Below are 262,967 nucleotides of genomic sequence, written 5' to 3'. Positions count from 1 at the left end.
TAATAATAGCATTTGGTTCTTAATAGTAATTCTATTCAGATTCTGGTAATTAATATATAAATATAGGCCGCCTTTTTTCTTTAGAATAAATATAATTAGGGTACTAGCTAGACTAGTAAAATAATAGATCTACTTCTTCTCTAAGCTAGTATTAAGATATTCCCAAAGAACTTTAAGCTTCCTTTCTAATAAAGTATATATAGAACTATATAGTAGTTAGGATCCTGGTTCCAGATCTATATAATACTCTATTATATAGTAGTTAGGTAATATACCTATAGTCTCTATAGAGAATATTTAGAGAAAGTCCTAATACTTCCTAGGAAATATAGCTATCCCGTTTATAGTAATAGTAGTAATTCTTTAGCTATCTATTATAGGATAGGTAATTAATAGAAAAATATATGCCTTATACTTTACTACTTTAGTAAACTTCCTAGTATTTAGAACTTTAATCTTCTATAGTCGAATCTGGTATCTCTATATTACTTTCCTAAAAGAAATTAGGGAATTAATTTAGTAGAGCTATAGGAATCCAAGTATTATATTAATATAGTTCAGATTAAAATCATATAATACAAAATATATATTAGCTTTCCTTTAGTTCCCTAGTATATTCTCGGTAGTAATTCTAAGAATATAATCTTTATATAAATAAATCCTTCTTTTCTCTAGTAAGAATAAGGGAATTATCCTTAATATTAACGGAATATCTATATCTAAAGCTAATTTTCTCTTTATATAATTAGCCTCTATACCCGAGTTAACTAATACTCTAACTTTTTGCTTATCTTTTCTTATCTTAATAGTAACCTTAATTACTATTCTCGTTTTAGGAGCCTTACTCTTTATAATATAAATAAGTATAATTACTATAGGGCATACTTATTTCCCGGCTTCTTTAGTTCTAGGTACTTATATATCTTATAGCCAGACTTATTATAGTTATAGTAAGTCGGTTTTCCCTGATTTAGGCAGATAGTAGTATAGTAACCCTTCTTTTAGTAGGTAAAGCAAGTTATACCCAGTCTTATAGATCCTAATATAGGTACTATATTAGACCCTATTACTATATTTTTACTATCCCGGTTATATGAATCTTATAACGGGAATATACTTCTCTTCTATTTCTCTTTATTATTCCCTCTCTCCTTTCTCTAATTTCCTTCCTTTTATTAACCCATTAGCTTATTATTATATTCCCGTTAAGCAGACTAGTTTAAGTTATTCTTAATTCTTATAGCCACAGAAATAAGCTTCTCTCTTTCTTATAAAGTATTTCCTTAGTAATTAATCTTATCCTAAATCTCTTGCCTTAAGCTACTAAATAAGTTATTCTACTCTTATAGTAAACCCGTATATTCCAAGTTATCTAATAGGCTATCTAAATAGGATATAAAGCTTTGGATACTCTAACCTGGCTATTATTTTATATCCTTAAACTTAGTAAGGGTATTATTACTATAGTTTTCCGGATCCAAGATAGAATCCTTTATAAATTTAATAAAAGTCTCCTAATCCGTAATATTAATACCTACTAATTACTCCCTATACTTCCAGATATTCCTGGCTATATTCTTAAAGTAGGAAGTATAATATATAACCTTTATTATATCTATAGCCCAGGTAATTCCGCTGTCTTTATACTATTTTAGCTCTGCCTAGTAAAAGAAATCCTGGGCTTCCTTAATATTCTTTCCCTTATAGATTAGTAATTCTCGGGTTTTTGGAGCCCTGCGAACTAAATATACCGCTAGTAATATAATAGATTCTATAATAGGTATCCAAATATTCTTAAGATAGCAAATCTGAGCTTCTAAATCCTCTAGATCCTCTCTCTATTATATCTCTGCTTCTAACTTAGTAATATAATAATAAGCCGCTACTAGCTTCTCTATTATTATTATCCTGCTAGCTAGTTCTGGGAATATCTGAGTTCTATTTCCTTTTTCTAATTAGGTAGTAGCTAGAGTGGCTAACTGGGCACTTCCCTGGATACCTGACTAGGTCGCCCTAGTAATAGTAGAGGTACTTCTTCTAGTTAATACTCTAGCTATTAGTAGTTTTATCTATTAATAGCTTAATTACCTCGTAATAAACTACTTCCCGAAAATTAGATTAATTAAAATATAAGACACGTAATAGCAGGGTAATATATAAGTAGTTAAGGTAAGTAAGCTACGAAGTAATACTTATAAATATAACTAATTCCAAGAATTAATTCTAATAAGAGACTAATTAATACCTCTTCTAGAGCTAGAAGTATCTTCCTATATATTCCCTAGTACTTAGCCAGGCATGCGAAGCCCTTTACTTAATTAGGAAATCCCATATAATCTATATAATTCTAATTACAAGCTATACCCAAAATAGGAAACTAGATCTATAATATCTAATACCTATCTATATACTATTACATATACCTATTATAGATATATACTATTAATTATATTAGTATAACCTTAACGGAAATAGTAGCTTATTAGTTTGTCTTTAAAGCCCGTATTTCGCCCGAGGCAATTTAGATAAAAGATATATTTCGAATATATTATAAGTTTAGTCTTTAATTTTATCTAGCTACTTATAGTTCAGACCGACTTTTGAAAGACCGGCTACTTAAGCCATTCCGGCTTCTAATAGATCTTTATTACCTTTATATTCTGATTTCTTAGGTTTATAGTAAAAAAGGGCTCGGGAGACATATAGCTATTAATAAGAATTATATTATTACGGATTATATAGGTTAAGATATAGGAAATTAGGTAGAGGATAGGAAGGGAATTCTTTCTAAAAAGGAAGGTTATATTATAAGAATTAAATTAGCTAAGAATTAAGGTATCTTATAAGAGTAATATATGATTTGGGCTTATTATTTACTTTCTTATAGTTCCGTAAGTAGATCTCTATAGCTAGAAAGTTCCTTTTTTCTTACTTCGGGTTTTATATAATTCAGAAATAAATATTCTTATAATAAAGTATTATATACTTCTGCTTTACCTTCTCGAACTTACTAGATTTAGCAGAATCCGAGATCGGATATAGAGGCTATTTATATCTATTAAGCTTAGTTATATAATACTTGTTTGTATTTTCTATTATAATAATATCTGTCTCTTTATTATTATAGCTATTATTCAAGTAGCCGGGCCTATTCTTATCTTTATTAATAGTACTATTATTACTTTTATTATCCTTAGAATTAAAGAGAATATTATTATTAAATCTAGTATTATTACTAGTATTACTATTATTATTATACTCGAGCCTATTATTAGTATTATTATTATTATAATTATAATATATTGCCTTTTAAAAATATATACTTTTATTAGTCTTTTCTCTTTTACTAAAGGAGTTTTTACTAGCTTTACTCTTTAATAAGTAAATAAACTCTACTAATTAACTGCCTATATAGGCTTGAAATATTATAATAATTATCTTTAGTAAAAAAGACGGATTTATTACGAGCCTAGTACTAGATAAATATAAGAAGCAGGTCGTCTGGTCTGGCTATAGGCTTGGGTTTAGAAGTAATATTTAGCTTAAATTTAATCTTAAGTATACTATTAATATATTTTAATTATAGATTAGTATATAATTAGAAGAATATTAGAGAAGGGTTATTATATCTTAATAATCTTATATTTATTATTTATATTAATATAATTACTATTTAGTTAGTAATAAAGTATCTTAAAATCCCGCTAGTATATATAAAATAACTTTATTTCTTTCTTCTTTTACTTCTTCTCTAGATAGTTTATATAAACCTAATAAAGAAAGAATATTATTCTTTTCTTATTATAATTCCGCTTGAGAAAAATAGTATACTAATTCCCGAATTTATAATATTTATAAAACCTGTCTCGAGTTAGCCTAACCTAATTAAATTACTAAGATTTAAGTTTTATAAGTATACTTTATTTATTTCTATCTAATATAGTAAATACTAGCCTTAGTATTCTCGGTATTTACTAGTTATAAAAACGGTTTATTATTTAAATTAATCTCTATCTAATTATAATCTTCTTTATTTAATATTTGCCTTTCTTTTTACTTTAATATTTAATTAGTATTAGTGCGTTTTTTGAGAATATTCTTAAGAATATTAAAAGTATATACTATTAATACTTGAATAATAAAAGCTATAATTCTATATAGGCCCAAGAAGTCTTAATAGTAATAAGGATATCCGCTACTAAAAGCGAGAAAGGAAAAAGAAAGCTTTTAAAGTTAGGATATAATAGTAATAAAGTTATAATAATATAAGATATAAATAATAGTATTATTAAATAAGAACTATACTTATTATTAAAGGTAATTAATTCCGACTTCTACTATTTTATATTACTAGTACTATTTTAATCCTATAGCTACTTCGAGTATAGGATAGTAATTTATAAGAAAGCAGAAATATCTATTATAGTATTAATATAGCTTACTAAGACAAGATACTTAATATTATAAGTAATTAATCTTATTTTATACTTTCTTATATTATTTGAACTATACTAATTCCAGGGCTGCTTTAGTTATAGGATAATAAGTTATAAGAAGGCAGAGATATCTATTATAGTATTAATATAGCCTAATAATATAATAGTTAATTAAGTTTATAAGTTAATAAGTATATAAAGAATTAACGGTTATATATAGAGTTATATATAGAGTCCAGAGTTCGTATATAGAATTAATAGTTATATAAAGAATTGAGGTATGAAGTGCTTTGAAGAGGAGGGGATTATAGTTAATGGCGAAGGTAGGGAGAATGCCGGAACTATAGAGAGTTAGAAGAAGGTGGGTAAAGGAGGATAAGGTAAAAGAACTGAGTTATATGGTAGTAGTAGAGATATAGAGGATATTTGAGAGATAGCGAACTTCGAGGGCCTTTGCAGACGAGGGGATTATAGCTAAGGCTATAGGACTTGTCGAGAATTCGAGGGCTCTGAGAGAGAGAAGGTGAAGAGGGAATAGTGTGGAAAAGAGTATGTAAAGGAGATACGATAGTTACTAGAGGTTAATGGTAGGCGGAAACTATAAGACTTATATAGCCGGGAGCAGCCTTAAGACAGAGACAGACGGGGCCTGCTATAACTAATAGGGAGCCGTTTCTGGCTCCTGGATTGAGGAATTCTGGGTGGTCAGGATAATGAAAGATGGGAACTAGTAATTTGGGAGAGGGGGAATGCGGTTTTCGGGGAGTCGTCGCGCTAAGCGAACCGAGGCACGTATGCTACTGGCAGAGCTTAGCAAGCGGTCGAGGCTATATAAAACAGTGACTAAACTAGCCGAATTCAGTGGCCCAAACCGTAGTACTTAGTTATATGATATAATAATAATACTAAAAATAATTTTTTAACTAATATATTAAATAATAAATAATTATATTAATATTATATATTTTTTATTATTATTTTAAATTTAAATAACTGGTTTTAATTTTTTAAGCTCTTTTTTTGTATTTTTAATTTTAATTTTATTAATAAACCGGGAATTAAAAAAAATATTTTAATATTTAAAATCTAAAAATATTTTTAAATATTTTTTTTTCCAGAAAACTAATAATTTTAATTTAATAGGAATTCTTATATAGTTTATTATTTTATAGAAATACTATAATATCGGGAATTTTTTAAAAGTATTCTTTATTATATTTTAATAAAATAATAGAAATAATAAAAGAAATCATATTTATATTATTTTTAGTTTTATTATAAAATTTAGAAATAAGTTTAGATTTAGAACTATTAATAATAACTATAATATCTCTTATATAAAAAGATTTTATAAAAATTAAATAAAAGATAATATTATTATATAATAAAACTAATATATAGTTCTTTTTATTAATAATTACTAATTTATATAATTTATATTTCTTTTATATTAAATAAAAATATTAGAATTTAGAAATAGTTTATAAATATTAATAATACTAGAATTATTTTAAATAGTTAAAATATTTATAATTTAATATTTAGTTTAAAGCTTCTAGATTTCTATTATTATTATTTTTAAATATTACTAATTATTATAATATAATAAATAATAAAGTATTATATTTAATTATTTAAAATAAAATATTATAAACTAAAAAAATTAAAATAATATTATTAAATTTTATAAAGTTATTAATAGCCTTAAAAGCTATTTAAAATATAATATTTTTATTAATTTCGGCTATAATAATAAAATAGATATATTAAATTAGGCTATAATAATATTTTATAATTCTAATAAAGTTATAAGCTTTTATAGAAATAATCTTAATTTTAGTTTCTATAATATTTATAAGCTAAATAAATTTCTTATTAATAAACTATTTTCTAATATTTATTATAATCTAATTAAAAAAACCTAAATAATTATTAATTTAATATTATTTAAATATATTTTAGATATATATTATTCTAATATTTTAAAGCTATTAGTTAGCTTAATATTAAATATAAACTTATTAGAAATATAAAAAATATTAATAATAATAAAATAATTAAAGCTAATATTATTTCTTAAATTAAATATAAATTATTTAAATAATTAATTATATTTCTAATATTATTTATAATATTTTATATTAATATTATAGCTTATTTCTTTTAATATATTTTAGAGTTTACTAATAAATAAATAGCTAAATTAATAATATAGATATTATAATTTAATTTCTATAAAAAAAACAAGAATTATAAATAAAGATTTTAAAAATAAAGCTTTATAATATAATATTTTAAAATATTATATTATAAATATATAATTTCTAATAAAAATAATAAAATAATTAGTAAAATTATTAAAATAAATTTCTAGCTTATTTATATTAACTAAACTAAATAAAAATATAATATTTAATTATATTTATCTAATTAGTATATTTATTATTATAAATTTAATAGAAAATATAAATTTAATATTAATTTAGATATTAATTTAATTTTTAATATTATTATTAGTTTATTATAAAGCTTAAAATTAGTTAAAATTAGTAATTAAATATTTAGAAATTTTAATATTAATTATTTAATATATAAAAAAAAGAAATAAAATTATTTATAAAAATATTAGCTATAATTATTAATAAAATAAAAATAATAGAAATAACTAAAAAGCTTTTAATTAAAATAAAATAAAAATCTAAATAATATTTCTTTTTTTTCTATTAATAAAGTCTTAAAAATATTATTTATTATTTTATTTTTATTATTATTTTTGTTATTATTTTTATTATTATTTTTATTATTATTTTTATTATATTTATTATTTTTATTATTCATTGTTTATTATTATTTTTATTATTATTTTTATTATGTTTTAATTATTATCTGTTTATTACTATTTTTATTATTTTTTTATTATTATTTTTACTATTATTTTTATTATATTTTATTACTATTTTCTTTTTATTATTTTTTTATTACTATTTATTATTATTTTATTATTATTTTATTTTTAGCTTTTAGTAATATATTACTTTATATTTAACTATTTTTATTTCTAATTAAGCTTTTTAGTTTTTTTTTTTTAACTATAGTATTGTCTTAAATAATATTTGAATCTTCTTATATATAATTTTTTTTTTTTTTTTTTTTTTTTTCATAGAAAATATAATAAATATAAAATATAATCAACTATAAAATATAATTTTAAATAAATTGATAGATAAGTATAAAAGATAATAATAGAAAAATATAATAAGGATGAACAAAATAATAATATAAAAATCATAATAGATATAAAATATAACTAATATAGCAATATAAAAATAATCTAAGACTACATATCAGATGGATTAGTGTTCGGAAATGCGATTATCTCTCATTATTATAAACGAAATAATTAAATAATAACTAATAAGTTATTAATTAGTAATTTTTTGGATCGAGTCTTAAGAGAAATATATTGATCGAAAGAAAGTTGTTCGGATTTAAATTTATAATTTTAAATCTATTTATTTTATAATAATATAATCAAAAATATTATCGATATGACTTTAGGATTGTTTTTATTATAAATTTTAAATAATGATAATTATTTATATAATTAATATTATATCAAAATATAGATTTAAATATTTTAATAAAAAAAATAATTTAAGGCTTATATGATTTATGATATTAAAATCTAGAAAAATATTTAGAGGCTAATTGAATAACTTATTTGAAATCAATAAATAATGATAAATTGTTTATTTATTATTTATTAGACTTTAGGAAAAAAAAAATTAATTATTATAATAAAAAATCGTTAATAAGATTCAATAATAAGAGATTTTTACATAATTAATTAAATTAATATTAAAGTCTTGAATATATTAATATAAAATATTATATGTCTTTAAGCTTTAATAATAAATATCTTTATATATAATTTTTTTATTTTTTGATTTTTCGAATTAAACTTTATTTTTATTAAATATATATTATATAATAGATTTGATTTTTATTTATTATTATTTATTTATATTTTATCATTAATTATCATAATATAAAATATAATAATATAAAATATAATAATATAAAATATAATAATATAAAATATAATAATATAAAATATAATAATATAAAATATAATAATAATAATAATAATATAAAAATAATAAATTTTAAATACTTATTTTTTATAAGAATAATAAAGCCTAATAAAATTAGTTTTTTTTATAAAATCTAGTCTAATTATTAAAAAAAAAATTTATTTAAATATATTATATATTTTCTTTAATAATAGAAAACAAAATAGTTATAATAATAAAAATATTAATATTTTATTATATATATATATATTATTATATTAAAGAATTTTATATAAATATAATATTTTTAGAAATTTAAGTTTTTAAAAATATATTTAAATAATTTCTAAAAATTATTATTAATTATTTTATAAAAAATATATTAAAATAATTTAGTATTTAAAAATTCAAATATCTAAATTAATTTTATATTTTTATTTTATTATTATTTCCTTAAAATTATTATTTTTATAAAAGAAATTACTAAAAAATAATAAATTAAAAAATAATTCAAGTTATATTAATTAAAACTTAAAAAAAGAAATAAGTTATAAGAAATATAAAGTTTTAAAGGCTTATATATATATTTATTAATTAGAATATCTAGATATTTTCTAATATTATTTCTTTCTTTTTATAATTCTTTTCTAAAACTTTTAGATCTAATAAAAAATAAAAATAAAATAAATAAAAAATAAAATAAATAAAAAATAAAATAAATAAAAAATAAAATAAATAAAAAATAAAATAAATAAAAAATAAAATAAATTAAAAAATAAAATAAATAAAAAATAAAATAAATAAAAAATAAAATAAATAAAAAATAAAATAAATAAAAAATAAAATAAATAAAAAATAAAATAAAAAATAAAAAGATATTTCTTTAAATTTATATAATTTTTATAACTTCTATTATAAATAAAATAAAAAGTAATTATTTTTAATTTTTTAATTTTTTTAGATTATAAAAAACTAGAATTTAATATTTAAATAAAAAATTCTAAAAACTATTTTCTCTAAAATATTATAAAACTTTTTATTTTTTTATTTTAATTACTAAAAACTAGAAATAAAAATATATAAGCTAAAATATATATATATATATTAATTATATTATAATTCGAGATATTTTAGGATTTAATTTAGAATTATATTAGCTTATTTTCTAATAGGCTATTATTTAATAATTTGAGTTTAAAAATATTACTTTTCTCGAATTTATTTTCTTTTATATTTTTATTATTATTTATATCTAGCTTTTTAGTATTAATATTAATAAATAAATATTTTAGTTTATTTATTTATTTCTTATTAATATTTACTATTATCTTTTATAATATTAATATTTCTTAATTATAAATTTATAAATCTATAACTACTTTTATTAGTTTTATAGTTTTGCTTTTTATATAATATATTAAAAATATAATTAATAATATATAAGCTATATTAAAATCTTTTTATTTATTTAGTAATAGAATATTATATTATATTTATTATAGTTTACTAATATTATTAATAAATAATTTTTAAATATATAGCTTTTTTTAAAAATAATATTCTTATTATTATATTATTATTATTTTTTATATATAAATTCCGATTTAATATTTAGTTAAAATAAAAAAACTTTTAAATATATTATTTATTTCTTTTTTTAGTCTAATAAAGATTTAAATTCTAGTTTTTTTAGACTTTTTCTGGTTTTCTTTATTATTTCTTTTTAGGCCTTATTATATATATTATAAATAAATACTTTATATAAAATACCTATATTTATAATTACTTTTTTAGCTTTTACTAATTTATTTATAAATCTAATAATAGTATTTTAATTACTAATAAATATTATTTATAGGAATTATTATTTATTTAAATTAATATAATATTAAGCTAGTTTAATAAAATTATTATTACTATAATATAAATATTTAATATTTTATTAGATTAATTATATTATTTCTTTTAAAATAAATTTATTATATATTTTATAATATTATTAGAAATATTATTTTAAATTTTCTTAATATTAAAATATTTTATTATTTTTATTTATTTCTTTTATTTATAATTTTATTTATAATTTTATTTATTTTTTATATTATTTATAAATTTCTATTTCTTTATTAAATAAGTCCAGTTTCTTATTTTTAGAAGATTTCGAATTATTATTTAAAACTATATTTTTTTAATTTTTTAATTTTTAATTTTTTTTATAAATTTATAATTTTTTTTAAATAAAAGTTTCTTTAACTAAAACTAGATTTTTTTTACTTTTTTAATTCTTCTAAATCTATTTATATAAGCTTTTTTATAAAGTCTAATATTTCTTTTTAATATTATTTTTATATTATAATATTTAAAAAATTCGATTTTTTATATTTTTTTTTAAAAAAGTTTTTATTATAAAATAATTTATTTTAATAGAAATTTCCGGTATTACTAAAACAGGCTTAAAATAGTTCTTAGGAATTTTATTTATTTTTGGAAATATTTATATATTTATTATTTTTAATATTTTTAACTTAAATAACTTTATAAATATTTTTATTTTTTTTGGCTTTTTTCGGGCTTTTTTTCTAAATTAACTAGTATTATTTTAATAATAATAGTATATTTTTTATTTTTTAATTATTATATTATTTTTAATTATTTTATTTTCTAGTATTATTTTCTTATTTTTTAAATTATTTTTCTTTAATTAGTTTTAAAACTATATTTAGTTAAATACTAGTTATAAATATAATAAATAGCCTTTATATTAGTTATTAGGGAATTTATTTCTAGATTTTTCTTTTTACTAATTTTATTTTATTTTATTAGATAAATTAAGAATTTATAATTATTTTTATTATTAAAATTAGAACTTTATAAAATAATTCTTTTATTTACTATTTATAAAGCTTTACTACTAGTTTTTTTTATAGTATTATTTTTGAAATTTATATCTAGTTCTAATTTACTAAAAGCTTTAGAAAAATATATTATAATTATAAAGTTATTAAATTATATAAAAAAGATATTTTTAGATATTATTTTATAAAAGAACTTCTATATTTTATTCTATATATATAATAGCTTATTTTATAATATTATAATATTATAATATTTTTTGGGGAAGTTTTCCGGAATTAGTATAATTATTATTATTTTTATTAGATATATTAAAGTTATAAAACTCTGATTTATAATAGAGATTTATTAAAAAATATTATTATTATATATTTTTCTTTTAAAGAATTTAAAGAAATAAAATTAATAAAAATAAGCCTTATTTTTTTAGTTTTATAATAGGCTTTTTATTAGACTTTTTTTTATTATTTAATTTTTCTTTTTCTTTTTTCTTTTTTTTTAGCTTTAAAATTTTCTTTATAAAGTTTTAATTAATTCTTAGTTTTAATATAATTTTAGTTTTAATATAGTTTTAGTTTTAATATAATTTTAGTTTTAATATAATTTTAGTTTTAATATAGTTTTAGTTTTAATATAGTTTTAGTTTTAATATAGTTTTAGTTTTAATATAGTTTTAGTTTTAATATAGTTTTAGTTTAGAATAAATATTTATATTTTTTAAAACTTATTTCTTTTTTATAAATATAATTATATTACTTTTTAATATCTAGCTTTAATTTAAAAAAATATAATTATTTCTTATATATATTTCGGATTTTTAGCCTTATACTAGCTATTATAATTTATTATCTAGTTTTTTTAATATATTAAATAATATAATTTCCTATTTTTTAATTTCTTTTTTTTAATTATTTAAAATAATTTTAGTTTTAGGTTTTTTTATATTAATTATTTCTTTTAGGTTCTAAAAGAATTTCTAGTATTTTATTAGAAAGTTTATATAAAAAATATTATAGTATTCTTATTTCTTTATTAAATAGAAGTAATATATTTAATTTCTAATTCTTTTATTTATTCTAAATAATTGAGCTTTTTTTGGGCTTAGTTTTTTTATAAAACTAATTTAAATTCATGTTTTTTATATTAAATATTATTAAGTTTCTAATTTTAAACTTTATTCTTTTATATTTTATATTATAATACTTTATTTATAAATCTTATATATAAATTAATATTTCTTTTAATTAAATATATATTTCTTATAATCTTTTTATTAAATTATATATTAATTCTAATTTATAGTTTTATAATATTATTAGCTAAAAAGATTTTATAATCTTTTTATTTATTTTAAATAAAAATATTTTTATTATTAGTAATAAATTATTTCCTTATATAAATTCTATTAAATTAAATAAATCTATCTAGTTCTTTTAATTAAAATTAATAAATAGTTTTAGAAAATATTATAGTAAAATATTAATATATATAGAAATTAATTAATTAATAGCCTTTATAGGCAGGAACTAATTATAAAGGTAGTTATATTAGCTAGCTATATTAAATAATATAATAGGTGCCTATTATAAAAAAGAAATTAATAACGTCCTTATTATAGTATATTTTATTATAAAAAGAATAATTATATATAGGTATAAAATAAGGTAAAAAAAATAAAAAAATAAAAAGTAAAATACTATATTATAAAGTCCGTTCTTCTCCGTTTTCTACTACCCTACTCTTTGTCCGCCGACTTCTCCTTAAATAAACTATTATTACTAAGGGTATAGCTTATAGGCTAGTTCTTCTTCTCTTTACTCTTGCTCTTAAATCTTCTATTACTAAAGCGGGCCTATTCTAGTAGGACTTTAAATTATTATTTTTAGACAGGTTTAGTAATCTCGTTCTTTATAGTCTTCTTTATAAATATCTTCTTCTTAGTCTTCTTTGCCTTTAGTAATAGTATAGATATATTATTACCGGCCTCTAATATTATATACTAAGGGCTAATATAATTTTTAAAACTAGTTAGATTAGACTAGGTTTAGGAATATTTCTCGCTTATTTATATTAAGAACTACTTTTGAATTTCCTCTATCTTAGTATTATTAAGGATAAATAATAGGTAGTTATAAATTAGAAGGACTTTAATATTATTACTATAAAAGACTCTTATTATATAATTAATAATATCCGACTAATAAGCCTTTTTAACTCTTATAGTAATATTACTAATATTGCTTTTCTTTAGATTATACTTTTCTTAAATAATCTCGACTAATAGCTTTATATTATTAAGTAATATAGTTATAAGAAAAGTTATATTTATACTAGCTCGGATTACTTCTTTATAGTATATAGCTATCTTTATTAGGCTTGGCTTTTTTATCTTAAGAGTAGTCTTTAGGGTTTTTAGTAATATAACTACGAGAATATCTTAATTATTATTAGTAGAGGTATTAACCTTATACTTTTTTCTAGGGTTTTTATTATTAGTATTCTTATTTATATTATTATACTTATTTTTCTCGGGATTCTTAAGAGAAATAGAATATAGCTTTTATTTATAGATCTTTTTAGGTAATCTGCCAGAATAGTATTTAATTAAAGTAAGGACATTATTATTATTATTATTTTCTTTATTATATACTAGCTCGACTGCCTTAAGAACAGACTTATATATTTTCTTAATATATATTATAAGAGTATTTTATTCTTTTGGGTACTTATCTAGTAATATCTGAATTCTTAAATAGTTTTCGGGATTACTAACGGTATTAAAAAAGTCTTTAAAGTCCTTATTAGTAGGGGCATTATTCTTCTCTAGCTTCTTATATACTTGGTAATATACCGGTTATAATAACGGAATACTTTTAGTTAGTACGGGGAATACTATAGTAGTAGTAATAGTGAGTTATATAGTATTTTTCTATATAATAATATAATAATTATAGTAATTATTATAGCTATATATATTCTATATTATTTAGTATTAAGGAAATACTTTTTTAGTTATAAGGAAAATAAATATCCTAGTTTATACTAGTATATAGCTATAGAAACATAATAATACTTCTTATATATATACTCGGTAATAATAGTTATTATTCTATAATTACTATTTAGTATTTCTTACTAGCTAATTATATTTCTTTACGGGAACTATTCCTAATTATTCTTTATAATCTACTATTAGTTCTAATATATTACCGAGAACTTTTACTAGCTACTAGTTATTATACTTATTTCCCTATCTTATATATTTTACTAAGTACTTAATATAGTTTTATTTACTATACTTTACTATTCTTTTATTTATAATATATTCGAGTTCCTAACTTTATTAGTTCTTATTATTACCCTAAATGCCCTTTACTAGTTCTTTTCCTTAAATTAACTCTCGTTTATATAAGTCTTTGCCTTTTAGGACAGGTTCTAGGTAAGTAATAGAAATTACGGGATATATCTTCTATTATTAAGGGAATTCTAATTTATATACTAATTTTCTAATCTGGCAAAGTACTTTAAAAGGTCCCGTTTATTATTCTATTAGTTTTCTATTTGAGTAACCCGGAAAGTAATATTTCCTATATAGTCTTAGGTAAATAAGGTTTCTAATATCTATTATAATTGGCTTATACTTTATATTATAGTATTATTTAAGGCTAATTAGAAAGAAATAATCTCTATAAACTAGGGTTAGTCTAAATAAAGAAAAATAATATATTATAGACTAATCTCTATAGTCTGGTTTTTTCTTTCGGAAGTACTATCTATCTGCGGATATTATATTATTAATATAAGAAGTTTTGTCTTTAAGTAACGGAATATGCTTTTCTAGAAATTAGAAATGAATTTGCGATTTTTATTAGAGATTATTTCTTACGGAATACCCTAATTAAGTAATAGCCAAAGAATTATATAAATTATAGCCTAGTCTTTAGCTAAATATATATTATATCCTGAAATAAGTAGTATTTTCTTACTTGCCTTATAAGATTATATTATTATATAATTAAAAAGATTATATTCATTAATTTTCTATAGGCTAATTACTAGAATTATTAGTAATACTATTATAAAATCCATAGTAATAGTATAGTATAGAACTAAGATTGTCTTAATTAGTTATAATTCGCTATATAAGCGTTTCCTAAATATTTAATTAAGTAAGTATATAGGGTAGTAAAGAATATATTTTTTAAGTTATTTTTTGAGTTAAGAAATATAAAATTTATCTAGTTTATAAAGTATTCTTTTTATATTAAAGTAGAAACGGTTATAGGCCATACTAATTACTTTATTAGTAACTGCTTTAGGAATATATAGACGGAAGCGGGTACTAATAATATAATATAAAAGTCTGTCTTTAATACGAAATACTATACTATTTTTCTTTATTTGCTCTAGGAGGAAATCTCTTTCTGAAATATTCAGAAATTAGAATATATATATGAACTTTAGATTAGTTCGTAATTCTTTAATTAATTTCGTCTTAAAATCAGGATATATAATAGTCTCTATTATAAATAGAATATATTCTAGTTTATTATTTACTGAGATATCTTATTATTCTATAGCCTTTAATTATAAAAGTATATCCGGAATAATATTTAGCTTACCCGGATAATATCTAATATCCAGGTCAAATTAGGATAAGTAAATAGAGGTATATACTAGTCTTATATTTATTTTAGAGATATTAGAAATATTTAAATTTATTTATTTATATATATTTCTTATTAATATATAATTAGTAAAAATAATAATAGAATAGTTACTAGATTAGATTATTAGGCAAAGCTTTTAATAGGCCTATACTAGTCCTATAACTTCTAGTTTAGTAGCATAATAGCGCTTTTCTATAGTATTTAGTAGCTTACTTATAAATATTACTAGCTATATATATTTAGCTAATAGCTTAGTAGTTATCTCTATTAGTTAAATGCCTAGTATAAGATAGAAAACTATAACTATAAAGCCTTGCTTTACTAAAGTATCTAGGTTAAGAAATAGGATCTTTTCTGGAAAGAAATATATTAGGAATCTCGGCTTTATTAGTATTTCCTAAAGAGCTTTAAAGGCCTTCTTTTCTATAGATATAGGTATATAAATAGTTTTAGTAATATAGCTATAATATTTTCTTCCTATTACTCCTATTTCTTTTCCTACTTTAAGTAATACTATTTTTTATTATTATATTAGCTTAATAACCTGAGTATAACTTAGTAAATATAGTTATAGCTATCCGGTTATACTAATATATGTCTCTAGTACTTTTAAGATTATTAGGAACTTAATATTCTTAAATATTATAACTTTATTCTCGGTTATTAGTATATCTAGAGTATTAATAAAATAGCCAAGTAATCTTACTAAGATATATCTAATAAATAACTTTTTTATAAAAAGAAAAAGTTAAAGCTTAGAGAATAGTTAAAGAATAGTTTCTAAGTAATAAATATACTATTTTATTATATCTGAGAAAATAATAATATTATTAATAAAGTTTTATATAAAATAAGTATATATCTATAGCTACTTATTTATAAAGTATTATATATATTAGACTAAGTTACGGAAACCTATTAGAATAATATTTAATTATTCTAGTTCTCTATAGCTAATTATTATAAAACAATTATAATACTCTTTAGTAATAAGGAATTAGTAAAAGAATTATAAGCTATCTATAATAGATATGGCTTTCTTTCCTCGAAGTATATTAATGAGATCGGACTATAAGAATATAGGATAAGTATCCGGGATTATAAGCTTATTTATAACTTATAAGTTAATAACTAGATATTTCTTAGTAATAATAAATACTAGTACTATAAAAGAAGTTAGTCCTATAATATATTCCATTCTATTTCTCTTTTATAAATTATTAAAAATATAATTAATAATAGCTTTATATTTAATATTAATAAGAAACTTCTTTTATATAATTTATTTGTTTTACTAGTCTTTTATAAGTAGTATTCTTATATAATCTTCCTATAATATATTAATGGGGCCATAATTCGACTAATACTTCTAGTAATAGCTAATAAGGTTATATAATACTATTACTATATTAGAGTTAATATTACAAATATAAATATTATTTTTATATATAATTTCAGGGATATTTTCTGGCTTATTAATACTAAAGTTATATTATTATTACCTTTAGGATAGCTTCTTATTATTATCGGGGTTATTAGGAGACTTCTCTCTCTAATATATTATATATCTATTATTATAAGTGTCTTTTATTATATAAAATGCCTGTTTTTCTATATTTCTTAATTTCCCGAGTTTTATATCCGGGAATATTATTTTTACTATATTAGAGTTATTAGCTATATTTATAAAGTTTATATAGTTAAGGATAGTATCCTATATTTCTATATAGTAACCTTTAAAGAAGTATATCTTATTTACTAGAACTAGTTTATAGTTAGTAGAAATAAGTACTATAAAATATAATAGTATAATAACCTTTTATATTACTAGTATATTATAAGTAATTCTAGGGAAATAATTAATTACTATAATATTTATAACGAGATTTTTATATATTCTAATAGTAAGTATTAAGTCTCGGTAATTAATAATAGATAATATTTACTAAAGGAACTTTATATTAAGTAATAGACCAGGTTCTAGCTAAGTTATTACCCAGGCTATAATAAAGATCTTATTGAGTTATTTCTTTTTATCTAGCTTACCCGTAATATATATAGGAAAAATTATATATCTTATTAATATAAACTTACTTATAATACTCTTAAAAGATATTTTTTATAAATTATTATATATTACTTTTATATAGCCTTTTAACTAGTTCTCTCTAATAACTAGCCGGGTATAGCTAGTATTAATATAATATGACTTTTCTGCTTAATTTAGTAAGAATTAGGTTAGTATTTTCATATAAGTATATATAATATAGTTATTCTTATTATTATATTTATATAGCTTTACTTTAATAATATTAAGGCCTATTAGAATTAGTAAAGTCTTTATTATTTACTTATTATAAGTATTAGTAAAAATATATTTAAATATCTTTATTTAAGATAAAAAAATCTCTTTATACTTTTTATAGGTATATAGATTAATTATATTAGCTATAGCCAAGTAGCCGGTATCTTGCAATTTGTTTCTATTATTATTAGAGAAATATAGGTATATAAACTCCTCTATTATAATATAGTCGCTTTTTTCTAATTCTCTATTATATTCTATATTATAATTCTCCGGGATATTAATATAGTTTAATTCGTAGTTAGCTTTTTCTCTATACTAGTAATATCTATAATATTACCTTATATATTCCTGCTTAAAGTATAACTCTTTAAAGTAAGCCCGAGGGTTCCCTTAGTTATTTCTATAGGATACTATAAGTAGGTTACGGGGCCGGGCTAGTAATAGTAGTTTATTCTATCTATTATTAATATTACTATATACTAGCCCTTTCGGCTTCTATATCTATTATGGCCGAGTCTATTACTATAGCCAGAAAATAAAGAATTAGAAGCCAGAGTTTTAATATTAGTTATTATATCTCTGGCCTTCTTAAAAATTAGTATCTTTATAGTTAAAGTATAATAGCCTCTATATATAACAGGTACGTACTCTTACTACTAGTATATTATACTATACTTCTTGCTTTATTACTAGATTTTTTAGCTATTCTAATACTATGGTTTTCTTATTCGGAGCCATGATTTATAATTGGAATTCGGGGTCTAGGTTATTATAGATATGAAATAGCTACTAGTATAGCTTTTCTATTTCTGCTATCTTAGTATATCTTATTACTATAGCTATATAGATATATATATCTCGGCCTTTTATAGTATTATCTTATATATAAATCTTTATAGAAAGTTTTTTTATTATTATTAGTATAGAGTCTTTAAACTAGTTAATAAGGGCCTTAACCCAAACTTTAATAAGTTAATAAAAAAATAAACGTTTTTCTATACTATAGCCTTATCCTAATATTTATAATTAATCTCGTCTAGTAATATAGGATTAAAAAATCTAATATTTTCTAGTAACTAATATATAGAAATACTACTAGTATTTACTTGGCTAAAGTTATTACTAAATCCGAGAGTAAAGTTATTCTAACCGAGATTATTTTAACTAATATTATTATAACTAAAAAAGCTTTATTTATTTAATCTAAGGCTATTAGCTTCTCCTGAGCCAACTCCCGTATTCGTTTATTCTTATTATTACTATCTATCTCGGGTATCCAGAGCAGTATTAATTAAGCTTGCAATCTCGGATACTATTTCGGGTAATAGTAAGAATTACCTATCTCGCCAGATATTAGTATTTTCTCTCGCTTATACCCTATCCGGTATATTAGTTCTTTATAGTATCTTCTCTATAATATTACTTAGTAATATGAACTCGACTCGTTAATTACTAGGATAGGTACCCTAAATACCGCTTCCGTTTTTGGATAGTACCTATAAAGTATCTAATAAATATCTATTATAGAATATACTAAATCTTTATATTACTTCTCCTAATTTCGATCTATTAATTACCTAATTAGATAGGTATAAGTCAATTAGTAAAGGAACATATATAATTAGGTCTATAAACGAGGAATAACTATAGTAGCCCTCTAAAATATATTATATAGGCAAGAAGTAAGAATATATAATAATAAATTTATTAATAATATTATTAATAACCTTTATTCTCTTAGTATATTTGTACTTCGTTACTCGGAAGCTATATAACTAGTATATGAGCTTAATAAAGTCGTCTAGTAGTAATTATATTATTATTAAGTACTTCTAGTTACGGATAGGCTAGTCGGATAATAGTTAATAATAACTCGATTAAATGGTTTTGGATAGGTTTAGATAACAGAAAACGGGCTCGGGTCTACCAAGGGTCTCTAGTCAAGTTATTAAATAAATAATAAGACAATTACTACTATTTATTATAGTAAAATATTAATATATATAGAAGTTAATTAATTAATAGCCTTTATAGGCAGGAACTAATTATAAAGGTAATTATATTAGCTAGCTATATTAAATAATATAATAGAAAATCTTCTAGTATTATATTTATTTTTTCTATTTAGTTATTTATTTATAAATAAAATACTATTAAGATTTTTATTTTTATTTTATTTATTATTATATTATTTTATATTTTGTATTTAGAAAATATATAATAAAGAAATATATAAATAAATTATTTTAAATCTATATTTTTCTAAATTAAAATAAAGTTTTTTTCTTTTATTATTTTATATATTATAATAAGAATTATATTATATAATATTTATTTTCTATTTTTTTTATATAAGAAATAGTTCTAATTCTTTAAATATTAAGTATTAGTATAGCTATTTCTTTAGAAGTTATATATATAGTTATAGGATATAAGATACGGGATATAAGTAATAGGATATAGATAATGGGATATGAGATATAAAATATAGTTATATGACCTTATATTCTATTAGTAACTTAACTAGTAAACTAGACTTTTTTAGGCTTAGTAAATTTAGGAATTATATATTAATACTATAATATTATAATTCCTATTTCTAAAGAAATAACTTTACTAACCTTATATAAATAGTACTTTTATACTTATATAATAGTATTATATATTACTAGTAAACTAATACTAATTAGTTAGTACTTATAGATTAGATAGTAAGAAAAATTAAGCTATATTTACTTAAGATTCGGTTCCTTAAGAATAAAGCTATTATTCTATATTAAAGAGGAAATAACTATTAATTACTTTTGCCTATAATTTGGTTCTATAAAAAGAAAAAAATACTTAATCTTACTAAGGCCTAACTAAGCTATATTAAAGGAAGGAAATAATAGTTGCCTTTACCTATAATTTATTTTTATAAGAAGAAAAGATACTACTTTTTACTAATTACTAAATAATTAATTATTTAATTATCTAATTATCCTATAAAACTATCTTTTTTATAAAAAATTACTTTCTTTATAACTACCTAAATATCTGGAGCTCTTAAGCTTTAGAACTATTAAGTTTTCCCGGAATCTCAATATTTTATTTCTTAAATTTCACTTTCTAAATTTCTTATTATAGACGAAATTTTTACCTTAAATATAATAACTCTTATTTATTTATCTTATAAATTACCTTCCTTTTTGCGAATCTACTCTTCTTATAAATTACTATATCTCGAACTAAGTATAAGCCTATAGAATATATAATAATAGAACCTATTATAATAAATAATTTCTTTATTAGATTTATCTAATCTAATTACTTTATATTTATAGAAACTAATAATTTTAAGGAAATAGTAATGAAATAGAAATATGAAATTAATTTAGATATTACTATAATATATGAGATATCTGAGTTTTTAAATACTAAGCTATTTTAATACGTTTTCTATAAAATAGTTAATAATAATCTTTAGGAGCTATTTAGATATAACTTTAAGAACTTTACTTATTAAGAGAACTTTAATAAGCTTAAACTCCCGGAAATACTATACTTATATAAGGTTTTTTAGTATAGTAATATATATATATATAATAGAATATTAGTACTCTTATTATTATAATTACCCTGCTTTCTATTATTAAAGAAGATATATAGTATATCTAGATAAATAAGGATCTAATAATAGCTAGACTAAACCTTATTAAGAAACTAATCCTATTAGGCTTTATTACTTTTACTAAGAATAAGTACCTAGAACTTATAATCTTTAATATTCCTATACTATTATTACTTTTTCTATTACTATATTCTATATCTTTACTAGATTTATATACTAGTATAAAAGCTCTAGAAGTAAATAGTATATTCTTACTAGCCCTATTATTCTTACTAGCCTTATTACTACTACTATAATTATATTCGAATACTTCTTAAATACCTTTAATTATAAGACTTATTAGGGAAGTTACTAAGATCTATACTAAAAAGTAAAAGTATAATAAATCTAATAATAATTTTAATTATAAACTTACTATTTTCCTTAATATTTACTAATATATAGAGCTTTTATAAAAGATATTAATATAAGCTTTTCCTATTATACTAAAGAAATTAGCTTAAGACTACTTCTATAATAACTAGCTTTTTTAATACATATATAAAAAAGCTTATATTAATATTTATAGCTTTTTTAAAGGCCTTGAATTTAAATATTGAAATTTAGATATATAGAATATTATTATATTAGCTTTTATAATAACTAAATTCCCGGAAAAGATAATTTTTGAGACTATTTAATTACTAATTAATAAATTATATTAATTATAGTATAGTCTTATATCTAACTTATAAAATACCGAATTCCTTTATAATAAAATTATTATCTCTTATTAAGGCTCCCGGATATATAGATATATAATCTCAGACCTTCCTATAAATCTCAGCTAGCTTATTAATAAGCTTTAGTTATCTATTACTATATATAAGAGTAAATAATAAGCTAATCCCGAAATCTTCTTTACTAATTAATAATATTATTCTCAGAACTCTCTAAGCTATTATTTTTCCGGAAATTATTAATATAGACCTAGTTATAACTTCAGAACCTGTAATAATTATTTTAAGTCCTATAATTATAATAATTATATCCCGAAGTCATATTTTATATATAAGAAACCCGAATACTACTTATAAAAGTATATACTAGAGAAATAAGAGGCTAAGAAAGCTTAATTTAGGAATAAAAATATCTATTAGTTTAGATCCCGAAATACTTATAACTTTAATAAATACTTTAGTAGTACTTATATATAGTATATTACTAAAGCTAAAGGTAAAGAGGATAATAAAAATAATAAGAACGAATTAGTAAATAATACTTTTAAGGCTTTATTAGCAGAAATAGATAAAGAAGAGAAATATTACTCAGATTTTTATTTTATTTTAGTTAAGAGCTTTTTAGCTACTTTTACTATTCCTGCTCTACTAATAACTATAGTTAATACTCTTATAGATAACCTTACTTCTTTTTCCCTTATATATTAGATAATAGGTAAAAACCATACCTTAGAGCCTATTAAACCCTTAATAGAAAATACCTAGACTTTTATAATTAATAGTATATTAAGATATAATACTTATTGCTTTTATAGAATTATAATTAATACCAGAGCCTTTAAATATTTAATTACTAGTTCTGACTAATTTCAAGTTCTCTAGTAAACTAATAATAGTATTAAACTTAACGAAATTACTAAAGATTAAGTTAATATCTAGTTTAATATTAGATCTATATCTTCTATTAGATTTATAATAGTAAGTATATTAATTAGATAAGTATAATTCTATATTATATCTTTAAAGACTCTATTTTTACTTAGCTTAGCTAATATAGATAAGCTAGGGGTCTATTTTAATAATCTTACTAATTATCTTATTATTTTTACTAGAAAATATATACCTATAATATAATATTTCGGATATTCTTTCCTATTTTGAAATATTATATTATAAGGCTTTATTTCCGAATTCTTTATTTATAATTCCTGCTTTTTTATAAAGGTTAAATTATAATATTTATACTATTATTTTAGTTATTTATCTATTAGTAAGCTCTGAAATATATTAGAATAAATAGACTATAATATTAATATAGAAGCCCTTAAGTATCTTATAAAGTACTATAAGTAATATTAGAAATATAGCTAATTACCCGGATAATTTAAGTTTAATCTAAGAGATAATATTAGCTTTAATTACTTTATTATTATTAATATTTTCTATATTTCCGGTAATCCTATATTCTATATTATTAATAAAGGCACTCGATATTAAGCTAGCTAATAGCTCTAGAATATTAGTATAATATATACCTGAAATATACTTAAGTAGTACTAGATTAATAATTATTTAGACTCTTCTAATTAGATTATAGTAGATACCGGAAAGCAGTTTACTAGTAAGAAGTTTACTTAGCTTATAAATACTATAAGAACTAAGGTTAAGATTATTTTTATAGAAGCTTATAACTTTATTAGAATTATAGAATATTATTATAACCTAATCTAATATATATATCTTATTATTATAGCTAAAATTAATAGAATTAATAAGAATACCGTATTTCAAATAGCTTTTAAGGCTATTAATAACTTTATAGGACCTAATAGTATTATCTTAACTCTTTTAGTTTATAGTATTTTATCTTAAATAACCGAATATAATACCCTATTACTTATTATATTATAGTAATTAGTGGTATTTAAGAAGATAATAATAGAAATTTAGAAGCTTTAAGCTAGATATTAAATTATAAATACTTTAAATACCCGAAATAGTTCTAGTACTACTAATATCTATAAACTATTCCTGAATTCAAATATTCTCATTTAATATAAAGGAAATACTAATTAATCTAGTAATTAGAATAAACTATATAAGCTAGTAGCTATTAATAGAGAAGACTATATACTAGCTTTACTATATAGTAATACTACTTTCTATTTAATCTCTATAAAGCCCTTTTATATAGGGGATATTAAGGTTATTATTAATAGCCCTAAACCTAAATCTATTCCCGAATCTAATAATAAGACTAAAGATAATACGAGTATAATTTCTCTTACTATTCCTGCTATTTTACTAAAGTATAATAGAGGATATTTTTATAAGACCCCGAATATTATAGTATTTCTATAGAATAATGAACTATATAAGGATTTCTATTAAGTTAAAATTACTAGTTTCCTAGAAAAGAATATATTTGAGGTTATTTCTAGATCTCAGGTACTAAAGGAAATATATATCTTTAACTCCCGATTTATTAATGAGATTAAGAATAAGGATATAAAGAGAGAGCTTAAGAAGTTGAGACTAGTTATTTAAGCTTATAGTAATAGTAAGAAATATATAATATTAATATAATTACTTACTATTTAGTATATTAGCTAAAGAATTATTCTTAGTATTATTACTATAATAATAGATATTACGGAATTATATCTATATAATATCTCGCAAGCTTATATCTAATTAATAACCTTACTTAATTATAACTTCTATATTAATCTATTCTATAAGCTTACTAGAGAGCTAAATCTAAAAGACAATTCTATTTTAAAGGTTATAAAACTACTATATAGTATACCGGAAGCTAGGAATTACTAGTTTAAGACTTATTATTCTTATTATATTAATGAGCTTTCTATAAAATAGTCGACTTATAACCCTTGCCTCTTTTATAGTAAGTAATTCTTCGGAATTATTAGCCTTTAAACTAATAATACCTTATTTATTAGAACTAATAATTTTATAAAGGCAGAGTAATTAAAGCTTTATAAGGCTAAATTCTTGGCTAAAGAATATAAATTCCTTACTTTTAATTATAATCTCAAGTTTAATAAAGATATTATTTATATAAATACTACTAGAATTACTTTTATATAGGAATACTAGTATAAAAACCTCTAAACTATTTCTATAAAAAATATTACTACTATAAGTAATAAGAATACTATTTATTAAAATCTCTTTATTAAGAACTAATATATTACCTAATATATTAGAGAAATATATATTATATTAGTCTATTAACTAGAAGCTTTATATGACTTATTAATTATTACTTAAGCTATTAAATTCTCGGAAACTAATATAAAAGTACTTAATAAGTATATTTAATAGTAAATTAAGAATATTACTAGAGAACTGAAATTTATAAAGCTAGTAAAGGAATTCTTATATTTAATTATTTTTACGAATGCTTTATTTATAAATAATAGAGATCTTTTCTCCTAAATCGGATATATTCTAGTTCTAGTAAATAGAACTAGATATACTAATATTATTTACTAGTTTTTTACTAAATACAAGAGAGTTACTAGAAGTATTCTAGCTTTGGAACTCTATAGTATGGCTTATGGTTTTAATATAAGTGCTTTAGTTAAATCTATAATTAATAGAGTACTAGAAATGGAACTATTACTAGTTATTTATATGAATTCGAAGTTATTATATGAATGCCTTATTAAATTGGATACTACTCGAGAGAAACGCCTAATAATTAATGTAATATACCTCTGCTAGGTATATAAATAATAAGAGATTACGGAAGTCAAGTAAATTAAGAGAGAATTGAATCCTACTAACTTTATAACGAAATTAAAGCTATTAAATGCCCTCAAGCGCCTTATTAATATGAATACTATATAATTAGATATAGAGAAATGAATTAAATATAAATAGAGCGGGAAATAAATATATGAATAAGAGAATATATATAGAGATTCCTTTAGTATCTAATATCTGAGTATCTGGTATCTGGGTATCTAGTATCTGAGTATCTGGTATCTGGGTATCTGGTATCTAAGTATCTAATACTAGGCCGGATTAGGAAATTGAGTATCTGGGTATCTGGTATCTAAATATCTAGTACTAGGCCGGATTAGGGAATATGAATATATGAGAGGAGAGGTTATATATAAAAGGTCGCGGCCTTTAGTATATAACTAAAACCTTAAAAGTAATATAGATATATAGAGTATTTGGGGAATCTAGTACTAGGCCGAATTAGGGAATTTATATATAATTAGAGAGAAGTACTATTTTCTGTTTTTCGCGTTTTTAGAGAGTTTCTAGTATTAATATAGCTATTTCTTTAGGAGTTACATATATAGTTACGGGATATGAGATATGAGATATAGGTAATAAGATATAAGTAATAGAATATAAGATACGGGATATAGTTATATAACCTTGCGTCCTATTAGTAACTCGACTAGTAGACTAGATCTCTTTAGGCTTAGCAGATTTAGGAATTATATATTAATACTATAATACTATAATCCCTATTTCTAAAGAAATAACTTTACTAACCTTATATAAATAGTACTTCCATACCTATATAATAGTACTATATATTACTAGTAAACTAATATTAAGGTTCTTAAAGGCTTATTTTTTTTAGTATATTAAATATAAGCTAATAAAATTATTAATATTTATAATTATATTTTTCTAAAAAATTAATTTCTTTATTATAAGAATTATTTTTTTTAATAAAAGAAAATCTTTTTATATAATATTATATAAGTATTTAATTAAAGTATTACTTTTATAATATATTAATAATTAATTTAATCTTAGTTCTATATTCTAAAGAATATAAATTAATAGCCTATATTATAAGAAAATATTAAATTATTATAAGCTAAAAAATAAAATATATAGTTTTAATTAATATAAATTAAACTATATTTATTATATAAAAAAATATTTTAGATTCTAAATTTATAAACTTTTTTAAATCTAATTTTATAATATATAATTATAATTATTTTATAATATATAATTATAATTATTTTATATATTATAAAAAGTATTTTTATTTAAATTATTTATTTTATATTAAATATTAGATATATTAGAATCTAAAAATAGCTTTTATTAAAAGCCTTTTAGAAAAATCCAATTTTTATTAAATAATAATAAATTAAGATTTTAATTTTCTTTTATTAATCTAATATTAGATTAAATAAAAGTATTTTTAATTATTTTATACTAATATCTAAAAAAAAAAAAAATTAAAAAAGACTTTATATTTATAGAATTTTATAAAATAGAAATATTTTTAGATTATAGATTTTTATTTATTTTATTTAAAATATATTTATTAATTATATAATAAATTTCTATTTTATAGTATTTCTTAATAATTTATTTTATATAATATAAAGTCTAATAAAATTAATATTATATATAATTAATAAATTATTTTTTAGAAATATATATTTTTATTTTTTATTTTATTTTAAGTTATTATTTTAGAAGCTTAGAATATTTATAATAAAAAAATATATTCTTAAAATTACTAGTATATTTAAAATTATATAAAGCTTATATTACTTTAATATAATTTCTATTCTTTTTATTTTTATAATAATAAACCTTTATTTATATATTTAAATTAATTATAATTCGTTTTATAATCTAGTATTATTTAAAAAAATTATTTATTATTTCTATATAACTATTTTATTTAAAATAAATAATATTAATAAATAAATTAAAATATATTTTACTTAAAAAAAATATATTAGTATTAATTTATTATAATAAATATATATAATAGTATATAAATAGATATTAGATATTAGATATTATAAATCTAGTTTCCTATTTTAAGTAAAGCTTATAATTAGAATTATATAAATTATATAGGATTATATTTTATAGACTTGGCTAAATACTAGGAAATATATAGAAAGATATTCTTAGCTTTAGAAAAAGATATTAATTAGTTTTTTATTAGAATTAATTCTTGGAATTAATTATATTTATAAATATTACTTTATAGCTTACTTACCTTAACTACTTATATTTTATTCTACTATTATATATCTTATATTCTAATTAATCTAATTTTCGGGAAGTAGTTTATTATAAGATAATTAAGCTATTAATAGACAAAACTAATTAATAGCTAAAGTATTAACTAAAAGAAGCGCCTCTATTACTACTAGAATAATCTAGCCGGATATTTAGGAAAGTATCTAGTTAGATACTCTTTATATTATCTAATTAGAAGAAGGAAATAAAACTTAGATATCTCTAGAACTAGCTAGTAGAATAATAATAATAGAGAAATTAGTAGTAGCTCGCTATTATATTACTAAGTTAGAAGCAGAAATATAATAGAGAGAGGATCTAGAAAAGCTAAAAGCTTAGATCTATTATTTTAAAAATATTTAAATACCTGATATAGAACCCGTTATACTTCCGGTAGTATTCTTAATTTAGAGAACTTTAAAAACTCAAGAACTATTTACTTACTAGGGAAAGAATATTAAAGAAACCTAGAACTTCTTTTACTAGGTAAAGTTAAAATAGTATAAAAATAGTAGAATTACCTAAACTACTAATATAATAAAGATTATATATTATATTTCTTATTTTAAAAATATAACTAGAAATATCTAGAAATATAAAAAATAATTAATAGGTATTAATATTATGAATTAGGAAATCTTTATTAAATTTATAAAGAATTCTATTTTAGATCTAGAAAACTATAATAATAATACTTTTACTAAGTTTAAAGATATTAAATAATAGCTAGGCCAGAATATCTAAAGCTTTATATCTTACTTAAATAGCTTATTAGATAATTTAGAATATACGGATTTATTATAAGAGTAAAATAATTTATTTAATAGCTTAAGGTAAGAGATTCGGAATAAGATTAATTATTAAGGAAATATTTTATAAGAAAAAGAAAAGCTTATTTCTATAGCTATAAGAGTTAAGAATAATTTAAACCTATTAGCTTAATAGAAATATAATAATAATTTAACGGGATAGTAAAAAAAAGAAAATAGAAGAAAAGAAAAAGAGAATAATAAAAGAAAACAAAAAAAAAGTATATTTTTATTATAAGATTTATAAAACTAAAATAATAGAAATATAATAATAGAATTTAATATAATACTTATATTAGAATTTATAAAACCGGATATAATTTGCTTTATTTATTAAAAAAAGAATTATTATATTATTATTTACTTAAATTAGAGAAAACTAACTTATTATAACTATAATAAATCTGGCTATAAGTTATATAAGTATTTAGAATTAAAGAAGCCGGGAAATAGATATATCCTATAATAGTTATACTTATTTATATTATAGAGAATAAAGCTTCTAAAATAAGAATAGTAATTAAGATTATTATTAAGATAAAGAAAAATAGATAAAGAATTAGAATATTAGTTAATTCGGATATAGAGGCTAATTATATAAAAAGAAAATTAGCTTTAGATATAAGTATTTTATTAATATTAAGAATGGCTTTCTTATTTTTACTAGAGAAAAGAAGAATTTATTTATATAGAGATTATATTCTTAGAATTATTACTAAAGATATATTAGAGAACTAAAAAAAGGCTAATATATATTTTATATTATATAATTTTAATCTGAACTATATTAATATAATATAGAAATACTAGATTCGACTATAAAAAATTAAAGTTCTAAATACTAGAAAGTTTACTAAAGTAATAAAATATAAAATATATACTTTTCTATTAATTACCTATTTTATAATAAATAGCTAAAAGATTATTATTATTATTATAAACTAAATAGTTATATTTTCTAAGAAATATTAGAATCTTTTCCGAATATTTTCTATAGAGGCTATAAATATACTACCCGATTATTATATAATAGAATATTATATAAATCTAGAGCTAGAGACCTAATTACTATATAGCTTTATATATATTTTATTAAAAAGGAAACTTAAAGTTCTTTAGGAATATCTTAATACTAGTTTAGAGAAAAAATAGATTTATTATTTTATTAGCCTAGCTAGTATTTCAATTATATTTATTTTAAAGAAAGAAAATAGCTTATATTTATATATTAATTACCGGAATCTAAATAAAATTATTATTAAGAACTAAATACTATTATTACTTATTAGTAAAATAATAAATAGGCTTTATAAAATAAAGATATATATAAAGCTAGACTTAAAGAATATTTACTATTAGTTATAAATATAGGAAAATAATAAATAAAAGATAGTATTTCGAATATATTATAAATATTTTAAATATTATATTATACTTTTTAAATTCTCTAATATTTCAGTAATATTTTAGGTATATATTAATTATATACTAATAGATTTTATAAATATTATTTATATAATTTATCTAGATAATATTTTAATTTATTTAAAGAACCTAAAATAATATATAATAGTAGTCTAATATATATTTAAATAATTATAATAATACTAGCTTTTTATAAACTTAGTAAAATATAAGTTTAATATAGAAAAAATAAAGTTCCTGGAATTTGTAATTAGTTTAGATAATATAGAAATAGAAGCTAGACGAGTTATAGCTATTAGGAAATAGCTAGCTCTAAAGAATAATATTTGAGAAGTTCAAATATTTCTGGGTTTTACTAACTTTTATTAGAGGTTTATCTATAAATACTCTAGAATAATAAAAGAATTAACTAATTTATTAAAAACTAGTAGAAATCTATAATATTATTTTAGCTAGATAAATGAGATAAATAAGACTTTTAAAAAGCTATAAATTATATTTATAATAGTACTAATTCTTTATTATTTTAATCTAGCCTTAAAGATTTATATAAAAACGAATACTTTAGAATTTGTAATTATAAATATAATTTCCTAGCTTTTTAATAAGGAAATAAAAACCAGGTAATATTCTATTACTTTTTATTTAAAGAAAATAACTATAATTAAGAATAAATATAAGATATATAATTTAGAATTCTTGACTATTATTCTAGTATTTTATATTTAATAGTATTACCTAATATATATCCGGTATATTATTATTAAAAAAACAGATTATAATAATTTGAAATATTTTATAATTAAGAGAAAACTAAATAGTTAATAGATAAGATAAGTAAAGAAGCTAGCTATTTTCGACTTTATTTTAGAATACTGGCCGGAATATAGTAATTCTACTAATAGGCTATTAAAAAGGCCAGACTTTATAATAGAAGTAAATAAAAATACTTTATTATTTATATTTTATAATAAGCTATAGAATATAGAATAGAGAGCCCTATAAGTAATAGTAATAAAATACTATATTATTTTTATAATACTATAATTCAAGGCCCAGAAAAGAGAAAATAGGTATTTCTTAATTAGTAAAATATTAAATTCCGAAAAAGAAATCTATTTTAATAATAAAATAGTATTAGAAATATTACTATTTGAGTTTATTACTAGTATAGCTAGTTATAAGTAATATATATTACGAATTCTAGTTATATAAATAACTAGATCCGAAATAATATATAAGAAAAGCAGAAAAATATTACGTAAATTATTATTATAGTATTAAAGGCTTGATTTTTTAGTATAATACTAGTAATATAAATAGTTCTTAAAAGAAATCTTTATTAGAGTTATTAAGACTTAGGAACTTAATATATTTAGGTTATTAAAATATCGGGATACTATTTATATATTAAATAAACCGGCTCTTAAAAAAGAATTACTATAAGCTAATTATAATAATTCTATAAATAGGTATTTTAGTATTAGTAAAATACTAGAGATTCTCTAGAGAAAGTACTTCTAATAAAATATAAAAAAGAATATAAAAAACTATATTAAACTTGCTTTATATATTAATAAACTAAAGTAAAGAAATATTTACTATATAATATATTTAGTTTATTTCTTTTTTCTTTTAAGCTATAGTAAGAAATTATTATAGACTTTATTATAAGACTATTTTCTTCTAGGTTTTATAATAAAATATATAATTTTATATTTATTATTATTAATAAATATATAAAAATAATATAATATATTCTAATTACTAAAAAGATCTCGGCTCCTGAATTAGTAAAGCTATTTATATATTATATTATTAAAGACTTTAGTATACTTATAGGTATAATTTCTAATAAAAAATCTATTTTTATAAATAAGTTCTAGTTAAGTTTATATTTCTATTTAAAGATTTAATAATAGCTAAATATAGTATTTTATTTATAGACTAATAAATAAATAGAGAATCTAAACCAAACTCTGAAATAGTACTTAAGATACTATATTAGCTACTAGTAAAATAACTAGATAATAAAGTTTATTCTTATAGAATTCATATATAATAACTTTATATATTTAATAATAGAAATTTCTTTATTTTATATATTATATGAATTTTATTCTAGTATTAAATTATATATTAAAAATAATATTCTAGAAAAAGAAATACTAGTAATATAAGAAAGAATTTAAAGAATTTAAATAGAACGGGAAATAATAGAAAAATAATAGTAAAAAATAGTAAATATATAGAAAAAGTATTATAATAAAAAGTATATTAATAAGGAGTTTAATATATATAATAAAGTCATGCTTTATATAAAGAATATTTAATAGCTATAATCTAGTATAAAGTTAGTAAATAAATATTTTGGTTTCTTTAAAGTTCTAGAAGTTATAGAAATATATAAATAAATATATTACTTGAAATTATTATTATTATATTAGATCTATAATATTTTCTATATTTCTCTCTTAAAACTATAATACCCGTAAGCTAGTATTATAATAGAACTAGAACTAGTTAAGATTAAGAATAAAGAGGAATTCGAGATAAAATCTATTATAGTTTATAGAAAAAATAAAAAATAAAAGAAATATTTCATTTATTAGAAAAGCTATTTACTAATAAATAATATATAGGAACTATTAAGTAATCTAGAAAATATAGCTCAAGAATTATAAGAATATTTAGAAAAGAATAATATTATAATACTATTAGTTAAATAAAGATATAAAAAATAAATACTTTTATTAGAAAACTATTAAAAACTATATATTTATTTTTGGAAAAGCTATATAAAAATTATTAAGAACTTTAAAAACTCTAATTTCTATATCCTATAAATACTTTATTTTTATAATTACTTTCTATTATTCTTATTATTATTCTTATTAGGATTTTTTTAAGAAATAAGTAGTAAATTAGCTTATAAAGCTATTAGCTATTAGTAAGAAACGAGAAAAAAGTAAGCTTATTTAATACTAAAGAATATTAACTATATTATTAAGAATATTTTATATTTATACTAAGCTAGTAAGAATTACTTAATCTATTTCTTAGATTATTAGAAGAATTTATTAGCCTTAAATAATAGTTTTAATATAAGAAATATATATAATTTAATATAAAAGAAAAATAGTAATAGCCTTTTCTTTTTTAGGTAAAAGTTAGGAAAGATACTTATATATATTAATAGCTTAAAAAAGGTAGTTTAATTATATTATATATATTTAAAAACCTTAGATAATATTAGAATAGGAAATAAAAAAAGAAATTTATAACTTATAGGATTATATTTCTTATTTTTAGAATAATAGTAATTATATATCAAATAATTATTACTTTTAATATAAGTAAAGTCGAGAAACTTAGTAATATTTTTAGAATATTAAAAATAGTAAGAGTAAATTAAGGATATAGAAGTATTAGCTAAATAGGTAGTAATAGGCTAATAAGTACTAAAAGAAGTATTTATCTTAATAGATAAAGAAATAGAAAAGGAATTTAAATAAAGCTTAAAAGAGCTTAAAGAAGCTTAAAGAAGCTTAAAAAAGACTTAAAGAAAGAAGGCAAGAGATGAGAAGGAACTAGATATAGTATTATAGTTAAGGAAAAAAAAAGATTAGTTAATAGAAAAAGAGAGGCCTTTTTATAATATCCTTTTCCCAAATAGTAATTATAAATTCGGAACCGGTTCTATATTAGAAATACCTAGAAAATTCCAAAGAAGAGATTTATAAATAAACTAGAAGATCAAATTAACTTTTCTAAGCTCTTAGGCCTATAAAGTAATAATTTATTTATAAATAAAGGCTAAGTTGGGATTTATAAACTAATTAGAAGACCAGAAGAGCTTTATATCTAATAGTATATATTATACTCGTATTACTTTTATAAGAGGAAATTACTAGAGGTAATTTACAAGTTAACTAGATAGGGTTAATAAATTATATTTTTAATTCTATTACCTAATATAATAATAGAGTAATTATAGGAAGTCTTTAGAAAGAACTAGTAGCCAGGAAAGTTCAGGAGATTATTTATAAAGCTATTTATAGTTTTCTTAGGCCTTTTAGGAATAAGGGCCCAGAGAAGGAATTAATATAATAGATATATATAATAGTATATAAATAGGTATTAGATATTATAGATCTAGTTTCCTATTTTAGGTAAAGCTTATAATTAGAATTATATGAATTATATAAGATTATATTTCCTAGTTAAGTAAAGTACTTTATAGGTTTAGCTAAATATTAGGGAATATATAAGGAAATGCTCCTAGCTTTAAAAAGGGATATTAATTAGTCTTTTATTAGAATTAATTCTTGGAATTAGTTATACTTGCAAGTATTACTTTATAGCTTACTTACTTTAACTACTTATACTTTATCTTATTATTATATATCTTATATTTATATATATTAAATACTTTTTTAAAAACTTATAATAAATATATAAAATAATTAATAGCTTTTAAAAAATAATAAAATATTATATATTTATTATTATTATTAAATATATTCTTGTTTTTTATAAATATTATTAGGCTTAGTTTTAATTTTTATAATTCGAGATTATAATAATAGAACTTATTATATTATTAGGTAAATCTCTATAGAAAGTTCCCTAAAACCTAATACTAGGGAATTATTTATAGAAGTTACTAGAAATATAGTATTTTAATTACTATTAGTTTATAGAACTCTAGTATAGAAAATAAAACTAGATAAGTCTATAATTATATTATTAGATATCTAATTTTATAATTAGAACCTATTATCTAAAGATTAGAACTTTCTAATATTTAATTAATTAAATCTTTCTTTTATAGAATTTATAATTATAGTTTGAATATTAGAGGTAAAGCTTTTTCGTAAATAGAAGATGGCTCGTATCGAATCACGTATCAAGAAGACAAGCATCTCGGCTGGGCTAGCGTATCCCAGTTTGGCCTAGTCTTGCCCCTTTTCTCGCTGGACTGGCTCTCTTGAGCCCTAACTCCTCCAGCCAATCAATCATATCCTCTCTATCGATGAGTCTTTACTCTCGGATTTCCATGTACGGCACCAGAATATTCACAATCCCTGCCTCAATGAGTTCCTCTGCCCTCTCAATCTGATCTGGGGATCCGTGGATCGTAATTTCATACTCCTCCAAGGAGCCCAATTCCCAGCAAGTGGCCCGATCAGTGGGATATCTCTGGTCAAATTCCACCTCTACGCTGACATCTGCAGTGGACGTGTCCCAGGCGGTACAATAGATGGAGCGAGCCATGTCCTTGATGTACGGGTCAGTTCGATCCGCGTTGAAGGTCATAGTCTTCTTTCCACAATGTGCAAACGGGTAAAGGCTCATCATCTGGATGGTTGGCTTGCATGCACCGGTCCACTTATTCTGGCCGACGCTGCCCAGGCCACCGTTATCAGATTCCATGCGGGCAAGCTCTCTTGTCACATTTACTTTCCACTCTCTCTGTTGGTGAGTAGAAGCGTCATATAATTTGGAGGATAAGCCGATAGATTGGGTTTCGTCCCGCCAAATCCATCGATCCATAATGATAAAGAGATCTTTCAACCCTTTGCAACCCGGCCAGGAGGTATTGCCTTCAAGGACATCAGGATCATATCCGTGAAGTGCCTGTAGTCCAGTGATGCCACCGATCGCCGCTTCACCTCGTTGTACGCCGAGTGTGTCGGAAGCCTCCCACGTGCAACACCGGTCATATGGTTGTGACAACTGGCCCTCGATTGCTACGCGTTGGATTTCAATATCCTTCCGCAGAAATGCAGCGATAGAGGAGACGCATGTCTTGCGTCCAAGGTACACAATGTCAACTTCGGGGTTGTGGTTGCGAGGGGGAACTAGCCCCTTCATGGGCAGCCTGCTCGCCGTCTTGTCCTGATGCTGGATCTGTTTCCCAGACCCTCGGTTCGTACTCGGAAACGGTTTTGGACCTGATCTTAGATTCGGCTTCCAGAGCATCATCAGCTTCTAGTCTGAAGTAGAAGAGCATGAATTTCCCAGGTTCTTCCACAGGCCATCGCTTCTGCCGTTTCCGGTACTCGTTTATGGCGGTACACTCCACCATCTGGAGATACGGGACAATCTCGCCTCCTGACTTATAATAAAGGCGTATGTCATCATTCCAGGAGTCACTGGCACAACGGACAATCGCGAACAGGACATACAGCGTGGAGGGGCGGCCACAGCCAAAAGTGTCCTTGCTGGTTTCCCACATAGTCTCGCCCTCGAGCCTGACGGTTCTCATGGACTGGAAAGTGTTCCGTTTGTCCGTCAAAGCAAGAGTATACTCAATTCGTAAGAAGGGGGGCCGTCCTACGTATGGGTAGTATGTGATTTCTTCGTGTGACACTTTGTCCAGGGGCAACCGCTCATTGAGATAGTCTTGCAATGAGCTGCTCCCGTCCCAAGGTCTTAGAGCATTGATTTGTATCAATGGATCTAACAGCCGCACTGTCAGAGGAGCATCTGGGGCGCTTCGGGGCCGACTCGGGGCATAGCAGCAGTAGAAGCTGAATTGTGGACTCGTGATGAAGATGTGGGACAGCTGCGGGTGATGGACAAGTGTTTCGAAGGAAATGCCACTCATGCAATTCCTTGCGAGCACATCCCCACCAACCAACGGCTTCAAGATGGTGTACTTTAGGTGAAGATCGTGGTCCATTATGCGTCCCACCTCTCGCTCCGAAGATTCCACCAGCGCGCTTTCTGCGGCCGTTAACTGGGCTTGCACCATCTCTGCGTCGAAGGTACGCAGGGCTCGCATGAGGATGATGAGAACATCAATACTCCTGGTATCAACGTTTCGGCCCATGATTTTCAGGGCGTTCATCCTGGTGATATCATTTTCCCTTAGTCTTTCTTCGCCAGGGTCCTCACAGTCTAGTCTCGTGCCTTTGAACGGTCGACGGAATAGCAGTGAGACCATGTGCTCATATGGCTTGTTTGGGTATGCCATTTTGCATAGGGGAGGGAGCTTGTAATCTGGAGCTCCCATTTTGGGGTTTGTATGTCGTTTCGTCTTTGACGCTGACATTGTTTTTGGTTTGTTGTTGTCAGGAGAAGAGCGAGGAGGGTGTTGGGATATTTAACGGCATGGGGTCCCATTCACCAACCTTCCGGGCCGACAAAATTTAGGATTTTTCAGGTCAGTATCTCTATGAATCATTTTGTAAATATCTGCTCCGCCATAGCCCAGAATGACGGCATTTAGAAAACAACACTGGATTTTACACAGGGAGGACAACTCTAGCAATTGCAGATTACGACGATGCAGCAAGGCGCGATCGGGCTCCTCCCTCTTTCATCTCCCCCCCCCCCCCATGACAGAGTCAGTCAGGAAGATGAATGCCTTGCTATCTCCAGGTCAGGACCGTTCGGGAAAATGGGCGCAATATGACCGAGTAGTGATGTGGACAATGTGTGTCTCGGCCAGCTTCGAATGCTGGCAGGCTACGACATTGAACCTCGTGGGATGTACGCAGATGGAGGAGGTTTGGATGAAGAGAAGTCCGTACCGCCACTCGAGCTTCTCGTTGTAGAACATAAATACCCTGAAGGGCGTTGGTTAGTGGCTTGGGCTGCGGTATACCGACATATTTATTGCTGGACACTCTACACTGCGGAGAAGAACGTTCTGCTGGGAAGCATAAGCATTCATCATGCCTGCAAGGAGCTGTGAGCCTCATGTCGACATTTTTGTTGAAGACATTTAATTCTAGTGTTCAAGACTTGAGTGTCGCGCAAATCTTAGAAGCCTCACCCTGCAGTACCTTCTGTCCTCTGTCCTGTCTTGCGTGCTTGTTGGTCATGGCTTATTCAACCGGGAACCTAATGAGCAAACTCGTCCTTCGCCATTTTCGCTCAAGTACTAAGTGACGATACGATTAATTTAGACAAGTGTGCTATTAAATTTTACATTCCCGTTCTTATAAAAGAGTGAATGCGACCCTTCCTAGCCGACGCGTGAACCCAGAAACGCGAACAACGATCAACCACAATGCCACCAATTATTACATCACGCAAAGATATTTACGCAATGGAGCAAGATCCTCCGATGGCAGGAAATACAGCCAAGAAAAGGCATCGTGAAGACGAATCAGACTCCCCTCCCCAAACGCAACAAAAGCGTTCCCGACGGACGATCGAGTCGTCGGACGAGGAAGACCCCGAGGAAGACTCTGATGAGGAACCTTCTTCCGATGAGGAAACCTCCTCCGGCGAGGGCTATCGGAAGTCCAAGCCCAAGCCCAAGCCCAAGCCGAAAAAGAGAGGCCGCAAGGCAAAGCCTCAGAAGTCGACGAAGCCGAAGCTGAATCCGAAACCGAGGCCAAATCTGAAGCGGAACCAAAAGGGAAAGCAATCGACCGCGGTTCCAGTTGAAAGATCTTCCTCAGAGTCCTGGTGGTCCAGCTCTGGGGAAGAAAACGACAACCAAGAAGAGCTCGATATACCCGATCAAAAGTCCAATTTCCAGCCAGACATCCAATACAATGAATACTGGACGGAGGGAAAAGAGAGGAGGCTTCGCAAAGATTGGTCACCAGATGACGACTTTATCATCGAAAAGTCGTATGCGGATGAGATTTCACTCTGGAGGAAAACTACAATCATCTTCAAGTGTGCTCCACAGGACCTCGTCGAAGCGGACGTAGGGGTGCAACCAGGCGGTCTCATCACCAACAAGCAGACGGGGACCAAATGGCGCAAAAACCCAAATTGGAGTCAGAAGTTTTGCATCGCCATGTCAACAATTATCTGCCTGCCATTTTGGAAGGGGAAACCCGAATTCTTTCGATACGTCCTGCGTAAGGCACTCCATCTTCGGGTGGGTACTGGAGATGAGAAGCGACGGGCGCCACCACTGCCCTCCGATGATAACATATACGTCAACGCCATGCTCGACAGAATTCAGGAGCAAGTCGTGGAGGCAGGAATTGTTGGAGAAGACAATTTGCACCACTTGAGAACCATCATTCAGAATGAGATAGAACGGAGAATGACCCCAGAGCACTGGAACTTCCATAAATATCTCAAGGTGGTGAAAACGGGGGAAAGAGTCACAGACAATGACGATTCATGCAAGCTCCAGCTCTGCGATTTGGACAACATCCAGAGCGCCTGGAATTTGTATACAAAAACCGAGAAGCTTCAACTTCCTACAATGGAGCAATATCGGGACAATTTCAATACATCGAATCCAAATAGGGGATTCGTTTCTCTTGGCAACACTCAAGCCAGACAAGACAATTTCAAGTCTTGGGAAAAGGAATGGATGCTCAAGGTTCGTCGTGATTCTCAGATTCAAGAGAATGTGAGATTGCACGAAAATCGAAGGCAGGCCTCTGAGGAGCAGCAGGTTGATGATGAGATGCAATTCGACGGTGGCGCCAAGTAGAGGATTAGTGGTAGTGAGTCTTGTAGAAAGAACAATTCACAATGCAAAGCAGTCAATAGAGTTAATGCAATATGTTATTGTGGGCTGAAATCGATTCTTCATCCCTCATAAATGAAGCGTGGAGCTATAATTTGGTCTCTATCTAAATTGATCTGCAATTGTAGTAGTGGCCCAAGTCGAAGCGGGTTGCTCGAGACTGGATATATCCCAGAAAAATAGTGTAACGGGACTTGAGAGTGTTCCCCGAAACCAAGAGAATATTCTCGTCGGTCCAAATTCCAACTTGTAGTAGCGGAGGGCTAAAATTTGTGATTTGTGACAAGTGCGAAGAACATGGAGATGAGAACAAGAGAGGAGCAGAATGGTTTGATACGATTTAATGAGTTGCCCTTGTCCTGCTATCTAAAACTATGGAAGGAGAGGAAGCATCCTACTTCCTTCATTGTGATCCAAAGTTTCCAGTTTCGAAGCATCCAAGCTTCAAGATATTGCTGCGAAGTTTAGGCGGCAATTTGGGAAATTGGGTCGAGTTTTCGACCGGCCCAGCAGAAGTATCTTGGCTATCAACAGACAAATGCTGCGATGCTTGATTAATCATGGACTGTTTCGTTGTACCGACTGCACCCTCGTTTTGAGAGTGATCCAAGTCGTCTAGCAAAGATCCGGGTAGGTTTAAAAGAATGCGAGGTCGGTTTGAAAATAGTTCCCAGTCGTCTAGACTCTGGAAAGGGATCCGACTTGATTTGAAAGAATTGCAGATTGGATTGCAGGAGATCCACATCATTTGCCATGGTTGAAGTAAAACTCGAGGGCGAAGCCCGGCGATGCGTCACCCAGAGAAAGAGTGATGTCCTCAAGAGCGACTTGAAGGGACGAGTCGATGATTGACCGTTCGGATATTGGGTAGACATATTTGCATGCCCACCTACAAAAGAGCTTGCGGAGAATGGTTTATATAACTGTCTCACATGTTGTCTCTGTCTGAGTCTTCATCATCTGCAAAGTCTCCTGTCCTAGTTCTATCAGCGGCCCCGATCATATTTGATATAGAAGTTTCCTCGATTTGCGCATCTACATTATCGGCAGCTCTACTGTCTTCGTAATCTTGGATGTTTTCATGACCAGAGTCTTCTGACTCTAGATCTGTCTCTGGGACTTCTGTTCTGCCATCCCTCAGGGCATGACGGGGACGAGGTGTTACTGATCTCCTGGCCTCTGCTGACGACCGTGACTCCTCGTCTGAAGAAACATTGCTCGTTGCAACATGCTGCGAGTTTTGCTCACTGTCTGGTATGTCGGGAGTTGGCCCTCTTCCGCCCAACTCCACGGACCCTTGCTCGGAATCCCGTGAATCGTCATCTTGACTTTCCTGGGTACCTCTTGGTCTGGGTCTGTTTCCCAACTCCACTGAACCTTCATCTGGAGTCAGCATCGCGCTTGAATCATCTTGAGAGTCCGGGATCTCTGGTGTCGCGCCTCCGAATCCTGAGGTAGTTGTCGAGAACGTTTCTTGAGTTGATTTTTGATTGCGAATGGTGTCCAAGTCTGAGCTGTTATCTCTGTCTGACATACTATCTGTCAATATAGACGAAGAGTCTACAGCTTGTCCAGTTTCTGCCACATCGTCAGACTGGTGCGGCGTCGAAGCTGCGACCTCTGGCACGTTCGAAGTATATGGAGGAAAAGGGAATGTATCTCCCCCTGTGCACGTGTCAGTCGAAATATTACTAACTACAATCCATTACTTACAGTAATATCTCCAAATTCTGACAGCGACGAGATGGGCAAGGTAGTCCCCCGGTGCTCCCGGGTAGGTCTGCCTTAATTGTGCCATCTCTGAAGAGTGTCTCTGCCAGAATTCTGTTTGTGATTCTCGGCCTTCTTCAAGACATCTTCTTTCGATAAAAATTATTTGAGATTGATATGGTGGCATTGTAGATATATGGTTGGTAGTTTTTGGTTTTTGGTGTGTTAGGATACTAGAAAAGGGGCGGCCGCTGTTGTTTACTTGATCACGTGCACGCTCGGTAACATAAGGTATCATGGGAGTAGAGGTTAACTAGCTGAACGAGATGCAAAAGTGCAAAAAGTGATTACAACTACTGTGAAGTATATGGTCGAGGCGGCTAAAGCCATACAATGGGGAGAAGCATCCAAACAGATAGGCTGAGCCGTCAAAGATGGATCTCTTGCGGATGATCCAAGTACAAGTAATTGACGTTCAAGCTCAAAGTAACAGCAACTTGACTTTGATAGGATTTGCTCGGATTTTGTCAGAATGTACAAATGGTGGTTTAGATGTAAATATATTATCATTGTGAACCAGACTGAAGCAAAAAATATGAAAGCTCTATATTTAAACTAAAAAAGGGAAATCGATCGGGGAAAATGAACAAAGAAGAGAGCATATAGAGACAGTTGGAGTCAAACCAAGTCAATACCGCCAGTCGAGACCCAGCAGTTCGATGCTAGGAATGGCCTTCAACTGAAGCCAGAGGCTACACTACCAGAAATCGCCGTTAGATAGGTCAGGTGAGCCCTATAGTTGAACTGTGTCCCTTATGAATTGTCGAGCAAAAGCTTATTTCAATGAATAAGAAATTATAGTCCAGACTCCACCAAATCTTGGCAGACACTCGAACCGCATCTGCCAGTCTCTATAATATGCAGATGAACTCCAGCACTCAGCGCTAAGCGCTACGAATTCAAGTACCCCGCAATTTACAGTATGCAGGGAAGTATACCACTTCATAGAAATTATTTGACTTTACAGGAGAATTTAGAAAGCCTTGAGGCTGTATTTGTCTTCAGTATTCTCATTCCAAAACATCAAAGAAAAATTGAACCGATTCGATAATCAAGCCAAATGCTGTTGAAGTTCACAGTTGGATTGATTTTGAGCGAAGAACTGGGTGAGAAGATAGGTCAGGTGTCCAGTTTGTGATTACAGCTTTTAGATTGTCAACTTATTGTTATATTTACATACTACTGATTCAGTCAAGCTTAATGGCATGATTTCTAGCTCTATTCTGTCGATGTTTCCTCCTCTCCTTCGGTATAGGAGCTTGAAGTACCGCAATTTCGAATCTCTAAGCCTTTCAGCTTTGCTGGGGGAGCGTACAGGTACAAGGACACATTCAGCTGTTTTGAATGGATAATTATCATATCCATCCGCCCTTGCTTCTCCCCCAATAAATAAATCCAACAATATTTTCCACTCTCGGCAACGAATTAGAAAGAACCAATCATAGAACTTGGCGCAATTACTTTCCTGCTCAACGCCGCTGGAAACCCCGCTCCCGCTCCTTTCCCAACCCGTTCTTACTTCTCAAGAGAGAATATTAGCGTTGTGGTTGGCCGAGTATGGTTTTCTTCTGCGAGGCCTCTAATTGGCCCAAGACTTCCGGTCAGGTGACGCGGGGGCACCCTAAAGATCCAGAGGACAAATAGGCAGAAGTGAACCACGTACCAGGTTGACGAATTACCAGGTCAAATTCACGTTACGTAAGGACACAAGAGATTTCAAGAATTGTAATTGATTCCTGAATAGACGCGTGAAGCTCGTAGAAGCTTTGGAGCGAGGCTAAATACTCCTTAGCGCAATAATCAAGCGAAGTGTGTGCCTGAGGCTTAAGCGAATTTTCCCCCTCACAACGACACTTCGGCGGCCTACATGCGTGCCGCCTCGGCGTGGGTCCGGTATAAGGCGCGGAGGAAACATCACGTAATAAGACGGGAATCGTAAAAGGAGAAGGTATAAAGGGAGTGAACTTGGCTCTGTTTCTCTTTTGTCTCTTTGCATGTGTGCCTGCGGCTTTGTCGCGGCCACGGAAGGAGATGCGACAAGGCCTCGCATCACGTAAAGGATGGCTTGGCATAATCTAACTTACCTCAACTACTTGTAAGGTTACGAGCTATACTTTGCTTTACTTTCGTCTTATGCATTAGATTGTTGCTATCAGATTCCCGTACCGGTAGTCAAGGGTTGTGTTCGTCATCGATTACGCTGCTGCTTTCTCCCACTTTCCGGTGTTGCGCGCGTTTTTGTTTCGACGTGTTGCTGCAGTCAGCTAATTCGTCAAACACCCATCATCACTCTCTTCGTGCTGCCCGTCTGGTACTTTGTGGTTTCTCTCATGCAAATCCAAGAAGGCATGCGAGCGTTCTAGCCCACGAAAGATGAGCTTCTCTTCTTCCAAATATCTACCTTACTCCAATCAGCTGGGGGTCTCCGGCTGGATCAGGCACATCCGATCATCTCTTCCTGGGAGAAGCCTGGTCCTTGATTGCACGGTATCGCGATTCGCGACCAGGGGTTGCACGGAAATCGATTGATTGCTGGTAAATTGGTGGTCCATCACCGCCACGAGTCGCGGTTTATGATCAGTTGAGGGGACGAATGCGGAGGCTGCGAATACGGAGGCTACGAATACGACCGCGACCACCAGCCCGCCACTGATCCGTATGCATGGACGCTGGATTAGAGTTAGCGACAAGCGGTCAGGATGATAAGAAAACCGGAAACTCACCGCCCACCACCTCCCCCTTAATAATCTTAACCTTATTTCTGAATGGGCCGCCTGTTCAGGGAGGTATGAAGCGCAAAATCGAGATGGAAGATCATCCCCCGGCTGCGCGGTTAGCTGTTGTAGCTATTCAATGCTTCGAGAAGGTGTTGTCTCTGATATGTCTTCTTGGCAATATGCGGTTCTACAGTACACGGCGATGCAACGACAATACCCCGGCTTGAGAAGGGGGTAAACCCGAGCAACGAATGGGACATGCAGCCTGCAGACGTCTGATGTGGACAAGTTGCGGGTATTCCCTCTCGGCCAGACTCCAATCCTTTCCCAGTGCCGGCCTGTTTGCGGACCTTCCCCCAGCGAATGATCGCCAGGGTGCCGGACAGGGTTGAAGAAGATTTGCTACGATCCCTGCTGTGGGGTGCGCCGAAGATATGCGGAGATTCTCACTTGGTCTAGAATCCTGGCCTCTCTCAAACGCCTTCCTAATTCTCCCAGCCTCTCAGGGCTGAGGGCAGCACAGTCTGCAGAACTGACTTTTGCAAATATTGGCTGCGTAGGCTCCCCCACGGTTGGTGTCACACCATGGAGCGCTTTGTCCTTATCCTGCCGGGCTTGTGGGTTGAGTCATATATCGGGGCGCCGCCGAGGGCTTGCCCAGCTCTTCTAGCCTACCCTCATAGGATTGCCATTGAATCGTTGCTGGTTTCGCAGAGGAAACATGCCGGCCACTGACCCCAATACCACCAGCCTCGGTGGCCTCGACACAACGGAGGCCAAGACCGTCGATGTTCCCAGCCACGGAGCCACAAACGCAGAGGTGGCCATCAACGAGAAGACCGGCTACACTTTCGAGGACGCAGAGGTCGCCGAGGATGACGGCGAGATCAAGGCTGCCCCCCTTCCTCTTTACGAAGGCGGTGAGACCGAGAAAGGCAATGGCAGTGAGGACGTTATCATCATCACCGGTGCCGATGCGTCGAAGCACCTTCTGCCCATCAGGGACGATTTTGACCCCGCGTTGACCTTTCGAAGTCTATTCTTGGCTACTTTCCTCTCGGGTTTCCAGGCTGTCATGACCCAGATTTACAACGTAAGTGTCAGTCCCCAGGAGGAATACTTGCACCAGTGTTCGTTGGGACCAATTATTTCTCCTGGCCATTCAGTCAACGTAACTCATATGCTGACCCTCCATCCAGTTCAAACCGACTTTAGTCAGCATCCAGGGCACTTTTATCGTCCTCATAGCCTACTTTCTCGGCAGGGCGTGGGCCAATGCTCTCCCCCGTGGTGATTACTTTGAGGCTAGATGGAGGGCGAAGGGCGGCCAGGGCAAGATTCCAACGTGGATCCGAGTCGTGTCATTCTTCAATTATGGACCGTGGGGCCTGAAAGAGCACGCAATCTGCTCTATCACTGCCACGTCCGCCTCCAACGCTTCCGCCAGCGTTACCGTGTTCGCGGCACAGGACCTCTTCTACAACCTGCCCTTGAGCGCGACCACTGTGGTCTTGAGTACCATCTCGATTGGGCTCTTCGGCTACGGCATCGCCGGTCTCTTACGTCCCATTGCCGTCTGGCACGTCGACGCCGTCTACTGGAGTGCCCTTCCCACGGTCAAGACTCTCCAAGGTCTCCATTGGCAAGAAATCAAGAGCTCCAAGCCTCTCCGATACTTCTGGTATGCTTTCACGGGCATGTTCTTCTACGAGTTCTTCCCTGCCTACATGTTCCCATGGCTCAATTCAATCTCCATCCCCTGCCTAGCCTCGATGCACGCTACTGGCAACAAGGCGTCTATCCTCACAAACCTCTTCGGCGGGTCCCTCAACAACGAGGGAATAGGGCTTTTCAATATGTCTTTCGATTGGCAATATATCACATCCTTCAACACTGCTCTGCCCCTCAAGCTGCAAGCCAACCAGGCCGCTGGGTATCTTGTCTGCTTTGCCGCCATGCTCGGCATCTACTACTCCAACACCTGGGATGCAAAGTCGTACCCATTCATGTCAACCAGACTTCTATCAGCGGATGGCTCATTGTATCCCATCACGAAAGTGTTCACAAGTGGTGTCCTCAACCACGATGCTCTGGCCCAGTACGGCATCCCCAGTCTCAGCGGAACTTTTGCATACGCACTGTTCATGGCAAATGCTGCCATCGGCGCTCTAATTGCTCACTGCGTCCTCTTTTGGGGTGGTGACATCAAGAGGGCGTACAAGAGCGCAAGAGCCGAGAGCTACGACGACCGCCATCATAACCACATGGCCAAGCATTACAAGGAAACACCATGGTTGTGGTATGGTGCGGTGCTTCTTTTCAGCTTCATCCTCGGTCTCGTCGTTGTCATCAAGGAGAACATTTCCCTTCCGCTTTGGGCATACGTTGTCTCGCTGTTGTTGGGAATCTTCATCGCACCCTTCAGCTGCATTATCTACTCTCGTTTTGGCAATGGTATCGCCACGAACAACCTGTCTAAGATGTTGGCGGGTCTGATGCTTCCCGAACGCCCCGTTGGTAACATGTACTTTGCCGCTTGGTCGCACAATGTCATCGAAAACACGGTTCTCCTGTGTAATGACCTGAAGATGGGTGAATACCGTAAGTGTCATCTTTCCTACACCATTCGTGGACTCCGATGCTAACCACCCATACAGTCAAGATCCCACCTCGTGTCATGTTCCTTACTCAAATTTATGGTACTGTCTTGGGTGGTTTCGTCAACTACGCTGTCATGATCTCCATTGTGAAGGGCAACCGCGATCTCCTCATTAACAGCAACGGTGACGCTTCCTGGTCCGGTGCTACCATCCAATCTTACAACACCAATGCAACTTCTTGGGCGCTGGCCAAGTACCTCTACAAGACGGGCGCCAAGTACCACATGGTACCCATCGGATTGGCTATTGGCGCCGCAATTGTGGCTGCCCACCGCATCGTCTGCCATGTAAGTGTACCTTATTTACCCCTTTGATAGTCCCGCTGACTCTGTTCTCTCAGTTCGTCCCCAAAATTCGAGGCTTCGCACTCGACAATATCAACATGCCCCAATTCATCCAATTCGCCGGCTACATTCCTGCCAGCGCGTCCCAGACCTGCGTCATCTTCAGCCAGGTCATTGCTGGGTTCTTCGTCCAGTTCTACCTCCGAAACTACCGTCCCCGCATCTTCAAGGACTACTCGTACCTTGTCACGGGTGCTTTTGACGGCGCCAGTCTTACGGCACTGTTCATCCTGTCCTTTGCCGTCTTCGGCGCCGGAGGACGCGCTATTCCCTTCCCCTCGTGGTGGGGCAACAACGTCAATGGGAACTATGATCTGTGCCCTACGGGAGACTAAGCTGGACTCGTCGGACGTGACTGCTTTCCGTCAGCACCGAATGGCCTTATGGTTGTAATTGGATACAAGAGTTGTATAGAAGAAGGCTCTGTATATTCCGATTTAGGTACATCTGTGATGATAGATCCTCGCACTAACCTGATGAAAAGTTTTGTCTTTTATGCCACTCTAAATCTTGTCTGATAAGTCCAAAGCTAGTGAGAGTTACACGTGTCTCAGGATATGATTTACAAACATGATCTTATCCATTAGTAAAGAGTTGAGCGTCTGTCGACCCTGCCATGTAAAAGTGGCTTGGAGAAGAAGGCAAGGCCCTCACCAAGGATGGCTTTTACCTGTGAGCTGTGAGAGTCAGCGGAGCCCAGAGAAGTGCCAACCAACATTGGACTTTCAACTAAGTCCCGATTATTTTCAGGTCGCATCGATGCACATCAAAGATTTGTAATTTTATGTGTTATTCAGACTAGGTGTGTCAAAACAACTGGTTAGACCTCGTTCTAATGCACGAGAAAAAAATCAACGTCATTTACTTGCCAGATGCAAGCAAACGCAGAATAAACGCAAAGCAGGCCAACGCCAGGGTATCTACCGAAACGCCAAAGCAATGCTCTAGCAAACCAGTCTATCACCGCGACAGTATTCTGTAAAGGAAAAAGCAATTTGATGTGAGAAAAGAGAAGTGCTAGGCAAATTGTCGATCCATAATCTTCGTCTCCGTGTATGTGTGTGCGCAGCACGTCGATATCGTCCGCAGGTCATCTCGAAATGTACTCCAACAATGCAAATTTGAGTGGCGTGTAAGGTGAAAGCAGTGCGATGTATCGAAAAATCAGTCTCTCCAAAGCAAATACTTATTTCACGGAGAAACGAGATTGCAGAGGAAAGCAGCGTCCACAAAGGCATACCGGTAGTCTAGTATCTCATCCCCATCCAACAGCCGATACGCAACAACACAGGTGATCCGGCAAATGACTTATTCGTAGCCAGCATAGCCTTCGTAATGGTTGGCATCCAGAAGTCGAGGGTGAACCATTCCAAATGGATTTGGGATGACACCGAGAGCCATGTCGAGGCGAGCATCTCCGTCGGTCGAGAAGCCTGCGATGTGCGGACTGCGATGGTTGAAGGTCGCGTCCAGCTTGAGGTCGCCTCGACCGACAGCAAGATGAGCAAGCTTGAACAAGAAGAAGCAGAAGTGAGCGATGTAGGTGCCGTTGGGAAGGGGGATACGGAACATCATGCAAGTGTGCTTGCCGCCGTCGTGCGTAGTCATCTCCCACGGCTTACCGGCGAATTGGAGGTTGTACGCTCGTGCGTAGGTTCGGAACTCCTGAAGAGTATAGATCTGTGCCAGCTGTCTGTCGACTTGGAGAAGATCACAGAGGATAAGCTTGTACTCCATCTTTCCGTCATCAGCGTTGTCATCGGCAGGGCCAGGAATGGTGTATGGCTTCCTGGCAGCAGAAGATTGAGAGCTGGTAACACTGTGAAGCTGACTGTGGGAACCAGAGCTCAAAGAGCCTTGATGTTGACCAGACGGTTTGGAGTTAGAACCAAGAGGTTGGTCATCTGCTCCAGAGCCGGAAGCATGAGGTTGGTCGCCGAAGGCAGATTGAAGGTCACCTTGTGATTGTGTACGGGCGGGATGTGTACCAGGCAAACACTTCTCAGCATATTGCTTGCGGGGAGCAGCGCGAGGGCGAGTGGGAGTTGGGCTAGGAGCCATGGCTCGGGAGGATTTGGTGGTTGGTCTCTTGGCAGAGCCCTTGCCTTCAGTAGCCTCGCCCTCTTCCTTGTACTCGCTGATATCCGTGTCCTCCGACTCGTCATCCTCATCCTCCTTGTAGTTCTTCGAGGTCACTGCTCTGCGCTTGCGCTTCAGAGAGAGGGGGGTTGTCTCGAGGGGGCTGGAGAAATCAAGCTTCCTGAATATAGTTCTGCCGGAGGTGGATCGATGCTTTGAAGCTGGAGTACGCTTACGGGTGGAAGTCGGAGTCGTGTAATAGACGTTCTCTCCATCTTCGTTCTCTGATTCGTATGCCTCGTCGAGATCAGAGTTCGCGCCCAATAGATCCTCAATCTTGATGTTCTTCTCCTTCATCGTCTGACGGCCGATTATATTCTGGACATCACGCTTCGAGTTGAGTCTCTTGTTGTTCTCCTTCACCTAGGCGGGAGTTAGCATCATTCCCCGAATGAACCTAATCAGGAAGAACTTACGCTGGCTTCATTCTCTGGAGCGTCAATAAGGCGGCGGTGGTAAGGAGGGTCAAGAAGCTGCTTGCATGTGGCCTTTGAGGTCTAGAGTAGTAATCAGCAAGAACATCATGAGTTAGGATGTATTCAATCTACCTTGCAAACATCCACAATCTTCTCCATCCGGTGCGCGAAGGAATCGTACTTCTCCACCTTGGTACCGTGGTGCGGCTCGACGAGTTGGACTCCGTAGTGGGCCGTGGAGCATTCGATCTAGAGAGGGCATATCAACATCAATTACAGTGGAAGAGCAGGACAGAACTTACAACAATTCGCCAGCAAACCATCTCAATGGCCATATCAGGATAGTAACTGCCACCAAGCCGCTGAGCCGACTGGGCGGGTTTACCATTCTTGCAAGGCTTGTCTTTGATATCATTGACATTCTTGAAAGCCACGAAGAGCCGACCAATCCAATACTGCATCGAAACATCATCCAAGTCAGGTCCTACAGTGCCAAGTCTCTTCAACTCCCACAACTCTTTGTTGATCCGATTCTCCTTGTGGTAGTCGGCCTGGGTGGGAAGAAGACCCTTGTAGACACCATCGGCAATCATAATGTCAAGCGCCTGCTGGTGTCTGTTTCCTTGGTCGGACTCGACTTCGTACTTGATATCTTCATCGCTAGCCTCCTCTTCGTACCGGTCTTCTTGGTAGGCTGGGTCGTCGTCCTGGCCATCTTCTTGGCTGGATAACTTGACTTGACCGTCGTCCTGGGCATCTCCAATGCTGACTTGGCCGTCGTACTGGAGATCTCCCTGAAAGCCACCCAAGCCATCAAGGGCAGCCAGCTGATGAGACTGAACCTTATCCAAAGCAACAGCAGCGGCCTCAAAGTCATCAGGGGTAGCCGGTTGATGAAACGGATCCTCATTCAACGCAGCAGCTGCGGCCTCATTCAAGTTTTGCTGGTAGACCTGCGCAGGGAAGTCCCAACCCTCATTGCTGGGGTATGCGCCGTTGTCCCCGGTGGGGCTTCCGGTCCAGTTTTGGCTCATCTTGCTCGTTGGGTTGGCCCTTGGAGATACCTAGATGCTGTTAGTTGGGAATATTTTATGAAGCGAGGAGGCGTACCGATGAATCTTACGAGATGAGCCTGAGATAGTAAAGAATGTTAGCTTTGTACTGATTTGCGTCTGGCTTGAAGTCTGGGAATGGTGTTTGTATGATGGAAGGAATGGACTGTGGAAGGGGGTGGTGCAGATGCAGCCTGGAGTGGAGGGGAAAGTGAGAACAATGCGGTAGCAATTTTGCGCAAAGCAAAATCGCTGAGAGTATTTAGAAGTGCGTTGGAAGAAAATTTCTCCCAGCCGAACAGTATTGTGGAGGAGTCTTTGGCATAGGGAGAAACAAACTGTGCGCAATGTGGTGGAAGGAGTAGTGGAGTCAAAGGGTACCAGGTGCAAACCAAGTCTTGCGTCGCTGAATGGAAATCGAATACAAAATGAGAAAAATCATAGGATGAACTCACTATGTGTAATCTATCACCAGTCAGCATGCTGCTTCTTTTTTTAAATGTTGTGAGTTGAGTTTGCGTCGGCGAGGTAGGTGACAGCGAGAGGGGGGAAATGATGTCAACAAAGGCGATGCGAATTTTGGACTCGCAATCTCAAGCGAGATCACCGCCTCAAGAGAGTCTTTGCTTGCGCTCTTAGGTAGAGCGAAGCTGCCTCGAGGTTTGAGGATGGTGATATTGCGATGTAGGGAGGGAGAGGAAGCCAGGTGCAGGAGGGAGGGGAGAGGGAGCCAGGTGCAGGAGGGACGGCCAGACAGAAGCAAGCTGTACTTACATGCGATGGAGAGAAGCAAGATCGAGCCTCACTGCTGACCCTTGCTGAGTTGTAAAGCGTCTGCTCTTGGAGAACTCGAGGTGATCTCGTTGAGATGCGTTGTTGGCCGCGAGGGGAGCAAGTTGTGTGTAGAAGACGAAGGATGGTACAGAACCAGGCTACTCGGAAGACTGGACTTCGCTTTTGGTCTCTTCCCCGAAGATCGGAGGTAGGTCGGCCTGGCAATTCAAAGGCGAATGCCAAGTTTGGGGGTGCGCTTCCACAGGTTCCGAAGAAGAGTGCTGAAGGGGCGGCAAAGCAAACAAAGCGCAAAACGGCCTTGCTTAGAGAGCGAGGGCCTGCAATTATGTGCGAGTAATGAGGTCTCTGGAGTCTCTGTATTGTAGAAGTTGACCAGACGTTGAGGTGGGAAGATGAAGGCGTGGTGTGAGGAGCGTGGTAAACGGAACTAGGAAAATGATATCTAAAGCAGCTCCGGATGCGAGCCCCGACTCTCGCCCTTCGCCTTTGGCTGATTGAGCTCCTTCTTGCCTTGGTTATGATTATTCCAAACTCCCCAGGCATATTGAAGAGGCACTTCTTATCTTTCGTCTTTAAGACTAGCACATTGTATCAACAAGCCATGAGAGCAGCACAGCTGCAATGCCTCCAGCAAAAGCGTCAGGGAGCCTCAAGGAAAGATCATAGCTACGAGCAGCAATGCATGCGCTCTGAGGCAAAGATTCCTTCAATAAGGGGCTGACATGTGTTCACCGTGTTGCATATGAATTGGCAGACTTCTCCACTTAGGAGGCATGCATATTTGTCCTAAGTTGGCATGGCATCTTCATATTCCTCTGAATGAGAAGCAAGTACTTGGACATGGTGCCAGTTCAGGTGACCTACGTGAACCTTCCGAAGATCCGCACGAGATACTTTCTCCTCTATGAGTGTGAGGACAGAGATGGATGGTTCCTTTTCTCACTGCTTTTATTGACATTTTGTTTACGGCATTGTTTTTCCAACAAACATCCAATGTCTTGGTCAACTTCGAGCAAAGTTGAAATTCTTTTATGCTGCTGTAAACCTCACTTGGCCAACGGCCGCTATTGTTCTTTAGATCAGACAAGTTGCTGGCTCTGAAAACTTGACAGAGGAAATGAGGTTACAGTTGGAATTCAGATAGAGATGTTTTCATGGGGCTTCTTCTAGACTCCAATTTTGAAGCGTTCTAGTCCGCCTCTGGGAGCCCGTAAGGGACAAAGAGAGGGTACGAACCGAGGAGTACATGACATGACATCTGTTGGATGGCTGCCACTTCACTTCCATTGGGAAGCACCCTTGGAACTTTCCAGCACCACATAAAATGACAACCGCAGGTACATTTCAATAGAGTTACAGATGTACATTAGGTTTAAGCCAAAACTTGGCCAGATTTGCAGAACAAAGCAAGAAGGATTTCAGAAGAGAATGCAATCATGCCTTCACGACAACTAGTCGGGGGTTCATGCTCCAAGAACAAGAAAGAGGGTTTCAATGCTGCTTCTACCTTATTGCAAAGGGCAAGAGGTATCCATTCAGTGACTTCGGCAATCCAGTTGGTATTTCTGAAAGCCAAATTATATACGCGTTCTATAACGCGTGTTTTTCCTTCTCTTCTTTTGGAACTTATCGTCGATCTTGGCAGTGCCAAGCAGGTGATCGCGCTGCTTGGGACCAGAGGCCACAAAAACTGAGCATAGACCTTGTGATTGAAAGCAAGATTGATGGATATCTGGGGCCATTAGAGCTGGTGCCTATGCCCAGGACAATCAGACAGGTGCGTGTCGCTAGATGTTAGCTCTCGTTTGGGGTCAAGGTGTGCATCCTCACCGGTTATCATGATTCTTTGAGTGCAGGATGATTAATGGCTGAATTGGTGATCAATTGAGATGGGCAGACAATCCGAGTTGAGTGCTGAGCAGATGGGAGGAAAGGAAGATATTGGGAGGATGAATGGTGTTCATGAATATACCCCTGAAAGAACGCTAACGGCGCCGGTTTTGCCCGATATCGGTACAAACAGTACCAAATGTGATCGGTGAATGCTCAATATTGCACGATAAGCAGATTAATTCCATCCATTAATAATAATCTTAGATTTACGGTTTGCTGGTCTCTTTATTGTGGTTGGAGGTAGTAGTATTGTGGTGGCATATTAAACACGCCCAGACGAATAGAGGCATATGCGAAAACTATCGAAATTTACTCTGGCGAGTGTCAACCTTTAGTAGTCCTTCACCGATCTCTAGCTTACTTGCTCACTTCAGCCGCGTTTCCTCTCATATGATATTTGCGGCAGGTTATGTGGCTTTACCAGCCCTTACACCAGGAATACCAAATTTCCTTACTTTTAACCCTTAAAATTATTATAATGCTCCCTTTAAACTCTTAGTCTAATAGATATCCAAGATATTTAAAAGAAGGCCGTTCTAAATATTTACTTTTTATGAAGAAATTCGTGGTTTTAGTAAACGTCAAGTTTTAGTTTTAAAAGGTGTAAAGTTAAAATTGCTCAAAAAAAAACGAGTTTTAATATATGACTGCAATTCAAAGCCCAGTCAGCTGAAAGTATCTTCAAGGGAAACCGCAAACTATAGTCCAAATCGATCTCCGCAATTAAAACCTAGAGATCTATGTCAAGAGTCGTGGGCATAAGTCCCCTTCTCCTTGTGGCTCAAGAAGATCTCAGTGCAGATAGTACATTGGGGGGATTGTTATAGTGGACATTAAATTACAAAACAGTTAGACCAGATAAAAGTCCCAGCTCACGAATAACTGTGCGGGGTATTGATGCATTAGCAGAATTTTCCCTTCAAGTACTACAGGGTGTGTCTCCAGCAATCAGCAATTTTACAGAACAATCATTACAGGCATGCAAATAAAGACCTATATGCAACAGAGCTATTCTGGGCTAGCAAGGAACAAAGTTGGGATGGAATTAATGTCACATAATGCGCATCACTTGGTAGACGGTGAGATATTGAAAGACTTTTATTGGTTTTGTCAGCATCTTTTCCAGAATGAGACTCAAGCTTTCTCACTGAAGTGCTATGTAATGTGCTTCGGTCACCTAACAGGTTGCCGTCGGGTTTGTGAAGCACGCCTGGTGCTAGCTTGGTTCACATAGAACCACTTGAGGCTTGCTCTTCCAAGTACTTCTGGAGCAATTAAGTACGCACTGACAAGTTGACGGATGAAAAGCCGCTGTTTCTTGATACGGCCATGCAGCGTCCAGACCCCTGAACTCCATTTCGTTTGTAAAGCCGAAGGAACGCCGGTTTTTGTTGAGTCCATAGCATCACCATCCGCCTCTCCGCCCACGACCTCTACCAAAGTTCCCTCCTCCACGGTTGCCCTGCTGTGGTTGATCGTAGCCGTATTGGTTTTGACCTTGACCAAATCCTCCCTGAGCTCCAAAACCTTGACCCTGATTACCACCCTGAGCTCCTGCGGCTCCAGCAGCGCCAGATTGGGCACCTTGCATAGCTGCAAACATGGCTTGAGGGTCCATTTGACTTGGATCAACGCCTGAAGCCATCATTTGTTGCATCATAGCTTGCATCTCGGGTGGGATGCCTTCCATGCCAGGCATCTGAGCCCCTGGTGCAGCTCCTGGCATCATTCCAGGCATCGCTCCCATGGCCATCATCATATTCATATCTTCAAACATCTTCTTGTTGTTCTGGGCGATCTTCTCTTGGCTGTATTCAGACCGTAGAGCGTCTTGCTTGCTTGCGTAGAGAGCCCATGTAAACTCATCGAATCCGTAGTTGAAATAGTCGCTGATATCGGTACCGGGTCGTCGCCACGGCTTGTCATTTTCAGGTAGATCTAGGACTTATCAGAATAGAAGTAAAAATCTCGGACAGAAGCATACCTTCGTCGATATTGACTTGTGTTATAGGTTTCCCAGCAGGCTCATACATGGGCTTAGCATTCACATCGACTTTCGATGTCGATATGCCTGGGAGATCCGCTCCGGAAACTTGTGTTGCCCCCTTGGTCGGCGTCTCCTTCTTGGCTGCTGGCTTGGATATCACATCACTCGGACCCGTCCGCTGTCCAATGTTTCGAATATCATTATATTTTGCCTGCCTGGAAAGATCTTAATTCAAATAAGAATAAGCTTTGGGTAGCACTCACGGTGGAGGGGCTGGGGTAGGTGCGGATCCATCTTTTCGTTCTGTGATGATATCTATGTCCTGTGATTATGATAAGCCAAGGTTCTCCTAGACCCAGCATTTGAACATACTGAGTCATCTGAATCCGCCTCGTCTTCCTCCTCGCCTTCCTCTAGATCTTCGTCTTCCTGCTCTGCTTGATTATTCGATTCTGTCGCCTCTTCGACCTTCTGTTGTTGCCCTCCGCTTTCCTCCGTGCTCTCCTCGGGCGCATAGAAATCATCATCTTCGTCGACATCCATCTTGACAATTCTTCTCTGGTAGCTCCGTGTATCGAAGCTGCAGGATTGATCTGGAGGTTGAAGCTCCAGGGAGCTTGCTCGCTTAGCGCCGAGCCGCGCATTATTTTGACCTCGCGTCTCCCTGCGCTTCGGATTTTCTACAGATCGCATTCCACAACCTGCAGGTCTCACATACGGTTTTCCTTTGACAATAGTCGAAGTCTTGCGTGGAATACCATGGCACTGGCTCGATCCATGAGTGGACCAGGAGGCTTGAGCATAAATACTAGTTCCGCCAATTCGCTGTTGTGAGTAGTCAACCTGGTTTTTATGCACCGCGTCGAGATGAAGCGGCCAAGATTTGGAAAAGGATCTCTAACCAAGACATATAGTGGATCAAGTACGACACCTGCAGCTGGGGGAGGAATGTTCGGAAGTGCGCCAGCGAGCAAGCCCACTACGGGCCTCTTCGGCACGACGACCACCTCTTCTGCTCCACAGACAGCCGGCTTGTTTGGATCAACGCCGCAGGCACAAGGAGGATTTGATTCGAGTACGACAACATCGCAGGCCCCGACTGGAGGAATGTTTGGATCGACCGCGCCAACATCGCAACCGCAGGCTGGAGGACTATTTGGTTCTACGCAGCCACAGCAAACAGGAGGGCTGTTCGGAGACACAAATACTTCTCAGCCAGCTCAAACGGGGGGACTATTTGGAAATACCAATACTTCTCAGCCAGCTCAAACGGGGGGACTATTTGGAAATGCCAATACTTCTCAACCAGCTCAAAAAGGAGGACTCTTTGGATCAAATATGAGCTCCCAACCCCAACAGCCTGGTGGGCTTCCGAATCTCGGGCAACCAGCACAGCCTACAGGCGGTGGACTCTTCGGATCGAGTACTACACAACCAACGCAAGGAGGTGGACTGTTCAGTGGATTGAATAACCAAAATCAGACTAAACCTACGACCGGTTTATTGTACGTTGCTGCTTTGACGTGTGTAGTCTTCGTCTAACCAAGAGCAGTGGAAGTCTAGGAAGCACTCAACAAAATCAACAAAATCAACCCCAACAATCCTCGATGTTCTCCTCACTCGGCCAGAATCAAAACAATCAAGGCAGTGGCCCTCAGAATCAAGGGAATGGCTTGTTTGGAAGCACACTTGGTGGAGGCTTATCCCTCGGCCAATCCAACAATCAGCAGCAACAGACAGTTCCAGGCGTCACTATAGACATGACCAATATTCGAAACACCACACGATTCGGCGATCTGCATCAAGACATTAAAAAGGAGATCGAAAACATAGATGCTGTTATCCAGGCGCAGATACAAATGAAGAACCAATGCGACGCAATCATGAGTTCTCACAACACCCAACTCGCCCAAATTCCTCACGATGTCGAGTTCTGCCAACGGAAGTTGATCGGAGTCCAGAATGCTGGCGCTGGAGATGTGTATTCAATCAACCTGGTCAAGAAGTACATTGATACTGATGTCCAACACGCAAAATTGAGCTTCAAAGCCATCGATAACTTAAAACTGCCGCCTCAATATCACAATTCCGGTATCTGGTCGACGAAGACAACGCCTAGCAGCAACCAGGGACAAACCAATGGCGAAGGCGGCGCACAAGATATGGTTTCATTCTTCTCATCTACTGCTGATGAACTAGCAGCTACGTTGGCGAGCTACCAGAAGCATATTGTCGAGATCGAGCAACATTTGCGGGGCGTGGAAGGAAGCAGTGCAGCACAACTCAACACACTGATTGCGAAGCGAAACGGCAGTTTTGCAGGCATCGAGGATCCGATGGAGCAGCTGACGGGCGCATTGCGGGATTTTGAAGAGAGCTTGCTGGGTGTTGCAGGCGATGTGGGCGCCGCCAGGGAGGGGGTGCAAAGCCTGCAACTTGGCAGATTCCCAGGTCCTACGAATGGAGCCAAGAAGGGTCCTAGATCTGGTGTGTATTGATGTTTATACGATTTGAGGTCGATGGATGCCAGGAGTCTGGCGTTAATGGCTGCATATGGGAGGAGAGCATTTGGGCGAAAGAGTATTGGAAAACAGGGAACTGAATGTACAAGATACCAATAAATAAAGATATCCATCGGTCAAGGCCGCGGAACTGATATCTGTGCTCGTAATGTGAACCAAATTCGTTGCTCTTGTGGTGTAAATGCTCAATATTATAAACGCTGATCCCAACCATGTACCTCTAACGCCTGCTATCGAAGTTTTACGTTTCTCTAAACACTTTTAGTCGTTATAGTTGCTTTGCCCACTACCGTCTTTATTGACCGCAGGTATGCCATACTTTTTCCCCAGATCCTCTTCCTGGCTGGTAGCATCAGAAGACAACGACGGCATCTCTCCTTGGCAGCAAACTCTCACAGCATGCCTCCGATGGGGCGCAAATCCAAACGACGCTGAGTGATTCTAAGAATTGTCAGCGAGTCTCTCAACCTCCTACGAGAAAGAAACTTACAGTAATCCTGTTGTCCCAAAACGCAACGTCATCCTTCCCCCACTGGAACCTAACGTGCATCTCCTGCGTCGTAGCAACAACCTCATTCAAATACGAAATAATCATATCACTCTCCACCTTCGGGATCCCTACGATCTTCGTCACGAAGCCTGGGTTGAAGAAGAGGGATTTCCAGCCCGTGACGGGGTGAGATCTGATAATTGGATGTTCGGTGATAATTGGATCTCTCCGAACTGTTCGACCGAGGGCTTGGGAACCTTCGGCTTGTATGTGTGAGGAGTGCAAAGCAGTCAGTGATTCGAGGTACTTTTGCATTGGGGCTGATAGGGTATCGTAAGCTGCGTATTGAGAGGACCAAAGCGTACCTCCTCCTCCACCTCTAGGGGGCCCGGTGAGCACTTTCAGTGAAGTGTACGAAGGCGGTTGTAGTTCGTAGGTAACGTCTGAATGCCACAGAAAGGTGGGTGTGAACATGGCTCTCTGATCTTTAGATTTCTCGTCGGTGTAGACCACGTGCACGTCATCTAGGTCTCCTCGTTTGGGTACTGCAGTCGTAGCATGCTTATGGAGGGTCCCGTAGTATGCACCAATTTTTCGTTGAGCGTCGATGTCAAAGTTATTTTGATTCCGGAAGAATACAACACCACGGGTAGCTATCAGGAGTGCGAGATCGTTCTTTGCTGCATCTGAGAGGTTTGCAAGGTCGACTCCGTAGATTTCTGTTCCGATTTTGGGATTGTAATCGAATACATCTGTCGCGTTGGCAAGGATATTTTTGAATGTTGGGTCGCCGAGGAGGCCTTTGTCATTGTACGGGACCTCCTCCAGTGGTGGCCAATGCTTGTCTGGGAAAGACGGCTTCAGGTCATCGTAATCATAATTATCATGATTCTCCACAGCTGTCCTTCCCGGAATGTATGAAGAGACAGAAGAGGAAAGAGGTTTGCTTGGAAGGTTGTTGTTGGTCAAACTGACGGGGCTTTCCTCATAGAAGCCCTCGAGTGAAGGAGCCATGACACAGAATGGACAGAATATAAGAGTTCAAAGCAATAGTGGGGTTGTCAGATAGATAATTGAAACAGGAGAAATAAAACAGTACAGGAAGGCAGAAGCAACCAGTCCAACGAGAAGATATCAACGCGTACTCCTTTGCCTCCTTAAATCGCTGCACTAGCATCACACCATCGATACAAGCAATTGTGCCATTTCTGTGAAGTCGCAGTTATGGAGTTAAGTCCATGGGAAATCGCCTGGGCCCCACTTGCACTTTTCCTGTTTCGACTGAATTTGCCTCGAAATAATCTGACAAATCCGGGATTATGCCACTTGAAGTTGACGCTGCTCGTCGTATATTACGAAGCATCATTCCATCCAAAGGAATAGGCTCTATTATTAGGCCTGGCTTCATGCCCCAACTTGCCACTTCCAGAGGATCAGATTCCAGAAGCTTGGCAGTGTGTGATACGACAGAGACCTGGCGACGGGTTTCTCGAACCCAAAGCCAAATGGTGGAGTTATCCACTCGGGGAATTTCGGAGGAGACTTGGACAGAACCTCAACCTTCTCGTGTGCGGTTCGATGGCCATGGTGAAGACTGTGGAGGAACTTTGGACAGATGATGTTGCAGGGAATTTGGGGAAGGAGGCCCTGAAGTGGCTGAGGTTATTTTCGCCTCAACGCCATGTTCAGGGCGTGGAGTCCTCTTGATTGGCCACTAACGACATAATTTTGGAGCCACAACTCACTAGTTTTCAGGGGTTGACATATTCTGCACGCAATTTTGGAGACGTCTCGCGTGCTCAATTTCCTTCTCACTCACCCTGGTGACCCAAGTTGCGACCAGCACCCCGACGGCCCCCAGATCCGCCGCGTATCTGCCCTTCAAGATGCACTTTCTCGCCATTTTTGTACTGGTACATCGTGCAGGCATCGAAGCAATGACTGCCGTAGGGGTTGGGTTTCTCAATCGTCCTGGTCTTTCCCACCATCCGTCAATCAATGTTTGATAGAAATCTCCGAACCAATTGTAATCTGCTGTATATCATTGTACACATTAAGCAAACCCGATAATTCATTGTACCAGTATGCATGGACCTTATTGGAAGAAGCAATAGAATTATGCCGTCATGAGCTGCAGAGATTGCGGCGAAATGCCCGATCATCGTCAGTTGTCATGTCTAGTCGTGTAGCACCGAGATCTGAGGATGTAGTAGAACTTTTCGTATGGGGCGGTTTCGAGAAGTCTTCGTAGCCGAGTTACTTTGTATGCTTAGCTCGTCCGATGCCGTCGAAGCTTTATTGTGTTGGTCTGGGCAGGCACTGAAACTAGTCTTCCAAGAGCGGCATTCTCATCATATCGTTCGAAAGTCATTCGTTCCTTCAGTATAGCATTTTGCTGTCTGCTGATTGCCTATGAAGATCCCAAGTGGTCCAATATGACTCCCTCACCAGGCAGATGCCATCTACAGAATTGGTGTGTGGCTGATATACTCGGATTCGGATTGTGCAGCGAGATGTCCCAGATATCTGTTGTGGTCGTACGGATCCTTCTCTTCTGGGCTCCCCGCCAGCGAATCTTCACAGTAGGCTAGTGCTATTCTGCTCTTTCTCCATCGCTGTTTGCTCTCACTCAACGCCATGTTAGAAAAGCGGGATGTGCGTGACTCATGATAATGTGCTATCTGTGGAGAAGAATGGTGACGGATGTCCGGCTGCTGAGCGGCGATTAGATCAATACTAGTTGTCTTGTCGACCTCTCGTAATTGGCAATTGCTGTTCTTCAAGAGAATGAGTGAGAGAGTTCATGCCAGTGGCTCCGGAATAACAATTAGATTCGCCGGAACTGATTTCGCTCTCTGTTCACCCTCTCCGCGCGCTACATTGCTGCGTCGGATTCGCTAAGCAGCAGAGTTTTGCCTTTTGCCTTTTTTATGTTAACTGTTGGAAACGTCTTTTGGCTCGCTTAGTCGAGTAGCGAAGTGAAGAAGAAAAGGGGTCTTTTTGAGATACTGAAGAAACTGACCATGAACGTGGGGAACTGCTACAAGAAATTGTAATGCGCGATGCAATTGCTGACGGTCCCCTCATACTCTTTCTCTGCTGCGCGCGACCTTGGACTTCGAAGTTGTCATTTTTTGGTTCTCGAGATAAGTCACGTGCAAAAGATCTATTGAATTTTGAAATCGGCCAATCAATGGGCTTCTCTGCCTCCAACCATCCTTCATCATCATCAAAACTTCTCCAACTAGAGAGCAAGTAAGCCTTGCCACTGGAGGTGAATTGAAATATTTTCTACGCAGCACACCTCCATTGTCAACATGAATACTGCCCAACAGGCTCTCCTCGGATTTTCCAACTTGTCACGTCTTCTGGATTCTTTTGATGACGATATTGTTGACTCCCTTGGTGATCAAATCTGCAAAGGGATCGATGACGAGCTTGAAGAAGAGATTGACGAGGAGATTCCACCGCTTCAATATGCCCGCTCGAACGGGCTAGCACACGATCACAAAGCTGATCAACTGGCTTTCTCTGAGCTTGCGAAGTTGCAAAAGGCAGTTCAACAGGATCTCACGGACGACAGCGAGCTACATCAATTTAACTTTGGAAGCGAACTCAAGGTGGAGGAGCGTGTTACGATTTCCAGAGAAGGGGCTGAATTACTCTTGTCCATTGCACGAGAAGAGACCGCGGAAGCAACCGACACTCTCGTACTCCCTTTGTTCAAGACAAAAAGCATGATCAAAAGAATCAAATTCGAACTTCCACTGCTCAAAACGGATCACGAAACGGATTGCAAGAACTTGGCAAGAAGAGATGACTTTGAGATCAAACTCTGTGATATCAGGCTTCCCGAGGAGATGGTCAACGAGGAGAATAATGAAGGTCTTGTCTGGCCGTCCAGATTTTCTTCTCTGGGGATGCATGTCTTGGAGGAGTTGAAACAGGAGAAGATCAGCGTTTCCAAAGACGATTTGGTTCACCTCCAGAATGCTCTGAAGCATCCTTGGACAGTAGAGGACGACATGAATCTGTGGAATAGCGAGCAGAAGTATAAACGTGTAGGTGCTCAGATTTCCGGTTTGGTAGCGCTGCTAACATCATATTCAGAACACAGCATTGGAGCCTGTTACACCACCACTCTCCCCATTGCCAACCCCGATGGAGCCATACGAACCCTCAATGTCAGATCCAGCGTTCCAACTTCCCATCCTCTCCGACGCATCATCTCCTACGAAATACGTACTCGAGGCTCTTGAGAACAAGATTTTCGAACAAGATGTCCCCACGCCTCTTCGAAACTCCACTAGCACCAACCTGCCTGACGAGTCTTCATCAGAGACATATGTGAGAGATGACACTGTTACATTAGGAGACATCTATTCGCCTCTTGCCTCTCTCGAAAACGGCGGGACACCACCTTCTATTGAGGTTCAACGAATGAAGCGCGAAGATCTCAAAGTTGAGGAACCTCTGACCCCAGAGATGCCACAAGCGGCTCCAAAATCTGTGCATTTCAGTGACATTGTTGAGGAAATGGAGCTCTACCCTGCGAGCGCACCAAACTCGCCATCGTATGAGAACAAATTCTTTGAGGAGGCTTTCGGTGACGCACTTAAGACTGCTAACCAGCGTACGGAGCAAGAGAGGCTGATTGAAGCTGATTCGACAGCTCGTGTCGACGTTCCAGTCATGGACTTTTCGAGGCCAGATCCACCTTGGAAGACTCTTGAACAGCACCGGGGCTCTGCCTCGTTACTTTCCTTACAGAGGCTGACGATTCAAGAGCTTGTTGGACCACAGCGACCTTGGTTTGAAACTGGACAAGTTGCTACCAACTTGAACTGGGTGCCCTTTCCAGCTAGTTTGGCAAGAGTTGCCCTTGAGGAGGATGTTAAAGAGAATGATTCTACATGGGAAGCATTTGTCAAAGATTCCAGAGAAGATGAAGTTATCGACAGCTCAAATTTAACCTGGAAACCCCCGGGATTGAAGATCCTGAATGACGAGGATGATGACGACGAGGATATCGAGCCTGGAAAATTTCTTAAGGACAGTAATCAAGACCTTTCCTCACTCATCAAGAAGAGAAAAATGGAGCTGGACCAAAGTGGCAATCAGGAGCGCGAGACTGTCAGGCCCCACCTTTCGGTCATGAAAGGCCCCGTTCGAGGCAGTACCCCAAAGCTCAACGCTTCAACTTCAACAGGAGAGCACGCCGACAAATCTTATGGACAGGTGTTTAGGTTATTAGGTGGAGCATTCTCAGCTGCAAACTCGATCGACAACTACCTTGAGCTTCGAGGAACAAAGAAACCGAAGCTCATGGACAGCTCATACTTTAAGCCAGGTCCACAGGCCATCTCGTCCGTGCCCAACTCTCGGGTGCCGCAGGACGCCACCAAAGTGCAGACTACTATTCAGTTGCCTATTCGAAAGTCTCCAGTGGCAAAAATTAACAGTTTGCCAGCTCCCACTATTGAACCTCCCAGCACGGAGACCTATATTATTGCCTCATCGACCTTGCTGAAGCATCGAAGTCTGATCAAGAAACTCGAGGCTTTACTCCCCAAACTCGCATTTGTCGAGAGAGACTTCTCAGCTCACAACAGTACAACATGGATGCCAGGATCAGTCACGCGGTCTCCCGTCAAGTCACCACTCGATTCCGAGGCAGACATCATAGTCTCTCCATCCATAGGCATCGTTATCACTACTCTTCAGAAGATCAAACAGAAGCCTCTTCCTGGACAAAAGACAAAGGCCGCGATTCGTGAACGACTGGAACAAGTCAGCACTCGATATGAGAAGCTCGTCATATATGTCAGTGAAGGCCGAGCAGATGAAACAACCAATGGTTTGGATGCGAATGATTGTGCTGCCTACGGTTCGTTTGCTGGATTCGCCTTAGGCCTGAACTCGTCTATCATTGTGCAGTTTGTTGGAGGCGGAGAGGGGGTGTTGTCAAAGTGGCTGGCAAGCACCATCGCCCAGAACCGCGTAACTGGAGAATCAAGTCTTCTCGAGGAAGAAACGCATTGGGAACTGTTTCTCAGAAGGGCAGGAATGAATGCATTCGCGGCTCAAGCTATTATGGCAGAATTGAAGGAACCAGATGGTGTTAACGCGCTGAGTCCCTCGAAAGCTGGATTGTTTGGACTCCCAGCTTTCGTAGACATGGCATTGGGGCAGAGGATTACTAGATTTGGCCCGTTATGTGGAAGAGGCTTGATAGAGCGGGTGAGTACTGTGATTGATGCAGACTGGCGGATTTAGGCGGGTGGAAATTTTGCTTGATATCTCGCGGCGTTGTTATATTTGCAGATTTGCATTGCTGGATCTGGAGGCTAGCTCAAAATTATGGCTGTGGATTTCACGTACATTAAGGGGAAGCAGATTGCTGTCATAAACTCCAAACTTTGATTCTGTTATCTGGAGTAGGTGACGGAGCCGTGGAGGAGTGGCTTGAAGTGTCGCTCTCGCTATCGGAATCACTTCCGTCATCTCTGAGAGATGGAATTGATCGTTGGCCTGAGCAGGTTGCCACAACAGTGCCAGAACTGTGCAAAATAGCTGATGTAACAGGATCTGCAAACACGTTTACGTTAGCAGTATACTTTAACACATGTTTCACTACCACACTGACCGTCATGAGCCCTCCACTCCCAAGATCTCTCTTGGGCGCCCTCAGTCATTCCTATATTCTCCCACACTCTTACAACCCCATCCTTGCCCCCAGCCCATATCTCCGTCCCCTTCTCAGCTTCGAAAACATCAACTCCTAACCTCTGATTTGTCTCCGCCTCTCTTCCCTCCAACCAAGAAACCAGTTTTCCTGTGACCCTAACATCATAGACCAGCACCCCTCGACTCTTCCTCTCAACAATAAATAGATACTTCCCACACAGGCTCCACGCCGTCTGCGTAATACCCGTTCCTCCAACACCAGCATCTTTGTCGGCCGCCTCAGCAATACTCCACGTAGCTACTGTCCCGCCCATGCCACCCATATCATAAAGCCCGACCCATCTCGTCCATGTCCCAGCCGCAAGCATTCCTGATTCTTCAATCTCGGAAGGTTGCATAGAGAGAGCAGACACAATGCCACGCATCCCCACCCCTCCACCTTTCATCTTATGCCGTTTCGAGGGGATAGTAGGCATTCGTGAGACGGGGCCCTCTCCATTGCGCGATACGTCGAAGAGGGCGATTAGGCAGTCTGTTCCTGCGAGGAAGTGGCTGGGTGAGGACCAGAGCAGCGAGGAGGGAGTGCAGTATGCTTCTGTTGTGGGGGATATGAGGGGGTAGCTGGATATAGGGGTGGGGACTGGGGAGAGAGCGTTTGTGAGACGGATTGGGAGGTCGATTCCGGTGGAGAGGTAGAGAGTTGTTGTTGGGTCTGAGAGGGTGAAGAGGGGGTAGCTGGCCAGGCAGTTGATTGGAGTGGGGTACGTGTGCATGGTGTAGGGCGTGAGGGTTATGGGGGACGGTGATTGGAGGAGAGTTGGTGGGACGATGAAGGTTCGAATTGTGTTGTCGGCGTTGGAGGCGAGGAGGGAGGTTCCATCTGGTGACCTGGAGCTGGTTAGCAAGATTGATGGGCGAAGGATTTGCAAGCTTACCATTGGGCACTTTTGAAGTAATTAGTTTCTAGTTCTTCATCATTCACAGCTCCTGAGGGAGTGACATCTTCTCCTAGTGATTGAACATCCTGGAGCTTGCTCTCGCGGATTTTGGAGTCCGCAATCGAGCAGCAATATGTGTCTGACGTTGAAGCTACCAGGTTTGGTACTTTCGAAATTTGCTCCATTGTTTGGTGACCGGCTTCATCCTGAGCGACCTCAAGTCCAGCCTTTATTAGGACTTATGCGAGCTTCTAAGGAGGATTAGTCTCGACATTCTTCTTACGATGAAGTTGGTGATAATTCATGATAGAAGCGGCCGCAGTCCCCGCACGGCCGCAATGCCGAAACGCGTATTATTACTTCTGGTGCTCGGACGGCCATCTTCATCTACACATTTAAACCACCAATTGCCTTGTTTGAATTTGAACTACTATGGTGGCCTCACGTAAATTCCTGTTTCCCCACGTACACTTGCGTCATAAGCTAATAGTGTATTAGAGACTGCCAGACGACCAGCACCTTCTACCAGTGGGGACAGGGAGCCTCCAAAGAAGAGACGTAGGTCGAAGTCACCGAAGGATACTAGGGAACCAATTATCTTTAAATCTCCCGGTCTCAAGCCAGATGTCCGCCTCACCGTTTTCGGGCAGGTGTTTCACGTCCATTCGATAATCCTGAAGCTCCACAGCAACTTCTTTAGAAAATTTCTGGATTCGGCAGACAAAGTAGCTGCGCCTGCTTCAGCATCTTTCCAATATGATTATGTATCGGTCTTCGATGCTGATGGGGACTGGGGACTTGAGCCTACTGCTGCCAAGGTTCGTTGCTTTCTCATTCGCCTTGCCATGCATCCCTGATTCGCCCATTTCATTCCTGAATTTATCCTGTCAATCCCAATCTTCTACTAACAATCTGACAGGCTACAACCAGCAGCTTTGAAAACCCCTTGCTGAATATTCTGAAGCACAAGCAAGGGAGATAGAGCCTTTTCGGAAGCTCCTGTGCTCGATGTATACTCGCCCATACGTGATCAACGACGTAGTCGAGCTCCTGACCCTCGTACGTCTTGCAGACTACTATTGCGGTACGAATTCTCCAAGTTCAAGCTTTATCTAGCAACTTGCTGACTTCACATGACCCCAGCACTGCCGAACCTCTCGGGAACTATCAGTACGGCTTTACTGGGCAGCCCAATGTTCAAACGAAAGTCCTGCCCTCGCGAGCCAGATTCTGACGAGTCAGAATCTGAGGGGTCTGAATCTGGGGAATCTGAACTTGAAGATTTTCCCCCCAGCGAATTCATGCAAAGAGCTGGCCAGATAATTTTCGCTGCCAAGAAATTGCGACATCCAATTCTCTTCAGAGAGTGTTTTATCCACCTCGTTTCCTCATTACATGACTTCTATTCGTTGTCCCTCCCAGCACTTCGTAATGACAAGGACCTGTGGCTAGTACTTACTGAGGGAAAATCATCTCTACGAAAAAAGATTCTCCAAACACAACATTTTGTCTTAATGATGTGCTTGGATAGGCACTTGGAAGAAGATCTTCGCCTGGTCATGGCATATTTTCGGAAGCCAGAATATTGCTCCTCGGGCTTCAGGCAATTGCTGGCTATTCTTGACAAGAAAAAACATTTCAGAGCGATTGAGTCCATTGAAGAAGTTCTGCAAAACAATTTGGTCTTGGATCAGACTAATTTCGGTGCCGGTGAAGGACCATACACTAAACGCTATCTCTGCGCAGAACTTGCGGATGACGATATGCCATGGGACGCTGCTGAGTCTGATTGGTAGAGCGAGGACGGATTCTCTGCAGCTGGTTAGAGACTCAGAGTCGATTTATACAATGTAATTTGGTGGTTCTTAGCTTAATGATTCTAGGAGTGGAAGGATAATGCAGAAGATGAGTGGTCACCGCCTTGAAAATCTGTTCAGTTCACGGTGAGTAATTTTTTTTTTCTTGCTCTGCCCTTTTGATTGTCCTTCCGTTCTTTATCATATTTATTATTTATTGTCTTTTACGCCAATGCTATGCGTAATCGGGGCGATGCCGTGTAACTCGTAAGGTCCACCGACTCTGTTCTTCAAAATCACTTCATCCTAAGGTACTTTACACAAATCAATCTTATTCATTTTCACATTACGACCAGATTATCCAACAGTATCTACAGGGCTTGATTCGACTTCATACAAAACCAAGTTGGAAGCGTATAGTCTTTCATCCAAATCATGAGTCAATGTTAACTTGAGATGGCATTCACAGAAAGTATTGCCTTTCCAACGAGTTCTATGAGGGAGTATAAATAGGGGGTCCCCTACCTTTCCAGTTCTATTCCTATATTCTCTTTCAGTTTCACTCCAAAACTCCGATTTCCTAAGAAGTATACAAAGCTTGAACGCGAGACATATTCTTCCGAGCAAAATCAGCCAAGTTACACCCGCAAACACTACGAAATGAGCGGCTATCCCCGTACGGCTTATTGCACTGGCCGCGATATCTGGTGCGACTGGACGGGCATGTACGGAGGACCCGGTTCGCGCTGCCCATGGTGTAGATCTATGCAAATACCAACGTAGGAGGGTTGGCCTGAAGGCGATTGGGTAGGGAGGCAGGGTTTCGTCAGGAACGGGTGAAGAAAGTGGTGAAGGGGAAATGGTGGGGTAGTTGAGGAATGATCCCTTTGCCGGACTGAAATACAAACCGTTGGTTTCCATATACTCGCATCAAAGGCTGTGTGAAGCCCCCTCGCGCTTATTGGGAGACTTTGTTCCCCAAAACATCTTCATCTGTTGACATTCTCCCTTTGGATCAACTCATTGAGAAGAACTTGTGATGCAAAGACTGAGGCGAACCCTACATGCGGTGGCTCTCTTTGGACAAATATCATCGAAAATAACATGCCACGGGATTATGAAGAGGTCGGCTTCTCGTTTACTATCGGCTCTTGACGCTGAATCTACTCGTGACTCGATCAACAAGTCTTTCTATTGTACCGATGTGCGTACCGCATTTGGCAATTTGATTTCGGAAGAGGAACTAGCCAGGTTGTGGACTATTTATTATCTTAAGAAAGTGTCTTCGGAGATTTTAAGAATTTGTGTATGTTTAAGCTATTGCAATAAATGAACTTAAACAGGAACCCCAGAAAGGACAAAGCCTGAATGACTCCCTGGAAGTTTGAGCCCTGTTTTCCAGCCCCTCACTTTGGCATGATTGGTTCATACACTTTGTCACCCCTGTAAATACCGCCGCTAGTGCGGCCCCACATAGCGCCAGGCTGAGCTGTCTGTTGACTTGACAGCTTCATCTTGTTCCTCGCTCTCCTGTCATCACCGACAGATCCATGCAGAAGTCCAACGCGGTATAAACAGAAAGTGCGACCGTGTAGATTAACCATGGACTTCTTCAAAGGCTTGATGACAGATCTGGCGTCCAGCCGCTGCGAGAAGCTCCAGGCCCCGAGCTACCTCAATCTGACCTTGTCAATGTGAGTTCTTGAAGCATCTGCAAACAAGCAAATCTAATATAAAACAGCTTGATCCTCCTTGGTATTCTCGTCTCATATCTCCCCCAACATTACAGAATCATTGCTCGAGGCACGTCGGAAGGAATCTCCCCATACTTCATCCTGCTTGGCACGACCTCCGGAACATGCGCTTTCGCGAATATCCTCGTCCTCCCTGCTTCCCGTGCAGATGTGGCCTGCTGCAAGACTGTCAGTACATTTGAATGTGTTGCCGGGCTTCTGGGAATTGCGCAAGTTGGCGTGCAGTGGTTCTGCTTCAGCGTGATGTCAGTCCAGTGGATTGGATTCAATGAGGCCGCTTTTACTGATTTGACAACAGCTTGCTCCTCTTCCTTGTCTTCTTCCCCAGAGGCCCGACACTTCCCATCGATGAAACTGAGCAACAGCAATACACATGGAAAACTGCAGTGACAGTCGCTTTCGTCTGTCTTCTCCACGGCCTTGCTGTTATCATCACCAGTGCCGCCTTGATCATGTCTCGACCACACCATCTGGGAACATGGGCAAACATACTGGGAATAACTGCAACAGTGTTGGCTGCTATACAATATCTGCCTCAAATATGGATGACATGGCACCTTGGTCACGTCGGCAGTTTGAGTATTCCGATGATGCTGATCCAAACTCCTGGTAGCTTTGTTTGGTCCGGTAGCTTGGCTGCAAGGCTGGGCATTGAGGGATGGAGTACTTGGGGAGTGTTTCTGGTGACTGGCTGTCTGCAGGGTTGTTTGCTCGCCATGGGAATTTACTTTGAGGTGCGGGCGAGGAAGGCAAAGCAATGCACTGAAGGAGAGGTGAGATTCCCACTAAAGACGAATCTAAGCGAGAACAGAGCTGACTCATTACAGACTCATGCTAGATGCGTTGTCGGTTACATGCAAGGTGAGAATGGCCAGGCTGAGACGGATGATGAAGGTGGTACTCTGGTAGAAGATGGATGGAACGAGCGGACACCATTGCTGAATGGGTCGAGGAAGTCCTCTCAAACACCCACACCTCAAAGATAGTGCACCACTTTTCTTGTGTACTATACTCGGCATAGGAAATACGGTTCTCGGAAACATCAGGGTCTTGGCAGCGGTCTTGTGTGATGTGGATTGTGATGCTCTCTCTGAATGACTAAGAGAATCCACAACAGGCAAAATCTGGAGTCACGAAAGCTCGTCTCTAGCAAAAAATCGCTGCTCATTTCGTTACTACGTAAGTATGTTCCCCCACAATCGCTCAAGTGCCATCGTGTCAGATTAAAGCTAATGCTCACCAGGTTGAAGGACCCTCCCCGAAAAGATAATCCTTAATTTCCGTGAACTACAATTCCATATTAATCCTCACGACTTCTCCCACTCTGCCCCCCAGCGCCTGAACGACGCTTGGCAATATTCAATCCCAGCTTACTACAGTAACGTCGGTCCCTACGTAGCGAGACGCACCCTGTTACGAGACAAACCATAGGTACTTTGAATTCAAGCGGCTCCAAATCTGCGAATATATTAAAATTTCTATATATTTTTATTTTAGTTATGTTATATGCCTCTCTCGAACACTCCTGACCTATTAATTCCGAAAATTACGATCGCGTCGTCGCCGCCCACCTGAATTATAGAGAGCCTCTTATTATAGTGTGATAGGACCCCTCGACCCGCGATACTACTATTAAGCTCTTTTCGCTTTTTAAACTCATAGAACGATTAGATATGGATTTCCGAGTTTTATTATGATGCTAAAAAGTTATTCTTAGTGTTATGGCGGCCAGAGCGCGCTATATCATACGCCGTCGCCACATAGGCTGATACCTCCTCTAATTAAGCGATCAAGGATCCTGGTCAGCGACGGTGCGGTTATAGTAATCTCGGTAAAATTATATGTCGCTGCTAAACGTGTCGCTTAGCTGGCTAATGATATTGCAAGTATTAGCAAGCATCTCGTCACCCAGGAGAACGTGAAATTCATCACGAGTCAATTAACCTAACTGATCTAAGGTAGTCCCATATAGTTTCTTATCTCTGCATATTATACAAGAGAGAACTCTATAGTCCCCACTTTGCGTTTTCAACGCACCATGGTACTGTCAATACTTGCTTGGTCACGTGTGAATGTTTAAGTGAGTTATACATTGCTTAGTAATGCCCCCGCCATTGGCGACATAAGCGCGAGCCTCATCATGACATTTGACACCGACCGCTTGATGCCTAATGCGCAGAAAGTTTCCTCTTCATTCACTGGCAGTCGCGCATCGACCTCTGTGCTCCCTTTGCCTACTATTTGAAAGTCTATCTGGCCGATCCTGGTATGAGAATGCGTCTCCTGCACCTTGAAAGCGGTAACCTCAGCCTTACCGAGGATTACACCGAACATGTTCCGCCATACGCGATACTGTCTCATACTTGGGGGAAGGATACAGAGGAAGTCGCCTTCGACGACTTCAAAGCAGGAAATTACATAGATAAGACTGGATATACAAAGATTCGATTTTGCGGCGAGCAAGCAGCAAGAGATGGGCTACAGTACTTCTGGGTAGACACGTATTGTATTAACAAATCTAATCACACAGAGCTTTCGGAAGCTATCAATTCGATGTTCCGTTGGTATCAGAATGCGGTCAAGTGTTACGTCTACTTGTCTGATGTCTCTATACGAAGTGATACAAAGGAGTTATTCTCTCGGTCTTTGTGGGAACCAGAATTCCGGTACAGTAGATGGTTCACTCGAGCCTGGATACTTCAAGAGCTTATTGCCCCACGGTCAGTCGAGTTCTTCTCTCAGGAGGATGAACGATTAGGCGACAAGGGATTGCTAGAATTATTACTTCACGAGATTACGGGGATTCCAGTAGAAGTATTTCAAGGGAAGCCTCTCATTGAATTGACTATTGAAGAGCGGATGCTATGGGTAGCGAAACGCACGGCCAAGCGCAAAGAAGACGAAGCCTATTCTTTATTGGGAATTTTCGACCTGTACATGCCGTTGATTTATGGCGAGGGGAGAGAAAATGCCTTTATTCGGCTGGAGAAGGAGATTGGCGAATATTCAAAAGGTAAGGTTTATAAGTTCCATAAGGACTCGACTTATTGAGAGCTGTAATTATAGTTGGCTAACATGTTTGAGTTTGGTACAGGCACTAATATATATGGTAATGTATACTGGATGGTACCTCGGGCTATTAATAGGCTATTCACTGGGCGTTCTGATCTACTTTCCCGAATCCAGAGGGCTTTGCAAAGCGAATCAATATCTGCGGCCCAATGCCAGAGGAGATACGTGATTACGGGATTAGGCGGGCAAGGGAAGAGCGAGATATCCTTACAAGTTGCAAGCTTAATGAAGCAAAAGTACGTCCTTCCGATAACCCTTGAAGACTTACAAGTATTTTAGCTTATGCTATAGGTTCTGGGGAATATTCTGGGTCGACGTCGACAAGCCTTCCACCGCTGAGCGTGACTTTATTGCCGTTGCAAAGCTACTTGGGCGCTCAATTGAAAGTGTCCCCGAAGCACTTCAAGTTCTTGCGACAATGTATCGAAGCTGGCTCCTTATCCTTGATAATGCCGACGACCCGGGCTTCGACTACCAAATCTACTTTCCACCAGGTAATCACGGTGCTGTTCTCATGACATCTCGTATTACCGAATGCAAGCAGTATAGTGTAGACGCCTTCGAAGTACTTGGCGGTCTAGAAGAAGAGGACTCGAAAGAACTCTTGCTCAAAGCAGCCGAGCTAGCTCCAGGATCGTGGCTAGCATATGATAATCAGGCCCGAGAAGTAGCCCGCCTCCTAGGATTATACACGCTTGCTTTAATACAAGCTGGAGCGTATATCAGTCAAGGCCACTGCCAGCTCTACCAGTACCCTGAAGTCTACCAACGGCAGCGACAACGGCTCTTGAAATATAGACCTAAGCAAGCCCAGTCGAGGTATCGCGATGTGTACGCAACCTTCGAAGCCTCCGCAGATGTCTTGGAACAATCTCAAACCGAGTCTGTACGCGATGCTCTTCGCTTACTTGAGATTCTGTCGATGTTTGACTCTAGCGTACTTCCTTTTCAGATTTTCGAGGAGGCATGGAAGGGTTGCAGAGAGATCTCCCAGGCTAGTAATGAGGATAGAGGTATCAATGAATTCTCTCGAGACCACATCTTGCAGTTGCCAAAACTCATGGTCCCAGACGAAGATAAATGGGACCATTTTCGTCTTACCGAGGCCAGTGCTCTCCTTGTCTCGCTTTCATTAGCCACTCGACAAGATTTGAACAGTTGCGTGGGATTATCGATGCACCCACTGACTCACGCTTGGGCCAAGGATCGACAGGATTCAAAGCGTCAAGGCGTGGCATGGATCGCAACTGGCTGTGTTCTTGGGTTTTCTCGCTCTAATACTCGCATGTGGCAAATACAAGAGAGACGTCTCCTTCCTCATGTCTTGTCTTACTTAGACTTAAAGGTCAAGAAGGCATTCGACTTAGTATCGAAAACAGTTATCACTTCAATTCTTCTCGAGTGTGGTTGGGCTCTGCTGGGTATGCGACAAGATACTAGGCTTGGCCAATTGCTACAAGACATGTTCCTTGAGCTTAGACAGAAACCTGACAAGCCATCGGAAGATTTGTTGCCGCTCTATGACCTTCAAGCAAGAAGCTTAATAAACCTTGGGAGGAATGAAGCAGCTAGGGGCCTGCTCGAGCAGGTGATCAGGATCAGGGAGACTACGCAGCCCAAGACGCACCCTTCAACGCTCATGACTATGAGCAACCTCGCTCTTGTGCTCGACAGGCAGGGCAAGTACGCCGACGCCGAGGCCATGAACCGCCAGACGCTCGAGATAAGGGAAGAGGTGCTCGGCAAGACGCATCCTTCAACGCTCACGACTATGAGCAACCTCGCTGCAGTGCTCGACAGGCAGGGCAAGTACGCCGACGCCGAGGCCATGAACCGCCAGACGCTCGAGATAAGGGAAGAGGTGCTCGGCAAGACGCACCCTGATACGCTTACGAGTGTTTACTGTCTTGCTTATCTACTTCAGAAGAAACAAGAGTATGAAGAAGCATCGCTACTTTACCAAAGAGCATGTACTGGCTATAACTTATTATTAGGCTCCGAACATCTAATCACGACGGCCTGTGTAAACAATTATTCTATTATGCTTAGTAGTTTACAAGAGTCAAATAGAATATAGCAGTACTTTGTAGCGCTGCTCATTCACAGTTAATGTTTCTGATTCATTTATATATTAAGTATTATTAGAAGAACACTTTTTCTTTCACTTGTATATTCGAATCATTCTTCTCTAAGTTAAGTTAATATATTTTTATAACTATGATAAAGAGGGGCTTGGGGGAAGTGACATCTATATACTAAGCTTATAATATTCTAGAAGGTTCAAGTTTATTCTATAGGCGTTGTGATGTGCTTCGCGCTTGCTGGTCGTATGATACTAAAGTCAGCCACTTCTGGTAGGTGGGGCTCAGAAACGTCTAGCGAGTGCGGAGTGGAAGCCGATTTTGTAATCGACTACGTAGTATACCTAGAACGAACCTCTCCGATTTCCAGCCAAAGCCTCCAAGGAGAATCCGCTCCTCTTACAAAATTGCTGAGGAATTCGTAGATGACCTTATGGAGTCCGTAAAGGTCGAAAGACTGGCGAGAGGAGCCGGTATCAGCACGCAAGACAACGATGACTTAGCAAAGACTTTAAGAGCATTTCAGATGGTAATAACATGGCACGACGGCGACGTGCACGGCAATAGAGGCACCACTACCCAAGACACGTAATAGGCAGTCACACGTGATCTGGGATGTGAGGGTTGGAACCCAGAAGGGCTACGGCTTGGTCGTAGCGAGCACCTAGCATCTGAACCGGGCATTTGGGCACCGGCATCTGAACGACTCACCTTGCGCTAGGACTTGACTGGCTCTGTCCATGTTATCCCGCCGTCGCGATGGTGATGTAGAAAGAGACGAGTGACGGCGCTCCAGTGCCCAGGCACCAGCGTGCTGCCACCTGCCGATGGAATGTTCGAGAAACCTGCTCTTACGCCACACGCGTGACTAAGCCTGAGAATCATGGCTAAAGTAAAATATAGCGAGCCCGGGCGTGAACATAGTAAATTTTATCTAGGCTAATGTACATTACTAAGCACTAAAACAAGTGCACCCAGTGGTAGACCGTCTCATCGCACCGGCGTAACTCCCGGACTGTATTCTTTTCCTCTCTGAGTGTCTTTAAAATGTGGAGCCATATTATTTCATAATAGGACCTTTCCTTAAGTGCTCCGAATTTTGAAAAGACTTTAATAGTCGCGATTAAACAAGGGGGGACAGCGGAAGCAGCGATCGGTAGCGTGATTGAAACGATCGACAGCATAATTAACCGTATTCTTTTTCTTATTATTAAGTGGTCTCCTTAGGGAGAAATAGTTAAAGAAAGTAATATATTAATAACAACTTCATAGACTTACTAAGAAAAAATTTGTGATTCCAAAACTATAGATTCGTCTCGTGACAGGGTGCGTCTCGGGACGCAGGGACGGAGGTTAGTCAGTATCTATTTTCTTCTTCCGCATATGCGTATTCATACCTCACACAATCCAGCAAGGACAACTGCCCCCACAACAATGCCCACGACAATCTTGACCGGGTTATTCGATCCCATCAACTCAGCAGAAGATGCACCCGACGTTGTGGAATTCGTGATATTATTGTGAGGTGGCAGAGTTGGGGAAATGGCCACTGTGGTGATGGTGGTTCCCGGCAGCACCCCCACGTAAGTGAAAACTGGATTTGGAGCGACGCTCGCAGTGGTTTGTATCGAGGCTGTGAAATTCACAGGCGTAGAGCTTCCAGTGGAACTCGCGGTTGCCGATAGCGATGGGGTGGTGATGATGGAGATTGAGAACAGACTCGAAGTGGAGGGTACCGAGACGGTCAAACTGAAGGTGGAGATGCTTGCAGTGACGGCCGCAGTGATTGTGGAGCCTGAAGAGAGGCTCGAAGTGGGTGGTACCGAGTTTGATAAGCTTGACGAGGAAGAGCTCTGAGTATTACTCGCAGTAGCTGCCGGCGTGATTCTGGAGTTGGTAATATTCACCGAAGTAGATTGTGCGGAATTTGGGAGACCTGAAGAGGTGTAATTCGCTGTTGTAACGTACGTCAGTGTGACCTTCACGGTAACATTGTTTGTTGGTTGGACCGGAGGGGCTGAAGCTACTGCGGTAGATGGAGCTGTGAAGATTCTGACGTCCGGGCTGTCCTGGCATTCGCAATTGTAGATGGTTGTTGATGTGGAATGTGAGCTGCTGCGCGTGGGTGAGATAAGCGTGATCGAGGCATTGTCGATGGAAGCTGGAGTGGCAGTGTTGAGCTGGTGGGGTGGACAGGGGATCGTTTCCCCAACCACGAGGAATGAGAAGGTGAGGAGAGGGATGAGGATATCGACTATTGACCGCATGTTGACTGTTAGTTTAGGTCCTGTTCCTTTGCATGTGCAATGAGTCAGAAGCTCAATACGATTTGTGTTCCCTCGGGGCTGTGATGTTGAATGAAGGGTGGAAATAAAGTGAAGGTAGCCCCTGATTGGATGTAAGTGAGCGTATGAAGTTGGGGGTGAAGATTGCCAGTAAATCGATCAGGTTTTTTTATCAAGCCCCAACGTGAAGAGAGAAGGCTTATCCTCGAGGGAAACACAGCAGCGTAAGCTCGAAGGACAACATGTCAGGGAAGCAGACTGAGAAATATCAAGTGTATCTTTTCCCAAAAGCTTTCATTCACTTTCAGTCCAGTGCCATGCATATGCTTAACCCGGATATCAACCGATAAAAGGGATTACTTCCTTCCAAGACTCTAAAGATACCAAGACGGGTTAAGCACTTTCCAAATCATGAATTTATCACCTGATGGAGTGTAACGCAGATATGTTGTATGTCTAATGATATGAAGGCGGGAGGCAATAAGTTGTGTCTCTCGTTCTACAGCAAATGTTCCTCGCCATTCGGGAAACTTGAAGCTCAACAGGATCGCCTCGCTCCAAGTTCCTCAATGACCAAGAGATCAAGAGAAACACCTCACAACAAGCCAATTGCAATCAAAGCTGCTACAGCAAAAGGCTAAAGCACCAAAACACGTAACACGACACTTCGTAGCTCCCGAAGGGTACTTTCTTTCCAAGTGGAAGATCGCAGATGAAGGTAGGATCCATGCAACCAGAAGCATAGTAACACCCAAACCTTTGGCGACCTGACGTGATCACGCCCCACCTGGAAAGCTCGAGTCAGCATGGGTTTGTTATGGACTTCAAATTTCGGCTTACTTGCAGAGATCACGATTCGGGGGAGGTTGGATTGCATCGATGGACCGATTGTCGATGGTGCTTGCTTCGAAGATGAGGAGCTCGATCGAAGGGTGCGGCGGTGATGAGCAGGAAGAGGGCAAGGATGATGAGGGAAAAGAAAATAGTGGCTAATGCGAGCTCCATGTTTGCATGACGGGATAGGTGAGTTATGTTTGCTTTAATGAAATAAGCTAAACCAGTTTGTGTTGAGTAATAGAGAGGTGATCTGAAGTGCATGTAAAAGTCCTCTGATAAGTTGAGTAAGACTGAAGAGTGTTTTGAGTAGCCTGAAATTGAAAGAATTTGTCAGAAGAGCTGGTCTGAACGCCAAGTGAAAGTTCGTTGAGGTGAGTATTGTGATTGAATAGGAAGAGGCGAAGCTGACTAGGTAGGTTGCTTTATACTTCGTGCTTAATGTAGAAACCAATTTCCCATAATCGAAGGCAGGGACCGGCTAAGACAGTGTTGTTTATCACAAAAAAAGTAGCTTAAGAGCTTAAAAGGATGTGAATTTTGAACTTCAATTGTTTGGGAAGTTATAAGAAAGATCGTAGTCGATTCCTTAAAGTCACCTTCTCAAGTGAACACTTGGTAGTTCTTAAATGTTCATCTTGAAGAGAGGGTTTCACTTATAAACAATGATTCTCTTCATTACCTTCGACTTTACCTTTATTACCAAACCGTCTTGTCTCTACTTCTCAAGTGAATAAAGTCTAACCTCCCGACTTTCGTTGCACATCGTATCTTCTCTGTCGTCGGTCACCTTTGACTTCGTTGTCGAACCGGTTTGTCTTCAAGTGAATGCTTTATCCCTGTCTTGGGATCTTTATTGCACAGCTCATTTTCTCTGTCACAGGTCAGCCTTTGCCTTTATTGTCAAAACAGCTTTCCTTCAAGTGAATATGGGTAGCCTACAGTAGACGAGTTAGTGGGCTCGTAGCTTTTGAAAGTCTCGAATATCTGAGAATCCAGATTGGCCACGGCCAAACGCATTTGATTGGCGAAAGAACAGGATTGCCCTCTTGAGGAAGCTCCTTCCACATTAAACCATGGTACCAGAAGTCTCCCCTCTCAGATCTGCAACGTGGAAACGTGTAAAGCGGAGCTTGGAATAAGAAGGAGCCTGTTCGTCAAAGCCCTCAGCTTGAGGTGATTTCCAAGGTCTTGAAGAAGTATCTAGACGGCAAACCTTCGGTTGCTGCTTCCTCGGCTTCATTGGTGATGCAGGGTGGCCTACGATTCAACTCTGAAGGTGCGAGCGGCAGGAACAGAAGTGCTGACCAAAGGGCTGCGAAGCCGAAAGAATATTCGGAAATACCCTCAGGTCCGCCAAAAAACTTTTTTATAAAAAAGATTAACGTCCATCCCTGCGTGGCGAAAAACCCACCGTGCCGAAAATAATAATAGGTACTTTGACTTTACCCTCGTTAAGCATCTTAAAATCTGTGCACACCTCAATATCTCCTATATTTTTTATAAATTATATTCCGTGGCAACTCCCGGACACCCTAAACCCCTCCTATTAGAAAATTAGGTTCGCATTATCGCCCTTGCGCCTAATTTATAGATAGTCTTCGTTCATAGCATAATAGAGTTCCTTACCGCAGCTCTGCCATCGAGCTTTTATCACTTCTAATACTTATAAAAATGTTATTCCCGAGCCTTAGGGGCTTATTACCTTGCTAGAAATCGTTCTTAGCTATATAGCTACGGTGGCGCTAATCTTTATACAATATCGCGATGCTAGTCAGTACCTCCAATCAAATAGACCGAAAGCCAAAACAACTCCGCATATCCCGAAGAATTATTACGGTATATTTTATTTTAGTACGCTGTCCAGATCCAAGCTTGTGGCGGTAAGACTATAACTATGCGTTGTCTAACCAGTTGTCCTGCGTGCCGAGGGAAGAGTTCTAAGTTAAACTGAATCACCTTAACCCAGTTTTCCGCATCCTATAGATACCCTCCACTACTTCCGCCTTAATCGCAATACAGATATATGGCTTCCTTGGCCTCTAGCTCTCCTGTTCCTTCTGAGCTCAATGACGAGGTTAACGATGCCGACCTCCCTTTCGGACTCAAATGGGCCTACCCATGCAAGCTCCCTTCGTGCCCTAACTACAGCAAATCTTGGGGGCTACAAAGCCCCTTTCTCCTTTATTTGCAGCAGAGAGAGGTACATAAAGCCTTAGCAACAATACCTGCCGCATGCCGTACAATCGAGATAGATTGGCGGTATACTACCGATCCTTATCTGCCACCTCGGGCGGCCCCAGATTTTCGTTCTCGGGAGGATACTAGCGAGCATGTCTGGAACTATAGCTTCAAAGATAAAAACGGCAGAGTGATAACGGGGAGGGGCACACAAAAGCAGATAGAAATGCATATGGCCTCACGAGAGGAAGGAACGCCGGACGCATGACCGCGTTCCTATTCATGTATTGCTTCAACCTTCTACTCGGAGTAACCGCACATTTGTTGGGGGATTGGGCTCAGAGGGAGGCTCTGAATTATTGACATGGTAGCCGCATATTATGTCCCGATGAATGCCATGGAATCAGAATTCTGTTTAAACTCAATCTATATTTCTTCATATCAAATGTTTTGAAGCATAATTTCTAGCTTCCAAACATCTTTGAGCCGTCTTCCATCAACCCAAGCCTGATTATCCTCCCGTTGTTAATGTCTCTCTCGGTCTCTCCATATTCAGGATTTCCGCTATCGAGTATGTTAGGGAGCTGAGCAGAATTAGGGGGTCAAATTGCTTACGGCGATTGTTGGTCGCCGCAAGTAACATTCCACCACTATATTGGGACCGCGTCCACTTGAAGGACCTTTCCGCGGATATTGAAGTCGACGCTTCTAGTTATTGAAAAATATATTAATACACAATACCCAGCAAAGTCAACGTTATAGTATACAGGACAAGATCAGCGGGATTAAATTTAAACTTTCGTTAACGAAGATGAAATGTCCGTCGGGGAAGTCCACGTGTGCGTAAACGTTTATGAATATCCACCACTACTCCATTCATAACGCCATGAACATAAGCTGCTCCGACAAGTTTATGGAACTTGTCAAATGGTCGAAGTATTAAAGGCATATCAGCCCCGAACACTATACTTACAAGATCTCCATTCTTGATGTTGTCTGGACCAATCCCAACCAAGCCGTAATTAGTCCTAAAAAACCTGCGACTTGAAATCGCTGCTACTAGGCTTCTTTGCACTAAGGCCGGATGTTGCAACTCAATATTCGTCCTGCCCGTCTCCGGTGAAACTGGCACATGGCCGCCACTTAGCATAGCTTTGATTACGCCTTCATACCAGTTAGGAGCGGGTACATGTCCAGTCTCATCTTTATCTGCAATGAAAACTCGCCATAGCGATGCGCGAGTGTAGCGGCGGAGGCAATGAAGTGCGTCGTATAGATTCCCACTTGATATGTTTATAGGAGCGGCTCGAGAAATGCATTATTCTGCCTCTTGAAGATACGATTCGAGAGAATTGAACGGCCCAATTACTTCGCAAACGCGACCGAATCTGACTCCCTTGATAGATAGATGTCTGTTATCCGCTGAAAAGCGAATTAGTGGACGCGAACGGCCGGATGCTAAGTATTGGGCCCAATAACTTTCTGGCAATTTGGCTTTCATCTGTGGTTCCTCGAGATCTTGTGGGAGAAGGTGACTAGAGCCGCGTGGGTGTGTTAAGGAGAAGTCTGGTACCCATGATGGCAAGCCTTTCGGCTTCTTTTGTGTTGTCTGAAGTGCCAAGATGTTGAGGCTGCGGTCTATTTCAACGGTGCATTTGACAGCTTTGATATAGACTTTGACGTAAACTTCCTCAGAACCGTCTACTTTGTCTTCATAAACAACTTTTAGTTCCCGTTGGTATGCGTCTTGAGCAAGTCCGAGAAGAGCATAGACCCGGTCTCGTGGATCCTTCGCGCCAAAATATCTTGTTGCTTCAAGAAGATAAGGAAGGTGATAGCCAAAACATGGAACACTCCGCCGGATGTTTTGCATAGTAGAAACAATTCTCCAGTAATCCTGAGCCTCCCCAAAATGTGCAGATAGAGGACCGGAATGCTTGTTTTTGAGATAGTATCTGCGAAACTCATTATCCATCGAGCCAAGTCTATGGAATAAGTTCCATTATAAACGATCTCGACCACAGATCATCAGCGGACCATCGAAATTCGAAGCGAGGGCAAACTCTTGCAGCGTCCATACGCGTGTGAACCAGCTCCGGTTTAGAACCTGGCAAAGAGCACGGAAAGCAATAGCGTAATAATCTCCATTGTTTTCTACGTATTGCTGATATTCAAAGGGATGAAGATCTTTTTGGTTGTGTATAAAGTCGAATGCAGTTCGGCTGTCCATATTCGACATGCCAAGCCATATGAGCACCTGGCTTGCCGTTTGATATATCTCGCTCATTAATTGTACTTGCTGGCCGCGCTCAACCGGGTTCTTTTGATTAATACAAATCGCATCGATCCATATGTGTTTAATGTCGTCTGTGTACTCCCCGGCTTTTCGGATATGGCATAGGGCATCTATCAAGTTTGGGAACACGGGGAACAAATGTCCATCTATAACTATGGGCTTTTTTTCGCAATCCTTGTAGTCCTCTATTCCATCTTCTGGTGGGCCCCATGTATATGATAGTGCTTGGTATTTCGGAGCTTTACTGATGATATGTGTTGTAAGGACAAACTCGGGGGGGACGCTAAATGAGGCGTGATCTTTGGGCGGCAAAAGTCGGAGGAGACGAATCTCGTTGTTGTTAAGCGCTAAATATGAGAATTCCATAGTTGAAGCAGTGAGAGCCAATAGGCAGGTTTTAAGAAGTATTGAGGGCGGATATAGGATGATAAGGAGCCAATTTGACTGTGATGTAACGTTGGTAAGGCTGGAGTGGAATACTGAAATAGGCGACGGCGGTTGGGGCGGTTGCGTTCTGTCCACATTAATAACGGGCAACCGGCCACAGTACTGAAAACCGATTGTTCTGCGATTCACGGGCAGGAATTGAGAGGTTTTGTTGGAGTTGAGAGACCAATTTTGCACGTGCTGGCGATGTAGCCTAAATGAGCCGGCTGCACGCCACCGTTCGGATGTATATTGTGTAGACACGTAGCTGGTGTGGAAACTTCTAGAAGAACGCCACACTGCGCTACATATTCACGTGATACGTATAAAATTCGTAATAAAAATACGACTAGCGTGGCTGTGAATACAATATAGGGTAAGGACGATAAATCCTTCCTCGCTTATTAAGATGCTTGGCATTTTGTGTACCTCCCACTTTTGTCCGGATAAATCCAGTAGGTAGGTTTCCTTTGCTCTGTGTTTTCAAACTTGGGAGCAATATTTGAATGTAATAGAAGCTCTATGGCACGGCCCCGAATTCCGGGAACAGGTTAATAGTCATGATAAAGCAGGGGGTAATAGCTATAGCAGCTCTTGACGCTCTCAACAAGATGGTCGACAGCATAGCCAAACTGTAGTGATTTTCTAAGTGCAAGTCAAGCCCTTGTAGAGAAATAGCTAAAGAACAATCACGAACAGATTATAGCTTTATAAATGGATATGGTGGAGATTTAAGACCTCCAAACTATGAAGTATTTTCGGCACACCGGGTTTTTCGGCACGCAGGGATAGACGTTAACAATCTACCTTAAACCTACAAACATATTCTTCCGCAGTCTCTCAAACTTCACTACCACCAGACGAGTAATTCGCCACTCCTCAATTAGCTTTACAGGGATTTTCGCCCCCAGTCTCACCCATACTTCTTCATAGCTGACAAGCCACACGTGCTTACTAAATACTCTAAAGTGGCACAGTAGTTGAATTATGTGAGCATTTGAGTTTCTTGCATGGCTTCTTCTGGCATCTTCAATTGAGGGGTCAACAATCACCCTTGTCAACTCGCTTAGCAGCCACTCCTACCCCTGAACCCCTCTTTCACTCTCGGTGTCTAGTTTGAGCTTCTCCTAATTAGCTTGATATTCTGCATTAACACCGATTTTAGCGGTAACAGCACATGCGAGTGTGCTAAGGCGTCCTTCCTCATCAGCGAGCACTTCACAAAAGCTATCTGTTTATCTCCACTATCACCGGAAGGCGATTAATGATCAAGAAATGTCCATACTTTTAGCAATGATTTAAGACAGAGATTCCTGGAGTCCCAGCTCTCTCGCACAATTTTGTCCCAATTTCAAGCTATCAAATATGAATAATCGTTCCAATAGTGCTCAAACAAAGAAGCGCAATCGTGGCTTACTTTCTTGCCTGGAGTGTCACAGACGAAAGCAGAAATGTAACCGTGAACGGCCTTGTAGCGATTGTGTGGAAAGGGGTCTGCCCGAGAAATGCATCTATCGTGCCGCAAAGTAAGTCACAATCACCACTTCCTACTTGGGACGCTGTTCACTAATATACACAACCGCAAAGCAATCCCAATCGATTGGATCCAGCCAACGATGGCGTGTTAACAATCTCTCAGCTCAAGAGGATCTTGACGGGGGAGGAGGTCGTTTTAACCACAGAATCGGTGTACGCATTGGCGGAGACCTCTCTTGTGGTTGCTCCTCATCCGCGGCGTTATGCACACCCTGACCAATTTCCTTTTCTGGATTCCAGTAGCTCTAATACGAGCAACGCCGACAGTAGCTTCTCCCAGAATCTCACAGTGAGACCCAAGTCCCCGAATGTAGCTAGCGGTCTCTATTATGACCCGCCATTGGGCACGCTAAGCACCTTCGACCCTTTCTCAATGCTCCCCGAGATGATAGGCGAGCCAGTGCCGAAGCAGCTGTTAATAAGATACTACCTAGAGAGACTGGCCCCCTGGTTCTGTTATCTGGAAGACAATCTGGCAGATATTGAGCCCCGAATCGCGTGGCTTCCTTTTGCCTTGGTGTACCAGCCGTTCTTCTACGCCACGCTTCTGACTGCAGCGGTACACCTCAATCGGAAACGACGTTTTAGGGATCCGGCGGCACTCCTCTGGTTTAAGGCTGAGACCATCCGAGCCGCAAATGAGAAAATGAATGACCCTGCAGAGGCGGCCAGTGATGAGATGATCATGGTTGCATTGATATTGCTTGTTTTCAATGTAAGTTCACGGTTCTCATGGGCAAAGGTTTAGAGATTGACCAGATGCTCAGGTCGGCGGCCGAAACACCGAAGAGTTTGAGATCCATTTGAGGGGAGTTAATGAGATGGTAAAATTTCGGAGCGGGAAAGAACATCTGGGGATGCGGGGCATGGTAAAGAATTGGTTGGAAGTGTGTTATGGTCCTTGGCATGATGGATGGGAATACGGTCACTTCTCTTGATTGGGTGTCAGCTCTGGATTGCCTTGGATATTCGGGATCAGCTTGGGGATCTCAAAATCGGGAAATTTAACGGGACGGGCAAAGACGTTTATTAATGCTAAAGATTATAATGTTTTGATCCATTCTCCAACTGTCTTGACTTCATGTGCAAACAACGGCCAAACGATCTCGGTTGCGGCATCTTTCTGCTCCTTGGTGAAGCCGGCAGTGGTATCCTTGAGCATAGTAACATGATACCCACTACTCCTCGTTAGCATCCCTTGGACTGATTTTCTTTGGAAACCCACAACTCATATGCGTAACGAGCAGTTGTGTTGAATTGGTACTAGCTTACTAGTCCTTCCAGTACCAGGTTCAACTACTAATATTAGCTTCGCCACTCTCATTTATAATGGTTTACTATGGAAGCCTATGGAATAGCTCACTATGGAAGCTCAGGGAACGCTCACTAATATATATGAGTCATCTGATTTATAATATACTGGAGGAAATCGCCACCCACTAGTTGGTATATAAGAACTGTACTTTAGATTCCTCCTCTCCTTTTTTACTCTTCACTCTCCTGTATCTAGTCATTTTACAGATTGTCAACCTCCAATATATCGATTTTCCATTAATAAATCGATCACTTTCCAATAAGTTGACTCAAGACACGTATTTGAAGTCAACCCACCCATCACAAGGTTCGTAATATCCCTCTGTCGAAGCTGGTAATCAAGATCGGTACTATGGAACGAACTTCACTTCCCATCAACTTTCTCCCCAATAACTCATGAACAAAGACTAAAACAGACCTGCTAGACCAATGCTTCGAAACAACCACATCTCCATTCTCCAAACTTGGCTCAAGACCCTCATAGATATCTACCCCCCAACTCCCTTCCTCAAACGCCAAATTCTCTTTCTGACTTTTCTGTAAGGGAGTTGCGTGGTTCCAGCCTGCGATGAAATCGGATTTGCATTGCTGGTGGAGGCCGTAGTAGATGGGAATTTTGTGGAGACGTGCGGCGGTCACAAGTTCTTTTAGGTGGGTGATGGTATCTGTTTCTCTGAGGCTGTCGGCAAGGAGGCCGTTGAGCTTTCCTCTGGGGTGGAGGAAGTCGTTGTAGGGGTCGATGATGATGATTGCTGTATTGGAAGGCGTGGTGAAGAGAGGTTTGGGGCAAGTCAAGGGTTGTGGAGGTTGGAATCCGAGGAATGGGGAATGGTTTATAACTTTGGTTGGATTGTACAGAGCATATGAGGCGCTAATTCCTACTTAGTAGGACTCTAGGGGTTAATGCAGAAGGTATATTTCAAGTGGATGAGTAACTGGTTATCTCGACCCGGGTGTCTTTTCCCCACCCCACCTCGACTCTGTTGTCAGGGAGAGGGAAATAATAACTACGCCAAGAAGACAAGTCTGCAGCAACATTCAATCAACTGGGAAAGATTACTCGGCATTGCTGAATTCGGGAATATGGCTCAGTAGTAGCATTCGCTGATTAAGCATATGCATCGAGTCTTGCATTATCGCCGACGGACTGGGAACATGGTCTATGTTAGCATCGACGTCGACGGCGCATTGGATTCTCTAAATTTAACCTAAGGAAATTGCTGACACTACCTAAGCCTCTTTGGAACCCTCATGGCTTTTCCTGAGAGATAGGGGTAATGGGTGTCAAAAAGGGTGTAGCATCACGTGATGACCTCAAGATACGAGACCCCTTTACGCTTCTTGTTCCGCTACTGTAGCAAACGCATTCAGTTCATGGGCATGAGTGTACATCCTGAGAGCAGTTTGCTCAATGATATTCGATCAAGGCGTGATCTCATTCCCCAGCAAGCGTCCAATCTCCTCAGCAATAGCCATGATTCTCTCCTCTGTGAGTCGTCTTCCAACGATCTGAACGGCGACTGGTGCTCCGTGATATGCTCCCGGGTCATCTAAAATAAGTCAGCACTGCATCTTGAAAAATCAGTGGCACTCACATTCTTCTTGGATAATTTTGTCCAAATCATTCAAGGGCTTATAATTCTCTTGCTTCTTGTCAATGCTCTTGTCGGCAAAAGTCACCGGAACTACGACGCTGGTGAAATCAAGCAAGTTGATTGCGCTTGCGTATCCGTAGTATTTAAACTTGTCATGTTGCACGGCAGCAGTGGGGGTGATAGGAGCCAAGATCGCATCGATCTCCTTCCCAAGCTTTTCTTCTGCAATGCGGAACTGCTCGAGATATTCGGATTGAAATGCCCACTTCTTGAGTTGAATATCCCAGAGTTCGTTCATGTCGACTTTTGGCAGGGAAGGGTTGATGAGATCCTTGAAATTGGGGATGTCGGGTTCTCCCGATTCCTTGAGAGTGTTGAAAATGTCGGTTCCGCCATCGCCGGCGTAGATTCCGTTAATTAGTTTCACAGCGAAGTCATGCTTGTATGGCTTCCATTCAACGACGATATGTCCAGCCTTCTTCATCGTGGAGACAACGGTCTCGACACCCCGGAGAATAGGTGGGTGAGGTAGGACCTGACTTTGTTAATAACTATCACCTTTCACTGGAAGAAAGAAATTGGAGAACTCACATTGCCGTCGCAGTTGTAGTATCCCAAGGTCAAGCCGCCTGATCCTAGCTTTGTCTTGATTATGTCTGCTTCTGCCTGCCTCCACGGCATTGGAATGACTTTAGAGTCATACTTCCATGGCTCTTCAGCCAGAACCGAGGTCACGAAAAGCCGCATATCTGATTTTATCAGCACCAGCTTGGGCGTTTTGATGAATGAATTACCTTTGACACTGTGTGTTAATGGACCGCAAACCGAGTGAACCGTTTCCTGCCCCTCCATTGAATTTGCCATCTTTCCATATGGCAAACGGCCATGACTCGGCCTCAGACCATAGAGAAAATTGAACGCCGAAGGTACTCGAATTGACCCACCTGCGTTGTCAGAACGTGTCTGGTATAAATGGATTGGAAGAACAACTCACCGATATCTGTACCAACTCCTATAATACCTCCTCTGAACCCAACCATAGCTCCTTCACCCCCAGACGAGCCACCGCATGACCAGTTCTTGTTGCGTGGATTGACAGTTCTCCCGATTACGTTGTTCAACGTCTCGCAAACCATCAAACTTTGAGGTACACTGGTCTTGACGTAGAACACAGCTCCAGCTTTCAACAAGAGGTCCACTAAAACGGAATTCTCTGTCTCGTACTTTCCAATCCAAGAGACATATCCCATGGACGTTTCAAGGCCCTGTTTCATTAGCACTGTTCCACTCGGGTTCTGGATCCCGCTCACCTTGATACGGAATTGATCTTTCAGAGAAATAGGAAGACCATGAAGTGGCCCGACAGGCTTCCCGTTCTTTTGGAAATAGTCATCAAGTTCTTTGGCACGTGCTAATGCCATCTCGGGAAAGAACTCTAGAGAGCAGTTTACCTGGGGTTACTGATCAGCGAGGAGGGGAAACTCCAAAACGTTGTGAAGCGTACCAGCTGGTGTGCAAGCGCCGCTCTCTTGCAAAAGGCTGTTGTAACAGCGACCGATGTAAGCTTTCCCGCAGCCATCTGAGCTACAAGATCTGAAGCTGATGATTCGGTGATGGCTATTTCCTCAAGGGACATGATGCCGCTGACCTTTGGAAAGTTCATGACCGAGTCTTCGGTCGGCAAGGTCTTGATACGCCATTCTTCTGGGATCGAAGCCGCAATGCGAGCTTTCTTATCTGCAGCCGTCTTCTCCCACGCCATGATGAGGTGCAGATCGAGTCCCAATGTTAAAGCAACGCTTGTTGGATTGAAGGGTTGGGATTGAAAATGGAATTTGAGAACGAGGTGGAAAAGAGAGTTTCAACGAGAAAAAGGCGAAGTTATACTTCTCCAAGAGTGGAGTGAAATGTCTTCTGATATCATCGGTTCTCACCTAAAATGGCGTGTGATCTACCAATGACCTTGGCGGGGTTATTGCCGATAAGGAGGTGTCCGGGGTTAGTGGTTCGTGGGGTTTTACTGACAAATCGCTCCGGGGAAATGTCGCAGTGTTTCGGCTTTCCTAAAAAACCAGACAGGAGTTTCTAGATAATTTATAGAGCATCTAATCAACCTTTGACTCAGTCCGACACAAATGAGGTTGCGAAGAAAGGGAGTCAGACAGGAGGTTGAAAAGCACGGATCATGGAACGACCCGAGCTCACGTGATCGTCCAGGGGTACTCACTTTCCAAGGTCTGAACCAACATCTTTTCTCCTCTATCCTCGTTCACAGGGATGGCAGTTCGTCCGCGTCTCCACTAGCAAAGGAGGATGCCCGAGTTCAATCCGTCTTTAGTGTGTAGGCGTTTATAGCCTGGGCTTGATACAAGGAACGAGGAACACCGCATGCGATGCCAGCTCTCAGCCCAGAGATGTTTGGTCATTCCTTTGCCTTCGGGATCTGGAGATCCAAGACGTTATTTAATAACGTTTGAGGCGACAAGTAAAACAAGGCTAAGGATTGAGTCCGCAAATCATCGTCGCAAGGCCGACAAGCGTGTGGCTTAATTTATGTGAAGTGTCTTCCCCAATTCCCAATTCAGGTGTGCTGGGGACGGCTGACAATCAAACAATGCGCCGTCGTAAACTTCCATCCCGCATATTCTCGAAGCCGACTATTGACTTTTCTTCAAACGCAGGAACAGCGCGCGTGCATCTCTCTTTCTAGTACTATACATGCGACGGAGTGTCACCTTTAACGGCCATTGGGAGTGCCTTCCCGGCAATTGGTCCAAGGCTTTCAAAGAGCCACAAATACGGTTGGAGTTGGTGGGCGCACACACGTAAAGTGTTATGGGTATTATCGGAAACGGGAAGTAAAGGTACAGATGTTTTAATGTTCCCCTGAGATCCATATTAATCCCCAGTTTGAACCAATAGTGTGATGAATAGACACCAGCTTGTCAAAGATGCATCGATCCTGGCCTTCAGTGTCCAAGATATGAGAGGAAGGTTGAATTCATATATTTTCATGGTCAAACCCTAGCAAATCCAGTGAGATACGAGAGCCAGAAGGAACTCCACTCGTTCGAACGCGCAAGCATCAGCCAAATATCGCAAATCGGAATCTAGAACCAACCAGTCGTCGAGGTGATGAATCCAGACATCCTCGTGACTCTCGTTTACACCGACCAATGGTATATTGGTTCGCTCCTTGGCGATACCGCAAAACAAGTTGGGGCTGATCACCGCTCTTCATGGGCGGTACGTTCCTGAATACCATGATGCTTCAAATCGTGAGGGTTCAGGCATGTGTGCGTCCTGGATCCGGACCGTGGCGCCAATCTCGCCACCAAGACTGTGAACGACTTACTTCCATCCATGACGCCGAACAACAAGACGACACTTCTGCTCACAATCTTAGTCGAGGAAGGAGGAACTTCCGGGTTAAACCATTAATGCTCGGATTCAAGACGTGGAGTATCGAAGAGCGGAATCCAGGGAGGCCACGTATGAAGACAAGCCGAAGTCCCCTGGCTTTACATGTGATGATAGAGTGTTTGCTAGAATTAATTTTTTTTAGTTTGGAAAGTGAGCATCGTCCCCCGTGGGACTGGGAGACTGACAGCTGCCAATGCATTCTCCCACCATTGGTCTTATTGCTCATAGACGAGGAAAACCCAACCAACGCTTTACACTGAAGAACTTCCCTCCTTCTCATCCTTCACTTCCTTGAGAGGCGTTACAGGCAAGCCAAGCTCGATCCGGGTTTGGTGGGCCTGCAGCTTCCATCTGGAGAACACCTCTCGACGTGTCTCTCGGGGACGGTGTCCGAAGGAGTCATTGAACTTGACATCGGCCAAGCACTTTGCGAGATCCCATTCCTCATGCAGCTCTCCATCCATCAGCACTTTGATACTTCCGATCCTTTCATATAGTAGAGTCCCATATGAAGCACTATGATAGCTCATATTGAGCAACTCCCAAATATCCGATGTCACGTAGTCCAGAATGTAACCAGGATGAAGGAGATAATCTGGTCCGTTCTCTTTGCGATACCGTTCCTTTCTCCTCTGCTCACAGTGCTGCCTAGGTAGGATCTTGGAGGATGGGACATCAGGAGTCCGGATATCTATGACGAGCTCCTTGATGCTGATTTTCTTGTCGTCTTTCCTTGTTCGACGCCCCACCGGACCAAGTCTCAGACCTCGCTCGATGAGATTGTAGAACGACATAGTAATTTGAGGCGGCCCGCCATCGCCGCCCTCAAATAGCGAGAGTCCTTTCTCATAACACCCAATCGTTCTAATGGTCGCATAAACCCGGTCCACTCTCGCGGTAAGCACTGGAGCATAGAGCCATGTTGCCCACAATTTCCTCTCATGAGCGATGATGACGTCTAGGACATAGGAGTTTGTTGGTAGAAGTCGAATTGCGTCCTGGGTTTCTTCTTGTAACTGATGGCTGAGGAGCAGAAGTGATGTGGAGTCTCTCATCGGCGGGTGCTCAATATACCTGAGGATGTCGGAGTTAGTATTGCCGAATGAGGCGAAATTGGGGGTTGCAACAGTTATATACGCCCTAGGAGTCCCGCAAGCACCAGAATATTTGCACGCGTCAACCTTGAGGCACGTCTGCAGAGGAGAGAAAAATCCCGAGACCCGCGGCAAAGAAATACATGCTCATAGAAATGTACATACATAACATCTTCACCCTTTCTCCATCGGACGAGCCCAACATCGTCAAACTCTGCTCGGCCGCTCGCGTCGGATACATCTGTGGGAGCATCCTCGTGATGGGACAGGACGAGGCTGATAACTTTATCGCGTATTTCTCGAGGCAATTCGAGAAAGGTGACCATGTTGACGACGAAAGAGTCGAGATCTGGGTAAGACGGGATGTCACCTAACAGGATTTCGCCGCGAGTGTGAGGCAACGATCGAGATATATAGTCGGGGCGCTGCTGAATTAATCAACGTCCTCCGTTGACGTTCCTTGTTGCTCATAATTATGTGCAGGACGCTTTCCACCAGGCACCAGCTCACCGAGCCTGCATTAGGCAACGGCGAGGCAAGGAACAATGTAAAGCCTTGGTCGTTCCAACGTGGGTCCGGTGTATTTCTTGTTCGGTAGCGGGTGCCTGATTGGCTCCCCTATCCGGACGATCTACATCCTCGAAGGGCCCAGGCATGGCACTGAGCCGAAATTCGGTCTTCTTCGATTCTTCTGGACAATATATACATGTGTATATACCTAAGAACGAACCTCCAAGTACTTCAGAGGGGCAAAAGTTTGGATCGTTGGACTCCACCTCCCTGCCTGAGAGCGAGGTTCTTGCCATTACATTTTCGAAGTTAGTGGTCTTGACATAGATCGAGCTAGATGCCTTGCTTGAGCAAAAGTCCAAGGAGCAAGCCGGAAAGGCTGGCACAACGGCAGGGCAGAGCAAGAGTATCAAAAAGCACGTGCCGGTTCTTCCTCGTCTTCAAGGTAGAGGCGAGGAGAGGGTTGCCAAAATAGATGGTACGAGGCTTGGAGAGACCACTACACTGTGATGAGCGGTGTCCACCCCAAGTGGATTTCCACCGTGAGGAGAACATCTCCGGTAGCAACGAGGAGCAGGTTGAAGAAAGGGCCGATAAGGACAAGCGGAAGGAAACATGAATGGTGGATTTTACAACTGTTTCGGTAGGGTGCAAGCTCACTACCATACTCGCAGGCATTTCCGCACCCGGTTCGGGCCACAAGTCGGCCCCAGCATAGCGAGGAATTGCCGACGGGTAGCCGTATCCCCCTTTCCTGGAACTTGTTAAGAATCATAGACGAAAGGAAGGAGGCAGCACGATTCAGCCGATGCAGCATCGTCGCAGGGCAGGCCTTCACATGCTGCCCGCAGGAATCGACGCTCCCTTTGTTGGGCAACGAGACCGCCTTCACGACAGAACTCAGAGATTCAGCTAACGGCAATAGTAGAACCTTTTGCAAGTATCCAGAACATAAGGTACGCTCTCCAGCTGCCGAAGGGTGGTCCTCTGCATGAGAGCCTGTCTCCTGTCAGCGGGTCACACGATTAAAAAAACGGTGCTCGAGTTCCCGCTTATATGCACGGCCGAATTACATAGAAAATCGCGAAAACTTAGAGTTTTAATACCTTTATAACTTTTATATTAATTAATAAAAATACTTACTCCTTTAATATAATATATAAAAATAGAAAGGGTTCTATATTATAACTTTGAAAATAATAATATTAAAAATATAATAATTATTAAAAAAAACTTATATTAAAAATTAAAAATTTAAGGGCTTAAAATTCTTTTATAGTAGTATTAGAGAAATAGAACGAGCTAAGTTCTTTTAAAATGAATTATTCTTAATTATTTTTAAAAATTAAAAATAAAATTTTAATTTTCAAAAAATCAAAAGTTTAAAATTATATTTCTTATTTTAAAAGGCATTTAAAGGTTATGTTTAAATCATGAAATTCAATATATATTATTTTAAAAAAGTCATATAAGGATTTTATAAGATTTATTATTATTATAAAAGTTATTAATTCTTTTAATAAATTACTTATTTCTTAAAAAAGTTTAAATATTATTAATAAAACTTTGAAATTGCTATAAAACTAGTATAAAAAATTAAAATAGTGTACTTCGTAATTCTATAATAGCTTACTGTTTGTAAATATAATTTACGGTTATTTAATAATTTAATATCTTTGGTTTTCTAGCGAGCCGTGCATTTAAGCGGGAGATAGAGTAAGATGTTCAGCTGGAACTGGGGACTTAGCCGCTTCAAGGAAGCCATGAACGTTGAGGTTCATTGAATCTAAGGAAACCTAAATATATTGTTTTGTGATGGCTGCTAGCGATTGCTTACTCGCAGGCATTTCCCCGCTGTGTTTGGGCCAGCTAACGCCTGTGGTTACAAATCCGTGTTTTTAGGGCATTTCACTCAGAAATGAACCCCATACCCATTTTGGATGCTTTTATTTTATCTTCAGAATTACGTTTACCGGTATTCTAAACTCAATCTATCCTTGGCTACCTCTTTCAATCTCCGATTTACTAAATCGCAAGTTCTATTTATTTGTTGTTGTCTTGAAACAATAACACGGACTTCTACCAGCAGGGCAGGCTCGTAACTCGCTCGTACTGTATGAGCGCTGTGAGGAGGCCTAAGCAGGGTGAGGAATTGCCGACGAGTAGGATTTATATCGAGCGTGCCCGTACGATTCACCTTAGCATCGTCTTGGCAAACCTTCACATGCAGGCTTCTCCTCAATGCCCTCATGCTGCTAAACGGTATGTCTGGCGGACTTGATAAGCCTGCAGATCTGTTCAACTTTGAAACGAAAGCGAGAATCGGGAGGCCAGCTGATGCCATCTGATTCGACCTCAGAGCTTCCGAAGTTTCAGGCTTCCCGCCACCGCTTGGCTAATCACGTGTGGTTTGAGGAATCTACAACCTTTTTAGATGGTTTTTTCACTTCTATCCAGGCTGTGTTCCCAAACAATGTTTTCGATATATGATGAGACGAGCAAGAGCCAGCAAGAACCCAACAAGATTGCAACTCTCCCGACTTGAAGACGAACTCGCTCTCTCTCGGCGTTCGGACGTCGTTCACGTACAGTATCGTGCTGAAGGGTTTTCGACCCCTGCAGCAGTCCAACCACCGCACCGATAAGCCACGCGCATTCGTTATCGCTCAAAGAAGACGAAGGAGCCAATGAAACACGTGCAGAGCGGATAGGACAGGAAGAGAAGAAGTATATAGACAATGCAGCAGCCCGGCTCGCTATGGCGCTCCGCTCTCCCTCCAAAATCTTGCCAATATCCAGAGGCCGGCTGCCCGAAGCAGTTAGACGCCGGGTCGAAATATGCCCCGACAACACGTGCAGCCCGTGAAGCACTCACTCGACCTGCGGAGCACCTTCGAGGGCTTCCACACCGTCACCAATTTTAATGTGGTCGAGCGTATGAACGCGGTCCCGGGCTTGAAGACAAGTGCAGGTCAGTATGGTTCCTTCTAGAACGTCTGCAGACTATTTTGGTCTTCTCTCCTTTCCTATAAATATTTTGGTCCTGGTGTTGATCCGAGTAAACGATCCATTGTTTCTATCGCAGTCGCTTCCCGGGGGTAGAATAGATTTTCCGTTCCTTCCTTCCCTCGGCTGTTACTGTAATACGCTTTCTCCTGAGGTATATACTCGTCTGCAGCCTTGTCGTCTTGCTAGCTCTTTGCGAAAGAGTTGAGAAGAATACCATTAACTAACTTCAGCTTGCCTACAGCATTTTTCAGCTTCCTGCGCGCAAACCTCGTCTTACCGTCCTCGACACTGAATTCAAATATCTCGACGCCCCTCCTTCATCCCTCTTCCTCGCAAACCCTCCCGCCACTCTTTCCATCCTCTCTCGCAACAATGACGTCCAATGCCGAAGACGAAGTGGTGCCCGCACCGAACCCACTCGAGGGAGTACCACCTCTTGTTACCAAGCAATTGACGGATGAAAACGACAAAGTGGCCGCTCTCAAACTGATCGCAGACTCCATCGCACAACAGCGTCAACAAGCGTCTCGCGCTATAATCTTCAACCCCCTCACACTTGCCGGATACATCCTACTTCTAGCAATTGTAAGCAACTTTATATACAAGGACCGCAGTGATCTTGGTATTGTGGCTACAACATCTGCTGGAATTACCATGGCCTGTCTGATCGCCATCCGTGGCCTCACAGGTGAATATCTGAATCTGGCAGAAAAATTCAACTGGAAATTTGCAACGAATGAAGATGGCGAGGAGGATGTCATCATCGGCTCGAGATACGGAGAGGAGATTATGGGCGCTGCGGTTTTGCGCTTGGAGGGAAAGGGTAATGGCAGCGGGAAGAAGAAGACGAAGAGTGCGAAGACTGGAGGTAAGGGCGTTGTAAGAGCATGGACTGTGAGAGTCAAGTATCGAGGGAAGGGTGTTGGCACTGAGCTGCTGGAAGAGGCGGTTAAGATTACGAGGGAGAAGCTCGGGAACTCGGCTGAGATTGGGTTTGCGGCCGAGCATGCGAATAGCAATATGATCTTGCCGGAAATCTTCAATGCGAGCTTCAGGAAGAGAGAGGCGAAAGCTGCTAAGGCGTTGGAAACTGTCATTGAGAATATGGATACTGGGAGCAAGAAGAAGAGGTAGACATGGCTGGGCGGTTCTATGTGTAGATTGGTTTGGGATATATTTCCGTAATAGATTGTGGAGCTTGAAGGTGGGAAATAGGGAGGAAATGGGCGGATATACCAAGGTGTTAGAGGATGAAAATTCAAGATACCTTTTGCTATTACTTGAAGGAATCACCATGATCACTTCGGTTGCCCACTTCTTTCCATAATTCTCTTTCAAATTCTCTCCAAAGACAATTGAGCACACTGTTCAAATACTAAGGCTGGTCACGTGTAAGGCTACCATCCACTCCCATCGGCTGGTGCTCGCTAGAAAAGTTCGCTCACCAAGCCTTTTCCCTTCCTTCTCTTCTCAGCAACATCCAAACCTGAACACAAATTGCTATACCCAAGACCGAGGACGTGCTGCTCACCGCGCCAGCAACTCCCCATGATCTTTCGATGTAACTCCGCAATCCAGTAGGTCCGTCGCGAGGCATTATATAATGCCGCGTACCAGTTCCTTAAGCCGATCATCGTCGTTCGCGTTCGGCTTGTCGGTTGTGCTCTAACTTAGCTTGATTTGACCTCCCCATTCTCCCCCGCGTTACAAGCTCATTTAGGACAGCAGCCACCCACGTCTTTCTTTCGGAACGGGTGCTCTATTGATTTTACAGCAAAGGAAACATGAGGTCGAACGTCAGGATAACTACACCGCTTGTGCGGTCAGCGTTGCAGTCTATTCAGAGAAGAAGCTTCTCTGCGTCAGTGGGAAGGCAGGCACAATGGGGATTCATAGGTCTCGGGCAAATGGGTACGCGTTTGGCTCACGCGGCAACTTCCAATTGCTTCATTTTCTGACGGGAACATAGGGTACAATATGGCCAGAAACCTCCAAGCAAAGCTACCCTCGTCAGATACCATACGAGTCTTCGATATCAATGCCACGTCCATCCAGAAATTTGCAAACGAAACAAAGGCATTGGGAAGCGGAGCTGCTGTCAAGATTGCTGCCAGTGCTAGGGAGGCTGCTGAAGATGCTGTAAGTCTTCTCTGGAATCTCTTCTGCCAAAGCCGTTGTTACTCCGCCCCCCTCATATGATGAATTTGTCCTATCCATGATCTAAGTTGGGGTCACCCGTCTTGGGTGACTTTCGTATGATTTTAAATTTATACAATAAAGCCAATCCTCTGATATTCCTCCCATCAATCCCATCTTTACCTACTGTCCCATCAATTGGCACTTGCTAACCTGGGATACCTTCAGGAAACAACAATCACAGTGCTACCCCAGCCCTCGCACGTAAAGAACGTCTTCGGGCAAATCCTCAAGCCACCGCTCTCCCAAGAAGTTGTCTCAAACCCAGACCGCCTCTTCATCGACTGCTCCACAATCGATCCCTCCTCCTCCCGCGAAGTAGCGAATGCCGTACACACCACGCGACAAGGGCGCTTCGTCGACGCCCCCATGTCCGGGGGCATCGTAGGCGCCACGGCTGGAACGTTGACTTTCATGCTCGGGTCCTCAGACTCCCTCATCTCGCGCGTGGAGCCCATCTTAATGATGATGGGCAAAAGAGTCATCCACTGCGGCGACCAGGGCGCTGGCCTCTCGGGGAAACTAGCGAACAACTACCTGCTAGCAATCAACAACATTGCTACAGCAGAAGCGATGAATCTCGGTATCAAATGGGGATTAGATCCCAAAGTACTTGCTAGTCTGATTAATATCAGCACGGGAAAGTGCTGGCCAAGTGAGATCAACAACCCTGTGAAAGGGGTTGTTGAAGGCTCACCTGCTAGTAGAGATTACAGCGGCGGTTTCGGGATTAGCCTGATGAAGAAGGATCTGGGACTTGCGATCCAGGCGGCGAGTGAAGCTGGTGCGAGACTTGAGCTTGGTGATAGGGCGAAGCAGGTTTATGATGCTGCTGAGCAGCAGGAGGACTGCAAGGGCAGAGATTTCTCTGTGGTTTACAGATATATTGGCGGTGCTGAGTAGATGATACGTTTGGGTATCTTCATGGTTGGCGTTAGTTATTTTGGATACACGGTTTATATGCATGAAATGAATGGAAATACTGTGAATTCTATTTTCTTTTCTGTGACAAGTGCCTCGACGCCATGCTTGATGCTTTTAGTCTCCCTTCCTGCTATGCACAAAGTCAATTATGCTCCAGAATGATACATTCGTCACCCCATCCTTCCGTACACCTAATCCCTCCATCCCAATTTGAGCAAAAGCCAGCTCTTCCTCGCTCAGTGCCGTTTCAACTCCTCAACGAGGTTCCGCACATCCTCCACACTCGGCCCCAACCCCTTGCAAATCTCCTTCTGCACCTCCTCATCAACATCCAAAAACCGTTCAATCAACTCTCCATCCACGAACCGGAACGGCTCTATCGTTTCCCGCTCAGTGTTTTTGAACGAGCGGTAGGTATTGAAGTCGAGTCCGCCGAGCGTGAGAATCGTTTGAGCCATGCGTGTTTGCAGACGCATGAGTAAGTCTTGTGCTGCGGGGACGATCAGGGAGAAGAGGTAGATTGATCCTTCAGTCTAGATTTTCACCGTTAATAAAGAATTCTTGGGAGGGTAGAGGAAGAATTAACATACTGTAGCCAAAAACGCCTTCGGGTTAACCATGGCGTTTGGAGGAGGTTCAACATCAATCGTTTGGATCTTATTTACCATCTCTCCCAAATTCATCTCACTAATCACCTCCAGCCGTTTCCTATCTGTAAGCGTCACGCCCTCAGGATTACGTCTCAGCACGATGAGGTTTCCATCTTGGTCTGTCTCAAGGTAGAGATTTTCTTCGATGTTAGCAACCGCTGTTGCCCAGAAGGCTTGCTGGTGGCGCGCTACTTCTGTGAGCTGGCCTGGGAGTCCCACGCTTCCTGGAGTGTATTCTAACAACGACAAAGATTTCATGAGATCGGCTACCGCAATGATGTTTTCCTTATCGGTCTTTTCAACAGCGAGGTCGATTGGACATGTTGATGTCCTGTACGTAGCCAACTTCGTAAACTCAGCAGACTTCTCTGTCGTTTCCTCGTAGTCGAAGATGACCACAGTCTTAGTGAGCGCCGCAATAATCTGGCCACTCAGAACTGCGAGTTTTCGACATGCTCCTTTCAAAAGCATCTGTCCCACCAGATGCGGTGTTTTATTGCTGTCAACAGCGAAGACCATTATTCGACCTCGGACATCCTTCTCCTGGAGGAATTCATTCTCTTCATCAATCAAACTGGTTCCGACGATAAATCGTTCTGCAGGAAGGAAATCCCCATGCTTGATTGGCAGGTCGGCTCGAATAACGCATTCAATGAGTTCTGCTCCGTATTCCTGGCCTAGGACATAAGGTTCTCCAATCCCTCCAAGCTTCACATCTTCCACTAGAGAAAACGAGCAAGTGACAATCTCTTCACCTTTAAATAGTCGACGTTTGATCCCGCCGATGCCGAATAATCGTTCAGCTGGAGAATATGCTATCCTTCGAATTGTCTCTCCCATGGGCAGGGTGCTCACGTGCGTCCTTCTTTCGGTATCGATTTGAGAGATTTTGAGTTGGTTGGATGTGGCCACGACAATGGAATCTGGGAATGCTTGGCAGTCAAAGAAGCATACGCATACAGCGTCCTGCGCAGTCACAGCCGAGTAGACAATTCTCCCTTCGGATCCGTAGATCAAAGATGGGTGCTCGCAAGTTGCGAAAACGTTGAAGAGTCCATCATCCCTTGGCAAAACGTGGAACCGTGCCTGCTGAGTTCCTAAAACTACACTTTTCCTTCCGGAGAGTGAGTAATTCGACTTGTCGACATTGAAAGTCAACACAATGCCATCCTCCATGGCAACGAATAGTGATGGACCGAAAATCGCTTCCGGTAAGATTTGTGTCAAAGCGATAGCTCTTGGGATAGAAGCATCATTTTTCCGACGCAGCTCCTCTGACTGGATGACTTCAAGATTTGTGAGATCTAGAATGGAAACAGAGCCAGATTTCCAAAAGCCAGCTATCCCGATGCCAGGGATTTGACCAGGGACATGAATGCAGGCGATTTGGTCATTATTCGAGAGAGTTTGTACAGCAACCTCCTTGAGTCCTTGTTGAATGTCTAACGAGACAAGAGTGAGTCCATTTGTGGAGAGTAAAACATGGCCTTCATTTGCTGATGCGGCCGTAATGAGATGTCCCTCTGGAGGTAACCACTGTGCAGCAACAAAAGCCGGTCCACGTCCGAGTAATGCTGCTCCAGCGTCTGTGACTTGTAATATCAAGTCATTAGAAAGGTTGATAGCTAAAAGGGTATGATGATTCAGTGCCAAGCCTCTAAAGCTGTCCACTTCTTCGATGATTCCTTCAGGATCAAAGGTAAAAATCCGTGTTTCGGTCGGTAGTGACACGATGAGAGCGTCATCTGATGGACACTCTTCGTTTGACTGCAAAGCAAAGACTTCTCGAATGTCTTCCAAGTCGGCCAGGACACCCACGTCTCCGAGCCCCACGCCACTTCTAACGCTTCTTAAACTTCCCCCTTCGAAAGCGCCACTTGCAGTCACAAGACGAGCTTGCCCAGAAGAGTACTCGTTCGCTTGAGTCCCCCCGCCTTCTCGATTGCCCATATCCATAACTGCAAAATCGAGGATTGGGGCGATATTGTCCAGATATTGGACAGGTTCCATAGCCTCCGACTCAGGGTCTATTCTAACAATCATAGAGTCGCACTCATGAGAACCAATATAGAAAACCCCGTGTCCCATATTCACCATTACATTAGCTTTCGTGACTTGCCCCAGTTTTCGAACGTCGATTCCCATAACATCTGCCCCATCAACCCGAATCGTCAACATGTGAAGATTGTGATAGAGGTCAGCCAGTAGGTACCGCAGGTCGTCGTATCTTTCCCACGCAACAAAAATCGCAGCTTCTTCCATTGCGAATTCCACAACCGCTTTGCTCTCGTCGTCCAAATAGGTCATTTTCGTTTCTCCTACCACTATTACTCCACCCAGTTGAGCTTTCACTACTCTCTCGTTCCTAACAATATATCTCTTTTGGGAACCCTCCCCCTTGGGCACAGGTATGAGGTGACTAGCACCTGGGCACAATTCTCCAATATCATTCTCTCTATCTTTCCGGGGATCGAATGAAGCACTTTGCATTTTATCGTCCACTAGCCGGTAAGTCGATAATCGTAGGCACTTTCCCTCCTCTTCCTCGTATAAGAACGCGATTTTTGGTTGCTTCGTCTCCGTGTAAAGAAAAGTGCTGGCCCGAACCTTCAACTCCGTTATCCTGATTTGTTCCGCCTTGTCCAGATAATCCCCTCTCCCTTTCCTCGGCTTGAGAATCTTGATCAAATTTAAAACGCCTTCGAACAACTCCAGGACCAAATATCGACCTGTGGGGTCCACCATACACAAATCCCGGCTCTGCGACTCCCGCATATGTTTTTCCGAGCCATCGGAGAACTGCTGGCTTGTTTCGAGCTGCTGGGTCTCGGGATCCCAGAATACAGTGAAGTATTGGAATCGAATTGTGCCGATGAGGAGGTGGTCGGTTTTGGCTCCCATAGGCCGGATCTTTGCGAGCATCGAGACGGTTCCGAAGATGGCTTTCGAGTGGCGCATCTCCAGCCTGTTGCCTTCTGGTGCTGCAGTCCATATCTCTATCCGATTTGCCTTTCTGTGCTTGAGTTAGCAAAGTGAGAGGTTCTGAGGAGGAGGCTCTCACGCAAGAACGAGGCATTCCTCATCCGGGTCCAAAAGTTTCAACTTGAGAGCATGGCGCACACTGCTTGGCCGGTGGATTGGGGCAAGATACGCCATTGTGAACCCTCGTCACCAGGATGGAGGATGGGATGAAGAAAAAGGTTGTGGGAGAGCTGTTGCAGGTAAGCTGTGCAGCTCTCATAACGCCTTGTACTTAATCGCTTGGTTATCGTTCCTGCTTCGGACTTAAGGGATACCTTCCCCCGAATAACTCTCAAAACAGATTACCATTCGGGACTCTTTTTTCATGGCCAGTTTCAGACATCTGATCACTAGGAGTACGGAATCGTTTAAGTCAGGCGAGAAGTTTTGTTCTGATATTCCTACAACCAGTGGTCTAATTTTTATCTATGAAGTTCCAAGCTCCAAACCATGCGGGGTATCTTTTCTCCCACTCCAGAAATGCAAGTAATCAGCCACAAATTAATCAATCATGATGCATCCTCTTCCTCACTTGCCGAGTCCGAAGGTGGACCTGACAGAGTGCTTGAGGTATCACTCTCAGCTCCTTCAGCAGCATTCTCTTTCCCTTTACCCTTCTTATCCCTGTTCTTCCTAACCTTCTTACTCCTTGACTGCTTTGCTGCATCTCTCGGGGTACTGATCGTATCCAAGTATTCAGCATCATCCAACGTGCTCTTCAATTGTGGCACGCTGGCTAAGAGGTCTTCATTGTCTTCCAGCCCAGCATTTGCACCAACAAAGAGATGCTTCCCATATGCTTCCCAGGCCTCCACATCGTCTTCATCGACATATCTTTGGGTCTTCCATGCTTCGGCTTGTGCAGCTGAAATCCTCTCGGCCATAGTATCGGTCGTTTCCTCTTCCCCGTCTACATTTGTCTTGACCGTCATGTGTATAGCTCGAGCTTCCTGGACTCTTGCTGCCATTGCTGGATCTCTTACTCGCCCAAATCTTTCTTGCTCGGTGTGTGCGTCAATATGGTGGAACTGAGGTCTCATTTGGACAATGTTGTCAACCGGTGTAAGATGTAACTGGTCTGAACTTATTAGGAATGATCAAGAAATAATTTGAAAGAGTCCTACTTTTGCGGAAAGTCCCAATCATGTATTGGGGTGTAGTCTCCTCGTTCGAAATGCATTGTCCTCCCAAAGTCTGCTTGACCAACACCTGCTCCCTCTTCACAGCGTTTTCATAATCTTCCAATATCCTTTGCTGGTTGAGTTCTTCGTCCGCATTTTGCCCTCTTCCTCTTCCCCGGCCACTTGGTTGTGCCCCTCCAATACCAAACCCCCCTGGCATGCCATGGCTTCCTCCATTCTTCGACATATTGCTCTTCTTAACTGCTTCCCCCCATTTGATTCCCTTCTCCCTATCGTAATTCCGCAACGCGTCCATAGGAACATCCATCTCGACCATACCAGCATTGGGTTTGATTCGCATCTTGAAAGGCTGTGACTGGTGTGCTGCCGAGTAATGTTGCATTGAGTCACGATTCGGAAACTGGAGGACGTAGATTTGTTTGTCGGCGGAAATGCGTGGTTTTATGTAGACATCATATGAAGCCTTGATCGGATCAGGGTCGTTCTCCATCTCGATGTCCCCCATCTTGACTGGTGGTCGAATTTCCTAAGTTTCGAAAGTTTATTGGTGAGCTCGAAGCTTTTTTGCTCCTTGACGGAGCTTCTGATCTCCGATCTTTATCGATGGCGCTAGCCGAGGGGTAAACTAGGCTAATTTGGGCACAAGCCACAAAACTCAGCCACTCTCGGCCATTGAAGAGGTGACGACGTCCAGCCTCCCCATTGTTACTCGCCAGGCAGACTACATTCACGAGACCCCCCATCCATTCGCCTTAAATACACAACGTACCAGACCTCACATTCCATCATTCGACTCCTCAAACTTTGTACAACAATCCAAACCTCGAACAAGAAACCGAGATGTGCTCTCCTGATATCTTCTTGGGCCTGATCGCCATCCTATTCCCTCCTCTCGCAGGTAAGGCTTTGCCGCCGATCGGTGTTACTCGTGCAGAAGACATGCTAATAATCACGACAGTCTGGGTCAAATGCGGCATCTGCTCCGCTGACTCCCTCATCAACATCTGTCTCTGTATGCTAGGCTACATCCCCGGTCTTCTCCACGCCTGGTACATCATCGCGAAGTTCCCTGAGCACGACTACGACGCTCTCCAGGACGCGGAGACCGGCCGTGTAACATACGTGATCGTGCAGAACTCAAATGGTACTCAGCGTCGTGTGCCTCAGAACTCGGTACCATCGAATCAGGGTTATGGGAGCACTGCCCCGATTGCTCCTCCGGTTCATCAGGGTGCGAACGGGGCATGGAGTAACAACGCGGCCGAGGGAAGCAGTGGCGGTGCTGTTCCACCGAGCTATGCTGATGCTGTGAAGGGTGATAATAAGGTACAGACCCCTTAAGTAGAGAGCATTATTTGATTAGGGGCAGAGGGAAGGCTGTAAGGAGATGTATCGGATGGAGGGGCCGGGGAGGGTTTGTGATCATGAACCACATTACGACGGACTGAACGACTGGGCTTGGAATGACTGGCGTTCAGGACTTTAGGGATATTGGTATTGTACCTTTCGGATGGGGACATCGGAATAAGTCCTCGATTCTCTCAAAACATTATACTCTTCAAACCCTCCAAATCTCAAGCAAAATGATTGTCAAGTTTGGACGCACATAGCAAAGCATCGAGGAACGAATGACTCACAAATGCATGATTCATTAGGCGATTACGCTCATTGAAGCTTCGGGCCAGCTTCCCCAAATCAAAGGTCTATCTGTGATCCTGGTGTTCATAGGTGCCAGGACTTTGAATCTCCTTTTCTTGTCGTCGACTTCTGATACGTACACAAAGCCCATTACGCTCGCATCCCTCACTGTGTCTTGCGAATCTGAAGTTGTGGCATACATCACCGCCAGCATGCAATGTAGCATCCCCGGATTTGGCTCAACCTTTTCGTACAATCCCGTCGCTTCTTCCTCCATCCCACCTGGTAGGAACGACATCGCATTCGCTATGAAGTAGTTAGCTTAGATAAATCAATGTTTACAAAGCACGAACACACCTTCTCGGATTTTGTAGATTATGACATCGTCGAAGCCCATTTGTTGAGTATGTGGACTCAATGTGCTCTTCGAATCACCAAAGAAATATTCCTTGATGGCAGCCTCTTGTGTCTGTTGCATGAACGTATCATCTCGATCCACACAACCACCAGATTTGTCCAGCTTGACGAGAGTGATAGATTCGCCTGTACTTGTTCTATGACCGGAGAACCGCTTTTGCATCTCAATATGTAGTCTCTCTGAGCCCAATACCAGAATGGTGTTGACTAAAGAAATTAGCAAGTTCCTCTACTCCGTCTAGATTTCACTGACCTGAGAATTCCGACACAATATGTGATATTAAATCATAGCCTCCCTTTCCTTGACAGATGATTCCAGGGGTGTCAATAATCATTCCTGTCTCCTTGATGATCTGATCCTCGGCCAGCCTGCTTGTTGATGCTAAAGCCAACCTTGTCACTATCGGCTTGTAAAGCTTCGTATTGTCTTCCGGGCTCGCCAATCCATAGTAATAACATAGCGGTAGCTTCACAGGGACTGGACTCGAGGTACTTGTCGGGCTGCTGCCCCACCCTTGCTCAACATCGATGATCGAAGCAAACGGAGTGGCTGTCAAGGTTCCTGGTATTGAGAGCAATCCTTCTCTAGGGTCTGTATTGATGACCATTGGTTGTCTCCCCATTCGTATTGCATATGCTGTCAATAACTTCACTAAACTCGTCTTGCCAGAATTATTCGGCCCAACCAGAAGTACTCTCGGGCCCTCCCCTCTCTTCTGCTGTGCCTCGTCCCGCAGCCTTTCTAAAGCAAAGTGTGTGTTGGCGTATTGCAGCATAGGCGTCTCCTCAGCTGTATATTCCTCGCACAATCCTGTAACCTCGATTCGACAGCCGTGCCATGTGTATATTGAGGACTTCGTTCCCCAGAATGTGTAGATGTGGTTCAAGGCCAGCTCAGTCCCAAAGAGTTCTGCAGTTCCTGACATGACCTTGGAACCCGTTAGCTACAAATTTGGCCCTATTATAGATATACTGACTCGAACTTCAATTTTCTGTCCAATTGCGACCTCGAAGCGCCATTCTGATTCTGCTCGGAGCTCGTGAACAGCTACGGTTGCTGCAATTGCCGGGGCTGAGAATGTAGCCTGACAGCAGTCAATTATATGGTCTCTCGCCTTCAAATACAAGTCAACTTACGGTGGGAGCAGCATTCCCAAGGCCTGGGATCATCGCCATCTTGTCTTGCTCTTTCTTTGTCTGGTGTTAAAGCTTGCCGGTGCAGCCCTGGCAATAAGTTTTTAAGGCTTGGTTAGGCGATGGACCCCTGAAATCTCAGCCTTGCAAGGCCCAAGCGTTTATTTACTTTCAGACGCGAACACGAGCGTCAGCATTCCAACATAACCCTACATTTTTTGGAAACATGCCTCGAGGCGTCGGCAAAACGGTGAAGCGATCGGGTAATGGCGGCTCTCCTGCCTCGAAAGTACTCCAGCCTAAGTCGACAAATGTCTTGAAGCGGCGGCTGAGCAGTGTTTACGAAGGGAAAAGCGGATTTCAATACTCAGACCCAAGCTCAAAGCGTGTTGCCAAGTCTTTATCATACCATACAAGTCAGAAAGCTGAGTGGGATATTGCGGGCCAGTACAAGATCACAAGTGTCAATCAAGATGTGGATACGAGTGGGTTTTCTCTGAAGTTATTCCACTTCAATAACGGCGTCGACCACCATCTCTATGCTACGTTTGTCTTTGACAAACTTGAAGGAATCATGCGGATGGCACCCCGCGAGGCTATGAAATCAAGACCTCTGGGTAGATTTCATCTCGATGACTTTGAAAAGGCGTGTGAGCTGGAGCAGGCACTGGAGCCTGTTCCGAGACATGAGTCCTGGGTCATGAGGTGGAGAGCAAAAGACGGCGGGATGCGGTTGGGCGAATTGGTTGACGACGGCTTGAATAATTCGTTTAAGGTTTCGATGGATGAGGGCTCTTCAAGGAAAGAATATATCGGCGTGGAAGTTGCCTTTGATATCGACTACAACAACCGTGTTTTCAATTTCAAGGCGATGAAGACCGGGAACCTGGAAACCGAAATTGCAGTTCCACTACAAGTCTTGGTGTCGAAATGGGAGAGCCTGAGAAAATGTGATCAGGCCCATTCGAGCGATGATGATGAGCCTTCAGAAGAAATCCCTGTTTTTTTCTCGGTCGCTGACCAACTCAAGAGGATGAAGGCTAAGCAATGGGTCCAAACGGCACCTTCATTGGAAGAAAGCTCAGTTGTGCCAGCCGGTGGTCTTATGAGAACGATGACGAAGCAGGCTGAGAAATCGATCTCAAAGGCACCTCCTGTCATAGTGGCCAACGGACGCGGTGGAATGAGTAAAGTCATTGAAGCGCTTCCACGCTGGGCCTGGGATGTGGCAGGAGAATGGAAAGTTGAGCTTCCACATCTTGCCTCGGCCCTTGGGTTTGACAAGAAGAAGCCCTGGACGATGCATTTCCAAGTGTCAAACAACCCATTGCACACGAGAGTCGGACGTCAATTATGGGCACGTTTGAGTTTTGGAGACTTGAGAGGTTACATGAGGTTCTGCCCTATGCTCGGAAGCTTGAGAGATGGGCCAGAGACAGTAAAGAGGTTCGAAGAGGCATGTGTCTTACCCACCGGATGTTGGCCAGGTCCAGGTCCTGACGGACAACAAAAATGGCTATTAAGATGGAGGGGGGAGGGCAGTTATTATGGCACAAAACAGGGCAGCGATCAGCAGCAGAATAATTGCATTTTTGAAAAAGCGAAGGACGGAAGCCTCACATTCTCCGGCGTGATGTTCTATGACGGGCAACCTCTCCTCCTCAAGGCCAAGCAAGTGGAGGGGGCACCACTGGAAAAGGGCAACTCCGTGACGATTTCCACTTGCTGGAACTCCTCGAAACCAGTTGATCTGTCAAGGGCAAGACGTTATATTGTTTCTGCGTAGAACTACTAGCTCTGCTTGGACTAGCAGTGATTCTGGGAGGTGGTGTTTGGTGTTGGCGTCAACGTTCAGGGTTGTTATTTATATGCCTTTGTGTTGGCGCCCTTTTGAGCGAGCTGCTGCTCTTGTATTTTCGTGTTCAATCGTGGGCGGCTTATTTTATTTTGGTAGAGCGAAGTGAAACTTTCAAGACATAGAGGCTCACTGCAACATTTTGTATCATATAGGATATTGCGTTTCATTACATTGTCAAAAGCATAGCGGTTGAATGATAACAAGTCTGGAGGAGGCATCCTCCTCAAAATGCCACAATATCAGGAGATGTAAGAATGTTAGGAGAGACATAAGGGAAGTGGCAGAGTCCACAATGTTCCAGGCTTGGTTCAATGACTTTTGGAAATACAGGCAGAATGGTGGATGGTTCAGAGGCACCCCTGTGAATGCAGCCCAATTTAGGGAGTGCTATACTGAAAATCCGGTGTTCATGCTCTGAGCCATTGGAGTTTTTGCGCCTGTCTTGGTTGAAGGCTTCCCCCAAAAATTTCGAGTCCTGCCAATTCACACCCACAAGAAATAATGGCCAAAGCATGAAAACAACGTTCTATCAATGCTAAAAACAGCCGCAAGCAATGCATCGCCTCAATAAATTAAGCAAAAGCAACAAGTTCTATCTGTAACTCTCATCCTCACTCAAAGACCCTCAGAAACTCCCCAATCATGGACTCCGCCTCCTCAACTGGCAGCATCTCCGTAGGCGCGAAAACACCCACATCCAGTTTGTTATCATCCCTGTGATATCTGAACTCTAGATCAACTGATGACTGTTCTAGTCGTTAGCTCTTGACCCCAGATTGTTCGACATGGAAAGGAACAATACCAAATAAGCATCACACCTTCCGTCGCTCGGGACCTTTATATCCTCATTCACAACTTCATCCACAACCTCTGCTCTCTTTCCCAGATCTTGTACTGCGATCCACTCCTCTCTCTTGCTTTCTTGCTTCGATTTAATTCCAGGATTGGCAGACTTCAAAATATTGACGAAGAAATTTACTCGCACCCCAGTCCAGGTGTAAATATCAGCCAGTGAAGCAGACACCATTTCTTTGCTGCTAATCATGTGGATGTCTTTCTGTATCACTTTCGCAAGCTCTGGAATAGTTCTAGAAAGCGGATCTTGCACACGAAGCGGCAAGAGGTTGAGTGTTGGTGCTACTAGATTTGAAAGGTCTTCCCCGAAGGGGGACCGGTTTGCGAGGTAGATGCCAAAGACGACTTGGGTGGCAGAGTCGGAAGGAAGTTTGGAAGCGTAGATCTTGGAAGCTGCTGCGAGGAATAGGGCGTCGATGCTGACTCCTGAGTCTTGAGCGAGTTGCTTGATATTTGATACTTGGTTTAGGGGATGGAAGACTTCCATTCGCTTCTTGCTCTTCGTAAATGCGGTATCGTCGGTGCTGCGACTCGGAAATAGTGTACAGTGGTTTAGATATGACTTCCATTTCTCCTGCATCGAATTCGGGGATGACGCTGAGACTGACTGAGCGATGAATGATTTAAATCCATGTGAAGTTTCCGTCACAGCCTTTCCTCGGTACAAAGACTGGAACTCCTTTATCAAGATTGGGAGACTGATGCCGTCATACAGAGCATGATGAAGCATTATCTTCACTATGGATGATGAAGCTTCAGCTCCCTCCACCACCAAGTTCACAGGAGGGAGCCTCAGGTCTTTTCGATGCTTCCGAATCTTTGAGTCACTTCTCTCTGGATGATAGATCACCTCATTCATAGGGTTCTTGAACACAACCTGCGCAATATCTGTACCAAGTTCCAAGAAGCCAGTCCGAAGGATATCATGCCGTCCCAGAAGCTCACTCCAAGCTGTCTCAAACTTCGACCTATCGATTGGCCCAGATAGAGAGTAGATGAAAGTTTGATAGAACATAGCTCCTTGAGAAGCTTGCCATTGTCTGATCATAAACAACTCTCCAGCCGTCGCAGGCATGATGTACTGAATCTCTCCTACCTCTTTCTCGAGTTCGAGAAGCGCAGAAGATAATTCTTCAGCAGGCACCGCAGCTGCGAGGATGGAGTCAACATCTAGAGTCCCGTTGACGTCTGATTTCGAACCCTGTGCAGCGTTCGCCATACCATACACTGTCTGTTCCCTGAGGATATCAGAAACACTAAGCTTGATGCCACATTTCTTGAGAAGAGCAGGAAGCTTGAGGACCAGTATCGAGTCAAGACCGAGATGAAAAATAGTTGAGTCCTTGCGAATCGCATCCTCAGGAACATCTGAGATCTCATGAAGGGCTTTGCGAATTGTGACCTCCGTACTCGACCATTCACCGTCGACACCATTTATTGGCTGAGTACCAGCAGGCGCTGTCTTGGTCTCAGATTTCTTGAATTTCGGCAAACCGCAGACTGAAATGCCCTCCGGATCTGTGATGATTGTTTGAGTCCCGGGATTGCCAATAATATGCTCGAGAACACTCTCGAGTGCATCGATGATCCCTTCTGGATCTGTGGCAGCAACTGACTTGCAAGCCGTTGTCCATGAGACATATTCATCCTCAACAATCTCCATTTCGGCACAGACTAGAAACTCGACATCGGAAGCCCCGTAAACTGACTCGTACAGCCGATCACTTCCGGTTGTCGAACGGCGACCTTGGTAGATGAACAGAGTATCGAATAGTGCCGTATCCTTGGTTGAGGTTTGGCCCTGCCTTGAAGCCAGAGCATACGCTTGCGCGGTCCCCAGTGGGAAATGCTGATAACCTCTTGTCATATCGCTCATCTCTTGCATGTACTTCAGCATGTCGAGTAACCTTCCATGAAGTACCGATCTCACAGCCACAGTATTCATCAAAGGAAACATAACCTCATTGGCGTCTTCCGAATCACGACACGAGAGGACAGAGCCAAAGACGACATCGAGCTGGCCCATCAGGTGAGCCAGAACGAGAGCCCAGCAAGTCTGTCCCAGGGTTTGCATGGTGATTCTTGAAAATTTGCAAAGTTGCTCGATCTTCTGGAGTGGAACTCGAGAGCGCCTTTCCGATCTCGTGCTCTGACTCCCATCCAGATCATCAAAGAGCTCCTCTCGAGGGAATCTTGCAGGGGGGAGGTTTGACAAAGTTGTCCTCCAGAATTTCTTTGCTTCCTCGGTTGTTGATTGGAAGACCTCTTCCAAGAACGGCATGAACTCTGGTCGAGGCTTCAACTCTCCGTGATAGGTTCGCTGGATATCATCGTGAATGGAGCGGAGAGATGTTCCATCATACAGTGCATGAGAAATGGCAATCACCAAATATTTGGACTGTTCTGCGGAAACGCAATGCACCTGCAATAGTACCTGCTTCTCAATTGCCAAAGCCGTGGATTCGGCTTTGAAGCGACCCATAAAGTCCTCAAACTCTTCACCCGGTCTCAAAATGCGGGTTGAAAAGTTCTCAGTTGAAGAATTGAGCTTCTTCTGAACGATTTGAGCATAGCTGAGTGGCAATCTGGGATCACCAATCTCCACGAAAGTCGTTCGCAGAATTGGCGACTGCTCAATCACCTTCTTCACAGCTGCCATCAACTTCTCCTTATTGACGTTGTCTGCTAACTTGAAGCCATCGACGTTGAAGTATCTCGTATATCCGGATTTGATCATCTCGTTGACCATGCTCTGCTGCAATGGTGTTGCAGGCAAGACAGTCTCGACGTCTACCGGCAGCTTTCCGGTGTGCTCGAGATAGGTCCTAAGCTCACGGCTAATAGACTCCAGGGATTTCCCACTCGCGCGTTTGGCTGCATTGTATCGAGAAGAGATATTGCGAGACAGACTCGCAATTGTCTGTGATTTTATGATGGCACTGACCGGGATCACGATAGCTCGTTTCTTCAGTCGGGATGAGAGTTTGATAACATCGATGCTGTCCAACCCGAGTTCGAAAATGGAAGAGTTTTCGTCAATGGTCTCCTCAGAGGCTTTTGCGAGTAAAGCAATTTCTTTCCTCATATTGCGTGCTTCATTGGACCATGTATAAGGTTCAGTTGGGGTGCTTAGCAAAGCTCCCTGAGATTGCTCCTCAGGGTCGTTTCTTCCATTCTCAATTCGTCCACCATCGTGCTGAGAAACGATATTCCTCCCAGAGTTCTGGATCGTCTCGTGCAGCACCTCCAGAACTTGCCCCAGAAGATCCGTAGCTCTGGCCTGGGTGATTGCGGTACCTTGAGCCACGATCGTCAAGTCAAGCCTCTTGCTATCAGGACTGAGATTGGCTTCGAACGCCAAGGGGTACTACATCAACATTAGCACTCTAATTACCATTGAGACGCTCGAACTTACATCAGCAACCTGCCCACCGTCCACTTGCGTCCAAGTCCCCTTCGCAAATTTCTCGCTATCCATCTCCGGACGCTGGAAGACAAACAACGTATCAAAAAGAGACTGTCCCGGTTTCGCCGGACTCCACTTCTGGATATTTTTCAACGGCGTATGCTGGAAATCCTGCATCTGCATATTAAACTCGTGGCATTTCGTGATCAGAGATCCGGATGATGTACCAGGTTGAAGCTTGATGTGGAAAGGAATGGTGTTGAAAAGAGGCCCAATGACCCTATCTGCTCCCTCAAAGTCTATGGCTCGTCCGGAGGCGACAATACCGATTGTGAGGTTTGATGAGATCAGATTTTGAAGGACAGAGAGCCACACGGCTTGGATCACAGCTTGAGGTGTTGCAACTAACAGTTTGCGGAGAGCGTCGAAGCCGACGAGGTCATCGATGGTTGCAGTAGCAACGACGTCTTCAGTAGACCCCAATATCGTAGGCATGGTTTGATGGGTCCAATGTTCCAAGTGAGAAGACCAGAATTCTCGGGCTCCTGGTACCTGTGCTAATGGTCCGTATGGCAGAGACGATGTGAAAGACGGACCATACTCGATCGATCCGAGCTTACGATACTCCCCCACGACGCGACGGAGCAGCAGTGTAAGACTGTTGCCATCGTAGAGCCCATGGAAAATCCGAAGTGTCAGATTGTTTACAGAACAAAGGCTGAGCGTGTATGGCGTCTTCAGAGAGTGTGACTTCTCCGCAGAATCATAGTCAATGATTGGACCATCCAAAGAAGCGATACCACTTTTCAGCACGACTTGAGCATACCCATCGCTAGTCGACACAAACTTGGTTCGAAGAACCTGGAGGCGAGTCACAGCGTTGTTCCAAGCAGCGAGCATCTTCTCATTATCAACTCGTTGGTCAAGACGAAACTCAAAATTGTTGAAATAAAGCGGGTATTCGCTTTCCAGGAATCTGTAGATCATACCCTCTTGAACCGGGGTGCAGGGGGCAATGGTCTCGACATCCGCGCTCTCAATTCCAAGTTCGTCGCACACATCGGCCATGTGCCGCTGAGAGAATGCAGCCATGGCTTGTGTTGCTGCGACGTACGCATTTTCTCGTCCTTGATCCAAAGCTGTGCCTCCCATCAGAACTCTGACAAGTCCTCCAATAGAAGGATTGTTCTTCACGGCTGAGAGTTTGGCATTCTCCAGACCTGCATCCTGTAGAGCCCGAGAAAAGCCAATGATTGAGATGGAATCCAGCCCGAGTTCAAATATGTTCGAACTACGAGTCAATGCTGACCGTTCAATATGCATTGCTTCTGCCAAGATCTGAACGATCCTCCTCTCGTTCTCGGTCCATTCCTTGTCTTGCTGGCTTGACTGACTCAAGCTCTGCAAGTCATCCACGGTAAGGCTGTTGTAAATCGCAGCCAGTTGCTTTGAGTCGGCTTTGTTGTTCGCATTCAGTGGGAGTGCCCTGATAGGAATGAAGTGAGTAGGAACCATGTATCCTGGCAGACGAGACTTGCAGGCATCTCTCATCGTTGAGATTAAGCTGCCGTCCTCTTCAGGAGATGACTTGACAAAGAATGAGACAAGTTGCTCTTTCTGCTGCGTGGCATGTTTCAACACTAGAGTTACGACTTCTTGAAGATCGCTCGAGCTCTTCCTGATAACTTCAACAATCTCACTCAGTTCTAGTCGTTGACCCCGGAGTTTGACTTGATCATCAGCTCTACCAAGAAATACAAAGCATCCATCATGAAGAATCCGAACGAGATCTCCAGTTCGATAAGCACGCTGGTTGAATGACTGGAGAGTAGGGAATTTCTCCACATTCAAGTCTGGACGATTGAGATATCCCATTCCGACCAACTTGCCTGAGACGCAAAGTTCACCGATGCCACCACGCAGAACAGGCAGCTCAGTGCCCGGTTTCATGACAAAGGAACCCACATTATCATACTGTGGCCCGATATTGGACGGTTTTCCGTTCTTGGGAACTCGCTGGTACATTGTGCATCCGATCGTTGCCTCAGTAGGACCGTAGCCATTGTAGATGACTGCATGCTCGCCCCAAACATCTAAAATCTCTTGCTTCAGCTGCTCTCCACCAGTGATGAAGGCACCTTTGCATAGCGAAGGTACATCATCTGGGTGGATGAGGCGAGCAAGGCTAGGAGTGAGATCGATATGCGTGATTCCAAGTTGTTGGATGGCGCCAGTGATGTCCTCGAAGATCACGTCTCGGGGTGCGGAAGCAACGCAGATGCCAATGCTCCAGCTGAAGAACTGTTCCATGACGCTGACATCAAAGTGGAATGAGGCAAATTGCAAGTACTTCGAGTCCTCGCTCCAATGTCCAGAAAAGAGTCTTTGGAATGCCCGCAAGAAGTGTACCATGTTATCGTGAGTGATCAGGCATCCCTTCGGCGTTCCAGTGGTCCCCGATGTGTAGAGGCAGTATGCTACATCGTGAGGCGTGACATCTCGAGATAATTGTGGTTGCTCAGAGGAACAGCCTGCCAGGATATCCAGAGAATCCAGCGTGATGATATCTCTATCCAAAATTCCTTGCAGCATCTGTCCAGGCTTTCCCGCACTCAACATCAAACTCGCACCAGAATCTCTGATGATGAACTTCAGTCGTTCTGCTGGAGCATTTGGATCAAGTGCAACATAGGCACATCCAGCTTTCAAGATCCCGATAATTGCAAATGATGCTTCAGCACACTTATCGAAGCATATTAGAATGATCTGCCCAGGAGTGGCTTGACGATTCAAGAGCAGATGAGCGATCTTGTTGCTTTCATTGTTGAGCTGTTCATAAGTCCACGAACTGCTCTTTGTGTTGCCAGGTTCGAGACTCGTTGCGAATTGCAGAGCTGTCTTATTCGGCCATTGCTGTGCACCTCGTTCCACATATTCATGCAGAAGTGTGACAGGTCCATCAATATCGTAGTCTTTCGCAGGTGTAATTGAGAGTAGTTCGTTGTGTACGTCCGGAGCAAGGTCGCAGGGGCCGTCAGGATTTCGAAGAATATCCAGAAGAAGAGCATCGTACTGTCGGAGAAGCAATTCTGCATGTTCAGGGGGAATGAGATCAACACGGAATGTCAATCGAAGTGTCAGCTCGCCAGATTTCGCAGGTTGCACTTCTAACGAGACGGCGTAATCCACAGAAGCTTCCTCTCGGATCACTCTCCACGGGAACTCGACGTCCTCGAGGCTGCCTGGAAGTTTTTGGTAGGCAAAAAGAGTGTCGAAGATCTTGCCTTCAGGGAAGCCAGCCCACTTCTGTATTGAAGTGAGTGGTGTGAATTGATATTTGTGCAGGGAGACATTTGAGTTCATAGTCCTTGAGAGCAGCGCGGAATTTGTGCCAGTGACATCGCATCGAACCGGAAGAGTCACGATACTTGGGAACGAGATACCATCTGCTTCCTCGTGAATCGAGCGCCCTGAAAGTGTCATTCCGAAGGTTGTTGAACTCTCCCCAATGTATGCAGCAAGTAACTTAGCCCATGATGCCTGTGCAGCAGCTTGCATTGTGACGCCGTTTTGTCTGCAGAGTCCTTCTAGCTCTGTGACAGTTGATTTCGAAGAAACTTCCCGTACTTCACTTCTGTGGTCCGAAATTTGAAGAGAAGTGAGGTCTGGGAAACGGTTGACAACGATTTTGTTCTCCGCTCTCTCCCAAAAGAGTTTTTGGCCTTCGATGTCGTCCTCGCTGTTGTATAGAATTGCTCCGAGCAGCGAAATAATTGACGGACGGTTGGGGGAAGCTTGGGAGGCGGCTGCCTGGGCAACATCTGAGAGGATCATCTGGATAGACTGCGCGTCGTATAGAGCATGGTGTGCTGTGAACTTGATTGTGGACCTGCCATTCTCCTGTAAAAGGGCCAAGGCCCAGGGTCGTTCCAGCATATTTTTCAAGCTCAGAGTTTGATTGTCCTCAGTCTCCTCCGACCATGGGAGAGAGAAATTCTCTTTGGCGTAAATGACCATTACAAAGGAATGCTTCGGATCATCAAATGATGCGAATCCGGTCCTCAACATCTCATATTGTGTACACACAGTCTCCCATGCGGCTTTCACTCTGGAGACCGAATACTCTGGCAGTAACTCGAGCCACAGACTATTTGCATACTCTTGGCCATCAGAGTGTAATGTTTGGGCAAGCATACCCTTCTGCACAGCAGTGCATGGACGGACAGCCTCAACTCGGCCAGCGTCGAGATTATGTTTCGAGCAGATAGTCTCCCGGTGCTGGCGATCAAAAGCGTCGAAGTCGTATTCCTTGGCTTTGGTGCTCTTGCTGGCCAGCTGTAAAAGATAGGTGCTTAGCTGAGATATTGTGGGACGCTCCAGTATATCGCTTGCCAATACAATGTGGCCTTGCTTCCGAAGTCGAGCTGCAACCTGGACAGTACTAATGCTGTCCAGACCAAATCTGAAAATACTAATATCTCGTCCGATTCTTGCAGATGGAACATCTGTGAAGTTTGATATGACGTCCCGAAGCTTTTCTTCTTCTACAGACATTGTTGTCAATGACTCCTCAGTTCTTGACTCCTGTAATTCAATTGTCTCCCTTTTCTCACTCTCAGTGATTATTTCGTCTCGAATCGCAGCGGACAAAATCTGGCGACGAGGATTCTGCAACGACGTCTGGATTCGCTCCTCAAACCCAGTAAGAAGAGCAAATGTTTCTTCCTTAGAAAAGATTGAAGTGTATGAATGAAGTATAATCTCAAGGGTATCATCGCTATGCTTCGGTACAACTTCGCAAACAAGAGGGAAATCCATGGCTCCGTCATCCTCTGAAATTGACCAAATAGAGGAATCAAGGTCTCTGGGAGGCTGTTGTAAAATGAAAAGGGTATCAAAAAGACGAGAACCATCAGGACTGAACTTTGACTGGAGACGACGTAAAGGGGTAAGCTGGAATGGAAGAGAATCTGCGTTGAGGGTTTGCATTTTTCGAAATGCTTCGAGATAGGAGAGGGTATGAATGTTTTGGAGTCGAGTTGGAATCGTGTTGAAGCAAGGTGCGATAAGACGTTCAATCCCATCGATCGGTACTGTACGGCCACTGACAACATTGCCGAAACAGATATCTGTCTCTTGAAGGTGTTCAGACAAAAGGCGTGCCCAAGCGGTATGAAGGATGGCTAACAGTGACGTGCTGTTCTTCTTGGTGCTTTCTTCGACCCATTTCAGAGAGAAACTGGCAGTCGTTCTCTGAATCCGGGAAGGATTCTGGCTTCGCTGCTGCTTCGAAGAGTGTTGTAGGGCTCTTCTGAAACGGGATGGCACACAGTCTTTCAGAATTGTGCCCCAGAAATTGTCCGCTTCGTCCATGTTCATTGAGGCCATGTTTCTCAGGAATGGGGAGAATGAGACTGAGGGAGGCAAGGACTTGCTGTGGTACAGGCTTTCGACCTCTTCATAAAGCACACTCAGAGCGACCTCATCATACAGAGCATGATGCATGGATATCAGCAGCTTGGTAGATCCGTTGCTTTTGATCACGTCGATTGCATAGGGTGGCTCAAACTCTCGACGACCTGAACTTCTCCCGCACGATGATGTGATCATGCCAAATTCGAGATCATAATCAGTCAAGACAACTTGAGCATATACATATCTTGACATATCGGTGCTCACGAAACATGTTCGCAGAATTTCGTGTCTCCGAACCATTTCCCTCCAGCATGCTTTGATCTTCTCGAGCTGGCCGCTGATATTGAGAGCAACATGGTTGTCATAGAGCTTCTCCGACGACGATTCTGCTGCCGAAAGCATTGCTTCTTGGAGCGGTGTACATGGGAAAATAGCCTGCACGGATCTCCCAGCTTTCTCAAATCTGCTAGTCGTCGATTCGAGGAAATTTTCGTCAAACCCGAAATCAAACGAATCGGCAGAAGTGTTTTCACTCGCTGTAGCCTTTTGACCACGAATTTCCAGTCTGTTGGCTAGTCTCACCACTGATGGATGCTTCAAAATGTCTGAAATCTCGATCTCAAGGTCAAGACTCTGTCGCAAGACCCTCGATAATGATATCGCGGAGATAGAGTCGATTCCTAAGCTGAAGAAAGATGTCTCTGGACCAACTTCGTTCAAAGAGACCCCTGCAACCTTGGCCGTTGCCGTCGCGATTTCTTGTTCCAAGTCCGTCCAGGTATGGTCTGAGGGAGACTTCACGGTTTTAGAAGCCAGATTCAGGTAATGTGCATTAAGGCAGCGAAATTGTCCGATCAGTGCTCGTCTGTCTATTTTGCCCTGTGATGTTGAGGGGAGGAAGGAGACCGGGATCAATGACGAAGGAATCATATAAGCTGGGAGAGCGAGTTCGATATCTTTGTACAACTTTTTGATGATTTCTGGGTTGGGGTGGATGCACTCGAAGATCTCGGAGTTTTCGAGACCTGAAGTCCAGAAGGAGACCAATCGCTGCGAGGTGCCATCCTCACTGATAATTACCATCGTCACACAATCTTTGACAGCCCCAGATCTAAGCATCGAATTGGTTATTTCACCCAATTCTACTCTTTGGCCTCGAATCTTGACTTGATCATCTTTTCTTCCAGTGAAGGCCAGAGAGCCGTCGGGCATCAGCCGACCAAAGTCGCCACTTCTGTACAGTCGCCCATATTTGGGATGCTTGATAATCTTGCTAACTTCTTGGCTTCGGTCCATGTATCCCCGAAAGACTTGCGATCCGCCAAAGCAGAATTCGCCCTCTCCGCCTCTTGGCACCAGTCCAAACTCAGGCTCTGGGCTTAGAACAAACGCCGAAGTGTTTCGAAAAGGTGGGCCAATATTGTTGATGGAGTCATATCTAGTGACCTTAGGATTGATGGTGCAGATGTTCGTGGTCTCACTGGGACCATAGCCTTGCCAGAGACCCCTGTCAGCCCAGGCATTGAAGACCTTTTGGGTGACAGCTTCTCCAGCAGTAACTAGAAATTGAACCTTCGGTACTTTCTTTGGCTCGATCAGCGATGCTACGGTTGGCGTCAAACTCAAGTGAGTCACTTCGAGGACCCTGGTAGCATTCTCGATATCTCGGAAAAGAACGTCCTTGACGGCAGAGCAAAGGCAACCACCAACTCTCCACGCAAAGAAAATCTCGAAGACCGACACGTCAAACGCCTGAGAACAGGATTGCAAGAATCTCGAATCCTTGGATACAGGATAAAGGTCTTCCAGAACATCTAAGTTGCTTAAAAGATTTCCTTGGGTCACCAATACCCCTTTCGGGGTGCCTGTACTCCCAGAAGTGAAGACGCAATAAGCGATATTGTTTGGGGAGGATCTCGATAAAATATCCTTGGATGAATAATCCGCGAAATTAATTTCGTCTATGTAAACGATAGTCAGGCCTTGCACAGCCTTCAGCAAAGGTCTAGAAGCTGCCTCCGCCATCAAAACTTGGACCTTCGCTTCACGAAGAATGTGCTCAAGGCGCTCCGGTGGTATATCAGGTGTGACAGGAAGGTATCCAGCTCCAATCTTGGCAGTGGCAAGTATAGAAGTATAGAAGTCGGCCGACTTCTCTAGACATATACAGACGAGTTCATCTGGGAGGACGTTCTGTGCCTGGAGGTAATTTCCCATTTGATTCGCTCTGGAGTTCAGTTCGCAATATGACACGTAACTAACGTCGAGTTCGTCTTTGCCGATTGCTTTTGCGAATTCTATTGCAGTTCTTTCAGGGTCTTGAGCGGCGATTCTCTCGACCGGCGATGAGAGGGACCCCCCCTTTAAGCCCAATTCGGGTGTTTCATTTTCAATGGACAAGACGTCGCTACTCAATCTATCGAAGACCCCCTCCAACGGCGTCGCTTCATCTTCAACTACGACACGTACAAGTTGTTCAACTTGCTTCAGAAGATTCTTGACCTGGGACTCGGGGAAAAGCGAACGCTGAAAGTTGGCCTTCATTTCGATGTTTTCGGGACTCGGAATAATTTCAATGGTCAAATTGAATTCCAAGTTGTCTACTGTATCAACCAGTTTGACGTGTTTCCTGGTATGGCCGTGGTCGTGCAAGGTTTGCTGCCAAATGAGCAGAGTATCGAAGAGCAGTTGTCGAGGATGTACACAGCCGGCTGATTTGATATCGCGTAGAGGAACATCACAGAATTCAAGGTGTTTCCGATTTGTGGTGTTTAGCTCTCGAATCAAGTCTTGCATCGTCGTAGACAAGGATAAGTCTACCCGAACTGGTAAGGTTGCAAGACATGGCCCAGCAATGTGCTCGATTCCAACGATGGGAAGTGTACGACCAGAAAACACTGTGCCGAAGCAAATGTCTGCGGAACCAAGATATGATCCCAGAACTAAGGCGTAAGCAGCTTGGAACAGAGATTGGGGGCTGGATGAAAGGCGTCGGGCTGCTGCCTCTACCTCTGATGTCGAAATCGAAGTCGCTAGGCGAGTATTAGACAGCCCCGGTGGTGGTGCGTTGCGACTGTGGAAGCTCGGAATCCGTCTAACATCTAGATGTGATAGATGATCTTTCCAGTAATCTTTCGAAGTCCAATCATTGTATTTGAGGATACCGTTAGCGTAGCCTTCAACAACATCGGCGAAGGGAGGACGTTTGGCGAGTGGCTTTGCCATAAGGAGAGTATCAAGGTCATCAAGAAGGAGCTCCAATGACCAGGCATCATATAAAGCATGATAGATGTGTATTAATAGTTTCATACTGGAAGAACTTTGGAGCATCTGGATTCGGATAGGATGGTGTAAAGAGGCATCCTTCAAAGGATCAAACTCATAATTGAACATGGCGACTTGTTCGATGTTAGAGTCCGGAAAGCTTTTCCAGATGATTTGGACATAACCATCCGAGTCTAGAGATTCCGTGAAGCCGGTTCTCAAAATTGAATTCGCTTCCGAAAGAGCGCGGATGTTTGAGATTACGTGTTGTATATCTGGGGTCTCCGGTAGGTCTATCTCAACCCAGTTCCGATATGCTTTTTCATCCACAGCAGTTTCTGCCAACATTGCCGTCTGGAGTGGTGTACAAAGCATCGTTGATTCAACATCCTTGGCATTTCCGTTCAAAATCGTTACGACGTCTTCTATGGTGTGCCTTTGAGGACTGTCTGAGACTTGGGAACGTTCTGTTCTAGAATTTTCGCAGAGGCGCGTCAGAGAGCTCAATGTATCACAATTTAATATCGCAACTGTGCTGACGTTGAATCCCAGCACTCGTAATTTTGATGACACTCTGATAGCAACGAGAGAGTCAAGACCAATAGCTGCCAGGCGCATCTTTGCTGGAAAGGGTCCCAAAAGCTCTTCGAGTATTTGCTTAACGGCCTTCCCTGTCTCATTCAGGTTAGCGGCGCTTTCACTGCCGTCGATGTCTCGGTGTTGCTGGTAATCGGCCACCAGCTTCTTCTTGTCCACCTTACCAGATGGTAGGTAAGGGAAGTTTCGAGACAGAATGATCTCGCTGGGCAACATAAACTTAGGGAGCCATTTAGCGCAAGTCTTCATCACGTCTTCAGCAGACAGTGTTTCGTCACCAACGAGAGTAAAGACAACGAGAACACCACCAAGCACAATCGCTGAGACTGTCTTTACACCTGGATGCTTGTAGACGGCCTCCTCAATTTCGCCTAGCTCAACTCTTTGACCTGTTTGCCAATAAAACTGAGTCAGCATACTTCTTCAAAGTCTATTCGGGAGCAGAATGTTCCAGCAGCTGCTACGAAACCTGAAATGGACACAGAAGAGGGAATAGTATTCCAAGAAGTTGGGCCTTACCTCGAAGTTTGACCTGACCTCCACTCATTCGACCAAGAATTTCAATCGTTCCATCATCAAGCTGCCGAGCCTTGTCACCTGTTCGGTAGTAATTTCTACCTTCGAAGGTCACGAAGGCTGCTTTATTTTGCTCTTCCCTGTTCAAATATCCATGAGCCAGCTGCGGTCCCCCAAGGACAAGCTCTCCGAGTTCCCCAACTGGAAGGAATTTTAGATTGGCTGTATCTTCCGGGCCAGTGCTAGCAGCTGCGATGAAAGTTGAGACAGTATCAAATGGAACGCCAATGTTGCCCGGCTTTGTACTGGCTGCCATTTCAGGATAGATGGTACAATGAATGGCCGCCTCTGTCGGTCCATACATGCCATATAACATGCATGGCTTTGTCTCTGAGGCACCAAATTCCCCAACAATTGGTGTTGTCAGCATTTCTCCAATCGTCAACAGCAGTTTCAGTCCCGGCGCATTCGACCTTTTTTGGAGAAGAGATCCAACTACCGTCGGAGTGAGCTCGGCAGCATCAATTTCCAATTCATTGAGAATTCCTGGCAAGTCATTGAGCAGCTGACTTCGATTACAGCCAACCAAAGTGCAACCACGAATGAAAGGGAAGAAGATCTCGAAAACCGAAACGTCGAATGAGGGTGCTGCAAATTGAAGGAATCGTTTAAATTGAGGAATGTGTCTCTCATGAGCAAGAAGAGATTGCGAGACTGCTAGATGGCTAACGGCCACACCTTTTGGCGTTCCGCTCGACCCAGAAGTGTACATCACATAGGCAAGGTCCTCAGGAGTCATGTCACGTGACACACCTGGTTGAAGTACCTCTCCCTTGGGTAGTACGGGAAATTCGTCAACAAGGATGACGATTGGACCGTTTTCCCAAGATACAACATCTTTGAACTCGGAAGTTGTGATGAGCAGGCCCGCCGAGACGTCTTCGACAACGAACTTAATCCGTTCCTGAGGTGCATCAAGATTGATAGGACAGAATGCACCACCAGATTGTAGGATGGCGAGTTGGGAAATGTAGAGAGAAGGTGATTGCGGAAGTAGGATTGGAACGATATGTTGGCGATGTGGTTGCTCCGTCTGAGAACTCCTTTTGGGTAAAGACTCCTGTATCCGCAACACCAGAGAGTCAACAAGACACTGAATATCTCTATAGATGTATCGTTGCCGAGTACCGCCGCTGGTAAAATCTAGAGCGCATTTCTCACTGTGGCGATCCCACCGTATCAGCTTGTGAAGGAGTTGTGGCCCTTCTAAGACCTTGGGAGGGTCGTTGAGTATGGAGAGCCTCTCAGACATGTTGCAGAATAGCGTTCTAGACTCAAAGTCTATCTATGCTTCTCCTGTTCTAGGCGAGGTTTGTATCTCGATCCTGATGCATGAATGGGAAACCCTTCACGACTTGCCAACGTGGCAATGGCGATACTGTATGAGGGGTTGTTCAAAGGTCTTATCACGTGCTGAAGAAGTGAAGAGTGGGCGTGGAACCGAGAGTATTCTCTCGGAATCATGATCGGTGAAGGCGATAGTCGAGCATTTCAGACGTGGGTAAATACTGAAGCGAGTGAAGCTTGGTACCGTCTCCTTGTGCTTTTTCTTGATGGCTATGCGTGGGAGCCACGGCGTGCTCTCCAAATGGAACGCGTGATTTGCTTGCAAAGAGCGCTTGGGAAGCCCGCCAATGGTCCATGACGTCCGAAAGGCAAAGAGCAAATTTGACACGCAACGTGCGCGGGATGTCACTCGGAGCTTGACAAATCACACGCAATGGACCAACGCAGCATACCAATGAGTCAGGAGCGATGTGGAGAGCGGATGCTTTTGACATTCTCTGATGATTGCTTCTTTCACGGTGTGAGCAGGTTCAATGGCCGAAGAGGCTGGGACATACTACAGTACGGTGGCCAGGATGACCATCTCGGCAGTGGCCCCTGCCAGCAAAATATTCCACTTCCGCTTCTCGCGCTCCACGTCTCTTTCCTTTACCTAACACTATCCCGCCTGCCAAACCATACAACAAGCCGTGTGAGCTGTCCCGCAGCCAAGCTGGCGAGGCAGGGAAGATTCTTCATCTTTAATCTTATCAGATCATCAGATTGCTAGGGGGCCCGCAGGCTCCACATAGTGGTCCGGTCTCGGTCTCAGCATCCTGTACGACATCCATGAATCTACACATCCAGCCATTGCAATACTTAACGCCCCGAGACCCTGTTGGTCTGGGGTACTTGATCTGATAATCTGGCTTGGCATCGTGCCCCTCTTTGAACCCTTCGGCCCCTTGGCCTCGGGGCGGGGACGCCACTAACGGCCAGTCCTCTGGCTTGGACAACGTTGATCTTTGCCGGTTCAGCGGTCCTTCCCTCCGATGCTGATCAAGAAATAATCTCCCGTCATGATGCCATACACGAGATGAAGCTATTCAGATGAAAATGGACATATTGAAATTCCGGAGAGAACCAGATGTCACAGAATGTCACTGCTAAAGGAACGAAGTCGTCCCAACTCAACACCTCTCTGCTGCAAATCCGAGATACTATCTCGAAATCAAGTTGTCATCACACAGGCATCCAAGCCAAGTCCAATGTTCTACTGGCCCCAGATAGTTCTCCAGCAACGTGCTAGTGCCGGCTCCTGGTGCGCCACTTTCCTAATCTTAACGTCTACGTTAAGATGCGGTGCCGAGGTGGACCAGTTCTCCCACCAAGGGGACCCTTCATCATGCATTGTGACGGCAGGACAAGTTGACCGCAGACTACAGTAGTCCTTGCTTCTGCAGTGGCCAATCTGATTTTTTGGGGGGGGAATTCTGCAATTTCCATTACCTGATGGCTTCCATCCAAGTCGGCCATGGGGAAGGATAGGGAAGTCAAAGTCTTGGCCCGGTCTCATCCCTCGCAAGTATTTTTCACTTTGCTAGAAGCTCCGTTGAGCCAGTCTATCATTTTTGCCATGTGCTGAAAGATTCAATGACACCTCTGGGGTGCCACAAAAATGGCAAGTCAAGCAAACGGGAGACAATGCTCGATCACCGCCCCAGAACTGGTACATCGAAGAACACGGGTGCCTCGTACTTCGCTCTCTTCCGGCCCCTCCATGATGTGCAATCGCGACTCGTTCTATTTTGCGGAGTCGTCCTAGCTGTCGCTGCTGGAGCACCTCTCCCCATCATCGGCGTTATTTTTGCGCGGATCATTGATGCCTTTCCACCAACAGAAGATGAGGTCCATCAAAGAATCTCTCAGCTCCTTGGGGTTGGTAAGTTGTCCCTGCAATGCTCTGTACTTTCACTAACATTGGAAGCAACTGCATATTTTGCAGTCACGTGGGGATGGGCGTCTTGTTGGGGCATCGTTGGTTCTCGCATATCCAGAGGTTTAAGGATTGCGATGGTGGATAGAGCTCTGGGAATGGATCTAACCTACTACGAAACGGAATGCCCAGATGTAACTTGTCCTTGACTCTTTTGATACATTGCTAATGCCTCCAGATTGCCAGTCGCCTCACCGTAGACGCTCAAACAGTTCAGTCCGGAACCGCTGAGAAAGTTGGTATTTTCGTACAGTCTGTTAGTTACTTTGTAGTCGCATTTATTGTTGGATTCATTCTCAATGCTCGTCTCACTGGCATCCTCTTTGCCGCGGTTATACCGGCTATGGCCATGGCGGTTTTCATCGGGACCACAGTTCTCAACCGGTATTCCAAGGATAGTTCAGAATGTACTACCTCTGCAGAATCAGTAGCTGAAGGGGCTATCAAGGCTGTGCAGGTAGTCCAAGCATTTGATGCATTTGAATCCCTGACAGACCAACACAAAAGTCATCTGGAGAAGGCCATGGAATTCGGTATCTTGAAGGCCGTGGCAGGCGCCATTCTTCTAGGAAGTGTATTTTTTATTGCGTAAGCAAATCTTCGAATCCCATTAAATATAAATTATTAACGAACAGCAGCTATGCCGCAAACGCTTTGGCATTTTGGCAAGGCTCCCAGATTGTGAAGTCTGATAGATCATCTGGAGGGGCTGGCACAGTCTATGCGATTGTTTTCTTGATACTAGACGCCTCCTTTGTGATTGGACAGGCAGGTCCGTTTATACAGTCATTTTCGCAGGCTGCTTCTGCAGGCCGTCGAATTCTAGACCTCATCGACTATCCCGATATACCAATTGATGTTTACTCTAAATCAGGACTTCCAGCATCACAGGAGACCTTTGGAGAAGGCAAGGAAATCGTCTTCAAAGACGTTACTTTCTCATATCCTGCACGGCCCTTAGAAAAAGTACTGGATTCGGTCAATTTACAGATCAAAGCCGGTACTACTGTCGGAATTGTTGGCGCATCTGGCAGCGGGAAGTCGACGATCGCGGCGTTGCTGCTGAGATTGTATGATCCTTCGGAAGGGGTCATTAGCATTGATGGCCATTCCATCCCTAGCTTTAATCTTCCTAGCCTTCGCGGTCAAGTCAGTCTCGTTGATCAAGACCCAGCCGTCTTCTCTGGCAGCATTTACACCAACATTCGAGATGGATACAAAGGGCCAGAACTCCCCGAAGATGAAATGCGAGGAAGATGTGTCAAAGCAGCAAAAGCCGCTGATGCATGGTCTTTCATTGAGCTGCTACCGAACGGTATTGATACCTGGCTAGGAGAACCAGCCGGAACGAAGCTTTCTGGTGGCCAGAAACAGCGCGTCTGCTTAGCCAGAGCTCTCGTGGGTGATCCATCTCTACTTGTTCTCGATGAGGCTACTAGTGCTTTGGACGCCATCAGTGAGCAGTCAATATTGAGCTCACTCGGAACTTCAAGATCGTTAGGACATCGCACAACAGTCATGATTGCCCACAGGCTTGCATCTGTCAGGCACGCAGACAACATTATTGTTATGGGGAAGGGTCAGATTCTAGAGCAGGGAAATCACGAGTCTCTGGTGTCCAACATTGGCGGTGCTTATTATCAACTGATCGAGGCACAAAAACTTGGTTCATATGATTCTCCAGACACATTTACGTCAGACGAAGACGGATTCGAAGTAGAAAAATCTGCAGGAGAAGAGATGAAAGCGGAAACAGCTCCATCTTCGTCCACGGAAACCCTGGTCGAGAACGGCAAATCATTAGGGACTTTCACAATCATTCAGCGATGTCTTGCCCTTACTCGTTCCAAGATCTTTTTCACTCTTCTTGCACTAGTCGGATCTGTCATAACTGGTGGGCTGATCCTGGGAGAATCAATCATTTTCGGCCACTTAGTTCAACTTCTCAACTCCTCGGTACCATCCGGCCAGGTTGACTTCTACTGTTTGATGTTCTTCGTGGTCTCATTAATCGCGCTCGCGGGGTATGTTACTTCTGGTTCATGCTTCGGACTTGTGTCTGAGCATCTGATCTTTCGAACCCGCGACCTCTCTCTCCGAACAATACTCCGACAAGACGTGGAATGGTTCTCGCAATCAGGACGATCAACATCCTCTCTTATATCAGTCATCAGCATGGATGCTGGGCATCTTAGTGGCCTCTCGGGCGTGATCATTGGTACTATCGTCTCTGCATTGGTCTCTGTCGTAGGTGGAGCTATTCTAGCATTCGTTGTTGCTTGGAAGATTGCCATCGTGCTGTTCGCTACATCGCCAGTGGTCATTTCGGCTGGGTTCCTCAGACTGCATGTTTTGTCGAAGCTCGATGAGAAAAATCAACTCGCTTATACCGATGCAGCCTCTCTAGCGACTGAAGCATGCTCATCCATTCGCACTGTTGCTGCGTTAGGAACGGAAAAAGTTACCTTAGAAAGGTTCCACATGGCTGTTGATAAGTTCCAAAAACAGACTTTCAGGGACACGGCCCTCGGGAATGCCATCTTGGCGTTCGCTCTTTCTGTCACGTAAGTCTTCCAGACCTCAATGTACAACCAAAGACTGATACAGTCGAAGATATTATGTGTATTCACTCGCATATTGGTGGGGATCCAAGCAAGTACGATCTGGAGAATACACCACGTAAATATTTATCCTTAACCCCTAAGCTCTACAAGGACATAACTAATAAATTCCAACAGCCTCCAATTCTTCATTGTACTTCCTGCTATTCTCTTTTCTGCGCAAGCTGCTGGTCAAATATTCAGTCTGGCACCCGATATTGGCAGAGCAAAGGGTGCTGCTTCACGAGTCTTCACACTACATGACCAGAAACCCACAATTGACACAACATCGAACACTGCTGCACCTCGTCTATCAGCGACACCAATGTCAAATGATAAGCATACTCCTACCGGTTCCATTGCGTTCCAGAATGTAAGCCTTGCATATAAGTCGCGGCCCGACACACCCGTTTTCGCAAAACTCAACTTGACAATCAAAGCGGGGGAGACGGTTGCGCTTGTTGGACGATCTGGGGCAGGAAAGACATCTATGATTTCTCTCATTGAACGATTCTACGACCCTACTTCGGGCGCTATTCTTCTGGATGGAGTTAGTATCAAATCAGTACCAGTCTCACAGCATCGAGCCAGAATCAGCCTGGTAGCCCAAGACCCCGACCTGTTCTCGGGTTCAGTTGCTTTCAACGTTGGTCTGGGAGCAAGACCCGGTCATGTGGCTACAAGAGAGGAAGTCATTGAGGCATGCAAAGCTGTAGGAATTCATGAATTCATTAATTCGCTTCCGGATGGCTATGAGACGTGAGTGCTGACGTTTTTTCGGGGATCACTGTACTGATGATTGGTAGTCAATGTGGGAACAATGGTTCACAGTTATCGGGAGGTCAAAAGCAGCGTGTTGCCATCGCTCGAGCATATATCAGAGATCCCGAGATACTTCTCCTCGATGAGGCCACCTCAGCTCTGGGTAAGTTCTTGCCTTGCCTGCAAAGGTACTGAGTACTCATAAATCAATCCCACAGATTCACAGTCTGAGGCTCAAATTCAAGAAGCAATCTCGAAAGTCTCACGACAACGCACAACGATCATGATCGCACATCGGCTCACCAGTGTGCAGAGAGCAGATCGAATTTTGGTGTTTGATCAGGGTACAATAGTCGAAGAAGGTCGACACGAAGAACTGGCGAGAGGGGGAGGCATATATGAGCAAATGATTAAGGCACAGAGTCTTGGATGAGATCGATCTATTTTATATGAGCATTATTGGCGAGGAGTCATAGAGGATACAAAAATTTCGGCATTATCAGTACACAAACACACATTTGACGTTCTACAGCTTTGAGACAAGCTGGTCATCTTCTATGTCCGCCTCATTACACTGCGTTATCTCCCATGCATGATGACACGTCACTGGCACTCATTGATCTCGAAGTCCTCCGCGGATTCCAGAGCCACCGAGGAAAGTGTCACTCAGGTCACAAAACTAGCAGTTGCAGATCTCCCCTTGGCACCTTCCTCATCTCCGAGCACCCTCGCTTACAACACTTTCTTCTACACTCCTGTTCTTGTCCTCTTCATCGAACTTTCAAACAAAATCCCTCTTACGTGACACCGCTCTTCTGCCCCCGTCTTTTCCCAAGGGCCCATCCACAGCCAAGACGACCAACTGCCCTCCATCGTCCAAGTTCATGCCGCCAGCAAACTCGGACCGCTCCTCTCCACCTGCCCCATCAAGATGGGGAGCGATTATCTATTTGATCTGATAAGACACAACCCTGGACATCTCCACCACCGGCAAAAAACGGGCATCCGACATCGCTCTCTGCAGGGATCCAGCGGATCAGATAAAAAGTCTTGGCACTTTGATGCCGGGACCCGACGAGACCAGCGCTACGCAGGTGCATCGATGGATCTTAACGCTCCGTAGCCATCGCTTGCGAAGCTTCTGAAGTCTAATTCTTGGTGATGGCAGAAGTGGCTTCACATTGGTGAAAAAGACTGGAAAAAAGAAAATGTGCGAGTCGACATGGGTCTTTAGCAAACACTTGCGTCACTGGTGGGCGGAAAAGGGGAGCAGGGTCGAGGAAAAATTCCTCCTCCGTTCTCTTCATGTCCCTGGCCAATATACATGAACGTGGACACTGACCTGCAGTCACACGCAAACAGCTGATGTCTGCAGCACAGCAGCTGCAGGAACGGTGCCATAATCCAAACGAGTAATTCCCGGAACGCCCCCTGCCTCCCTCCCTCCATACATTAACAAATGTCCTCTCACCTCGGCCGTGCGACCTTGCCACAAGAAAACAAATGTCATACACAACTTTCTGACTCCCAATCATCGCCACCAATAATCATTCTTCTATCCATTCTTATTTCAAATACTAGCACCGACGCTCCGGAGACGATTTCAATGTAGAAATAAGCTTACACGCCATCTATTTCTTCTCCTCGGTATCTGAATCTCACCAATCCCGAGCCGGCGAAGACATCTCCCTCAATCCGTACCCGAGCAAGGAAAATATACACTAAAATTGACGACCATCAAACCTCGCCTTCATTGTCCCTCCAGTGTCGGAAGAAGGTTCTAGTGAGAAGGAAAGTGTTTCATCATCCACATCTTCGAATCTTGGTGCAAACGGAAGTGACGAATCACCGTTCGCTGGAATAAAAAGCACTTGTCACCACACCCAAAGTCAATTGCCAGTACGCCATTAGGACGTTTGCGATTTCATATCTGGGAAAACTTGGTCGATATACTTTGTGTGTTGGCTTTTGTACAAACGCATTTGCGAGAAAGGAGTCATTTTTTTGTCTTTCAATTTGCTGTCCTGTTACAAAAGAGAGGTCTTGTCCAGCTTGATTTCATTGCACGGCATTCTAAGCACAAAGTTTGTGTCTGATATCAAGGGATTGGCTCAGTTTCTAATCTGTACTCTTGGAGTCACGTTATCCTCCTTTCGGGGAAACCACTACCAATGGTTCCCTCAGCAATCAGTACACCCACGGGAGCTGATGAGAACAACGGCCAATATTCCAACGGAATCTCACCATTTAATAGTCAACTAGACGGGATGCATCTCAATGGCCACTCAAACGACAATGGCCGCGTTCACGCCCATTCGTCAGACGAACCCCTCGATCTCCTCTGCATCGGATTCGGTCCGGCATCCCTCGCCATAGCCATCGCTCTCCACGACACCGAAAATACTATCACGCCTTCCCCAAGCGCTCTCTTCCTCGAAAAGCAACCTCAATTTGCCTGGCACGCAGGAATGCAGCTCCCTGGCGCGAAAATGCAAATCTCATTCCTGAAAGACCTCGCAACGCCCCGGGACCCTCGATCAAAGTTCACGTTCATCAACTATCTCTTCGAAAAAAGGAGGCTGAACCAGTTTATCAATCTGAGCACTTTCCTCCCTACGAGGGTGGAGTATGAGGACTATCTCCGCTGGTGCGCGAGTCATTTTGAGGAGGAGGGGAAGGTAGTTTATGGAATGGAGGTTGACTCCGTGCGGCCTGGCTCCAAAAATGCTGCAGGGAAAGTCACAAACTGGGAAGTCACAGCCCGCGACACTGCAACTGGCAACTCAGTAACTCGTCGCGCTCGACATGTCGTGATAGCAGTCGGTGGCCGCCCCTTCGTGCCACAGAATATGCAAGGCCTGAAACATCTTGCTCATTCCTCTCAATTCGCGTCCACCATCACATCTATCCAGAAACGAGAGGAAGGGCGGAAGCTCAGGTTTGCTGTAATCGGCAGTGGGCAGAGCGCGGCGGAGATATTCAATGATCTCTGGGAGAGATTTCCTGATGCGGATGTGAAGTTGGTGATTAAAGGGGCTAGTTTGAGGCCGAGTGATGATAGTCCTTTGTGAGTCCCTCCCCTATATTACGTCACGTAAAAGGCCTGAAATCAAGATTAATACTGCCCAGTGTGAACAAGATCTTCGACCCCGACCGTGTAGACGCTATCTACACCCAACCTCCCTCCGAGAGAGCAGCCGCCATTGCCCTCGATCGAGGGACGAACTACGGCGTCGTCAGACTAGAGCTTCTAGAACACTTGTATCAGAAACAGTACATGCAGCGTCTTGAAAGCCCCGACGAGACTACGTGGAGGTGTCGAATTATTCCAAATCGGACGGTGCTTTCTGCTTCTCAATCCGTGAACTCGGGCGTTGTGCTACGTCTAGGCGATGCAGACGAGACGAAGCGGGGAGCAGAGGAGGAAGTGGAAGTTGACTACGTCTTCACCGCTACAGGGTATGTGAGGAATGCACATGAGAACATCCTCTCTGAAGTCCGGCACCTTCTCCCAGAGGATCTACGGAAAGAAGGGAAATTTAATGTTGCACGGAATTATAGAGTGAAGCTGGATGTAGGGGAGGTTGATGGAGGCGCGGGGGTATGGTTGCAGGGGTGTAATGAAGGGACGCATGGCGTGAGTTCCCCTATCCATTTATGATTTAAAAGTATTGGAGGAGAACGCTAACTTGAATAGTTGAGTGATACTTTATTGTCGATTCTGGCGGTTAGAGGGGGTGAACTGGTTAACAGTATTTTTGGTGAGGTTAGTGGTGAGGTTGTGTGTGAGGGGCTGAGCTCGCCTGCTTAGCGAGCCCCTGAAGACTCTCGCTTGAGGTGGCCGATAGGGAATTCACTGTTTTCCTTTGTTTAGAGCATCGCAAGAGGCGTTTGGCATTCATAAACCCTGTGAAAAGCGTCGATGGTAGCTGAGAAAGGAGTGAGCCATATTTTGGATTGGACTTGGTAGACATGTCTTCCAAATTCAATGACCAAATCTATCATTTCTATACCGATCTACCTAACTCCCGTCAAATATGCAATCATCACTTCATCATCTCGCAACCACATCCACTTCTCGCTTTTCAACTCTTCAACTCTTCCAACAGTCCCTCCAGCACCTCCCACCCCTCACTCCCCTCCCACGCATCCCGTCCCCTTCCCATAACACCCTTCACCGCGGACCTCGCCTTACTCCTCCACCCCCTCTCCACCTCCTTCCCATCCACCTCCATCGGCCCATAATTCTCATACGCACTCACCAAATTGTCCGTCGCGCCCACAACGCCCTTCCACGCCTCTGCATCCAACATCCACTCCTCGCCAACCGTCACCATGCGCCACGCTCTCTCTGCGCACTTCAACGCATTCGAATAATCTCTTTCATAAAGACTTAACTTCTCTGCTAACACCCAGAGTTCCGCGCGTTTGGTGATGAGAGGTATGATTTCGGAGTCTACCATTGAAAGAAGAGCGCGAGCCAGGCTGCCGCGGGGCGGGATGTAGATGCCATCATTGTTCTCTGGACTTTCCGCAAGGTTGTTGTTTTCGGGCCGTTCGGAGGAGGTGACTTCTAGCACGAGAGCGCGGAGGATGTCAGCATCTACAGCCGCTTCACCTACACTCGGTCCGCGGATTCGAATGACGGAACGGAGACCGAGGAGGAGATCGGGGAATGAGGGGGGAGAGAGACGGCCGGCGATGGTGATGACGTTGTCCCAGATCTTCCAGTTGTCGTGAGCGAGGGAGGCGGCGCGTTTGTATGCTTTGAGTGCTTGGTGGAGGATTGCCTTTGGATCCTCTTTTTTGTCCTTTGAAAAGTCCACCTCTCCCTCATCGCCCTCGTCCTGAGGAACGAGAACGCCTTTCGCCTGCGCCTTTTGTAACTTCATCATCTCAGCGTGTTTGGACAACAACGCAGATCCAAGGTTTGAATATGTTTTGGCGTCCGTATCATCGATCATAATACTCTGCTGAAAAGCAATAACAGCACCGTCCCAATTACCTACCCTCAAATCGATGTCACCCATTCGAGACCAGGTGTCGTTATTCTGCCTGTTGACAATGGTGGCAGCTAAGTAGCTCTCCCTCGCTTTCTCCAAATCGCCTTCCTTGGTCCAGAACTCACCCAACGAGCGCTGCGCACGCGCATATCTCTTTTTCGAGATTATCCATGCGCGGTCCCAGCATGTGGGGTCGTTGTCCAGATCGCCAAGGATACACCACAGGCGCGGTGCATGAGGAGGCGTGGGTCTGAGTTCGCCGTCCCATTTCTCGTTTACGACTTCTTCTGCGTCGATACCATACTGATCCATCTCCGGACCCTTGGAGGAGGAATAGAGCTGGCGTCGGATGATTTGCCGAGCTTTATCTTCTTGTCCAATGGAGTGGTAGCATAAAGCAACCTCAGCCCACAGCTTCAGCCGCTTGAAGATCTCGAGCGCAGACACGAAACTGCCTACTCCGCTCCAGGCGTAAGCTAACTCGGTCTCGATCTCCCATCTCGTTGGCGTGTTCAGTTGGAAGATATACTTCAACCGTTCACTGACGGGAGCGGACTCGGATTCCTTTGCTCGGGGCAGGAATTGCGTGACTCTTATCTCGGGAACACCGTCAGCTCCAGGAAGTGATTCTTCTTGCGTGTCGGCGATGATCTGGTCGACGATGACTTGAAGTTGTAAGACAGAACGCTCTTGTGTTCGAGAGCGGTGGGCTTCGATTCGAGATCGCACGAGCAGGGCTTGGGTGTAAATTTGCCAGTTCGTGGGTTTGTCTGACAGGACGCGGACAGCGTAGGGGAGGATCTCTTCGCTGTTTAGCTTGTCGAGGGGTGACAAGGTGTCTTTGAGGGTAGCTTCTGTGAGCAGTGTAATCTGGTCTAGGGGCTTGAGTTGGGGTTGGGAGTCTGGTTTTAGGTCTGCGAGTTCTGGGGGGAGAGCTGAGTTGTCGATTTTGTCTGATTTTGCGAATTCGATGGACTCGAGGAGTGTGTCGTCGTTGAGTTCCAATGCTGTGGGGCCGCTTCTCTTTACACCACTAGAGAGAGTCGTATCCTTTAAACTCCCTACCAGCTCATCTGAAGTGGCCTCCTCCGACTCCCTACTTCTGGCAAACACAACCAGCTGCGAGGTATCATTCTGCTGAAACTTGGTCTTCTTCCCCAACGCCCCGGACAGCGCATAACTAAAACCCGACACCGCCTTCGCCATCCTCACATTCTCCCTGGCCTTAATATCCAATCCCTGCATGATATAAATCTGCGCCTTCTCCAGCAAAAACTGTACTTTCGCTTCCGTCCCCAACGACGACTTCTCACCAAGAATCTCCCCTTCCAACTCCTTCAAATCCTTTTCGATAACATTCTGCAGCACCGAGAAATCGCTCATGCTCCCACCAGATAATCCAGACAGAAGACGTTGGTGATAAGCATTAATCCTAACGCGCATCCACTTGCAGTCCCTGAACTCGCCACCGATGATCCGTGGAAAGAAAACAGTGAAAATGAGGCGCGCAAGGCAGAAGAGCTCTACGTAAGGGATATGCTGATACACAGAGACGCCATCGACATCCAAGCTCTTCAGACACTGCTCCCTACACGCCGCCTCGTTGTCTTTCTTTGGAAACACATTACCCCAATCCGTCGGCGGTCCCGTGACATTTGCTTGCAAGAAAGCGTTGAAAGCCGCAAGACCTACGATTAAGACCTGTACAGCGCCAACGTCATCGCGAAATCCAGCGTCTTGAAAACTCGCATCTTGATCTTGTCTCAAGAGCGATACCGTTTCAACGAGCTTCCCATACAGGGTTTGCGAGGTAGGATTCCGAAGTATGGTTTTGTAGTCACCTTCAAGGTACGCCTTGACCACTTCCGAGAGCTCTGGATGATCTTTGAAGGATTCGAGGTTGAAGAGAAGGGCATCGAATGTTTGATCCCGCAGGACATCTGTGTTGGGAGTCATTTTGGCGGTGGTATCAAGATCGTGTATTTTTCTTGAAGAAATTTGGAGATTTTTGACGGATTCAAACGGTGCATTTGTAAGCGACCTCGTTTGAACGCCAGTGAGATGCTTTTCAACACATCAGGTATTCTCTCTATTTGTGGGATTTATTCTTGTTTGGTAGGATAATTTAATAAATAGTAGGCTTAATTGTGACGATTTGGACGTTGCGGCAAACGCCATCAGCACCTCTCATAAAGATTGATTCACAACCCCCTATAAATTTAGCGATGCATACGCTGCAACTGCCCGAACTCCAGCGCAACGCTCGCTAACGAGCCTGGCAGCATAAGTCTGTGTTTTTAGCGACTCGACATTTCCAGGCTTCGTTTTATATTACAATTATATAGGGACTATGAGGCGTATTATCTTTATCTTTGAACTCGAGCGCGTAAAGGAAGAAACTAACTCGAGTTTAAAATTCTTGTTCTAAGTAATTGCGACAGAAGTTAATATTATTACTTGTTAGCGAAACACCCTAAATACACAGCCTTATGCAACCAGGCCCAACGAGTAACTCGTAAGGGCTGCGCTTGTTCCTTCCAACAACTGTAAAAGGTCGTCTCATGCCTTTGGTCTCCCTTCTAGCTTTTACCACTGTCTTCGGACAGATCAAAATTCCAAACCTCAACTCTTCCCTCCTCTCCCTCTGAGCACTCTCCAGTGAACTCGAGCCGTTTCGGCAAGCGCGCACCCCTCAATCACACCGCTTGCCCCCGCCTCATACTCTCACCAACCAACCAGCCTTCTCACTCCTGGTGCTCTGACCTCCAACAAACATGGTCCCCAACTGGCCACCCAAAACTATGGTCACGGTGACAATTCCTTTCACTCGCATGAAGTTGCTAAACCCCCATCCCATCTCTTCCTTCGGATTCGTTGGTTCCTTCGCTGGGCCGCTTTAAGCGCAGGCGAGGCTGTGTTCTGTCAGAATACCGTCAGAAGTGACAGTGCCAGGAGCCCAATCCCCAATCCTGACGCTTCTTCCTTCCTTTGGCGCTTCTTCCTTCCTTTGGCGCTTCCTCCGCTTGACAGGCTTCGATAATTGGTCTGGAAAGGAAGCGGAAGTGCAACAGATCCAGCAGACTGAGGGTGGGTGGTATGGATGTTGGGTCTTTTTCCAGCACCCTCCTTTGGGGCCATTTCCCCCGCAAGCCTTCTGATTCAGTGGTCTTATTTTTAGGGGAGCTATGTTTAGACTTATTTTGCGATTTGCAACAAAGGTTCTTGATCATCGCTCTTTTCGGTTGATGATCTTAGAATACGTTCCTAGGTCGGTGAGCCTTAGCCTCTGATGATGGCTCATTCCGGGGACTTCATCATGACTAGGAGTTCAAGATTATGTAAGCTTTAAAGATCTCTATCCTTGAATCTGAGTTGCGATACGCAACAAAGTTTTAGAATTGTCTTCTTTAGGCGTGATGGTCAGGGTCAGGATCAGGGTTCATGTTCCTCAGCCTCTGACTGCGGCTCGCCCTAGACCTTCGTCATGACCTCAGTCCGTATTCGAGATGATTTTAAGAGTGCTATCTTTAGGCATAACAGTGCGAGGTGCAACAAAGAAAGATCCAGCTTGTTTTGACATAAAGAGAGTTGGTCCCTACTTGGAAGTTCAAGGAACCCGCTCCTATATATCTAAGCTTGGTTGGTATCCCTCCAGCGCCTACGACCTCCAGAACATCCTCAAATCTACGAGCATTTCCGTAATTCTATCTTTAGGCATAAACTTGCAGTAAACAATCATCTCTCTGGAATTCTGCCTCGTTAATCCCAGGTTCTATTAGCTAACCTCATCTCCCTCAAGCTCAACGATCACGAGGCCGTTCCAACGGACCCCCTCCGAACAAACTAGCACCATTCGTCCTTCTCTCATCCTAAATTTCAAATTCCTCGCCAAAGTGGCTCCTCCATCAAATCCCCAGACCGAAAGTTCGAGCCCCAACACGGCATCCCCTCCTTCAGCTTCATTGCTAGCCCCCGATAGGCCGTTAGATCTCCGCAGCCTGATTCTCAGCCGTCAAGTGCAACCAACCCTTTTCCTTTCTTGGCTTCGGAATTCTGCCGTCTCGAGATAGCCAGCCAGAAGGGCAGATGGTAGACAGACCCTGGGCATCTAACTTCCCGCCTCAAGCCCGCCTATTCATTCATCCCACGTCCCTCTTCCAGACCACTGCTCCACTCCATCCTCCTTCCAATCCTCCACTCGCTCACGTCCGTCCCCACGCTTTCGAATTAGAAGTGTCGAGGAACACACGGCTAGTTCGCATGTTGTACGATTGATTACTTGGGGAGTTATCTGCCTGGCAGAACATAGTAAGAGAGAGACGGGAAGGGGACGGATATGCCTTGCCAACTTGTTGGATGTGATAGGATTGCATGAATGTCTACATGTCACCTGGCGCGAGAGGGGAAGAGACGAATGGGAGCATGTTCCGGTGTTGGTTGAGGAGAGCAATAGGATCCTGCAGTTCCATCCACTTGGCAACGAATCAACGGACTCTTGTGCAATCTTCACCGTGGTCTGTAGACAGACCTGTGTTTGAAACGCCGAAGTTCTGATGGCTCACCTCCTATTTTCGTCTGATTGCTGAGATGAAAGGGGATAGAGCAAATCGTGCAGTGAGACCAGAACTTTATTTTTACTATTAAAGTATATATATGCCAAACATATCCCTCTACTTACACTCCAACACGCCCAAGAATGAGGTCACCGTATATACCATGCCAACATGTAACGCCCCAACCTATATACACCATCATCCAACCATATCCTCATTACAGTACGCACAACTCAGCGACGAATGCAACGACCATCGCTCCAATTCCAGGCACAACCTTCACTCCAAAGCTTGATGGTGAAGGGATGTTGTTCGTAGCCGCACCACCTAGGTACCAACTCCCAATATCCGTCAACTGCCCCTTCTGCGTCAACATCGCAGCGTTGGGTCCAACGTTGCTGACATCGCTTCTGAATGAGCCAAAGTACGAATAGCGGCCGATATAAGAAATACGATCGAAATATTCGGCGGACGTGTTGTAGAAGGACTGGGTATCAGAGAGCGACTGATTGTTGAGAGCATACTCGGTGATCCAAATGCTCTTGTTTTGGTAACTATTTCAACGGTTAGGAGGATTTATTGATCTAGAGGTCAGGGGAGAACGTACGTTCCAGCCACCTGGCCGACGTGGGAAGCCAATCCCTCGAAATTCCCATACCAATGAACTGGGAAGAAGTCCGCAGTACAGTTCGTCCCTTGGCTGTGGCAGGCATCGAAGAACATCTGTAACCAGGTGAAGCCTGACGGGCTGCCGGTCACCGCGGGAGCACCCGTCTTCACGCCCAATTTCCGCAGAGGCTCAACTTGCGAGATCCAGTTCGCTGCTGCTACCGCCGGTTGGACGTTGCTTCCTCCAGTGGACGATGTTCCGTCTGGTTCATTATACGTCAAGATATGCGTGATATTCCTCCCTCCTGATATCATGGATTTAACTTGAGATAAGAAGGTGGTGGTGGGTGACCAGAGCATAGGCACGAACTCGAATTCGCTCTGTGTGCGGTTGGAGTATGCCGGTGAGGGAGCCACTTGGTAGTTGTAGTACCATGTCAGATCACTGTTGCCACCAACCCATATTTGGTTGTCCGTAGGGTGTTTTTCGGAAGGCACGAAGACCAGACCCCGTTTCGAGGAGCGTGTAGCGGATGTGAGGGTTGCTGCTGCTGCTGCGAGCAGGACGGTCGCAGAGATACGCATGGTGAAGTGTGGTATTGAAGAAGGAGCGTGTGGAAGGTCGGAAGGGCTTGTTGTGAGCTCTCACGGCGTCTTTCTCGAAATCGAAGAGGAAATTAGTGGTTGCAGGTTTTATTATGGGGGAGGCTGCATCCAAGACTCGAGATCTTCGCGGGGGATCCAAATCAGGATTCGAGGAATGTCTCGATACGAAAAGGGAATGGAGCGCTGTGACTGCGCACAGAAGATGATGAAACGAATGTCGTGAAGCAAAGACAGACAAAACTACATCGCGAGAAAGAGAGGATGTGCAGAGAGGATGGAGAGGACTGCCAATATGAGAAGAGCTAGCTGGGCTGCACGCAGCGGCGCGCATGTTGGAGTTGGCGTCCGCCGTCTGCCCGTGTTCGGGATGTGCGGTCTTGTTGCCACCAAGTTTGGTGGATTCCTTAGGGCCGCCCAAAGGAGGATAGTCCGCGCCAAGAATTCCAAAAGAAGGTTGATTTGGAAGCCTCACGAGGCCCCGCAAGCCAAGCCCCCCCCCTTTCGAACCACAAGAGTGACAATGTTCGAGACTCAGATTGAGCCCGCCGTTGTATTTGATTATTCTTCGAAACAACAATTCTGTAGCAAAGGCCACAAATGAATGAAGCTGGGCATTTCGAACCGCAACCTTTCGTGCATTTTTAAGTGCTGACAGAGATCGTGGCTGGTTACGGATGTATGCAAGTCTGTGCCCATTTTGCTGCCCCTGAGAGGCCAAGTTACTGGCTGGCTGCGTTGGAGAGTTCACAGGGGGCTCCAGCTGGCGAACATGGTCTGTAAGGTTATTTTTAATTTTATATACGCGATTACTTAGCGGGCCCAAAATTTGTGGAGATGTTTGTGGAACGGCGGCTCGCAGAACGAAGCTAGAACGAAGCTATCGAATTCCTTAGCCGGCGCCTTGCTTTAAGATGGGGCCCAGCCCCAGCGCTGCAGCCTCGCTTTAGGTCCATCCACGAACTGGTAATTTACAACATGACTTGTGCGAGAGATCGGATGAAACAGTCCCGAGGCCGAGTGTCCAAGAAATAATATGGAAGTGTGATTGGTTGACAATTGCGAGCACCTTGGACAATTAATTATTCGCCTCATAAAAGACCGGGGTGGTGCCATCTTGTGTCATGAAGATCTTTCCATCTTGAATCTTGATGAACGATTTTGAAGTCAATGTTGATACGAAAATTCCGCGTTTTTCCTTAGTACTGTAGCTCTGAAATTCAATTTTTACAAGTGCGGATTCTACAATGTTTCTGCTTTTGTTCTGTTTTCATCAGTCCACTCCATTCAGACCTTTTCGTACAGACCCCGTCGTTGTCCTCAAATCCCGGGAACCTCACCTCAAGTCGACAATCGGTCAATACAGCTCGAGTGATCCTCAGCACTTTCTGAGTGAGAAGGACTTGATCTTTGGTTAAATTCGGATCTCTTCGTCGACTTTACGCAAGATTCACTGGATGCAGCCTGCCAGAAGCTGGAAGTATAGCAGAAACCACCCGCATTTCGTCTCCACGATTATTGGGCCGCCTTACATTCATAGTATGATGGCTGGGAAGTTTATCAAAGAAATAGGAACCTGCACCACCGTCTTTCCCATTAATATAAGAGAGTACTGCAGAAACTCAGCTGTAACTCAAAGCAGGCAAGAAGAGATGACGGATGTTAGCAAGGAAGTACCGAGTTGTCTGAGATTTAAAATCAAGTCTAGCGGTTTGATGACTGTCATGTTTCGTTTCACTTAGTTTCAGAGCGGGCAAAGTTGTTGCAGCCTCAAGGGACGATGAAAAGACTGCCTGGAGCTCGCCTGCCAACACAATTCGTTTTCGCCTTTTACCTACACGGTCAGTTGTTACCAATCCCACGGAGCTGACAGCGATACTTTTGAGCATAGCGTGGGTGCGGAGGCGGTATTGAAAATGATACATGAGCAATTTTTTCGCGATCACAGTACAGTGCATTATATATACAGATAGACATGGTTATAGTGGCATGGGATTTCTGTTATTCTTTTAATGTAATCATCCCGCCTGGGCAACAATACGGTCACTGGATTTCACTTTCGTTGCGATCCCTTTTGCCCTCATCCTAAAAGAAATGGAACACTAAGTGGAAGGAATTGCTCTGAAGAAATCGGTGGGGTTCGAGTTGAATCCATGATCAGCTGGATGAGAAGAATGGCAAATTGAAAGCCGATGAACACCAGATCTAATTTTGACCGTAATCCCCAAGGGGAACTCCAGCTGGAGACGAAGAGGATGCTTGACCAATAGCGGGCAACAGATGGAAAGTGGACATATTCAGGGGTCTTCGCTAAAAACGGCGACGCTAGCTTAATTTTGGGGTGAAGCTTGTCTTGTCCACATACTTCTTCCCCACTCATTGTCGCAAGGTGGACGGTCTCCGATGTTTAGAAAGATGAACTTGCTCAAGATGTCGGCTTCTCTTCAATTGAAGATTGAGAGACTCGAATCTCTTACCCTGGTATCGAGTGTGCAGCCGCGTTCTCTTTGGCATCAACGCGACAATGAAGACGAAGCTAGATAAATCGCATGGCAGCGGCAATCCCTCGAAATGGACCTGGAAAGGCACTGTCGAGGTGACTGACAACTTCAATTTATCAAACGCAGAAGAAGGGTGCTCAGAGATTATATTTGATTACGAACATGCAGTTGGAGGTTTACCTTTCATTGAGACAAGTTCAGTAGTGAGCAATGGCGGGGTTGTTGAGATTGAGGTCGTTTTCAGCGAGACGTTCGCTGGACTGCAGAGTGAAACCGGTATGTTATGTCGTGTGTACTTTTGAAAGGGGCTGATTTCTCGCAGGTGACGGACCCTTCTTCTTGTTCTCGAACGCCATGGATACCTACAGAGTCCACACACAAACCCTCGAGCCCTCCAAAGTCCGAAAGCTAATTCACTTGCCGTTTGCCCAGCGATCCCAAAGGTATCAAAAAATTATACTGAAGACACCCAATTCATCGGTTTCTATAGCCTCTCTTGGATGTACCCATACTCGCCCTCCTAATCCTACGGTGAATACATTTTCTTGCTCAAACGAGAAACTGAATAAGATATGGACAGATGGTGTGCGGACAGTGGATGGGTGCACTGTTGAGGCGGAAGAAACTACAGAGGCCTGGGAAGTGACTGAAGAAGGTACTCAGATATTGGGACAGCATTGGGCACCATGTCGGCATGGCACGAGATGGGGAGACACAACTGTGGATTTCGAGGTCAAAATCGAGAAAGGAGGTGCAAGTTGGGGAGTTCATATGGTAGCCAACGGGTTGATCTTCTGTCTGGACATTGCAGAACGATCACTTGCAGCTTTTGAAGGACTTTCGGATACGAATGGAGTCTTTCCCTCCATCCCCCGAGGACAATGGGCTATTACTGAGGAGTTGGATCTTGAAGACTGGATCTCAGTCAAGACAGTCACAAAGGGGTCCTCAGTTTCAGTGCAATTAAATAGGATCGAAATATCGACTATTGGAAATTTGGATATTCATCCGATTTTGGGCGGCAGCGGTAACAATACTGGCTCGGTGGCTTTCGGTGGACCCCAAGGTTATATTTCAGTCTTTCGGTCACTACAGGTGACGGGCTTTGCAGGCCAAATTCTTTACAGAAACAACCTTCTCCTCGAAGACAAATCGCGGACCTTCACGGATTTCGCTGTTGGAACCAATGCTCTGGCATGCACAATTGATGGGGCCAAACGAGACCGGGCTCTGTTTGGCGGTGATTTGTTCGTTATGGGCCGTTCTATCTGTTATTCAACGGCCAACATGGATGCGATATTGGGAAGCATCAAACTCCTGACCAGTCATCAAACTGAAGATGGATATCTGGGAAATTTATGCCCAATTCAAGCCCAGGTGTACACGGATACTGAAGAACCTCCAACATATGCTTTTTACTCTCTGAGATACGCTTTGCTTCTGGTTGTAGCCATTAAAGATTACTGGATGCATTCTGGGGATATCGCTATTATACAGTCAGTATGGACAAGGCTCGAGAAGTTGATTGCTTTCACGGACAGGTTTACAGATGCAAGAGGGCTTGTTATGGCACCACCTCCCCTCTCCAGTAAGCGCTCTATATTAACCCCATCATCACCAAAGTTAACAATATCAGTGGACTGGTTTCCGATAGGAGGACCGATATTCGGTGCTTCTGGGAAGGTCAATCTCGCTTTCTACGATGCATTGAGATCCATGAGCAAGATGTGCAGCGCAGTTGATATCAAGGATACTTTCTCAGCTCGAGCAGATCTTCTAAAAGATAGCCTCCTGTCTCACCTGTGGAATGGCGAGGCTGGAATAATGCGAATGAGTGACATCTCTTCAGAAACAGGTATTTGTCAAGATATAAATGCGTATGCAATCACGACTGGCATCGCTCCGCCGCATTCCAAGTCGATAGCGACTTTGGCCGCACCAAAGGATTCCACACTGCCTCGTGCATTTCTAGGCATTGACCGATGGGACCAAAAGAAGGTCGTAAGCCCATATGCTTCAGGGTTCGCAGCTGAAGCTCTGTTCGAACGCTCGTGTGGAGGCGAGGCCATTGAACTTTTGGAAATGGTTTGGGGTATCATGGCAGATAGGACAAATCCGAACTATTCAGGAGGTCACTGGGAGGCCTTAAAGCCTGATGGAACCCCGATTACTGATGATACATCCCTCATGCATGGCTGGTCTACTTGGCCAGTCTATCTTCTCCCTCGTTATTTGGGTGGTGTCCAGCCACTTGAGGCGGGTTGGTCGAGCTTCATGGTCAAGCCCGTCCTCGCCAGTTTAGATACGGTTGATGTCCAGCTTTCGACACCAGCGGGCAAGATCGGCGTTCATTTAGACATCCAAGAGTGTTTGGGGGCTGGAGACATTAAGGTGACGGTGCCGCTTGGCTCTCATGCGAAGGTGTTCGCTCCAGAAGGATGGATCATTGTGCATTCGGAGGAGAACGCTGGGCCTGATTCATTGTCCCAAGATATTGTTGGACAAGAGGCAGAGGTAATTATTAGAATACGCCTTGTCAGCGAAGATCTTGAAGCATCGGACAACACTCCTTCAGAAAGGCGGAAACCGTCGAAGAAGTCTGTCAGTTTCGTCAATGCTGAAGAGACTGAAAATATTTCAGTCTGTGGGGACAAAAAGCTCCACAGAAGTTCGTTCAAACAGTCTAACATACTGAAACGGTTGCATAGATGGCTCACCTAAATATATTATAGAGTTTTCATCCAGACATACAAATCAATCTCTGCCTCCAGCCATGGTTTCGAGAAGCCTATTGAACACCCCTGTCAATGCGGGGCAAGTGGACGGGTCGCATCCTGGTCAGCGCGACGCTCCTCAAAAAGGCTGTCCACTTCCAACATCAAAATCCACCTCAGATCAGGACCACGGTAATGGTACACTACAACTCGGCCTAACATGGACCAGCACAGCCATGGACAACGCGGACATGTCCAGCAACCAGCGGCCTCTGTGGCCTATCCCAACCCGTCAGCTCTGGATCCCTCGGCAAAAGCACTCGAATCACGGCCCAGAGCACACTGGACCTCTGAAAATAGGCCAAAGGAAATATTTACCTGTCAACAGTGTTCCAAGATCTTCAACAGACGAGAAAATCTTAGTCGTCATGTGAAAACACGTAAGTATCAGTCCAACCCTTGACCATCACCTCATCCACGCCAAAAAGCCGTGAGCGAGAAGTTCATCGAAAGTCTACTGACAGCCTTCCTTTTTCAGATGATGCCTCACCCTCCCATTGTTGTAAGAAATGCGGTAAAGGTTTCTCGAGGAGTGACCTTCTGAAGCGCCACGAGGCTGGCCATGACCGGTGGGACCGTAAAGGCGTTGAAGAGCGTGACGAATCTTCCAAAAGGAGAAAAGTCAATGCTGATGTTGAATCTCCTTCATCGTCGTCGAGCTCCTCCTGGGTAGCAGCGAATATGAGTCATGTTCCTCCAACGCAGAAATCACCGGATGGCGGTTTCCCAGCTAGCAGTAATGTGCCCTCTGCACACTTATCTTCAACAGAAAGTCAACAATTTGGACAGCATGCGGCCGTTTCTCAGGGTTACCAATTACATCCCGGACAAGCACCCAATTATCAAGCTCGAGGTCATTTGAATCAAATGCAAGGCCATGCTCCCGCCCATTACCCCCTAACAAACGAGCAGATTTACAATTTCGATTCAATGAATACATCATTCATCCCATTCGACTTTTCATCATTTCTTCTCCCACCGGATCTGGAACCCCAACCTGGAAATGAATGGTTCTCGCATGACTTCTATTCCGCAATGCGTGAAAATGGGAATGACTGGTCTGGCCTTGGGGAGATGATGGAGCCGAACACTGTGACTCCTCACCAGGAATATGACAACAACTGGGCTCAAGGTCAACAGCAGTCTGCTGGGCAACTGCACGTTCAGCCTGCTCCTGGAATCACTCAAGACACACAAGAACGCTTAGATGAGGGCCAACAGGGGACAGGAGCATATATTAGCCGTGTATCTTCCCCGCCAAATGAAGCATCAGAAGAAGACAAATGGCCATTCCAATGGAATCCAAGCTCGACTCCAATTCTCAAAGCTCACGCCATCGAAATCCCCGACAGCCATCCTTTGTTCCAAGCCCACTACTCGCGGTTCGACATCTCCGACACAACTCTCCTCAGACTTCGAGCTTTTCTCAAACCACCATCTGGACGAGAATATCACCGATCTCAGAAAGGCTCTTTTGTATTGCCATCCCTACCTGTCGTCAATATCTTTATACGCATATACTTTGAACGGTTTTCTCCTCAAATGCCAGTCCTTCATCACGCGACAGTCAACACCAACGAGGATTTACCAGCGCCGTTGCTTGCTGCTATCATTATCATCGGCGCAATCTATTCTCACCTAAAGCATACACGGAGGTTCGCAATTGTTCTGTTGGACATTGTGAGATGGCATCTGCAAATAGCAATCGAGTGCGACAACAGTCTCATGAGAGACCCCATGATCATCTATGCTGAAGCACTTATATGCCATACCGGTCTCTGGTGCGGCAACAAACGAGCCTTCGAACTGGCAGAGGTAGTTCGCGGGTCTCTCGTCACCCATATACGCCGCGTCCAGTTCGGTGAACGATTAATTACGGCTGAGAGGGCTCCTTCACCCCAAGAAGGGAAGAACAACCTGAACCCAGAGTGGCGAGAATGGATCGTTGAAGAATCTCGAAGAAGGCTAGCATGGGTTGTGTACGCCATCGATTGTCAGTTTCCATCCATCCTCAATCTCCCATCCACCATCTCTATCGGGGAGGTGTGCAATCTCGGATGCCCTTGTGACGATGAGTTCTGGTTTGCAACGTCGGCCAAAAACTGGAAGAACCTCTTGGGACCCGCTTCGGTGCCACCATCGCGGTCCTTCTCAGCTGCTGTGGGACCCTTTATTCTAGAGACGTTAATAACTGGAGATGCGCGACTACAAGGTTCTGGGAGAGTGAGCAAGCATCTCCCCATACTAAATCTCAATCCCTGGAGTGCGTTTCTTGTTCTGTTGGCGGTTCAAAGTCAGATTTTCGAGTTCTCCCAGGACTCACTTATCACGAGGACGTTCATAGACGACGGGGAGTCATCGGATGAGGAAAATGGTTCTGGGCATGACAACGAGCCTGCCCAGGATGGTGGGTATGAAGGTGATCTAACGAGAATGCTGAGGAAGCTTAAGCATCGACGTCGATTGCAACTTGCAGGTATGTTTTCGTCAGCCTCGTTGTACTATCACTAACAAGGACAAGATGCTCTTGCTTCATGGGGCAAAGCATATCAAGCCCCCTCACATTCAAATACCCACATGTCATCCCGCCATTTTCACGCTTGCTCAATCATCGTCCACCACCTGAGCACAATCCTCCTCGACATTTCCCTCTCAGACCTTCAAAACGCCATCGGCAAGGAAGGCACAACTGGCTCCACGAGAGCATTTACCAAACTTACAAAATGGGCTCGTAAATCCCCTCAATTGGCAGAGCAAGTCGTTTGTCACGCTTTCAAAACTATTATCATGCTTGCTCCAGGCAAAGATAATGGGGACGGAGGGATCAGAAATATTGATACAGCGCCTTACAGTCTGGTCACCATCTTCCTGTGCCACATTGTGGTGTGGGCGTTCGCAAATGTCTCCACGCATTCCCAGAAACTGCAATTATTCTACGGGATTTCCAAGAACATGGAATTGCGATCAACAGCCTTTTTCTATACTTTACAGCGCAGTTTTGGGTTCGATGAACATGCAGCACAAAGACCAACGAAGACGGGTCACGAATATGAAGATCAGAATGAGCAGAATTCGACAGCAGCGGCAAATTTGATGTTCAGGAGTGCAGCGGAAATGATGATAGGACTCGGAACTTGGGGAGCTGCTCTGAATCTGGCTCAGCTGCTTCATGAGCGGGCTGAGATGTGAAGGGAAGTATCTACGCAAGTTGCATTCCATGGAAAGAAGCCCGGGATTCTTCGAGGAGCTCGGGAGGTCGCCAAACCATCTTCTAGAAGAAGCCACTATTCCACTGGACACGTTCCCGATGGTACCAACTCTGCGTCTCGGCAACCCTTCCCGAGGCAGTGGCCTTCGCCCCCTTGGACCAGAACAGTCCCCTAAACAGCCTATCCACCTCGCTTAAATTCCGAAATGCAACGAAAAGGGCGGAGTTCAAGCTAGTTCGAGTCAGCTTCCCTCAATTGAAGTCCGAAATGCAACGAAAAAGAACATGCCCCCCTTTCGTTGCACTTCGGTCTTCTAAACGAGGCTTCCCCCTTTTACTCTTTTCCAAAAGAGGTAGGAATGAGAACGTCGCTTAAACCAAGACTTGCAACGAAAGGGGGGAGGTTAGAGCTAGTTCGAGGGAATGTAGCCTCGCTTAAGGTCCGGAGTGCAACGAAAGAGAACACCCCCCTTTTAGCTGCATTTTAAGCGAGTTCCTGGTTCGAGCATTCCACTTCAGAGAAGGCAAAGGGAGCAACGAGGCAATTTGACTGTGATAGAAAGATAGGTATACGATAAATCCCTTGCCTAATTATCTTATATCCCAGGCTTAGAGGAGAAGGGCACGTTAGAATCATAAAGTATTATATTTAAAACCGAGGAACTGCTTTGCTCGTTTATAGCCAAAGACTAGAGGGGCCACATGATTACTTCTATCTTAGAAGTTAAACTAAGTAGTGGCTTTAAGATTAGCTCGAGTTAAGACTATATAAACAAGACACCTTATTGGAAGTTCTATCTCTAGCTTTGATAAAAGCGACCTAACAGGCAATTGTCATACTCTCTGCATTCCAACCTTCTTCTCCTTCCACTGGCGATCTTGTTAGTTTTCTCTTCAGAGGAACCGGGAGTGGAACTCACATTGAAGGCCACTTGGACATCCCGGAAGAACGGCTCTCCAACAATCCAGACATCTTCTAGCCCGTTGCCTCCTTCCATACTTGTCTTAAACCCCATGTTCGCCGCCTCGGTCCCAAGAGACATCCCCTTGCCCATCCTGGACTCAACAACAATCCCAAGACAATAGCCACTTCCGGATGCCATTCGCCCCAGTGAGAATCTCCCTCCTGGCGAGAACGTTCCCTGTTCTCTTTTCCCTTTGAGCACCTCCACATTCCAGCCCGCAAATTCGAAGTGTATCTTTGGTGGGTTGAAACACGGATATGCATGGAACTGATCATATGGAGGGGGTAGTTGTCTGCTCCACGAGACTGACGAGTAAAATGCCCTCGCAGCAACCGGAGGTGCGAGGATGAAAGGTGTGTTAATCTGTTAAGCGTTAGTTTTGAGGAGTTGCCAATCTCGATAATACTCGCATCCAGAACAATTGGTTGGTTCTCTAGGACTTTACTTCCATCCACCCAAATGCCTCTCATTAGAATCTGCCACCACCCCTCTGCGCCTTGCACCTTGCTCCACTTCCATTCATTCGCCGACAGGTCTGCTTCCATTTCGATGTCAGCAGCCGATCTAGAAGCCACCACCCCATCTCTTTTCATCCCGTGATTTCCAGCTCGAGCCAGCTCATCGTCCGTCTCCATCTTCGCTCGTCGAACTGGTGGAGCTGATGTCCCTCCAATGCTAAATATGCCATCCTTGCCATTTATCAACACTAGAGACCATACCGGAGTGTTGATAACATTCTTTTCAATCATCTGCATCATTAAGGGGACTGTTTTCGTCTGGCTGAGGACTGTGGAGGCTGCTAAACCTAAGTATGCGCCGGATGGTAGAAGGGTGCTGACCCATTGCTTCGCTGGCCTGCAAAGCGCAAAAGAAATAGGAATCGATCGTTTGATTGTTGGTAGATGGATGATGTCTTTTGGCTCACGGCAGGTTGGGACCGATAATGGTGACTCGGCATCAACTTGAACTCTGTCAGCTCAGGGACATCTAAAGGATAGGGATGTCTTGCCATATGTTTTGCTGTTGAAGTCTAGATAGAAAGATCCCTTTCCACTGCTGGTAGAGAAGATCCACCAGTCTGCGGTCAGCATATCAAGATCCATATCCACCTCCTGTATAGGATCTCCGATATGCAGACTGGCTAGCCAATTCCCATCTCGACCGACGTCTCCAAGCAAAGTTGACAAAGCTTGTGTACCATGCGGACGCTTTGGTTTACGCACCACCTTGTTGCCAATGAAGTCGCGCGTCGTGGAATTGTACCGTTGCTCCACCACACGAAGCTGCTCTAGAAGATATGTCAAATTCGCGATATCTGGCGCAGGAAAGCTGCCACCGCGTCTTGAGATTGTGTAATGAATTGGTGGAAGATGCTCTAAAGCAAGAGAGCCCAGGGTAACGAGAGCAAATGAAAGATATCGCATCATATCAATTTCATATAGTTGCTTGCAGAGATGCTGGTGGCAGCGAAAGAGAACAGTCGTGCAAGAAAAACGGAAGACGTGGAATTTTATATTCAGGGAGAAAATAAATTGGCGGGGCGCGTTCTGCAAGTGAGGGAAGGAGCCATCCAAACTACACCTCTGACAGATTTTGGAAGGAAAGCCCCGTGGTGGATTGCCAGCTCAATTGCAATTCAAATGATATTTTCTTTAATAAAAAAATAATTTGTTGAAATGAGATGGATGGCCCACGCTCGTGATGTTGTCCTCTTTCAAAAAACTCATCACTTGATGCAACCGATCTTTTCAGTGAGTGCGTGAAGTAGTGTAAAACGGCTCAGTTTTGAATCGTTCATAGCACTGAAATGCAGTATTTCCATCGCTATTGGGCCCTCGTTGCTATGCCATACTCCAATGAATGCTTGGTGCGGGAAAGCTGTTTTCAGCCTACTTGTGCCTTCGGCCCGAGTTTTAGAAGTCTCCAGTCATCAATCTACCTCCATTTGCACCAAAGAATATCCCAACCCCATTGGTAAACATATGGACAAATTAGAAGGTAATATACAGGAGAACCCCATGCACCATTGAAAATCGTCACTCGTAACACAAAAACTTTTTTCTCATCTCCTCTTCACCGCGAGATTCAGGCAATCCAAAACCTGGAAGTATGTTAGCAATACGTCAAGTCTATGCTAGCAAGCTTGATACTTACTCCTTCAGCAATAACACCTTGGTTGTGCAGATGTTTGCTGATTCCCTTGACAAGCTCCATCTGCTCTTCAAGAGTGAGACCAGTGATGGCTGTCTCAATAACTCCACCGAGGGATACCTTGTACACCGCAATGAAACTGTGATAATACATGTATGCAAAGAATCCCATAATAAATTGACAATCCATGCGATCCGTGATTCCACCGTGCCCGGGAATGGAGTCCCCAAAGTCCTTGATTTTGAAAGTCCGTTTGAGACCAGAGGCAAAGAAGCCACCGAATGGGGCAATAAGGGAGGCGAATGTTCCAAATACAAGGATGTGAATCTGCATTGGTGCCATTAAGAAGGACTTGACGTATGGAAACCAGATTGGAAGGTGGTAAAGGTGAGGTATGAAAACGGGATTGGGTGTGCATTCAAGCCCGGTGAAAATGTTCGCTCCGAGATCCTAGTAATTGTTAGAAGATACATAAGGGTTCGGCCGTAGTCTTACATTGACCGGGCATATGAAGTATTTGTATCGCATCAAAACATTCGTCATGCCAACTCCAAAGATAATTGTCAAAATCCAAGCTCCGACAAATCCTTCGACGGTCTTCTTGGGCGAGAGTTTGATGAGTTGTGTACGGCCAAATGTAATACCACAAATATAGGCAAAAATATCGTTGCAAATGACCAGAGAGACAGGTAGGAAGAACCAAATCATTCCCTCAAAGACATTATTCATGATAAAGTGCGCCTGAACCACAATAAGGTACAGAGCCATATGTGTCCACGCGAATTGGGTAAATTGAAATCGATAATGGCCCGCTTGCAAGGACGCAACGAAGAAGACGAATCCTAGAATTTGTCAGCCCCTGAATATGATTTTGCCGGAAGTCCAAGTACCTATAACGTAGAGCACAAAGCTGATAAATCGATGATGGGTCGCAAAAGGCAAAAGCACTTTGTCGACCAGTACGATGTGCTTAAAATAGTAGATAACGCTCTCGCCGTACAGGAAGTACATTGTTGTCGCCAGCCAATACCAATTCAGAGCTTTTGTAAACCGTAGTCGCCGGGCTCGACTGGGGACGTTCGCAATAGCAATAACCTCTTTGAAAGACACGATCTGAATTGCAGTAACGATCGCTATTATGTAGATGTGTCCCGCGAACATGGCACCGAAGAATCCGCCTATCATAACAAATGTCCATATCGATCGAGTGATAAATGTTTGTTTCTTCTTCTCATATTCGGATGCTTGGGTTTCTAGCGCCTGGACGAGAAGTTAGCAGAAGTACTGAGCCCTGCGGCCTAGATATCATACTTCTGATGCAGCATTTCCATTTGCAGCTTTCAAAGGGGAACCTGGCTCTGAGGCGGCCTCGCTGATGTCGGAGAAGCTGCTTCTTCGTCCATCCACACTCGTACTGCTGCCATTGCGGTGGTTGAACTTGACCCCACGTCGAGGTTTCGCCATTGCCACGGTTCGTTCGTACTGTGAAAGAGAATCAACGTATTCCTGCGTCTTCCGCCGAAGACTTGAGGCGCAGAGTCTGAAATGCCAAGGTTGGGTGGGGAAGTGCCTATGCGCTCTTGTGCACACTTATGTAGCGGACTGGAAGTACCTGGCGAGTGTAGATGGAGGGAATAGTAGGTCGAAGGCACGAGTAGGACTTCGGAGTCGAGCTGTCGTGGTCGTTAGAAGGTCGCGGCGCAAGCTGTGTTGTGCAGTGCTGAGCTTCGTCTGACGTATTCCTTGGAAACCTGGTTGATTTGTTTTAGGGGCTTGGGAGCTTGTGAAAGTCGCGTTGTACTGTTGGCCCGAGAAGACGGCGGAATTAGTTGGGCATCAACTTGATTTCATACAGCCACCATCAATGGGTTCTTCTTTGTCTTGGTAGGATTTCATATTGTATTTATCAAGTTATAGGACCAGATATATGGCATATCTCAAAAAGAGGAAACCGGAAACATAGGAAGTCCAGCCCGGAGCCTTTCTTCTCCGATCCCGAAGGCTCGTACCTTCCTCACCGCCTTCTGGCAGAACACAGTCGTCCCTTGACACATCTAACGCGGGACAACGTCTTTCATGTTTGGAGTTTCCAGCTTATGAGAAGACAGCCAATGAATGCTCAATGACGACTTTATGGGATGGCGGGCCATGATGATGGAGAGAGTAACTATGACGATGATGATCTGGATGATCTTCCCAGCGACGCCCTGATAGAACTCGAGAACAATGCCATCCAGTTTACTCAGGCCCAACGTGTGAAGGCGGCTCCTTCCTCGGATTACGGTGATGACTTTGAGGATGAAGACTTGGACGATGCGGTGGTAATTGATGAGTCACGGAGTACACCAGCTATCGTTCCAACCCTTCGGCAAACTGTTCCGGGACCAGCAATCCAGCATGAACAGTTTCGGCAGCAGCGCTATGGGATGGCCAATAATTCTAATCTGGCAAACCGACAACGATATAACCCCCCTCCAAAATTCAACGAGTCGAGCCGTTTGCCAACGGAACCAATTGTTCAACATGCAGACAAAGTGGAGCAGGGAACCGGCGAGCAAGCTGCTGGATCCGATGTTTTGAGCTTGCAGAGACAAGTCGAGGAGGTAGTGTCTCCCAACCTCAATTGTTTGCCTGATCTCACAATTTCCAGTTGCTTAGAGAGCGAAATGCCCTCAAAGAAGACCTCAATGCTAAGGCAGGCGAAATTGCGATCGTCCGGAGCAAACAGGAGAAAACGGTGAAGGAATACGAGAGGGAAATGGCTGTTCTTCGAAAGCTCAACGAGGACAAACTGGCGAAGCAGCAGAAATCCCTCGAGGCGGCCCGGATTGCGGAGAAGAACGCTGCAACAGAGCGCGATTTCATAAAGCAGGACTTGGCAGAGGAATCGGAGCGGGTACGGAGGCTGAACAGACAAAAGGCTGCGGAAAAGAAGGATGGCCCGAGTGTGGTGACGACGCCCAAGAAAAAGAAGACCTTTTCACATAGGGATGGATTTGATGATGACGAAATTGAGATTCTCTCGCCGTCAAAGATCTCCCCATCAAAATTTCAGAAGCGAAATATTGGGTCTCCTTCCAAACCAGGAAAACGAAAACGGAAAGCTGCTGAGAGTCCTGCTGGTGCTTTGGAAGTTATTCAAATCGATGAACCATCCGCTGTGGTGCCAGATCAGAAGGCTACGGTTCTTGATGAGGCCATCATTGCGAGTTTACAGATACAAGACGACAGATTTGATGTGAGCCCACGTTACCTTGTCATGAGAAGCAAACGCTGATAAAAACCAGTTTATTGGGACTATGCTAGATCATCGTATCGATTCCAATCATCTTCGAACTCTAGAAGAGTTGGGGAAACACTCTTTGCCATCTGCGCCGAAAGAGTCTTTTCAGTCGATAATACTTGGGCGGATACCAGAGCTAGGAGTTAAGAAATCTTCAAAAGATCTCCCCATCGACTTTTGCGAGCTGCTCGTCTCCATCTGGAAGAGCTGCCTGGAAGAAAAATATGTACGTGACCAAATCTCTGCCTGAATTTTTTTTTTTTTGCCTGACATGCTTCAGTACAAACCAATATATCTCTTCATGGACATGCTTTCCTTTGCTTTGGAGCTGAAGACCTCATTGATAGCCCCTCATATAATCGACTCACTTGTTCCGGTCACCCAGCTCACCGCTGACCTGATGGTCATACCACGATTCCAAAGGTGGCCAATAAAAGAATTTGAGAATGATATCGATGTAGGCGTCTGCATGTCTATTCTTTATCTTGCAGCACAGGGGTGTACATCCTGCCCGGAACATATTACCCGATTTTGGAAATTGTTCCGCTATGACTTCATTCTCATGCTGCTGAGCACAAATCAACAACAAGCAGATTTCGAGGTCATGCTACAGCTACTCTCAACCAGTGTGTTTCGAGACTCTTTCGGGGCTATACATGTCGATGTTCCCCAGGATGGCCAAATCAGCTGGATTCTAGATCGTTTTTCGTATATCCTTTACGAGGTACCGTCTTTACCAATGAGTAATGACAAATTTAATCTTGTCGTTCTATCAAAAATGCGGATCCAGATTCTGCAGCTGCTGACAAGCATGACTCGGTCTCCGTTTGCTAGCAAGGCTGTGGCAATACATCCGCTGGTTATTGGGCGACTTGTCAGCCTCATAAGTGATGAGCTAGATCTCTTATATGATTATCAGCCTCGACATGAAGAAAGGTATGTCGTTGCACCATTCTTTCGAAGCAAGTGGCTAACCGTTCCAGTGCGCGCATAATAAGCTTAGCAGTACGGCTTTTATACCATCTTGTTACACGGTATGACAACATGATAGACATGCAAAAGAAACTGGCCGTCATCCCGGGCGGTTCTCAGAAACACCTCCTCTGCCTCTCGAGATTAAGCTTCTCGGAAGATAATTTAGTCCTAGAATCAGGAATCGGTGCCGACGTTGCACAATGTGCCATGGATATGTTAGACATGTCTATCACTCCCGAGGAAGGCGAGGCTGTGCAGTCAGCCTTCACGAGTCCATGAAGTGTACGAAAAAAATCGTAGATGTGGTAATCGACAGTGGCGTAGGAGTTAGGCATTACATGGGTGGCCTTCTTGTGGTATTTCGAGCATGTTAGAGTCATTGAATGAGTACGTTGCATTCCCATTGTATTGTACGTAACATCATCCAGGCGTACAAATACAACTCCCCGTCGTCGAAGGCGCTCCTCCAAGGTTCCCACTAATGAACACGACCAGCACTGCTGCATAAGCAGCGGTGGCACCGAATATCTAATCTCGCCGAGCATTTGTCAACAATCCTACGCAAGCTGCGAACAATACAGTCCACCCACTCAACATGCCCAGCAAAGCATGTTTGTTTTGCACAATATACAAGGAGATTATCGCCCCAACCAAAGCACAGCCGCAAGTACGGTGCTGAATATTGCAACGAAATGCGAGATTGACCGTTCGGAAGTGTAGGTCGTGCGGCCATCAGGAGCACTTGTCTGGGAGAAGAGTCCAAAGTTGTTTTGAATGAACTCAGAGAGCCGGTCTTGATCAGCTGGGACTCGCAGAGCGACTAGGTCGTGCAGATCATCGAAGATCGTTGCACTTGCTCCCCAAAGTCGGGGCATTTTGTCTCCGGCAGGTTTACCAGACGTGTTGTGTTGTTGAAGAACCAGTTTCGCAACGCTTTGATTGTACTATTTGAGGGCGGTTGACTGTTTAGGAGAAGTTGGTGGGCTTCTAGCGCCGCATCTGTCCATTCTATTAGCGATGCAGATTTCACAAGCTGAGGTCCACCTACGGTACTTCTCTAGCTTCTCCCTAATTTTCATAGCCACCCCCATCTTCTCCTTCTCTCTTTTCTGCACCATCCCGTCCTCCTCACCAGCATGCTTTTCGAACTCGCTCCAGTCCCTCTGGCACTCTATACTCGCCAGATCCTTCGCATTTCGATCCACTTCATCATATTCCCTCGGCGCACCTCAAGCTCAGTAGCTCCGCCTGGTAAAAGAGCAAATTCCGCGCGGACAGCTCGTCGAAGCGTCGGTATATGGTCATTATTTTGTCAATGTCACTATCTATTTTAGAGGCAACCAGTGCGAATCCTCGGGTAGGACTCTCCGTACTTTGGGGCGCGAGCTCGATGTCGACGGTCGACATGATTGTTCGTGTTCTGGAAGGAGCTTTTGAGGTTGAAGAAGTTGTTTCAGGAATTGAGGTGGGGTGGAGACAAGTCATTGGTAGGATAAGAATGAGGCTGCAGAAGTCAGCCCGGCTATATGCCTTGGGCGTGCACCAATGCCCTGGATCTTATCATCCTTTGCAAATCCTTCTCTTCAAGGTCGTCAATATTAGTATGGAAGAGCAGAGAATCGAAACGGCCCGTCTGCTCGGAGAGAGCGGTGGCAGAGAGAGACAATCACCGTTTCTCGGTAGATCAACTCTCTATTTCGCGTCAACTGGTGTGGATGACTGCGGTGGAGGGGTTCCTTCGTTGGGAGTAGCATCCCATAAAACGTTATCGACATCATCTCTCACTTCTATGCCACAAAGATAGTCGAAATGTCTACCTTCACACTCCCAGATACAGATTTATCAGCCAGACTCGTGGACAATCTCACGAAGGAGCAACTTCTCCGATTTTGTCGGCTTCAAGGTAAGTCCCTTTCCCAACATCCTTATCGCAAGAATAATATAGCCTCACCATCTTCCTTAACACAAGCACTAACAATGGTATAGAACTGGATCAAGCCTTTCCAAACCAACCCCTCTCTGGGCTCTAACGCTCCATCGTCTGGGTTTTTGAGGCCGCATTCCTCGTTCTGGACACGTGCGTATTCAAAGACAACGAATTACAAGCGCAAAGCTCTGCGTTGTCTAATTGGTGGATCAGAAGAATGCTTTGCTCGACCAGATTCTGCCTCGGATAGGGACATCGTCGCCGAGATATTCGCCGAAGAGAACGGCAATCCTGTTCGGCGTGGAGACGAAGACAAAAGCTTCTTCCAGCTGGGAAACGGCAATGTGATACAGTCAGTTGGGAGAGCCTTGGTGCCGTTGAGATTTTTCGGCGATGGCCGGTCCACTGAACCTCTCTGGTTCGATGTTCTTGCAAAGTGCCCTGTCCCTTTGATTTTGGGTTTGAACTTCATTCGAACATTTAATCTCTTCACCGAGTATTAAACACCTGCTGGTGGACTGTCCGTATAGCTTTGGGGATCTGCTCGCTTTGAAGTGGGTCGGGTCGCCTCAAGAAAGAATCAATTTCATCGCAGACGGAAGGTCTCTTACTGCCGGCGCTGATACAGCGTCTGATCTTGACTTGATGTCTTGGGAATGTGCTCAGAGAAGAGGGTTTAAGATCGACACTAGCGAAAGTGCACGCACCCAAGTGTTTCTAGCCGATGAGATGATAGTCGAAACATCGGGCGAGTCCGCATTTCCTCTCTTGGGCTCTCCCAATTCGACAGCTTCGGCATGTCTTTCCACGTCTTGCCTGGCCTTCCTTGCGACGTTATTTTTGGCGAAGAGTTCTTGGAGCAAATGGATGCATTCAACACTTGCGACATGGTACGTGTGGACGAGAATGTTCTTCATAGCTTGTGTCCTTCGATCAACCTTGGTCCTATTCAAGCGTTCTTGACCAGAAAGTGGGCGTCTAAGACGAGTGACACGGTGCAGCAGGAGCATGACAAAGCTATTGAGGCCGAAATATATCGCCGTAACAAAGCAAATCGAGCACTGGCGAAAATCAAGGACGGGATCAGAGTTGCTGCTGCAAGCAAGGCCCAAGAGGCCAAGAGAAGAGCTTTTGATGCTGGGCATTCAACATGCATGCACTGTATTGGAACCACGGAAGAGAACCTTCAGGAGAGTAGTGCTGAATTCTGAGACCCTTTTCAGCGACAGCAGACTTTCACATTTGGTCATCTCAGCAGACGGAATGACATTATGAATTTTACTTCGGATTTTTTCTTTTTCTAATGTATACCAACTCGCATTCCTCCAACTGTCTGACTTCGTCTCACGCAACCAAGCTTGGCCCTTTCGAAAAGACATTCTCTGGATCATACCGCGTCTTCAATTCCGCAAGTCTCGGGAAATTCACGCCAAATACAACCTTTCCTCCTTCACCAAGAGCTGTCAAGTGTCAGACAAATACCATCATGCGGAAGTAGGAGGAACACATACAATCGTAGTTTCCATACTCACCCACGGCCTGCTGGGTCTCAGCATCCGTGCCCTTCGCCTTCGCTTTCTCCAACTCCGCCCTCGCCTTCTTCGACATAACTCTCGTCCACTCCCTACATGCACTGTCGTTCTTGGGGTCCGTCCATCCGGGCCCAAATACAAGATTCCCATAAGCACCACGATTCGCGAACGCGGTGGCAGTTTGCGGTACTTCAAGAATCTTGTTATAAGGCATGAATTCCCACCCCACGATCGTCATGATCGCATCAGGCACTTGAGTGATGAAAGCTTGATAGTCATCGAAGATTTCTTCGGCGAACTTGGTGTCGAGTGGACCGAGGAAAGCGGAGCCTTTCATTGTTCTGCGGGCACCATGGAACATGGCGCCGTTAAGCATCTCGTTCATTTTCGCGAAGGGGACGACGGCCGTCATGTCTGCCAGTGGACCGAGTTTGAGAATTGGCTCGTAGTATCCTTTCCCTTGCTCTTCTGTACCGTTGTAAAACAAAAGGGCCATTATCGCAGGCTGCATGGCTGGAGGGGGAGCCCCGAAGGCCACAAGCATGAATACTTTCCCACTTGTGTCGGTGAGCAGTTGATTTCCAAATGCCAAGACTTCGTGGAGTTGTGTCCTGGGGAAGACTACCATGCCTCCCCAGACAGGCTCTTTCTGTTCGTACGCTTGGTAGACGAAGGATGTAGCGACTCCGAATCCAATGCCTGCTCCCTTCGATGCCCAAAAGAGATCTGGGTTCTCGGTGGAAGAGGCCGTGAGGATACTCCCATCGGCAAGGACGAATTGTACCGAGAGGAGGTTATCTACCACCATTCCACGTGCTGCAGTCAGGTAACCATACCCACCTCCAAGTGTTAGGCCTCCTATTCCAGTGTGGTTCACAGTTCCTCCAACAGCTGCAAGACCATGCTCCGCAGCAGCGTTGTCAACATCAGCCCAGAGACAGCCTCCTTCAGCGGTGATTGTGTTGGTTTTGGGATCAACGGACACGTGACGCATCTTGGAGAGGTTGATGGAGACTCCTCCGTCGTTGAATTCGACCCGGAAGTCCCGTGGCCTCCGCCCATGACCGCTACTTCAAGGTTGTTGGCTTTGCTGAAGAGAATGGCTTTGGAAACATCTTCGGCGGTTGAAGGAAGGACAACCAGACCCTGGAACCTTTCAGTGAAATGCTGGGTGAAGAGATGGAGATGAACTTCTATATGGATAGAATGGGTGACTTACTGCCAGTTTCTCTGCTGCACTCGACCATCTCTTGATGCTCTCTTCGTAGCCTTCGGAGTCTGGAGTCAGGACTTCAGACGAAGAGGAGAGGCTAGCCTTAAGCTTCTCTACTTCTTGCTTGTCGATTGCCATTTTGCTTAGGATAATTGCTTTTGGGGTATAATAAGAATTGCTAAATCAATGATACCTCTCAATTCAGTTTGAACAGAAGTTTGGTGAGGAGACTTTCGGTGAATATATAGAAAGGTACAACACATTGTGGTCCTACGTTATGATCCTCCATTGAATGTGCACCCCGACAGCTCACATAAGCCACGGTAAGCGCCAACTTCTTCTCCACTAAGCCAAAGCCTCAGGAAGCTTCGGGCTTAGAAAAATAGGGTGAACTTTTAAAATGGCCTGATATTCGCTATACCCTGCTGTAGTACAGTACCAGTGAATTTGATCTACCCTTACTCAACCCCGCATTAATTAAGCTAATGAAAACAACTCCACCTAGCACAGAGCCTTCCAGCGCACCTTTCACTAAATTTGTAAGGCCACCTCGCCAGCTTCTAGCACTCCTTCCGCTAAGTCACAGCGCAAAAAGTATATCCTTAGTTATAACCTACCCTCTTTGTACCTAACTTCTATAAGAGATATATATATTAGGGGCTCTCACTGCCCCCCGGATCCCCGGGGAACCCTAACTACTCTAACCTTGCAATTAGATAAAGGGGCATAATACGCCAGAACTTGGTGAGGGGTATGCTAAAATTTAGTAGTACATACGCTACAGGATAGTGATACGTGCCCTGAAAGTCGCTATAAGGATCTTTAAGAAATCGCGATTAATCTACTAGCTAGCTTAATACAGCAGGTGGGTAGGGTAGATCAAATTCTATGATATGAGAGCAGGGTATATCAAATTTTAGGCCTTTTTAAAAAAAAGGGGGGAGATCAACTGAAGTCACACTAACTTGTGGAGGTTTTAGGCGAAGTTGGTAGGGCTGACAAGCGTTGCTGACTGGCAATTTCGCTGCGCGTACAGCCCCACACACCCTAGATTAGGACGGAGAGATTACTACTCCGGAGTATCCATGAAGCATACTTGTAAGCGCAAACCATCCATCGGCTATGAACAAGCACCTACGGTCCGTACGAGGACGTTGATTCAATATGGCACCGAAGTGGCGGCCGCTCGGAGCGAAATTGAGGAAACTATTCTTGATTACGCATCAGTTGGCTTGTGCCACCAGTGCCACGAATGTCACCAGTATCGCTTGTGGGCCGCTTGTCTCAGGTAATCGGGCGGAGCTGCGCCTCAGCTCCGAACGGAAGGTGAGCCGGCCAGCGAAAGCTCTCACCATCTCTCAAAATGGAGTGGCAAGGTTTGGAGCAGGAAGTCCGTTGATTTATGTTGAATCTGAATTTCCAGGCGGTCAAAATAGGTCCCTCATTGAGGTTGAAATAGCTGTCAGCCCTGCAAATTTAGAGGTATTGGCTCGCTTAAGAGAGCCTCCCCCTCATTCGACCAACAGAACGTCAATTCTATCTATTATGTTTCGTTAAGTGTCATAACAATACTTCCCAGGCCGAAGATTATGGGGATTAATGAAAACGAACAGGATATGACTGCTGCATTGGTGCTCGCTGTGACTGATGGGTGGTTGTAAGGCATCAAGTCTCAAAGCCTGAATCAAGAAGTTGAGGATACCATATTACACTGACAATTGGCTCCATGGTGAGTAAGCCTCTTTTGATTAAAATGGGTGTAATTGGTATGCCATATTCTAAGATTGTTGAACAGGGCTAGATGAATGCAAAATTTCGGGGAGGGGGTCCAGAGGCATTCGGGCACGCCAATATCGGCGGTCATCCGATCAGCCCAAATAGGTACTGCGTGGTATAACAATCATATGGACAACGTGGCTTGTGTAGCTAAGTTTACATTCAATATAGCCGACATTGTATAAGAGATCGTGTACCCTGAAATCCAGAATTGGTTCCAAATGGAGAAACTCGATGAGAGATTGATTGAGATGGGGTATTTTCCACGTGAATATTCTTTGCCACGCACGGTAGACGACGATGGCTCCTCAGAAAATAGATCTTGGGCGAGAGCCTGTATGTTCGGCCGTAAAGTCGGGCCGGGTAGGGGAGTGCTTCCTCCAACCGCGATCTCTAGCATCGATCACTGTATGGAGGCGAGAAAGACGCTGAGCTGAATAAATGCAGTCAAATTTGACACTACCTACAGATGTTTAGAAAAGAGTGACATCAAGCCTATCAGCCCCAAAATTGCCACCAAACCAAAACCAGCAGCCGATTCCTCCAACGCTTTGAAGTTATCGCTGCCAACTTGCTATTTAAACCACGAATCTTCTTAAACGAAAATCATCAGTGTAGATATCGAGAAGAAATAATTCCTTTGCACCGCTTAGGTGTCTGACTTTTGGCTCGTGGGAGACTCCCTGACTTGGCCGTGCCATCCGCAGCAGCCATTTAGGCATTTTCGGTGAGGTCGACTTCAGTATTCTCGACATCAGCTGAAGGACCGGCGGGGGCAACTGCTGCGGTTCCTGTGGGTCGAACTCTGACACTGCCACTTGGTTTCACGCGGGTACCAGTGGGCCGAACACCAGGGGTGCCAGTTGGGCGGGCATGGGGGTATGTAATCCGGTACGTGATCTCGTGTGTGATCCCGTGTGTGGTCCCGTGTGTGGTCCTGTGTGTGATCCGTGAGATTGAGTCTCTGCAGTTGGTGCCTCCCAGCGTTCAACTACCGCGGTGGATACTGGTGGTGCATCAAGACGGGTACGCGAGCCTGTACGAGCACCTGTTAGGAATTAGCGCCCCTTTGAAACAGATTATCGAGGAGCAGGGACTAGACTAACCAGTGGGTCTCACACCTGTAAAAGATCCTGTAGGTCTCATGCCTATTGGTCTCGCAAAGTTCCTGTGAAAGATCCAGTGGGACGGATGAAAAATCCTGTTCCGTGAGGACGACGGGTGAACGATCCTTTAAAATGTGTTAGGAACGTCTTGGGAGAATTTTTAAGATAGCCAGGGACTCGACTAACCAGTTCCAGTTGGTCTCACGAAGGCCCCTGTGAAGCTTCCTGATAGCATAGTCAGCGCCGTTCACTACTGTCGAGCTTGATTCGCACCTGGTGGAGGAAATTCTCCAGTGGGAAATCAGACAGGAGGTGCTCTTGCAATGAAGCCAAGCGTATCTGTTTGGCGCTTCTCCTCCAGGACAGGTGCTGCAGCGACAAGGCCGAGCAAGCCGGCGAAGACAACAAAACGCATTATGACGAGCGGGGTCTGAGTTAGAACTGAGTGTTGGTTTCTTCAAGGGGTATCGAGTTGATCTGGTCTACCTGTACTTCAACGATTGAGGTCGGAAAGGCCTCTACTTATGAATTCTAGACCCTGGCTTCATATATTTCTGAATAGAGGTCAAGGACAGCTCGACAGTTTACCGGCCAGGGTTTTCAAGCCACGGTTGGCCAAAGAGATTGCGGATAGCTGTAACCGCCATGGTGGCGGCCACATGTGGATGGAAGTTTTGTTAGGACGTTCGCTGGTGGAAAAATTTCCTCCTTCCATTTTGCAGATTTCGTCTAAAACGAAAGTCCATGGCTGGAGCTTTTCAAGATACCCTTGTGCTCAGGGGCGAGATGGAGTGGAGGAGTGTTTTGAGCCGAGGTAAGAGGAGAACGACAGTGACATTCTCAATATCACCCAGTGATAATGGGGTTTACCCATATTGCCATTGCCTTGTCAATGTCAAGAGAGAAGCACGCCACTAGGGGCCGATGTGGGGAAGAAAGTAATAATTACCTCGAGTTCGGCGAGAGGTATCATAATTGGAAATCGAAGTCCGCATCACAAGCTTCTCGGCCTTTCCCTGGTAATTGGATATCTGGGGTAATCTGCTGGGGCGTCTCGGTACGGGCTTTTAGCTCCGGTAGACGTGATAGTTGGGCTGATAACGACGCAGGGTGGACAGGATTGCCAAAACTTAATACTAACTACACCTTAAAGCTCCGTAACACGTGACGTTACAAATTTGCCACTGCAATACACGACTACAGCCGCGCGAGAGGCGGGGTCTAAAGGAGATTGGAGGAGGAGGAGGAGGGGTCCTCACACTATATCCGATGGATGTTTAGGCTCAGATCCGAACAAATGAAACAAAGATGCTTATCCATGTTGTCGCAAAAATACAGGCAGCGCATTTGAAAGTCCACTAGGTGAAGCTCAAACAAATTTTATAAGTGGAATGATGTTTCTAATAACATAGACTACATAGCTCGATGGTGAAATTATCTCCGTAATGCTGGATGTCCATACAGAGAGTCGGAATTCCTTGAAATGCCTTCTCTGCGACATTTGTCAAGAAGCAGATCCGTTATAAGGTTCCTCTTCGAAGGTTGCAGGAGCTCAATAGCTCCACAACTCTGAAATTTCTGACAGCCAAATAAAATTACATGTGGGGCTATTAAACAAAGCACAGTACAATGTAACCAGAAGAGAGCATCTTGCTTCTGAACAAGGCAGCTAGCTACAGCCTACAAGAAGCTTGTTCCCTGTGGCGATCGAGTTGCTATTTTCAGCACCATGCGTGTGGTTTGACAGCCGAGTATACAGCACCTGTATGAACAACGCCGAATCGCAAAAGATCAAGGCACCTGGAGGCCCACTCGGGCCATTATCCGGCCCACGATCCGACTATTCCTTTAGAAGGGAAACAAATAATCCGCCTCCGTCCACCCCAGGTCGGAAGGAATAGGGAAAGCAATCAATTCCAGGTCATCAGGATCAAGGATGAGAACGCAATAAGCTCGCGGTGGGAAAATTTCGCTCAGGGATAAAGGTACTTTGCACCTGACGTGACTGACGTCTGACCGTTGAAGTGACTTTTATATTGGTTGTCCTTGGTCTCGGGGCTCTCAGGTACAACACTACCAGGGGTGGAGGTCATACGAGTCCACGTCCTCTAGCAGAGAACGAAACATCTAGCGCAACACCATCCAATGCATGCATCCAATCCACGCTCGAATGGAGGCATTCTCCCAGAAAGTTGAACAAATCGCCGACCCTGTCATTTATTCCAATGGCGAATTTCACCCTCTGCCTTCGTCGCCAGCCAAATTCGTGTAACAAACGTCATCCCCTTCGTCCACCTCTGTCAGACGCAGCGCTTCTCCAACGTCATCAACAAAATGATCCTTGCCTCCAATGGTTTCAAGAATGCCACTTCTCTGGAAGAGCTCGTATACCGGCGTTCCCTCAAGGGGACCACGCGAGAAGAAGACACGAACCCCTCGCTCTCTGTACCCACGCACGATTTCCTCTAGCACTTGTGTGCCGGAACCGTCTAAACTGGTCACGCCATGTATATCGAAAATGATATTCTTATTGTGTTCCGGTGACCGCACCCTTGGCAATGCGGGGTGAGCGCTGGTCGTTCCGTAGAGTTCAAGTCTTCGGAGACGATTCTTCAGGTCGCCTGTGTTTGCAAACGTCAAGGGCTCTGGTATCTTCACGATCAAGCATCCTTCGATGAACTCCAATTTATCCGGGTTGTCCTCTGCATTCTCAAATCGGTTCGTTCCCGGTATCCGTCCTAATATTTGGATCCGAGGTCGCGTACTATGCTTGATAACGGAAAGGAGGGAAAGCCCCACGCCAATAGCAATGCCAAGAGTAAGTGAGTAGAATATTGTGGCAGCGAAGATGATGAACATCAGACCGAGCTCGGTCCAGCCACGTATTTGAATGAAGAATAATATATCATGTGGAGCTTCTTCGATGAGAGACCACGCAACAACAGAAATCATCGAAGATAGGACTGCTTTCTAAACCAAGGGGTTAGTTGGGCTCGAGATAGCTGAACCGAGCAAACTATACTTACAGGAAGGTAGTAAAAGGCTGGGAGCAAGAACAAAATGCAAATAATCGTGATGATACTGAGAAAAATACTGCTCCTAAACCACAGTGTTCGGATTAGTGGTGCCTAGAAGACCAATCCGAGAAAATGGGAAACTTACATCGGAGTCTTGCCCCCCGTGCTTGCGTTGACTTTACTTCGTCCGTAACCACCGAATGCAGGAAGAGCTGAGAAGCACCCACCAACAAGATTCGCAACTCCGAGAGCTACAAGCTCCCTGTTTGCGCTGAGTGCAATGCCCTGGATTCCGTCTTTCCCTTCCCCTCCGCCCAGACTCTTGGCTGCGACAGATGATTCGAAGAAACCCAAGAGCGCTATCAAGAAGGATGTTCCCATGGCCTCCCTCACGTGTTTCATATGAGAAACTTGAAAGGGCCAGTGGAATGGGAAGGGGTTCCCATTTGTTGTGGATTTTACTTCACCGAGTACTTCCAAACCCATTTCGTCCCATCTAAGCTGCCACGTCAGAATTGCCGAGAGCACAACGACCAGGAACCGGTCGGGAAAGTATGCAACGCCGGGATATCGAGGTTGAAGGCGTTTCTTTCCTTCCCGGAACATCATAATGGTTGCAAAGCTGATGCCCGCAACAGCACAGGTTATTGCAGAGGCTTTGTTGATGTTCCCAAAAAGAAAGCGCAACTTGTCAACCGAGCTTGCGTGGCTCACACCACCCACCTCTGAGGCAAGACCTTGCAGCCCCAGCTCTGGGATTAATTGATCAACAATGATAACGAATCCAATAGCGGAGATGAAGCCGCGAAGAAAGGGTCTTGAGAGAACGGAATCCAGGAATCCAAGTCGGGTAAGTCCTGCGATGAAGATAATCGCACCTGCCATCCCGGTAACCACACCAGCGACCCGGGCGTGTATCTATCCAGAAAATCAGTTCCACAAACCCGTGAAGATTCTGAAGGGGCTAAGAGCTTTGGGGCTGTCTCGTCTCCAACCACACAGTGCAGATGAAGGCATGGCGGCTCTTGGGACAACTCCTAGGCCGTGGTTGTCGTAAAGGAAAGATAATGAAATTTACCTCGTCATCGCCCTCGTCAGCCCTCCCATTATCCACGCTCGATTTGACCACCGTTCCTACCAACAGAGATCCAGCAGCTTCTGGTCCAACTACCATCCTGGACAGCCTCGGAGTCAGTATCGCCTCATGGAAAGGGAAATAGTTAGTCGTTGAGATACTCGAAAGGTCTTTCTAAAGGGGTGTGCATAGTGCAGAAAACTTCAAAAAACATTTCACATAGAAAATTGAGTTCGGAAAAATGGACCCACTGACTGTGGACAAGATCCGAGAATCGCATATATGATCTGCACTTTAATTAGCACTCCAAACTGGGAAATCAACAAAGAAGCTAGAAGCTCAGCAGTCCCGGGGCCTCAGATCTTGTAACAAAAGGGAGCAAATATAATGAGGGTAAGGCCTACTGGGTTGAAAACGAACGAGTACAGGCCGTTGATAGCAGGGACATGTGCCAAATTCGAAGCCAATGATAACGCCATTGGGATATAAAACTGCTCAGCGAGTTAGCACTGCAAAATGGAAAGGTGGAGTTGGCTTGGTGCTCGGACCGACCTACAGATGCCATTGTGATCGCAGCGATTAAGTCCCCTTGGAGATGTTTCCCTGCCATCGAATTAGTATTAGGTTCCCTGATTTTCAAGAAGGGGCTCAGGAGCTAAGGAGCTCTCAAACAAAAGAAGAGGAAATTTGTATGGGAATCAGTCTTACATCTGTACTGAGGAATCCAAGCCAGGGCGGGTATATAATATGGGAAATACCTAAGACGCAGAGCATCAGCATAATAGCAAGGAAACATATTGTTTCCGATAACCGTACATTGTTCTTGTATCTATTCCATGCTGTTCGGCCAAGTAAGAAGTCGTGGATATCTTCTTCTTCCCTCCACTCCCATTCTTCATCCCCACTGTCTCGAAGATGCTCGAAAACATGCTCCGACCTTCACCTGAATCAGGCCGCCCGAGAGCTCGCGCAGATCTTCCAAAGCTGTAATCGCTATCGCCACTTCTCATTGAGTCAGCCCGAGGGCTAAACGTGCCATGTCCACATGGTCCTTCGTGGGGTGGGCTCGAGAGTAAAAATTCAAAAGGCTTCTGCAAGAGAGGTGTGGACTCTGACGCTCTTCCAGTCAAGTCTCCTGCCTCACGTGTGCTGCCATCTAATGCATCGTCTTCTGCTGCCGGGTCTGTCGAGAGATGCGTGGGATATGTGTTCGGGGAAGCCTCTGAACTGCACGGTGCTTTGTCTTTGTCTTCGACTGAACTGATCCGTGTGTCCTCCCCATCTTCCAATGCACTACCCCTTGTGTCTTCTGGAGAGCTGTGGGCCGTCTGTGATTCGCGCAAATGCGATGGGGTACTTGGGGCGTGTGGATTTATTGCCTGGCTGTTGATGGAGGGATTTCGAGAAGAGGATGCGGAACCCGGCGATGTCGGTCTTCGAGAGGTCATTTCGGGAGGCTTAATGCTATCTTTGCATGGAGAGGAAGGATATACATGAATAAAGGGCCGCAGAACCAAAAAACCCTCTGCCAGGATCGGGAAGAAGGCGGACGTGTTGCACAGGAAAATGCTGAGCTCAAATTTAGGTTGCTCGCTAGAGAATGCTGTGCCGAGGCGTGCGAGGTGGAGTAAAGTTTGAGGCAGGGGGTGAGGATCTTCCTTAGACACAAACCTTGCGGTGCTGCTCTGTTATCAAAGATTAGATATCATCGTCGAAGCTCAACAGAAGAAATATGCATTGTGTCTACAGGCAATGGCGAGCAGGTGTCCCAAAGTTGGGCCCTGCCTTCATTGGTCAAGGAGGCTTGTGCAGGGTCTCTCCTTCCACGGGGTCAGTTTACTGGTCTGTATGTTTTGCACGTTATCATTTTTGATCGAGATTCAAACCAAAGACACACCTTTTATCTCTAATCCTTGGCATGTCATGAAAAGCTTGTTTGTCAAGTGGGCTGGCTCTTCACCCAGGAGCTACCATTTTGAAGGCGTCAAGTACGTCATTAGTGCACCATGTGGTCAGAACCCTTGTAAATTTGTCACGTGTTGGCAATCTTCCGCTGAAAAAATGACCAAAAGGAAACAGATGAAAGTAGGCCAAAAAGGGGGAAGAAACTTTTCCTTACCATTAAGTTGCAAAGAGCAGTGGCATTTTGGAAGAGCCTGAGATCCATATTAGCTACTTCCCAATGCATTCCTTAAACTCTCGCTAGGAGTAAGACGTTGTAGCCTATGAACGTGAAGGCGAATCCTAAGCTTTCCCGATTCTTTTTTTGATGGATTCCCGCCCCACTAAACCCTCTCGAGTCTGCTTATTACGGGCCTCCATCAGTTTAAGGCTTCCTTGGGCTGGCTGCGATGGAGTTCACTTCCGGCTTTAGATTTGCATACTTTCTGTTCAGCAGAGATCTTTCTTAAAAATCAATTCCTGCATCTGGAGTTTCACACACGGCTACACAACCCACGAGTTTTCAGACCCTGAGAGTGAATGGTCAAGGTGTTTTGTTGCACATCACTTCAATGTTCCCAAAGTACTTTGGGACAATGAACCCCTTTTTGCATCAACGCCTGCAGTCTCTCCAACTTTACCACTCGCCACATAACTGACCCTCTGCTCAGCCACCTATAGCGTCTCCTGAGATCTCAGTGTCCGGATTATACTACTCACAATGAGCATGGTGTGCAACAAAACATTGATGGTAGTCATTCACTCAAACGTAGGGGTCCAGGGGCTTGATACTGATTGATAGTCAAGCTCGTACATTGCAGTGTGATGTGCAACAAAGCTGTTTCATCCAATATTCACTCAAAATTGCCACCCACTTTCAAGTTTGACATGAAAAACCAGAAGATTCTCAATGCACCAAGGAAAGGTGGAACTTTGAGCGATGTGCAACAACAATATCGCTTCTCAGTTCACTCCACTGTCAATGTGGATTGCCCACCAGATCAAAATCTTGTAATACCAGGTAAAATCAGCGAGTGGATTCTATGTCGCTCTTAATGGGTATCTAAATACATAACAATCGTAATTGTATGACCCATGCTGATGCCAGAAACTCCGTGTCCATGCCCATCGTAAAGCTCCGCAAATCAAACGCCGCCTATATGCTCGAGAACCTTGGCAACACTCCGAACGCCGAGCAGAGCGTTCTCGTCCGGGCCCTGGCCTGGGACCCATGTAGCATGTGCAAAGTCAATGACCTTGACAACGTATATCTTTGGGCCGACGACATCATCGTCGTCTTCCTCTGAGTTCTCATCGTCTCCGTTCACCAACGTTGCTGGAGACCTGCTAGCTTCTTCCATAGCCAGCCTTAATGCTGCTCCATCTCCCTCAAAAACAAAGAGTAAACTTGCCGAAAACATGCGACTCTCCTGGCCCTCTAAGACCGCTTGAATCCTGGTGACATCTGCAAGAAACGCCTGCGCCACCAACTTCCCTAACTCCTCATCGATACCAGCCGACTCGGAGAAGATGAAGTTCTTAAATGCCTCATGAACATTCCCTCTATGAATAGAAAAGCGGCCGTAATTCTTATCGTAGATTTTATATCCCTCTTCGTCTATGTCTGAGCCCTTTGCGCCGTGACCTTGCCAAACCCTCATGCCAGCGACTCTAAAGCCGAGTTCTTTATGCGTAGTTTCTTCTGTGACTTTATCGAAGCGAATCTTCTTCTCTTCTGCCGCATCGTCTGCCCATAATCGGACCCCAAGCTTCACATCCAGGATATTCGGCTTGACGAAACCGTGCGCAGCGTTCTCGAGTACCACCGCCAGGTTGGTCTCGATTCTCTTGCCTGTCTTGACCGGAACAACGACCTCAGGTAGGGACCGTTTTGCAATCAAAGCCGCGCCCACTTCCTCGACCGTCTTCCCATTCTGGTTCTCGTCGAGGGTCAGGGTACCCATATACGTAGGCATGTACTCGGCGAATTCAGGATGCGTCGCAAGCGAGGACTCGTAGAAGGCGATCTCGGCCATGGTGCAAGGCTTAATGAACAGTTCGCCGTCGACATCGGAAAGCGTGCCATCACTGGTCGTGTGTCAGCAATCTGCTCAGGGACCACGGGTATTGCGCGACGTACTGCCCTGCGACGGCATAATTGTAGTCGATCAAGTCTGCGCGCGACGGCAGAGCTCTGGCCATTTTAATGACTGGACTGGAGTCGCAAATGCTATGACTCTATCATGATGGGGAAAGAAGGTGTATTAGAAAAGAAGAGGAGCGCGGGGGAGACAGAGTTTTGCGCAGATTATTTCTGTGTGGAAAAAGAAAGCCCGAACGGGGGAGATTGGGGGGGGAGCAAGGCTGTGTAGAGAAAGGAAGACGAGATGCGGCGTGTGCGAGTGTCGTGGCTTCAATGAGCGAATTCCGGTCGCGCTTCTCTGCAGTGAAATGGGCTGCGCGCCAGGGGCCAGGCCACACGGCAGGCCACACCCTTTGGAGCCGACACGATTTCCGGGCACTAACCTTAACTAAGCCGCCCCGACGCCCAATCAACAGGCGGTGAGAGACGAAAAGTACGAGCCAAGCGCAAGGCCAGCGCGAGGCCAGTACGAAAGGTAGGCCAGCAACGAACAGCACTCCGCCCGACCCAACTACATCGGCTGCATGTATGCACTGCGGTGTGGCGAGCTTAGCCACGACGACGACAACAACATCGTGAGACTGACTGCAGCTGGCGCACTCAGCGGCTGACAGAACGTGACCGGTGGACGAGCTGAAGGAGCAGCTGGCTACAGTATGCAACTTACCCACGGCGGGACAATTCCAGGATCACGGCCAAGCTTTTCCCCGCAATATCGCTACGTTCCCGCTCTGAGACAATTGAAGCAAGGAGGACTGTTTGCTCCCGGCGAGGCACTCGGTCAAGACAAACGGAGGAAGCTCCTTCTAGACCTTCAAGCTCCCTCTCGGGATCGGACCATGTAAGTTGGCACGCTCCAGGAAGCGCCCTCTCCTCTCCTCTCCTCTCCTCTCCTCTCTTTAATATCCTTCATTCCCCTCGAGACTGTGATCATCTGGTCTTCTTCACCTCGAGGGCTGCAGTTGTCTCACCAGGGGACGACAACTTCATCACACGCACAATCTCCCTTGTTCTGTTTGCATATCCGATCGTTTCTCACCTTCTGCAACCTTTCGCGTTTGGCACATTTCCCCTCCCTCTCGCCGTATCATTCACTTCTAAACTCAGTCGGGTACTCCTACCATCATTGCACAGCCTTGCTCAACCCGCCTCTTCCTCTCCCACCCAATCATTCCACGGATCGCCCTGCATCAACCATCACGTTTTCCCCACGGAGATCTTTCCCCTGGCGCGAGACTAACCAGTTCAGAGCTTTGATAGGTTAGGGAACCCTTGCAACAATGGCCGGGTACCACGAGAAGAAGCTCTCAAGAGCCGTTAGCCAGGTCGACCTCGCTGCCGCTCTGACCTCGCTTCCGAAGGAGCAAGAGAACATCGTCAGATACACCCAGGAGGAGCTGCTCAGCTTACGACCAAAGGACAAGAAGAAGAATGGAGCACATGTTGAGTTCGTCGAAGTTGGCCTACCTCCAACGGATGGGGTAATGACGCCACCAAATTTCGTTGCTCCAGCACCTCCTCCCCCAACTCCTGCTTCCCCTGGGACTCCACCTACCCTGGATGAAGGCGTTCTGAAGGAGAAAGCCAATGGTCTCGCGCCACTTCTTGCAGAAGGAGAGAAGAAGAAAAAGAAGAAGAGCAGTGGCAAGAATAGGAAGGCGGCTCCTACGGGATTTGAAGGTTCGTGCTTATATTGACTTTTGGAATGCCAAATATTCATATCATCTCTCAGAATTCTATGCCGACCCCCCTATCACCCCAGATGAGCATGAGGAAGAGGAAGATCTTTATGATGAGTAAGTGCCCCAGCTCGTGCTGACAGACGAATTCTAACAAACTACAGATCTCGCCCGTTCCCTGAGTAAGTTCACAATATCGATTTTATCAAGTACGCTGACCCCTTTAGTCGCGTTCAAACCTGCATTCAACGCTACCGGGCTCGACGTAACCTCGATTCGGACCGGGCCAACATCTTGACAAAGTACCTGATGCTCGGAGGAGTCGATTCCACGGCCAAGATGTTCACGGGAGGGCTCGATAAAGAGACTTTGGAGAACTCGACAGCTGCCGAAATCGCTGCCATCCAAGCAACTGACTACGTGCAAACTGGTACTAAAAGTGCCAAGTTTTACGATGGTTCCGATAAATGGGTTGTCGATTTCGAGGTGGTCGCTAAAGGTTTCTTGTGAGTAGCTCCTCCACTTTCTCGTGCCTTGTATCTAACTTCCACAGCTCGTATCGCATTCCCCGTATGTTTAGCATCGATCATGAGCGGGAGGTTAAGTTGTACAGCCACGTCATTCGCAACTTCCTCAACTACGTACTTCATCATCGCGTCTGCCCGGAATACACCGAAGATGTCATGGCTGCCCGAAAGGTCTGCGATCTAGCTGAGAAGGAGTTGTGGGCCATCCGACAGCTTCAGTCAAAGCTTCCGGGAGACTTTAATGTTGCCGCCTCAACCCTTCATGGCGGTCGTTATATGCAATATCGACTCAATGCGCAAGCTTGGGGTCTCGATGATCCCGATTCCCAGGACTATGCCTCTACCAACCAAGGTTTCACCGATACGGAGGCTGAAAGAATCTTCAAGACTGCTGTCGCGTTCGCCGGCGACGATGCCCTGTTTATGAAGGCCATGAAGCCCGACATCATAATTACCAAGACGGCGAGGAAGTTTTACGAAGTTGCCGAGGTTGAGCGTCCAAGCCTCAACACGATCGCACAGTACGCGAGCGTGAAAAACTCGAAAGGCGAGACTGGATACATCAAAGCTCTGGGCGTTGTTAGGTTCAAGACTTGGGAGGGTCCCGGTTTCGAGCCTGAGGACTTCACTGATGACGAGGATGGCGCTACTGCGGTCAAGGCTGAAGAGGCTGGTTTAGAATCGTTTTGGCTTGAAGATGAGATCTTGGAGCTTTTCTTCATTGGTCTGAAGCTTGAAGTTGAGGCCCATGAGCTCAATGTTGGCATCAAGTTCTTCGACACTGTTCTTGGCCTTCATTGCTCATTCCATACCTATCTACCGAATGAGAAGATGATCTATTGGAAAGAGCCTGGTAAGTTTGTTTTAAAATCTCAGATAATAGATGATACTAATTTGCTCTAGCACTCAACACTCGCCCACCACCAACGGAGGATGATCCCGATGTCGAGGAGAGAGCAATGGAGGCGATCGCAGAACGAGAAATCGAGGAGGATGAAAAGTGCCTTGGGGGCAAGTAATGCGGAGCTTTCCTTGAGCGACGACAACGGTAATTTGCATACACACGGCGTTCCTGGCATTTGCATAATACCCAGGGTCGGCATATGTTGGGCACGGCATGCCGGCAACGCATCCAACCCGGTAAGGTTCCTTCGTCCATTTCCATTTCGATACCCCTCTTCCCCTCATAGATCGCAATCATTTTCCGGCACATTTCCCTGTTTTTCTCCGCACGCAAAAGTTCGGCCTTGAGGGAGGGATGCTTAACGCTAGCTAGTTATCATGAGAGTTCATAGAGAAACAATACACGTCTTTTCCTTTCACCCAATTGCATCTCGCCCTTTCTATCTGATGCAGGGAAGGGAGGAAATTCCCGAGAGTGTGGTTGCACGAAATTTTAATTCCTAATGCTTGGATTGCTTGATTTTCGCTGATTTTTTAATGAAATGGCGGGTTTCGAGCCGGGAGGGGCAATATAACCGAAGCCCAAAGACGCCACGTTATTCGCTGGTTTGGGAATGGGCCGCCTTTATCTGGCCTGAGAGAAGGGGAATTGTTGGTTGGTGCTTATATTTATTGGCGGTGAGGAGTCGGAGATATTTAGGCGGTGTCTCCTATGTGGAGTGGCCTATCGGAAGGGCATGGCTCCATGGCTTAGCGAGTGGCAGGAAGGGGAAGGAAGGGGAGTGGTGAGAGAAGTGAGGGAATGGCTTTAGTTGTGTCACGGGAAGTCATATATGGTGAGTTGCTGGTTTGGCATTTGTGGGTGCCTTTCCCTTTGGAATTACAATGGATTTGGAAGATGGTGAGTGGAAAACTAGGGGCTTTTTTATGGTAAAGACAGTTATTGACTTGTTGAATTTTTTAGGGGTTCAAGGTTAGTGTTATGAAGAAGGCAGCCGCGGGGTCGGTGGCTGCTGTTACAGTGTTGGTGCTTGCGCTCTTTTCGGTGCAGAGACCTTGCGAGTGGAAAGGTTTCCTGGGTGGCGTGAGGAAGGAGGACTTTGCGTGTAAGGCTGGAACATACACCACGGAGATTATATCGATCGATCCGCAGCTTATTTACATCAATAATTTTTTCGATGTCGGCGAAATATAGGGTTTAATTGCCGAAGGGTTTGTGTTCTCTCCTTCCTCTCCTCTCGTTCAATGCACCCTCTCCCGCGCCCAGTCCTTCATGGGCTCCTTCATCCCTCCCGACGGCGACTTCGGCAAGCCACAACTAGTGCACTACGAAAAGGCAAGAAGATCGATGTCCATCACTACTGGTATGACGAGTCTCAACTAGTTCGAGGGATGAACAGGAGGTGGTTCTCTCGCGTGGCGAGCTTCTTTGTTTATTTGGAAGGAGGGGAAGCTGGGTGTAAGGGAAGCAAGACGTGGTTTCCGCACCGGATGTTAAGGGGGAAGGGGAAGGGAAGTAGGAGGAGCACAAGGAGGAGGCACGAAGTTTGTCCCGAGGAGTGGCAATGCGCTATTTTGGATTAATTTGCATGCTAATGGGACGGGGGATGAGAGGACGGTCCACGCGGGGTTGCCGTTGCTGGAGGGAAGGAAGACGGCAAGGAATATTTAGCCGAGGAAGTTGTATGGGAGGGCTGGGAGGTGGGGAGAGGGATGCTCATCAATGCTGCTTGTTCATCGAAGATAGATTGCAATGGATTACTTGCTTTCTCTCTTCGCTACTTTCAGTGAAGTTTTTGTTCGAGGCAAAAGAGAGGTACTTAAAAGAGTACTTCGCTTGCTGACGAGCGCTCTTTCCTCTTTAGCAGTACCGGAACCGGGCACCAAAAAGAGATGTGCAAGGGGGCAAAAAAAAATTGTTTATATTGTTGAGGCCAAGTTGTCGGACAATAGAGGCAATTCGAACTCACCGATAATTGATGAGCCTCCCCGATTAGGGTGGCCGAATTAGTGAATAGTCAAAATGGTGCTGGTATTGGCTACACACTGTGCAGCTCCCGAAATTTATCCCTCAAATAGTGGGAGGAATTGAACACTGGGGATTACTCAGTGTTCTTGAATTTGTGATTGGTAATTGACACATGTGTGTCGGATAGTCCAAGAATTGTTGAAAGGTGCGAGAATGGTCTAGCATTTGATGTTATTTTCGTGAAATTCCGAGAAATTAATAAGTGAGACAGTTTGGCAACGAAGCAGTTGAGACCGAAAACACTTATACTTGATTCTAAAAGTAGGGCCAAAAGAATCCGAATTCAGACGTCACTTTGTTGATTTGAACTAAGCGAGAGAAGCCCCTTGATTGCACCGAAGACTGATTGAACATTGAAAATTTTCAAAAGATTGAACTGCTCTTACAGGGGACTAAAGGGGAAGGCGCCAAAAAGAATGTGGTTGTGGCCAAGCTGTCGGAAATTGAAGAGAGTCTTTACATACCTTTGAAGCCAATGAGAGGGTGCTACAAGGTGTTGTACACTAATCCGCAAATTTTGTACTCGAGTGCCGTGAAAGAATACAATCAACTATCCTACAGAATATGAAGTCTAGGTCAGAGAATGTCTCCTAAGACCGAAATGTTACACTTTAGTGCCCAGATTCCTGCCCCCTAGGTCCTAGAACCAAGATATATGCGAACAGTGTTGACCTATGAACGTTAGTTCAGTGCAATGTGCGATTTTTTTGTTCGAAGCAACGTAGACAGCTTGACCACAACGAATTTGTGGGGAATAGCTTATTTCATATAATGAAGGTAGAGTTAGAAGATGGGGTGGATCAGACGAAGAAGGGAGTTTGTTGTTTTCGTCCGGTGTTAAGCGAGACGACCCCTGATCTCAACTGCAATTCAAGGGGTGCATTGATTGATTAGGAGAATCTTCTTTCTATTACTTACAAGAGGTGTGCTCTTTGGGTATTTCAAGTCCAGATGTTTCCTGATTTGCAAGACACAAACCTGCAAGCGTCGACATTTGCCTTCTTGACTAATAATCAAGACAATCGATTTCCATTATTTAAAGATTGACTTTATATAACAACTAGCAGTGGTATTAAGGATGGACTCAAAATATCTACGAGAGAGTCGAGACGCTGCGACGGCGAGGAACGAGAGGGCTCGAAATTCTTCCGCCAAAACGTAGCTAAACTCGAGACAGGTCGAGGACTTGCAGGACGAGTTTGATGCTTTGACTAGGAAGATCGCACGCTCAGACAGGAGTGGTAAAGACGAGAGGTTGAATTTGAGGCTGGCAGGTAGCACGTGAATGCTGTGGTTGACACTTTTTGGCATGAAGCCCAGAAAATGTAACAACATGATCACGGTACCGGGTTCCATACCTCTTGGTTATTGAGGCAAGGGCTGGCTTGGTCTGCTGGTGGACGAGACTTCTGACGAAGACCATGAGCTCAGAGACTAAGAGAGACGCTGCATGGGGAGTCTTTCATCGATAGCAAGCATTGAACTTCCAAACACCTTTCAATCCACACTACTCTTGCTTACGTGTATCATCCCAAATCGGGGCCTCCAAAAGAGGGATTCCGAAGAGAAAGAGAATGAATTGAAAGATGTTTTGAAATCAAGATAAGTTGAAGCAATCCCCCCCTTTTCAGCCCCTGAAACAATACCCCCTGTCAGCAACGTGGGACGGCCTTGGCGCTTGCGAGCTCGGCATCAAAAGAGGGGCTCTCCAAGAAATGCCCCGCAGAACGTCATGCACAAAAGTGGTGAACAACGCCCACGCCCTTCTGTTGCGCCAAATTTCTCCCAGGACTGCTTAGCATTCAGTAAACCTTTGTCGGTCAATTAGTTTTCCCTCGTTTTTTCAAAACCTACCGACTCTTTCCTTCTGGCATTGGAGAGTATCTGCATGTCTACAAGATACGCTACTCGGCTCCTGACCTCGAGATTCCAACCCACTCTTCGTCTCAGACAATTCAACAACCACTTCCCCCGCAAGATGGCGACCTCGGTCCCCAAAACCATGAGCGGTGTCCTTGTCGAAAAGACAGGCGGCATCGAAGTGCTGCAATATAAGACGGACCTGCCAGTTCCGACACCAAAAGAAGGCCAGGTTCTGGTCAAGAACGACTTCATTGGTGTCAATTACATCGACACGTAACTGCCTCCCGATCCTATCCCTTCAAACGTCGAACTCCGCATCCTGACAGCGAGCAGCTACTTCCGAACAGGTCTCTACCCCTCTCCCAAACCCGAGATCCTCGGCCGCGAAGCAGAAGGAACAATCGTCTCCCTCGGCCCCTCAGGCGACATGTACGGCTTCAAGCCCGGTGATCGCGTCGTATGGATGGCGGGCGGCGCCTACGCAGAATACACCGCTGTCCCTGCTGTAAAGACACACATCGTGCCCTCTAGTATCGAGCCTGGGATTGCCGCTGCTTCAATACTGCAAGGTTTGACGGCTTTGACGCTTATAAGAGAGGCGTACTTGGTGCAGAAAGGGGATTGGGTTCTCGTTCATGCTGCGGCGGGAGGGGTGGGGCTGTGGCTTTGTCAATTGTTGAAGGCTGTTGGTGCGAGGGTTATTGGGACCGCGAGCACGAGTGAGAAGATTGAGCTGGCGAAGAAGAATGGTGCGGAGTTCATGATTAATTATAAGGAGGAGAAGGATTTCGTGGGGAAGGTGAAGGGGATTACTGGTGGTGAGGGCGTTGCGGTGGTTTTTGATAGCACGGGCAAGGATCAGTTTGAGAATGATTTGGTGGTTGTGGTTAGGAAGGGGACTGTGGTTTCTTATGGGAACTCGGTGAGTTGTGTCTGATATTCGTATGTGAGTTGTGTGAAGCTCGTTGGCTGACTGCATGCCAAGTCTGGCGCTGTTCCCCCGTTGGCAATCTCGCGACTTTCGGCGAAGAACATCAAGGTTTTGAGACCGACGCTTTTCAACTACATCTACACGCGGGAGGAGTTCGAGAAGTATACCGCCGAGCTTTTCGATTTTATCACAAAGGATAAGTTGAACGTTAGGATTCACCACACGTATCCCCTAAAGGATATTGCCAAGGCACACACGGATCTGGAGGGAAGAGCGACAACAGGGAAGTTATTGTTGAAGCCGTAGATTTGGTACAGCTACGAAATAAAGCAGAACTATCTATATGATGAATGCTAATGCTATATGCATGGCTTAAGAAGAAAGTGCCCAATCGAAGTACTGAAAAGATACCGGATCTATTTCTTGCTTTCCTTGACGACCTTGATCAATGCTTCAGGAGCATCTTGGCGATAGCCCCGTGGGTTGTTGCTGACCCACCTCCAGAGGTCCTCGCAAGCATCCTCGAGCGTAAGTTCTGTCTTCCAGCCTAATTCCTCGTTCGCACGTGCCGGGTTGGCAGTGAGATCTAAGACATCACCTGCTCGCCGTCCAACGATCTCATATTTCAAGGGGTGGCCGACAACTTTGCTGAATGCGTTGATCATCTCGAAGACCGTGCAGCCACGTCCAGAGCCCAAGTTCCAGGCTCGAACACCGGGTTTCTTTTCTCGGAGGTGGTTCAAGGCTGCAAGATGGCCCTTGGCAAGGTCGACAACGTGGATGTAGTCTCGAATAGCGGTACCGTCTCTGGAGGAGTAGTCTACGAGAGGTTAGTCTTGTGTTATGTTTGCCAGTGGCTTCTCGTACCATCGCCAAAGACCAACAATTTTTCTCTCTGCCCAGTAGCAACTTGGCCCAACAATGGGAGCAAGTTGAATGGTACACCAAGAGGGTCCTCGCCCATTATTCCGCTGGGGTGTGATCCAGCCGGGTTAAAATATCTCAACAGAGCACCGTTCCATTGCTCGAATGGCTTACCCGCCTTCTTAGCATTGTTGCGCTGAGCATCAATGTGATCCGTGATGATCAATTCGATTGTGCTCTTGGTTCGTCCGTATGGGTTGGTTGGGCCAATTGGGCAGTGCTCGGGAATAGGAATCATATTGGGAACTCGAGTCGCATCGCCGTAGACGGTCGCGGAAGAGGAGAAGACGATATTTGGAACATTGTGCTTGGTCATGCAGCGGAGTAGAGTGATGGTTCCGCCAACATTGACTCGGTAGTATTCGAGAGGGATCTCTGAAGATTCGCCAACTGCCTAGACACAAGTCAGTTCTCTCGTCTGATTTCTTGGGCCAAATTTACCTTCAGAGCAGCGAAGTGGATAACACTGTCAATATTGGGATGTGCAGCAAAGACCTTGTCCAATGCTTCTTCATCTGTGATGTCGACCTGGTAGAAGTCGGGTCGCTTGCCGCAGAGGAGCTCGATGCGGTCGAGGGAGACTTTTGAGGAATTGTACAGACTGTCGACGATCACGACCTGATAATCATTCTCGAGGAGAGCGAGAGAGGTGAATGAACCAATATAGCCGGTGCCTCTGTGCCATTTACTATTAGCATCCTCTAAACCATTTTGGCGCATGGATGGTGGGGCAGATCAAGAGCCAGCCCTCACAAGTTCATGGAGCAAAGGCATAGATTGAAACTAACTTACCCCGTGATGAGAACGGTTCCAACCGTCATTTTTGCTTTGTGGAAAGGCGATTGATTTGAAGAGAGGAATCAGAGGTGCTGAGGTTGTGAGATGTTCTTCTTCGGTCAAGAAATACGAGGGGACTTGATGGTGGGCGGACACAAAATTTCCAGGGACTCCCTCGTAACAGAAAATCCCCGAAAATAACAGGCTGCTGGGTCCCAGACTCGTCACCATGGTTGCGGTTACAGACATCAGATCTGATGAGACAATCAGCAGATGGAGAAATGGAATTGGTGCCCGCACGCTATTCTTGCTTCTTTTTGCAGATGTGTGTCACTGGAAAAGCAATAAGCCGTTGCGCAATGTTGAGGAAGTGACAGCGTCAGCTTCACCGCCAAATTTTAAGTTTCAGCCTCGCTGCCGCTTCACCAGCCTCATTCACCCGCCACCACCAAACCAGCTCCCAGCCACCAGCCACTGGCAAGGAAGCAGCACTTCGCGTTGCAGAGGCCATGATCGCAAGAATGCAAACAAACCACATTCGGACATCCGCAAGATGAAAAAGCCCCTTCCGCTACCTTTGTTAACATTGCTTGTGCTCGCCGAGGAATTTATTTGGGCAGCTGCATGTCCATAGCAATAAATGGCCTCCCATTGTCCTGCACTTGTCGCCCCCTCCCGTCGCGACTCGAGGTCAACTTCACCACCCTGCGCTCGATCGCTGAACAATCGATACAATACTGCGCATGAAGCGCTTGTGACATAATATCAAGTATAGTAGTTGGGGGTTTCGATTGGGACGCGTAATTCAGCTTTTTGGATTGGGTTCCGGCGGAGTATTGTGGTTTTTGGAGCTTGCTATTGTTAGCGACTGTGAATAGCTTCAAGACAATAGTAAGTGGGCTTATTCTTCGCACAATGTTTTCTCAGCGCACAAAACCTTTGCTCCAAGATTCTTTTCCGATCTTCCTCTTCTTCTTTCTTTAAAAATCATTCGAGGCAAGAAATGCGCGTCATTGACTCCCTCAGTTATCGACTGCACGGAACTCGTCAGCTCCCTCTGTGATTTGTTTTGCTGTGTTCTTTGCTAACACTTCTCATTAGGCCTTGATTCCGAACCGGGAGACTTTGATTCCAGTTCAGTCCATAGCATCTCCGATTACACGCCGCTCGACCACCTTCCTCGATCCGATTTCCGTCACTTCCCTCCAACTACAATGTCGACCAGACGCAGCACTCGTGCCACGAGCAGGCAAGCTAGCGATCGAGGTGCTTCCCCTGCTATCTCAACGGCTGATATCCCTGCAACCCCGAGACGTGCCTCCCGCAGAGGTGGAAGTACTGCAAATGCCCCACTGCCTGCGGTCGGCCTTCGAACAAGCACGGCCTATGGCACCAATACAGTCCCAGAACCTGCGAGAGCAGCTGGAGCTCAGGTTGGAGAGCAACTTAACAACATTCTTGGAGGAATTCTCAATCCCGTCCCAGAAACAACCACTTCAGACAGTATGTTTTTGCAGCTTGAAAATGGATATTACTGACCAAATGTGCAGGAAATAGATCTCGTACGCCTGCTGGCCGTGGTGGAAGACACAGCCGTGGAAGTACGCCTGTTCAATCGGATGCAAACCGGAGCTTCCATCATGAGAGTGGTATCTTCAATCAAGCTGCTATCGATGATTCAGTTGTCCAAGATTCTCCCGAGTTAAAAGAGATTCCTGAAGAGCGCGAGTCGGTTGCTTCGGGTCCTTTTCCCATGAGCATTGACACCAGACTTGAGCGAGAAGAAATTGCTATGCGTCAAGAACTCGCGGCCTTAGCTCGTCAACGTCTTATCGAGGCACGAGCAGCCCGTGGTCAGACGACAGTAGCAGACATCTGGAATACCAGAGAGGCATCCTGGGCCTGGGCAGTGTCTTTTGGCAGATGGGTTTGGTCCTTCCGTAAATTGTAAGCTTCCTATATATGGTTTGTTCGGCTCTCCATTAATCGTTACACAGTTTCCTCTCGTTGGGCAAGGAACTTGGCACCTTGGTCGTCATTGCCATCCTCGCGTCCACGGCCATTATGGCCTTCCGGAACTCAGATGTCCAATTTTATGGCATGGACATCACCCACAATATTGGCCAGTTCATCCCATATTCAATCCGCCACCCCTTCGACAACTTTAATCCTGCTGAAATCAAAGACATTCATCGACGTTTGAATGATCTCGAATATCAAGCGGCCAGGATCAAAACCCACTCCGAAATTGATCCGAAAACCTTCGCCAAACTCGAAAAACTGATTCCTGATGCTCTCTTGGTTAAAAAGGATAAGTACGGAAATCTTGTCATTCCTGACGACTTTTGGCATGCTCTTCAAGGCAAGATTCGATCTGACCAAACTCTCATCTCCTATCGATCCGATGGCAAGAGTACTTCACCAGGCACTAGTCTTTCTGTCAAAGACGTGGAACGGATTTCCGGAAGAGAGTATGAAAAGTTCATGAAGAGCAACCAAGCGAAGATGACTGCAGTATTGGGGGATGAACTTGCCAAGAAGTTTCCTCGCCTCCTCGAAGACAACCATATCGCCTCCAAGCCAGAAATCCTCCGAATTATTCGTCAAAGTTGGGACGACAATCAAAAAGAAATCAAACTGGAAATGAACCAGTTAACGAAGAAGCTGGAGAACGCAAGTCGCCTAATTCAACAGCTTCATCAGGACCCTGCCGGTCTCACCGCAAAAGAGGTCAAGGCCATTGCCGAAGAAGTTGTCAGGAAGCTCCTTCCACATGCACAACTCGAAGCTCTGGCCAGATCAAACCTCCAACAAACTGTCAACTATGGCCTTACCCGCGTCAACCATTTCTCCAAAGGCACTGGTGCAGTCATCGATCCCTACAGCACATCCCCAAATTACATCTTTCCAAGTCAGAATGTCTGGTTCCCTAACCGATGGATGAGAGCCATGATGCTCAATTCCGTCCCAGCACCCAAAGCCCCGGAGACTGCACTTACAAGATGGGATGAACATGGCGACTGCTGGTGCTCCCCTTCAAACGATGCCGATGGTTTTGGAACGAGTCTCGGTGTCATCATGGCCAGCACCATTTACCCAGACCAAGTTGTCGTTGAGCATATTTCGCCGTCGGCAGCACTTGAGCCAGGAGCTGCTCCAAGAGAAATGGAGCTCTTTGCCTTCATGGATAGTGCATTGGAAACCTACAGCAGCTTCAAGACAATGTCAGACGACATGTTTGGTGTCGATGCTGACGTGTCCCTTCCATACGGCTGGGTTCGTATTGCCTCCTTCACTTACGATATCGAATCAAATCAAAATGTTCAGTCCTTCCCAGTGCAGTTGGACATGAAAGCTTTGGGCGCCGCCACGAACAAAATCATTGTTCGCTCTAAGAGCAACTGGGGCGGAGAGAACGTAGGATATACCTGCATTTACAGAGTTCGCTTGCATGGAGAGATAGCTGCTTAAGGGATGATTATGAGTTTCAGCATACGCATTTGTTGCTTCGGATGGCGTTCATGGGGTGATACCCTGTTTTCATGTATTTAAAATGAATGACAAGTCCTTCTAATTAGTCCTCTTACTGGATGGACCTGACCTACCACACGATAGTTTCGGACGATTGGGAATGAACATTGAAAACCCAAAAATTGAGGTCCTCGGCTCTGAGCCGTGCAACCCCTGAATGGAGCTTGCCGCTTCCAACGTTCGTCCCTGGTCCCCCGCTGCTCGCTTGTTTCAATCAGATTATCATCGGAAATCACTTGTGGGCCCTTCAACTCAATTTTGTTTCCGAAAATTTTGAGTGGTGGAACCAACTGCTCCGCCAGTTCGTACCCTTATGATTCAGCAGTTCATGGTGTCTCAGGTGTCACCATGTTCCCACTCTCCCTGATGACATCAAATTGCAGGGCTTTGAGATGGCCTGCAAGTTGTGTTAGCACACCAAGGTCGTCGAGGTTTTCCGAGAGAGTTTGAGGAAGATGAGTAAATAGACTTTAAAGCTTTTTGCAGGCGCGGCGAGGCCTGGGCCTAAATCTCCACTCTCTTGTCCTGCGTTTCAGACATAACGTACATTGTTTGTTAGTCTCACTGAATTGCATATATAATGAGGAGTATCATCTCGTTCTTGTTTCCTCACGGTCTTCAAAAGCCATTACATTCTTTTCGAATATTGAGCGCTTGTGCTCTGGTCAGTCCTTACTTTTCAAGATATGCATTTCACATCTGCCCTTTGTCTTTTGCTTGGCAGCAGCGCTGGTGTCCTTGCTGATCCTATTCTTACTTCTTTTCCCAACTCTCTTGCCCTGCCGAGCAGTTTCGATCCCATCAAAGAGGCCTACTGGACTGGACTTCCTCACCATCGAAGAACACCATTCGCTGTTTCCCCAGATGGAAAGTCGGCATACTTGGCTTACCTTGACGCTGCATATGCTAGTGTCATTGTCCAGCAAGTCGATCTCACGACTTTTGAAGCCGTCGGCACTGCGTACGAAACGACGGGCTATGAAGCTGCAGGTCTTGTAGCCCACAATGATGGGTTTGCGTTAATGGTAACGATCCATGCAACAGGGTCAACTAACTTGCCACCCACTGGAGATTATGTCACAGCAATCATTCGAGTTACGAATGGTGTGGAAAGCTGGAGAACTCCTGTCAATGGCCCAGGTGTTCACCCTAATACTATGGTATGGCTCTAATATAAAATAACAAGACATGCTAATCGTCCCAAGTTGACTGCTACAACTGATGCCAACGGAGACTTGGTCTACTCGGAGACTGCTGGTCTCTACGGTGCTTACTTTGTTGTTACTGGTAATTATTATCCATGTCCCCTAACACGGTGAAAAGCTGACAGTGCAGGGTACACTGGTGATGCCTCTGGTCACTTCGGCGACTCTATCCAATACGTCAACACCAAAGGAGCTCTACAAACCATCACCGGGGCGAGTAGTGACTTCGGTTGCTCTCACAACACGGGTATTGGTCTGGAGGCTGCTGATGCCGCACCGTTTGCCAGCATCTGTGCCGAGGATCAAGGCGATATCTGGTTGAACACTGAGACACAATACATGTCCGGGGTAAAGATTGCAAACGAAAACACCACGAATGGCTGCAGCGGAGAACCTATGGGAGGCATGTCTGGATCATATTCAAATCTGGCACTCTTCCCGGATACCACCAAATACATCTTCGCATGGCAATCACGGGGAGCTCTCGACTTGACGGAGAATGCCTGGCTTGGAACTCCATATACACAATGCAGTCCCCGCTGGTTGAACCACAATGTCGCTATTGCGACTATGTCGGACAAAAATACCCTCACTGGAGCTGAAGCCTCATCCACAGTTGGCGCGCACAACGGTGATGGACAGGTCAACTGGATCACGTACTCCACCACCGAAGACCACCAAAATGTCCATGTTGCAACCCTCAACCCCAACCTCGCTCTGGTCACCTGGGAAACGCTTACAAACTTTGATTGTCAGCCAGTTCCTCTTGGCTGCTCTGGGACTTATGCTGGAACCTCGTTCCAATTCGTCGACAGCACTGGTGCCAAGGTTGGCTCACCAACCAGCTCAACAAGCTTCTTTGTCAGTGGTGATATTGCCAATGTGGGTACTAATAAGGTCTGCTGGCCGTATGTCGACATGACTTGGGATCTCAGTCAACCATTGGCTTCTGGTACTCCTGTTAGCAAGATGAGCTTTGCTTGTGCTAGCTCAGGGGACAGCACAGCTGGGACTGCTTCATCGCCCTCATCGTCCTCATCGTCCCCATCGTCCCCATCGTCTTCATCGTCCCCATCGCCCCCATCGCCCACACCGTCCACATCATCTTCATCGTCCTCATCGTCTTCATCAGTTGTATCTTCGACTGGCGCTGGAGCGGTTACTTCTTTAAGGACTCATCATCATGTTGCATCCCGCACATTTCAAACAATTACAATCCCAACTGCTCCTGTTGCCGCATCGAGGGCTAATGAATATGGTACTTGTGTGTGGTGAAAAGAAGGATCGGACCGGGTAAGAGGAAGCCCTTCGTCGTCGTTGTCTTATTGTATATATTTTTGGGCTTGCATAGTCTAGCACCTAGACTACTAGTGAAGAAAGCCATATTATGAGATTACTTTTATGCAATACAAATCTCGACCGCCATCAAGCAAGAATATCCCTCACCAAGCCCTCCAACTTCCCGTCCAGAAGCCTCACAGCTTTCATCAACTCCTCATCTTTATTCAACCCTGCAATTAAGCAGCTCGGCAGCGTATACAACACCTCCGTCCCACCGCCTTTCTCTTTCTCAATCACCAACATCTCAACAGGTACAAACAGACCCGCAGTCAAATCTCTCATCAACATCGTGATTGCAATGAGAGGATTGCCGAGGATGATTCTCGTCATCTTGAGACCGCCTCCGACACCAAAGAGTGGGATCCAAGCTCCGTGATTGAATACCTAATTTATCAACATTGGCGCTTTACGCGGATGAGTGAGGTTCATACCTGGAAGATCATGAAGCCGTGAGGTCCAACTGCCTTTTTTGTAGCAGACGTAAACTCTTCTCGGGCTTCATCGGAGTACGATTTGATGCTCTTGGCGATGGCCATCCATTTTCCAGTGTCCGAAGGTGAGCCAATGGATGAGTAGAGTGTTGTGATGACTTCGTCGAAGGGCTTGCTTGATTCGACGGTGATTCGTGTTCCTTCGAAGGATTGCGATTTAGTGCTGGGAGTTTGGGCCATGTTTGTTGCCGTTCGTGAGAGTTAGAGTCGGGGTTGGTTGGTTTGATTTTGACGGAAATGTTGCCAGGGAAAACGTTCCACCCCTGGCTTTGGGTCAGTTTCCTCTCAAATTCAGCTGAACCAGGGCGATTGAAGCATTTAAGGCTCTTCGAGAATCTGGGGTAAGTCGAAGCTGATGGACTTAGAATTTGTGCCGATGGAATGATCAGTAATCAACTATCGGATGCGGGGAAAGGCAGCTGAAGTCGGCCCATAAGACCTGTTCAGTAAAACTTTCTTGGAGTATGTGGCATTTTCAACTAGAACATGGGTAATATAACGTGTTGGGATTGGAATGGTTCCAACGAGATCCTCTTGGGTTCCAAAGACCTCGGTCAACTTATAGATCCCCCGTGGACCCGGCAGCTCCCGAAAATCTAAAAAGCATGTTCGGTCAGAAGACTTGAAATTTTACAGAGGATAGCATTATATCTTGGAGGAACTTTCATTGTGTGTTGGTAGTGCCTATTTCAACGAGGCCCATGACCTGAATGCTGACTCCTGATGTTCTGCATCATATCTTTCCTTTCCGAAATTATACGTCATTCCCGAGTTTCCAATGCAGATTTATTTACAGCACCAAAATGAGCACACCAAACCAACCGAGAGCTACGTGAATGACATTGAAACTAAACGTCTTTCCAGCCGCACCCGGTTGTACAGTTGAAACGGCCGGCGTTGACGTACTCGTCGAATTCGAAGAAGGTGTTGCAATTTTGGGTGTAGTTGTTGGAGATGCTTTCGTCGGACTAGGTGACTCGGATGCCGAGGGAGTGGTTGGACTGGCTGGGGTAGTCGGAGTCGGGGTCGAAGAAGGAGGGGGAGTCAAATTAGAGCTAGAAGAGCTACTTGTAGTGACCGCAGAGCTCGTAGACGATGGGCTGGGAGAACTAGGCGATCCGGTGGGAGGTGGAATGATGCTCAAGGTAAAGGCTGCACCGCATTCTGCGAGTGAAGACCCGTTAGGACAGCAGCCTGCATTTGTACAGAAGTATCCCTTCGGGCAGTAATCTACAATAATAAATTAGTGGCGCTTGTCAACAAGAGGGAGGGAGAACGGACCTCCATTGGAACAGCAGGTCTCCCCAGCACTTGGATTGTAGCAGGTGGGGAATGAGATGCATTCAATGTTTCCTGGACCGCAGGAATGTTCGCAGGTATATGGTGGTGGGACTGGTGTACACAATTGTATCTGCCGCTCGACGATTGACTTTAATGCCGTCAAGCTTATGCGCTGCCCAGCTGATAGCTCAGCAAGAACAGAGCAGGCTGAACCGAGTAAGATAGAGACTGAGAAGAGATGCATTTTTGTTGCTTAAACGAAAGAGTTTGTGGAGAAAATGCTGGTGACTATTCTGAATGAATGTGATCTATAGATCTCTGGAGAGCATACGAGGAAAGGGGGAAGCATCGGGGGCTAATTATATCCATTGAGAACTGATTTGTCATGTTCAGAGGATCAGATCATGAGGTGCCTGACTTGCCGCGCTCAATATTGAAAGGCTCCATGTCCCTGTACCTGGTGAGGCAAGGCTCATGGGGAACGTTCTCCTCGCGGCCAATTAAGTGTTCCTCTAGAATGGGCTCTCAATATCTGCAAGGCTCCCAAAAGCCTCATTCTGCAGGTTCTCGTATTTCAGGAAACAGAAACATCCGTCCTGCATCGGTCAGAACACCATTCGAGGATCAACCCGGCAGTACGGATGAACGTTGGGGCGAATTCCCCGTGTCTTACACGATTGATCGCCAATCGAGTTCTTTGTTTCGCGCCAGAGAAATTTGAAGGATTCTGTGGCGTTCAGAATGAGGCGGTGTGGTGGAGCCGCGGCTGGAAAAATGCAAAATGCTCGCTGGAGCCGGAGTTCCCCTCAGAGCCTTGACGGCCCTTGAAACAGCGACAGTTGAGTTGAGTGACAGAGCTCTGGCTTTGCAAGAGATGCTGTGTTGTATCTCCGCGGCGGTTTTTGGCTTGGTGATGAGTTCTGTGACACCGAGCAGACTAATGGTAGTATGCTCACTGTCCAACGAAAACATTCGTGTTTCTTCGTCGTTGTGGCTAAAAAGTGACTTCGACCTCCCGAATACATGGGTACGATAGGTTAAAAATGGGGAGATGCTGGCAAAGGCTCGAGGATATCATATTGAGATAGATTTAGAGTGCCGACGGAGCATGTCTCCGAAAGGTTGAGGTTATTAGAAGGCATGAAGTTGAATTAACCTTAAAAGCTGGAGGCGGTCTTCCTTTAGCGAATTTCCTCCAACATTCCAGTAACCCGTCACCATTCAACATCCACCTGTCAAGGCAGACTTCACTGAATAATTTCACTCTTCTTATGATCCACAAATTGCATTCAAGTTTCTGTCGAAAATCGCCGAAACGCGTCGAAAACGCGTCGATTCGACTTGCAATGCACAAGTAACGAGGATCAGCCTTGCACTGCGTCCACAAGACTCCACACCATAGTCTTGATTTGTCTTCATACGACAAGAACTGGTATATCTCCAAGCACATAGCCAGGGGGTCTATTGTCATCTGCGGAGAAGACCCTTCGAGCCACGATGGCTCCAGAAAGCCCGAATAAGCAGTACCCTCTTTACAACACCACATTTTCCCTCTATCGAATCTCTCCTCTCTTCACGGGTAGCAGTCTGCTACTCAATCATGTCGCTCTACACCAACATGCACGACGATTTCGAGACATCCTTGCCGGTGAGGTACTGCGCGGGGTACGAGTTGGTCTGGGACCAGATGACAACGTGCTCGCGCGTGTAGGAGCACTGCACACTGTAACATGGAAGCTTCTGCCGGAGGAAGAGGCGTGGGCTGTGGAAGACGAAACATATATAGGGAATGACGATACAATTACAAGCCTGGCGATCAACAGAGGGGTGCTAGTTACGGTTACGTACGAGAAAATGGCATATCGAGCGATACTATTACGAGCTCGACAAGAGGGCAAGGTTGACGAAACCGTGGATAGTGCTAGGGGGGAAGATGATGGATTTCAGCATTTTCCCCTGTTGCTGTCAAAGATGCCTGGGCCTCTACGAGAAACATTCGTGGATTACCTCTCTACAACATTCGACGCTCGGGTTTCAGCTCTTCGCCCATCGAGCACACATTTGACGGATACTTTTGAGAAGTATCTTTCAGATATCTCAATTGGAGAGGACGGTGAGGTATTGGATGTGGCAGAGAGGAGCAGATCGTTGAGAAATGTCATCAAGGAAACGGCCGTCTTTCTTAGTTTTGATTTACCTGATGCATCTGCTTCTCTCAAGACGATTGACATTCAGATTGCACGGGAGGACCTACCAAAAATAATCACAATGGGGAAGCAGATTGGAAAGCAAGGCCCGGGAGGCAATCCATTTCTCGACGCTCTAACGATATACATTAAGGCCCACCTGGCTCTCAATATTGCAGACGAGAGAGTCAAAATTGTGAGGATAGCTTGCGGAGCTTTTGTATTAGGAGGCGAGGGAAGAGTCAAGATTACGCAACCTTTGAACGCTCCTGATGGGGACAGTCCTCAGAGTCGAGCTACCCGAAGATTGGTGAATGATTTGATTAGTGTCGCAAGTGGAGGGGCTTTGTCTAAGGAGGATGGGATATCTTGAACTTGGGGGCTACTTTGGTCATTGCAGAAGTCCGAGACCGAGATACTTTAATGGCTCTTAACCCACATATCTGGGACACTCCTGGGGAGACATAATACCGTTGTCATCAATTTGGCCGAGCCAACGAGTAGAGGTTGCTGGGGAGGAATTAGGTTGTGCTAGTACACCACACAAGGGTACACCGCAGGTATGTAGACCACGCACGTAGCGTTCAAAATAGTTGAATTGCAATGTCCCGAGTCAACTCGGATCATTCTCGATACTTACCCCGGGAATCGTTCGTCGAATTGTGGTACATTCGACGTCTGCTTGTTCCAAAATCTTGAATCTTCTAAAATACTAGACTCCTGTATACCCCCACGTCAACTATGACCTGGAACATTAAAAATGAGTGCCGGTGTTCTGGTCCACCACGAGACACTTTTTTGCTTAACCTGCGCACAAACCTCTTACTGGAGTGGTGTCACGTGTGTTCCGTCATGTGACTCATCGCCGGTCCTTCCTGCCTGGTCGGCCTTCTGTTAAGGTACTTATAATTTAGGTCCTTGCCTCTCCCGTTCCTCGCCATTTCTCGTCAACATTCGCAGTGTTGTAGCCTTTATCTTAACTTGCCACTGATCAAAGTTTCCCACGGCAGGCAAAACCAAAAGTGAGACACGGCAGCCCGACGAGTGGGGGGTGCACAACCGCACCTTGTGGTCCCACTACATCTTCTTGATTTTCCTCCCCACTACACCCTCATAATGTTCTCCGAACGTCTGTACAATTCCCCACTTAGCATACTGTACCTGTGTCACTAACTGTCAATAACAGGGTTCAGCACACTTGCCGCACGGGCGTCCAAGCCTGGCCAGCTTGCCGTCCCAACGCCTGATACCGATCTCGACGCCTCTACAGAACCATCTCCGTTTCGATTTCTTGATCTTCCAAAAGAAGTCCAATCCAAAATCATTGAGACAACTTTGACTATGGAGCGTCAAACATTCCGCCGTCTAAACCAGCCTCCTGAAGATCCTCTTGACACCAGTTCCCCTAGAATATATGACTTTAATATCAATGCTTTCGGCATGCGAAGCCATACTCTCCCCCCTTTCGGTCTACTATTCGTCAATAGAGAGGTATCTGGCGATGCTCTTGCCGCTGTCTATCAAAATTCGTCATTTGCTGTCTATGCGGAGATATCACGAGCTGGTGTGCCTGATGATGCCTTTGGATGCATTCCGAAAGTGGTAAAACACATCAGTCCCATGGTGAAGGAGAATGCCAGAGAAGTTACATTCAGAATTTCAGCCATTAACGAAGGACCCAAAAGACTCCCCACTGACCCAGTGACTATCAACGACGGAAGAACTCTGAGGCGTGCACTTGGTGATCTTCGGGTCCTGTTGAACGAAGCCACATTTCCTTACGCCAAAAGCTTGAATCTCGTAAGTTACATGCTTGGAGTATTAATCTCTCTTGTCGTATTGTTCAACGCCCCCTGGAACATTCTACCCCGAAGAATACTTGAGGTATGCTAACTTCGATTGTTGGGGATTAGGTGCTCATGACTTACGGGCTTGTTCAACAGCACCTCAACATTATCTTCAAGCTGTTTGTTGCTACCGGTTGTACAATATCCCTGGAGGAGGTCTGCAATGTTGGTTTGGGGCCCCACTTTTCGGCAAGTCAGCCAGATAAGACGACGTTCGGTGGAATGGTGGAACTTGCTGCTAAGGAGTGTATGTACTTGGAGAGAATCCCTTTCGTAATTTTGACTGTTTTGTGATTTCCACCCAAGACAATGTCTCAACTGCCTCGGAACATTCTGTACCGAGTAATTACTAACTCATCTTACCTAGGGGGCCAAGAATGGGTGTCAAAAGATGAACCAATTGAGGAGTCGACTTTCGGTCGAGGCGTTTGGCGTGCACAACAAGTTGCCTGGGTCCACCATCGAAAATGGAACAGAGTATTCGCTAAACCAGGACCGGCTCAACTTCCTTTCCATCCATTGTACAACTAGTGGTGGTTCTTTGAGCTCGTGGATGCTCTTACACAGGCGTAGATTCAGATTCGGCCAGGGAGATGGTGGAAATTGCAATTTTACGTTCAACCGTGGATACAAAAGAACAATGAAGTGGCGCAAACCATAATGTTCTCCGATATCTCAAATGTCCCAAAAGTGTACCCTCATTTCCCTTCTAATACCAGCCTTCGAAACATGCCCACATGTCTAATCCCACCCTCAAACCAACACCCCATCCCCTGATCAGTGACAAACCCATGTCTATCCCAAACACCCACCGCATTCTCCTGAGCGTGCACACAAACCAATCCCCTCCACTCCGGCACTCCACTTCCAACCCCTTTCCCAAGCTCACTAGCATTTGCCTTCGCCCAATCAAGCGCAGCATTAATCAACAAGTCCGCAAATCTCTTGCCCCTTTCCTCTTTAACCACACAAAGCCTTCCCAACTTAATATAACTCTCAACCCCATCATGCAAGCTTGTCTTCCTATCCACATCATACTCTGGCAGTGGCATATTAAACAACATAATCTGACTGAAACCCTCCGGTTCCTCATCCGGAGCCTCAAATCTTGCTCCCTCAGCTGGATGCTGATGATGCGGATAAGGAACCAGACGGATAGTACCAATAGGTCTTGCAACTGGAGATGAGGAGTAGAGGGCCCAGCAGAATGAGCGGGTGTCGTCTCGATCTTGCTGGTATTTTATCGGGACAGCTTTTTGTTCTGTGACGAAGACGGTTTCTCGGACCGTTTGGGAATCAAGGTAGGTTTGCGGGATGCCGGAACTGGGAGATTGAGCGGTTGAGGGAAGGCGGACGTTGTAGTTTAGGAGGATGATGCCGGGTGGTGGTTGGAAGAGGATTATTGGCGGTGAAGCCATGGGGTGAGTGTGACGCGGAGAGAAAGGAGAAAACGGAGAAGAAGATGCTGATGAGCAATCCAAAGAGATTTGTGAAGAAAAAGTTATCTCTTGTTTCAAGAAGAGGACTTCACCACTGAGATGAAAGATGATTGTGCAAGTGGGCGGCACGGTTTTCAGCCACGGGAGAAGCCTTGCTATTGGTCCTTCCGGAAACCTCCTGAAATCCACATGATCTACCTGGCCTTGCCGCTTGGCCGTATAGCCCGATATTAAGTTAACAAAGAGAGAAATAATCCTTCCGATCTTCAAGAACATTATTGTAATTGACTCGAGTATTTGCCATTGTGGCAAAAGTGGGGTTGAAAGATTTCTAAGCCACAGCGCGGGGTTAGGGTAGCTTCAGCACTACTCGTACCAAACCTAAATCCAACAACTCTAATTATTTTAATCCTCTTGATATCTTGCCATTTTTCACTGTGTATATCCTTTTTTCGATTTTCAATTGCCTTTTAAAGTATAGATCCCTTCTCAAACCCAGGATGCTTGACGTCCTCTGCTCCGGCACGCCCGAGGAAGTGGGTTATCATCACGGCTCAAAAGGAAAACTTCAAATCAGCCGCTCAATCACCTTCTACAAGGACCTCTTCCAATCGAAATGTAAAATGGACTGGGAAGAAGTAAAACAATTCGCCTTAAAATACGAGCCTTATTTAAAACAGCATTGGCCTCAGTATATCGAGGAGATGCAAGGCGTGGCGAAAGGAGCTGAAGTTACGTATCCTAACATTCTAGCCCTGAATGTTCGGACTGAAGTCGCCTTTGGGAATTTCAATGATGGGTGTACTGCTTTTTCGTGGAAGGGGGCGAAGAGTTCGATTTTGGCGCAGAATTGGGATTGGAATGTTTCATGTCCGACTCCACATTTGACCGACTGGTGCAAAAGGCAAGCTGAAAATCTCATCTGTTTGAGAATCAAGAAATCAGATGGTGTGAATATCCAAATGATCACAGAAGCTGGTATCATCGGGAAAATAGGAATGAATTCCAATGGTGTGGGGTGCACTCTCAATGCTCTTAAAGCGCATGGAGTTTCATATGACAAGTTGCCGTGCCATCTCGCACTACGGACCGTGATGGAAAGTTCTTCGCGAGAAGCTGCTGTTCTTACTTTAGAGAAAGCCGGAGTGGCAAGTGCTTGCCATATCTTAGTTGGTGATGCCACTGGAGGTACTGGTCTTGAATGCAGCTCTGAGGATTTGGTCAAACTGGAGATGAACAGAGAGGTGATTGTTACGCATACGAATCATTATGTACTGAAGCATAAGGACGGTGTCGTTGAAGCGCCTGACTGGCTTCCAGGTACTAGGTTTCGGTTGAGCAGGATCAACCAGCTGTTGAATGGAGCAAAGGAGGAAGAACTCAATGCGGAGCTCGCCGCAAGGCTTCTGAAGGATGAAACGGAGGGCGACGGTGCTGCAATTTGCAGGTCGGCCAAGTCTGCAAAGGACAATCTGCAAACCCTCTTTTCCATTGTCATGGATTTAGGGAACAAGAAAGCCAAGGTTGCTGTGGGGCGTCCCGCGAGTTCCACTGAGATACTGGTTTTGGAATCCATGAATAGAAAAGTGTGAAAATTTTGAATCATTGCAAATGCATACTATTTGCAATGCAGGTCATGAAATCGTGACTTATGTCATCGTAGGGCAACAACAAGCCGGTCGGCATATCCCATATCCTCAACATATCCCCAAACTCCAACGCTATGCGAATCCCGCGAGAACTTCTTGGAGGGCTATCAAGCTCACTCCGCATTCCATCATGCCTTTGTTAGATCAATCAAATCTGGTACAGGTGGTCCCACTCCTCTCAACAGCACAATTCGGTTGCCGCTGACAAGTGCACTGCCAACTTTCTCATTGAATTCCAACAACCTTCCACCCTCAACGTGGAATACCCTGAGCTTGTCTTTCTCGTCCATCCCTTGGTTATTCACATTTTGTACTTGTAGGCTCTTAGCAGCCGCATCCAAAACTCTGCCTATCACCCAATCCTTCGAGTAGAAAAAGGCTCCTTCGGGAAACTTTGATTTCGTTGTTGCCGCTTCTGCCTCAACATACAGATATACACGCTTTTCCGGAGGGAGTTTGTCGTCGCCCTTTGCCGTCTTCTTCAGATTGTTTGTAGCCACCAGCCTCGCAGCTGCGGACGTTGGTTTCGGTTTTGGCAGAGCTCTTGATACGCTGGCCTTTTGTGCTGTTCCCCATGCCTTCAGCTTGCCAAAAGCGCTTCGGGCACTTTCTGTTTGGCTGTTGAATTTGCTAGGCCGGGCACCGATCGGGATGAGATTCTTGCAGTCGTGATCTTCCTTTAATCGATGCTTGAGACAGTAGTCTCTATTGCAAGTCGGGCAATGCACCGCCGTAGATAGGCTCGTGCCGATTACTGTCTTGCATGCCGGTGATGCGCAAGGCTTTTCAACCTCAGCCATTGACCTCCCGGCGCCAAGGCTGGGTGTTGACAGATTCGCCTTCCGCCGCCGCGCAGCCCATTCTCCAGCTTTCGGACATCTATGGCCGGTCTCGGATCGGTGGTCGAGGCAGAAGGTTCCTCGACATGATTCGCAGCGGAAGGGAAGGAAATCAAGTTGGTTACAGTATGCGTACTGGCAGTGCTCACCGATTAACGTGGGGTCCTTCTCGTTCATTTTTGTGAAGGTCGATTCTTCTGGAGGGTCTGAACGCGATGAGGAAGCCATCTTGAACGAGTGGCCAGATGGCCTTGATATATGCCGGGTCGACGTACTAGGCAGATGGCAATTTCGTAATGAAAGGCGAGGCTGGTATGAGATCTGTAATCATGGTTCGAGTCTTCTGGAAGTTCACGAGGCTGAGCTAGTTTGGCTAGCGTGCTCGCTTAGGATTAGCGTCTTGGCCCCGCTCCAGGGGTTTAAGGGGTTCCAAGTAAACACCTGTATACCTTCGTTTGTCACAATGACTTTCCAGTTCTCCATTTAAGCGCAGGACTCCAGGCTGTATTAAAATTGCAACCTGAAAATGACTGCTCTTGTTTTTTCTGGCAAAGCTCAGATATGATGAGCCTGCAGATGTTCTGCTCAAGGGGAGCTTCAGTCTTCAGCGAGCGTGTATAAAACGCGAATACAATTGTGCAAGTAATCAAGGGCATGTTATGAGATTAGTGAAATACGGGCTGTGGTCATATGTGCATAAGGAATTTCGCTATCACGATCACTTACTGACTTCGTGGCTGAACGGTAAGTTACTTTCCCAAGTACGTTAGCGAGTGTCCGGTGAGTGGTCAAGAAGAGAAATAGTCCTCGAGCTGAAACTCTTCCTGAAAATCCAGGGCAGATGTAGGCACCGGCAACCTTGGAGGGAAGGATTAACTAGTGCCGAAATGTTTTGCTACTTTAATCGCTTTTCTTTTTGGAGTCCCTTGATTTTTTGTTATTTTGTGGGGCTTTTGATACTCGATTAAGGGAGATGTGAGAGTCAACTTCACTACGAAAGATTAAGGTCGCTCGGTAAAATTGTTATTCATGCCCAATACAAAAATTGAAACTCTATGTCAGGCTTCAGCGATGCTCATGAAATATTCCAAAGAAATGGTAGACGAGTTCTCGTCCAAAGAGAAGTGGAAATTTTGGATAATTCAAGAAGAGGACGCAGAATATCCACGACTGCCTGTACGAGGATAAAGCTCCTTTTTGGCCTAGCACCTCTTCAGATAGTAATCTATCGACCTCAACTTGGTGTATCGAAAATCTTTCCCGGATTCAACAACCAGTAAGGATCCAACGCCTGCTTAATGCTCTTCATAACTGCCACGATTTCTGGCCCTACTTCCTGGAGGAGCTCATGCTTCTTGAAGAATCCAATCGAATGCTCGCCCTGGCCGACGTTAGTTTGAGCAAAACCACAAAGTTGAAAGTGGCACTTACTGTTGATGTTCCATCCATTTCCAAGGCACGTGTTATCATGGTCTTGACATGTTTCTCAACTGCAGCCGATTCCACGGGATCTGTCTTGTGGTACATTATCGCTTCGTGGAAATTGCCATCGCCCAGATGGCCAACAATTGATGAGAACAGGCCGAGATCCTTCAGACCCTTTGTTGAGGTCTCTGTATTGTGTAAGCTAAAGCCGGGACATTGACTTTGCTGGACTCACCAATCATCGTAGCCAATTTTGAATATGGTACCGCAACATCGGTCGTCCATAACTCAGTGCCTTCAGGCCTAGAGGCAAGTAAACTCCACAACGCTTGTTTCCTCGCTGACCACAAAAGATCTTGCTCTTTATTGTCCCTTGCAAATCGGAATGCCGCTCCATGATGTGATTTTGATATTGCCTCGACTTCCTTAATATTATCTGCAACACTAGCCTTCGTTCCCGAAAACTTGAAGAACAAAGTTGGCTTTTCTTCAAAGACAATCGGCGCAGTATATTCGCCTCTGTTCAGCACTCCCATCTGGACCTCGTCTAGGAATTCCAGAGCAGCCACTGGGACTCCTGCACGTACCACAGCAGAGGCTGTGTTGGCAGCGTCGCGGATGGTGGGGAATGTCGCAGAGGCTACACTAAACTCTTTGGGTATAACTGCCAGCTTCAAGGTGATCTCGGTAATTAGGCCAAGTGTCCCCTCAGAGCCAACAAAAATACCGTTCAAATTGTACCCAGCCGCGGATTTCCGAGGGCGATTCCTTGTTTTGATGATCGTTCCATCAGCCAGAACAACCGTCATGTTCAGTACCCAGTCCTTCATCGTGCCATATCTGACAGCATTTGTGCCAGAGCAGTTTGTCCCTACCATTCCTCCAAACTTGGCACTAGGACTTGGATCAACGGGAAAGAACAACCCCCTGTCAGCGATCTTGGTGTTCAGATCCACCCATCCGCACGATGGTTGCACGACAATATCTAGATCCTCTTCGTGAAACTCCACGATTTTGTCCATATGCATGAAATCAACACTGAACCCTCCATGGGGAGCGGAGTAGTTGCCTTCCAGACTGCTGCCACCGGAATATCCTATGATTGGGACTTTCCACTTGTGGCATGTCTTCATGATACGAGACACTTCTTCGGTAGATTTTGGGTAAACAACGGCAATGGGGAGAGTATCGATATTTGATGGGGACCATTCTGAGTAGCCATGTAACTTGAGATCCTCGTCGTCTGTACTGAGACTCTCATCCCCAAGAACTGAACGAATCTCCTTGATAGCCTGGCCGGACTTAGCGAACAAATTTTCGAGCGTCTTTTTGACCCTTACTGCTTGCATATCTTTGACACTCCCATAATTTGGAGCCGGAAATTTGGAGGCTCGAGAATAGTTGATATCTTGGCCGCTGGATTTATTGTATGTAATACCAGCCGCAAATCCAGCCCCCCCAATGGCTATAGCCAGGAATCCAGCTCGAGCAGGAGGCCATGGCGATGTTGCCGGCTTTGGTAATGCCGAGGTACTCTTTCCCCTCCGGAAGATAACCCTAGATTTTCGTGCACTCGTAAATCTGGTGGGTGTTATGAAAAGCCTCGTTGCTCGTGAAGCCATTTTCACAGGCTCTGGGGGGTGACTGTTCTTCAACCGATGGATATACGCAATTCTGTTTTGCAATAGAATGGAGTTTCTTCTTGGGAAGCTCCTCAGTGGGGGAGCGAGCTACTGCATTCCTACAAATGCAAGAATTTGATCAAGCTCGGCGTGGCAACTGCAACTCGATGTCAACATGAGACAATTCTTTCCCAGCCGGTCCCGGATGCCTTGCCTATCTTTATTTCGTAGTACCGCAGACTGAGAAATAAAAAGCTTGATATACTCCACAAGGGTGGATCGGATTGAAGTGAGGTTCGGCAGTTAGGGGCCAAAGTCCGTGCGCAGCCCCCTGAGATGGCGCTGACAGGGCGCTAACCTCGAACGGGTACAGTCTTTTCAAACATCGGACTTCAAATGTCAAAGTTGACTCCAACCCTCAAACAAACGACAACATCTTGAGATCAATAGGGAACTCTTTCCTCAAACCAATTCATACGAGTGTATGCACAACTGTGTAGTTCCAGCCCGCACATTGGGGTAGAAGTGTTTTGATCGAATAGCATCTGCATTATTTGATGGTTTTTGATATCAGCTGTCTTTCAATATCCCAATAGCCATGCCCATAGCCTGTCTGCAATCTATCCGCTGTCGTACAACGCCCGTCTCTGACAGCTGCTGTGGGAGTCTGCTTTGAGCTGCGCCCTTCAGCCTCGCGTTGATTCAGCCCTCCTCAACTCGAGAAATCTCACAGATATCCCCTCTCTAAATCCAATGCCTTCAGCAGAATGTTCCTACATGCGACAGGACATTCCCAAGCCGATCACCTTTTGTTCGTATTCTAGCCTCTAGCAACGTCCCGATGTGAGTGCCACCAATGTCGGGCCTTGAAGTAGTGGGCGCAATTGCCGCAGTTGTCCAATTGGCATAAGTGGTGTATGAGATCTTTAAATCTTTATACGAGGTTGGGAACGCCTTGGCCAATGCATCTTCAGACATTCTAGACCTAGCTCATGATTTGGAAATTTTCTTGGAAGAACTATACCTCCAGGCATCCCTCGTCAACGCCGCAAATCATCGATACTCCGATCAGGTCAACAGACTCACAGCAAAGATCATTGGCCATTGTGCTACGAATGCGGAAAGATTGACCGAATTTTCAAGAAGCTCCGAACAGGTGGCGTTTGGACCACGGTAAAACAGCCCTACAAGGAGAAAGAGATCAAGAAGCTTTTGGAAAGGATGAGGGATCTGAAACCGAGCTTGGTCGGGACGTTGAGCCATTTGAGGTTCTTGAAAGCAGATTACATGATGGATGCCCTGGGAGTCGCCCAGTCAAGCTTGTTGGAAGGAGAAGAGGACGAAGAAATGTCGAGAGAGATGATGGAGGATATCAATGAGACGAGGATGGCTAAGCTTACCGTAAGCCACAAGCTTGAAGATTCAGTGGCTTGCAAGGTCCAGAGTAGTGCAAGATCTTCAGGCTCGACGAAGACAGCTTGCACCGAAGACTGCTTTCACTCTCAGAAGCCCCGGGACGATGTCTTGTCGCAAAGTACTTCTTCCACGCTACCGTATCAAGACCATCAATTTTCCTGAGGGAATATTCTTCTCTTCGTCAAAGTCGAAACATCATCAATTGACTGCAAGGCTTAGGATTTGTAAGTATTGATCAAAGGACACAGCTATGATAATCGCAAGTTCCCTGTCCCAAGCAACTCTAATTCCAGGGCGTGGAGGAATCTAGCCGATAAGATGAATGATTTGGCTTGTGGAAATGTTAGCATACTTCTGGTGAAGTGGATTGTGGAATTTACCTTGGTTCATTCTCAGCGTGGCTGATGAAGGAAGTCCGCTTCCTGCCTTACTCGCCCACTTGGCTCTATCCTAGCCAGTGCGAGCTGATCTCCTCGGCCTGATAATAGTTCACCAATATTGGACGAGATTATTCTAATACCACAACATGCATACTCATATGCTCCACCGCGTCCTTGATGCTCCTCATCCACCGATGATTAATGCAATACGGACACCTCACCGGCTGTTCGCCCACCGCATTCAGTGCAGCCTCCCTTCTCGTAGGCACTTGAGGAATAACCACCCCAGACGCGGTATGCAGCTGAAAGCCTTGCGGACTCCCTTGCGGATTGCCGTTCCCATTAACACTCATCGCACTGGCATTCATATCCCCAAACATCTGACTGTTCCCATCCCCACCAGCCTCACTCCCCAGTCCATCCAGACTCTGACCCTGCCTCATATCCTGAGGCTGTTGTTGCATCCCTTCTTGTGACCCTTCACCGCTCTCCTGCTGCCTCTTCTTCAAGATCTCCGTCTTCGCCCTCCTGCACTGTTGTAGATGCACCTCCGCACCATATTCCCTCAACAGACACTCCCTAATCTCCACCGGCGTCGTCTCCTTCGAGATATTCATCAACCTTGGCAGGATCTCCATCAGAAACGGCAGTCTCGACGCACTATTCCTCTGCACCTTCGGCAAGACAGGCACAACCTGATTCCCCATCTCATTTGGGTTCGGGACCCTTCCATCACTAATCGGGCCCAGCACCCTCACACCACCAACAATATTCCCCTCCTCATCTTGCCTTATCTCCAACTGCGGCGCGCCACTCCCAGGGATCCCATTCATGCCACCCGGCATGCCTCCTTGAGCACCAACACCATTCATCGGAAGCGGTCCTCCAGGACCACCACCAGGCACGCCGCCACTCCACTCCAGCCCGTTCAAACACGTATGCCTATCCCTCAACACCGTCACCCGTGCCAGCGGTTCCCTCCCATTCTTCCTCTCCCAATTACAGCGTATAACGAATGGGCAGTTCGGATCTCTCTTGCAGCCCACGCGCACTCTTCCTGTATCCGACTTCAGGATCCGCGGCTCGAAATGGGCCTCGATGGCCCAGGCGTGCAGCGCCTCCTTGAAGGCTTTGAGGGTTGGGAATTCTTGGCGCAAGTGCAATGGCGGCATTTCGATGTTTGGATGTGGGGCACAGAGGGGGGTCGAAGATAGGGGAGAGGATTGGGGTATAGAGGGATGGATTGAGGGAGGGTAGTTGGGGATGATGTTGGGTTATGCGAATGTGGCATGATGGAGCCGCCGGGGTAGGCGAGGTTAGTAATCGTGGCTGAAAAAGGCATCAAAAACGAGGCGACAGGGGTGTGGCGAACCCCTGAGATACACTTCTCCCTGCCGAGATTAGCTGGGCATGTTCTGTCACCAAGGCGAGGTCATTGGAACTGCGGTATTTTTCATAGTTGCTTTTGAATTACCTGTCCTGTAGCTCATATCTCGTCAGGTAACGCAACGTAGTCCAAATACGCGCTCATGATAGTTTCCATCCTGCTTCGCAGCCTAACAAAAGAGAAACCTTGGTATGTCCATCGTCCAGAAGTATGCAATTCATTCGACTAAGAGAAAACGTGCCCACACTAAACACCGTGAAACGCCGCGGATATCCCCTGTATTCTCTCACTCCTCCCCTAAAATTGTTGTCGAAGAAAAAAGGAATCTGCTAAGAGAAGGCTCAATGAGCGTGGATTTGGTTGCGTGAGTAGCTATTACCAACCCCACGTGAAAGGTCTTACATCCGAAGCAGATTAAGAAGTGTAAGTAAGGTATGCGGTTTGAACGGTCTCGCTTCATCGAATATAGCGAGTGTGGTATCCCGCCAATCCAGCTCGTCACGAACGGACGTCGACCGGTGGTAAAGCTGCCAGCAGTGGTTGTGAGCCGCAGGCCATAGGCCACAGCTGATCTCACAATGAATTTAATCGACGTAGATGATAAGTTTATCGTTTCTTTCGATGGCCGTGTCCAAGTCTTTGTCGCTTATCAGGTTGGGGGTGGTTGAGCTGCTCTCATCTCTGTATCTTAACGCAATCTCTTCTCCCTCTGGGATCTTCAGCCGTTCTCGAATCTTCTCATAAAGTTGATCAAATTGAACGTTTGTGGGGACCCGTATAGCTATAAGATCATCACCGAAGTAAATCTTAACCTTCATTGCTGCTGGCTGCTGGCCGTTTAGACCTGGAGAGAGAGAAGTAGATGAGGGTTGAGAAAGTGATGAAGTCTGGCGGGTAACTCCTTAAATGCCATTAGCTGAGAGTGACGGCTGACCTCTTTGATGGGGGACATTACGGGCAGGTGCAGCCGATAGGCCTGCATAGTTTCCACCATTCAAATTACCACGAGAAGACTGCCGTGAAGCTCCATTTGTGGGAGAGTCTGTAGACGAGTGCTGTGATCCGCCTGACAATCGATATTCCTCGTTCACAGCATTTGGTTCCATCTCATAATCACCTTCCCGAGGGGCAAAAAACTGCTTTACCAAAGTACACCTGGAAATGTACGGTGGCTGGGTGAGAAGATTCTTGACATACGCATCCAGGTTGTGTTGTCTTCCTTCGGTGATCGCATCAGTAACGTAATTGACGGGTCCAGGCATGTATGGCAGCGTCCTTTTCTGTGTTCCCGTGTTACCAGCTTCCGCAGGAAATTCAGTCAAAAGCTGAATCTGGAAATCATAAAAATCTTCGTAATACCGGGACAGCTCCCAATGCCGGCCATCTTCCAGCGCTGCCTCTATCACAAACCAATATTTGTCCTCGGCAAAGCAGTATCGTGGTATCCGGGCAGAAATGGGCGCATATAGCTGAGAGTTTGACTTTGCCGCGTAGAGATTCTGCTGAACTTGTTGGCCGGGCCTGACTTGTTGCGATTGTCTCATCTGTTGCTGGATCAATTAGCCACTGCTGGACCATGAGATCATGCAAACTTACATAGCCATTCGGTTGCTGAGATTGTCGGGCGCCCTGCTGCAAACTCATTCGGTCCATACTCTGCTCCAATCCTTGCTGAGAATTTGCCGCCTCGAACTTCCCCAGCGTAATGCTACTATTCTTGTAGTCCGCAGCCATTTTCTTCCACTCCTCGACCTTCGGCACACCTGCTCGTTGGACGGCCTCTTGTGCATCCGTGACCGCTTGACCAGAAGTCATGTCTCTTATCTCAATAAAGGATACTGGAATCAATCCAGGTCCGCCCAATCTGCCAATTGGTTTCGCGACAAACCACTCTGGATTCGATTGCGCAATCACAATGATTGCCTCTCCAGCCTTCGCATCTAGTTCGTCCGGCCGCTCCGCAGCAAAGTCGTACATCACGATCCCATATACCATTGCCCCCGATCCCTTGCCCATTGTCTTGGATGAGCGCGCCGTGTTTGTTCCTGTCCCAACCAAAGTCCCGGAGGTGTCCGAGTATCCAGAATCATGGTCCGGAGCCCTTACAGCTTGTGGTGACTCCTCAGACTGTCCGCTATCCCGCTCGGTCTTCCCCAAAGCTTGAAAGAAGGCCACTGGTACCAGTCCTCGAGCATCGGGGAGCGCTGGGTTGCATGCTTCGTACCAATCTGTGTCATTCTCTCGGCCAATTACATGGAAAAAGTCGCCCTTTTGAAAAGATAATTCTTGGCTCGATTGCGCCTCGTAGTCATATAACGCACGGATTACCTGAATGATCACGACCTGTCAGCACACCCCTCGGGGATGTGGGAGTCCTGGACGATGGCTACATACCTTCTTTGGTGGCACTATCGCGACCGCGGACTTTGGTGTTATTGATATGTGGTTGACTTTCTCTCGGTCATTTTTCAAGCTCCTCCTGAGGGCCTGCAAGAATTGCATTGTTAGCACGAAGCCGCCCTGGCCAGCCGAGGATTGTGGGAGGAGCGGGCGAAGAGACTGACCTTCATGGTGTGTGTGGTTGCCCTGCTTTACGTCGCACACCTCCCAGCCAGGCAAAAAGCAAAAGTTGTTCCGAGTGAGTCTTCCGTGTAGCAGACTGGATTGATGGTAGTCACACGCTGATCCCGTTGATTGTTTGTTCTGCGCGATTCGCTCAACTCCTTCCGGTGAAAGCAACAAAGGATAGCAGTACAGCAGCCGACAGCAGAGAACGCGTGAATGGGGGGGCTCGACAGGCGAGATGATTCCGGCAGCGGAAATATCAATTTCAAGGTTCCTTGCAGTCGCAGTATCCTGGTGGAGCGAAGGAAGGCTTCCTGGGAGGGTGGATTTCTGGAAGAAAGAGGGCGAAGCGCGCTATTCCTGTTTGGAACACCCCTCAGCTCAAGAAGCGCAGGGGGCCAAAGGGCAGGGATGGGGCGACGGAGATGGGGGCTTGGAGGATGGGGATGGGATGGGATGGATGCGAACGGCTGTGTGTGTCCGTCAAATGTCAAGAGGCTGTCGCGCAAAACAAGAGGCAGCAAGCGTTGCTTCGATGGGGGAGTGCGGTGTAGTGTGGTGTGGTGCGTGTGTGTGTGTGTGTGTGTGTGTGTGTGTGTGTGTGTGTGAGTACGTTCGTAACTTCGTGTGCAGCGACTTGGCTGGATGGGTCGGAGGCACTGGTGGAGGAGAGGAGGACGACGACGAGAGGAGGAGGCCTGGCAGAGGAGGTTGAAAGGTCCGTTTTTCTGCACCCCAGCGACTGCCGACCCGAGCGACTTGAGTGGCCTTGCCTTGCCTTGACTTGCGTCGTCTTGCCTTTGCCTTGAGTTGAGTGGTCTCTTGCTGCTTGCTGCTTGCCTTGCCTTGAACTTGAACTTGACCTTGGCCCTGCACCTGCGCCTGCATTGCACCTGCACCCGCGCCTGAACCCGACCCTGGCTCGGCCGCTCGACAATTTTTAGAGCCCACGTTGCTCGCGTCTCAGGACTCTGCGGGCATGCGCATCTACGCCGGGGAGGTGTCCCTGTGTGACATCCCGTCATGCTCGGGTTCTCAGATATACTGTATGCCCACGACGTGTGTGGGAGACGCACAGGCTGCGTGCCCAAGGACAGGGCCCGAGGATCTCGTGTTGAGCCCTACAGAACAGCACATTACAGCACAGTACAGCACAGTACAGTATTACGACGCGACGACGATCCTCCTCCTCCATTCAAACCGCCTCTACTGTACTGTATCAAAATGCCTCAGCGCATGAGCAGGATCCGTGAGTGGCACCTACCACTTGTCGCCGCTGCAGATCACCCGCCCCGAGGGCTTTTCACTCCCGTCTTCACTCCCTCTGAATCCCCCATCCAGAGCGTGACCACAATCTATCAATGACATTCACAAATTCACAGATTCGCAGATTCGCGGATTCACAAGCTCCCAGCAACGCTCACTCCTCCGGCATGCGCCTGCAGCTGGCGCTCTGCAGGTCCTCAACCATCTCTATGGGCTGAGGTCCGCAGGCGCACCCAATCAGGCCCAAAGACGAGCCTCCCCCAACCGCTTCAGCTCCAGCAGCGGCACTGTCAGCCTCTCGAGTGGTCGCTTCTTGCTAGGCTGGGGTGCCTCTTCATGCTCAGCACATCAATCTATATCGCGACTCGTCAGGTCATTACTTCTTCGTACCATCAGCTCTCCGTTGCCACTCGCCACCTTGCCTCACCCAGATGACTTTCGAACTCGATGGACCGTCCTAGAAAGTCTACAGCCTCTCCCGCAGCACAATCCGGCACGAGCAACAGAGTTTGCTGGGCTGAAGCAGATAGATGGATGCCAAATTACGTCTCCTCTTCCAAACGACGCGCTGAGGCCAGGAGGCGGTTTCTGCCCCCACCCCTACGCGGCGCCAAGGCATCAGAGGCTCACGAGCTATTAACAGGATCTGCTTCCCATCTCCGGAGAGGGGTCCCTGGGCTTCTGGTATTGCCAGGATCCTCTAGTATCGTTCTTGGACCTGAGACAATCGATAAACGATTGCCATCTCAGGGACCAGCCGTGAAACAAAACGGCACCCCTCGCTCTTCATCACGATCATTGCACAAGCGGGGTGCCATCTCAGAAGGAATCCAAAAGGAATGCCATTATTTTCGTCGAAATGAGGCTAGATCAGTCATTCAGACAAAGGAATTCACTCCTCGAGGACCAGAAGAAACTACATCAAGGAATGGCCTGACTTCGACCCCAAATCCAATTATTCTCACACCTTCTTTGTCTCTCTCAACACGGCAAAAGAATCTTCTCCCGCTTCCATCGCATAGACTTCTTCCAGAAGCATTCCCTTCCTTGGGCCCTTCCTTTATCGGCACCTCCAAAGTGTCAAGGGTCTCGAATTCGGGTTGTCGCATGGAAAGATTTCGGTAGCCAACTATCCCCACCGGGAACGCCGCGATCCGCACGCATGATTGTTACAGATTTCCGTGTAAGTGGAAATATGTGATCCGTGCCCAATGCCACATCGTCATTTTGCCCAGGGTATGCACGGTTTTGGGGTGCCGAAGTCTATGCATAAGGCGGGGGAAGCCTCTGAAACGGGAAAGAAGTGCTTTTCGGGAATTTCTGTGCACATCAAGATGGTGGACAAAAAGTCTACAAGGTAGGCCAAGACATGCCATGAGGTTGTGTTTAAGTCTCCGATCTGTGGGAGATTACAGAATGAGTTGTCACTTGTTGGGATTGAAGCCATCCTAATTGGTCAGAGGAGTGTGTTTTGTACCGCTCGAGTAGTGTTTTCCCATGGACTCGAGAGGGTATTGTGGACGACGGCTTTTCCGGCTCATTCGAAAGTTTGCCCCAAAACTTCACCCTGATAGGTTCAGAGCTTTACGCTTCAAGAGCTTGAGACCGCTTTGTATAGTGGCAACGTTACCATCTTGCATCATGCAATTCGGTATTTCGATATGGCTTGAAATATTCCCAGTCTTTTGGAAAACAAGCTTCTTACCTCGATGATTCTTCATATAATCATAACCATGCCGCCGTTCCAATGCCCAAATATTTACATCTGGACCCTCATCGTCAAATCTCTAGTTCCTGGTAGTTTCGTTTTGAACGCCGGCCTGCCACCACGGCCACTGACGCCTTCAAGTTCTGAATAAGCAAGGGTTGTGATCTTGTGACCTTGGGCAATGTTCGCTCGATTGTTATTGTACTTCTTCAATTCCCGTGCGAAGTAGACGAGGGCTGCTATGAGTGCCAAATCGAAAGGTATTCCAATACCCAGACTAAGCCCTCAAGCTAGGGAGTTAGGTTTCGAAGAGTTCAGAGGTGGATTTGTAGTCACAGATTGTGATGTCGATATGCCCGTGACCATGCTGACACTCGAAGTGAGTGCCGCAATTTGATCAGGCCGTAAAAGGATTGTCCCAATCGGAATTGAGAGCAAGCTCGCAGTGTTGTTGCAAACAGAAGCATCCAGCCCATAGACATAGGAAATGGCGCCTCCGTTCTGCTCAGTCTTCGGACAAGGAAAAAGGGCCTATGCAAACCCCACAACTAGAACCAGTCAACCCCGGTTGTGGAAGGATTTCGGACTCTTTGAAGAGGAATAGTCCTACCAGGGCAAATGTTGCTGCACGAAAGACCCTATATCGGATCGGTGCAGCCTTTAATCGAGAGCAAGTTATTCCGGAAGCCGTTGAAGCGGACGTTGTTGGATAGGCAGTAATCTGCTGCCCGGCAACACATTAAAACCACTGCGGTTGGATTGCATGGCACCAAACCGGACTGCACATTTCCTAAAGGATTATAACAAGTCGCAACCGCGATAGCCCTGGAGGCAGGCATTAAAGCAAATGTTCCCCATTTGAGATTTATGATGGCATTAAGATTGAGGTTGGGCAGGCGGGGAACCATTCAGAATGGAAATACGTGGGGAAATTCCCGGAGATGATGCCGCAAACACAGCCCAGACAGACATTTGGCTTGAATGGTTGCAGAAACAATCAAAGTCAACAGCCACTTGGCACGAGAGCATCCTACAAACGCAAAGCGCTTAATTCAGACCGCTCGGCAGGACTCTCTTATTTACCATGTTTCTTCGAATTCGCCTTTGTTGAGCGTTTCGATCGTGCACTAAATATTTTCTTGAGGCCATTACAAGTGCGCTTAGTCTCAGGCCTTCTTAAGAATATTTCTTCAATGTAGCAAAGCAACTGCCACCATTTTACTAGATAATTCCTTGAAGTTAAGACAGCTTAGTGGTTTGCGATCTGAAGTTCAAGATTCTGTTTTCCTTTCATAAAGATCAGGAAATGTCGTAGCACATGACTTTTCGTTCACATCACGCTCATCTTGCAATTGCATTTATAGTCTCTGCTACTCGCCATTCGTTTTGATCGCTATAAGATAATCCACCAAAAACGCCCCTTTCTCAGCTGCTTCTCACTCGGGCAGGAAGAAACTACTTCGCCCCTGTAATGACTAATTTCAGCGAGAATCCTCCAATGAGAAAGATAACCTGCCCCTCAGCTCTCTATGGGGATGAAAGTTAATCGCCAGAGCAACGCGCAAGTGTAAATCATAATCTGTGGATATGACACCCGGACTCGTATACTTTCTCCTATTCTTACTGCTCGCCTGACTACACCGTCCATTTTGTAACTGAATGTCCAGACGGTTGTCTTTTGAAGCGCAATTGGCCTTGCAGGCGAGTCACTCGATCAGTGGCGCAGCAAAGCTCTTCCTTTATCCTCAAGTTATACATCGAGTTCAAAAACAAAGGTTTTGCCAATTCGGGGCTGAACACTAAATGAATTGTTTCACAATGGGGGCAGATGACTCAAATAGAGTCCAGAAAAACATCTGCCTGACCCAGCACGAGTTCCACAACATCATACATAGTGATTGTTTTCATTCCGCTAGACTTCAAAATACACTTGCACCTGACCATGCACCAGTTCCACAACACTTAATAGAACTTGATTGATCTCATTCTCCCCAATATTACGATTTCCCTTTCCCACATCTTGCTAACTCAACGAACGAGGAATCCCACCATTAGAAACCCTTCGAGTGAAAACCTTGAGAACGCAATTGCCAATCTGCCCCTCGATACCAGTTTGCGAGTAAGCCAGGATTTCCACCTGCCTATAAATACAGGTATTGAGTAAGGATATCCGCTGTAATGTACAAGTAACAAGCTCCACCCACTCCTAAACCTATAGCTTCCAGTCCAGGCTTTACTTCCCCTCCATCCCTCAGTTTCTCCATGAGTTCCAATTTGATGAGTCCCTTCCCTGACCCCAAGTTTCACCACAAAATCAACCCAGTCTTTCGAAAGAGCGACCTCACTGCTTCTTCCACTCCGTGCACGTCTCGCATTTGCTGTGCCCGCAAGCGGCACACTTAACCTCCTTCAACTCATTAATTCCACCACACTGTACCTTGTCAGCCAACCAATATTTTAACCCCTCTCAACCAATGGTACTTACAGAAAGAACATTCTCCTTCGGCGTCCTGCAACAACAGATCCAGAACGCGCTGGGGTAAGCAAATAGAGACATGTCCTTTTTCCTGGTTTTTGTCGCCGGACCAGCCGGGAGCTCTCGTCTTCTATTTCTTGAATGCAGATTGACCTCGCTCTTCTAAGCAAATATTATTGATTGTAGAAGGTGGGTGTTTTGTGTAGGGGCGGGACAATGAGAGAGGAAGGAAGAAGGAAGGAGCAGAAACGTGGGGAGAATGCGGGATCATATACGGTATTAGGAAACTGCCCACGTGCTCAAGTGCAAGAACGTTCGGTGGCTTGGTGCATACAGATACGTGGGGAGCCGTGATTAGGCGAGCTGTAAGACAGATCTCGAAATCGCCCGAGAGGGTGGTGTGGTGATTCCTAAATGTCACTCTATTGAAAGAAGAAAGTCCTTCCCAGGTGGCTGAGTGCAAGTGCAAAAAGTAATTGAATGATTCAACACTTGGTATCTTTCTCTCTACGCGGCATGAATCGTGATCTCATATAGCGTTGTACAGCCTGCTTGCTTCAGGAGCGTGCTTTTCGTCAATCCAGTTCTCCCAGAACTTGCGGCCTTCGATACCCTCTTCTATGCATAGTGCGCCCCTTTCCTCGGCCATCTCGAGCTCTTCTTCTGCAACGCCGAGGCTCCAGCCAAATCGCTCGGCAGTATCTTGTGCGGTCACACCTCTACCGAAAACTTGCCAATCCCAGGCTAGATCTTTGTCCGGAGGGAAAACATGTAGATCGCTCAACCATGAGAGAAGAGCCCTGATAGTCTTTTCATCGGTTCGGTCACTGGCTTGAACTACCAGGACACCGCTCTTGAATTGCCTTAGCCTCACTGGAAGCTTTAATTTCTCCCACAACCTTGCAGCTTTCTCAAAATCAAGAGGACTGACGAGCTCAACGCCTCCTCGAGCACGGTTGAACATTGCCCAGAGATCGACCAGGCTGATGATTCCTCCAGCTTTCCTCAGGACGCCGCGAGCATCGTCGGTCAAGAATTCGGCCAAGTTGCGGGACAGCTCTGAGATATAGAGGGATTCTGAATTGCTTCCTCCACCTAGCATGTCTTTCGTAGTGACTAATCCGAGAGCATTCGCAACTGCACTGGATTCGCCGTTTACGCCTCCGCTGGCAGCAAATGACTCGGCAAGAGCGACGATCTCTTTGGCTGATGCCATCAGGGTCTCGAGATCCTCAAAAGCGTTTCCAATAGCAAGCTCGTTGTTCTTCCGTACTTCCAAACGTCTCTGTTCAAGGCCAGCAATACCAGCAGTCTTCACTCGTTCACCGGTTGGCGTAGATGATCTAGAGCTAGGTGACCCGGGTTCTGGACCACGAGAAGGTTTTGGAACTGGTGGTGCACCCTGCAGAAGCCACTTGCGTTGTGTCATCGATCCCTGCAGACGCTCATAGAATATCTTTTCTCCTCCACCACGAAAAGATAATTTGATACTTTCATTATTCTCCGTTCCTGGCGCTGGAAGTCGGTTCAGAACTGGCCCAGGAGATTCTGTGCGGAGATTAGGATTGCCTAGACCGACAGGAATGTCTTGTGAAATCAATTGTGCTCCACACATCTCGCATGAGAGCAATGAAGGATGATTTGCGAAGGTACATCTCGGACATTGAAACGATGCCCCTTCGCTCGCTTGGGAGTTCCCACCTCGGCTGGAGTTCTCTTGTGGATCTGGCCATATATCTGATTGTGGCCGGGTAGCATCTGAGCGTGCTCGAACTGGTATTGGAGATTTCACCGGGCCTTCGGTTGATTGCACTGGTCGATTGATAGTATTTGCTATTGCTGCCTTCATAACAAGTTTCCAAGTTGGCTTTATTCCGCAAGCTAGACATGGAGGGAGTGGTATGGTTTCGGGAGCCGTGGAAGGATCGAAGTTGGAAGGAACGGGATTCGAGAAGGAGCAGATAGGACATATCCACGTCCCGGTACTTTTAGGTGCAGGCTCTGAACTTGGTAGATGGAAAGGGCTGTCGACGCGTGCTGGAGACGTGGTAGCGCTTCTTGAGGGTCCATTGAGGCTAGATACTCCTCGAGTTTGTATTGATGATCTTTTGGTAGGTTTTGGGACGAGCGTGATCTTGGCAGACGATTTAAGAAAGCCAGCCTGCAGAATAGTTAGAACCTGTGCAACATCCCAGCATAGTTCGCAGACGTACATAGAAGTCATATCTGTCTACATCCTTCAGATCAATGGCTGTGGAGTTCTTCCGTGGATCTTCGTTATCGACATAGCAGATTCTGTGGGACGTCAAGTAGACCTGGCCATTCTGATAGTCCGGAATCTTGAACTTCCTGCAGGCATACTTGTGAGTGTTTATTCTCTTTGAGCAGCCTCCTGCCTTTGTGGCTAGGATCTAGGTAGCAAACTCACCCCTCATAGAGTCCCACATTGTCTTGGACAAACAGCAAGACCTCATCTGGCAAGTAAGACGGCCTCAGCGCAGTAGTGAGGTCGATGCGTTTTAGAAACATTCGGTCGAGCCATGTAAAGGGGCGGCAGTGGTTGTCTGAGGAGGTTGACAATCCAGGACATCGACTTCAGCAACGACACAAGACCAAGCAAGACCAGGGCCAGGACCAATTTCCAGACGTCGGCCTTGTTATCGCCGTGCAGCTTATCGCTATTCCAGTTAAGACTCATATATACGCGGTGGCTGGAGCGTCCAGCACGCTACTAGGCGACCACCTGCAACCGAAGAATTTCACCTAATATCGACTGCTCAACTCGATCTTCCTTCTTTCCCTTCCACTCTCCATAATTGAACCACTTTGCGATCACAAGTATCGCGTCACTAACTCTCCTGCACCCTCAAGCAAATTACCCTGGATGTATTCTGCGATGAATGCACCTTGGGCGAACGTTCCGCCACCCCCCGGAACGACAGGCCAGTATGGCTACCCACAAAGTGAGTGCGACCGCCAGAGTCATCTCTCTTGCCACTGGGGAACGCGAAGAACTAACCCTCGTCCAGATCCCCCGGCATATCACCCCGTCCAAGTTCGACAAACCTTTAACCCTCCTCCCCTTCATTATATCCCGATGGTCCAACAGCAGCAATTTCCGCCACCGCCTCCTCCACAGCTAGCGGAAGCGCCCGTTCAGAGGAAGAAGATTGACTGGCCACAACCCGTTCGGAATTACGTTCAGCGGTCATTTGAGCCCCAAAACCTACTTGATGATGTCCTAAGAGCCGATATGGAAGTCAAATTGAAAGCGACCATCACCCGTGCTTCTGACAATAATACCCTCGAGACCATCGATTGGGACAACCTTCCTCTTCCCCAGCAAATGATCCGAGCCGAGCGCGCCCAAGCCGCTATCTCATGGCAACAGCAGTCTGTGGATCTTCATATTGGTGGAAATGGCCAAATAAATACCAGAGATGTGAATTTGAAGAAGAGGAAGTCCCAAGAGATTGGCGGTGACGAGGATTCAAATTTCACCTCACCTTGGCGTACAACTAACACTCGCAATGCCTTGGAAGACCGCATCACATTCGATAAGCGCCAGCAACCCTTTCATGAGGATGCTCACAAAGGTACCAGTAAGTTCCAGAAGAATCTGGAGAAGCGACAAAAGCGTTTCGATGGCGGCTACAAATCTACATACAAGCCATCCCCATCTCCGGAGCCAACGTCAGGTCCGGTAGTCGGAACGTGTCAAGTCCTCGAGAAACAGTATTTCCGCCTCACTTCAGCACCCAATCCCTCCCAAGTTCGACCCGAGCCCATATTGAGAAAAACCCTAGACCTGCTGAAGAAGAAATGGAAGAAGGAAGGGAACTACGGTTACATCTGCGATCAATTCAAATCCATGCGGCAGGATCTGACTGTTCAACGGATCAAGAACGAGTTCACCGTCACCGTCTACGAAATCCATGCCCGGATCGCCCTTGAGAAGGGGGATCTTGGTGAGTATAATCAATGCCAAACTCAGCTTCGTGCGCTTTATGCACAGAAGCTGGGAGGAAATCCAGTGGAATTTAAGGCGTATCGTATCCTGTATTTCATTCACACATCTAATCGCACCGCCTTGAACGACGTGTTGGCGGATCTAACCACAGCAGAGAAAGAAGAGAAGGCCATCAAGCATGCCCTGGATGTCCGTTCCGCACTGGCCTTGGGCAACTACCACAGATTTTTCAGACTTTACCTTGACACCCCCAATATGGGTGCCTACCTGATGGACATGTTCGTCGTCCGCGAACGTCTGGCGGCTCTATCGAATATTTGCAGAGCGTAAGTCTTTCCCTGTTCCCACCATTTTAGAGCGACTAACAATTCGTAGGTACAAGCCAGATGTCAAGTTAAGATTCATCACCGAAGAGCTCGGATTCGAATCCGATGGCGACGCCGCCCAATTCATCTGCGATTACAAAGGACAGCACCTTCTCGAAGAAAAGGAAGATGGCCTTCGTTTCATTAGTGGGAAAGCAGGCCAGATCTTCGAAGCTGCGAAGAAGCAGGCCTTCGGAAAAATCGATATCAAGGGCCAGATCTAACACTTTCGTACCGTCGATCCCTTCTAGCCTGCCATCTATCTAAGCTCCGTTTCTCGGATCTCTTTATTTTCTCACACCTCCCAGTGGGTTGCGTTACACCGCTTACATGGTTGTAATGCATTTGCGATACCTTCGAGTCACTGGTTGTTCCTTTGGTCGTTGGTGGCGAAGTTTTCGACTAAGCATTTGATGATGGATTGGGCTACGGATTATCACGTATTCATCTACGAAGTACTCTGGTCTCCCTCTAGACGGGCACCGAGACGAATTGGATGGACGGATGTTGTGATTTGCGTTTTCTCTTTTCCCTTCATCGATTCGAAGACCCTTTACCGATACCCTTTCCTGCATGTTCGACGACTTTTGTGCTTCGGGCGTTGGTGGTGGAACGGCTACATAGAAAGGAGTTGTGGGCATCTCACTGCGTTGGCGAGCATTATGGAAAGTTCTCATTGCATTGAGGTTGGCATTGTTCATGTATATACTGAGTCCTGCTGCCATCACAAAAGTCATTTGCAGCAGCGTGACATCATAAAATAATATCAAGGTGTCCTTTCTCACCAATTTGTCCTTTACATTAAGTTGTTATTCTGATCCTCAAGGAGCGAAGCTCATGAGAAGTGAATGAAACGCATTGCTCGTGAAGTAATTCTGGCCCGATATGTGGCCCGTCTTGTCTTCAAATTATCAGGCAACACATCTTGCCGAGCAATACTAGATGTGAACTGCGTGGCTTTACGTATGTCAAGTTTCTTTCTTAAATCGTATCGCGATACCAAAATACTTTTTCACAAGTGAGAGATAATCGACTGAAAGTTCAAGTACGACCACGACCATCCTCAAAATAAGCAACCCACCTCCCTAGCCCACCCCTAAACCGCGAGTGTTCTACCCCGACAACTTCCGCACCTATCTCGCAGTCCTAGCCATCTACCACCACACCTCAATACCTCACGGCGACCTCAGCTCCCGGGTCTACACCTCCCCTCATAGCTTTGAATGCCATCAACCAGTCTTACTTCATGGGCTCGTTCTTCCTTTCTGGGGCCATGCCCTATGCTGCGCTTAATCGGAAAGGCAGGAGAGCGTTTCTGAGGAGCAAGTGGCTGAAATTAGGGGTCCCTGTTGTGGTGTATGCGGTGCTGGGACCGCCGATGTGAGTTCGTTTTTGAAGTTGATGAGGGGTAAGAAGTTGAATGTGAGGGATTTGGTGGCATTTGAGGGGGCTGAGAGGTGTCAGGTCACCAGTGTGGTAACTTCTTTAGTGCCTGTTTTCGATACAGCATACTCCTTCCCCCCACGATCCAGTCTGGAGCATCTGGCTGGAATGTCTTCTCTCCCGGGCTTTTGTACGCGAACCCACCTAAGTACGCGATCAGCTCTGGAAGTGGCGCGCCGAATTTGCGCGCTCAGTATTACGCGATTTGGAATGAAACGACGGGATACCTCCTTAGGACCTCAATTCTGGACCTTTTCAGGTCTTGAAGGTTGTTGAGTGGATCCCGGGGTAGTGCAGGGGGTAATTCATTATTCTGTTTTCTTGGTCCCATCCGATGCTTTGTGTACGGATACAGGATTTGCGCGGATGGATGAAATGTGAATAGTGTGTTGGAGACAGTTGTAATTGGAACAGCGGGTGTCTTGGGAAGCTGGGGGATAGGGTGGGCGCTGCTGAAGTTTCCCAGAGTGAAGAAGGTCCTTGCTTAAAGCATTCGAGTGTTAAATCCGAGTTCTGCGGAAGCTTGCGGCTCAGTTCCACTCTTCTCGTTTAGTTTATCTCCACGGTGAAACCTAGGTCTGGATTAGCCTCTTGGTAGAAGGCATCCTCTAGTAGTTTAGGATTCCTGGCCTTGTGTAGGAAAGCATCGATATCGGTGACTCCCCACATATATGCGTGGAGTACCACGCCAATTCGTTAGAACTGGCCCCTTCTCAACCCTGTTGGTTCGAGGATGAGACTACAATAATTCGGAGCCATGTCAGATGGTGTATAATGCGATTGAATGATCAAGAAAAAGCATTGTTTATTTTCAGCTGCTTCCTCGGATGCTGAATCGTCCCAAACTGCGTTCGACCCAGCCTTTGCTGTCCAGAGGAAAGAATCAGGCCGATGCTGCAATTGTTCCTCTGATAATTCGTCAAATACCAGAGCGGAGACTGGCCCCTGCACTTGAAGATGGCCTCCTTCAAGCTGGCCAAATGGATTTCCGTTTGGGTGGATGTAATGATGAGAGCGGCGAAGCATATCCCCATATCTCAGCTTGAGATTGCTACTTTGGCATTTGTCATCTGTGCAATCATAATATACCTCTTTTTGGTCCATCCCGCAAGGAATCACGGCCTCCGTCGAAATCAACCTCTATCGACCAATTCGTGGACATACAGCGCACCCCTTCGCATCCAACCCGCTGAATTTGGGTGGCTACTGTGGGTTCGACGTGCACTTTTAGCCGGGAGAAACCTTTCGCCCGGATCTGATGTTCCCTCCCCCTAACGATGTCGTATTGAAAGACGGTCCCAGAATTACCCAACATCCGAATGGTTTGCAGCATTATCCATACGCCAAGATTGGGATTGCTCTGGCTGGGACCCTCTTCGGAGTTGTGCATTGTCTTGCGTGGGGATTTTCTTTCCCTAAATCAGTTGAGAGGATCGTGAGGAGGTCTGCGAGTTTATACTTCGGTCTTCCTTTCGTTTCCTGGCCGGTATCATTTATTCCAACTTCGATATTTGCTCCAGGGGGACCGGGAGATCGACTCTTCCGGGTGATATGGTATCTAACGTTGATTGCGAACGTAATATATGCTGTAGCACGACTGGCTTTGCTTGTTCTGGTGTTAAGAAGTCTGTTCCCCCCCCCAGCTGGCTCATTTGTGTCCACATAGGCGGACGAGATTCCTCATTTTTCTTAAAACGTCTGCTTGTCTTATCCATGCTGGCATACAGGATAGTATCCCCCTTCATCGGGCGAGACATTGCTAGGGTGGGCAAGGGGGTCTCGTTTGGTTGGGGAGCATAAAATTATGTGACTTCTGGAATTTTATGGGGTACCACAGCTGTGGCTAATACGCTAGCAACGTCTCGCCGGGCGAAGGGATAGCAGTGGTTTCTTGCTTGTCGTGATAGTTTTGTGTCCTATGTAGTTCAGTAGGGATACAATAAGACGGAAGAAAATGCAGCATCTTAGGAACACAATAACTATAGTTGCTTCAGGGAAAGAAGCTATTTTTAGAAGGGAAGTAACATTGGAGAGAGATTCAAATGAGATGGAAAGAAAAGAACTGAGACAAAAGGGGGTAATGATTAAAGGCCACGAAGCAAAAATCACCAGAACCCATGTAAACACTTAGCACAATGGCTCCCCAAGAGTTGTCCCACTGGGTGACCTGTGACGGCATAATTTCTTGATTCCCAAACGCCATACATAATTCGTCCACATCATCCTCAATTGCAACCCCGACCCACCAATCACATTATACAGACATCTTCATCGCAATTCCCTTGTGTGGCTCGTATCCTTTGACCACAAAATCTTCAACCTTCCATCCATCTATGCTGCCACCCTTCTCGCGGGCGATGTCCAGTTCAGGGAATCGCTTAGGCTCTCGGGTCAGTTGCACCTTCAGGGCATCCACATGGTCAAGATAGACATGAGCATCGCCCATTGTGTGTGTGAACGTGCCAGGAATCAGATCGCAGACATGCGCAAGCATATGGGTTAACAGAGCATAACTTGCGATGTTGAAAGGGACTCCAAGCCCCATATCGCAACTCCTCTGGTAGAGCTGACAATGAAGTCTTCCCTGGCCCTTCTCTCCATTTTCGCTCTTTGGAAACGAGACATAGAATTGTGCGAACATGTGGCATGGAGGAAGTGCCATAAGTTTCAAGTCCTTGGGATTCCACGCGCTGAGGATGATCCTTCTGTCGTACGGATTATTCCTCAACTTGTGGATGACTTCTGCCAACTGATCAACGCCCTTCCCAGTATAGTCTGTTTCAGCATCCACATATTCGGCGCCAAAGTGTCGCCACTGGAAGCCATAGACTGGTCCCAAATCACCAACTGCACGATGAGAGAGGCCGACAGAGTCGAGGTATTCGCGTGATCCATTGCCATCCCAAATTTTGATGCCGGCAGCAGCAAGTGGGAGCGAGGAAGTTGAACCAGAGACAAACCACAAAAGCTCGCCGATCACGGCTCGCAGAAAGACGCGTTTCGTTGTGAGCAGTGGGAGGATTGGGGTCCCTGTCGGCGAGGAGAGCTCAAATTTGAGAGGCCGAGGAGCAAAAATAGAACGTGTTCCCGTTCCAGTCCTATAATCATCAGCGATAGTTCTAAGATGCCTGGTCTTGAGTTACCTGTCGGGTCGATGCTCTCCCGTCTCGAGAATTTCGCGAATCAAGTCGAGATACTGGTGCTCTTCGTGCTGATCAACGTTTGTTGCAACACGCTCGGTTTCGAACCCCTTAGACGTGACTTGAGCCGCAGGCTCGGGGTCTAGTAGTGAGGGGGCCATTGCTTTAAAATGTGCTGTAGTGATATGTATGTTGTGGAAAGAAAATCACCTTGCAGCAGAAGACGCGTTGAGGCGTTCAGTAGCCTTGCAGCACGCGCGAAGACAGGGGTTGAAGCCGCGCTTGCCATGGATGGGTAGCCTCGAATTTGACCAATCGCAGCTGCCCGCTCTTCTTGACCTTGCCATCGTCACTTTCGTTCTTTTTGTCAGCGACCACACTTCCCATTATTCTTCAATATGGCCCTCGGTGCGTGCTGAAATCAAGTGTGCAAGCCTCTGTAATAATTACGATTGTAACTTTCGAATCAAGGATCTCCTACATTGTCACCAAGTTTTTTTCCTTCTTTCGTTTTTGACGAGTCGGCTTGTCACACAAAACCCATCCCGACTCCTGCACGGACTGAGGTCTATCCGCCGCTTCAAGTTTGAAACCGTGGCGATGCCGAGGGACGATCCTGTGGTCACTGTTCAGCTTTTTGCTGTCGTACGAGAGCACATCACGTTTGATAAGTATTCGTTTCCGCCTCACAAACTGTCCTGTCTGGATTTACATTGCCTTTCCATCGTGATTTGCGCACGTCTTTTCTTCATTTCTATAATCTCATCTACCAAAGCCTCAAACGAAAACCACGAACCCGATATTGTCTATTTCCACTCGACAATGGGACAGAAATCAGTTCTGATTACTGGGTCAAGTGAAGGGGGAATTGGAGACGCCTTGGCCAAAACCTTTCACAAGAAAGGACTCCGAGTATTCGCAACTGCTCGAAATCTTACTAAAGTTCAACACCTCAAAGAACTCGGACTGGAAATCTTGCCTCTAGATGTCACAGATGACGCCTCGATCAAGCAGGCCGTTGAGAATGTCAAGGCTGCTACCGGAGGAACTCTTGACATCCTAGTCAATAACTCTGGCGGAGGCAAGTTGAGGTTGCACTGATGCTTTGTATCCCAGCTAATGCCAGACAGGATATAACATGCCATTGTTAGACTCTGAGGTTGCTATAGCCAAAAAGATGTTCGACGTGAATGTATTTGCCCTGATAGCAGTAACGCAGGCATTTTCACCGCTTCTCATTGCTTCCAAAGGGACAGTCGTCAACATCGGCTCTATTGTTGGAAAATTTCCTTTGCCTTGGCAAGGTTATTACAACGCCAGTAAAGCAGCAGTCAACCTTCTCAGTGATCAATTGCGCATTGAGCTCTCTCCATTCAACGTCAAGGTCGTCAACGTAGTCACCGGATCAGTCTTAACCAGGTTCATGGAGAACCTAGCAAGCCCACCTCGTCTACCACCAAATTCTCTATATTCTCCAGCGAAGAAGGAAGTCGAGGAGCTCATGCTAGGCGAGCTTGCATTAGAAAATGCCATGAAAGTAGAAGTATATGCTGAAGGCGTTGCCAGCAATGCGCTGAAGTCGAATCCCAAAAAGATTCAGTGGATTGGGGGCGAAACGTTTCTAATTTGGCTAGGGGATACTTTTGGTTGGGCTACCATATGGGTGAGTTTGCTTTCAGGATGGATCTGAATTGTGAGCTAACGTCAAGCAGGATCTCATCCTTCCAAGAGCAACGAATCTTGGGCTTGTTCAAAGAAAGATCCGAACAACGTCGCAGCCGATTTCGAAATAAGCAATGCCTCAGAAACAAGCAGCTGTATTTTTATAGCCTTTTTTTTTATTTCCTCACGTTGGAGCTTTTCCTTAACAGATGATAGATCGATTTAGAGCGAAGTATTTACCCTCCATTATTTAAAATCCCGACTTCCTCTCCCATCGCCATTATTTCATAGCGTCATCCATCCTCGTTTTCACGCCACATCTATCAATGCACCTCCCTCATACCCCCCCTCTCTCTTCCATTGCCCCTCCTCGCCAACCACAAGCTGCACCACCAACTCCGCCCCATCAATCGGACCCTTCGTGCCCCTATACCCATTAAAAGCAGTCTTACAATGCCCCGGATTTGCCGCCCAAAACTCTACCTTTCCCCGTCCCTTACCCTCTCCGCCTTCTTTCAACACGTCTTCTGTGTTCTGCAACTCGATAGTTAAACTGTTCAGCGCGGCCCCACTCACAGTGTATGCTACAACAGCTGTAGGTGGTAATTTCCTATTTGAGGATTGGGTGAGAGATGCACGGTCCGATGAGATGCTAATTACTTTTGGATTTGGCGAGAGATGCAGGAGTGAGAGGAAAGTGCTGGTTACTGCCGGCACGGAGGTGATGTTTGCGTTGAATGTTGAGTTGAAATTTTCTCTCAGATTCGGTAGTTCTTGGCTTTTCAGGAAGGATGCTATTCCTGCGTTGTTTACGAGAACTAGTGTCACAATTTCCAGCGTGCTTGATCACGTGGGGAGGAAAAGGAGAGGAGCCGTCAAGACTTCCGTATTTCTTCTCGACGTATTCCTTTGCTGAAACAATAGTGATATCATTTGTGACATCTGGTGTTACAACATCGAGTAGTGCAGGTACACCTAGCTTTTTGAGCTCGACGATGGCTGCGGAGCTAGAAGAGGCAGAGTGGCAGACGAGGATATAGGTGGAGGTTGGGTTGCGGAGAGCGGTTGCTTAAACAGTCGAGAAGCCTATTCCGCGATTTGCCCCAGTTATGAGAGTTAACTGAGGGGCTGTCATGATAAGGGAGAATGTAACTGATCAGGTATCTTGCAGAAGGATAGAATTTGTGGTGGGGTGCTATGAAAGTAAGCGCTGGGGTGTGGGAAGATGTTGGGCATGTGTAGTTCTTTCGAATATCTGTCAAACCAGAGACTTCAAAATAGCATGTCTGATATATTTGCCTTCTGTGAACTTGATGCCGGACTTGTCGGCGCTGTGTTGTTGAAGATGGAGTTAAGATTATAATCCCGAACCGAACCAGCCGCCATACCACACTTTAACGGATCACGTAAAAATGTGAAGATATTCTCTTCACGTAAAAGCCAAAACAATAGCAACGAAAAATAAAAGAGGAGTTCTGCTAATAGCACAAAAGAAGCTTCTTCTGGCTCAGTATCAAAGCTTGAGCTGGATCCTTCCTTGAGGCAGGGTTTTGCATGCTGGATTCATGAAATCATGGCATATACCGGAGAGCTATCAAATCCCAAGTAGGGCACCTTTAGTAGTCCTAGCCATCTGCAATCTCCATAATTTCTGTTCAGCACAAAGGAACATCTCTCCGTCCTTTCCAAAGCAGAAATTAGCAACTCCTCCCGGAACCATGATCCTGCCAATAAGAGTTCCAGCAGGGTTCCAGACTTCAACTCCGTCACCACAACCAGAATACACATTACCATAGACATCACACTTGATGCCATCTGGGATACCTACTGCTGCAAAAGCGAACACTCTCCTATTAGTAAGGAAAGGACCACCTGCCACCTTTATGATATCAAAAGCGTAGATAGTTGCCGCTCTACATACAATCAGTATGGCCGCAAAGTATTTAGCACACTGGGATTACCGTGTGAAGTCCTTGCTTCCATCGCCATGAATGTAATCCGTATCGGTAATGTAGCAAAGGCTTTCATCTGGACTAAAGCTAATCCCATTCGGCCTCCCAAATCCATCAGCAACAATCCTTAAATCTCCATTCTTAGGATCAAATCGATAAACTTGATTTGGGAGTTTCGGTCTCTGTCTGAAGTCTTGCTCATTTCCATAGCACGGATCCGTAAACCAGATACAACCGTCCTTAGCAACAACGACATCATTCACACTGTTGAAGTCTCGTCCGTGGAAATTCGTCACCATGGCTTTTGGCGGCGCTTTACGTGGCATATAGTAGAGTCCTCCGGTCCCTGTTTGTGCTGAGCCTTGAGCGCAGAAGAGAATCCCATCTTCGTAGTTTACCCCTCCATTGGGCATCTCAATGCCCGGCGGAGGCCGTAATTTGGCCCATTCTACCGTATGTACATTATTGTCCCCATTCAGCCGGTCGTTACGTTGTAGTTTGACTCGTGAGATGAGGATTGTTGGAAAATTAGAGGATTTGGTGGCTTGCAAGAGGTGGGAGGTTATGTAGACTTCATCGTGGGCTGGTAGAAAGACGCAGGCCTCGTGAAAGAATGGATTGTTGCTTGTCCCCGCTGTGGAGAGGAGGAGAGAGTGCGTAGGTGAGGGTCCAGTCAAGTCTGCAAAGGCAGAGTCGTACTGGAACAATGTCACTTGGTCTGAGGCATTGACTGAAGCCCTATAGCGGGGTTAGAGCCGGTGGTGGGGTTGAGATGTGGGAGACGAACTTGATTGTGCCATTGCTTTCAGCTAAACGATCAATGAGCTGTAGATTTAGTATAACCTTAGTCACTGTAAACTCTAGGGAGCATCCATACCTGCACCTTCGTGGGAGTGACTGGGATATCTGAGTTGGTCACGGTCGCCATTGTTGCTGTTGATGGGGGAGATGGATGTGGATGTTTTCAGGCCAGGCAAAAGGAAAGAACTTCATGAAATCAAGCGAGTCTGAAATAAGAGCTCAACCTACAAAAATCTTTCAAAGGCGGAGGGGCATCCTTTGGGATAGTTTTCATGCCATGTTCTTGTGCAGAATGGGAGATACTTTGCAAACGGGGTTTGATGGAGCAGTTGATCTTGATAGCGATCACGTGTCAAATAATGAAAGTTATTCTCTAAAAGCTAATTACAACCCCGCAGCAACGAAAGAGTCCAGCCAAATGATGGGCTTTCGTACTCGGTGGTATCTTAAAGTTGATATCAACAGGGGTGGCATCTTTCGCGACCATAAACGGTTCTAACTCGAGCATATTAGTATAAAGGGCCTACGAAAAGGCAATCAAAGACCACAATCGGCAACTGGCAACCGTCTCCTAATAAAAACCACAAATCCAAGTAAGAGAGCATGTGTCTAAGTGATGCCGGGACAAAAAGGGCCACCGGTCCTCGAGAGAAACCTAGGACAACGTGGTCAACCAGTGGTTACTCTAATCTCCTCATATATGTACAACGCAAAGGTTGTCCCAATGCTAACCACTCTCGAATCCACTTCCCCGGGTGTTAGCCCATCTCTCTATCGTCCTGCATCCTTCTTCGTAGCATCCACACTGCTGCCCTTCTTCTCGTCCGCTTCGGCATTCTTCAGGAATTCCCTAAAAGCAATTAGATTACGTTCACTGGCTCGATGTATCAGACGGCAATTGCTTTCCCAAGGAAACATACTTGATGAAGGTCTCCTCATCTGGACTTTGGGCATTGATGGGTGGTCCTTGGGTCTTCTTCGCGGCTGATCCTCCCATAAAACTGGCACTGAGACCCCCGAGCGTTCCAAGAGTCAACATCGCAAGCTATGGGACCCAAAATTGTCAGCACATCATTTTCAAAGCCTTGAAACACCTGTGCGCGACCAATTGGCTCGGGGAGGCAGTGGTGAAGAGCTTCTCCTGGAACCAGGGAGAGCTGACATACCCAGTGAGAGCCAACCTGGCGACCGGCAATAGTATACATTGCGACCATCTTGGCGGATTGAGGCTTCGAATTGTTGAAGAGAGAGAGAGAGATGAGGTGGCTATGTAGGTGACTTGAGCTTCGGTCGTTGTTCCGGGCTGTCAATCTTCAAAGTCGAGCTCCAAAAATCTTGGCTGGTGACTAAGCGTTTGTGGATCGTCACTTCCCCGGACGCAACCGAAGCTCCCTTCTTCGCCTCCGAATTCGATATCCGGGCCAAGATACCTCGGTATAAAAAACACCTCGACTTGCCGCGAAAAGCTCACAGTTTGGACTTCTCAAAACCGCGGTACCTGGTCTTGAAAATTCCTCAATATGGCCAAGAATGATTCAGACAAACCTCGAGGTCCTCCTCCAAATGGACTTCCCGAGCCAGAGAAGCTCCCCCCGGCGCTACAAAAGATAGTTGACAAGGCAGATAAGGAGGACAACTTCTATGACGAGCTGTACGATGGAACGTAAGTTTACCTAGGCCTAAGTATAGAAACTTGCGAGTTCATATCTGATACTTATCCAATATTCACTGCTGCACGTGCTAATACACCCACCAGTGCTCCTCAGTCTACAGAATCCAGCATCCGATATGCAGCATATACCACTCGTATACGGACAGCTCTGCTGGCTGCTCAAAGATATGTGGCCTACACCTCAGATATTGGAGAGTCTTTCAGACCAGTCGCCCACCCAAACCTCGTACGGACCGCATACGGAATTTCTTGGGCATACATCCTTGGTGACGTGGGACATGAAGGTTACAAGGCATACTGCAGCAATCAAAGGACCTTGCACCCAGAACTACCTCGAGAAGCTGCGCACGAGCGGTATAACGACGCAAAAACAGACATAAAAATGGTTGCACATGATGCTGGAGTTGAACTCGTTCCGCAAAAAGTCACTCCCCTGAATGACTACAGAACAGTCATGGCACAACGGTTCATCTTTCAGGCCATTGCTTCTATGGGTCTCCCTGCGTTCACCATCCATTCTATCGTACGGTACTCAGGCAGAGCATTGAAGAATTCCAAGAATGTCAGACTTCGGACCTTTGGCCCGATAGGGTTGGGGTTGGCAGCTGTGCCCGCCTTGCCCTTCCTATTCGATAAGCCTGTGGAGGATGTCGTTGAATGGGTGTTCCACAAAGGATTTGAGACCGTGGGTGGAAAGGAATACGTTGGAGATGCTCCATCGATTGGTAGAGAGCAGGCTCTGGAGCAAAAACATCAAAGGGGGAACAAGGAGAAAGAGTTGTAAATATCATGATGAGTATGAGTGATGACGAACAGAACATAAGGGATATATGGCGTTAAAGGGGGCGAATCTCGACTTAAACTGATGCTACAGCATTGCTTGTAGAATACCACTTTTGTTAGACCACTGGAGGGTTCCATTTTGCATGTCATAAAGGATCCGGTGGTGAATAGGTAAGTTTATACACCTGGTCGCGATTGTAGTGTTGTAGCATTGTAGCATTTTTTAAGAGTCTGGGTTACAGAAAGTCCTGTTCCAGTCTCCCAGCCAATTACTTTGCACTACCAGCTATGGAAAGGATGAAAACCGCGGTTTGAGTGAACGTCTTGGGTGTACAATAATGCCCTCGAGGCCAGAATAGAGCGTTTGGGAATTTATGTTGAAAGGTAGAACCGACAGCGGGTCATCTCGGTAGCTCATCTTTGACCTCTGTGGACACAACGGATTCACGGACACGACAAATGCGGTCAGAAAAGTAGGACATTCGGACTGCAATAAGTGCCGCATTTAGTTCCCGGCTATTTATACGATTTCTCGTTCTCAGGCCATTTAGATACTTCGTTCCTTTTCCGCGACGTCTACAGCATTCATCAAAAGCCACAATGTCTGATCAACAAGCTGAGGCTTCCAACGGCGTCAACAGGCACTTCCTCTTCATCTTCAATTCTATCTTTGAGCCCCGCCCGGTCCGCATCTCGTCGCTGTACAGATTCTTCTGGGAATGCTGCCGCTCAAGGGCAGATGGGCTATATTTCTGCTTTGTAAGTGATTTCAATATCCAAAGACTTTTGAAGTCAGTAGCCTAATGCTTAAGCAGCATCCAACCAGGCGAATACTGCTCTCTCATCCAATATGCAGATTCTGTTTCCATCAAATTTGCCCTCGATGCCGCAAGTTCGTTGTTCGAGACGATGGGGACTTCGAAGACCAGCCAGGAATAATTGCACAACTCAGTATGAACCAGAATGCTCCAACACCCCGTAGTGATTCATGGTATTGGGACTGGGAGCGTATTGCACATTCAGGATGCTAGGCTGAGCTAATGTGCGCTGATTGTCATCTATTTATTAGCCTCTCATACCCCTCAGTTCAAAATCAAGACTCTCCACCATAATATCTTGACCCAACCATTTTCGAGAAAACAAAAAGTATCCGAAGACTTAAACCCACACTCAAAACAAGAGTGATCCAAGACCAACTTCAAATGGATCAAAAGGCACCAGACAACATACCCGCCTTGGTAAAGGCCAGCCCATATGCTGCTTCCAGCGGGGACTACTGGCTGTGCTGCAATCCTCCCCCGGGAGCTGTCAACTTCTCGCCTGTAAGTCTGCCTCTTTGTGTTCTTTTAGCATGATCTAATGGGCATTTCAGTGCCTTAAGAGGATGCCACTTGGCAAGCCGATCTGTTCTCGTTGCTCCCACCGCCGGTGTCCCAAATGTCTAGATAGCAGGGAGTACAGTGCTGAAGCAGCAGTGCTTGGTGATTGAGGAAAGTTATTTTTGTTGTTGGGGTGGGTTTGGAGCCGGAAAGATGGCGGAGTGATCAGGGAGGTGGTTTCGTTGCCGGGGTGCACATTGTCATCAGGCAATTACGTTTCTTTCATCTTCTTTGTGTCATTGCGGGGGGAAGAGCTTTTCGCGAATGTGCATATTCCAATCACTGACTGCGTGAGTCACCATTGTTCCATTCACATGATAGATTCGCCCGCATTTTCTAGGAAGTCATGCCTAATGTTCCTCTTACACAGTAAGTCAATCAGACTAACCTCGCCTTACCACATTCGCCTCCTACCCTCTTGAACATTCAACAACAAGTTAACGATTGGCACAAGCAGGCTAACGCCCCCCTCATACACTCAACACTCCCGCGGATTCAACATCCAAGAAAAATCAGTCAACTACGGACACAATATGTCCGCGATGTCGTCGACTCAACAGGCAAACCCGGCGCATCACCCACCTCAAACATCCCCAGATAAATCCTACTGGATTTGCTGCCGCAGCATCCAAGGCCAAACCCAAGCCGGTCAGGCTACTGAATCCCGTGTATGTTTAGCTTCCTGGCTTGGCTCGCAGTTCAATCTCGCGAGCTCCACTGAAGGATCCTAGTGCCATACGTACAACCCCTCAATCGCAACTTCTTGCACGAGATGTCACCATGCGGTAATTCTCACCTTCCCAATTCTCTCGTAACAACCTTTACCGAGTGGTTCCTAACCACCCGTGATCTCAGAAATGCTTCGCATGTTTTGAAAGAGAGAGCTCTGATTCCATGGCTATGCCGTGGAAGCATCCCTGAATGCACTTCGAGTTCACTTCAGGTTTGGCCTTGCTTTGGGAAGATTGATGCTCTTAGAGGTCAATGATAATTGGGAATTGATTTCGGGGAGTTGATGATTCTTGGGAGGTTGTTGCTCTCGAGGAATTGGTGATCTCAGGGAATTAATTCTTGGAAAAGCAGAGCTAGGTTGTGATTCAGTTGTTGCCCTTCAATGGATTTCGGGATTTCGGGTTGCATTCAGAAATTGTTCGGGCAGGTCCTTTGAATGCGATCATATCCTAATGTTGTTTATTGCACTTGATCTTCAAGACCCATCCACGGAGACCATACATAGAGCCTGTGTAACTATTCGTGTCTCACCTTGCCAGGTATTTAAGTCCATCTTCTCCTTCGCGTTACAGGTACTTGGTTATTTCAAAATCCCCCATCAGGCCAAAACTCAAGAAAATTTCAAAGTTCAGTCAAACACCTCCAAACCACGTCAACCTCGATAAAGTCATACTGGATCTGCTGCAACAAACTCAAAGATGAGTTCCCACCAAAATTTCACTCTCTCGGTGTGATACGGGTGTCAGGTGGGGGCACAATGCTGAGCCGATTGACAACACCGATGTGGACGTCGTGGTGTTCTCTGGCATCCTTATTAATGTGAGACTTGTTCCCGGAATGATTTGGCGGTCTCGCAGATTGAATCCAATTCCTGAACACATTAACATTATAATTTGAGCAGCGGTAGGGTTGTCGTGTTATGCTTACTCGTAACAAAAGATGGATCCGTAAGTAATCTTACCAGTTAATGTCCTCACCTATTCATTCTGTTTGACCGCTACTCAACCCTAAAAGTCTAAAGGTACCAAAATGCATCGCAGGATGTCAGGACGTGCATACTCATCCATGCTTGTTTCAAGTAGCATGTCTATTAACACTTGAACTACATTTCTAGAGCAGAATTGGCGGACAACTTGAATCACAGAGTTGTGACATACATTGAATAGAAATGGCCTGCCGTTTCCAATGGACATAGAGCACCGTTTGGGGGTCACCCACGCCACGTGTAGCCGTCACTTCAGCACCTTCTGGGATATCTTCTAGGGAGATAGCATTGTTGCCGTCATTACTAAGCTTTGGCTGTTCTGTAGACTCCAGAAACCCAATCTGCACCCATGGTGTGGTGCCCCGCTCATCACCAGCACTTTGGGCAATATCGAAAGATACCGTGGCGTACAAGTCATGGAAAGTAACTGTGAAGGACTGACCTCTTTCTGCGAGTCGTCGGCATATATGTTTGCCGGGGCGCAGTGTTTCGTATTCTTGAAAGATATTCGGCACTGGGATTGGGAATAGTGAGGGTGCAGGGACTAGGACAGTACAAGAAGATGACCGGGAAGGAATCGGTATCTATGTTTCAAATATTTGTTATGTGTTCTGAGGGCTTTTATAAGAAACACGATAAAACGAAGCTAACTTACCTCAAGTGATCCTGGGGCTGGCGGGTACTCAGAATGGCTCGGACCTAGCCCTCTCCCTGTTGGAACAGTGGCAGTCATATTTGGGCTGGGGATTGGCTGAGACCAAGTTGCCTTGTCGACAGTAGAGCAGGACCAATGCGCGGATATACCAACAGAACTCTCGATCGGATCAGGCTGACGTTTCATATTCTTTGAGGCGAGTCTAATTTGAGAGTCTAGGGCCGTACTGAACTGCTCAACCACATTCTTCAAGGCCGGAATCTGACTTGGGGGAACATGTAGCCAATCAGGCAAAATCCATCTCTCGTTCATCTTTCCAAATGTTCTTGGTAGCTGGAATTGGCCGTGGATCCTGAAAAAGAGGTCGCATAAGTAGCAGGCGCTCTTGTTGGTACATATTACCCTCGGTCTTACGTGTGCAGGACGTGATTCATAGTAAAAAAGCAGCTTGATTTCGGCGTGAAGTTTGATGCCAGCTCTCTCACCATTCAAGCGATTAGTCAGCGCGGCGTCGACTGCAGATTTCGAGCCTGGGAATCGGTGTAATAATTTTGAAGTTTTGTGTGATTGGAGTAAATGGTCGACCAGGGGAAGGGCGGACTCGGGTTTAGATGGTACCCTGACATTTTCTGGAACACAGATTTGAAAACTCTCAACTCGGATCTTTCGAAATATTCGACATCTTTTTCTTCTTGCTGCTAGCACAAGTTCTGAGGCCGCCTTGTAATATTGCCCAAGCTTGGCCACGGAATCTCCGAGAGAAGCCAATTTCGACGAGCTAAATTTCGAGGACTTATTCAGAGCGGCTGAGAATCCGGAGGACTGATTCAAGCTGTGAGCCAGTCTCGTTACTTCCTCTATCATTTCGTATGCCGTAGGTTTGTCGAGAGGTTGTGGTGTCTGTTTTAATCTTCGGTAAGCTTCAACTAGAGCTGTGACCTTTTCCCGTAGCGCTATCATCCTGAGCTCTTCAATTTCGGTTATAGAACTGTCGTAGAGAGTTTGGTGTAGCAGCGTGATGGGGGATGCTTCAATTTGGTGTTTCCTACCCAACCGCAATCGTGTACAAATACGGAAGAAGTCTAGTATGACGACTCGTCGAAAAAGGCTTTCTATATCATGTATTTCCGATTGCTCTAATAGGCGTCAGACATAATCATAGCTTGCTTAGGTTGAGCCTACCAAGTCTTGAAACTTGCTCTAGTGTCTCGCTGATCTGAACTAATCCTTCTTTGAGGTGCACGACACTGTCACCATTGACAGCTATGCGAATGGTCATTCCTTGACCGTCTTCATCCTCCTCAATGGCAATTGCGACTACCGCTTTGGAATTCTTGCGGCGAGAGGCCAGGAATGCTAAATTGCTCACGATCTCTCCCTCTTGTTCAATAGTCAGGCATGATGCTCTCCCAGGTCGGGGGATTAATTCATGCTCCTTGGTGCCTTCCCGTACCCCACCTAGCATAGCGAGAAGGGTAATCTTCTGCAGTATATGTTCTCTGGTGACATTGCTTCCCCACATTCTGCTTTGTGAGAAGGATATTTCATAGGACGTATCTTTTTTGTCGTGAGTCAGTTAAAGCCGTTAATGTTTACAGGTGATTTCTACTGTACTTTCGATATGTTGTCGCGATAGGATTCTCGACAAACCTACCCCGCCTTGTGTAACCTTGCTCTTTTTTGCGAAACCCTTCGTATTCGGCATGCTCGCTTTGAACTTATGGTCAGGAGCTGTATCCTTCCAGTAGATCGTTCTATATGGAATCTTTGATGCTTTGTAGCTTATTTTCTAAATTAAGACCATTGAGTTAAAATTTCAGTTTATTGATGCCAGGAAGATTTCAAGAGGTAATCATGAGATTGGGCGTGTTCAGAACAGAGATGGCGCTGCACAGCCACAAACCGAAGCTCTATCCTTAGCCTTGTCGCGTCCACAGGATCAACACCCTCGACGCTCTAACAACACCTGAACAACATGTCTCAACCAGCTCATCAAGATGAACTCTCCTTGATAAGCTCACTCAAAGACCCTTAGAGAATCAACGAATTTGCTTAGCTGAGCCCCCTTCACACCGTCCTCTGCGAGCTCAAAGATCGTACGGACGATTCAATATCGCTTCTCAGCTGCATACCAGCTATCCATGACTTCAAATGTAGCTTGGCTAGGAGTAGCTCTCAGCCTTGTACAAGAAGGTCACGACGCACATCGGATTGATCAATCAAGCCACGGCAAACCTTAAATGGACGCGGTTGGAACGATGATATCGAAGATATTTGAGCTTCTGTAGTCGGGTGTGCGAGACGACGAACGGAAAGCGTAGACAATCGTGAGCGCATACGAAACAGACAATAGGCAGACTTCAGGACCTCTTGAGGCGGAACTGCAGACGGAGGCCATACCAATCCAAACACCTTCAAGAGCATCGAGGCAACATTAGAGAACTCTTCAGCAGCTCCCTTCAGGAGCATGGCCAGCCTTTCGATCTTCGACGTCTCCCTCAGCGAACTCGAATTCTACATTATATTTGCCATGAACAAGCAAGCGCGCTACACCGACTAAGAATCGGTCTACTTTTCGGACACAACGAGCAAGTAGCACAGGATCGATACTGAAGGGCAAATGGAAAATAGCATGGTTTCTAGGCCTGGCAGGAAGCAGCGTCTCTCGCCCATCTCAATTCGAAGAAGTGGACTACGATGTTCTGGCGGCGGAAGGGCGACTACGCCACAATCTCACCTTTCCACCCCCCTCGTCTCACGACTCTCTGCCTCCCACTCAACCCTAACAACCTCCCACAATTACCCAACAACAGGCCTCCACCACCGCCCTGATCCTCCTTCAGGGCATCTAATTCTACACCCCCCAACTCCTCGACATCCCCACCATCACCGCAGCCGCAAACTCCCACTCCATCCCGGTAATCTGGGAACTCGCCCTCACGGTCGGCAACGTGGCTTTTCCCTGCGCATCTGGAACTATAAATACCTGGATTCTGACCCCGGAACTGGTGCTGTCATTTCGTCTACGAGAAATATGGTCAAGCCGGGCACTTTGCTTCCCTCCTCTCTTTCCCCACCTTAATACCTCTGCTGATCCAACGTAGTGTTCAAAATGTAACGACATAGATACACCAACTTGCGAGGCGTGCGAGCACAACAAGTGTAAATCATGCATGACAGTTGATTATCTTCCGCCTTACATTCGACCTCCGTCGCCTGTGAACCAATCTGAATTCTTTTAAAGGGGTAAGCGCACAGTATCGCTTGCGGGGGAGAGACAGATCTGCATAGAGATTTGCGATGCTATCGTCAGCTTGGTTGAAAGCAAAGGCGCTTCATACAGACCTCCGAGAAATATGGTAGAATGGCTCCAATGTGGATTATGCAATGGTGTGAAGAATTTGACACGCTGGTATTCAGAGTGTTACTGACGTCAAACATTTGCCTGGTTTTGATGACATCCTACGAACTGAACTCCAAAAATATCAACGCGGCAGGAAGGACATTTGGAGCTGCGGTTAGACCTTGAATGTAAGTCATATGGAAGGAATATTTGAAGAGGAAGGTCAGATTTTGTGATGCTTAAATTAAGATTGCTAGAGACCCACGTGTTGAAATTCGGGCTGCGTGCGGCGTTCAAATCGTGGCTTCATTTGCCAAATGCCTGGTGAACGTTGAAAGCAGAGGCGTTGTTTGGTGGAGTCGTGACTGCAGATGTTCCTTGAGCCCAGGCAAATTGAACTATTCCGGTGCCATTGATTACAGCCTGCTCGCCGTCGTTGCCTTGGTAGGATGTGCAGCCGCTGCATTTGGCAATCATGGTCCAGTGAGTGCTGTTTACCATTGTGCCTTTCAAGAGAGTGTACAGTACTCTGCGTCGTAGGCCTGTGGAAGACTCAACCCACCGAAAACGTCAGAATGCCCAATGAATGCTGAGGGGTTTCATACAATGCAAAGCGCGAGGAGGCCACTGTGGTCTTACCATTTGCCCATGCTACTGTGAGCGGATTCCACACCATTGTCCCTCCCCAGGCGAATCCAGCCCATGTTGTGTTTGACACCGGTGCTGTAATTGATATGATGGCATCATAAGGGTCCGAGACGTTCATGGGGAGCGCAACGCCGAAAGCAATTCCCGTGTAGCCACTTGTATATGCCGAGAAGGTGATTCCGGTTAAGAAATCATGGACCATTTTGGAGTCTGCTTGCGCACAGTGGCACATACCGTGCGAAGTGCCACAGCACCACATACTGGCTGGTTAACACGCATGATTCCCTAGTCGTGCGAGAGCACACGGCAAGAATTTGGATTCCACTGCTCCAATGCAGGAGGTTGTCCCACTCCCTTTATAAAAGTCGCCGCACTTGCCGGCGTCCGGATACTGTCACTTTTTGACAGGCCATGTTTTAATTTTCTTAATCTCCATTCCTGCCGCAGTTCCGGTTTTCCCCTAGTATATATAGAAGAACCGTGGATCGCAGAGAAGAGTGCGGCGACTGGCCAATGTTTTCTATTGATTTTTGGCAACATACGGCGGAGGCGGCTGGGAGATGACCTGGTATACTTGGCCCTCATAGGCAGAAAATGCCAATGAGCCTCGGCCACGGGACCAGAGATTCTTTCCCTTAGATTATATTGTAATTTTGGCTATACCACGCAAGGGGTAAGATGGTTGAGGGCTAATTAGAAGAAATAGACCACGAATCGTTTTAAAATAAATTGGAAGTGTGGTTGTTACCCAAGATTCTGACATGGTATCTCTTGAGAAGGCCAGATGTAGGTCTCAGCAGTTTATTGCCGCCTAGGATAATTCCCCCCTTTGGTGACGAATCTGATAAACATGAGAATTAGGCTATTGTGTTTGCCGTTCGCTTGATTCGAAAAGGGCCAGGGTAAACATGACACAACTTTTGATGACTATAGTTGACGAAGTATGTAGAGCTCGCGCTGGCGGCCATATACCTCGACACTGAGAGGCTCCCCAAAGTCTTGGATGCCACCTAGATACCGAGGAAGGCCAAGGTTGAAGATGTGGGATAGAACACAACTTGTTCATTGAGTGATGCGATGCAAGCAAAAAAGTATCAAGTCAAGAGACGTAGGAAATCGGCCCACTTCTTACAAGTTCTCTCTCGATTCCCATGCTTGCGAGTCACATTTACCAATGTCGGTGCCATTGAAACCGGGGAGGACTGAGGTTTTCATCGACTTTTCTATGATACAACGCAATGCTTGATAAACCGCCTAGCTATGCGATTCGGGGAAAAATCGAAAGATCAGTGCCGAATGTATCCCCGGGAATGACCGTTGAACGCCCTGGAAGAAAATGCAGATGCAGATACTATTTTGCTACAATCATTCTTCGTCGGACTCTTCCTCGGCCACCTACGATTCGTTAGAAATGATACGGAAAACGTCAGAAAACAAGGCAACTCACATCATCATGGAAAGTTTTTCCCTCGGTTGTCTCCTTGATCATGCCAATACGGATGACAAAATCACCAAAGTGCTCTCCCTGCTTTCGTTCTTGCGAATATCGTTTCAAGAGAGGTCTCATGATCTCTAAGATCTCGTCCTCCTTGATACTGCTGCGGTATAACTTGTTCAAGCGCTGGCCATGATAGCCTCCGCCCAGATACATGTTATAGGCACCGTAAGCCTTGCCAACAAAAGCCACTTCGGCCAACCAAGGTCGAGCACATCCATTGGGACATCCTGTCATTCGCATGACGATCGAGTCTTGTCTCATACCGTTCTCTTCGATGACACCCTCGAGCTTAGTGATCAACTCTGGTAGATATCGCTCACTCTCAGCCATGGCAAGACCACAGGTCGGGAATGCAACACAAGCGGAAGATGAAAGACGAAGACCAGAGAACTCAACGTTATCGAGCTTGTACCTGGCCATCATCTTCTTCATTGCAGGCATATCCTCATCAGCGACATTGCTGAGGATTAAATGCTGGTTACCAGTCAAGCGGAATTCGCCCTTGTGGACCTTGGCAATCTCCCTCAAACCCGACTTCATGGGGAACTCGGCTGTATCTTCGATGCGTCCGTTTTCGATGAAGAACGTGAAGTGGTTCATTCCAGTCTCATCTTTCTGCCACCCAAAAGTGTCAATATTACTTTGAAACTTGAACGGCTTTGCCTTCTCGAACTTCTTGCCCCAAAGCTCCTCAACCTTGCCCCGGAAAACATCGACACCCATGTCGTCTATGGTGTACTTTAGCCGAGCGTGCTTACGGTTCTTGCGATCACCATGATCACGCTGAACCAGCATGACCTTCTCGCAGGCAATGTGAACCTCATCCTTCGAGACATATCCAAGGGTACTACCGGTTCGTGGATACGTCTTCTTGTTGTTGTGAGTTACACCCATACCACCTCCAGCAAGAAGGTTGAAACCGGATAAGCGACCATCCTTACCCTTGATCGCAATGAGACCGATATCGTGTGCGTAGACATCAGTATCGTTGTGGGGTGGAATGGCAATTGTAACCTTGAACTTCCTGGGCAGATATGTCGGACCGTAGAGAGGCTCGAAATCCTGCACAGCATCGCCAGCAATCTGAATCTTCTCGTCGTTCTCATCCTTGAGCCAGATCTCGTGATATGCTGTGGTAGATGGGAGAAGGTGATCAGAGATCTTCTGCGAGCATGCATAAACATCCCTATGATACTTTGATGCTGTTGGCAAACTACTGCACATGACATTTCGGTTGACGTCACCACAAGCGGCAATGGTGGTCATCAATGCCTTATTGATACCCCGCATGGCGGACTTGAGCTTTCCTTTAACGACTCCATGGAATTGGAAGGTTTGGCGGGTTGTCAGCTTCATCGTCTCGTTTCCGAAACTATTGCTGACATCGTCCATCTGGATCCATTGCTTTGGAGTTGCAACACCACCAGGTAACCTGCATCGAATCATGAACGAGTAAGCAGGTTCAAGTCCCTGCGCCTTCCGCTCGTCTCGAAGATCGCGGTCATCTTGCATATAGGTACCGTGGAATTTGGTGAGTTGCTGATCAGAAGCTGAGATAGCGCCAGTTGAAGGATCAGCAAGGCCTTCCTCGATTGTTCCACGCAGATAGTTGGATGCAAGCTTGATATCCTCATTTGTGATTGGAGCTGAAATATGTGTTAGTGGTAGAACTAGTGTCATTGATGATATGTCATTGATGAAAATCATGATGGCCAAAAGAAATCCGGTAATCTGGTGGTTAGCTGAAGCTCCCTGAGGAGCTCAGCAGGTCGCACCCCTCAAAAAGAAAACTCTACTTACGCGGCTCTTCTGGAAGTCCCTCGACCTTATCAACGCCTAGAGCTTGCCAGATTAGAGGCTCCCAGTTTTGGTAGCCGGTCTGGAATCCATCGGGATCTTGATCGTCACCCAGGCCAATTTCTGCTAGACGCTTCCCACCAAGATTTGTCAGTATGCGGTCCAGATCCTTCCCAGGTTTGTTGTAATAGTGTTTGTCTTCCTTTCTAGGCCAGTAGTGGCTGTCGCCGAGTGCGAAGACAGAGAAGTTGACCGAGGCGAGATCCAGTTCTGTGTTGTCTTTGATAGCATCCCAGAAGGCGCGACCATTCTGCGGGAACTCTCCCTGGCCGGCGGTGCTGGAGAGAAAGACGATGTTCTCTTCACTTGGAAGATCCTCCAGTGGGTAGTCTTCCATCGCCATGACAATCGTCTTTAGACCACGAGCCTTTCCTCTGTTGCCAAGACGCTTTGCCAGCGACTCCGCATTGCCGTTATCTGAAGCGAACAAGATTGTGAGAGGCGCGCCAAACATGCCTTCGAGGAGCTGCGCGTACGCATCCTTTGCCTTTCGCTTTTGAAGTGCTCTGACCTCGGAACCATAGTCTTGCGAAAGATTGGAAGAGAATTCAGGATGCCTCTTCATGAGTTGTGTGAGGTGATTGTCACGTGCCAAGAATTCCTTCAGTTCGTTCTTGATCCGCTCGGAATCCAATGAAAAGTTTGGCCCTCCTTGCTCCTCATTCCGGGGACTCCATCTATACAAGGGCCAGTAACCGAGATCTACAGCCTTCTTGGTCTCCTGCAGGACCGTCAGGGGGGAGTCGGTCTCTTTGAAGTAAGGCAAATAAGCTAGGATGACCGAGGGGCCGTCAAATTGGTCTGCTTCGATCATAGCTTGTAATACCTGGGTATACGAGCTGTAGACAGCAACTGAAGCAACATACGCATTGCCATAGTTCATCGCATAGAGGCCGATGTCCTTCTTTCTTCGGGCAGCGTCGCCTGCTGCTCGTTCTGAATATGGAGTCGAGTCGATGATGAGCATGTTAACATTTTCTCCAGATGCAATAACATGATGGACGCCAGAGTTGCCAAGGTCAAAAGCCCAAGCATCGGAGCCTACGAGCCACGGCGATTCTTTTCGGAAGAGGCCTTTCTTTGAAAGTAGGTTTCTAGATAACGGCGACCCATCCGTCTCAAGTCGTGCAATAATATCATCGGCCAATTGATCCGATTTCTTATCATCATCCACACTTGCCACCCATTTCGATAGCCATGATTTCGGGGCTTCTGTGATGAATGCGTTCGACGTAGATGCTTGTTGGACCTCGCTAACAAAACGTTGGCGATGTTCCTTTCTGGCCAAGAGAGATCCGAAGCCAAACTCAGGATTAGATGCAACTGTGGTAGAAATACCAGCATTTTGAGATCCAATAACATTTGCGAGATACAATTTTTCCCCGAAAATCTGGTCCAAAATCTTCATGTATGCGGATTCGACTTTGGGCTGCGAGAGGTCATATCCGCCCAGTGATTCGGTTGGCCCATTAGGGTTGCCAACTTCAAGATTCTGGATAGGCTTGTCAGATTTCAGATTTTGGAATACACCACGCAAAGCTTGTCGAACTGTTTCTGGAGCAATGTATCCTAGCTGATGTCCCACGATCGTCTCGACACCTCCACCCGGTCCAGACTTGAGAGTAGTGAGTAGGTCTAAAAGGAGAGGCCCCCATTTCGTGGTCTTTCTTCTAATTTGCTCAAGAACTGCTATCCTCTTGATTGACTTAGGGATGGCTTCGATAAGCTTGGATCCAAGCCAGGGTCGATACAAACGCGCGGTAATAACTCCGGATTTTGCGTATATATCGCTGGATTTGGCCGCATCGATAGCTTGTGCAAATGTACCAACATCGGAACCAAAAATAAAGAGAGCATCCTCAGCATTGGCTGGGCCGGAATACTGGAAGGGCGTGTACTCTCTTCCCAGCCCTTCCTTAAACTGGTACCAGATGGCAGTAACGAAATCGTAAATATCATCCGATGTGACAGGTCGCACACCGGAGAGTTCAACCGTAGTCGCAGAGGATACGCTGGCCTTGCTATCCACGCTGCTTTCCCGTCCGGACTTCGAGGACCCTACCGAGGAAGCTTTCGATGGAGTGAGCGGTTCACTGGGCAATACAGGTGTCGACTCAACCCCTTCCATGGCGCCGGGAAGGGCCTGGATAGGAGTACTCGTCTCTGGAATGGTGGCAATTCTTCCATCATCGGCATAAATGCTATTTCCGCCAATCTTCCTGCTCTGAAAGGTCTTGACAGCATCCAGGTTGAGAATGGCCTTAACAACCTCCAGGTTTTCAAAGGAAATATGGTTATCCTGTGCTGACGATCCTGCATCGAAGAAATGTATGACGCCTTTGCCAGACTTGATCGCTAGTGCGTGTGCGGTCAAAGCAATATCTTGTGCCTCTTGCAACGTCTCGGACTGCAGGAACGTGAAACCTGAATTCCGGATCGAGGTGATGGAAGAGTAGTCGGGGTAGTGTGCAGGTTGCAGAGACACGTGAATCACAACGGGGAGGTTTGCGAGTCGGTATAGGTGGGGCACCGAGGAGACGAGGATGGAAGAGCTCGTTGTGACGGAAACAAGTCTGCCATTGCGAATTGGCGTGAAGACTGAGAGGAGAGGGTCGGCATTGTGTCTGACGACTTGGACCTAGACAAATATGTTAGTATTTCCAACGCCCGACGGTTGTGTTGACAGACCTCGGGGACACCATCTTCAGCAGCAGCAACAAGACTCCGGTCCTTGCGCCCCGCGTAGCGATGCAGATGCGAAGAGAATTCTGACTCAATTGCTTGAGCCGGTTGGACGGAGACAATGACATCGCTGGCCAAGTAGGCAATTCTTGCCACTATTCAGAAGCAATTGCCGTTAGCAAAGGGTCACGGAGCAGACAAGACAAAGGTCTGGGGAAGATTCAGACAGACTTACCAGCCTCTTCAGGCGTGCGAATCTTTGGTGATGCTGCAGTGGCCATGCTGTCAATGTGGTGATTGTCCCTCTGGTTCGGGTTGGAGGAGGAGGGGGAGGAGGAGGAAGAGGAAGAGAGCAAGAGGAGGAGAGGGAGAAGTCACAGAGTTGTCTGGGCGGCGAGGGAGACGGCCATTGACATTTTTCTGGATTATTTCACCTTGCCATCCTTAGTGCGCTCCGTAGCTGGACTGGGCTGGGCTGGGCTGCGGGGCGTGGTCGGAGTGTGAAGGGAGGAGAAGGGAGGAGAAGGGGGGGTCGACGGCGATGCTTCGGCTGGATGGAGCAAACAAGAGCGAGAGAGAGCGAACGAGCCAACCACAGCGGGTGAACGACCACAACTCCCACGAGTGGGCAAATCTCTGCAGCGGCATTACCAACGCTGCCGGCTGGAACATTCACCCGCTACTTACTCTCAACTTCGTCTGTCTCGCTCCCCCGACCCCCATCCATGATTCCATGCCCAATACCCATGTTGAAAGCTTCCCAAGGGCCAGGGCCCAGGGCCCACGGCAATTGACCCGCCCCACCTGCAGCGAGCACGCCATTTTGCTACAGCGAGGCGTCGCTTGAATACATCGACGCTGACCCCCGACGCCCCGTCCCCTTGCTTCTCCGATCCTGCACCGACCCAGCACCGATCGATCATGTGTGTGTGGTCTGCTGCAGGTCCGGAACAGAACAGGGCAGAACAGAACATCTTCAATTTAGAGTGCTACTTGAAATCCTAGTAGTCCTCTGTAGCCGGGCCCGTCACTGTCACAGGCATGCATGCATGCATTCATCCATTGCGCTTCCACTCTCAGAACTTCGCCGCCAATTACCATCTAAATCATTATGTTATATACTCCTACGCTGCACGTAGGTAGCTCGAGCGTACAGTACACCAAAAAATGCTTGCCTGATTGAAGCAGTCCCTCTGCCTACCCAATAACGCCTATGAACACTCCAAGCGACTGCCTGGCCCCTCTGCCACGCCGACAATTCCCCGTTCCTCATGTCTTGACCATATTCGGAGGGGGAACAGGCGGTCCGGTACCACTTCTTGCTCGCCGCTCTCGTTCCAGCGTTCCTGGTGGTCCACCCGCAGTCTTTGTAGTCTTGAATCGCCCATCTAAACCCTTCGCCCAGGCTTCATCAGCCTGACCACCCAGCCAATAGTTCTCGCCAACCTTCACCATGATCCTCCCCAGCTTTCCCCTCCACCCTGCACCTTCAGGAGACCCGACCGCAAAAGGATTATCCGCTATGGTCTCGGCCGCCCCATCCGTGTGGAGATGCAACTTCGCTGGTGAAGAAGTGTACATGTATTGCCGCAACGCCTGTCTCGCGAAAGCCATCACCACGAAAATGAAATAGACCCGAACCAGGGTTAAGAACACTACGACGACGATGCTCGGAATGCTCTCCTCAATCCCCACACCATGGCCCAAGCTCGGGCTTGATGCAGTGGCTGCTGCAGAGCTGGCAATCGCGTATGCTACTGCTTCTTGTCCGGTTGTTGCTCCAGCGGCAGGAGACGTGATCACATTGACCTCACTGACATTGTGCTGTGAACTCGTGAAGCCTGCTGTGTCGTCGATCATGCTACTCCCTGGTGCGCCACTCGGGATGCGTTGATTCGCGTTGTCTGCGCTGACCGCCAGGAACCATGTTACCGCAAACGCGGAGGTGAAGGCAGTGTTTATTATCGTATCGAGAGCGTAAAACCACGCAAGCGCCAGACATTGAAATGGGCTTTGTTTTCGAATATGTGGCATGAGGAAAGCGACGAGGATGAGCACTCCCACAGAGTAGATGTACATCGAGAGTTGAAGGGGCGAGAGGCGCAAGCCGGTGAGGACGGCCAAGAGCCCGAAGAAGCCTGTTAATTTGTTGAAAACCACGGAGAGCGAGATCATCTCTACTCCTGTTCGCAGACTCATGAAGTAGAGGAATCTCTATAATCGCAGTGAGCATGAGTTGGCAAGTGAACCCGCCTCACAGGGCAGCAGTTCTTATGTGATGTTGGAGAAAGGATTAACATACCCTCGGGCGCGGTACGCGCATGTATCGCGACAGAATTCCCATCTTGAAAATGCTGCAATTCCAACTCTGATTGTAACAGGATGCTGGGTATTGAGGGTTGTCGTCGAGGGAGGGGATGGGGAGGTGTCGTCGTCAGAAACAAAATGGCTGACCGGCAGCTTCGGGAATACTAACCAATGAAATTGTCTGCTTTCTTGGGCATGAAATTCACCTTTTCTCTTCACACAAAAGGGGGAAATTGATACTCTTGGCTATGAATAAGCACAATTTTTGCTTATGTAGAAGGCTGATTGTATAATCCAGAATGGATATGCACAATATTTTGGACTCTTTTAATCTGGTCTTCATCTTATGTATTTTCACGTGAATTGCCATTTATCGATACTCCTGATTTTCTTTCGTAAGTCATCCTCAGCAGCCTTTTCTTCGAGGACCCACTACGATCAACACAGAATGAATAGACGAGCAACCAGTCGATTTTGTTAATATTAACTACATTATTGCGTGCGCCCGCTGCTGGTATCAATCATACAACACCGAATGCTGCCAAAACGCTGAACTATGCTCATATCCCTGAAATTTTCCTATAAAACAAGACGACGAAGTGAATGTTTCTCATTCTGCTTCTCAACAAGCACAACCTTCTTGGTTTGCAGGCGCTGGATTGATGTTGACATCGATCACTACACTCGGGATCAGCATGGCTCCATCCAAGTCTTCGTTCACCGGATGACATACTCTGGTTTCCGGCCGCTGCGGCTCCCTCGGCGCCTTCCATTCCAGGCAGAGCCTGAGCTATCCTCCTGAACAGATTCTTGACGTTATGTCCCACCTTCGCACTCGTTTCGATAAACATCAGGTTGTTCTTCTTCGCCTCCTCTTCTCCCTGCTGTGTTGTGACTTCTCTCTTATCATTCAAATCCGTTTTGTTACCCACTAGAACAATGATCACATCGTTTCCTCGCTCTCCTCTAACGTCATCTACCCATTTCCGCGTGTTCTGGAAAGATTTCGCATCTGAGGGGTCGTTAGGTCAAGACTAATAGCGTTGCGGGTGGGGTTGCCATTACTTGAAATATCATAAACCACCACAGCCACGCTGGAATCTCGAATGTATGATGGAATCAGACTCCGGAACCGTTCTTGACCTGCCGTATCCCATAACTGTAATCGCACAGTTCGATCTTCAAGGTACATGGTCTGCGCAAATCGGTCAGCACCAGCTTCCGTCGCTCTGCCGTGTACCGCTTACTTTTGACAGGAAATCGATGCCTATTGTCGCCTGGTACATGTTGTCGAAGGAGTCGTACATAAAACGGGTGATAAGGGACGTTTTCCCAACTGCATATTCCTATCAGCATCTCCAGACGGGATTCGCATTAGCGTCCTGCATACCACTTTGTTCTCCGAGGAATACCAATCTATACAACAATCAGTATACTCTCCCAAGGATACGAGATCGCGGTCAATGCTGACTTGAACTTCTTCAACGGATTATTGTACGATCCGCCTGCCTGCGCCATTTTGTCGCTATTATTATGGTGGCCCACAAAAAGTCGAGGGAAATGCAAATCTTCAGAAGGGGGCGGTCAAGTATGTACAAAGAATCCGTGATATGTGTGTTGGTTATTGAGGCGCCCTTTTTGGAAATTTCCTGGGTTGTGTCAAGGTCTCGAAGAAAAAGGAGGCCTGCTGGGTGCCAGGATTAATGCTAAGCCTGATGGGCGGGACTCCGCCCCGCCCCACCGAAGATAACGATAAAGCAAAAATTCCAACTTCAAAATATTTTCAAGCCCATTGTACCAAAAAGACCACTAGCCTTCCACAGCCACGCCACGAGTCGTCGTGAACCAGAATCGAGCACCAAAAGTCATGCCTATGATCAAGCCAGCAATTGTGTCGCCGGGAGCACCTCAGCAACATAAGCAGCCTTCGCGAAAAGGCAAGAAAGCCTGGAGGAAAAATGTCGACGTTACAGAGATCCAGGAGGGGCTCGAGGAAGTGCGGGACGAATTGATCAAAGGGTATGAACTCAAACACCCCCCTACTCAATGGCGGTGCTGAACAGGCTCTGTAGAGGTGTAATTGTCGAAAAAGATTCTGCAGACCTCTTTACCCTCGACCTCGCTGGCGACGCTTCGATACAGAAGAAATATCTGAAAGGCTCCAAGCCCCTCAAAGCCGACGAGATCATTGCCCAGCGCTCTGCCATACCGGCGGTATCACAGAAAAAGCGAGCTGGCGACAAGACTACAGATGGCGTCATTCAACCCAAGCGTCAAAGGACAAGTTACGTCTCTCATAAGGAACTTACTCGACTGCGAAACATTGCCAATGGACGCCAAAGCGACGCATTAGTTGAAGTCACAGAAGCAAGCTACGATCCCTGGGATGTACAGAAGGATGTTGAAGAAGCTACTCAAGATCCGAGATTCTCCTTCCTCGAGAAGACTAAAAAGAAAGTTGCACCTGCCACCTTGAAACATAAACCCATTTCGTTAGCGGCCAATGGGAGGGATATCCCGGCAGTCAAGAAGCCTGAAGGAGGATACAGCTATAACCCAGTTTTCACCGATTATGAGGAGCGACTTATCACAGAGGGAGAGAAGGAATTAGCAGCCGAACAAAAACGTCTTGATGTTGCGGAAGCCGAGCGGGTAAGGCTCGAAGCAGCTGCGAAGTCTGCAGCCGAGGCTGAAGCTGCTGAAGCGAAGGCGGATTTATCCGAATGGGAGGAAGATTCTGCATGGGAAGGGTTTGAGAGCGGAGCCGAAGATGTGAGATTGAATGCCAAGAGACCAGAGAGAAAAACGCAAGCACAGCGGAACCGGATCAAACGCAGGAAGGAGGAAGAACGAAAGGCAAAAATGGCAGCGCATATCAAGAAGAAAAATGAGCAAGCCGCCCTTGCCAAGAAAATCGCTAAGGATTTGTCAGAGAAGGATAAATTACGAAAATCAGTAGTGGCCGATGAGGCTGAAAACAGCAGCGAGGATGACAATCTTGAGCTACGAAGGAGGAAATTGGGCAAAGTTGCATTGCCGGAGAAGGATCTGGAGCTAGTCCTGCCAGATGAGTTACAGGAGTCTCTGAGATTATTGAAGCCAGAAGGCAACTTGATGAAGGATAGGTACAGGAGTTTGCTGGTCAGAGGCAAAGTCGAGAGCCGCAGACCGATCAGCTTTGCGAAGAAAGCAAAGAGAAAGGCAACGGAGAAGTGGACACATAAAGATTTCATGCTGCACTAGCGCCGGTCAGTCAAGTATTCGCGGATGCGCGTCATGTAAATGTTGGCAGGACAATGTTCGTTTTACACATCACTGGCCGAGTTGTTGAGGCGTTGCCACACATGCATTGAAAAGACATCAATGACATCGCAAGATACGACAGGGCTGACCTTCGGGTATCACAACAGGGGATTCCAATCAATACTCTTTCTCTCGCACAGACACCAATATTATCACACTTTTATGTCTCTCATCTTGTAAACGCTGTCACGATAGCAGATCAAAGCCAAATTAAGTAATGAATATCTCTATTTTGTAACAAAAATAATCTTTAAAATGCCATGTTCCATCCATGTTGCATGGCAAGTGCATGCTAGTCACGTGTGTCGTCCTCACATAATCTTGTTCACTATATTAAGCTCTAGCCCTCCACTCCACGCCTCTCTTCCTTCGATATCTCAATTATATTACATAGAGCGGCATTTACTGCAACAATCCATTATGAGAAATCTATATTACTTAATTAAAAATTACATCTCTATTTTGTAATAAAAACAATCTTCAAAGTACCATATTCCATCCATTATGAGAAATCTATATTATCTAATTAAACTTTACAAATCTTAAGAACTTTACATTTTATGTAAGACAATCTCGCTCTTTTCAACGCTGGGCTGTTGAGTTAGCCTGGTCTCGGTAAAGAAAGGGGTAAGATTAAGCGAATACGACTTACATTTTCACAACCTGTGCATTGAAATCCCACACTGCGAATTTAGACACGACGGAAAAGCTTACGGCTTGCTGTACGACTTGTTAGCATTCTAAAAAGAGGTCAGCGAGCCGACTCGCCATTCCCAACCCACGAATTATTCTCAACAGTTCCCTCGGAGCCAGCCAAAGCGGGCGCCCTTGCAACAATTGGGGTAGCTGTTGGTCCAACCTCAACTGTGGTCGTAAAAAGCTTTGGAGCTGCCGTGACCATCGCAAACTTAGCACCAGTCAAGGCAGTTGCAGCTTGGCCATCCATCTCACATGTTGGGCAAGAGTTCGCGGATGTGAGATTACCTTGAACAGGCAAGTACATGGAAACATTCACGACTTGTTTCGGATAGATGAGGTTCTTGTCCTTGATCAAAAGATTGGCTGCTTCAGCGGAAGGTAGGGTGAGGCCCCACTTGTCTGCTATCGAGTAAAGAGAGTCTCCGGGCTCGACAGTCGTACAGAAAGGATCGCCGAGTCCTTTGGCGGGAACCTTAATCATTTGGCCGGGGAAGATGAGATCAGGATTTTCGATCTGTTCGTTCAACGCTACAATGGCAGAGAGAGTAACGTTGTAGACCTTTGCAATTGCATCCAAGTAATCACCTTCAGCAATCGCAAGTAGTGTATCGCCAGATTTGACCGAATGCTTCGTTGCGGGTGGAAGACGCGCGTTGTGATTGAAAGTGGATCTTTCCAAGTCGGCTCCTTGGTCGAATGTCAAGTAGTGAAGTTGTTGATCAAATCCACTCACGTAGCAATTGCAAGAGGCAGCCACCTGGACAATTGCGCAACCATTATCACTGTATACCCTGTAGTAAAAGAAATCGCCAGTTCCAGGATGGTAATAGTTAATACTCCTATCGTTGAAACCGCTTTGGATTTCGAACGGTACATTGGCGTTGATCTCGCGTGCTTGTGCCATTCTATCAGCTCCCGATGTCATGGAGTTACCAGTAGGATCGAACACGGAGCCATCATAGAAGTTGAAGATCTCGGAAATAGTTGGCGCAAAAGTAAGCCCGTTATGGTTTGTTGGAGGTGCCGGGCGTCCCTGGCCGCCTCCTTTGCCAGGGGTTGAAAGCTGGGGTGGTTGCTGTTGAGCTGGCGGCGCATGATTGCCTCCCTTGCTGGCTGTTGGCGGTTCAGATTCTTGTCCATTGTTCTATGCTCCGGGCTGAGGTGGTAATTCTATGGGTTGGTGTTCTAGCCCCTACTTTTGCGGCTTGGGAATCTCTTTGATCGAGCCAGGGGAGCTTGGTTGCCCTTGAGTATTTCCCTCTCGGTTCTCGGGAGTATTCGATGGTGATTTCGACTGATCAGTACCAAATTGGCCCTTTCCATTACTAGTCTCGTCCGGTGTTGAAGAACCCCCATTAACCCCGTTATTTAATCCAGCGCCTGGTTTGTCCGACTCGGGGTGTTGTCTATTCTTTGGCGAGGAAGGAGGCTGTTCAGGACGTGGTTGTCCGTCGACTGGAACCGTTGAGCCTTGGCCTTGCTGTTCCTGGCCTGGCTCGTAGTTAGGCCAGGAGGATGGTTGATTAGAATTTGGAGTCGTTGTGCTTTGGCCTTGCTGTTCCTGACCGACCCCGTTATTTGGTAACGAGGGAGGTTGGTTAGGACTAGGCTGTCCGTTGCCTGGATTCGTCGAACCTTGGCCCTGGTTTCCTTGACCGGGTTGATTCGGACCTGAGTGTCCATTTCCCGGAATTGTCGAGTTTTGGCCATGTCCTCCTTCACTTGGCGGAATTTTGAAGAGAGGTTCTGCATTATTGTACCCTCCTGTGTTGGCAGGAGCGACAGGTACTACGGGGCCGGACGAGCCAGTACTTGGTTGAGCGGCAGAAGCAGGGGTGCTCATCTGAGCAGAACTCGATTGTCCAGGCACACGTTGAGTTCCGGATGAAGGCAGCGTGTCGATTTGGGCACTCTCAACGGGCGTGGGCGATCCAGGTGTGGATTGTGACTGCTTGGAGTGGCTCTCAATTGGCAGTGCTTGACTTGCTGTGAAGGTGAATGATTCGCCTCGAGAACCACCTTCACCCGGGGCCTGCGTCACACCGGGATGCTTCGTAGCATCAGAAGACTGGGGCTGAGTCGGTGTGGTCTCGGGAAGTTGTCCTTCGGATTTGTGAGAGCTACTTTCAGGTGGGGGGGTCGTAGTCGTCAACTGACCAGATTGCTGCGCTCCAGATTCATTGGTGCTTGAAGGCTGTATCTTGTCTGTTCGAGTTCCGGCCTTGGCGATGCTCGAGGAGTCCGTAGGGCGAATACCATCTGTCGAGATTGCGGGTTCCACCTCAGTTGCCTGCTTACTTGCGGTATTAACCGAAACGGTGGCTTGGGGTGTCTCCGGCGAGACGTTAGAGAGCGCCGTATTCGGTGCAATTGATTCCGCTCCCTTCGAGGTCTCCATTTCCTGACCGACGATGCCCCACCCACGGAGGTGACCTCACCCGATGACAATGCCGGCGACAGGCTACTTGGAGTAGATGCAGAAGGCATCGTACGCCTTGATTCGGCCAACGGCTCGGCTGTGGAAGAAATCTCATTGGTCAAATCTGACTTCGTTAGCAGGCTGCTGGTGCTGCTCTTCTGCGGCTCTTCAGTGTTTATGTCATTGGAGGGGAGACGGCTTGTCTCATCAATGGACGTAGGGTAAGGGGTTGCCATGTTGAGTGGTCTAGATTCCGGAATAGTAGGTCTGGAAGTCTGCGAAGTAAGCATGCTCTCGCTCGGACTTGAGACTTGCAAGATGCGCGTGCTCTCTTCACTCACCCCGGAATTCGCCATCTCGCTTGCCTTTGAGTTTAGAGAAGATTCGATCTTATTTGGTGACTGCGACTGCGTACTAGAAACCGTCCTGTCTGGGGTGGGCGTTGAGCCAACTGGGTTCTCATTTGGGGTCTTGTCGTGCGAGGTGTATGCGGATGACTGGCTCATGAGACGCTCCTCGGTTAACATTGGTGCTGCTGCAGTCTGGCCTCCAGAGATAATCATCTTTCCAGAGGATGCTGGAGACTGGGTAGTTCCGGATTGTGACGCCCTGGGCATCATGAACTCCTGGTAAGAGGTGATCACTGCTACTGAGGATGAAGCATCGACACCCTTAGTTACCTGGGAAGGGCTGACAACAGACCCCTGAGTCTCAGAGGCAGAAGAAGATGATCCAATGCTCGACAAGGTCAAGGATGGGGATGTCTCAGGAGTGGTAGTAGCAGTAAGAACCGTGGAACCAACCGGCTGGCTCATCTTGGCGTCGTTGGGCGGGCTGCTTGGTTTTGTCATTGCAGTTTCCATTGCGCCAGATCCCAATGGGCTAGAGCTGGATGATGGAGTATTGGCTCCAGTATAAGTGGAGTGCATGGAGTTAGCCGAGGCAGACTCAGATGCAGACTCTCCTCCCATTTCTGACAGCTGGGTAGTGGTCAAAGCAGGCTTGACTGTCTGGCTTCCACTGGCGTCGGTTGAAGCAAGGGCGGTGGTTATTGTCTGGGAAGTTGTAAGAGGCGGCAGGCTTGCCAACGAGGTGGTGGCGCTGGTCAGTGTCTGGGTTTGAGCCTCGCATGATTGAGATGATGCGGAAGATGTCATGGCAGCAGTCTCAGTCGCCGTCATCTGCCCTTCAGCGGGTAGCTGCACCAGGGATCTAGTAGGACTCCTTTCGGCAGAGGATGGCGAGCCTAATGCAGACGTGATCTGACTGTTTAGCATGCTGCTCGTCATGGCGGGAAAGGTAGACTTAGTAGCCACCGAGCTCTGCATGGAGGGTGCACTCGAAGCTTGGCTTGAAGAGACAAAAGAGTTGAAACCGGTACTGCTAGCAGCTGGAAGTGATCCCACAGAAATCGGACTTTCAAGAGACTCAGAAGCCTTTGGAGTCTCCGGCGTGTTAGGAGACTCTGGTGTCTTGGAAGAGGGGGACTCCGATGCCATTGGGGTTTTTGATGTCTTTGCAGTTTCTGATGCCCTGGGGGACCCTGTGACCTTGGGAGAATCTGATGCCTTTGTGGTTCCCGAAGTCTTAGAAGACCCTGCTACCGCTAGAGACTGGGATGGCGTATAACTCAAAGTTGGTTCGGCATTACCTATTGAAGATAGAGATGCTTGGCCTAAGTCAGATGAGTGTATACTGGGAGTACTCGAAGTGGTATCAGAGGCGCCTCCGAAGGTCGATGACTGAGATGCGGCCCCTGGTGCGGAAGAAACTTGGCTCGTTGATGCCTGTGGTGAAACTCCGCTCAGAGTATCACCTCCCTTGCTACTGGACGGCATGTCGGGTGTAGCACCAGTTTCTGCGAAGGTAGTGGGAGAGCGCGAAACTTCTTGATTTCTACTCGAAGTACGACGTGTCGAGGACGCCGGAGCATTGGTTTCTGCAGAGCTCGCCAGACCGGTCCGTGAGACTGCTCGTGAAGATGATCTATAAGATGAGATTCCGATGTAGGACTTTGTTTTGATTTGGGTGAGAGAATTAGTCGGTTGGACGTTCGTGGAGCTCGATAGTCGTGACATTTCTTCCGAGACAGGAGTTGAAAATACGATTTCGGGTGAGTTTGATCCTGCTGGGTAGCTTGGTGCTCGTGAAATGGAGGACATTCGGGTTCTGCCAGCGGCCAACATGCTTGACTGTTTGGGCGATGGTGAGACCGTTGTGAGAACACTACTCAGACTTTCAGATGACCTGATCTCGCTATATGAATTATAAACCACCGTTAGTATTTCCTTGCTAGTTGACGCGATCATCGATGATCGCTGCTGTATTGATGTTGAGATGGTTGGGGCGTCGGTTTTCTCGGTTTTCCTGGAATTCAATCGATCGGAATACGTTGAGCTAGATTGGCGAACAGTTTCAGAGGAAAGAGACAGTGACCTTGTTGGTATTATTTGAGTTGTTCCAAATGACGAGCCTTGAGAATCTCCATGAGACAATTTGGTCGTGCTCAAACGCCGAAGCTGGCTTGTCGACACATCAGATTCAGAAACAGCGGATCGACTTTGTGAGAGAAACCTCGTTGATAAATCACTCTCCTGATGCTTGATGAAGCTGGATTGGCGTCGAGACATTGCAGAACGCATACTCTCAGCTCCGTTCAACGAGGCAGCTTGGGTTGACCTCGAGGATCCCGGGGTCGAGCCTAGAGATGTCGGGCCTTTTACAGAGGTCAGAAGGCTAGATTGAACGGGCAATAATGTGGTCTGGGCTCTCACGGAGCTGATGTTGCTCGAAAGCCCAGATAGGCGTTTAGTGAGGCTTTGAATATTTGGAGGAAGCAGATTGGTTTGCGAAGAGCCTTCATATGAAGCCCTCGATGTAGGAGTAGCATGGCTGGAGGACCGGGTTGCACTATCTTGCTCTCCGCGCTTGGTTCTGCTTTCCATAGCGGGTGAACTCCTCTCGGTTGGGGAAGAGATAGTTTTGCTGAAAGACGGAGTTGCGCTCTTATATATGCCGCTGTTACTGCTGGTGCCCATTCGCACCACTGAGGAGCCCGCTTGTGAACCTGGCCACGAGGAAGCGAATGCGTTGGTAGAGGTCATTGTACTGCCAAAGTTGCCTCCTGCGATGTTGCTCATACCATTTCGCGCAGTAGATGATGCCAAGTCGGCCGAGGCCCGTGGGGAAAATTGCGAAGCGCTGTTGACACCGGAGTAATGGGGTCGTGAGGTTTCAATGGAGGTCCGAGGGCTCTCTGCTGTTCTAGACGAGCCCAAGGACTTTCGCGTATGAGAAGTTGCAGCATCAGATGGAAGAGAAGCCACGCCAAGAGACCCCTGTGTTGTCTGTCTCAAAAGCGAGGAAAGGAGCGACTGCCGCTCTGGTGTGTTTGTAGCGCTTCCAAGCTTTGATGAAAATTTCCCAGACATCGGGGAAGGCTTTTCTTGTCCTGTTGGCAAAGCGGTGGAAACTTGCTTCGCTATAGAGGTCAATTTGGGCGATACTCCTGGTATGTTTGTTCCACTGACCATTTCAGAGCTTATAGAGTTCAGAATTTGGGAGTGCCGGGGCTTGCCAGTTGGTTGTAATGACTGCAGCTGTGAATTTGCGGACAGCAAGGTGGACGCCCTGCCGGGTAAATTGGTTGGGGCGCTGAATTCAGAGCTACTTCCCCCTGACAGCGAGGAGAAATTTGGTCCACTTCCTGGTCCAGAGGCAGATGGCTTGCCTTGGGCTGATGGAACTTTCTGGCTTCCCGAGATTGGCGATGCTTTTGGCAGTTCGCGGGTGCGCGTAGATTCTCCTGCTTTCAAGATTCCTGATCTCAACCGACTTGAAATCGAGGAGGGTTCTGGCCCTTGGCTTGAAGCCAAGGTAGGAAGTTTCCCAGAGATGATAGAAGCCTTTGAGGACTCAGGTACAGATCTAGACGAGATGGGCCACGCCCCGGGCACTTTGGAGGATGAGGTCGAATATCTATGGCTGGCGGATTGTTCGAATGAACGTCGTGATGCATCTTCGTTTCTAGACTTTGCGGAAGCGGACTGAGAATGGCCACCGGGGCCTCCTGGTGCTGAGCTTTCTTGAACACGATGATCGCCAGTCTGATAGCGATTATTACCAGCCTTGAAAGAGCTGGTGGGGTTCGAGCCCTGTTTCCCTTCTTGCACATCAAACATGACACGATTCTCGATGGAGCGGGCTTGGTTGTATTGCGACTGGTGTCTTGATCCTTAAGTGTTGATGCTCCGACAAGTCCTGTTGAAACCGGGGGTTGGCCTTCTGACTGAGCGGTGCCGGCTTTAGTGATTGTGGGAGAAGATTGACCCGCTTGGGAGGGGCTTCCGCCGCCATCGTACTGCGAGTTCCCATTCAGACCGTTTGAAGGGCGGCCAGCAGGAACCGTTTGGTTTTTGGAAGGAGGGGGATTCGAAGAGGAATGGCCTACAGCACTGATAGGGCCGGAAACAGTGGTGTAAGAGGCAGACCCGGATTTGAGGCCATCGAAGACAACTGAAGGACCAGCTGCGTTTGATGGTCGTGCGTGGGCTTGTTGGTTATTGCTTGTAAGAGGGGTTTTCTGGCCGTCTGGTTGGGAAGTGGTGTGGTCGTTGGAACCGCGAAACCGACCCCTGAAAAGGTTGCCTGCTCCTGAGGATGAAGATTCCTGTACCCGAGCGGCAGATGTAGTTGGCTCGGGGTTGCTGTGGCTGCTCGGTTGCTCCTCCGGGCCAATGTTAAAAGCCAGGTTGAAGGAAAACTGGGGTCGTGCTGCAACATTCGAAGCGCCCAGAGCGAGTGCTATCAGCACACCTCGGGAGAGGTGCATCTTGAACCTTGTTCTCAATTCGCGGCGGAGTGATCTCTTCAAAGTGTTGAATTTGCAGGAGATCACGGGGTCGTGAGGTTCTGTTAATGGATGGGAGAGAAGAAAAGAGGCAACAGGGAAATTTCCACTCGAAAACGTTGACAAGCAGATTCGCGCATGTTGTCGAAAGCGAGAGACTACCTACGCAATGCCCTAAGTCCGAGACATGTTGAGGCCTCTCTGTCTTACTCGAAACGCTATTGATGATGAGCGGGACCCATCTGACAGCCACTCTAAATGCGGCGGTCCCATAACGACCCCTATTTGTGGCGTCGAGGGCATCACTTTTATATCATCAACCCAGGTGTCGAAATTTCCCTCTATCTGTGTTTAGATTGATGTGCACGTCTTGGTTTGGCCAGCAAAGTTCTCCATACAGTCGTCTCGATTCGCCGGCAACACATCTAGTGTTCCTCATCTCCAGGTATCGACCTTGGAGGCCAGAATGAGTAGCTTAGACCTAGATTTCTCCAAGTGCTTCAAGCACGGCTTCATGTTCTGCATCTCAATAGTGACCCTCGTTGGCTCAACAACCAAAGTATCGTTTTTCAATCCAGCGCTCCTCAAAATCAGCTACAATCGTGCACACCACGACCTTGACACTGGGAAACACTTTTGTTAGCCTATTCAGAGCCAATCTTCCGGCGAAGTAGGTGACGAAAACGATCTTCTCTTCGTCAACACCATGGTCGCGGAGAACCTGGACTGCCATTAAAGCTGCACCGCCACTCGACATCTGTGGGTCGAGGATCAACACGCTATCGTGTGTCTCGATATTCTCCGGGAGCTTGAGATAATGTAGCTCCGGTTCGCCAGTTCGCACATTGGATTGGATTAGTAGACGTCCGGTTCGACAGTCTGGTAGAACTGTGGTTAATGTTAGAATGAGGTCACAGAAAAGATGGATCTAATTTTGGACCTCGCTTTAGTCCAGTCTCGAAGACCGACCCTGCCCTAAGAATGACAACTGCGCTAGTCTCTCCAATCGGGGCCAAGCCGTGGTATTGGGTCCCAACCGGAGTCAGGACAGTCGCTTCTTTGAAGTAGACATTATTCATGGCACTTTGCATAATTAGCATAAGCCTTCAACGTTCCAGACCATAGTTCATGCACGCACTGCTCAACCAATAAAGTGGCCAACCTATCGAAATAAAAGATGAAGTCTTCGGCCGATGTGTCAGTGTCTTGGATGATCGTATTCATTCCTCGAAGCTGGGAAGTCTGTTCCAGGAGGGTGACGGTCTCAGAGAGAGGGTCGTCTTCGGAACTTTGACCCAATTTCTTGAGCTCGGCTCGGTGAGCCTTGGATTTCTCTATCAATTTTCTCTCGATGTATTGGATCACCATCGCTTATTTTGTCAGCTATTGTTCCAGTAAATCCATAGCACTTACTAATTGCGACTCTGTTCTCCACACCCCTTGGTACAATGATATCTTCACTCATTAGACATGATTAAAATGCTAGAGGACGGACCTACCCGCGACCTTCCTCTGAGGCTCGACATATCTTTCAAAATTGGGCTTCACAAATGCAAACCACTGCTTAATGCAGCCCTCAATATCTCTGCCACGCTCCTCCACATCTCTGAGAACTGCAAGACGGGTTAACGTTGGGAATGAGGCAAGAAGACTACAGCCTACTTCTTCTTGAGAGACAAGTGTCTGCATCTGCTTCACAAAATATCTGAGCTCCAAGTCAATACCCGATTTGATATCAATTCAGTTGAAACAGTGGATACCTTCATGTCTAAAAGATGAAGAACTCTGGGGTCGTATAGAGCGAGGATTCCTTCCAGAATCAACACGTGAGGGGAGTAGATAGATGTGGTCTCCTTTTCTCTGGCGTGTTTGGCAAACGAGTAAATTGGAATTTCGGCTCTCCTTCTATCGAGAGAATGAGTGTCCGTCTCAGATCACCGGGAAGGGTTTGCAAAGATATATTTGTTCGGAGCAGGCGAACATACCCAGCTTTCAGATCACGTAGCCTGTCGACGAGAACATCAAAATCTATGGCGTCTGGGGAATCGAAATCGTATTCATTATTGAATGCTCGCTTCGATGCTTCTACATCCAGGGTTTTGTAGAATGAGTCCTGTGACAAGTTTCAGTGCTAAGGTGAGGAGTTATCGATGCCACGTTCCGTACCATTGACAGAATGACTACCCAAGGAAGGTTCAATTTAGAGACGATGGCGTGAGATAGCGTTGATTTACCCGATCCCGAGCTTCCAGCAATTCCAATTATGCTAACATCGGCCCATGGTGGTGAGTAATGAGCCCGTTTGCTCAGAGTATCTGCCATATTATCCAATGTAGGGCTTTACAAAGAGGGGACCCGCGACTCGGGAACGCGGAGGAGCCACAGCTGGAGCATGTAAGCTGTCCGGATGACTGGTGAAATATGTGGATCAGATCATGTTGCAAGAGGAGCGAAAACAACGGTAAATCGTGAATCTTAACCTTCGTGCTTGGCCTTTTGCTCGGGGGCGGTTGGTTTGAGGTCTCGTGTCATACCGTCACGTGAAAGAGAGCCAGTGTCGTCCCAACTAGGCTTAGACTTTCCACAAGACTACCCTGCAGCTGAGCTTGAAATTTGCAACGCCGTCAACCTCCATTATTCTTCATCCTCCACAAACATTCATCCATACGAGATTGCGCAGTGCTGGACACTCCAGCCTTCTGCACAACCGAGCCCCTTTACGACATATGGAGACTAGACACAGGTAGTCTAGTAGTCATCCTCGTTGCAAGAATGGTCCGTTCGAGATCCGAATCATCATGGCTTCGAGGCTGACTGTCTCAGGCTTCTTCCACAGCGTCGACCGCCACCCCTGTGCGGCATACTTTCGAGAGACGGGTTGAGGATGTCAAGCCGCTGAAAGGGTATGGATATCCGATCCCCAAAGCACGTCCTCCCACGAGTCCGTCCTTCCCCCGACCAAGCTCTAGGCAAGCTCTACATGATGACCTTTTATCAACTGGGAATCTCTCCTAAAAATTACGCATGCGGAGAATTTATTTAGTTGTCATTTCTGATTCGCCGACTACACACTCGTACAATAGCATTATGTGGAGCTCAAGCAAAGACCCGAGCTGACTGAGGCTACCTTGTTAGTGACATCAATGCTCTTATTCTCGACTACCTTACCACTGAAGGGTATCCCTCTGCCGCTGCAAAATTTTCCAAAGAAGCGAATCTCCGCCCGCAACAGGAAGAAGAGTCCGTGAAGGCTCGCCGGCAGATCCAACACTCCATCCACTCTGGGAACATTCAAGAAGCTGTCGATGCACTGAACGAGCTAGAACCTCAGGTTAGTAGTTTGGAGGTTTCTTCTATTGCCCCTTCTTGCTATGATTAGACACGAGTTTCATGCACCACTCATATAGCCTTCGGGTCGGTGATGAGAAAAAGTACCAACTTCAGTCCTCAGTATGAGCAACATACCATTACCCATAATATGTGTATCGTCTTGTATGTCATTACGTATTGACACTTCTACGATAGGTTCTTGATAGCAACCCCTCCTTACACTTCGCCCTTCTTCGACTTCAACTGGTCGAGCTCATCCGCACATGCAATGCAACACCCGGCGGTGATATTACCCCGGCGCTGAACTTTGCAACAGCACAGCTGGCTCCGAGGGCACCTACAAATAAGGAGTTCATGGAAGATTTGGAGAGAACAATGGCGCTGCTCGTATTCCCTTCGGATAGCCTCGAGCCCCCTCTTGCTGCATTGTTACAGCCTGGGCTCCGCCAATCTGTAGCGGATAGAGTCAACAAAGCAATACTAGCCTGCCAAAATCAACGACGTGATGCTGCAATCAGAAGTCTTGTTCGCCTGCGAGCGTGGGCGGAGAACACGGCACGAGAAGCGAAGAGGGATCTCCCCGCCACGATCGAGTTGGGGCTGGATGGAGATGAGAGACACGAAGCTCATGAGAACGGGCATGAGCCAATGATTACATGAAATGAGAGAAACTGCATCGCGGCGTTGGATCTACATCGCAATGGGGCGGGGTTTGGCGTCGGATGATTTGGTGTAGGGCATTCATGGGAAGTTTTTAGGGGGGACTTTCTCTCGGGATGCTTGGGCTTGGGCTTTGGGACAACGGCGGGCATGGGAAGGTGTTCTTTGGTGGTTCAATGGAGCTTAGATGGAGAATGGTGGCGTCTTTATAAACTCTAGGACCACTCGGTACTTCGATCCGCTTAGTAATTCCCAGCTATAATATTTGATCCCTTGTAACCTTGAAGCTTTGTGTGTATGGCTGGAAGTTGGTTGCATTTGTGAGCACACTGCAGGCAAAGAATATTTTTTCTCCTGTGGGGCGCTACACTTTCCGTTTGTTCCGCCCTCAGCCTCCAAAGCTCGAACATACGTCAGATACTGTACGATGATAAGGAGCTACGAGCACTCCTCCACAGCTCAACAATACTCTTTGTGACAACGACTCAAGACATCCCTCTGCTCAACACCAAAAAATTCTCAGCACTCACTGCGAATATGGTTAAAGCCTCGTAAACATTCGCAATCGCCGGGAATTCGATCAATTGGAAGCTATGTTGCAGCAACCTGCGGCGTGCGCAGCACGAGTTTGCCTGGGAGGCAATCTTTCTCGCAGATGCGCAATTCCTGTGTGGAAGCAAACATGTCTGATCTATCGATTCCCGAATCTGCGGTCACTTCACTCCGGTCCAGATCTCCAGAAGAGCATACCCGCAGGCCGCAGAGCGTCGTTGCGACAGCTTCTTTTCACCCACCAAGCTCGTTCCGTGTCCGGAAAACCTCTGCCGCAAAGACGATCTTGGATCCTTAACTTTGTCTATCGATCAGCAACGTGGCTGGGAGGGTCAATACTCTTCATCGGAATCGGCGTGGTTGGGTTCTTTCTCTACGATGCGTCTACCTACCGAGAGGACCTATCCTTTAGGGACATTCAAGTGTCCGAGAGAGCACTACGCCCACGAACTGGCGGCCCGAAAAACCTCCCAATTGCAGAGGTACAGATCGACGATGACGACTGTTCGGAAATGAAAAGCCAGAAAGACAAGCCGAAATTGGTGATTCTTGGAGGTGGATGGGGCAGCGTTGCTCTCTTGAAAACACTCAACCCAGATGAATACCACGTTACCTTGGTATCGCCGACCAACTACTTCCTGTTTACGCCAATGCTACCTTCAGCTACAGTTGGAACTTTAGAATTCAGGTCTTTGGTGGAACCGATCAGGCGGATTGTCACTAGGGTCAAGGGGCATTTCATCAGGGCTTCAGCAGAGAATGTTGAGTTCTCCGAGAAGTTGGTCGAGCTATCCCAGAAAGACAACAATGGGAACGAAGTGCGTTTCTATCTGCCATATGACAAGCTAGTTATTGCGGTCGGGTCAACAACGAATCCCCACGGAGTCAAGGGATTGGAGCATTGTCATTTCTTGAAGGACATTGATGATGCTCAGAAGATTAGGAACCACATTCTCACCAATTTAGAATATGCTTGTCTACCAACGACACCCGATGATGAGAGAAAGCGACTTCTTTCCTTTGTTGTTAGCGGTGGTGGACCCACAGGAGTTGAATTTGCTGCGGAATTATTCGATCTTCTTAATGAGGATCTGACTGCACACTTCCCCAAGCTTCTCCGCAATGAGATCTCAGTGCATCTTATTCAGAGCCGAGGACACATCTTAAATACCTACGACGAGGCAGTCTCGAAGTATGCAGAAGAACGTTTTTCCCGGGATCAAGTCGAGGTCCTCACAAATTCCAGAGTTAAGGAGGTTCAAGCAGACAAGATTCTCTTTACCCAGAAGGATGAAAATGGTGAAACTATTACTAAAGAACTACCCATGGGATTCTGCCTTTGGTCTACAGGAGTCTCGCAAACAGAATTTTGCCAAAAAGTGTCTGCAGCCCTGGGGTCTGCACAGACTAATCGCCATGCTCTCGAAACCGACACTCATCTTCGGTTGAACGGTACACCTTTAGGGGACGTATACGCCATCGGTGACTGTTCTACCGTCCAGAACAATGTCGCCGACCATCTTGTGACCTTCCTGCGCACACTGGCGTGGGAAAAGGGAAAGGATCCAGAGACCATGCACATCACCTTTGGAGAGTGGCGAGAAGTGGCCCAAAAAGTCCGAAAGCGGTTTCCACAAGCTGCAGACCATTTAAAGCGACTCGACAAGCTATTTGCTGCCTATGACAAGGACCAATCTGGGACTTTAGACTTTGGGGAGTTGCGCGAACTCCTGATGCAGATTGATAGCAAGCTCACGTCGCTACCCGCCACTGCACAGCGTGCCCATCAACAGGGCCAGTACCTCGGGCATAAATTCAACAAGGTGGCGAGAGCGGCTCCAGGTCTAAGAGTCAATGATGTACGGGATGGCGATTTAGATGAAGCTGTGTATAAAGCCTTTGAGTATCATCATCTGGGAAGCTTAGCTTACATTGGTAATTCGGCGGTCTTTGATCTCGGTAATGGGTGGAACTTGGCTGGTGGACTATGGGCTGTTTATGCGTGGAGAAGTGTGTATTTTGCGCAGAGTGTAAGTTTGAGGACGAGGATATTGTTGGCAATGGACTGGGCTAAGAGGGCTTTGTTTGGAAGAGGTGAGGTTGCCGGTCTTCGTTGTAGAAAGTGTGCTAACGTTTTGCTAGATCTTATGAATTGGTAGAATGGTGCGAGGAGTAGATTTCCCTCCTTTGTTGGGCAATGGTTGCGGCAAAATTGGACAAACGAGATCCGGCGTTGGATAACCTTACGAGAGACATTGTACTTATGAAAGACAGAGAAACTTGTTGGTATGTGTGTACTGGCTTGAATAAACGGCTTCAGCCTCAAACATTCTTTATTATAGAGAATTATCTGTGTGCTGCCTCAACTCTTCGGGACGATCATGGAGCATTGAACATATAATCACGTGATCAATATCAATCTGGCATTAAAGTGTAGTAGCAAAGAGTATTCCCTAGGGATGTCCTATACTAGAGTGCTTTGAACTGGAAATTCAGCAGTATGATATCAAGTTGAAATCCAGTGTACAGCAACTGCGTAGGCATTTATTTATCTTAGTCCGCGTCCTCCGACGGAAACGGCATAATTATGATTGATGAGCCATTTCGAATGAGCACATTTGGAGGGAGCTGACCACTGCACCAACTTCGATAGGGTTTTGACGGAATCTGATTTCTGCTCAGTGCTCTGAATGTTGGTCCCCTTTCTCCTTCTATTTAACAATGCAATACTAACATCTTTTAAGGGTCAAAATGAAGGAGTTCGTGTGGATGGCTGGAAAGGTTTAGAACAAGCTTTCCGTGAAGTTCTTAATAAGTTTTTCCTTGTTGTAGGATGGAGGGAAAGGAGAAAATTCACATGACCAGTACGCTTGTGTTTCCTGATTCCAAAATCGGCGCGCTCTTTCTCCCTTGCCTCTTCAGTCGTCCCAACCTTTCTTTAACGTCCCGGCATGGGGGGAAAAGAAAAACAACCACCCCCCCCCCCACGGGTGTCGATTAGGGGTGTCGACCTTAAGAGAGCCTGAAAATTTAGCGATTAAGCACCTGGAACTTTTGCCTCGTGCGCAATAATTATCTAGGCTCTCTTATGCTCCAAAACTAAAGCTCTTATATATAAATTGCCTTATACCTATATTAAGAAAACTGATTCGAGAGAAAGGCTTAAGCATATATAAATAATGAATTGGGCATTATTAAAACTCTAAAATTTATTAATATTTTTACTTAATACTTGAGAAAAGGAAGAAGGGGGCAAGTGGGAGGAAATACCGAGCGCTAACCCAAAAAAGATTTTGCCATTGATACCCCTAATCGACACCCGAGGGGGAGGGGGGGTCGTTTTAGTTTTTCCCCGGTATGGTAGCACCAGATTAGGACTCCCATCTGATCCGATTAGATATCATATCTATCTACTTCCCTCGCGTCCTTAAGTCCACTATTCCGCAACTACCGCTACGACATGTCTCGAACGTGAGGTTTGAACGACTGAAGATCTAG

At 44.6% G+C, this 262,967-nt stretch overlaps 88 protein-coding genes across 88 annotated transcripts; 42 read left to right on the top strand and 46 right to left on the bottom strand.

The window, feature by feature from the left end:
- Window positions 1–2,633: 2,633 nt before the first annotated feature.
- Window positions 2,634–2,801, bottom strand: K444DRAFT_524901 (uncharacterized protein; the record flags this gene model as incomplete). Its single annotated transcript, XM_024874395.1, has 1 exon — window positions 2,634–2,801. A coding segment is annotated over one exon (168 nt), but the record flags the coding sequence as incomplete, so codon positions are not given.
- A 33,193-nt stretch (window positions 2,802–35,994) lies between these two features.
- Window positions 35,995–38,011, bottom strand: K444DRAFT_627553 (uncharacterized protein; the record flags this gene model as incomplete). The annotated part of the gene is made up of 2 exons (XM_024882819.1): window positions 35,995–36,835; window positions 36,891–38,011. The coding sequence occupies 2 exons, from the start codon at window positions 38,009–38,011 to the stop codon at window positions 35,995–35,997; spliced, it is 1,962 nt and encodes a 653-aa protein (XP_024739560.1).
- A 963-nt stretch (window positions 38,012–38,974) lies between these two features.
- K444DRAFT_627552 (uncharacterized protein) lies at window positions 38,975–40,372 on the top strand (the record flags this gene model as incomplete). The annotated part of the gene is made up of 1 exon (XM_024882818.1): window positions 38,975–40,372. The coding sequence occupies one exon, from the start codon at window positions 38,975–38,977 to the stop codon at window positions 40,370–40,372; it is 1,398 nt and encodes a 465-aa protein (XP_024739559.1).
- Window positions 40,373–40,811: 439 nt separating this feature from the next.
- K444DRAFT_627551 (uncharacterized protein) lies at window positions 40,812–42,305 on the bottom strand (the record flags this gene model as incomplete). The annotated part of the gene is made up of 3 exons (XM_024882817.1): window positions 40,812–41,109; window positions 41,341–42,073; window positions 42,122–42,305. 3 exons carry the CDS (start codon window positions 42,303–42,305, stop codon window positions 40,812–40,814), a joined length of 1,215 nt encoding a protein of 404 aa, XP_024739558.1.
- A 3,078-nt stretch (window positions 42,306–45,383) lies between these two features.
- K444DRAFT_557830 (OPT oligopeptide transporter) lies at window positions 45,384–48,418 on the top strand. Its single transcript, XM_024876799.1, has 4 exons — window positions 45,384–45,988; window positions 46,095–47,496; window positions 47,553–47,842; window positions 47,896–48,418. The coding sequence occupies exons 1-4, from the start codon at window positions 45,617–45,619 to the stop codon at window positions 48,232–48,234; spliced, it is 2,403 nt and encodes an 800-aa protein (XP_024739557.1). The 5' UTR covers window positions 45,384–45,616; the 3' UTR covers window positions 48,235–48,418.
- A 789-nt stretch (window positions 48,419–49,207) lies between these two features.
- K444DRAFT_627549 (uncharacterized protein) lies at window positions 49,208–52,844 on the bottom strand (the record flags this gene model as incomplete). Its single annotated transcript, XM_024882816.1, has 7 exons — window positions 49,208–50,401; window positions 50,455–50,535; window positions 50,587–50,703; window positions 50,757–51,518; window positions 51,617–51,912; window positions 51,962–51,971; window positions 52,281–52,844. 7 exons carry the CDS (start codon window positions 52,842–52,844, stop codon window positions 49,208–49,210), a joined length of 3,024 nt encoding a protein of 1,007 aa, XP_024739556.1.
- A 2,431-nt stretch (window positions 52,845–55,275) lies between these two features.
- K444DRAFT_610689 (Fip1-domain-containing protein) lies at window positions 55,276–56,850 on the bottom strand. The gene is made up of 4 exons (XM_024879795.1): window positions 56,554–56,850; window positions 56,445–56,503; window positions 56,179–56,396; window positions 55,276–56,132 (listed from the first exon to the last, which is right to left on the bottom strand). Exons 1-4 carry the CDS (start codon window positions 56,722–56,724, stop codon window positions 55,600–55,602), a joined length of 981 nt encoding a protein of 326 aa, XP_024739555.1. The 5' UTR covers window positions 56,725–56,850; the 3' UTR covers window positions 55,276–55,599.
- A 22-nt stretch (window positions 56,851–56,872) lies between these two features.
- K444DRAFT_585921 (uncharacterized protein) lies at window positions 56,873–58,849 on the top strand. The gene is made up of 3 exons (XM_024877952.1): window positions 56,873–57,011; window positions 57,096–57,686; window positions 57,734–58,849. Exons 1-3 carry the CDS (start codon window positions 56,941–56,943, stop codon window positions 58,677–58,679), a joined length of 1,608 nt encoding a protein of 535 aa, XP_024739554.1. The 5' UTR covers window positions 56,873–56,940; the 3' UTR covers window positions 58,680–58,849.
- K444DRAFT_557821 (TauD-domain-containing protein) lies at window positions 58,841–60,207 on the bottom strand (the record flags this gene model as incomplete). Its single annotated transcript, XM_024876798.1, has 2 exons — window positions 58,841–59,144; window positions 59,194–60,207. 2 exons carry the CDS (start codon window positions 60,205–60,207, stop codon window positions 58,965–58,967), a joined length of 1,194 nt encoding a protein of 397 aa, XP_024739553.1. The 3' UTR covers window positions 58,841–58,964.
- Window positions 60,208–62,510: 2,303 nt separating this feature from the next.
- K444DRAFT_717465 (uncharacterized protein) lies at window positions 62,511–65,633 on the top strand (the record flags this gene model as incomplete). Its single annotated transcript, XM_024888406.1, has 3 exons — window positions 62,511–62,737; window positions 62,930–63,254; window positions 63,454–65,633. The coding sequence occupies 3 exons, from the start codon at window positions 62,511–62,513 to the stop codon at window positions 65,467–65,469; spliced, it is 2,568 nt and encodes an 855-aa protein (XP_024739552.1). The 3' UTR covers window positions 65,470–65,633.
- On the bottom strand, window positions 65,597–67,003 carry K444DRAFT_641904 (uncharacterized protein; the record flags this gene model as incomplete). The annotated part of the gene is made up of 3 exons (XM_024884679.1): window positions 65,597–65,781; window positions 65,840–66,768; window positions 66,816–67,003. 3 exons carry the CDS (start codon window positions 67,001–67,003, stop codon window positions 65,597–65,599), a joined length of 1,302 nt encoding a protein of 433 aa, XP_024739551.1.
- Window positions 67,004–67,408: 405 nt separating this feature from the next.
- K444DRAFT_524777 (uncharacterized protein) lies at window positions 67,409–68,614 on the top strand (the record flags this gene model as incomplete). Its single annotated transcript, XM_024874379.1, has 4 exons — window positions 67,409–67,640; window positions 67,783–67,902; window positions 67,962–67,988; window positions 68,130–68,614. Coding segments are annotated over 4 exons (864 nt in total), but the record flags the coding sequence as incomplete, so codon positions are not given.
- Window positions 68,615–70,137: 1,523 nt separating this feature from the next.
- Window positions 70,138–71,485, top strand: K444DRAFT_585908 (uncharacterized protein). The gene is made up of 4 exons (XM_024877951.1): window positions 70,138–70,308; window positions 70,356–70,613; window positions 70,667–71,141; window positions 71,196–71,485. Exons 1-4 carry the CDS (start codon window positions 70,217–70,219, stop codon window positions 71,352–71,354), a joined length of 984 nt encoding a protein of 327 aa, XP_024739549.1. The 5' UTR covers window positions 70,138–70,216; the 3' UTR covers window positions 71,355–71,485.
- Window positions 71,486–72,534: 1,049 nt separating this feature from the next.
- K444DRAFT_661752 (HET-domain-containing protein) lies at window positions 72,535–75,489 on the top strand (the record flags this gene model as incomplete). The annotated part of the gene is made up of 4 exons (XM_024886617.1): window positions 72,535–73,381; window positions 73,463–73,676; window positions 73,732–75,375; window positions 75,435–75,489. The coding sequence occupies exons 1-4, from the start codon at window positions 72,637–72,639 to the stop codon at window positions 75,487–75,489; spliced, it is 2,658 nt and encodes an 885-aa protein (XP_024739548.1). The 5' UTR covers window positions 72,535–72,636.
- A 1,423-nt stretch (window positions 75,490–76,912) lies between these two features.
- On the bottom strand, window positions 76,913–77,788 carry K444DRAFT_627540 (uncharacterized protein; the record flags this gene model as incomplete). Its single annotated transcript, XM_024882815.1, has 1 exon — window positions 76,913–77,788. One exon carries the CDS (start codon window positions 77,786–77,788, stop codon window positions 76,913–76,915), a length of 876 nt encoding a protein of 291 aa, XP_024739547.1.
- Window positions 77,789–80,666: 2,878 nt separating this feature from the next.
- On the top strand, window positions 80,667–81,089 carry K444DRAFT_523720 (uncharacterized protein; the record flags this gene model as incomplete). The annotated part of the gene is made up of 1 exon (XM_024874307.1): window positions 80,667–81,089. One exon carries the CDS (start codon window positions 80,667–80,669, stop codon window positions 81,087–81,089), a length of 423 nt encoding a protein of 140 aa, XP_024739546.1.
- Window positions 81,090–81,537: 448 nt separating this feature from the next.
- On the bottom strand, window positions 81,538–82,169 carry K444DRAFT_610684 (uncharacterized protein). The gene has a single exon (XM_024879794.1). The coding sequence runs from the start codon at window positions 81,969–81,971 to the stop codon at window positions 81,624–81,626; it is 348 nt and encodes a 115-aa protein (XP_024739545.1). The 5' UTR covers window positions 81,972–82,169; the 3' UTR covers window positions 81,538–81,623.
- A 705-nt stretch (window positions 82,170–82,874) lies between these two features.
- K444DRAFT_482396 (heterokaryon incompatibility) lies at window positions 82,875–83,357 on the bottom strand (the record flags this gene model as incomplete). Its single annotated transcript, XM_024873025.1, has 1 exon — window positions 82,875–83,357. A coding segment is annotated over one exon (483 nt), but the record flags the coding sequence as incomplete, so codon positions are not given.
- A 1,155-nt stretch (window positions 83,358–84,512) lies between these two features.
- K444DRAFT_557801 (uncharacterized protein) lies at window positions 84,513–86,129 on the top strand. Its single transcript, XM_024876797.1, has 4 exons — window positions 84,513–84,530; window positions 84,707–85,069; window positions 85,131–85,794; window positions 85,847–86,129. Exons 2-4 carry the CDS (start codon window positions 84,909–84,911, stop codon window positions 86,015–86,017), a joined length of 996 nt encoding a protein of 331 aa, XP_024739543.1. The 5' UTR covers window positions 84,513–84,530; window positions 84,707–84,908; the 3' UTR covers window positions 86,018–86,129.
- On the bottom strand, window positions 86,122–87,164 carry K444DRAFT_525044 (Isochorismatase hydrolase; the record flags this gene model as incomplete). The annotated part of the gene is made up of 4 exons (XM_024874408.1): window positions 86,122–86,257; window positions 86,305–86,342; window positions 86,647–86,755; window positions 86,812–87,164. Coding segments are annotated over 4 exons (636 nt in total), but the record flags the coding sequence as incomplete, so codon positions are not given.
- Window positions 87,165–87,815: 651 nt separating this feature from the next.
- K444DRAFT_524687 (amidase) lies at window positions 87,816–89,750 on the bottom strand (the record flags this gene model as incomplete). The annotated part of the gene is made up of 7 exons (XM_024874372.1): window positions 87,816–87,943; window positions 87,989–88,523; window positions 88,580–88,737; window positions 88,783–88,932; window positions 88,983–89,253; window positions 89,299–89,439; window positions 89,493–89,750. The coding sequence occupies 7 exons, from the start codon at window positions 89,748–89,750 to the stop codon at window positions 87,816–87,818; spliced, it is 1,641 nt and encodes a 546-aa protein (XP_024739541.1).
- A 1,707-nt stretch (window positions 89,751–91,457) lies between these two features.
- K444DRAFT_346943 (uncharacterized protein) lies at window positions 91,458–93,089 on the bottom strand. The gene is made up of 2 exons (XM_024872074.1): window positions 92,671–93,089; window positions 91,458–92,485 (listed from the first exon to the last, which is right to left on the bottom strand). The coding sequence occupies exons 1-2, from the start codon at window positions 92,829–92,831 to the stop codon at window positions 91,663–91,665; spliced, it is 984 nt and encodes a 327-aa protein (XP_024739540.1). The 5' UTR covers window positions 92,832–93,089; the 3' UTR covers window positions 91,458–91,662.
- A 2,399-nt stretch (window positions 93,090–95,488) lies between these two features.
- On the top strand, window positions 95,489–97,287 carry K444DRAFT_610677 (uncharacterized protein). Its single transcript, XM_024879793.1, has 2 exons — window positions 95,489–95,986; window positions 96,266–97,287. Exons 1-2 carry the CDS (start codon window positions 95,854–95,856, stop codon window positions 97,156–97,158), a joined length of 1,026 nt encoding a protein of 341 aa, XP_024739539.1. The 5' UTR covers window positions 95,489–95,853; the 3' UTR covers window positions 97,159–97,287.
- A 206-nt stretch (window positions 97,288–97,493) lies between these two features.
- On the top strand, window positions 97,494–99,226 carry K444DRAFT_585888 (3-hydroxyisobutyrate dehydrogenase-like protein). Its single transcript, XM_024877950.1, has 3 exons — window positions 97,494–97,935; window positions 97,994–98,163; window positions 98,389–99,226. Exons 1-3 carry the CDS (start codon window positions 97,809–97,811, stop codon window positions 99,121–99,123), a joined length of 1,032 nt encoding a protein of 343 aa, XP_024739538.1. The 5' UTR covers window positions 97,494–97,808; the 3' UTR covers window positions 99,124–99,226.
- Window positions 99,196–103,011, bottom strand: K444DRAFT_651648 (binding protein). The gene is made up of 3 exons (XM_024885725.1): window positions 102,856–103,011; window positions 99,735–102,807; window positions 99,196–99,677 (listed from the first exon to the last, which is right to left on the bottom strand). Exons 1-3 carry the CDS (start codon window positions 102,948–102,950, stop codon window positions 99,381–99,383), a joined length of 3,465 nt encoding a protein of 1,154 aa, XP_024739537.1. The 5' UTR covers window positions 102,951–103,011; the 3' UTR covers window positions 99,196–99,380.
- Window positions 103,012–103,188: 177 nt separating this feature from the next.
- On the bottom strand, window positions 103,189–104,510 carry K444DRAFT_610673 (uncharacterized protein). The gene is made up of 2 exons (XM_024879792.1): window positions 103,940–104,510; window positions 103,189–103,893 (listed from the first exon to the last, which is right to left on the bottom strand). The coding sequence occupies exons 1-2, from the start codon at window positions 104,460–104,462 to the stop codon at window positions 103,325–103,327; spliced, it is 1,092 nt and encodes a 363-aa protein (XP_024739536.1). The 5' UTR covers window positions 104,463–104,510; the 3' UTR covers window positions 103,189–103,324.
- A 287-nt stretch (window positions 104,511–104,797) lies between these two features.
- Window positions 104,798–105,298, top strand: K444DRAFT_627532 (uncharacterized protein; the record flags this gene model as incomplete). The annotated part of the gene is made up of 2 exons (XM_024882814.1): window positions 104,798–104,855; window positions 104,916–105,298. The coding sequence occupies 2 exons, from the start codon at window positions 104,798–104,800 to the stop codon at window positions 105,296–105,298; spliced, it is 441 nt and encodes a 146-aa protein (XP_024739535.1).
- Window positions 105,299–105,608: 310 nt separating this feature from the next.
- On the bottom strand, window positions 105,609–107,188 carry K444DRAFT_641895 (Clp1-domain-containing protein; the record flags this gene model as incomplete). Its single annotated transcript, XM_024884678.1, has 5 exons — window positions 105,609–105,901; window positions 105,953–106,219; window positions 106,266–106,941; window positions 106,990–107,097; window positions 107,150–107,188. The coding sequence occupies 5 exons, from the start codon at window positions 107,186–107,188 to the stop codon at window positions 105,609–105,611; spliced, it is 1,383 nt and encodes a 460-aa protein (XP_024739534.1).
- A 184-nt stretch (window positions 107,189–107,372) lies between these two features.
- On the top strand, window positions 107,373–108,932 carry K444DRAFT_627530 (uncharacterized protein; the record flags this gene model as incomplete). The annotated part of the gene is made up of 1 exon (XM_024882813.1): window positions 107,373–108,932. One exon carries the CDS (start codon window positions 107,373–107,375, stop codon window positions 108,930–108,932), a length of 1,560 nt encoding a protein of 519 aa, XP_024739533.1.
- A 683-nt stretch (window positions 108,933–109,615) lies between these two features.
- On the bottom strand, window positions 109,616–124,369 carry K444DRAFT_523792 (uncharacterized protein; the record flags this gene model as incomplete). The annotated part of the gene is made up of 4 exons (XM_024874315.1): window positions 109,616–109,750; window positions 109,807–113,226; window positions 113,275–122,930; window positions 123,061–124,369. 4 exons carry the CDS (start codon window positions 124,367–124,369, stop codon window positions 109,616–109,618), a joined length of 14,520 nt encoding a protein of 4,839 aa, XP_024739532.1.
- A 1,718-nt stretch (window positions 124,370–126,087) lies between these two features.
- K444DRAFT_641893 (ABC transporter-like protein) lies at window positions 126,088–130,174 on the top strand (the record flags this gene model as incomplete). Its single annotated transcript, XM_024884677.1, has 8 exons — window positions 126,088–126,325; window positions 126,371–126,513; window positions 126,558–126,967; window positions 127,018–128,943; window positions 128,993–129,058; window positions 129,118–129,738; window positions 129,786–129,904; window positions 129,960–130,174. The coding sequence occupies 8 exons, from the start codon at window positions 126,088–126,090 to the stop codon at window positions 130,172–130,174; spliced, it is 3,738 nt and encodes a 1,245-aa protein (XP_024739531.1).
- A 1,834-nt stretch (window positions 130,175–132,008) lies between these two features.
- K444DRAFT_524867 (L-ornithine N5-oxygenase sida) lies at window positions 132,009–133,552 on the top strand (the record flags this gene model as incomplete). Its single annotated transcript, XM_024874389.1, has 3 exons — window positions 132,009–132,808; window positions 132,871–133,378; window positions 133,439–133,552. 3 exons carry the CDS (start codon window positions 132,009–132,011, stop codon window positions 133,550–133,552), a joined length of 1,422 nt encoding a protein of 473 aa, XP_024739530.1.
- Window positions 133,553–133,826: 274 nt separating this feature from the next.
- Window positions 133,827–136,700, bottom strand: K444DRAFT_524962 (uncharacterized protein; the record flags this gene model as incomplete). The annotated part of the gene is made up of 1 exon (XM_024874401.1): window positions 133,827–136,700. One exon carries the CDS (start codon window positions 136,698–136,700, stop codon window positions 133,827–133,829), a length of 2,874 nt encoding a protein of 957 aa, XP_024739529.1.
- A 518-nt stretch (window positions 136,701–137,218) lies between these two features.
- K444DRAFT_610666 (uncharacterized protein) lies at window positions 137,219–137,983 on the bottom strand. Its single transcript, XM_024879791.1, has one exon. The coding sequence runs from the start codon at window positions 137,880–137,882 to the stop codon at window positions 137,667–137,669; it is 216 nt and encodes a 71-aa protein (XP_024739528.1). The 5' UTR covers window positions 137,883–137,983; the 3' UTR covers window positions 137,219–137,666.
- A 1,368-nt stretch (window positions 137,984–139,351) lies between these two features.
- Window positions 139,352–140,936, bottom strand: K444DRAFT_585869 (glycoside hydrolase family 128 protein). Its single transcript, XM_024877949.1, has 2 exons — window positions 139,905–140,936; window positions 139,352–139,851 (listed from the first exon to the last, which is right to left on the bottom strand). The coding sequence occupies exons 1-2, from the start codon at window positions 140,489–140,491 to the stop codon at window positions 139,515–139,517; spliced, it is 924 nt and encodes a 307-aa protein (XP_024739527.1). The 5' UTR covers window positions 140,492–140,936; the 3' UTR covers window positions 139,352–139,514.
- Window positions 140,937–143,033: 2,097 nt separating this feature from the next.
- On the top strand, window positions 143,034–145,731 carry K444DRAFT_585866 (glycoside hydrolase family 78 protein; the record flags this gene model as incomplete). Its single annotated transcript, XM_024877948.1, has 3 exons — window positions 143,034–143,286; window positions 143,333–144,598; window positions 144,647–145,731. 3 exons carry the CDS (start codon window positions 143,034–143,036, stop codon window positions 145,729–145,731), a joined length of 2,604 nt encoding a protein of 867 aa, XP_024739526.1.
- A 213-nt stretch (window positions 145,732–145,944) lies between these two features.
- K444DRAFT_524605 (uncharacterized protein) lies at window positions 145,945–148,973 on the top strand (the record flags this gene model as incomplete). The annotated part of the gene is made up of 3 exons (XM_024874364.1): window positions 145,945–146,164; window positions 146,263–148,260; window positions 148,306–148,973. 3 exons carry the CDS (start codon window positions 145,945–145,947, stop codon window positions 148,971–148,973), a joined length of 2,886 nt encoding a protein of 961 aa, XP_024739525.1.
- Window positions 148,974–149,730: 757 nt separating this feature from the next.
- K444DRAFT_585863 (acid protease) lies at window positions 149,731–151,381 on the bottom strand (the record flags this gene model as incomplete). The annotated part of the gene is made up of 4 exons (XM_024877947.1): window positions 149,731–149,862; window positions 149,913–150,320; window positions 150,368–150,918; window positions 150,943–151,381. The coding sequence occupies 4 exons, from the start codon at window positions 151,379–151,381 to the stop codon at window positions 149,827–149,829; spliced, it is 1,434 nt and encodes a 477-aa protein (XP_024739524.1). The 3' UTR covers window positions 149,731–149,826.
- Window positions 151,382–151,528: 147 nt separating this feature from the next.
- On the bottom strand, window positions 151,529–153,921 carry K444DRAFT_585861 (phosphatidate cytidylyltransferas-like protein). The gene is made up of 5 exons (XM_024877946.1): window positions 153,420–153,921; window positions 152,999–153,368; window positions 152,604–152,950; window positions 152,112–152,558; window positions 151,529–152,058 (listed from the first exon to the last, which is right to left on the bottom strand). Exons 1-5 carry the CDS (start codon window positions 153,570–153,572, stop codon window positions 152,020–152,022), a joined length of 1,356 nt encoding a protein of 451 aa, XP_024739523.1. The 5' UTR covers window positions 153,573–153,921; the 3' UTR covers window positions 151,529–152,019.
- Window positions 153,922–154,246: 325 nt separating this feature from the next.
- On the top strand, window positions 154,247–156,645 carry K444DRAFT_524238 (uncharacterized protein; the record flags this gene model as incomplete). The annotated part of the gene is made up of 5 exons (XM_024874344.1): window positions 154,247–154,711; window positions 154,759–155,346; window positions 155,396–155,617; window positions 155,672–156,327; window positions 156,375–156,645. The coding sequence occupies 5 exons, from the start codon at window positions 154,247–154,249 to the stop codon at window positions 156,643–156,645; spliced, it is 2,202 nt and encodes a 733-aa protein (XP_024739522.1).
- An 857-nt stretch (window positions 156,646–157,502) lies between these two features.
- K444DRAFT_627520 (uncharacterized protein) lies at window positions 157,503–159,275 on the top strand (the record flags this gene model as incomplete). Its single annotated transcript, XM_024882812.1, has 6 exons — window positions 157,503–157,659; window positions 157,701–158,098; window positions 158,198–158,269; window positions 158,353–158,645; window positions 158,824–159,183; window positions 159,248–159,275. The coding sequence occupies 6 exons, from the start codon at window positions 157,503–157,505 to the stop codon at window positions 159,273–159,275; spliced, it is 1,308 nt and encodes a 435-aa protein (XP_024739521.1).
- A 341-nt stretch (window positions 159,276–159,616) lies between these two features.
- Window positions 159,617–161,176, bottom strand: K444DRAFT_651636 (FAD-binding domain-containing protein; the record flags this gene model as incomplete). The annotated part of the gene is made up of 4 exons (XM_024885724.1): window positions 159,617–159,753; window positions 159,805–160,819; window positions 160,891–160,971; window positions 161,045–161,176. 4 exons carry the CDS (start codon window positions 161,174–161,176, stop codon window positions 159,638–159,640), a joined length of 1,344 nt encoding a protein of 447 aa, XP_024739520.1. The 3' UTR covers window positions 159,617–159,637.
- A 984-nt stretch (window positions 161,177–162,160) lies between these two features.
- On the top strand, window positions 162,161–162,845 carry K444DRAFT_346430 (uncharacterized protein). Its single transcript, XM_024872073.1, has 3 exons — window positions 162,161–162,428; window positions 162,652–162,767; window positions 162,834–162,845. Exons 1-2 carry the CDS (start codon window positions 162,203–162,205, stop codon window positions 162,684–162,686), a joined length of 261 nt encoding a protein of 86 aa, XP_024739519.1. The 5' UTR covers window positions 162,161–162,202; the 3' UTR covers window positions 162,687–162,767; window positions 162,834–162,845.
- A 3,310-nt stretch (window positions 162,846–166,155) lies between these two features.
- K444DRAFT_523670 (uncharacterized protein) lies at window positions 166,156–169,460 on the bottom strand (the record flags this gene model as incomplete). Its single annotated transcript, XM_024874304.1, has 9 exons — window positions 166,156–166,890; window positions 166,947–167,019; window positions 167,083–167,855; window positions 168,016–168,112; window positions 168,268–168,299; window positions 168,417–168,503; window positions 168,569–168,615; window positions 168,721–168,770; window positions 168,829–169,460. 9 exons carry the CDS (start codon window positions 169,458–169,460, stop codon window positions 166,156–166,158), a joined length of 2,526 nt encoding a protein of 841 aa, XP_024739518.1.
- A 1,414-nt stretch (window positions 169,461–170,874) lies between these two features.
- K444DRAFT_610656 (putative inositol polyphosphate multikinase) lies at window positions 170,875–172,358 on the bottom strand. Its single transcript, XM_024879790.1, has 2 exons — window positions 172,094–172,358; window positions 170,875–172,041 (listed from the first exon to the last, which is right to left on the bottom strand). The coding sequence occupies exons 1-2, from the start codon at window positions 172,153–172,155 to the stop codon at window positions 171,099–171,101; spliced, it is 1,005 nt and encodes a 334-aa protein (XP_024739517.1). The 5' UTR covers window positions 172,156–172,358; the 3' UTR covers window positions 170,875–171,098.
- A 1,018-nt stretch (window positions 172,359–173,376) lies between these two features.
- K444DRAFT_627516 (uncharacterized protein) lies at window positions 173,377–175,321 on the top strand (the record flags this gene model as incomplete). The annotated part of the gene is made up of 6 exons (XM_024882811.1): window positions 173,377–173,776; window positions 173,829–173,892; window positions 173,940–173,957; window positions 174,003–174,281; window positions 174,329–175,155; window positions 175,206–175,321. The coding sequence occupies 6 exons, from the start codon at window positions 173,377–173,379 to the stop codon at window positions 175,319–175,321; spliced, it is 1,704 nt and encodes a 567-aa protein (XP_024739516.1).
- Window positions 175,322–175,755: 434 nt separating this feature from the next.
- K444DRAFT_610655 (uncharacterized protein) lies at window positions 175,756–176,514 on the top strand. Its single transcript, XM_024879789.1, has 2 exons — window positions 175,756–176,106; window positions 176,170–176,514. Exon 2 carries the CDS (start codon window positions 176,188–176,190, stop codon window positions 176,398–176,400), a length of 213 nt encoding a protein of 70 aa, XP_024739515.1. The 5' UTR covers window positions 175,756–176,106; window positions 176,170–176,187; the 3' UTR covers window positions 176,401–176,514.
- On the top strand, window positions 176,223–176,874 carry K444DRAFT_346231 (uncharacterized protein). Its single transcript, XM_024872072.1, has one exon. The coding sequence runs from the start codon at window positions 176,451–176,453 to the stop codon at window positions 176,787–176,789; it is 339 nt and encodes a 112-aa protein (XP_024739514.1). The 5' UTR covers window positions 176,223–176,450; the 3' UTR covers window positions 176,790–176,874.
- A 2,338-nt stretch (window positions 176,875–179,212) lies between these two features.
- K444DRAFT_641879 (NAD(P)-binding protein) lies at window positions 179,213–180,334 on the top strand (the record flags this gene model as incomplete). Its single annotated transcript, XM_024884676.1, has 3 exons — window positions 179,213–179,370; window positions 179,431–180,019; window positions 180,083–180,334. The coding sequence occupies 3 exons, from the start codon at window positions 179,213–179,215 to the stop codon at window positions 180,332–180,334; spliced, it is 999 nt and encodes a 332-aa protein (XP_024739513.1).
- A 110-nt stretch (window positions 180,335–180,444) lies between these two features.
- On the bottom strand, window positions 180,445–181,773 carry K444DRAFT_524301 (UDP-glucose 4-epimerase Gal10; the record flags this gene model as incomplete). The annotated part of the gene is made up of 4 exons (XM_024874348.1): window positions 180,445–180,848; window positions 180,896–181,346; window positions 181,394–181,628; window positions 181,745–181,773. The coding sequence occupies 4 exons, from the start codon at window positions 181,771–181,773 to the stop codon at window positions 180,445–180,447; spliced, it is 1,119 nt and encodes a 372-aa protein (XP_024739512.1).
- A 1,170-nt stretch (window positions 181,774–182,943) lies between these two features.
- Window positions 182,944–185,200, top strand: K444DRAFT_627513 (uncharacterized protein; the record flags this gene model as incomplete). Its single annotated transcript, XM_024882810.1, has 3 exons — window positions 182,944–183,232; window positions 183,280–183,676; window positions 183,727–185,200. 3 exons carry the CDS (start codon window positions 182,944–182,946, stop codon window positions 185,198–185,200), a joined length of 2,160 nt encoding a protein of 719 aa, XP_024739511.1.
- A 746-nt stretch (window positions 185,201–185,946) lies between these two features.
- Window positions 185,947–187,740, top strand: K444DRAFT_524385 (uncharacterized protein; the record flags this gene model as incomplete). The annotated part of the gene is made up of 3 exons (XM_024874351.1): window positions 185,947–186,420; window positions 186,466–186,547; window positions 186,596–187,740. The coding sequence occupies 3 exons, from the start codon at window positions 185,947–185,949 to the stop codon at window positions 187,738–187,740; spliced, it is 1,701 nt and encodes a 566-aa protein (XP_024739510.1).
- Window positions 187,741–187,890: 150 nt separating this feature from the next.
- Window positions 187,891–188,477, bottom strand: K444DRAFT_525254 (TT1751-like protein; the record flags this gene model as incomplete). The annotated part of the gene is made up of 2 exons (XM_024874429.1): window positions 187,891–188,190; window positions 188,238–188,477. 2 exons carry the CDS (start codon window positions 188,475–188,477, stop codon window positions 187,891–187,893), a joined length of 540 nt encoding a protein of 179 aa, XP_024739509.1.
- Window positions 188,478–188,782: 305 nt separating this feature from the next.
- Window positions 188,783–190,034, bottom strand: K444DRAFT_346017 (uncharacterized protein). Its single transcript, XM_024872070.1, has 2 exons — window positions 189,579–190,034; window positions 188,783–189,527 (listed from the first exon to the last, which is right to left on the bottom strand). Exons 1-2 carry the CDS (start codon window positions 189,820–189,822, stop codon window positions 189,088–189,090), a joined length of 684 nt encoding a protein of 227 aa, XP_024739508.1. The 5' UTR covers window positions 189,823–190,034; the 3' UTR covers window positions 188,783–189,087.
- A 723-nt stretch (window positions 190,035–190,757) lies between these two features.
- Window positions 190,758–192,422, top strand: K444DRAFT_610648 (uncharacterized protein). The gene has a single exon (XM_024879788.1). It carries the CDS (start codon window positions 191,076–191,078, stop codon window positions 192,135–192,137), a length of 1,062 nt encoding a protein of 353 aa, XP_024739507.1. The 5' UTR covers window positions 190,758–191,075; the 3' UTR covers window positions 192,138–192,422.
- Window positions 192,423–192,643: 221 nt separating this feature from the next.
- On the top strand, window positions 192,644–194,107 carry K444DRAFT_346035 (uncharacterized protein). Its single transcript, XM_024872071.1, has 4 exons — window positions 192,644–192,663; window positions 192,775–192,893; window positions 192,951–193,582; window positions 193,678–194,107. Exons 2-4 carry the CDS (start codon window positions 192,881–192,883, stop codon window positions 193,903–193,905), a joined length of 873 nt encoding a protein of 290 aa, XP_024739506.1. The 5' UTR covers window positions 192,644–192,663; window positions 192,775–192,880; the 3' UTR covers window positions 193,906–194,107.
- A 220-nt stretch (window positions 194,108–194,327) lies between these two features.
- K444DRAFT_483482 (uncharacterized protein) lies at window positions 194,328–194,936 on the bottom strand (the record flags this gene model as incomplete). The annotated part of the gene is made up of 1 exon (XM_024873048.1): window positions 194,328–194,936. A coding segment is annotated over one exon (609 nt), but the record flags the coding sequence as incomplete, so codon positions are not given.
- Window positions 194,937–195,438: 502 nt separating this feature from the next.
- Window positions 195,439–196,735, top strand: K444DRAFT_345997 (AAT-domain-containing protein). Its single transcript, XM_024872069.1, has one exon. It carries the CDS (start codon window positions 195,551–195,553, stop codon window positions 196,640–196,642), a length of 1,092 nt encoding a protein of 363 aa, XP_024739504.1. The 5' UTR covers window positions 195,439–195,550; the 3' UTR covers window positions 196,643–196,735.
- Window positions 196,736–196,827: 92 nt separating this feature from the next.
- On the bottom strand, window positions 196,828–197,766 carry K444DRAFT_524488 (uncharacterized protein; the record flags this gene model as incomplete). The annotated part of the gene is made up of 1 exon (XM_024874355.1): window positions 196,828–197,766. The coding sequence occupies one exon, from the start codon at window positions 197,764–197,766 to the stop codon at window positions 196,828–196,830; it is 939 nt and encodes a 312-aa protein (XP_024739503.1).
- Window positions 197,767–198,544: 778 nt separating this feature from the next.
- Window positions 198,545–200,858, bottom strand: K444DRAFT_661720 (uncharacterized protein). The gene is made up of 4 exons (XM_024886616.1): window positions 200,800–200,858; window positions 199,199–200,742; window positions 198,970–199,151; window positions 198,545–198,919 (listed from the first exon to the last, which is right to left on the bottom strand). The coding sequence occupies exons 2-4, from the start codon at window positions 200,583–200,585 to the stop codon at window positions 198,773–198,775; spliced, it is 1,716 nt and encodes a 571-aa protein (XP_024739502.1). The 5' UTR covers window positions 200,586–200,742; window positions 200,800–200,858; the 3' UTR covers window positions 198,545–198,772.
- An 826-nt stretch (window positions 200,859–201,684) lies between these two features.
- Window positions 201,685–202,364, top strand: K444DRAFT_345967 (uncharacterized protein). The gene has a single exon (XM_024872067.1). The coding sequence runs from the start codon at window positions 201,807–201,809 to the stop codon at window positions 202,161–202,163; it is 357 nt and encodes a 118-aa protein (XP_024739501.1). The 5' UTR covers window positions 201,685–201,806; the 3' UTR covers window positions 202,164–202,364.
- On the bottom strand, window positions 202,312–203,216 carry K444DRAFT_345973 (uncharacterized protein). Its single transcript, XM_024872068.1, has 3 exons — window positions 203,043–203,216; window positions 202,382–202,983; window positions 202,312–202,332 (listed from the first exon to the last, which is right to left on the bottom strand). Exons 1-2 carry the CDS (start codon window positions 203,112–203,114, stop codon window positions 202,510–202,512), a joined length of 546 nt encoding a protein of 181 aa, XP_024739500.1. The 5' UTR covers window positions 203,115–203,216; the 3' UTR covers window positions 202,312–202,332; window positions 202,382–202,509.
- A 1,136-nt stretch (window positions 203,217–204,352) lies between these two features.
- K444DRAFT_627503 (uncharacterized protein) lies at window positions 204,353–206,270 on the bottom strand (the record flags this gene model as incomplete). Its single annotated transcript, XM_024882809.1, has 4 exons — window positions 204,353–204,612; window positions 204,703–205,312; window positions 205,365–206,096; window positions 206,163–206,270. 4 exons carry the CDS (start codon window positions 206,268–206,270, stop codon window positions 204,353–204,355), a joined length of 1,710 nt encoding a protein of 569 aa, XP_024739499.1.
- Window positions 206,271–207,356: 1,086 nt separating this feature from the next.
- Window positions 207,357–208,239, top strand: K444DRAFT_627502 (uncharacterized protein; the record flags this gene model as incomplete). Its single annotated transcript, XM_024882808.1, has 2 exons — window positions 207,357–207,582; window positions 207,716–208,239. 2 exons carry the CDS (start codon window positions 207,357–207,359, stop codon window positions 208,237–208,239), a joined length of 750 nt encoding a protein of 249 aa, XP_024739498.1.
- A 4,073-nt stretch (window positions 208,240–212,312) lies between these two features.
- K444DRAFT_525216 (vacuolar protein sorting protein-like protein) lies at window positions 212,313–214,312 on the bottom strand (the record flags this gene model as incomplete). The annotated part of the gene is made up of 3 exons (XM_024874426.1): window positions 212,313–213,944; window positions 213,997–214,132; window positions 214,212–214,312. 3 exons carry the CDS (start codon window positions 214,310–214,312, stop codon window positions 212,313–212,315), a joined length of 1,869 nt encoding a protein of 622 aa, XP_024739497.1.
- A 355-nt stretch (window positions 214,313–214,667) lies between these two features.
- K444DRAFT_627500 (uncharacterized protein) lies at window positions 214,668–216,342 on the top strand (the record flags this gene model as incomplete). Its single annotated transcript, XM_024882807.1, has 3 exons — window positions 214,668–214,746; window positions 214,813–216,079; window positions 216,129–216,342. 3 exons carry the CDS (start codon window positions 214,668–214,670, stop codon window positions 216,340–216,342), a joined length of 1,560 nt encoding a protein of 519 aa, XP_024739496.1.
- A 2,365-nt stretch (window positions 216,343–218,707) lies between these two features.
- K444DRAFT_345799 (uncharacterized protein) lies at window positions 218,708–219,521 on the top strand. The gene has a single exon (XM_024872066.1). The coding sequence runs from the start codon at window positions 218,820–218,822 to the stop codon at window positions 219,225–219,227; it is 408 nt and encodes a 135-aa protein (XP_024739495.1). The 5' UTR covers window positions 218,708–218,819; the 3' UTR covers window positions 219,228–219,521.
- A 56-nt stretch (window positions 219,522–219,577) lies between these two features.
- K444DRAFT_651620 (thymidylate synthase) lies at window positions 219,578–220,902 on the bottom strand. Its single transcript, XM_024885723.1, has 2 exons — window positions 220,705–220,902; window positions 219,578–220,659 (listed from the first exon to the last, which is right to left on the bottom strand). The coding sequence occupies exons 1-2, from the start codon at window positions 220,860–220,862 to the stop codon at window positions 219,816–219,818; spliced, it is 1,002 nt and encodes a 333-aa protein (XP_024739494.1). The 5' UTR covers window positions 220,863–220,902; the 3' UTR covers window positions 219,578–219,815.
- A 273-nt stretch (window positions 220,903–221,175) lies between these two features.
- Window positions 221,176–222,549, top strand: K444DRAFT_651619 (putative short-chain dehydrogenase/reductase). Its single transcript, XM_024885722.1, has 3 exons — window positions 221,176–221,782; window positions 221,832–222,364; window positions 222,414–222,549. The coding sequence occupies exons 1-3, from the start codon at window positions 221,302–221,304 to the stop codon at window positions 222,492–222,494; spliced, it is 1,095 nt and encodes a 364-aa protein (XP_024739493.1). The 5' UTR covers window positions 221,176–221,301; the 3' UTR covers window positions 222,495–222,549.
- Window positions 222,550–222,672: 123 nt separating this feature from the next.
- On the bottom strand, window positions 222,673–223,182 carry K444DRAFT_585817 (uncharacterized protein; the record flags this gene model as incomplete). Its single annotated transcript, XM_024877944.1, has 1 exon — window positions 222,673–223,182. A coding segment is annotated over one exon (510 nt), but the record flags the coding sequence as incomplete, so codon positions are not given.
- Window positions 223,183–223,957: 775 nt separating this feature from the next.
- K444DRAFT_651617 (D-lactonohydrolase-like protein-like protein) lies at window positions 223,958–225,399 on the bottom strand (the record flags this gene model as incomplete). The annotated part of the gene is made up of 4 exons (XM_024885721.1): window positions 225,193–225,399; window positions 225,103–225,140; window positions 224,325–225,053; window positions 223,958–224,276 (listed from the first exon to the last, which is right to left on the bottom strand). The coding sequence occupies exons 1-4, from the start codon at window positions 225,241–225,243 to the stop codon at window positions 223,958–223,960; spliced, it is 1,137 nt and encodes a 378-aa protein (XP_024739491.1). The 5' UTR covers window positions 225,244–225,399.
- Window positions 225,400–225,539: 140 nt separating this feature from the next.
- On the bottom strand, window positions 225,540–226,359 carry K444DRAFT_610632 (uncharacterized protein). The gene is made up of 3 exons (XM_024879787.1): window positions 226,283–226,359; window positions 226,037–226,161; window positions 225,540–225,966 (listed from the first exon to the last, which is right to left on the bottom strand). The coding sequence occupies exons 1-3, from the start codon at window positions 226,328–226,330 to the stop codon at window positions 225,888–225,890; spliced, it is 252 nt and encodes an 83-aa protein (XP_024739490.1). The 5' UTR covers window positions 226,331–226,359; the 3' UTR covers window positions 225,540–225,887.
- A 277-nt stretch (window positions 226,360–226,636) lies between these two features.
- K444DRAFT_523896 (uncharacterized protein) lies at window positions 226,637–227,572 on the top strand (the record flags this gene model as incomplete). Its single annotated transcript, XM_024874323.1, has 2 exons — window positions 226,637–226,779; window positions 226,873–227,572. 2 exons carry the CDS (start codon window positions 226,637–226,639, stop codon window positions 227,570–227,572), a joined length of 843 nt encoding a protein of 280 aa, XP_024739489.1.
- Window positions 227,573–228,171: 599 nt separating this feature from the next.
- Window positions 228,172–228,602, top strand: K444DRAFT_627494 (uncharacterized protein; the record flags this gene model as incomplete). The annotated part of the gene is made up of 2 exons (XM_024882806.1): window positions 228,172–228,330; window positions 228,387–228,602. 2 exons carry the CDS (start codon window positions 228,172–228,174, stop codon window positions 228,600–228,602), a joined length of 375 nt encoding a protein of 124 aa, XP_024739488.1.
- A 632-nt stretch (window positions 228,603–229,234) lies between these two features.
- K444DRAFT_610629 (uncharacterized protein) lies at window positions 229,235–230,215 on the top strand. Its single transcript, XM_024879786.1, has 4 exons — window positions 229,235–229,319; window positions 229,408–229,618; window positions 229,682–229,735; window positions 229,806–230,215. Exons 1-4 carry the CDS (start codon window positions 229,297–229,299, stop codon window positions 229,869–229,871), a joined length of 354 nt encoding a protein of 117 aa, XP_024739487.1. The 5' UTR covers window positions 229,235–229,296; the 3' UTR covers window positions 229,872–230,215.
- A 326-nt stretch (window positions 230,216–230,541) lies between these two features.
- Window positions 230,542–233,142, bottom strand: K444DRAFT_345695 (uncharacterized protein). The gene is made up of 5 exons (XM_024872064.1): window positions 232,937–233,142; window positions 232,505–232,879; window positions 231,323–232,458; window positions 230,610–231,251; window positions 230,542–230,553 (listed from the first exon to the last, which is right to left on the bottom strand). The coding sequence occupies exons 1-4, from the start codon at window positions 233,025–233,027 to the stop codon at window positions 230,793–230,795; spliced, it is 2,061 nt and encodes a 686-aa protein (XP_024739486.1). The 5' UTR covers window positions 233,028–233,142; the 3' UTR covers window positions 230,542–230,553; window positions 230,610–230,792.
- A 475-nt stretch (window positions 233,143–233,617) lies between these two features.
- On the top strand, window positions 233,618–234,702 carry K444DRAFT_345545 (uncharacterized protein). The gene is made up of 2 exons (XM_024872062.1): window positions 233,618–234,359; window positions 234,427–234,702. The coding sequence occupies exons 1-2, from the start codon at window positions 233,943–233,945 to the stop codon at window positions 234,562–234,564; spliced, it is 555 nt and encodes a 184-aa protein (XP_024739485.1). The 5' UTR covers window positions 233,618–233,942; the 3' UTR covers window positions 234,565–234,702.
- On the top strand, window positions 234,690–234,944 carry K444DRAFT_610626 (uncharacterized protein). The gene is made up of 2 exons (XM_024879785.1): window positions 234,690–234,853; window positions 234,923–234,944. The coding sequence occupies exon 1, from the start codon at window positions 234,696–234,698 to the stop codon at window positions 234,849–234,851; it is 156 nt and encodes a 51-aa protein (XP_024739484.1). The 5' UTR covers window positions 234,690–234,695; the 3' UTR covers window positions 234,852–234,853; window positions 234,923–234,944.
- A 27-nt stretch (window positions 234,945–234,971) lies between these two features.
- K444DRAFT_627492 (iron reductase domain protein) lies at window positions 234,972–235,515 on the bottom strand (the record flags this gene model as incomplete). The annotated part of the gene is made up of 2 exons (XM_024882805.1): window positions 234,972–235,207; window positions 235,305–235,515. 2 exons carry the CDS (start codon window positions 235,513–235,515, stop codon window positions 234,972–234,974), a joined length of 447 nt encoding a protein of 148 aa, XP_024739483.1.
- A 1,163-nt stretch (window positions 235,516–236,678) lies between these two features.
- On the bottom strand, window positions 236,679–241,631 carry K444DRAFT_524744 (sulphite reductase hemo protein, beta subunit; the record flags this gene model as incomplete). Its single annotated transcript, XM_024874376.1, has 5 exons — window positions 236,679–236,708; window positions 236,761–238,457; window positions 238,612–241,306; window positions 241,357–241,505; window positions 241,586–241,631. The coding sequence occupies 5 exons, from the start codon at window positions 241,629–241,631 to the stop codon at window positions 236,679–236,681; spliced, it is 4,617 nt and encodes a 1,538-aa protein (XP_024739482.1).
- A 988-nt stretch (window positions 241,632–242,619) lies between these two features.
- On the bottom strand, window positions 242,620–243,694 carry K444DRAFT_524075 (DUF1753-domain-containing protein; the record flags this gene model as incomplete). The annotated part of the gene is made up of 2 exons (XM_024874332.1): window positions 242,620–243,564; window positions 243,653–243,694. The coding sequence occupies 2 exons, from the start codon at window positions 243,692–243,694 to the stop codon at window positions 242,620–242,622; spliced, it is 987 nt and encodes a 328-aa protein (XP_024739481.1).
- A 295-nt stretch (window positions 243,695–243,989) lies between these two features.
- K444DRAFT_585803 (ras-domain-containing protein) lies at window positions 243,990–245,322 on the bottom strand. The gene is made up of 6 exons (XM_024877943.1): window positions 245,129–245,322; window positions 245,048–245,073; window positions 244,905–244,993; window positions 244,723–244,852; window positions 244,391–244,669; window positions 243,990–244,335 (listed from the first exon to the last, which is right to left on the bottom strand). The coding sequence occupies exons 1-6, from the start codon at window positions 245,173–245,175 to the stop codon at window positions 244,280–244,282; spliced, it is 627 nt and encodes a 208-aa protein (XP_024739480.1). The 5' UTR covers window positions 245,176–245,322; the 3' UTR covers window positions 243,990–244,279.
- Window positions 245,323–245,455: 133 nt separating this feature from the next.
- K444DRAFT_610622 (putative 60S ribosomal biogenesis protein Nop53) lies at window positions 245,456–247,196 on the top strand. Its single transcript, XM_024879784.1, has 2 exons — window positions 245,456–245,676; window positions 245,730–247,196. Exons 1-2 carry the CDS (start codon window positions 245,525–245,527, stop codon window positions 246,898–246,900), a joined length of 1,323 nt encoding a protein of 440 aa, XP_024739479.1. The 5' UTR covers window positions 245,456–245,524; the 3' UTR covers window positions 246,901–247,196.
- Window positions 247,197–247,510: 314 nt separating this feature from the next.
- K444DRAFT_345211 (carbohydrate-binding module family 50 protein) lies at window positions 247,511–248,805 on the bottom strand. Its single transcript, XM_024872058.1, has 3 exons — window positions 247,729–248,805; window positions 247,613–247,680; window positions 247,511–247,553 (listed from the first exon to the last, which is right to left on the bottom strand). The coding sequence occupies exons 1-2, from the start codon at window positions 248,582–248,584 to the stop codon at window positions 247,652–247,654; spliced, it is 885 nt and encodes a 294-aa protein (XP_024739478.1). The 5' UTR covers window positions 248,585–248,805; the 3' UTR covers window positions 247,511–247,553; window positions 247,613–247,651.
- Window positions 248,806–253,731: 4,926 nt separating this feature from the next.
- K444DRAFT_345229 (uncharacterized protein) lies at window positions 253,732–255,151 on the bottom strand. The gene has a single exon (XM_024872059.1). It carries the CDS (start codon window positions 254,907–254,909, stop codon window positions 253,905–253,907), a length of 1,005 nt encoding a protein of 334 aa, XP_024739477.1. The 5' UTR covers window positions 254,910–255,151; the 3' UTR covers window positions 253,732–253,904.
- Window positions 255,152–255,474: 323 nt separating this feature from the next.
- On the bottom strand, window positions 255,475–257,249 carry K444DRAFT_641859 (uridine kinase; the record flags this gene model as incomplete). Its single annotated transcript, XM_024884675.1, has 9 exons — window positions 255,475–255,815; window positions 255,868–256,010; window positions 256,066–256,297; window positions 256,341–256,382; window positions 256,427–256,540; window positions 256,590–256,632; window positions 256,688–256,832; window positions 256,913–257,040; window positions 257,094–257,249. 9 exons carry the CDS (start codon window positions 257,247–257,249, stop codon window positions 255,475–255,477), a joined length of 1,344 nt encoding a protein of 447 aa, XP_024739476.1.
- A 296-nt stretch (window positions 257,250–257,545) lies between these two features.
- K444DRAFT_345128 (uncharacterized protein) lies at window positions 257,546–259,070 on the top strand. Its single transcript, XM_024872057.1, has 5 exons — window positions 257,546–257,702; window positions 257,751–257,830; window positions 258,063–258,258; window positions 258,453–258,924; window positions 258,988–259,070. The coding sequence occupies exons 1-4, from the start codon at window positions 257,700–257,702 to the stop codon at window positions 258,915–258,917; spliced, it is 744 nt and encodes a 247-aa protein (XP_024739475.1). The 5' UTR covers window positions 257,546–257,699; the 3' UTR covers window positions 258,918–258,924; window positions 258,988–259,070.
- Window positions 259,071–259,510: 440 nt separating this feature from the next.
- Window positions 259,511–261,620, top strand: K444DRAFT_627484 (uncharacterized protein; the record flags this gene model as incomplete). The annotated part of the gene is made up of 2 exons (XM_024882804.1): window positions 259,511–261,499; window positions 261,612–261,620. 2 exons carry the CDS (start codon window positions 259,511–259,513, stop codon window positions 261,618–261,620), a joined length of 1,998 nt encoding a protein of 665 aa, XP_024739474.1.
- Between the last annotated feature and the right edge of the window lie 1,347 nt (window positions 261,621–262,967).

The sequence above is a fragment of the Hyaloscypha bicolor genome (assembly GCF_002865645.1).
Source record: "Hyaloscypha bicolor E unplaced genomic scaffold K444scaffold_53, whole genome shotgun sequence".
In the NCBI taxonomy this organism is placed as follows: domain Eukaryota; kingdom Fungi; phylum Ascomycota; class Leotiomycetes; order Helotiales; family Hyaloscyphaceae; genus Hyaloscypha; species Hyaloscypha bicolor.
Note: the sequence above shows the minus strand (reverse complement) of the source record. Positions and strands in the feature narration are given on the sequence as shown.

Bases quoted from the DNA above. Each gene is read 5' to 3' on its own strand.
- K444DRAFT_557830 (XM_024876799.1), top strand. From the start codon at position 45,617: ATGCCGGCCACTGACCCCAATACCACCAGCCTCGGTGGCCTCGACACA. The intron at 45,989-46,094 runs GTAAGTGTCAGT...CCCTCCATCCAG, and splicing joins TCATGACCCAGATTTACAAC to TTCAAACCGACTTTAGTCAG. The intron at 47,497-47,552 runs GTAAGTGTCATC...CCACCCATACAG, and splicing joins CCTGAAGATGGGTGAATACC to TCAAGATCCCACCTCGTGTC.
- K444DRAFT_610689 (XM_024879795.1), bottom strand. From the start codon at position 56,724: ATGGATGTCGACGAAGATGATGATTTCTATGCGCCCGAGGAGAGCACG. The intron at 56,397-56,444 runs GTGAGTGCTACC...AGATCTTTCCAG, and splicing joins CCTACCCCAGCCCCTCCACC to GCAGGCAAAATATAATGATA. The intron at 56,133-56,178 runs GTATGCTTCTGT...GATAAGTCCTAG, and splicing joins ACAAGTCAATATCGACGAAG to ATCTACCTGAAAATGACAAG.
- K444DRAFT_585921 (XM_024877952.1), top strand. From the start codon at position 56,941: ATGGCACTGGCTCGATCCATGAGTGGACCAGGAGGCTTGAGCATAAAT. The intron at 57,012-57,095 runs GTGAGTAGTCAA...CAAGACATATAG, and splicing joins AGTTCCGCCAATTCGCTGTT to TGGATCAAGTACGACACCTG. The intron at 57,687-57,733 runs GTACGTTGCTGC...AACCAAGAGCAG, and splicing joins AAACCTACGACCGGTTTATT to TGGAAGTCTAGGAAGCACTC.
- K444DRAFT_585908 (XM_024877951.1), top strand. From the start codon at position 70,217: ATGGACTTCTTCAAAGGCTTGATGACAGATCTGGCGTCCAGCCGCTGC. The intron at 70,309-70,355 runs GTGAGTTCTTGA...AATATAAAACAG, and splicing joins CTCAATCTGACCTTGTCAAT to CTTGATCCTCCTTGGTATTC. The intron at 70,614-70,666 runs GTCAGTCCAGTG...ATTTGACAACAG, and splicing joins TGGTTCTGCTTCAGCGTGAT to CTTGCTCCTCTTCCTTGTCT.
- K444DRAFT_610684 (XM_024879794.1), bottom strand. From the start codon at position 81,971: ATGCTAAGTGGCGGCCATGTGCCAGTTTCACCGGAGACGGGCAGGACG.
- K444DRAFT_557801 (XM_024876797.1), top strand. From the start codon at position 84,909: ATGAATAATCGTTCCAATAGTGCTCAAACAAAGAAGCGCAATCGTGGC. The intron at 85,070-85,130 runs GTAAGTCACAAT...ACAACCGCAAAG, and splicing joins TGCATCTATCGTGCCGCAAA to CAATCCCAATCGATTGGATC. The intron at 85,795-85,846 runs GTAAGTTCACGG...CCAGATGCTCAG, and splicing joins TGATATTGCTTGTTTTCAAT to GTCGGCGGCCGAAACACCGA.
- K444DRAFT_346943 (XM_024872074.1), bottom strand. From the start codon at position 92,831: ATGGTCACCTTTCTCGAATTGCCTCGAGAAATACGCGATAAAGTTATC. The intron at 92,486-92,670 runs GTATGTACATTT...CGACATCCTCAG, and splicing joins AGAAAGGGTGAAGATGTTAT to GTATATTGAGCACCCGCCGA.
- K444DRAFT_610677 (XM_024879793.1), top strand. From the start codon at position 95,854: ATGCCCCGACAACACGTGCAGCCCGTGAAGCACTCACTCGACCTGCGG. The intron at 95,987-96,265 runs GTCAGTATGGTT...GCTTGCCTACAG, and splicing joins GGGCTTGAAGACAAGTGCAG to CATTTTTCAGCTTCCTGCGC.
- K444DRAFT_585888 (XM_024877950.1), top strand. From the start codon at position 97,809: ATGAGGTCGAACGTCAGGATAACTACACCGCTTGTGCGGTCAGCGTTG. The intron at 97,936-97,993 runs GTACGCGTTTGG...ACGGGAACATAG, and splicing joins CATAGGTCTCGGGCAAATGG to GGTACAATATGGCCAGAAAC. The intron at 98,164-98,388 runs GTAAGTCTTCTC...GGATACCTTCAG, and splicing joins GGGAGGCTGCTGAAGATGCT to GAAACAACAATCACAGTGCT.
- K444DRAFT_651648 (XM_024885725.1), bottom strand. From the start codon at position 102,950: ATGGCGTATCTTGCCCCAATCCACCGGCCAAGCAGTGTGCGCCATGCT. The intron at 102,808-102,855 runs GTGAGAGCCTCC...ACTCAAGCACAG, and splicing joins GAGGAATGCCTCGTTCTTGC to AAAGGCAAATCGGATAGAGA. The intron at 99,678-99,734 runs GTATGTTAATTC...GTGAAAATCTAG, and splicing joins CGAAGGCGTTTTTGGCTACA to ACTGAAGGATCAATCTACCT.
- K444DRAFT_610673 (XM_024879792.1), bottom strand. From the start codon at position 104,462: ATGGGGGACATCGAGATGGAGAACGACCCTGATCCGATCAAGGCTTCA. The intron at 103,894-103,939 runs GTAGGACTCTTT...TAATAAGTTCAG, and splicing joins GATTGGGACTTTCCGCAAAA to ACCAGTTACATCTTACACCG.
- K444DRAFT_610666 (XM_024879791.1), bottom strand. From the start codon at position 137,882: ATGGCCCCAAAGGAGGGTGCTGGAAAAAGACCCAACATCCATACCACC.
- K444DRAFT_585869 (XM_024877949.1), bottom strand. From the start codon at position 140,491: ATGCGTATCTCTGCGACCGTCCTGCTCGCAGCAGCAGCAGCAACCCTC. The intron at 139,852-139,904 runs GTACGTTCTCCC...CCGTTGAAATAG, and splicing joins GTCGGCCAGGTGGCTGGAAC to TTACCAAAACAAGAGCATTT.
- K444DRAFT_585861 (XM_024877946.1), bottom strand. From the start codon at position 153,572: ATGGCGAAACCTCGACGTGGGGTCAAGTTCAACCACCGCAATGGCAGC. The intron at 153,369-153,419 runs GTATGATATCTA...CTTCTCGTCCAG, and splicing joins ATGGAAATGCTGCATCAGAA to GCGCTAGAAACCCAAGCATC. The intron at 152,059-152,111 runs GTAAGTATCAAG...ACATACTTCCAG, and splicing joins AAGGTGTTATTGCTGAAGGA to GTTTTGGATTGCCTGAATCT.
- K444DRAFT_346430 (XM_024872073.1), top strand. From the start codon at position 162,203: ATGGCACCGAAGTGGCGGCCGCTCGGAGCGAAATTGAGGAAACTATTC. The intron at 162,429-162,651 runs GTCCGTTGATTT...GAAAACGAACAG, and splicing joins GGCAAGGTTTGGAGCAGGAA to GATATGACTGCTGCATTGGT.
- K444DRAFT_610656 (XM_024879790.1), bottom strand. From the start codon at position 172,155: ATGGCCAGAGCTCTGCCGTCGCGCGCAGACTTGATCGACTACAATTAT. The intron at 172,042-172,093 runs GTACGTCGCGCA...ACACACGACCAG, and splicing joins AATTATGCCGTCGCAGGGCA to TGATGGCACGCTTTCCGATG.
- K444DRAFT_610655 (XM_024879789.1), top strand. From the start codon at position 176,188: ATGAAGAAGGCAGCCGCGGGGTCGGTGGCTGCTGTTACAGTGTTGGTG.
- K444DRAFT_346231 (XM_024872072.1), top strand. From the start codon at position 176,451: ATGCACCCTCTCCCGCGCCCAGTCCTTCATGGGCTCCTTCATCCCTCC.
- K444DRAFT_346017 (XM_024872070.1), bottom strand. From the start codon at position 189,822: ATGCATCTCTTCTCAGTCTCTATCTTACTCGGTTCAGCCTGCTCTGTT. The intron at 189,528-189,578 runs GTCCGTTCTCCC...TTATTATTGTAG, and splicing joins GACCTGCTGTTCCAATGGAG to ATTACTGCCCGAAGGGATAC.
- K444DRAFT_610648 (XM_024879788.1), top strand. From the start codon at position 191,076: ATGGCTCCAGAAAGCCCGAATAAGCAGTACCCTCTTTACAACACCACA.
- K444DRAFT_346035 (XM_024872071.1), top strand. The intron at 193,583-193,677 runs GTATTAATCTCT...GTTGGGGATTAG, and splicing joins TCGTAAGTTACATGCTTGGA to GTGCTCATGACTTACGGGCT.
- K444DRAFT_345997 (XM_024872069.1), top strand. From the start codon at position 195,551: ATGCTTGACGTCCTCTGCTCCGGCACGCCCGAGGAAGTGGGTTATCAT.
- K444DRAFT_661720 (XM_024886616.1), bottom strand. From the start codon at position 200,585: ATGGCTTCACGAGCAACGAGGCTTTTCATAACACCCACCAGATTTACG. The intron at 199,152-199,198 runs GTGAGTCCAGCA...TACACAATACAG, and splicing joins AAAATTGGCTACGATGATTG to AGACCTCAACAAAGGGTCTG. The intron at 198,920-198,969 runs GTAAGTGCCACT...AACGTCGGCCAG, and splicing joins AAATGGATGGAACATCAACA to GGCGAGCATTCGATTGGATT.
- K444DRAFT_345967 (XM_024872067.1), top strand. From the start codon at position 201,807: ATGAGGGATCTGAAACCGAGCTTGGTCGGGACGTTGAGCCATTTGAGG.
- K444DRAFT_345973 (XM_024872068.1), bottom strand. From the start codon at position 203,114: ATGGAAGGGTCCCGAACCCAAATGAGATGGGGAATCAGGTTGTGCCTG. The intron at 202,984-203,042 runs GTGCGTCGAGAC...AATATCTCGAAG, and splicing joins GCCGAAGGTGCAGAGGAATA to GAGACGACGCCGGTGGAGAT.
- K444DRAFT_345799 (XM_024872066.1), top strand. From the start codon at position 218,820: ATGTTCCCTCCCCCTAACGATGTCGTATTGAAAGACGGTCCCAGAATT.
- K444DRAFT_651620 (XM_024885723.1), bottom strand. From the start codon at position 220,862: ATGGCCCCCTCACTACTAGACCCCGAGCCTGCGGCTCAAGTCACGTCT. The intron at 220,660-220,704 runs GTAACTCAAGAC...TGATGATTATAG, and splicing joins GGAGAGCATCGACCCGACAG to GACTGGAACGGGAACACGTT.
- K444DRAFT_651619 (XM_024885722.1), top strand. From the start codon at position 221,302: ATGCCGAGGGACGATCCTGTGGTCACTGTTCAGCTTTTTGCTGTCGTA. The intron at 221,783-221,831 runs GCAAGTTGAGGT...AATGCCAGACAG, and splicing joins AGTCAATAACTCTGGCGGAG to GATATAACATGCCATTGTTA. The intron at 222,365-222,413 runs GTGAGTTTGCTT...AACGTCAAGCAG, and splicing joins TTGGTTGGGCTACCATATGG to GATCTCATCCTTCCAAGAGC.
- K444DRAFT_610632 (XM_024879787.1), bottom strand. From the start codon at position 226,330: ATGGTCGCAATGTATACTATTGCCGGTCGCCAGGTTGGCTCTCACTGG. The intron at 226,162-226,282 runs GTATGTCAGCTC...TGGGTCCCATAG, and splicing joins GCCAGGTTGGCTCTCACTGG to CTTGCGATGTTGACTCTTGG. The intron at 225,967-226,036 runs GTATGTTTCCTT...AATTGCTTTTAG, and splicing joins GATGAGGAGACCTTCATCAA to GGAATTCCTGAAGAATGCCG.
- K444DRAFT_610629 (XM_024879786.1), top strand. From the start codon at position 229,297: ATGCCTAATGTTCCTCTTACACA. The intron at 229,320-229,407 runs GTAAGTCAATCA...TGGCACAAGCAG, and splicing joins CCTAATGTTCCTCTTACACA to GCTAACGCCCCCCTCATACA. The intron at 229,736-229,805 runs GTAATTCTCACC...CCGTGATCTCAG, and splicing joins GCACGAGATGTCACCATGCG to AAATGCTTCGCATGTTTTGA.
- K444DRAFT_345695 (XM_024872064.1), bottom strand. From the start codon at position 233,027: ATGCCGAATACGAAGGGTTTCGCAAAAAAGAGCAAGGTTACACAAGGC. The intron at 232,880-232,936 runs GTACAGTAGAAA...ACGACAAAAAAG, and splicing joins ATCGCGACAACATATCGAAA to ATACGTCCTATGAAATATCC. The intron at 231,252-231,322 runs GTAAGTTAGCTT...TTTGAAACATAG, and splicing joins CAGCCCCAGGATCACTTGAG to ATACCGATTCCTTCCCGGTC.
- K444DRAFT_345545 (XM_024872062.1), top strand. From the start codon at position 233,943: ATGGAAAATAGCATGGTTTCTAGGCCTGGCAGGAAGCAGCGTCTCTCG. The intron at 234,360-234,426 runs GTCAAGCCGGGC...GATCCAACGTAG, and splicing joins TTTCGTCTACGAGAAATATG to TGTTCAAAATGTAACGACAT.
- K444DRAFT_610626 (XM_024879785.1), top strand. From the start codon at position 234,696: ATGTGGATTATGCAATGGTGTGAAGAATTTGACACGCTGGTATTCAGA.
- K444DRAFT_585803 (XM_024877943.1), bottom strand. From the start codon at position 245,175: ATGGCGCAGGCAGGCGGATCGTACAATAATCCGTTGAAGAAGTTCAA. The intron at 245,074-245,128 runs GTCAGCATTGAC...ATTGTTGTATAG, and splicing joins AATCCGTTGAAGAAGTTCAA to ATTGGTATTCCTCGGAGAAC. The intron at 244,336-244,390 runs GTATGTCATCCG...TCCCGAGTGTAG, and splicing joins CGCAGCGGCCGGAAACCAGA to TGATCGATGTCAACATCAAT.
- K444DRAFT_610622 (XM_024879784.1), top strand. From the start codon at position 245,525: ATGCCTATGATCAAGCCAGCAATTGTGTCGCCGGGAGCACCTCAGCAA. The intron at 245,677-245,729 runs GTATGAACTCAA...CAGGCTCTGTAG, and splicing joins CGGGACGAATTGATCAAAGG to AGGTGTAATTGTCGAAAAAG.
- K444DRAFT_345211 (XM_024872058.1), bottom strand. From the start codon at position 248,584: ATGACATCGGGAGCTGATAGAATGGCACAAGCACGCGAGATCAACGCC. The intron at 247,681-247,728 runs GCGAGTCGGCTC...CAAGTCGTACAG, and splicing joins TAATTCGTGGGTTGGGAATG to CAAGCCGTAAGCTTTTCCGT.
- K444DRAFT_345229 (XM_024872059.1), bottom strand. From the start codon at position 254,909: ATGCACCTCTCCCGAGGTGTGCTGATAGCACTCGCTCTGGGCGCTTCG.
- K444DRAFT_345128 (XM_024872057.1), top strand. The intron at 257,831-258,062 runs GTATGGATATCC...CTACCTTGTTAG, and splicing joins GATGTCAAGCCGCTGAAAGG to TGACATCAATGCTCTTATTC. The intron at 258,259-258,452 runs GTTAGTAGTTTG...CTTCTACGATAG, and splicing joins TGAACGAGCTAGAACCTCAG to GTTCTTGATAGCAACCCCTC.